At 54.3% G+C, this 253,605-nt stretch overlaps 6 protein-coding genes across 11 annotated transcripts; 4 read left to right on the forward strand and 2 right to left on the reverse strand.

Annotated features, from left to right (window-relative positions):
- The first annotated feature begins 1,559 nt into the window (after nt 1-1,559).
- VAV2 (vav guanine nucleotide exchange factor 2) lies at nt 1,560-124,309 on the forward strand. Of its 3 annotated transcripts, XM_058423066.1 has the most exons (29): nt 1,767-2,073; nt 29,735-29,851; nt 77,509-77,567; nt 89,258-89,326; nt 97,824-97,926; nt 100,095-100,193; nt 101,589-101,657; nt 102,193-102,293; nt 105,435-105,534; nt 106,697-106,792; nt 107,328-107,396; nt 109,576-109,662; nt 110,521-110,606; nt 110,845-110,977; nt 111,621-111,635; nt 112,057-112,166; nt 112,914-113,015; nt 113,122-113,210; nt 113,924-113,940; nt 114,269-114,290; nt 115,439-115,566; nt 115,741-115,815; nt 116,383-116,435; nt 117,089-117,205; nt 117,324-117,411; nt 117,500-117,623; nt 118,456-118,542; nt 121,031-121,185; nt 121,860-124,309. In XM_058423066.1, exons 1-29 carry the CDS (start codon nt 1,870-1,872, stop codon nt 121,905-121,907), a joined length of 2,622 nt encoding a protein of 873 aa, XP_058279049.1. In that variant the 5' UTR covers nt 1,767-1,869; the 3' UTR covers nt 121,908-124,309. The 3 variants fall into 3 exon arrangements, with proteins under 3 accessions (XP_039938966.1, XP_058279049.1, XP_058279048.1); XM_058423065.1 differs by lacking the exon at nt 118,456-118,542 and having other exon boundaries at nt 1,772-2,073; XM_040083032.2 differs by lacking the exons at nt 111,621-111,635; nt 118,456-118,542 and having other exon boundaries at nt 1,560-2,073.
- A 4,142-nt stretch (nt 124,310-128,451) lies between these two features.
- SARDH (sarcosine dehydrogenase) lies at nt 128,452-150,890 on the forward strand. The gene is made up of 20 exons (XM_040083028.1): nt 128,452-128,761; nt 129,323-129,501; nt 129,939-130,118; nt 130,455-130,578; nt 130,762-130,862; nt 131,957-132,061; nt 132,454-132,583; nt 134,662-134,748; nt 134,834-134,924; nt 136,619-136,760; nt 139,427-139,510; nt 140,009-140,122; nt 140,658-140,796; nt 141,330-141,443; nt 143,437-143,584; nt 144,148-144,241; nt 148,316-148,478; nt 148,723-148,891; nt 149,290-149,425; nt 150,426-150,890. The coding sequence occupies exons 1-20, from the start codon at nt 128,452-128,454 to the stop codon at nt 150,549-150,551; spliced, it is 2,736 nt and encodes a 911-aa protein (XP_039938962.1). The 3' UTR covers nt 150,552-150,890.
- An 866-nt stretch (nt 150,891-151,756) lies between these two features.
- Nucleotides 151,757-166,995, reverse strand: DBH (dopamine beta-hydroxylase). Of its 4 annotated transcripts, none has more exons than XM_040083039.2 (12): nt 166,531-166,962; nt 164,337-164,483; nt 162,816-163,073; nt 161,284-161,460; nt 160,577-160,679; nt 159,216-159,382; nt 157,825-157,968; nt 157,666-157,704; nt 156,918-156,977; nt 155,938-156,065; nt 155,331-155,490; nt 151,757-152,944 (listed from the first exon to the last, which is right to left on the reverse strand). In XM_040083039.2, the coding sequence occupies exons 1-12, from the start codon at nt 166,960-166,962 to the stop codon at nt 152,810-152,812; spliced, it is 1,950 nt and encodes a 649-aa protein (XP_039938973.1). In that variant the 3' UTR covers nt 151,757-152,809. The 4 variants fall into 4 exon arrangements, 2 of the variants coding, with proteins under 2 accessions (XP_039938973.1, XP_039938971.1); XR_005703704.1 differs by having other exon boundaries at nt 152,828-152,944; nt 155,331-155,456; nt 166,531-166,995; XM_040083037.1 differs by lacking the exon at nt 151,757-152,944 and adding an exon at nt 153,982-154,299 and having other exon boundaries at nt 166,531-166,995.
- Nucleotides 166,996-176,803: 9,808 nt separating this feature from the next.
- FAM163B (family with sequence similarity 163 member B) lies at nt 176,804-199,022 on the forward strand. The gene is made up of 3 exons (XM_040083055.1): nt 176,804-177,053; nt 196,520-196,635; nt 196,717-199,022. The coding sequence occupies exons 2-3, from the start codon at nt 196,543-196,545 to the stop codon at nt 197,191-197,193; spliced, it is 570 nt and encodes a 189-aa protein (XP_039938989.1). The 5' UTR covers nt 176,804-177,053; nt 196,520-196,542; the 3' UTR covers nt 197,194-199,022.
- Nucleotides 199,023-199,707: 685 nt separating this feature from the next.
- ADAMTSL2 (ADAMTS like 2) lies at nt 199,708-227,218 on the reverse strand. Its single transcript, XM_040083059.2, is given in 20 exon segments — nt 199,708-200,380; nt 201,580-201,724; nt 203,613-203,789; nt 203,882-204,052; nt 205,376-205,531; nt 207,617-207,830; nt 209,120-209,246; nt 211,093-211,196; nt 216,143-216,518; nt 217,201-217,543; nt 218,425-218,600; nt 219,697-219,777; nt 220,828-220,951; nt 221,054-221,199; nt 222,783-222,885; nt 223,265-223,340; nt 223,966-224,108; nt 224,946-225,080; nt 226,830-227,057; nt 227,060-227,218. Coding segments are annotated over 20 exon segments (3,303 nt in total). The 3' UTR covers nt 199,708-200,261.
- Nucleotides 227,219-235,414: 8,196 nt separating this feature from the next.
- MYMK (myomaker, myoblast fusion factor) lies at nt 235,415-242,748 on the forward strand. Its single transcript, XM_040083052.2, has 5 exons — nt 235,415-235,549; nt 237,900-238,014; nt 240,480-240,628; nt 241,439-241,555; nt 242,570-242,748. The coding sequence occupies exons 1-5, from the start codon at nt 235,415-235,417 to the stop codon at nt 242,714-242,716; spliced, it is 663 nt and encodes a 220-aa protein (XP_039938986.1). The 3' UTR covers nt 242,717-242,748.
- The last annotated feature ends 10,857 nt before the right edge of the window (nt 242,749-253,605 follow it).

The following is a 253,605-nucleotide window of genomic DNA, read 5'->3' on the forward strand; positions in this document are numbered from 1 at the left end:
CCAAGAACGCTTTTTATTACCCGGTAAAAAAAGGCTAGGCTGAGGCTCGCAGCTTTAATTATGCACAGAGAATAAACTCCTCTGTTGTCATCTACCTACAGACCTGACCTCACACGCCAGGCTGGTCCCGAGTCAACCGAAATTATCCCTGGCGCGACTCCAGCGCCTTCAGCAGCCTCGTGATCCCTGCCCATGGGTGCTGGCGGAGGGCAGAAACGCTTCGTGAAGAGCTAAAAGATCACGCAAATCATTCCGAGAAAGCACCTCCTCAGGGTATGGGGAGTGTGGGCTGGGATCGGGATACTCCCGGGGCAGGGCGCAGCTCTGACGGCGAGGCTGGAGCGTGGGGATGCTGCTCCCTCTCGGATCGCGCCGCTCGCACCCTGCCCTGGCCCAGGGCTGAGCTGTGGGCAGCCAGCACCTCCGGATAAAAGAATTCCTTCTTTGAAAACAAACTTTCCTTGGAATATTAAACAATTGTTTTCAGTTCTTCGGAGAGATCCTCCTTCCCAGATTGGAAATGAAGGCTCATGGCTGTGGAGTCGCTCTTTCTCCTTTATCTCCGCCCGGCTCCATTTGGAAGAGATTAGCGTTGCATTTGTTTGACGTCCAGGTTAATAGCTTCCCTTCGTCCCAGCCCCGGCTTCCGGTTCTGGCTATCTGGAAAGCCGGGCTGGAAATTAATCGGCAAACTCTGGGGAGAGGATCTCGGAAGAAAACTCAGAACAGATTTGAAAAGAGGCTGTTCTAAGCCGCGCTGATTTGGAAGGAAGCCACCGGCGAAAATTAGAGATTTTTCAAGAGTTTGCTGCCAAGGAGCTAATGCCCGAGAGCCGAGGTTTTTAATAAATACACTGGTAATTAATTATAGGAGTTGTCCTCCCGTTTGAAAGTCAAGGAACGCGGTCGCTTGTTTGGGTTAAACATCTCCGCTGCAGTATTTGCAGCCCAAACACGGGATGACGAGCGGCGAGCGGTCAGACAAAGCGGGCTCTGTGTGTGTGTGTGTGTGTGTGCGCGGCCCCGGAGAGGCGGAGGAGCCCCGGGAGCGCTCCCGCCGCTGCCCGCAGGGCTGGGGGGACCGGGGGGAGCCCCGCGGAGGAGGGACCCTACAAAAAGGGGACAGCGAAGCAGCATCGGGGCTCTGGGAGGCTTATCCCGGAACAGGGAGAGGAGCGGCAGCGGAGAGAGAGGGGGATACAAGGAAAAAAAAATTAAAACCAGGAAAAAATTAAAAAAAAAAATTAAAAAAGGAGGGGGTGGGGGAGGTAAAAAGAAAAAATATTGGGGAAAAAAAAAAGAAGCAGGCTGCGAGCCAAAGCGTGGCGAAGCGCCCCCCGCCCCCGCCGGCAGCCCGGGCTCCCGCAGACAAAGGGGCGGCGGGGCGGACGGGGGGCGGGCCGGGGGCTGCTCCGCCGCCCGGGGCGGGCAGAAAACTCGCACCCATCGCGGCTCTCCGCCTCAGGTGGGGTCTCTCGGCGGCGCAAGTTTCCGCAGGGCAGCGCCGCGGAGTTGCGCGGGGGGCGGCCCCGCCGTGCGCGGTGTCCGTCCGTCCGTCCGCCGCTTTGTTCGCGGAGGATGCGGCGCGCCTAACCCCGGCCGAGGCGGTGGGGCCGCAGCGGGGGCAGGGGCAGCCCTCCGCCGGAAAACTCCGCGCCGCCCTCCTTCCTCCTCCTCTTCCTCCTCCTCCCGCTCGCGGCCCCGGCGCGGAGCGATGCTCTGGGGGCCGGCGGGCGGCGATGGAGCGGGGCGGTAGCGCGGAGCCGCCGAGCACAGCCGCCCCTCGGGCAGCCGCCCGCCGCCCCTGAGCGCCCGCAGGAGGAGGAGGAGGAGGAAGAGGAAGGCCGGGGGAGCCAGCAGACCGCGGCCATGGAGGAGTGGCGGCAGTGCGGCCGCTGGCTCATCGACTGCAAAGTTTTGCCCCCGAACCACCGGGTGGTCTGGCCCTCGGCCGTGGTCTTCGACCTGGCGCAGGCGCTGCGGGACGGGGTGCTGCTGTGCCAGCTGCTCCACAACCTCTCCCCCGGCTCCATCGACCTCAAGGACATCAACTTCAGGCCGCAGATGTCCCAGGTAGGAGGCGAGCGATGGACGGAGGGGTGGCCGGGTGGGGAACTCCCGGGAGCGCCCGGATCCCCGCTGCTCTCGCACAACTCGGTGGGATGCGGGGATGGGATGGGGTGAGTGGGACACCGTCTGTTTCACCCCCTCGGATGCCCGGCAGCCCCTCCCAGGCTTTATCCCCCCGGTTTCTCGCCGGTCCAGAGCCGGGGGAGCCGCGGCCGCATGGGAAAAGCTCCGGGAGAAAACACCCCGGGAAGGAGGGAAATCATCCCCCTCGTGTTTACAGACATGGCGAAACAAAAGCAAATAACAGGGCTGAGAGCAGGAGATGGGATTATTCGGGGTTTTCGTGGAGGCGCTGCTTCGTCTGAGATGTGCGGGAGGAGCGGGCGCCGGGACGAAACTTTGGCTGGGAAGACGGAAAGCAAAATAAATGAATAAATTTGTGAAAACACACGAACTCCTGGTGCTCTGCGAGCCCGCCCCAGGCCCGGCCGGGCAGGGAGCGAGGCCAGTGCAGTGCCTGGCATTCCCCGCAGCTGCTCCGGGGTGGGAGGTGATGGGGGGCTCAGGTCAGGGACCCCAATTGCATCCCGACCCTCTCGCCCTGTCCTCTGCCTCGCTCTCATCGTGCCTTTGGTACTTTAAAAGGGCTCCATCCTTGGAAGTGTTTCCTGTTCCTGGTTGGTTTGGTGGAAGGAGGCTTAAACAAACGGAAAAAAAAAAAACCAGATCCCAAACCAAAAAAAGGAGTAAAATCATCAGCTCAGGTTGTTTTGGGTGTAAATGCTCCGCTGGTGTTTTTTTGCAAGCGGAGCTGTAGGTTATTTGCATGGGAATTGGGAAGTGAAATCGATTAGAAACAAACGAAATGGGGGTTTGTGCCCTGCCCGCCCGCGGCCCCTGCGTTGACGAGCTCATTTTAGAGTTGTCGGCTTTTATTTTGGAACAACAGGTTCTAGCGGTGAAAACGAGGGGAAACTTTGTGTGTTTAACTTCGCTGAAGGATAAATAACCTCCCATGCCCGCATGAGCTCTGCTCCTGCGCTGTGAGAGCAAATCCCCTCTCCCTTTTTCCGCTGGAGTTTCCTTCCAGGGCAGTGTGGGGTTGGTTTTTTTTTGGTTTTTTTTTTTCCAGCTGTTTGTCCTCTTCACCCAGCAGGACACAACCACGTGTGCTGGGGCTGCTGCTGTGCTTGAGGACAGCCAGGAGCTCCCAAATTTGGAGCTGCTCTTTGGGGTGCAAAGGGCGCTTTGTGTGAGGATGATCCTGCAAAGCACCGGAGTGGGAATCCCCAGCCCTGGGGTGAAACCAGCCCGAGCCTGGCCCAGGATAAATCACCCGTCCTGATGCCTCTTCCCAGGGTGGAACAATGCTGCGAGATTTCCTCTTGGCTTTCCAGGCTCTGAGCTGATCAAACCGTTTTCCGCTCAGGCTGATGTTTCCAAATATAAACTGCCGTGCAGGAGCTGTGGAGGGCTGGAGCTTTCCTAGGACGTGCTGAGAGAGGCACGCTGTGCTTTGGGGTTTGGTGTTTTGGGGGGAACACTGTAATCCTGCAAAGCTAATTTTGGTGCTGTAGTTGCCCTGTGGGGAGTTCAGGACGGGTTTAAAGAAGCGGCGCTTGGGGACGTGGTTTAGTGGCAGATTTGGCAGTTTGATGGATCTTAGAGGGCTTTTCCAATCTAAGCTCAGGTTCTGTGGGAGCTGTGATCCGGGGGGGTTGGAGAGGAGGCTCTCGCTGTCCTTGCTGATGCTGGTGTTTGCTGGTTGGAGGGGAGAGTTCCCAGCCCTGCTGTGTTTGATGAAATTGCTTCCTGCTCATCCCACCTGGCTGCTCTCACAGCTTTAGGGGATGTGTGAGGGGGCTGATGGCGATGGCTTTGGGGTCCCTCTCTCTGCAATTCCTGTCACTAGAGGGGTCCAGGGCAGAGCTGAGCCCCCAGGACCTGCAGAGCATCCCCTGGTGTGGCAGTGGACGCTCTGGGAACGCTCAGCTGATGCCTCAGCCAGGATGGGACCCAAACCACTCTGGAGTCAGCCTTTATATCTGATATATTTGGTGCTCTTCTGGTGATTCCCGGGTTTGGGAATGTGGCTTCTTCCCAGGGTGGTTAAAGGTGGTCAAACCCTCTGCTGCAGCCCAGGGAGGAAGGGGCTGAGCCCAACCACAGAGGGGACAAACACCCCTGGGGCACCCCGGCCCTGCTGTGGCTCTGGGGGAGCAGCTCAGTGTCTCTAGGCCAGATTTGGGAGGAGTAACGTAGGAATGCACCTTTGTCACCCTGCTGCGATGCGCTCAGACGCGGGGCAGGGGTGCTCCAGGCAGAGCGCCGAGGAACTTGAGGGGTGGTTTTTGATGATAAACGCGCATTTTGCCCGGCTGGCTGGACTGGCTCACCGGCTGTCTGCCTCGCTAGAGAGCTCCTGTTGTTATTAATCAGGTGAAATGCCAGGGGACAAGACACTTGTGCCAGGCTTGAAACGCCCAGCAGCGCTCTGTCGTCCGCCTTTCCCTCTGAATTAAGCGGAGGTGTGCAGCCAGAAACAGATTTTTGCCGGGGGGTGAGCAGCGTTTCAAAGGCCAGAGGTTGAAATCACATCGCTGTGGAGAAACTCTTTAAGATCCAGGCACTTGTGTGTTGTTTTTTTTTAATCTCCTTCCCCGCTGATTTGGTTTTTCCCTTGCAGCTGGTGGAGGTGTGCTGCGAGGTGAGGCTGCAGGGATGGGCTGCTGTCCCTGTCCTCCTGAAATCTTCCCCCAGCCTCATAAAAACCTCCCTGGGCTTGTTCAGCAGAGAGCCCAGGCTGCCCACGCCGCAGGAGTTTAATACACCGTGCTTGATTAAATAAATGAGGGCAAATCATTTTCACCTTCCGTTCCAGAGTCCCCAAATCTGGCGTTTGGTGGTGCCTGGGAGGATGGGATGACCCAAAGAACTTCCAGAGTGGCCAAGAAAATAAACAGGAAAAACAATCTTGAATCGCAGCTCTCTTCTGAGAGTCGCTGGACGCGAGGGCAGCTCCGAGCTTGGAGTAAAACTTCATTTCTGCTCGCTGCTTCTGCTGCAGAGGCTCTTTCTGGAGAGCTGGGAGGTGGCACGAGGGCGATTGCCCTCGGTGCTTATCGATCCTTTTGTCTGTAGCTGTGGTTGGATTTCTGGGGGTGTCACTCAGGGTGATTTTCCAGCCGGCTGGGAGAGGGTGGCGCGAAGGACGTTTGAGTTTGGAGCTGGGAGCAGGGGGAGGAGCCCTGGGGTTTGTGTTCCCCTGCCCCAGAGCCATCCCCAGATCCCCACTCCTCTCCCCATTCCCTAATTCCACTCCTGTGTGCCACAGCTGCTCTTGTGAGTGAGATGGAGATCTTTAAGCTTTGCATTTTCATCAATAATTAGGTTTGAATCTTGATTTTGTTAGGTCCCTGGTCGAATACAAACCAAATGACTCTCCACTCGTGTTTCAGCATTAAAATTACGTCCAGTAAAACACCTGTGTGCTTGGGTGAGGTTGACATTTGGTGCTGTGAGTTTTGTGAGGTTTTCCTTTTTCTTCTTTTTTTTATTTTTTGGCACTTGTCTTAGATAAAATTAATCCTTCCTGACAGGGCCTTGGGTGTGTTTGGAGGCTGCTCCCTCTCAGGAGCAGAGACCTCGTGGGGGTTTCATCAGCTGTGCCAGGCACCTTTGCAAGTGCGGGAACCCATCGGGAATTATCCAGGAAAACTCAGGGATCTGGGGATTTCCTGCAGAGTCCCAGACCTCTGCCCCTCCTCTGGTGGTTCAGTCCCCTGCTGGCTGAGCTCAGCCTCGGGGGGATGCTGTGAAGGGCAGCTCTGCTCCCAGTCTCTGCAGCTGAAGGAGAACGGGGGAACGCGAGGAGAAGCAACGAGAAGAGAAGAGCTGTAACCCCCCAAACCCTGCCCTGTCCTGGCTGCCTGTGCTCCTGCTGCAATCCCTGTGTGCTAGGAGAGGTGGGAATGGGTGCCTGCACAAAGTGATTTAACACCAAGCCTCCCACAGACCCCACGCTGCGCTCACCCCTCCTCAAAGGCTGCTGGATATCTTCATTTTCCCTGCCCCAGACCCTCCTGGATTGTGGAAGGGAAGCGAGTGCAGGTGTGGAGTTAGCGCTGACCTCCAGCCCGCTGAGGATTCTTGTTTTGAGGCGTATTGACACCTCTCCAGAGGGAATCCAGCCCTCCCTGCGGCGCCTGGAGGTTTGACTGGGGGCCCTGGGGGCTGATGAGAGGCAGCAAAACCTAATTGGAGCGATGGCTTTGCGCTCGTTAGGGAGCAGACAGACAGCTGCCTGCCAGGATTGATGTCTGCACCGCCACACACCTGCCTGAGCTGTCAGATGCCTCCCTGCCTGGTGGGTTTTCCCCTTCATTTGCCATCAAAATGCTGTTTCTTGCTGGGGTGGGTGCTGCTTTGCCGTCAGCAGGTGGCTTGGAGCCTCCCCCAGGTGCGGGGGGAGATGGGGGCACGCCTGCAGTGCCTGGTGCAGGTAATTGTTCACGGGGATTTGGGGTTTTTAACGTGCCACTTGGAAGGCTTTTACAGCTGCAAGGTTTGTAATCACTTCCAAGTGTCTCGATAGCGGTTTAAATCTGACTCGGTGTCATCAGGGCTGGCTGGGTGGGTTCTCTGAGCAAGCCCTGTGTTGCCACTCTGATTTACCCTGCTCAGCTCCTCCGGCTTGATTTTTTTGTTGTGTTTTATTTACTCTCTGCTTTTTGAAACGGAGCTCTGTTCCGAAAAGAAAAAGGGCTGTAAAAAGAAGGCCTCGTTACATATCCCTGTTTACTGAGTCTCACTGACTTCCCGTTTGGATGTGCCTGAGCCTCACAAGGGGGGAAAAAACGGTGCTCTGTGTGTCCAGCTCCCTGCAAAACAGGAGCTGCTCCCTCTCTTCCTGCCCAGCCCTGCTCTGCGTGCCAAGCAGAGCCCTAAAACCTCCTAAAACCTTGTGTCAGCAGAGGCAGGACCCCCTCTGTGGCTGCCTGAGGCTGAAGGATCCAACTGAACCCGCAGCTGACGGCTCATAAATATCCTGGTGGGGCAGGAGAAGGTGGAGAGCGTTGGATGGATGCTGTGGGCTGTGCCAAGCGGTGAAAACTCTTTTGTTTTTCTTTTTTCCGTGCCCTTGAATGATGGATGAGAGCTAAATACCTGCATTAAACACCTACCAGCAACAGGCTCTTGGATGAATAGATGCCTTTAAAAACAAAGCCAAAAAAAGAAAAGGAAAATGTGGTCATTTTTCAAGCCGGGCCCGGGCTTGGAAGCTGCCTGCTGTCCCAGCAGCCTGTAGATGAGCTGTAAAAAATGCTAAAAAACGCTTGGCTGGTCCGTGCTGCTCGGTGGTGATCCGGGGTGCTCTGCCAGGAGCAGGGGGCTCGGGGCTGGCTCCCTCCAGGGAGCCACAGGAGGGGTTTTGGCGCTGGCATCGCTCAGCTGCCGTGCAGGGGCAGCTGGGTGAGGAATTGGGGAAATCAGGGAATTCGGGGTAGGGTGGGATCATCCCCACCACCCCCAGGAGCCCCAGACCTTTTTCCTTCAGCTCATCCGGGGCCAGAAGGGACCTGACTTTTTGAAATGTTGCTTCAGACTGACCCGAGGGCAAATTTTTGCTCCGTTTTTTTTTGTTGTTTCTCAGAGAGACAAAGCCTTTTCCCAGTGTTGGAGCTGTTTCCTTCTCCACTTGACTCCCTTCAAGCTGTGTTGAGAAACGGGTCAAATGTGCTCATCCCAAAAATCCCAGCAGCCTGGGCAGCAGCCTGGGACAGAGCTGGGCTGGGAGGATCAGGATCCCACTGATTTAGGGTGCAGGGCTCTGAGGTGCCTGTGTTGGGTTGGAGAGGAATGATGGTGGTGGAGCTTGGAAAATGCAGTGAGCTTGGAAAATGCAGTGAGCTTGGAAAATGCAGTGAGCTTGGCAAATGCAGTGAGCTTGGCCACACCTCTGGGAACTGAAGGCTCCCTCTTTGGTTCTTAAAGCGTGCATCCACCTTCTTTGAGCTGTGCCGAATTTTTATACAATTTTTAACATCAATTTTTATTTCCTCACACCGCTCTCACGCCATCAGTTCGCTCCTTTGGGCTTGCAGTGATCTTGGCACGATCTCGTGGCTGCTTTGCAGCTCCTCAGAGCTCTGCTCCCGCCCCGAGCTTTGCTCGGTGCCCGTCGGGGTGACCCCGTGCTGCTGATGGAGTCCATCTGCCTGCCCAGCTGTCCCTGCAGCGTCCCCACAGCCCCGGGGCTGCTGGTGAGTGCTGGCCCCAGGCCCTGCTGCCAGCCTGCGGTGTCAGCCCCAGCTCTCCTGCCAGCCCCAGGGCTGGAATTTGGGCTCAGGGTGACTCCTGTGTTGGCCAGCAGCAGCCACCCAGGTTCCACCTGCACCTTCACAGGTGTGCTGCTGGTTCCAAACCTGGGTGCTGCTCTTACAGGAGCGGGAGGTTCTTCCTTCCCAGGGTGACTTAATCACAGGCTGCCTTTGACAGCTTCGAGCTCAGCCTTGATGAAATTACTTTTGTCTCTCCCCTTAAAAAAACCCACCCACTTCTGTATCTCCCCTTTATAAAACCGCCTGGAGAAAGGGAAGGTCTGTTTCTAATCAAAGTGGCTTTTCCTCCCTGCTTTGTGTTTTCTTTGGTCGCAGCTCAGGGCTGTGCTTCGCCCCATGGTGAAACCATTCCCTGCCCTCCACGCTCTGGAGCCTCCCAGATGTCCAGGGGATGGACAGGCAGGGCTGGGCTCTCCTTCCTGCCCGCTGCTCGGTGCAGGCTGCAAACAGAGCTCAGAGCTCTGAATGGAATGAATCCGTGCTGCTCTCCAGGTGTCTGGGACCTGGGCTTTGTGACTTTGCAGCTGCTGAGCTCCCTGTGGCCGTGATTTGATTTTCCTCTGCGCATTTTGTGCTTCTGGGAGTGTTTGGGATCCTGGATTAGCCCAGCCCTGGAGCCTAGTCTCTGTTAGCAGAAAGGTTCAGCTTAAGGTGCCCTAAGCTGGGAGGGTTTTTTAGGGTTTATGTCTGTGATGGGACTGCCTGAGTCCCCTCCTCCTGTGTGAGAGCGTGTTTGTGCTCTGCCTAAAGCCACAGGGGCTCCTCTGTGGCAGGGATTGTAAAAACAGGAGGTGCAGGTGGGGCAGCTCGCTGGTCTGTGGAGGCTCTGGGAGAACGTCAGCTCTCCTCAGGAAGGTCACGGCAGAGCAGCAGCTTGGCCATCACATTTCCCAGCCTTGTCTAACAAATCCTGCAGAGTAGAATTTTGGACACCTCTTTGGATCTTTTTGGACACTTTTTTGGTCCCGTTTCTGGAGTCCCCAAGCAGTTGTTTGCCCTGATGTCAGAGCTGCCAGGACCAAGGACGTGCCTGCCCCTCGTCCCTCCTGTGCCCAGCACCCGCTGCTCTCAGGAGGTGATGTGGAATCTCTTCCTGTTTTGAAACCCTGGGCCTGCCCTGTCTGGACAGCCGGGATTCAGCTGGAAGATCCTCCTCTGCCTCCTTGGAAAGCCACCAGCCTGACTCACATCCTGACTCGCTCCTCGTGCCTCCGGTGAACTCCGCAGTCGATGGACTCCGTGGCGTTGCCCGCGGTACAGCCCCACCAGTAAATCACATTTGATTCACTCTCTGGGCTCCTCAGGGTTGGATTTTCCAGGCTGGCTGGATGGGAAACATCTCCCATCTCGCACGGTGCCCTCTCCCAGACCGTGCTCCGGCTGCTGAGGCTGCTTTGGCACAGGGAGATGCCTCCAGCTGCCTTTGGATGTGCTGGAGTGGGGAGCTTGGGAGGGGTTTGTGCCTCTCTGAGCCGTCCCTTGGTGCTCCACCAGGGACCCACGAGCCTGTGCTTGCCCTTGCTTTGGCCTCCAAACCACCAGGATTTGGTAAATGAGGAGAGCGGGGAAGGTTAAAAGGTTCCCATAGAGGAAATTTGCTTTTTCTCCTCCAGCATTCGCCTCAACGCTGATGGTGGTGGTGGGGAGTAAATTGGCTTTTTTTTTTTTTTTTTTTTCCTTTTGTAGCATTCATATCTTTTGTTGAGTTTTATAGTGGTTTTACAGCTAAATGGAACATCTGGTATTTGGAGGGGGCCGAGGAGGGAACAGAGGAGGTTTGTGGCTGGGGAAGGGGAGGAGGAGTGATTTGTGTTCAGCGCCGCAGACGCAGAATTATCTGTGAAATCCACGGGGCTCGGGGACACTCAGCGCCTGGAAAACAAACACGCAGCCAGGCTGGGAGCGGGGAGCCCTGTGCTCCCTGACCAAGCTGCTGCAGCTCCTGCAGCCCTGCAGGAGCAGCCCAGCCAGGATCCGTCCCCGTGTCCCTCGCCCAGGGAGAGCTTTTTGCTGCTGTTGTTTTCCAGCAGGAGTTGTTTGGCTCCCCTGGGTTTGTCAGGGGTGCTCTCGGGGTTGTGCAGGACACAGGTTTTTCCTGAAGCAGAGCCTTGCTTTGTGGGCTTGTGGCAGAAGCAGTGAGAAAGGGAGGTGGATCTGTGATGGTATAAAAATGTTTTATATATAAAATATATGCTAGAGATAGAGGTGTGAAGTATTTATATATCTTGATATGTAAGTGAAGCTGTATTTCTTTAAGAGCTGGAGCGTGTTAAAGCCTGGAAATCCCAGGCTGAGTGGCATGGCCCCAGGACAGGAAATGTGCACAGCATCGGGACAGGCTTGTGTGCACATCGAGACCCTTTGTGTTTATGGGAAGCACTTTCTCATGTGAGCGATCTTCCAGGAAAGTCACTGGTGAGCCTTGGAGAGGGGAGGAGACAAAAAGGAAAAAAAAGAGACTTTTCCTCCCATAGCTGTGGGAGAGCTGTGGCTTCAAACAGAAAATAAACCAGAAAATTTCCTAGTAAACCCAGCAGAAGAGTTTATGATTTTTTTTTTTTCCTTCTTCTTTATAGATCCAGCTTCTATATCTTTATTTTCCTGCTGCTGCTGCGGGGCTGGGGGCTGTTTTCTGGGAATTGCTGCTGGCGCAGCAGCTGCCCAACACAGTGTGGCCCTGGGTGCCTGAAGTGGCCCCCGGGCTCCCTTTCGTGCCCCTCTGGCAGCAGATGCTCCATCTGCAGGGTGTAAATGGCTTTGTCCTGGTGGCTGGGCTCTGCGTTTTGGGCACAGGGCATCGTTGTGGTGCTGTGGCGGGTTCCAGCTCTGCGGTGATGCTTTCAGGACCAGCCTGTGTGGCTGCTCCTGGGGGTGATAGGGAGATGTCTTGTAGAAAAAAAAAAAAAAAAGAAAAATTGAAGTTTTCTGGCTGCAAAATTGATCTAGAAACTTTGTGTTGTCGAGGGATTTTGGGGTGTGGAGCCACCCCAGGAGGAGCGCTGGGGGTGTGGGGCTGCCTCTAAAGAGTGAATTTTTCAGGGTGCAGGACATGAAATGCGAGGTTTGCTGAGCTGCCCGGGTGGGTGTGTGTGTGTGCTGGGGGTGGATAACCCCAGTCCCTGCTCCCCCTGCGCGTCCCTGCCCGTGCCTGGCTCACAGAGCATCCCCAGCCCCTGGCGGTTCGGGGCCGGGCATCGCTGGAGCGCAAATATTTCTGCAGAAAAAGTGGAGTTTCTGAAATAATTAAAAGTTCAGTCTGGGACCTTGCCAGCTGTGAATCACCCCCGAGTGTGTTTCCAGGTGGCAGGGCAGGATCCCGGGGGGCAGCGCCGATTTGTTGCCTCGCTTTAACCCTTTCCTCACCCGTCAGTGTTGGGTTCTCCCGGGCTCCGGACGCTCGCACTGATGGAGCCAGGACGCTTCCAGGGGTTTTCCCACCTTTCCTCGCTGCCGTTCCCTGGCTGCTTGGAGCGTGATGCAACCTGTGAGAACTTCACCTGAGATGCAGGAGACGTGGCCAGATCCCCCGAGCAGCCAAACCTGTTCCTTTGGTCAGAGGGTGAGAGGCCAGACAAACCTTTTGCTTCTCCCTGGCTGCGTTTTCCACCCTCAGCGTGTTCAGCTGCACGTCCCCAAGCTCTCCCCACAAGGAGAACATCTAAATACATATATTTTTTTTTTTTTTTTTTTTTCCTTAGAAGTGAATTTTCCTCCTATTGACAGCTGGGTTATCTCGGGAAGGGTAATGAGGAGGCTTTAATGAAGCTACAGTATCTGCCTGAGAGTGGGGTTTTAGCCAGGTTGTTGCAAGAAGCATTTCTAATTAGGAGGGATTTAATTCCAGGTTTTTTTGTCCTCCCTCCCCCCATCCCCTCTTAATTATATTTGCTAACGTGTTTAACAGCTTCCCCTTCAGAAAAAGAACAATTTATTCAAAGGTCATAAATAGATTCTGGCGTTAATTACTCCGGGAGCCACACTGGGCTGCTCTGGAGGAAGCAACTCCGTGGGGAATGCTGAACCTTTCGCAGCTGGATTTATCTGGGGTTGAAACAACTTTGTTTGCACAAACCCCCCCCATCAAAGACACCTCCCAAAAAAACCAAACCCCAAACAGCTGATTGCATCCGCACTTGTGCCCAGCTGAAAACCCACAGGGGACCCTGCAGCTCGCTCGAGTTTTTGGAGCAAGCCTGTAAATCACGGCGTCCCCCTCGACCTCCTCAAATTTGGTTTTGTAAGATTTGGGGGCGGTTTTTGTCGATGGGTTTTGGGATCCCCCGGCTGCTGTGGGCGCTGAGCTGGAGCAGGGAGAGCAAAGCCTGGCAGAAGGACAGGGCTGAGCTCTTCCCTCCTCCTCCTCGCGCCCTCCCCAGCCCAGCTTTAGGTTAATAGTTTTTGTAACCTCCCGATTTTGGAGTGGCTGCAACATCTGTTCCAAGTGATAATAACGCAGTGCTGAGGGGGGAATTAGCATACAGCTGCCGGGGTGGGGGAGAGCCTCTATAGAAAAATAAATGAATTTATTGATGGGAGATGAAGCCTCATTGCGTTTTCATAGTTCCTGGTAATTTTGGCAGCGTGGGCAAAAATCTGTTCCTTTGCAGTGGGGAAGGACGGGGCTGGGCTGTGGGGCTCTGATGGGGTTCCAGGCTCCTTTATTTTGCCATTTCACCCAAAGCCAAGGGTCCTTTTTGCTGACTTTGGGTTCTTTTTTGGAGGCTCAGCCTGCCAGATGAGCCCTGGGTCGGGCTGGCCGTGTGTGGGGTGGAATATTTAACATCCCTGGGAATAACTTGGCTTTCTCTGCCACCTGACCCAGCGGGCGCTCGTGAAATTCTCTTTTTCCTGCGCTTGGGCTCTGGCTGTGGTCACCAGGAGCTGCAGGTTCGTGTTGGCGCTTCCAGGATGTGTTCCCTGTGCTGGTCCCTCTCCACCCCTCATCACCCCCAGGGATCAGCATCCCGCTCACCCTGGGCAGGTGTCTGACCCACAGCTCTGCACCACCAGCACTGAGCGTCGATATTGCCAGGGCTCTTCCTCCCCTGGGGTTTTCCTGGAGCCCTGTGAAGGGACAGTTTAATTTTTCCCTCAGGGAAGGCAAACTGGCGTTGCTCTCCTTGCAGGAGAACGTGATCGAAGCGTTCTCTGAAGCCTGGCAGGCTTGAAACGGAATTTAGAATGGCCAGGTTTTAAAATTTATGAACCCAGGGTGAGGATTGGTGAGGTTCTGGATTCCCCTCCTTGTAAAATAACAACAAAAAAACCCCCCAAAACCTGAAGCCGACTCGTGTTCAGCTTTGGGCTCTGCCGGCTAGAACTGAGTGAATGGAATTACCTGCTTTACGTGGGGACAAAAAAAAAAAACCCCAACTATCTTAAACTCCTGAGTTAGCTGGATGTGAACGGAAAGAGTGAGGGTAAAACTTCAGGGGTTGGAAAGCAGAAATGTGGAGGGGCAGAGAGGAACTTGCCAAAGGTGGGGCTTGCAGAGGGAAGGAGCAACCTGCAGGAAGGAATAACCCCCCGTAGCCCCCAGGTTTTGCAGGGGCTCTTCACAGGAAAATCTGTGTTTCTCTGAGCAGACGTAGCGCTGCTCAAATCTTGCTTTTTTTGGTTGTTTGGGTTTTTTTTTTCCTCTGTTTTAGCGGGGTTTTTTTTTTTGAGAGACAGCTCTTGTAATCACAGTGTCGGGGCGTGAGGCTCCTGTGTGACACAGGCACGGCGTCAGGAGCGTTCTGGCTCCACAGAAACCCGTTATTCACCCGAGCAGGGCTGTCATTACCTGCCCCCGGTGCTGCTGAGGAGGGAGGAGCTGCTCCCACACAAAAAGAGATGTTCAACCTGTCTGCGCTCCAGGTGCCTCAATAACTGCTTGTGTTTGCCTTTGGCACGTCGGCAGCCAGGCTCGGAGCGCTGGAGGATCCACGCGGGGCTTCTCCTCCCTCCACCCAGCGAGGGTTTCGCTCAGAAACTGGGCAGAAATCCTCCTGGCTCCGGCTGCTCGTCCCGCCCAGGGCTGGCTGGGCTCCTTGGGGTTTGACATTTCCAGGGTCTGTTTGGCTGGGGTGGGTCTCCAGCCTGCTCTCCTCAGCTCTGCCGTGCCCGTGGGATCCCCTGCGGCCCAGGATAACGCGGTGAAGGAGGTGGTGCCCAGCTCCACGTGCTGTCCCTGGGTGCTCTGGCGTTGTTCCTGCTGTCTTTGGGGAAAAAAGCTTCTGCAGAACTTCTCTGGGGAAAAGAACCCCCAGACAGCTGCTGGGTTTTTAAGGTCCTGTGGGTTTAAGGCACTGTAGGAAGCCAGATGTGGGGAGGGTGCTGGGGGCTGCTTCCACACCCTGGCTCTTTAGGAATCTCCCTTAGCAGTGGATGTGGATGCTCAAAAAAGCAATCGTGTGTTACTATTTGCATTATTTGGGTTATGTGCGTTGCTTTTTGGATTATTTTTGTGTTACTCATGATTTCCCAGGTCCAAGCTCCGCTTGGTACCAGGCTTTTACAAACAGAGGCCCTGCTCCTGGGCAGAGGTTATCCAGATAATCTGGGAATGCAGAGCGCCCAGATCTCATTCTGCCGGAGGAGAACCACTGGGCAGAGTGGTTTGTTGTGCCTCTGCCTTCCTGGGGCTTGGGCAGAGAAAGCTGGGCTGGGCTTTGTACCCAGGTGTTGGCTTTTGTCAGAGAGGACTCAGCTGCTGGGTGATGGCTGTCCCTGTTTGAGTGTGGCTGCACGGAGGGAAGGGGACAGAAGTGAGTTCTTCCTCTCCTCATCCTCCTCCTGGAGTGCTGCTGAGTTCCAGGCTTAGGACATGAATCATTTTCCAGCTCCAGGAAGCTTGGGAGAGCTGTGGGACGGTCCCACTGACAGCATTCCATGGGTGCTGTCCCTTCTCCAGGCTTTCCCAGAGGGCACTCCCAAACCTCCCAGCCTGAAGAGAGGTTGGGGAGGAGGTTCTGGCTGCTGGAAGGGAGCTGAGCTGGATTTCCCAGCTCTCCAGAGGGTTTGGGAGCAGATTTGGGGCTGGTTTATGGGGTCACACTGACCTGGTGTGAGTCCCTGGAGCTCCTCGTGCAGGAAATGGGCTGGGTGAGGAATGAAGGGGTCCAAGGTAAAGGCAGGAATCCTCAGGGGCTGTGTGCCTGTCCCTCCTGCCTGGATGCTGACCCACGGGACCTCTGCTGCTCTCCTGGGAGCTTGGGCCAGGTGGGAGCGGTGCTGCTCTCGGGCTGTGGGCTCTGCCCGGCGTGGGGAGCGAGGATTCCACCCTGGAGGTTGTGTAACCGTGGGCTCCTTCCATGAGCTTCCAGAGCTGGGGTGTGACCAGGCTCTGGCTGGGCACGGAGCAGCTGGGGAGCTCCATGTGCTGCAGGAGGGACAAAAGTTCAAAAGTTGAGCGTCTGAGTGAGGCCAGAGCTCGGTACCAGGGAAGAGCTGACGTGGCTGGAAACCAAAACCGGAGCTGTGGTTGCGTTGCAGATCGTTGTGTCACCTTTACTGGCTGTTCCTTGGGTTATCCAGTCAGTGTGAGGAAAGTTTCCTGGGGTGGAAGGAGGTATTTGGGAGTGGAGGAGGACCGAAACCTCCATGAAATCCCTTTGGTCCCTCCTGCCAAGCTGGGCAATGATGGATCACAAGTGTGAGCACACCCCGGGGCGTGCAGGGCCGGGCTCACAGAGGGCTCAGCTGTCCCTGGGCTGTGCCCGTGCCCCTCAGCAAACCTCAGGGAGCTGGGAGGAGCCCCCACGGTGCTCTGCCCGTGCCTCCAGGATCCACACCCGCAGCTGGAAAGGCTTTGTTCCCTCCAACACCATCCCCAGCAAGGGCGGCTGTGCAGGGCTGGGCTCCCTCTCCCGGGCTGGGAGCCCTGTGCCAGAGCTCCACCAGACAGATGCTGGTCCCTGCTGGAGCCCTGGCCAGGGAATGCTGTTCCTGCTGGAGCGTGCTCCGGGAAAAGCCTCTGTCTGCTCTGGAGTGTCAGCAGAAGCGATGGGTCACCGTGACTTTACGTGACATGTTATTCTTGCTGCCCTCCCCGGGGCACTCAGCAGCTGGAGAGCCTTTCCCCCCCCCGGAGCTGGAGGCAGCACCGCTTTGAATAAGAGCTTTCTGCATTGGAAGCTACACCTTAGGAGAGATGTTTTATTTCCCCGGCAGTTTATAGCCCTGTAAAATACTGCGAGCCTTCATTTCGCCTCTTCGCGTTGTGCAGAGGAACAATTTATCCCTTAACAGCTCAGCCTAACGTGTGCCACAGCCGATTCCACAGGAGCCAGACCTGCCTTAATGTTTGCTGGATGGCTTCTTAAAATGCCTCGTGCTGGCTCCTAAGCCAGGCTGTTGAATAACTCCCGCTCCGAGCCGAGAGAACGTTAATTCTGACAAAAACCCTTCGTGCTCGTTTCTCGCACCTCGATTCTGTGCTTAAAAAAAAATCAAACCCCGAAAATCCCTCCCTGAGCCGCACACCCTGTGTGTGTGTGTGTGCGTTGGTGGAGGCAGTTGCTAAGAGAAGGGATAATTTAAAGCAGAAGGAAGTCATACATGCAGCTGTACTAAAAATTAACTTCTGTTGGGTGGTACTTAGGAAATTAAAGCAGGGATGCTGCCAAATAAAAAGGGGAAATGAAGAGTCTGGGTTTGACTGGGTGTTGATACTGCCTTAACGGTGTCGATAAAGTCACTTTAATTCGTGGGTCAGTGAGCTTTTTTTTTAGGGCTGCTGCCTGTTTAGACTTATTGATCCTGTCCCATTAAGCTCCAAACGTTGTCCTTTCCTGTCCAGACCATTCCCAGCCCGCTCCAGCAGAGTGGGTGGCTTTGGAAGGAGATGGAGTGGAGCAGCCGAGAAGGAATCAGATGCTGCTGCCAGTTCCCCTCTTCACCCCTCTTGGCTGAAACGCAGCGTTAATGGTCCAGCCCAACGCGTCCCTGGGGCCTTATCTGCATCCTCAAATTGTACCAAATTAATTAGCCCCGGCTCAGCAAAAGCGACCCAGCCTTCCCTAACGCTCTGCAAATGCAATTACCCTGGTTCCAGAGTTTATTTGAGATGTTCCAATTAACAGCCAGCTCTGCTCGTGTGCTGTCTGGTGGAGCTGCTCCGGTCTGGCTGGCAAACACCTCGTGAAACCCTGTCCTGGGAATCCCAGACTGGTTTGGGTCGGGAGGGAGCTGGGTGCTCATCCAGTTCCATCCCCCTGCCCTGGGCCGGGACACCTCGAGACTGGAGCAGGTTGTTCCAGAGGAGATGATGTCCCGGGGAAATAGCTGGGTTTGACAGGACCCAAATCCATGTAGGAATGGAGGGAAGCGGGGTTGGCTCCCAGGATTTTCCTGTTGTCTCACAGGGAGATTTTTCCAGTGGAGTTTTCCTGCTTAACTGAGTGTGAATGGGTGCAGAGTTACACAAGTGTTGGTGCTTGTGATTAAAACCCTCATGCAGCTTCCCATTAAATAAATTACCAAAGCCTAGTTTGAAAAAAATACAGCACCCCCCCCCCCTTAGTAAATACAAAATAATGTTCTTCCTCATTCTTATCAGAGGGAAAAAAAAGGGTAAAAAATATAAAAATATTTCTCTGCTTGTGTGTGTTTAGCCCCTGTTAGCCTGGCTCAGAAAGGAGAACTTGCCTTACACAAATACTGAGCCAGACCTGGAAACTGTTCAGCCAAAGCATCCAGGAGATTTTGGAAGGATTTCTAACCCCCCTCTAGCCCCAGGTGCCAGCTTTGGGTGCACCCCTGATGTGTTACAGTAATAAATGAGCGTTAGGAGCTGCCAGCAATGGGATGTGGGTGTTAAATTAGAGGATCCTGTTATCTTGTTATCCTCCCCAAGCATCAATTTATATAAATATCCAGAGCCTTGTTTCCCGTAATCGCTGGGATCTGTTCTCAGTGGTGGTTTTTATGAGCTGGGGACCTGACCTTTTTAAGCAGCTTTACAAATTAAGTAGCCAGTAGATTAATTTTCTGTAGCCTGTTTCCATCATGCAGAGCTGGAACTGTTCTGCGTTGCTGTGGCAGTAAATTTTACCCCAATTGGAGCTTGGGAAGGGAGGCGGAGGGGAAAAAAAATCTTCCAGATAAGGTAAAATAGTCACATCCTCAAGGAGAGGTTGAAATAAATTGGGTGAGAAATGAAGCTCCCCTTGTTTTAATTCAGGGGAGGTCAGGGACAGGGTTGTGCCCAAATCCAGGGTGGTTTGGAGTCTGTGGCTAAAATTTAAGCGCTGCTCACTGCAGGGAGATCTTTAATTCATCGTGGTAACGAATCTCTTGATGCTCCAGCAAACCTCCCAGAACCAGACTCAGCTCTGGCTGGAGTCTCTCATTAAATTCCACCCTTGCAAAAAATAACTTGGGATGGGAAGTGATTTCCTTTTCTGTCGCCTGTTTCCTTCCTGTGGTGTGAGCTGGGATTGCTGGGCACGTGCAGGGGTGTGCAGAGCAGGTGTGGGACAGCCCAGAGCACCCTTCCCAAAATTAGGGTTTCCTTCCAGATAGGGTGCCAGGATCAAGCAGTGGCGGCTCTTGAGCTTTTCACCTGGCTTTCATTGACGTTTCAGTGATTGTGGTGATGCTTGAGACTCTCTAGTAAGGAATTAAATCTCTCCCTTTCCTCCACGGGGGCTGAAAAATGATTAATTGAAATCTTACAGATAAAATACAACCTCTAATCTTCTTTTTTTTTTTTTTTTTTTTTTTTTTTTTTTTTTTTTTTTTTTTTTTTTTTTTTTAAACCAACCAACATCACAGCAATGCCAGCGGCCTCTTCATCCTCCCCCCGATCAAAGTTCATTCTGATTTTTATCTCGTGCCTGCATTAAGTGTGATGGTTAACCTTCAGATTTCCTGTCTCGGCCCCCCAAGCTTGGTGATACTTAGTTACTCTTGAGTTAATTAATTTCCTTGCAGCGCTGAAAGGAGAGGAACCGATACCCTGAATGCAAATTGCCCAGGGCAGCACAAGCGCTTGAGGCAGAAAGAAAAGTGGGTGTTTGTGCCCGTGGCTGTGGGTGGCTTTTCCTTTCCTGCGACACAGGGATGGGTTTGGGGTTGAAATATTTGGACACGTAGGATTTTGGGACGTGCTCTGAAGCTTTCTGGAGCCTGCTGGAGACCCATGGAGGGCTTCTCCTGATGCCAGGGGGTTTATCATTTGAAACTCTTGACATTTTCCTACTCCTGGAGGGAGGGTGCAACGCAGGGGCTTCATCCCAGGCTCGGTTTGAATGTGGGCATCACCAAATTACCCTTCCTGTTCCCAGCACTGCCTCTTCCCGATGCTGAAACGCAACAAAAACATTCATTATCTAAAGCTGAGGAGAGGAGGAAGCCCTGAGGGACCCCAGGGCCACCTGTCCATCCTCGGTCCCCAGGCAGCCAGCCCAGGCTGCTCTCCCCAGCTCTGCCAGCCTCCCCTTCAGCTCCTGCTGCTGCCCAGGGCTGGAGATTCGGTGCTCGGCTCTTGCCCATCACCCAGGAGGCTCAGAGGAGCTGCTGGGCAGTGGTTTCTCCCTCCCCAGGCCGGGTCTGGCTCGTTGGTCCCGTGGCACAGGAGAGTTTTTCGTGCTGGAGGAGCAATGCACAGGTTGGTTGGTCCGGGGGTGCCCCACGACCCCATTTATGCTGCTTTTTTGGGGTGAAGAAGGTGCTGAGCTGCTCACACCAGCCCCACCTATGCCCTGAGGAGCTGATGCAGCACAGAGCCCAGGTGTGCTGCCACCAGCATCCAGGGACCTGTTAAAAAAGCACATTTTGGGCTCAGTCTTGTGAAAATGCAGCTTGGTTTCGTGCGCAGTTCTCCAGAATGTGAGAAGTGTTCTGGTTTTAATTCCTTCCCTAGGCAGGAGCTGGGGGTTGTCTTTCAGCATCATTACCTGGTGCCATTAAGAGAAACAGTTTGAGGATTTGTTGTCTGCTTCTAAGAACACCATCCCGGCCCCTGGGGCTGACGTTTTGGGGTTGTTTCTCTCCAAACCCGCTGGCCTGGTTCCCAGCAGGGCTCTGGGGGTGGCTGGCAGCCTGGGCAGCAGTCCAGGAGCTGTCACCCAGCCCCGGTGTCACCGTGCCTGTCACCAGGAGCGGGTTCTTTCCATCTCCTGGGATGCAGGAATGCCTTGAGTTTTATCTTTGCTGTATTTCGGGTTCTGTTCTGCCCAGGGTGCAGCTCTGAGCTCACACTCAGGGTCACTCCTCTCTGCACACAGCAGGGACACAAAACAAATCCTGTTCCTGCTGCACACCAAGGACAGCTTTCAGCCCCAAAAGCACAAACAAGGGTGGCTGGAGGAGGAACAAGGACGGGACCTCACAGCCTGGAGCTGGAATGGGACAATTAAACCCCAAAGTGCAAGTGGACCAAAACTTATAAAAGTGTGAAACCTCGTTTGTCCATTTTGTGACCATTTTGTGACCATTTTGTGTCCATTTTGGGTGCAGCCCTGGCCAGGCTCTTGTCCTGCCCAAGGTGTGTCCTTAAAGGCTTTTTAGTAAATCTCTGCTTTATTCTCCAGCTCTGTCCAGTCTCTGCTCCAGCTCAGCCTCCCCAAGGCACCAGCAGAACTCCTGTGCTGCTCCCGTGATCTGGGAGCTGAACATTTCCCCTCCAGGTCTTGTCTGGTGGGCTCAGCTCTGCGAATCTCACCACGGCAGACATCTGCAATTTTCCCAGGCTTTTATTTCCCCCTCCACCCATTTCAGAGGTGAAATCTGTGCCAAACTTGGCGTTATGAGTGTTTTTCTTGGCTCTGCAGGGGTGATTTCCCTGTGGGTGATGCCCTGCTTGGGCTCTGAGGGACCAGTGTGGCAGGAGTTTGTTTGTTCAGCCTCCTGGCCGGCGCCCTGGCACCTCTTGCACCGAGGAAAACGCGTTCAGTTGTGATTTTGGAGGCTCTGTGGAAGTGAAGTGAGGCTAATTGGAAAGGAGTCACCCCACAGCGTGACTGCGTGCAGAAGAAATCACATTTTACCCACGGTGGATGAATAACGCCGTGGCAGCCATACAAGCTCTTCCCAGAAAAGCCTTTTGGAAGTTGGAGGAGTGCACGCTGTCGGTCTGAGGGCAGAATTTCTAAAATCAGATTTCTTGCGACGTTTCAGGAAGGCAGAGTCCGCAGTGCGCCCTGAAATGAGGATGTTCCTCTGTCTAACAGCTCAGGGGTGTTTGGGAACCACAGAATGGCAGATTTTATGGAAGGGACCATAAAGCTCATCGGAGCCGTGGGCAGGGACACTTTCCTCTAGCCCAGGCTGCTCCAAGCCCTGTCCAACATGTGAATATTTAAAATCTACCTCTATAACCGATATATAAAGATTTTTAACTTTTTGATTATCATTTAATTGTCCGTTTTGACAATTTTGCATGGGCGACCCTGGAGTCCCCCGTTGCAGACACCCTCCAGTCCCGCCCTGTGCTCCACAGAAGCTTCAGAGCCCGGCCCTTTTTTCAGGACCATTTTTTTTTTCAGGGCAGCTTGGTTTTAAAGAGGCAAAAACGAGTTGTGGGAGTGTCGTGAATTATCCCAGGCTTGCAGGCTGCTGCCTGCACCCAACGCTTGGCGTGACAAAGCTCGATTTGCTGACTGGACTCATCTGAGAGCTTTTCTCATCGCTGTGCTGTCCAAAGCTCACCACGGCCCCATTCCCAGCTCCAGCCTGAGGAGCAGGAGGACAGTGCCTGCCTGGGAAGTTCCCTGGAAGAGCGGCATTGCGGTGTAACTCTAGCCGGGCTTACGCAATTCCTCCCTTTCCTCAAGAGCAGCTGAGTGGTCTGTTGTAATTTCATTGTCACGGTTCGGGTCAAGGCCCGTCTCAGAGCCTTTGGGTTGGCCCAAATGTTTTGAGTTTTCTCCGCAGGAGCCTTCCCACGCACGGAGTTATCGCGTTTCTTCGTCGGCTCTCGCCAGGATTTGTTTTTCACATGTCCCATCTCTTATCTGTGGTCATGTTTTCGGGGTGGAGTGTGATCCTGGGTGAGGCAAGCACGAGGTTAGGACTTCACGGCAGCAGTATGAGCTAAGACATCTCTTTTTTTTTATTATTTTCTTCTTTCTTTTTTCCTTTTTCCCCCCTTTTTAACTGAGTTCCCCCCATGGAGCCGCGTTTCTTCCAGCAAGAGGAGAACGAGGCTGGGTTTGGGGAGTGTGGAAGGGAACTCTTCATCCAGGACACCAAAATGTGGGCAGGTTGAGCAATGCCTCCAAGCTCTCCTGCTCTCAGGCTTCCTGCAGCCTCAGGTTTAATAGCTCAGGAAAGCCCAGCCTGGATTTGTCAGTCTGCTGTGGCGACACCAGGATCTGGGGCGCGGGGGATTCCTGGATTCTGGGAGGAAGCCCAGCAGAACCACCTTGGATGGATTTGCCGTGGCACTGACGAACCTTGGGAGTTTCTGGATTTTTCCTTTGGAGCAGGGTGATGATCCTTGGTGCTCTTCCCACACTCAGGGGTGCGAATCCTCTGCTCCCTGCCTTGCCATCCATCCCAGGAGCTGCTGGACACCGCGGCTGTCAGAGAGGGGCTGTGCCCACCTGGTTTTGCCAGAAGCTCTTGTTATTCCTGGGACTGGCCCTTCATGTCTCTGAAAGATCAATTTCTAGAGCACAGTCAGCCACACAGGGTCTGATTGGGGTTTTCCAGAACCGCAGTGGGAAGGGTTTGGGTCACACAAACCTCACACCGTTGGCTGGGGAGGTTGGAGCAGTGCTGAGCCTGTTGGACCCGCTGGATTTGGGGTGATTTGGGGAATTTCAGCCCTCGTCAGCACCGGGGATTGAACCCTCCCAGGCATTGCAATTAAAGCCTTAAAACCTTAACGACTCTGGCTTTTCCCAGTGTTTTCAGGCCCAGGGAGGGCTCCACAAAGGAGGGAAGTACTGTCAGCAGCAGCAGGTCCAGCGTTTTCTTCGGGAAGCTGCAGCTTCCTTCCGCTCATTTAGAGCCCCCGAGTGCCGTGGGGTGACCCTCGGATGGACAGACGGACGGAGCCCAGCGCTCCCGCGGCCATGTGGGGTCTGCTGCCTCCAGGCACGGGCTCTCAGAGCCTCCCCTGTCACCAGGGAGAGGTTTTTGGGCTTCGGGGAGGTCATCAGTGCTGGTGGGAGTTCCTCTCAGCACACAAACATCTGGGCCTGCCTGTGACGTCTGACGGATGTCACCGGGTCCTTGTCCCCTCCTCCAGCCCTGAGCTGTCTTGGACTCTCAGCTGCCTGATGGACTGGGGGGGTTTAGCCACACTTACAGCCTGGTTTTTTGCCTTTCCATTTGTTTGGGGTTTTTTTTCCATGTGTAATGGGGGAAATGAACCTGGCAGTCTCCATGAGGAGCTCAGGAGTGGGGAGAACTTCCCTTGGATGAAATTGGGTGAGGTCTTGGAGCCCTGGGCTTGGCAGGGCGACAGCAGCCCCCTCTGAGTGTCCTCTGGGGATGAGGTTTGGGATCTCTGGGTATTTAACAAGTTACCCCAGAGTCTCTCTTTTTTTTTTTTTTTTTTTTTTTTTTTTTTTTTTTTTTTTTTTTTTCTTTTTTCTTTTTTCCCTTTGATTTCATAGTTTTAAATTATTTTTTTCACAATTCCATGTATATTCTGGTTCCCAGCCGATGAGTTTCATATTCTTAACTGAGAGACCTCTTCCCTTTGGGAGCCCACAGACCACGATGGGAAGTTCCTGTGGGGTGCCCTGGGGGATCTTTGCCCCTTCGAGCCGTGCCAGGGCGATGATGAGTGAAGGAGTGAGGATGAGCAGGGCTTGGCAGCCCGTCCTGCTCTGCTGCTGGACCCCTGCTGTGCTTCCCTTGGGCAAGGTGGAAGCTCCTGGTGGGTTTGTGCAGGGACTTTTCATCTCCCCTCAGCTCTGGCTGATTTTCCTCCCCTGGGAAGGAAACCTTCTCTTGCTGTGTGTTTGTTTTCCCCCGGTCATCCCTGTGCCCTCCATGGGAGTTTGCTAAAACCCATGGTTGCTTTCCCTCAGGTGCTTTCCTAGGGATAAATGGTGCTTGGGAGTGGATGTGAGAAGGAGAAGCTGTGGAGAGGTCAGCCCTCATCAGCGTTTCAGGCTCATTAATCAGCCTCTCTAATAAGTGGAATTTGCCCAACCCTGGAGCGCTCAGCAATGAGAATGGCTTTGAAAAGGAGAGGGGGGGCGGAAATAATAGCGCTAAACTGTTTGAGAAATAATTTCATTCTCCACTTCTCAATAGATAAATCTGCTGTCCAACAACCTGAAATTTAATCTGTCCATCTGAAGTAATTGATGAGCTGCGAGTTGAATCCAAATGCGAAGGGGAATTCTCCGCAGAGAGGTTTTGTGCTGCCTCTGCGCCAGAGACAATGGGGCGAAGCTGGGGAGGAACAAAGCCAGGAGGAACAAAGCCACAGCAGATCTGGTGCTGCTGGGGGCTGGAATGTGAGCTCCACTGGTGCCTTTGACTCGTTGCTGGTCCCCAAACTGTCCTGGGGAGCCCCTGACGTGGAGAGGGGCTGGATGTGGCAGGGCCGTTTGGAGAGATCAGACACAGGCTGTGCTTTTCACTTTCAGATCAGAGAATGGTTTGGGTTTGAAGGGACCTTAAAGACCACCTAATCCCAACCCCTGCAGTTCATTCCCTCGGACTTTCTCTCCATTCCTGTTGCTGGAGGAAGCCAAGGGAGTTTTGATGCCCCTTTGCAGCATCAGGGTAGCACAGGGGGACCGGCCGTGGCTCAGAGATGCATCCTTTGGCTCCCTGCAGAGGTTTGTGCCACGGGACACCTGTGTTCCCCTTGCAAACGATGTGTTTTCCCTCGGAGAGAGCCTCCCCTGCCCGTTTGCAGAGCCTGCGATAAGCTGATGCTCCCCGTTGAGGACTCACTTCTCGCCCGGCGCTTTCCAGCGAGATAAGAGCAAATCTGACATCAGGGCCAGGAAGTGCTAAAGAAAGTCCCTTTCCTCATTCATCAGCGGGGTTATCTCCCCCAGCAGAGCTCCAGCGTTCCTTGCATGCTGCAGGACACATTTCGAGCCCACGGCTTTGGCCACGCTCGACACGTGGCCCCGTGCCCGGACGGACGCGCTGTGTGCCGCTGCGTGCTCCCCACACGGCCCCAGCCCCTCTCCTGAAGGCCCTTCCCAAAATGCTGGGAGCTGCTGGATGTCCCTGCCCTTCCAGGCAAAATCATCCTCCTCGCTTCTCTCCTTTCCTTGTGTTTTATGGCGTTTTTTAGAAGTCTCTCAGAGATCCCCGAGTCCATCCCGAGGAGCAGGGGCTGATGCTCCTCCAGATCCCACCTGGGATCCCTGCTGGGTCGTTGAGCAGCTGCTGCTGCCTTCTGCAGCTTTTTGCCTGTCTCTGCCATCACCAGGGTGCTCAAGAAAGCAGAGTCCCCATCCCTGGTGGGGTTTAATGGGGTATGGATGTGGCATTCAGGGACAGGGCTCAGTGGAGGGCTGGGCAGTGCCGAGCTGATGGTCGGGCTCGACCTCAGGGGTCTTTTCCAACCGAAATGGTTTTGTTTTTCCGTTAACAGAGCAGTTTTGGTGGGTGTCAGAAGCGCCTGTGGCCTTCAAGGCTTTAGGGCTGGGATGTGTTTCCAGCCCACCCCGAGGTGCTGGGGTGGTTGGCTCTTTTCTGGTGAATTTGCATTGGAAATGGCTCCTGGCTTGTCAGCGCAGGTGCCACGGGTGCCCAGTCATTCAGGGACCGCAGGCAGGGGCCTGAAGTGGGGGTGTGAGGAGGAGTGAGGGGCTGAGTCACCCTCCCAAAAATTCCTGTCCCTCCCCCAGAGCTGGAGTTCCCAACTGCAGAAACACCCGAGCTGCCCTGGGGTGTCCGGGCATGTCCCTGCCGGGATCCCAGTGTCCCTGAGCGAAGTGGAGTTATCCCAAGTGCCAAATCAGCCCTTCTTTGACCTCCCCTGAAGGCACCTCCAGCACAATTCTGAGCTTGAGTGGCACAAAACCCCAGCAGCTCAGCCCTGTGATCATCTGAGGAGCATCTGCTGAGGAGCTCGCAGGGTGTCCCAGGCACTGGGGCTGCGTGCAGGAGCGAGGCTGATGGCTCCCAGAGGGAGTTCAGAGCAGTTTATTCACTCTATGACTCTGCAGAGCGGTTAAAAATAAGCAGAGCTCTCCTGAAACTGGGTGAGTGCAGGTGATGGGGCCCTGCTGCTGCCTCTCCCTGGTGCCGGTCCCTTACAGCCCTCCAAGGGCTGGGGCAGAGCCGACCACGCTTTTCTCATCCGTTACCAGGTTCTGTTCCACCAGACGAGTTTCTTGCTCTCTTTGGCACAATCCCATCCCTGTTCCAGTCACCTCTCCCCTCTGGCTTTAACTTCCCTCTCCGATGGGCTTTGCAGTGCCCAGGGTGTTTTCCCCATGCCGGGATTTGTCCTGTGGCAGTCCCAGAGCCTGGGAACGCTGGTACCCATGGAGTTTTCTGTGGTCTCAGGTGTGTTTCCAGAGCTGAGCAGGGTGTCCGTGCCCAGAAGCCGTGGCTGGTGGCTCCCAAGGCTGTTTTGGATGCACAGGAGGGTGGTGGCAGGACTGGGAGTTTGTGTTGTTGGCGCTCTCCACGCACCAGGGGAGATCTCAGGACCCTGCTCAGCGCCGGCCTCGCTCTGAGCAGATAAATGACACCACTGATTTTGGGCCTGACAGGTGCTGAATGAGCCCCGTGGAGAGCATTGATTTCTCTCTCTCTCTCTCTCTCTCTCTCTCTTTTTTCCTCCTGCGAAACGTTTGCTTGTCCAAAGGCGCGATTGACTGGTGAATGAAACGGCCCCGGCGCAGCCCGTGTTAAATTGGAGCTAATTTTAACCTGTGCCTGTAGAGGAACAGTCTCGAGCTGAGCGTTCGTCATCCCCCATCAGCGGCGACCTCGAAATGCCAAGAAAATATAAAAAAGCTCGGGGTGACACCTTGCAGATCTGGCCACAGGAAAAGTGCCAGGAGGGAGTGGTGCCACACTGGGTGTCCCCACCTGGGCTTTGGTGAAGAGCGAGGGTGAAACCCACCTGCAGCTGTCACCCTGAGCGGTGGCTTTTCCTGCGGGCAGCGTGGTGGCCTTGCTCTGCTGCCAGCTCCTCGCTGGTGGGGCAGGACTCTGGTCCATGGTTGTGTTTTACTCTTTAAACGGATGCTGGGCTTTTCCCTCGGCGTTTGTCGCCTGCTGGCGCTCAGGGCCTGGCTGCTGCTGTCACCTGGAGCTGCAGGAGGGCACTGCTGCTGTGGCAGGCGCCTCCTCCTCCTCGTTTACCAGCTCTGGTGAGGTGGTTTCCACACTGGATGAGCAACGTCACTTTTGGCCTTCGGTTCCTTCACTGGCACCGATTCCCAGAGAAGCTGTGGCTGCCCCTGGATCCCTGGAAGTGTCCAGGATGGGGCATGGAGCAATCTGGGATGGAGGAAGGTGTTCCTACCCATGGCAGGGGGGTGGAAATGGAAATCCTGAATATCCCCCTCGGCCCAAACCATGCTGTGATTTGGATTTGGTGCTGCCCAGCCTGGGATGAGCGGGAATGCCGCAGAAGGGCCGGGCGGCTCTGCAGAGGAAGTCTGCATCTCGCTGTGTGCAATTGTGGCTCTGCCCTGTGCCATTAACTTTCGAAATTGGAGGCTTAAAAGGATTTAAAATAAGCACACGCTGGAACTTTGTAATCAATGGGACTGCAGTGCAGCAGCACACGCAGCCCGGGGTGAAAATTCTTGCGGAGACCCAGGAGATAAAGTTATGAAATAACCTGTGTCAGCAAGAGAGCCTGTAAAGCTATTCCAAAAAAAAAAAAAACCCACCAACCAAAACCCTCCCAGTCTAGACACTTATATTTGCCGCAGTGTTTGTGTGAGATAGAGGAATGCCCTAGAAAACCTAGGTTTGTTTTCAGTTTCTGCCTCCGGCACGTGCTTGTCTAAGGAGAGGGCTCCGATGTGATGGGACTGTCCTGTGCTGGGGGAGCTCTGCTGTCACCCGTGGCCTGGGGGACAAGGGTAAAAACTTATTTCTTGCTTCGTGCAGGTGAAATCAGGCCGCTGTTAATGAGCTGGTTTCGCTAATCCGTGGCTGGGAACCCTCGCGTCTGATCCCCAAATCAGCGCTAACGAGCTGCGCCGCGGCCCCCGAGACTCCGCTTTGATTCTTTTAATTAAAAGAAAATTGAGCTGTTTTCTTTGGCTTGGAACCCCGGGCGAAGTTCGCAAGCGGTGTCTTTCCGCGGCGTGCGCTTGGTGGCAGCTCGGGGAGCCGGGATGGTGCCGGGTGACAAAGCCAGGCTGAGGGAATCCCCCCAGGGGCAGCTCGGCTCCTCTCCGTCACACGGGGGTGATTCACCCCCTTAAGGGGTTGATTTCCTTGAGGATTCTAATGTGTTTGTTAGGTGTTTGTAAGGAATTGGCTGGGAAAACAAAGAGTTGCCTAAAGTTACAGCGATAAATTGAAGGCGTTTTGCAGCGAGGATGCGGGAGGAAGGGAAGTTAAGTGCCTGGCTCAGCAGGTGAAGGATGGAGGTGGTGCAGCTGCGAAAACGAAGCAGATTTTTGTTTTTCTCTTCTTTAGCCCCTGTGCTGCCAGGAGCGAGACCCTCTGGAGTCCTCAGAATCCCTGAGGATTGTGGATAAACAAGCTTTTATTGCTAAAGTCAAAGACAAGGGTTTTTTTAAGAGAGAAATTTGATGTTGCTCTGCCAGTCAACCTTGCTGGATAACCAAAGGTTTGGGTTGGAAGGGATATTGTAGATCAGATTGCAGTCTGACCCCTGGCTAAGGACACCTTCCTCTATCCCAGGTTGTTCCAAACCCTGTCCCAGCTTTGGACACTTCCAGAGTTCCTGGGGCAGCCACAGCTCCTCGGGACAGGGCCTCCCCACCCTCACAGGGAAGAATTCCTTCCCAATATCCCACCTACCCCTGCCCTCAGCCGGTTTAAAGCCATTCCCCCTTGTCCTGTTGCTGTAGCCCGTGTCCCTTCTGCAGGGAACCGAACGGGGTCGTGCTGGAAATGGCTAAATGTCTAACACCGGGCTTCTGTGCAGCATCAGCTGTGATTCATATTTGCCTTCGACCTTGCAAGGGAAACGTCCTGGCTGGAGCTTTGCGGCCCTTCTGCGACGTTACCTTGGGAGAAACTTGTTTTCCGAAGGGGCGTTGTGTTCCTGGTGTGCAGCTGGGAGCACAGGAGCCCTCTGCCACAACAGAAACAACAACCAAACTCCTGCCTGCCTTTGCAGCGCGTGTTTCTCAGTCCCTGCTCCACTTGTCCTGCATTTAAACTCAGCAAATCTCAGGTTATGGTTTGTGCCTTTCTCGCTCACTTCCCCCCCCCTTCTCCTTTTCTCCTTTTTCTCCCCCCAGTTCCTGTGTTTGAAGAACATCCGGACCTTCCTAAAAGTGTGTCACGACAAATTTGGCTTAAGGAACAGCGACCTCTTTGATCCCTTTGACCTCTTCGATGTCCGGGATTTCGGCAAGGTAAGAGTTCCTCCTGAGCTCCTGGGAAGGGGTGAGTCTGGCCCTGGGGCTGTTCCATGGCTTTGTGCTCCAGGTTTGGGATGAAAATACAAAGGTTTTCGGTTTTCTGAGCAGCCTCTGAGAACTGGGCACCAGGTTCCCCCGTGCTTGTGGTATATTTGGGATTCTGCTGTGCCCTCGGTGTATTTAGGGGTTATTTTTGTTTATTTGGGGGTTGATTCTGCTGTGTCCTCGGTGAAGGGAGACCAAACCTTCGAGTTTCCTGCTTTAGATCAAAAACTCTCTGGGATCAGCCTCTAAGCGATGTGACCCAGGTGTTTTTTGAGAGGAACCAAACCTTGCATAGTGTCCACACCTCGCCCAGTGCTTCCCCATCTGCTGCCACCTCCACAGAGCAAAATGACGTTGCCGAAATCGCCGCTGATCTTTTGTGACGTGGCCGGTGGGTGTCGGTGGGCTCAGGGAGTTTCCTGGCAGGGTGAAGTGAGTGCCCCGAGCTGCTCAGAAATGTGTTGCTGTAAGTGATGGCTGGCACCAGACACAGGGCAAGGAAAGCTCTGCCTGGTTTTTACACGTGGCTCTTGTTCTGATCCCCCGGCTTCGACAGCGACTGCATCGGGGCTGATGGGCACAGGGCTCAGGGACGCCATTACCCAGGACAGTTGCTATATTCTTCAGCAGAAAAGGTGATAAAAGATTTATTAAAGCTCTGTATTGTTTTACCTGTTTTGAGCTGCCAGACGTAAGCTGCTGGAAGGCATCTTCCCTTCTGATTATCCAAGGAGGAGATTTTCACTGCTGATGGGGATGTGTTATTCGATATTTATTGCCTAATTTATTTCCGGACCATTATGTGGAATGTGCAATTGCAGTGCCTTGTTTTATGAGGTTTTTTCTGATTTATGGAATACAAGAAGGCAGTTGTTGTTCTGGGAATATGAATGCACAGAAGGAACCTTTTGGGCTGGGGAAGGAGCTGCTGCTAATTAAAATGCTGCTTTCTCGTCACATTGTCTCTTGCTTTGTGCAGTTTCAGATTGCCTCTGATGCCTGTTAATAGGGCCTGGTGTTAAACACTGCTGGAGTCCATCAGCTGATGAGCACAGTTTGCTTTCCTTTCTGGTCTGCGCAGGGAACAGCCCTTCCCTCTCCCTGCCCATTTTTTGGGGCTTTGTGACATGGGGAGGTGATTTTCCGCTCCCTCTCTCCTCAGGGCTATCTAGTTTTTTAGGAGATTTGGGAAAGAAATGTGTCATAAACTTCCAAGAGATCCAAGTGTATTTTATTGCCTGCACCGTGCTTGTTTTCATGTGCGTCGTCATCCTCAACCAACCACAGAAATCGTGGGAAGCACAGGCTCCCTGTACAAAAACCTAATATATTTTTTTTTTTAATCAGCTTGGTGGAGATATCAGCTGTCCAGCTCTGCACCACCCTCAGTCCCTCTGGAAGCCTGTCAAAACATTCCCATTGTCTTTGCCACCTTTCATTCCCACATTATCCTCAGATCTGTGTTCAACAGTGGCAAAGCAAATAAACAGGGAAAAATCTGCTGCTGACCAGAGCTCCTTTTGAGCCACGGCGAGAGCAAAAGGAGTCTCTAATCCACGTCCCCGCTGGCCAAACACAGACTTCACACACAAAAAATTCTTCCTGGAGCTATTCACTCCTCAGATCAATGGCATTTTTTAGGTTACAGGACGCTTACGCCGTGTAGGAGGCGTTTCTGACGGAACACGGTGACGGCCCAGGGTTTAATTGCAGAGGGTCTCTGTTGGGGTGGTGTCGGGTGTTTCCTTTCTGGATGCCACTGGGAGAGTTTTTCCTCTCCTCCAAACCAAAAGGCCACTGGGACAGCAATTACCAGCAGCTTTTGGGATTGCTGGAGTGTAATTATGGAGGAGAAAGGCGGGGGCTTGGTGCCAACCTCTGCGTAAAGGGCTCTGAGTCTTCGGGGTCTTTTAGTGTTGGAAAACCACTGGTGCTTTAAAAGAGGGTGAGAAATCAGATCATCCAGTCTCGCCTTGCCCAGCTGTTCTTCTGAGGGAGGTTTCCACGTTTCCATCGCTCCTTTTTAGCTCCTGAGCCAGGGCTGCTGCAAGGAGGAGCTGCCATGGGAGCGGTGGAGCCCCTTCCAGCTCTGCCTGCAGGCTCCTCAACTCCAGCTTACTCCTGGATTTGCTTCTTCCTTGAGTTTTAAACCGGGGAAAGCGTCAGCAGGGTGCCAGCTGGTGAAATGGGATCGTGAACCGTGTGTGCTCCTCCAGCCAAAATCCCCGAGGGGCTGGAAGTGCGGGATTTCTGTGGGACGTGGGGGAACGGGCGCGCTCGGGCTCCTGCCAGAGGGATGCATCACATCCCCTGTGACCTGCAGTGCCTCCAGCTCCCCAGGGGAGCCCAAAGGCCGCTTCCAGCTGCTCGTGGCCAGCTGAAATTGCTCACAGCCAGCCCGTTATCCCCCCGTGCCCAGTCACCAAGCGGTCCTGCTGTGCTGGGGGCTGTGCTGTGCTTCATGACAGAGGTGGCCCGAGATGCAGGTGCCCGCATTTCTACCCATGGCCCTTCAAAAGAAAGTAGTTATATTAATTATTTTTGAGTATTTGATCCCTTTGAAGTGGCTCAGAGCTCTCTGTGAGCACCAGCAGCATCTGCAGAAGTGTTTTCTCCGTGGCTTCAGGAGCAAAGCCCCTGTTAATTTTGCCTCATCCTTAACGAGGGTCTGATTCTGCAGGGTTGCTGTGCCCAGTCTCTCTTAGTACAGCCTGGCTCTCAAAAAAGAAATAAAATAAAGAGCTGGTGCTCATGTAGCGCGTGTTGTTGCACATTTAGTAGCAGTGATGGTACAAAATCAAACTCTTATTGGACTTGCTAATTTATTGGCAGCAACTGGAATGACATAAAACATACATAAATATGGATTAAACTCTTTATTACTCTATTAGTCAGCGTGATGGTAGCCAGGTTCATTAAAAGGAGTTACTCATTTTAAATAACTTGCAGTAATGTACAATTTTTTTTTTTTTGAGAAATATAGTTCAAATATTCATAAACCTGTGGAGCGTGCCATTTATTAGCCTCCCACTCCTCTCAGCCCTCCTGACGTGGATTTAATCGCCCTGAATCCCTTTTGGAGTTCCTGCTCTGTTTGAAAAAGGCTTTTTTATTGCGAGACGAGGGTCTTCCCCCCCCTGCCCCACAGATACAAAACGACTCTGTCCTAAAAGTGAGAAAGGGAAGCGATTCTCAGGCCAGCTGAAAGATGAGGAGATGCTGGCACTGAGGTTCAGGTCGTGTTTTCCACTCTGGTTCTGCTCCAGAGGTTGGGGACAGAGAGCTGCACCCATGTCGCAGCTGGAGCAGGGTCTGGAGCAGTTCTCCCTCCCACCTGCTCCCACACAGATTTTTGCTGGTGTGTGGCTGGGGCAGGGCTCAAACCAGGCTTGTCTTGTGCGGCTGAAGTGCCAGGGAGAGGATGTGGGTGGTGGGGAGGTGGCCCCGAGCCTGGCACGCTCCGGCGGCTGTGCCAAGAGCTGCCTTGGAGGCGGGAGTGAAATCAAGGAGTGAAATCAGCGTTAAAGCAAAGCGTGTCCTCTGTAAATTTGGAGTAATTGCTCCAAATATTCAGGGGATTTTTTTTTTTTTTTTTTTTTTTTTTTTAAGTGTAAAGGTGTCCCCTTCCTCCTGCTGATGGGCTGGTGTGGATCCCTCCTGGAAAACTCCGGGGGGATCCAGGCTGTCCTCGCTGGATGCTGTTTGTCCCCAGCGCCGCGGCTGGAGGATCTCCCAAGTGAGGGATTCCCCCTTGCCGTCCATTTGGATGGGCTGGGACAGCTCTGGAGCGGCCACAGTCCCCCCATCCCTTCCTGTCCCACCCCACCCTGCTGCCAGAGAGTCAGAAAACTCCGTTTTCCGCTCGCTTTCAGGCAGGAGGGTGGGGGAGCGTTGTCAGAATTATTTAAGGGATTCATAACCGAGACTTGGTGGTTGGCGTTTCTGTTTCTCTGCTGGGAATTCCCCTCCCTCCAGCATCTCTAACGCCATGCAGGAGCCGCTAGCCCTGCAGCAGCATTTTTAAGAGTGCCTTTTTAACACAGTTTGGGCAGAGAAAGGGGTGAGATTTATACGAATTAATATAAAAAGGCAGAAACTGCGGAGATCCCGGATATACGGCCGCTGTAAGGCAGCGAACCCAGTGTGACCTGCTGGCGGTGGGGGCAGCTCCTCTTCTCTCATTTTGACTTTCGGGGGGTTTTTTCCTGACCTCCTGGAGCCAAGAATGTATTGAAAGCAGCGTGTTTTCTCTCTGCACCGCGGCGTGCGTGAAGCAATAGCGTCTGGGAGCGGAGAACAGCCAAGCTGGGTGTCCCATCCCGGCCCTGCCCCTTGTTTTTACAAATCCCCAGAGGCCCAGGCAGCTGGGCTGGAACTGGCCCGCTGTGCCAGCTCCTCAGATGGCTCTGTGGCATTGGCTGTGTGCCCGGGGGGATCCTGTGGCAGCTGGGAGCGTTTCGGATCGCTGTGTCACCACGGCGGGGAGGGAGGGAAGGGAGGAGGATTCTCCAAGAGAAGGGCGTGCGTGGTTTATATTTTATATTTTTTTTATTTTTTTTATTTTAAATTCCCGTGGGAGCAGCAGAGTAACTGGCCTGCCACGAGATTTTTGTGTCATTGCATGGAAGAAACCCCGCTTGACTCCTTAACTCCTTGCCTGCCCGATGGTTGTTGGCGCTTTGTCCCCACCCAAGAAGGAGCCACACATCCACAGCAGGGCTTTTCCCAGAGCCTTTGGGACTGCAGTTCCTGTCTGAGGGAGAATTCCCAGCTCTGGGAAGTGGAGGAGAACACAGGGAAGGCAGCCCTGGGTGCCTGCAGACAGTTGATGATTAACTCCCCGCTGCGGGCGATGTTTGGTGCCTCAGTGACCTCGCTGGAGCTGCTCCGGAGGTTTGGATGTTGGGATGAGTGCTCCAAGTGGCAAAAGCCGACTGGCTGGGTTTGTTCTTCCCTCCCTTTGCCAGCCTGAGGGTTCATTTGGGCTTGGGAGCTCATGGTTTGGGACCGGGGGGCTGCGGGGACCCTCCTGCTCCTGGGGGTGTTGGTGAGGCTGTGCTGGCAGGGGTGGTGTGTGCAGAAACCCTGATGCTGAGCTTCCCCAGAACCACAAGCACAGATTTACAGATCTTTGGGGCCAGTCAAGCCTGAAGCAGAAGTGCCTTTGGCTGTGCTCTGCCAGGGCCATTCCCGGGGTGGTGTTTGCCGTGAGGGACGTGGCGGTGTGGCCACCCTACCAGTAAAGGACATTGTTAGGCTCCAAATCCTGACAATTTCTCCCTGCTCTGAGTTTAGCCCTGGCAGAGACTGGATCTTCCCCGTTGCTTGGGCAGTTGGTGCTGAAAGGGCTCTGCTGGGGTGTTTCGGGGCGTTCAGGGCTGCAGAAAGAGCACTGCAGCTTCAAACCCTGCTTGGGCAGCGATCTGCTGATACAAGCCAGTTAAACACTTAATCTTTCGCTGCACCCCGAGGGCAGAACCGCCGTGGCACTGCTGGGCTGTGCCACCAACCTGGTGTCACCTCCAGGGCCCCAAAGCGGAGCAGATGGAAATGCCACGATCCAGCAGCTGCTGTTCCTCTGGTGTTCCCTGCAGGAGCAGCTTTCAGTTCGGGCAAATTCTCTGCTTTTCCCCCTTCCTTTCTCCCTTACTTAAAACTCCAGACTGTTTATAGATGTGCAGCTTCTCAGCGCAACCAGAAGAGCCAGAGATGTTCATTCTGGGAAGTTTTGCCTCATTTTTAATTTTTTTTTTTTCCCCTTTCTTGGCTGCTTTCCCCAGTATTTTTCCGAGGGGTCACACTAAGGGTTGTTACATTTTAGATCAAACAAGTGTGGGCAGGATCTTCTTGTGTCTCTGGCAGTGGTGATGGGAGAATTCTGCAGTGATGGGAGTGCTTTGGAGTCCAAAGTATTGATCAGGACATGGATAAATGCATATCCTTAATGTGTATGATATCGATTTCCTTGTACCTCCTTGATTTGTCTGAGTTCTCCTTTTGTTAATTATAGACAAGATCAGGGAGAGAAGGATCTTTTTTTTTTTTTTTTACTTTGGAAAAAAAACCCTGTGATTGTTAAAAACACCTACAAGTGTGCGTCCAAAAAGTGAGGAAGGGAGATTCCAGGCTTTTTTTTTTGGGGGGGGTGACCCAGCAATTTCTGGCTACTGTGTGGTTTCATTTGAGCCTCCCTGATTATGTCATGGGATTTTTGAGGCTTGATGACACAGTGAGCATCATTGTGGGTGCAAGATGCCAACAGGCAAAGCCAGGCTTTGTGTGCCTCGGTGCTGTGAGCGGATCTCTCATCGCTTGGGCTTCACTGTTCAGCATCATGTGCTCTGGGAAAGGAAGGAAATCCATCCTGGCTAATATCACTTCAGGGACTCTTGGAATAAAGGGAATTTTTTATTCCGTGACTAGCTCTTCTGTTTCTTCATTAAAACCCTCAGCGTCTGGTGATGAGCCTGTCCCAAGGCCAAATAATACAAATAATAATTAACATTTCTAGAAAGAGATTAACGCGTGGGTGTAAACGAGGTTTAGTAAAAAGTGAAACCACCAGGCTGGAAGTTCTGGCGTGGCTGAACTCCACAATCCCCAGTGCCCAGGGCACAGCATCTTACCTCTGAAATGAAGTAAAAAAAAAAATAAAAAAAAAAAAAAGAGGGAAGGAGCTCCTGTAGGAAATTGTGAATTTTCTTGAGGCAGAGGTGAGTTCGTACAAGTTAATACATTGAAATATCACACCTGAACACAAACACCCTGATGCCAGGAGGAGCCTGGGTGTCCCCTGCCTCGTCCCCAGGATATCCCAGGGTTTGGGTGCTCTGAGGGAGATCATGCCTTCAGTTTTATCTTTGCTGTATTTCATGTTCTGTGCTGCCCAGGCGCAACTCTGAGCTCACACTCAGGGTCACTCAGCTCTCTGTACACAGCAGCGACACAAAACAAATCCTGTTCCTGCTGCACACCACGGACAACTTTCAGCCCCAAAAGCACAAACAAGGGTGGCTGGAGGGAGGAACAAGGATGGGACCTCACAGCCTGGAGCTGGAATGGGACAATTAAACCCGAATGTGCAAATGGACCAAAACATATGAAAATGTGAGACCTCGTGACTGTTTGTCCATTTTGTGCCCATTTTGTGTCCATTTTGGGTGCAGCCCTGGCCAGGCTCTTGTCCTGCCCAAGATGTGTCCTTAAAGGCTTTTTAATAAATCTCTGCTTTGTTCTCCAGCTCTGTCCAGTCTCTGCTCCAGCTCAGCCCCCCCAAGGCACCAGAGCTGGGCTGTGCTTGGTGAGGCTGGGCCCTGCCAGATCCATGTTTTATGCTGGGAAGTCACTCCCAGGAAGGGAAATGTTCATGTTCTGCAGTAAATAATCCCTGCAGACGCAAAAGTGTTGAGACCTGTGTCAGCAGAGTGGGGGTCTGGTGAGGTTTGCTGTTTGCGCCCTGAGTTCTCCTCCGAGCCTCCTGTGCTTGGAGAGGCTTCAGGCTGTTGAGGCTGTGCCAGGCAGGGGCAGCTTTACAAACCAGGGGTGGTGGGGAGGCTCCTCAGCTCCCTCCCACACTTCTTCATGGGGGAAAACTGAAGGGGAAAGAAAAAAACCATCTTGGATTATTTTGTTGCACTGGCTGTCAGAATGTGCCGCTTGTTTGTTCTTGGAGGGTTTCCAGACACGGGATTTTTATTTATTTATTTTTTATTTTTCCCTCCCTCTTTTTCCTTCAGAAGTTAAATGTTTCTTCAAGAACTCCCTGTAGTTTTTGTGATTCCTCTCACCTGCAGGATGTGTGTGGACATCGGGGTGCACTCACAGGAGGGGCGGAGAGGATGGTGAGGGTAGAAAGGGTGGAAAATTCCAGGAATATCCTGGAGCTGCAGGGTGTTGGGGGTGCTCTTTCTGTGCCAGGAGCCAGGTGATAACACAGGATAATCCCAGGAGCAATTTGCTGTGAGCAGGTTTTGAAAAGCCTCTCTCCAAACATCCCAAGGGAAGCTGGAATGAGCAAGACACCTGCAATGGTGTCTTAAATATCAATTTCCCCTTGTTTTTCAGCTTCTCCTTGCCTGATTCCAAACCAGGGAGGTGATGGTAGGACATCCTTTCCTGTCTGGAGCAGGACAGCATCCCTGCCTCACCCTCAGTGCTTGGTTGCTCCACTTAAGGAGCCTCAGACGGTGCTGCTGCAGAAAATTCGTTTGCACCCTCAGTGTTCCTGGTGCGTGAGTCAGAATCCCCCTCTCCACATCATTCTCTTCCTGCTAATTAGGGGTTAGAGCCTAATCATGGTCGGAGGACAGCAGCCACAATGCAGCCTGGGTGGAGCTAATGGTGTGGGCACTGCATGTCTGTCAGGGATTCCTATTCCTTCTTCCAGCCTCCCTTCTTGCTGCGATTTTAGGAATTTCTGAGCCAGCGTGGGCTTGGCTGATGTTTGCAGTCAGCCCTTGGAATGAGTGTGGCTCGTGTGGGAGAGGCTGAGGGGGCTGTGCTGGGGGTTTCACCTCCCTGCCTGACAGACGGCGAGGATTTCCCAGCCTGGGAGCGAAGTTTTTGGGGAAAAGCGGCTCAAAACGCCTCGGGAAGGAGCGATGTGCAGACGGGCTGGAAGTACCGTGGCAGATGGGGCCAGCGCTGTGCACATCCTCGTGGAGTTTCCCATCCTAATCCTGGGGCAAGGCTTCATTTTTTTGGGCATAATTTTGATGCCAGCCAGTGGTGAGATCAGTGACAGCCCCGTGCCCTGAGCTGCTGCTCTCCCACATCTCCTGGGAGCAGGGACACAGCTCCAGAGCTGCTGGTGCTGTGCATTCCCTGGAGATCTGGTGGATGTCACACAGGCTCCCGTGCAGGCGAGCCCTCTTGATTTGGTGAATTTGATTTAAAATGTGCACGTCTCTGCAGAGAAGAAGTAAAAAGTGGAGCTCTGTGGAGTTTTCTCAAGAAAAGGGAAAAAAAAAAAAAAAAAAAAAAGAGGAAATTTTCTTCCCTTTGCTCAGCCTTTACACAGAGCTCACTTCTGGAGTGCGCTGAGAGCAGAAGTGGGAGGATTTCGAGTGCAGGCTCTGGGTGTGATCTCAGGGGTGTCCCTGTGACAAACCCTGCTCAGGGCACGCATCAAAGACCAAACGACTGCAGGCTGTGCCTGGGGACTGGTTGAGATAAATGCTTGGGGAGGCAGGGTGTGAGCCAGAGCTCCCTGCCCGTACCTGAGCTGATGGAGTGCGGCAGCCCTGCGACGGCAGAGAGAGACACGCGCTCTTCCGAGCCGCTGCGCTGCAAAGATTATTGCAAAAAAAAAAATGGGATCTATTTCTTTCGTGTGGAAATAGCGCTGCAGTCCCTGTACAGAGAGATTTATCAAAGGGACCTCTGTGCTCCAGCAGCGGGGCTGAGATCACAGCTCGCTGCAGATGTGAGCTGAGCTGACTGAGCCGCGCTTTCAGCAGCTCTGAGTGACCATTGTGCGGCGTCCTGAGCCCCACGCACCAGCCCTGCTCCCAGGCTGCCCTCACACGAGGCCAGACTCGCACAGAAAATGAGTTCTGCATTTTAAAATGGATTTTTTTTTTTTTTTTGGCCCCTGGAAATGTCCCGGTGAAGCTGGCTGTGTGGGCTCTGCTCTGGGAACTCCAGGGCAAACAGAGCCTCCGGTTCCCTGGAGAGGATGCTCCAGTGGCCAGGGAGGTGTCAGGGGTGGATCCCCCAGTGCCTGGGTTTGTCTGGCTTTGTTTCCTTTTCTCAGCTGGGATGTTCCATCCCGTCACAGTAGAGATGATTTTATGTGCTTTTCAAACTCCAACAGTTTGGGGTGTTCTGATTTTTGTGGGTGTGGGTGACAGCTCTTCTGTGAGGATCTGATTTTTTGGGACTGAGTGCTCAATGGGATTAGACTTCAACGTCTGTTTCTTCATTGAAAGAATAGATATTTATTCTTCTTAAAACAATAGAGATTTATTACTCACTGGGAGTGTCTGGAGCAGGACCTGGAGTTGAATGTGCTTGCCTGGAAACAGAAGAACCCCACTGACCTTGACGAGGTACTGAAGGCAGCTGGGTCTGGCTCATCGGCCCCACGTTTGATCCCGAAATCAGAAATTTCATTTAAAAACACTCCCGTGTAGAAAAACGCAGAGCTGGGAGGTGGAGAAGGTTTTGGTTGAAGTCCAGCCTGCAGGGATCCTGTGAAGGACTCTTGCCCTGGGGCCTCTCTTGACTCTGGGTGTTTGCTCAGCCCTTTTCCTCCACCAGCCAAGACCTCGTGGGAGCTCTGCCTGCCCTCCCCCTCACCCTTTTTTTTTAATTTTTTTTTTTTTCATCTTCATAATATTGTTCTAATTACTGGAGTGTGAAGCGCTGACTCTTAAAATGCCTCTTGGCAAATTCCTTCTGTGCGCTGATGGAATGTGGAGCCCGGCCCGGGATCACAGCTCCCCCAGACTGGGACACGTTGGTTGTTCCTCTGGCTGGGGCATCCCAAAAGCCCAAAAGGGGAGATGGGAAAAGGAAAAATAAAAGATTTGGGGAAGGGAAAGGGGTTAACACTTGTTTGCTGGCATCCTGCTGGGCTGTGTTTTCACAGCGCTGTTTCTCCTGAGGAGCTGCCAGATGTGGGTTTTTTTTGGGGGGGGTAAACTGGGACAGGCTGGGACAGCTGTGGGTGCAGAGCTCTGGGAAGAAGCTCAGGAAAGGGATTTGCAGGGAAGTCGTGGGGCTGAGGATTTTGGGGGTGTCCAGCCCTGAACCCTGCAGAGAGCAGGGATTTTTGTGGTGGTTCTTTGTGGCCATGTCCTGTGCCTTCTCACCACGGTTGTCCCTTAAGGAAGAGGGGCTTCCTGGCTCTTTTGGATCTTCTGCTGCCTGGCTGGAGCAGGGACGTGCAGAGAATTCAGGGGCTGTGGTTTAGGTACTTTCAAAGTGAATTATTTTAAAACCAGCGCTACTGTAAGGCTGTTTCTGGAGGTTTTGTTGGGTTTTTTTTTTCTTTTTTGTCAAGTGAGAAAGGAGCACTTGTGCAATGCTTCAGGCTTTTTCTGCATTTCCAAGGGCGTGAAATCTTGAAAAGTGACGCTGCAAACTCAGTTAATGAGTAATTGCCAGGTTTGCAGGACTGAGGCTTAAAGAAAAATGCCAGGGGGGAGGTTTTGTTCACAGTGTTGGCGACTGGGCAGCTTTGGACAGGGTCCTGCTCCCAGAGCACTTGTGGTGGATCCACTAAGCAGAGCCCTGCGGGGAAATCGCAGACTGCTCCTGTCTGGGTCCCCCTCACCTGCTGGAATCCTGCAAACTTGGATTTTAGGGATTCAGTATATAGTGGTACATGCAGGTAAAATGGAGCACCTCTCTGCCTCTGCAAGGTCTTTTCAAGGACAATCAGTCCAGTTGTGGAATGCCACCTAAATTATTTTTACTTTAAACCCCAATAACCAACTTCTTGAAGTCTGCAATGTGGACTCCATCAACCAATTGCAGAAAACCACCCAAACTCGTGAAGAAGAAGGAAGAAGGAGGTGAAGGAAAGAACAACTGACCTTCACCCTCAACTCTCCATCTTGCCCCACGTAAACCACTATACACCAAAATCAAAAAAATCGGAGTTTCCAGAATTCCGGCACTCACCCCTCAGTTTGCAGGCTGGGAGCTGGAGAGGGGAGCAGGGGTGGGGATGGAGGGGAGCTTTTCCCTGGAAAACTGGGCTGGCCTGAGGCTGTGGAATCTCCTCCCTTAGGATGAAGCCCTGCAGGAACCCTCCTCGGAGGGCGGGTCGTGGGCTGCAGAGGCGTTTGGCTGGATCCCTGGTGGTTTTGCTGGATCAGTTGCTCTGACAGGGAGCCCAAACTCATCCCCACCACTCTGCTCCGTGTAGGACAGCGGCTGGTGGCCAGGGGAGGGGACCCTTGTGGTGTGATAACACCCATCTCCTCTGTGCCCCGCTGTGGGGCCTGGCAGAGGGGTGCCCCAGCCTCAGTCTCCCCCCGGGGATGTGCTGGGGGCACCTGTCCCCCCTCCCCAGCTGGTTTGGGGACATAAAGGGGTGTCCCTGCTCCTTGCAGCAGCGCTGGGCACAACCCCTGCCTTACTCTTGGCGGTGCTGGGTTAGGGGTTGGACCGGGCGATGATCTTGGAGGTCTTTCCCAAGCCCCGGGGTTCCACGGATCTGTGATTTTCGTGTGCCTGCCCTCGCTCAATGGCTCACGGAAGAGCAGTTATCCTTCAGAGGAGCAGCAGAGCCTGAACCTTCACCACCTCAGCCCCCTGCTCTGGCAGCTCCTCGCTTTTCACCTTGAGCGGGGGGAGAGTTTAGAAAGCAAGGGAATGTTGGGACCATGAGCTCTGCAGGGAGGGAAGGAGAGACTGAGCAGGGGAGGGATGTGGCCAGGGATGCTCAGCTCTGGGATTTGTGTTTTCACAGTGCCAGGGACCTTCAAAATGCAGGGAAAGGGCAGTGCTGGAAAACCTGGAAGCAGCTAAAATGGGATGCAGCCACTCGGGCTGGCAGGTGATGCTGGTGAAATCTTTTTGGAAGCAGAGTTCTGCTCTGGGAGCTGTTCATTCCGTAAAGTCTCAGCATCAGCTGCAGCAGGAGGTTCCAAAAGGTCTAAAAGGGTGTAAAATGGCCCAAAACACGTTTGACTTGAGGCACTTCGCTCTCCCCAGATGCTTTTCCAGCTCTGCCTTGCCACAGAAAGGTTCGTGGAGAGGGAAGAATCGATGAAAATGAATGGCAGCAAGTTGGTGGGAGCTGTCTGGAGAACAGGCAGATCTTTAGATTCTTGTGGTTTTCCTCTGTTCTATTTCTAGGTCCATTAAATCCATTTTTTTTTTTTTTTTTTTTTTACCCTGCTCTCCTCTGAAACATAAATGAGCAAATGAGGTAACAAGGGCACACTTAAGGAAAAATGAAGCGTGACCATAAATACGAGCGACCCAGCTGAAAGGAAGGTCAGGGAAGAGACATTGCCCTGTTGTGTTCGTTAAAGGTGCCAGGCTGGAATTCAGAATCCTGCTCTAGGATTAGGAAACCAGTTGGAGGACCCATGGAGAGAGCTAAGAAATGCAAGATATGGAGAGGGAAACTTTTTCCTTCCCGTTGTTTGCAGAGGGTGAAGTGAAAGAGGGTTTTTGATACCGATGGTTATCTGTGATGTGTGATAATCTTGGAATTTCTTTGGGGGAAAAAAACACATTTGAGGGGGAAAGGACGGAGCTGAACCATGGCTCTGGTCCTCATGGTGCTTCTGTCTGGGGAAGGCAGGGTTGATTCCTGCCCCTCGGTGTGTGCTGAGCAAAGCTGGGCTGAAACCTGCGAGAAGCACGCAGAGGCGCAGTTTGGAACCTGAAATTTGGGTTTGGGGCAGCAAGACTGGGGGCAGAAACTGCCACCCATCACTGCTGGTCTCTGCTGGGGGAGTAATGGAGGGAAATGCATGGAGCTGCTTCAGAAAACAGGAATAAGCTGGAGACAAGAGACAAACTCGGCGCTCTGTGGGACTGGGACGGGTTTGCTGCAGGGCTGTTGGGTGTGCGGTGCTGTGCAGGGCTCCGCCGCCCCAGCCCCAGCCGCTCCCTGCCCGTCACTGCCCCTGCCTGCAGCTCCCCAGGTGTCCCTGCCGGGCCTGGAAATGCATCCAAGTGATGGCAGGAGCAAAGGCAGGACAGAGAAACTCCTCTTCGTGGCAGCAGCCAAGAGAAACGGGGATTTATCTTGGAGATGAAACTGGGCTGTTCTTCTCAGTGTGCTCTTCCTGCCACGAAATTCAGTCCTGTGAGCTCAGAGGCTGCTCCAGGGGCCTGCAGGAGGTGCAGGGATGAAGCTGTTTAAATCCCCTTCTGGATTTGGGGGGGACAGTGGTAATTCCCCTGGTGATGAGGTTTATTTTCCTGCATTTAGTACCTGGTTTTGAAGAGTTTCCTTTCTTCTCCTTGCTCAAGGCTGGGCTTTCAGAAAAGCCTCTTCTGGAGGAGACGTAGTGTGTGCACACACCACGTGAAGTCAGCAAGGGCTCAACTTCAAAGCGAAGCAAGTGGATAAATATTATCCTGACTCGAGGCTACTATTTATTCTTTTTTTCTTCCAAAACAAAAACACATTCACACACGCCTTCTCAAGGCTTGGGATTAATTGCTTTTATTAATTTTTTTTATTTTTTACCACTGTGTGTTTACTCTCAGGTGATCTCACCTCACCTGCCTGTCTCGGGTGAGGTGGGGTTTACAAAAAATGTCAGCAATTTTTGAATGTTGAGGGGGAAACCAGCGGAGCCAGGGCCAAAATCTTCCACTTTTAGGGTCAAAACCCTCTGCTCCTGTTCGTGTGGTTTCCTTGGGTCACCAAGGCGGCATGGGAGAGGAAACCTGAAATTTGGAGGATTTCCAGGGAGATGGGAACCTGAAATTTGGAGGATTTGGAGGATGTTTGGTTCAGGGCTCAGCTGAACATGAGCTGTGCCAGTCCTGAGCAGGATTTACCCCCTAGAAGTGCCCAGTCCCAGGCGTCCAAAAGAAGCCGCTTTCCCTGAAAATCAACCTGGTTAATTCTCCCTCGAGCCTCAGCGCCAATTCCTGAGGTTCCAGACCTGCAGATCCAGACCTCAGCCAGACCCCTGGCTGCGGGATCACCATCCCGGCTGCGCCTGCTCCGACCTCCCCGTGCGGGGCTGGGGAGCCTTCGTGCATGGGAAACAATCAAACAGAACGACGCCATCGAAATGTTTAATGTATGAGGAGGCTCCACGGCGAGGGGAGGGGGGGCTGCCGATAATCTCCCATGTTTTTTAATGCCGGCTCTCCCGGCGTCTGATGACACCAATTAATTCGGTTGTTTGGAAATAATCCCGCGCGCCGCGCGATCTGCACGGCCTCAGCCTTGGCGCTCGCTAATGATTCCTCCGTTAATTTCCCCGCTGCCAACAAGCTGGAGGACGCCTTTCGAGTGGAAAGGGAAACATGACCTAACACCACGGGTAAAAAATTAGCGAGAGAGAATTAAATCCGCCGTTAGCAGCGGTGGGATCCCGGCCCCTGAAGACGCAGGAGCTGCTGGAGCGTGGTGGAGAGAAAAGAGCTGCGTGTGGGTGCACCAGTGTGGGGCAATAAGTTTATTGAACAGCTCTAAAATTAATGGAGAGCCAGTGGTTTTTTTGTCCCCTCCCGCTCCAGCTGGCTTTTCCCTGGTTAAGGAAGAGCTGGCACGGACAAATTCCATGTCTGGGCGTCCCTGTGGGATGGAAACACCGGGGCTGGGCTTGCCCCTCGGCTGCTTTGCCTTGGTTCCTATTTTTCGGTCTGAATTTGGGCGTGCTGAACTCCTTGGCGGTGCTGCCTCTGTCGCCTCGCGGAAGGATGAAGCTCCACGGAGGATCTCCGCAGCCTGCAGGACAGCGCCACGTCGATCTTCCTGGTTTTCAGCAGCACAAGCCTCAAACCCTCCTCAAGCCTTGTCTTTTTTTTGTCCACCCATCTAGCAGAAATCCCCAAAAACGAGGCTTGTGCACGAGATTCCCAGCCCAAACTGCGGCTGGTGCCTTTGAACTGGTTGTCTCTGAGTCCTTTGCTTCACCCTGAGAATCGGCCTTGGAGCAACCTGGAACAGCAGAAACTCCCTGCCCAGGGGATTGGAATGGGATGGGCTTTCAGATCCCTTCCAACCCAAACCATCCCACGATTTTGTGTTGAAATTACCCTCTTTCAGCCTTTGGAAGAACTCTGCATCCATGGTGCGGCTGGGGCTGGCTTCCTCCTTCCATTTCCTCGTGAGAGGGAAAAATGAAATATTCCTGTAATGCACAAAAGCGTCGCCCCATCAATATCGCCGAAGCGAGGGGAAAAAAAATCAATTCAATTTGCGGCCAAAATATTCGTGTGATGATTTATATAAACACCCAGATATTTATTGCTTTAATGTTTTAGTCTCTGTGCTGTGAAGTGGGTTTTGGTTGGTTTTTTTTTTTTTTGGTTCCTGCATAAATGAGTTGGTAATCAAGGATATGGAGCTGAGGGCTGGGGGGAAATGAGGGGTGAAAACTTGGGAGGGAGAGAGCTGGTGGTTTGCAGTGGGGAGGATGGAGCCAGGGCAGCAGGATCAGAGCTTTTCCTTCATTAATTCCTCATTAGATGCAAACCATGAGGATGTGGGGTTCTGTGCTCCCACTTTGGCTGGGTTGATGATCTGTAGGGCATTTCAAAAAAATTTCATATTTTTCATATTCGTATTTTTAATTGTGCAAACGGAATAAACACCAGGCTTTTTCACAAGTGCATGGTGACAGTGTGGGCAGGAAGAAGATAATACAATGAGTTCTGTATAAAATAGTGTCAGGAGCTGAGGTGGGCAGAGTCTGTGCTGCTGCTGCTGCTCAGGGAAGGGGTTTGGGTAATTTCAGATTTCTCCCCCTATATTTTTAATTGTGGAAATGGAATAAACACCAGGCTTTTACACGAGTGGATGGTGAGAGTGTGGGCAGGAAGAAGATAATACAATGAGTTCTGTATAAAATAGTGTCAGGAGCTGAGGTGGGCAGAGTCTGTGCTGCTGCTGCTGCTGCCCAGGAGGGGTTTTTGGCACTGCTGGTTTTGCATTCCCAGTGCCCAGCTGTGCCCCACAGCCACTTCCAAGGACTGGACTCCATTCCAGAGGGATCCTCGAGGCCCACCCTGCTCTGTGACATCTCCAGGAGCCTGCTCCATCCCCCAGGAGCTGACTCGGAGTGCCTGGGACGGTGATGAAATGCTCCCGGTGGGATCAAAGTCTGAGTGTGGGATTTGTGCTGGCCTTGGCTGGCTCAGGGTCACAGAGGGGAGCTGAGCCCTCCTGGAGGGTGAGCGTGAGCACAGAGCCATTACAGCCCTGCCCTCACAGGGGACCTGACTGAAACTCGGTGCCTGCCCTTCTGAGTCACAAATTAACTGAAAATTCAATCTTTTTTTCCCACCTTTGCTCTTAACAAAAAAAAAAAAAAACAAACCAACCAAAAAAAACCACAAACCCCCCCCCCCCCCCCCCCCCCCCCAAACCTGCTCAAATAATTTGGTTAAAAGCAAAAAAGAAAAATAAAAATAAGCCAAAGTGCCACCCACTGTCTCTACTGCCAGGGCAGACCCAAACCAGCAGAACGAGCTGGGGTGGCTTTTCCTCACTGTTGGAGGGAGCTCTGGTTCATAATTAATAGTTCTCCAGGCTGATTCTGCAGGGAGAGCAGTGAGGACACGCAGAGCAGATCCCTGTGGCCTCCCAGAGAGCCTGAGCCCCGTTCCTGCCCCAAATCCCTTCTCACCCGCCCCAAGCCGGACGTCCCACCCCACCTGGCACAAAACCCCTTTGGGAGGACAGGGATTCAATCCCAGAGCCACATTCCCCCCCCACTGGGATGCTCTCTTCGCCTTTCTCTCCCTGATGGACTCAAATCTTCTGATATTATGAGAAGTGAGGAGTAATGGAGCTCTTGGCCTTTTGAAAAATGCATGAACTTCTCGGGGAAGACAGATCGCAGATGCGAGCTGTGCCATTAACCAGGCGTGGGTGCCTCTTCTCCCCCTGCCCCAAGTCATTATTCACAGGCAAAGCATCATGTTTCTGTTCCTTTGCTTATGGATTATTATTTTTTTTCTTTTTTTTTTTTTTTTTTTTTTTTTACTTTTGGTATTTTTTTTCAGGAGAAGGCGGCAGGTCACAGAGCTGGTGGTGCATTTCCTGCCTCTGGCTCTCTGGCAGACAAAGCTGTTCCCTGCTGCTTGGCAGTGTGGTGGTGACTCAGGGAAATGAGTTTTTAATCCTGGGATTTTGGTGATAAACCTGCAGGTTTTTGTTTGCTTGGTTTCCAAGAGTTGGGGTTTGTTAGTGCCACGTCCTCCCTCAGGTTTATCCCTCCAGGTGAACGTGGTGGGATTTCTCTGGGATGAATGACTCCCTGTGTCGTTCCTAAAAACTGATATAACCCACAGATCCTGCGCCAGGATCTGTTCCTCTTGCACTCACAACACAGCAAAGCATCTTCCCTACTGGGGTTACAGTGGGGCAGGGGGATTTCTCAGCTTATTTAATTCTCCGGACAAACCCTTCACTTAAAAAAAAACCCAACTCCTAATTTTGGCTGAAATGCAGCTGATAGTTTTGTTTAAAAAGCAGATTATTTGAGATTATTTTTTTTCTTTGAACACAGAGTGTCTTGTCTTCATTTCAAACGACATTTAACCTGGTGAGTTTTTTATTCTGAGAGCTGGGAACTGCACAGAGACGCAGCAGCAGCAAACCTTGCTCGTGTCCCGCTCCCCTTCCTTCCCTCTGGGCTGCCACAGCATCCCCCAAAAGGAATAATCCAGCCAGCAGGCACTGCTGGGATGTCAGGGGTCACATAAACAAGGTGACACCCGCTTTTCACCAGCCCTGAAGGTCACACAGAGGGGGTGACCCCCACTTCTTGGCTCTCCTTTGACGCCACAGCCGTGAAGGTTGCTCCTGAGGGCGAGAGTTAAACCTGGGGATGAGTTTCTCGCCCCACAGGGCCTGAGGTGTCGGCAGGGTTTGTGTTCCTGGAGTTTGTGGGGTCTGGGCTGCGCGGCGCCTCCACGGCGTGAGCCTGTCGCCGTGTCCTGTCTCTGCTGGACGAGGGAGGCCGGGGAAGAGAGGAGAGCAGGATTCGCGTTCAGGGAAGGCTCTGCTCGCCCAGAGGGTGATGGGCTGAGGTGTTCTGTTTGCGCAGGGATTGTGTCTGTTACAGGAATGCCGCTGGCTCTCAGAAATTTGATTTTCTTGGGTTCTTCAGGCTCTGGAGCATGGAAAACGTGGTGGTCATTTCAGCCTCCTGCCCAGGGCGGGGGATCAATGCAGCTCAATACGGGGTTCAGCCTGTGGTTTGTGCTTTTTCCAGAAGGACTTGGGGAGAGAAGATGCCGTGTAAAGAAAATTACTGCACTGCCTATCAACTGAAAAGAAAAGTCTTTTGTCCTGTCAATCATGGGGAGGCTTTATCTCGTCAATCACGGGGAAAATGCTTCCCTTGCACTTCTGCCAGGCTTTGCACACAGTGGGTTTCTCCTTCAGTCAAACAAGCAAGTGCTGGGCAGAGTTAACTTTCAATATATATATAAAAATACTAAAAATTACATTAAAAATAAATATTAATGCTTTAGCGGTATTTAGCCACGAGAGAAGGCGGCGATGCAGGTCAGAGGGCACACCTCGGGGCTCAGGCAGGGGGGGAAGGGGCAGAAATCCATTCCCAGAAATCCTGCAAATTCTTTACGCATCGGTGTTTTCTAAACCCCGGGGCACCCAGCCCTGGAGGGAGCTGCGGTGTGAGGAATCGCTGGGTGCTTTGGAGAGCCCTGCCCTGGCACCCGCCTCCTCCCCTCCAGCATCCCCCTCCATGCACACGGCCACACGGGGACAGATGGGACCTGGCGCTGCCTTTCGCTCCCCTGAACGCAGGAGATCCGTCTCAGCCAGGCTTTTCTCGATGGAAGACAAACTCGAGTCACCCTGGTGGTTTTTCACACCAGTCTTTTGTTTCTTTCCCTCCTGAACTGCAACAAAAGCTTCAGTGCTGTAATTAGTTTCACTCTTCTTTTCCGTATAACTCACCTCTGGAGCAGGTGTGTGTGCCAGCAGCCACATCCAGGAGAATGGCCCCCGGGGCTGAATTTGCATTTCTGATCCAGAAATTCAAATTACTTCCATACATCAAGCGATTCCAGTGGTCAGAGGATCACTCCTTATCAGGGGCTGTCGGGACCCTCGGTGGCCAAACCCTTTGGAAACTTGACAGAAGTAACCCCAAACACTCCCCAGGTGGGATGGGTCCCTCTGGAAGTGGCTGTGGGTCCAGGGGACGTGTGTGAAGTCCCGGCAGGGCGCTGCTTTCACCCGTGATTGCACCTCCTTGTGAGTTTGTTCAGTTTTATCTCAGCGTTTGCTTCGAGGGAAGCAGCGCCCGGCGGTTCCTGAGCTGATTGCCTGGTGTTTGGCTTTTAATTTCTGGTAACGCTACAAGTGGGTGATTTTACACCCCTCCCTCTCCATCCTGGAGGATCCCAAAGCTCTCTGTGGGCGGAGATCTCCGTGAAGGAGGCGATGCCAGGGGCTTGGCACAACCAGGAGCGGGAGCAGCCCGAGCACCGGGAGATGCCTTGAGGAACGCGGGTCTGACAAACAAAGAGTTCTGTCCGTGCCCGTGGAGCTGGGGCTTCCAGAGGGGAGCAGATGGCATTGAAAGCATCTTCTTGGTGACAGCCAGGCCTTCTGCAGGGGCTGGTTCCACACAGGAGGTCACACTTGGATGCTTTTCAGGTTTCTGGGCGAGGTTTGCGGGTCGTGTTCCTCAGCTGGCTGCGCTGCTGTTGGTGCAGAGCGCTGCAAAACTTCTCGTCCACTGTTCATCCACCCTTTCTGTACTGAAAAAGGAGGTTTCTTGTGACGTTTCCAGCGCTGCTGCGTGGAGGAGGTGGCTGTGGTGCATTTAGTGTCCCCCTCTGGTGTTTCTCCAGCTGTGAAATCACATTTGCCACCCCCCAAAACACAAACCTTGAGCGAGATGAGGCACCTTTGATGAGGGGAATCTTCAAACTGCACCAACACGGGGCAGAAACAGGCAGAGGGAAGAGATATCCTGCAGGAAATTGCAGTTTGTGCTGCGTTTGTGAGTGGTGCCCCTTTGCAGCTGCTGTCCCTCTCTGTGCCCAGCCCTTCCCTGCTCAACCCTCTCCTGCTTTCCAAGAGCTTTCCCTGCCTCGAATCACTTGGACGTTTATTACCCACACCCAAAATTGCTGCTCAGCTCTTCCCCCTCCAACAGTGCTGAGCTCATTTGCCAAGGAGGAGAGGACTGAGCTTGGAGGAGGAAGGTGAAATAGATAAAAAAAAAAATAGACAGAAAATCATCTCCTCATTCAAATTCCCGGTCTGCTCTGCCTCGTCACTCGGGTTTTGGTAATTGCTTTAATCTGCGCTTGGGGTTTCCTGGCAGGAGAAGGATTTTTCAGTGACTGTCATTTCTTTGTTACTGGTTGTTTCCAAACTCATTACTCCTGGCATTTATTCACCCAGGCTGGGAGCAGCTCGCACCAGGGGCGCAAAATGGAAATTGATTTACAGCGACGGTGTGTGATCTAGAAAACGTCAAATTATTATTTTTTTTTTTTCCCCTCCCTCCTGAGTCTATAAATTAGTTTTGATTCCAATAAGGTTTTCTGCCAGAGTTATAAATCAGATCCCAAGGAGCTGTGTGAGTTGGGATGTTAAAGCAGCGAAGCAGCAGCCCCTGTATCCCAATATTGCTGATGCCCAGGGGTTTTGTGGGATAAACTTTGTGGAAAAGGGGCTTTCATCTGGGGAGAAGAACCAGCTGCTGAAATGCAGGTCTATCCCTAATAAATTAATTTAAAAAATTGTACAGGTCTAATTTTTTAAGAAGAAAAGGGCCTGGGATTGTTTGTGATTTAAGGAAAGAAGCCCCAGGTGGAGGTTTTTGGAGAATATTGGTGCTTCAGCAGTCCTGAGCCAGCAGATCTGCACGAGGCCTTGCCCCAGGCTGTGGAACCGCTGAGGGCTTGGCAGATTTGGGCTTGTCTGGGTTTGCACTCTCAGCACTGGGAGAGCTCACGGTGTGCGAGCAGCTGATGCTGGGGAGCTGAGGGGCAGGAGGGCTGGAGGGAGGCGTGGAAGTGGTGAAACCCTCCTTTGAGCTGCTGAAACCCTCCTTTGAGCTGGTGAAACCCTCCTTTGAGCTGCTGAAATCCACCTGTGAGTTGGTGAAATCCACCTCTGAGCTGGTGAAATCCACCTGGTGTGTCCCAGGATTGGTTTGACCCGGATGGAATTGGAGCAAGCTCTGCAGACCCCACGGTGGCTCCACACCAGGTGCTCCCTGCGCCTCTGCCAGGTCCTGCTGGGCTGATTCTCCTTCCAGGGCCGTTTTTGGGGGAATCCCAAGTTCCCCAAAAGCTTTTCCTGGATGAGCTTTCCAGAAGAGCCACGGCTTTTTTGACAGCCCTTGCTGCGGTGCTGTGGCAGGCAACGACCTCACTGCGAGTCTCGTTTCTGCTCAAGAGTTCAACTGGAAAAAAAACCCCAAAAAACGAACAAAAACCCCCCATTCCTGCCCTGACACCAAACCTCCCAGGAGGTGACAACGTGATGGGACGTCAGCCCCATCGGATTTTCCATCTGCACAGCCATTAAAAGTGCAGCTGGGGCTGTGCTGTGCCTGATCCCTGCTGTGGCACCCAGCGCTGGGCGGGTCACCTCCCAGAGCAGCAGGTTGTCACCATGCCCCTTCCTGTGCCATCCCACCCTGCTGGGTTTTATAACCTTTGGTAGCTCCTTGGAGCCTCCCAGCTTGCCAATATTTTGAGCTGGTTGGAAATACAGGCGTTTCGTGCACGTGTGGGGATGTTTGCTTCGCTCTGGGTTCATTTAGCAAATGTTGGTGGGGTTGCTTTTTTTTTTTTTTTAATCTCTCTTTTTAATTTTTTTGTTGTTGTTGTTTTAATTAGGGAGATTTAAAGCTTAGAGCAAATTTGAAGCAGATGGAGCCGGTGACATCACTCTTTGTTTTACTCCTGTTAGCGCAGATTAGCTACTTTGGGGTAAATCCTGGAGAGAACCTTGCCAGGCTCAAACACCCCCAGTCTCTCCAGCCTTCCCCATCCCTGCCTGCCTGCTTTGTCCTCTCCCCGTGCCCCCTTCCCTCCCCTCAGGCCTGCCCCCATCAGACGCTGTTTCCAGACAGAAATCCCATAATCTCCAGCTGTTCCTGGCGCTGGGAGCTCTGTGGTTCCCTCGGGATGAGCCCCCAGGGGTTGGTGCTGCTGCGGGAGCGGAGCCTGAGCTCTGCCAGCCCCTTCCCAACCCCACCCCACGCTCCATCCAGGGGGAGTTTGGGGATTTCTGTTTCTGGCACGGGGCTTTGCTCGTGGATCCATCCCGAAGGTTGGAGTCCCCGCAGCAAGGCGCCAGCGGCTCCTGTCACCGCTGTGCCCCGTGGATGGATCCCTGCCTCCAGCCCTGCCTCTGTCTGTATTCTCCCTCCATCATTCCCAGGAATTCCAGGCGGGGCTCAGCTCTCCGTGGCTTTTTCCCACCTAAAGGAGGGATGGAGGGACGGTTTGAGGCCGTCCCCAGAGCCGTGTCCCCCGGGCTGGTGGCAGCAGCCCTGGCAGTGCCGGCTGGCTCCTGGGGCCCTTCTCCTGCTGTCCCGGTGCCAGCGCTGCCTGGCACCAGGCTCCCCAGCCGCCAGGAATTCCCTTTATCTCCCTGGCAGCAGATGAAAAGCCCTGGCCACAGGATGTGTTTGTGCACATTCTGCTGGGGAGGGAGCTGAGCTGCGCGCTGTGTCCTCAGCTCTGGGTTTTTCCACATTTCTTTTTCCCCCTCTGAGGAGTTAAAACTCCTCCCATCCCCCCTTTCCCTCGGAGATTTATCCTGCCTTCTCCAGCAACAACACCCCTGGGGTCCTGGCAGTGGTGATGGGGAAGATTCAATTACCCAAAGATGCTCCCCAGCCTCTGGACTCGCTTCCCCCACGGACCTGATGATGCAATAAATGAACTTGTGTTTTCCCAGTGGGAATCTGGGTGAGGGCACGGGAGAAAATATCTTTTAACAGGCTGAGTGTGCGATTTTCAACTTTTATTTCCCTTTTTGCCCGGCATGGGTGCACGGAGCTGCCTGCTCTGAAGCCATGGACCACTCACTGCAAAGCCCACAGCACTGAATATATTCCTTAAATAACTTTCTAGGATATATCAACATATATTTAGGATATTAAGATACACAATACAAATCTCCCTTAAAAAATCTGGCCGTGGATAAACCCTCGTTTCCCCTCTGCACAGAGCTGCGTCGGATCTCTGCTTTTCTACCTGCTGTTCAGTGCTTTGGATGTAAATACAGCTCGGTTTTTCTTGGCTGCTCCAGGCACGGCTTGGCTTCCTCCCCGCTCTGGGGCTTGCGGCACGACACGTGCGGAGCACAGCCCTGCTGCTTTTCCTCTCGGCCACGCGGCTCAGGTGCTTTTGGAAAATGGCATTTCCATTCGGGAGGCGGCATCGCTTGCAGGGGTTTTCTGGGGTTTTGGTGACGGCTGTGAGGGCTGGTGGCAATATCAGGGCTAAAGGTGTGCAGGGTCCGTGTGGGACCTCGTGCTGAGCGGGGTCACAGGACAGTTTGGGTTGGAGGGGATCTTAGAGCTCACACAGTTCCAGCCCCTCCTGCACATCTCCCACTGTCCCAGGCGGCTCCAAGCCCTGTCCAGCCCGGCCTTGGACACTTCCAGGGATCCAGGGGCAGCCACAGCTTCTCTGGGCACCCTCCCAGGGTGGAATTCCTCACACTGCCAGTGTCTCACTGCTGCCTGGGGTGTCCCAGCTGGAGCCAGAGCAGAGGCAGCAGCTCTGGGAGCCAGGCTGGGAATCTCCAGCGGAGCCTGCCTCATTCTGAGCCAGGTCAAATCTTCTTTTCCACCCTTCTCGTTGTCTTCGTTCCCGTTTAGTTCAGAGGGTCCCTTCCTGCGGCCCTCTGGCTCAGGCCAGTGTCCAAGAAGAGCTCAGTTATCTCCCTGTGTCACATCGATGTACGGTGCAAACCATTGTGTCCCGAGCTGTTTATGGGGCTCAGAGGCGCTTCCTCTTCTCGTCGCTCATTCTTAATCAATGGCTTTTTGCTTACTCACCACCAGCGAAGCCGCAGAGGAACCATTCCTTTTCCTTTACTCCTTTATTAAACTCAAAACCCCTGGTGGAGGTACCAAAAACCAACCAGTTGCTTGGGGGAAAAAAAAAAAAAAAAACGAACAAAAAAAAGCCGTGATTTTCCTGCATGGATGCTTTGGAGACAATCAGCTGTGCCATGACCGGGGCAAATTAAAACCAAATGGCAGCAGCCAAGTGTCTGGTTGTGAGCAGGGCTGGGGATTGCAGCCTCTGGGTTGCTTTGCAGGTGAGCTCAGCCTAGCAGCAGCAGAAGTGGATATTTCGGAAGGTGAAGAGCCCTTTCTGCAGCCAGCCAGGTGCTCTGGAGTGGCCAGGTGCCTTTTGATGGTGGGATTTGGCTCACGGGTTGAAGGACTCGGAGAAAGATTTGCTCTCATTTAATATCAAAGCAGTCGGAGCAGGGTTGTCAGGAGGTGACCCAGGGGACAGGAGAGGGGGGCAGTGACTTTTCCAGCCTGGCAGGTAACTTGGCATCAGAAAAAAAAAGGCTTTGCAGCAAAGTTTTTGCTGTCTGGCAGTGGCTCCACCTCTGTGTCCGAGAGGTTTTGCACACACCCAGCCTGGAAGCACAGCTGGCTCCAGAGGGGTTTGCTCAGGGGGAGTAATTAAGGTCATTTTTTGTTGTACCTGATTGATACCAGGAGGATTTGATCCTGCTTGGCGTGGTGGCAATCCCTGGCAGGAATGGGGACGCTGCTCTGGCAGGGGATTCACCACCCAGCACTTTTTTTGGGGGGGATTTTGATGTTTCCACGGTTATCCTACAGCACCTGCTTGGCAATAAATAACTGAAAACTGCAGCGCTCCCACTGCTGGTGCCAACCAGGGCAGGGCAGAGCTGCAGGGAAGCTGCCCAGCCCCAAATCCCCGTGGGGCAGCACAGCCAGGCTGCAGGGAGGTGCTGGCTGGTGCCCCGGAGCCTCTGCTGGGAGCTGGAATCCTGCAAGTTTTTCCCTGCTCCTCCCTGCTTTGGCAGCACTTTTGGGGTAGGATGATCCTCGCTGGAGATCCCAGTTTATCCAATTCCCTCGTGTTTCCAGCCTTCATCCCCCCAAGATCTCCCAATTCCCCCCCTCCCTCCGGCACCGGTCGTTTGGGGTCACGGCTGCCGCGGAGAGGATGCCTTTGGGAAGGATGTGGTTCTGCTGTGTTTGCTTGCAGAGTTTCCTGTTTGAGTGGCGTTTCTCTTCCTCTGCCGCTTCCACGAGCATCCAGGGGCTCGGCACGTTTCCTGCTCCCAGCCCCCGGGGGGACAGGGTGCCACGTGGGGATGTCCCCAGTGTCACCAGCGGGACCTGGGGGCTTCGGGATGTGTCTGGAACATCAGCTCCACCGGTCAGGCTGGGCGTTGTTGGGTCAGTCTGCTCGTGTTCGGGTTTAATTTGTAAACTCTTCAGGGGTGATGAATCAGCCTTGGGTTTTCTGGTGTGGAGTAAGAACATTTCCCATCGCTTCGTTCCCTGGGAGAAAAAAAAAAAAAAAAAAAAAAATAGAGCAGAAAGCGTGTCTATGAATAGCTGCACGAGGAAAGCTGTGCGCAATAAAGACATTATGAAAAATATTACACTCATCCATATTGATTTTTGCTTTGTTTGCTGGCTGGCTCCTTTATTACCCTGGCAGAGCCATGAGCAATGTCACCCCAGCTCAGATAATGAGGAAACATCAGATGCTGCTGTCAGGGCTGCCTTGAGGAGCCACTTCCATGGTCATTTTAAAAAGAACAGTTTGGAATGCCCAGCCTGGGCTGTGAGGCCAGTCCAGCTCAGGGAAATGCTGCGCTGAGAAGGGGCTGCTCTCATTCCTGGCCTGGCTGCGTGTTGGCTTTGCATTCTGTCAATTTAAAGTTCTGTTACCTGTAAGTTTATTAAATTAACATAATTTAAGACTTATTTCTATCAAAATTTATTCATATTTTAGTATTGTTTCATTTAAAATTATCCTGGGTCTTGGCAAAATGCGCTTGTCCAACTTAGTGAAGTTCAGTTATTTTCCTTTAGAGATAAGACACTCCAGCTGAACCAGCAGTGATGAAACACTGATAAGCACCTGTTTGTGGATGGAAGGAGATACAGTTTGCCACACCCTTGATTCCATGGAAGCTTCCATCGCTCTTTGCAATCTCTGCTGTTTTATCTTCCACAGATAACGCAGAGCAGTCCATAATTATTCTACGCTGTGGCTGTTTTGGTGTTTTGCCGTGATGAGATGGATGATGTGACATGGAAAATGTGGCGCATCCTGGCGCTGGGCTGGGAGCAGCCTCCGCTGTCCTGCAGAATTGGTGCCTTTTTACCCAAGCTCTAGCTCTAGCTCTAGCTCTGAGCCCAGCTACAGGGGATTAAGCACAATCCCTCCCGAAATTTTGCAGGTCCCCTTTATTCCCTGACCGCTCTTTACATGATGCACTTCACCCTCCTGTCCCCCCCCAGTAAGGAAACCTTTGCCAGCGCTTCCCTTATTTTAAAGTGAGCCTGGCTCCCAGCAGCCAGGGCTGGAGTGAGCCCCAAGGTCTCTGATGGGATGAGGCTGGGGCTGTCACAGAGAGTGAGGCACGTGGGGTTTGAATACCCTTCCTTAATTAGGATTTTCCAGGCTGGAGCAGCAACTCCCTTCATTAGCCAAGAGATAAACGCTCCCTGCAGCCAGCTCGGTGTGGTCCCAGAAACCTTCCTGGCTCCTTGCTGGAGAGCACGTGCTCAGCTGGGACTGGATTTACGCTGCCATCATGTATTATTCATCCCAAACAATGCATATTCCAAGCCTGCCGTTGTGCAGGGCAAGGCAGAGTGATTTGAGGGATATCTCCAAGCCAGAAATCTTCATATTCAAATCGCTGACAGATTTGGTCTGTGCGTGTGTTTTTTGGAGGGCGCACAAGGAACCCTCCTTCTTAGCAGAGAGCGAGGGATGCGGCCAAAATTAAATGTTTTACAAACAGCATTTCCCTCAGGTGTCCATAAGTGGTTTGATGCAGAAATTCTGGTCTGGTCTAAATATATCTGCTGGGAAAAAAAGAAAAAAAAAGTGAGAGCTTGCAGTTTGAGAGCATCTTGTTGGACTTGAGGTCATGACACTTGCTTTAAATGATGGTTATGGCCAAGGCAGAGCCTGTTACTAAATGTAGGTTTCCTCATTTGTTAGTGGGGTTATTTCTGGTTGGGGCAGAGGAAATAACCTTCCCAAACCCACCAGCATCCAATAAAAAAAAATTACGTGTAAGTATCTATTAGGAAATTTGGGCAGCGGAACTTTTTAAAGGGGGTGTGCACTGATTTATCCTAATCTTATTATAATAACTGATGTTAAAGGCAAAAAAAAACCAGCAGTGAAAAGCCACCTTGTTTGCCCTCTTAGAAATCTTTACATTTCTCATAATGTCGTATTTACCCCTAGGACTAAATTACAGCTTGTGCAGCCCTTTCCTTTAACTCAGTAAATAAGATTTAGCTCCCGTGCGCCATCCACCAGTTTCTATGGAAACCCGGCTGGAGCGCCAGGCGAGCGGATTGGGCACCGGCCGGGGCGAGGGCGGCTCTGCCACCACCCCCAGCTCTGCCTGGGCACCTGCAGGAGCCAAAGGAAGGAGCTGCAGCTCCTTGGAGTGATGCTGAGCTCCTTCACCCGATGCCAAACTTGTCCGACCCCCTTAAAACTGGAAATAAGTTGATTTTTTTTTTTTTTTTTTTTGGCCTGAAACGAGGATCTCGCCCGTTGTGGAAGGGGAGAGGAGATGCTTTGGGGTGTTGTCTGCACACGGGGGGTCCCGATGCTCTGTTTGTTCATGGTGTTATTTATTAAGTGCGGAGCTGGTGGTGCTGGTCCAGGGGATGATCCCAGCTGTCCCAGTGAGCCCTGGGCTGGATCCTGGATGAGATGAGATGAGCAAGGGGGAGTGGAGCTTGCCTCAGGGCTCCCCTCCAAGAGCAAAGCAAGCCAAAAAAATCTGCCTTTTTTTAGTGAACAAAAAAAAAAAAAAAAAGATTAAAGCGTAATTAATTTCTTAGACTCGGATAATGAAACATCTTTCTCTCAGGGCCCAAATAGGAGCATTTTTAATGTTATTTTTAACAGTGCTATTTTTTACGTGTCTCAACTCCCGTTCTCTTCGTAAAAGTGGGAAAAGCCAGGCGGTGGGGTTGGTATTAAAAATCCCCAGCCTGTTTTTTGCCATGTTTGAGCTTAGATAACGCAACAAATCTGAGGTCTGCCCTGGAGACAGGGGTGTGTGGAGAAAACATCAGCTGGTTGAAGCCAGATGGCCTCCCTGGTCGCCCTTCTCTGGTATCAAAGGCAAGTTTTCCATCATTTTTTGATGTTCTAACAAAGAACTGGGGTGGAAGTCGGTGTTGCCTTACTCAGGGCCTTTCCAAGAAGATTCCATAATCCTTTAGCTGTTTTTCTCCCTGCTTTCCAGGCATTTTGCCCCCTCTCTTTGCCGTGCTGGGATTTGAGATGAGGGAAGCACAAGCCTGGGTGGAAAAACAAATCCAATCTCGCTTGCGCTCCGAGATCTTGATGATAATGAGCATTAATAACATGCCACGGCGAGAGAATCGGAGCAGACCCAAGGTTTAGCAGGAAGGATTTTTACTGACAGCTCTTGGGTGATGAGGAGCATCAGCCACCACTTGCTGAGGGTGCAGGAACCCCCCCTGCTCTGCCTGGCTGTCCCAAGGGAAGATGTTCCTTCCTTGCTTGCTGCAATTCCTGCCCTCAGCTGGCTGGGGAGCTCATAAAATGGATTTTTCTGCCAAATGGCGTAGCTGGAGGCTTCTGCCAGGCTCTTGCATTCAAGTTTGGGGGGTTTGTGGGTGAAAGATGTCAGGTTCTTCACCCCATGTGCCAGCCAGCTGTGCCCAGCTGTGTCAGAGGGGTGTGTGGGGCAGGGCAGGTGCTGGGCTGGCTGCTGAATCCCTTTTTTTTTTTTTTTTTTTTTTTTTTTTTTTTGGCATTTCCTTCTTAATTTCCATCCTCCAAGTGCCTATTCCTCAGCTAAAACCACCTGGATGACTGGTGGACCCTCCAAGGCAGAGAAAGAACCCCCCCAGCCTGTGACCAGTCAGATCTTGATGCATTAATGAACTGAAACAAAACCCTGCATCCGGAGGTTTTCCCTTTCTTTCAGCCCCAGACCCTTCTGTAATCTTAATGGGAAATAAAAAACAAAACAAGAACAACAACCATCCTCCATCCCCATCCACCTCTCCTTTATTGGAAGTGCTAAACAGCCATCTTCAGCGACTTTTTCTAATAAAAGGATGTCTGTTAAACAGAGCCCCAGAGAGCTGAGCTGCTTTACAGGGAGCTGTTTGAACTGCTCTCCGTGCTGCCTTTTTAATATACTTTAATGCAGCTCTGGCCCTTTTTCTGCATAGCTTTTCCCCATCAAAGCTTATCGTTCCCACTCCGTTGTCTGAGTGTCACGCAGCTTTAGGGGGGTTTGGGAAGGGGAATTTCTCGTGGAGCACTGGAGAGCTCCGTGTTTCACACCCCAGATGCAGATTCACCAGCGGCTCCTCCGTGTCCGGGTGGGGAAATGCTCCGAAGTCCAAACCCCGGTGACAGCAGGCGTGGAGCACCCCAGCTGCTCCCTGCACAGGTTGCACTGGGTCCCTTCTCGGTTTGTAGCTGTGTTTGTTTGGAGTTGTTCCTGCGGTGAGGTCTCAGTTTACAGCCCAACGGCGCCGTGCAGCGCGGGAGCAGCTCCGGGGACAGATGTGGCCCCAGGCAGGAGCACAGATGTGCTGGGAGGGCGGGTGGGCAGCCAGAGAGGAGAGCTGGGCATTTCCACAGGTCTGAACCCTGCATCGGGGCTGGGAACAGCACCGGGCTCTCCAGGAGCATTTGGGAGGTGCTGTTGGAAATTCCCTGTGGGATGTCATCTTGCTTTGTGGGGCTCGTGGATGGGCCTGGCTGGGCTTCCTCTCCTGATATTTCATTTAAAGTTCTCTCCCAAGCTGTGGGATGTGTGTTTGTGTCGGGGATGAAACCCAGCAGAGCCTGTGCTGCTCCAAGTGACAGCAACTGGGACGCTTTGCCAGGGTGTGGGGTGGTGTGAGAACCCCTGGGTTTGTGTTTTGGGTACCTCTCCCCCAGGAAAGGTGCTCAGGTTTCTTAGGAAGGGCAGGAGAAGGTCCTCGTGTGGAATGGAGCAAAGCAAAGGCAGGGAAGGGGCCAAGGGCACTGGAGAACCCTTCCCACAGGGGTCCAGAGGAGAGCAGGACCTTCCCATGTCCTGGAGCCCATCTGGGAGCCTTTGTCAGCACAAAAGCTGCTGGAAACGCTGTCAGGAGCAAGAGAGGGGCTGGGTGTTTAATTAAACTCCATCATTTATATCATGAAGTGATTGGCTTGACAAGGGAGCGGGGAGATTGCTCCAGCAGCTCTGCTGGAGTCACTGGAGGGGAGGTGACAGTGCCATCACCCCCAGCAGGCAGCGCACCGTCCCTGAGGGAAATTCCAAATTCCGACCAGGACATCCCCCGGGAACGCAGGGAAGCAGCTGCAGGGCCAGGAGGGAGTGAAGACATCACCGAGTGCATGGAGACATCTCCAGCTCTGTGTGCGTCTGATTGCTTCAGACGTGTTCCATCCTCAGAAGCATTTTCTGTTGGAGCTGTGAGCCCTGGCTGGGGCTGGGACGAGGAGATGAAGGGATCCTGCATTTTCCAGGAGCAGAATGCGGTGCACGGCACGTGCTGGTGCCAGGGCTGGATGAGAAGCTGCCCACCCTGGGGAGAAACTGGGATAACTCTGGCTCAAACCCACCCCCAGTGGGGTTCAGATGTGAGGAACGAGAGTGAGAGGCAGCAAGCCGGGATTGTGTTTTAATTGAGGCAATTCCAATACAAATGGCTTGGATTAACGAAGGTTTTAATAAACACTGAATTATTTTGGGACAGGACTCGTCAGCTCTTATCCAGAGCTTCACAGATATCAGCACCACCACCTCCCACCCTGCAAACATTTATTGCTGATAACAGTCCACGTCTGCAGCAGAGTAAAGCACTTGATGAAGAATACCTCAGTGGGACCTTTGTTAGCAGAGGGTATTCCTGCTGTGTCCCCAGCAGGGACGTTCCCCTGGCTTTTCCCTGGATGCGGCAGTGATGACAGTTCCGTTTTCTCTGTGACATTTCTGTTTTCTCTCTCTCTTGACCCGTCAGCTCCTCCCCTCTCGTATCCTGGGCTCCCTGGGCTGCTGCTGGATCCCAGTGGGATCTGGGGGCAGTCTGGTTAGGGAAAAGCTCCATGAACTGGGTGTACAGTGGGAAAGGAGCAAGTCCTGGGCTGGCAAATTCGCTGGTGCTGTGCTGGTTCCAGTTTTTTTCCCCCCGTTTGGAGACCATTTTTTCCCCCTGTCCAGAGGCACCACCAGGAGAGAGGAACCTTGGCTCTGGTGTGACTTTCAGCACCCCAAGGAGAGCCCAGATCCCTGCTCACTTCATGGGCCAGCACACACCACGCCTGGGGTGGTTTTTCCTTTGAGATGTGGGGTTGGACGAGTGGTGGGAATTCCGAGCTGGAGCGGCTTCTCCTCCTGTTTGCACCCAGTCCCCCAAATCCTCCTGTTGGCACCCAAATCCACCACTGCAGCTCCTCACTGACCAACCCCACCGCTCCAAACCCCGTTTCCAGCCAGCGAGGGGGAGGGAGCTTGCTCAGCCGAACGTTCTCTTCGCGGGTGTAATTTCCGCATAAACATCCATACATTGTCAAACCGTCTCTCCTTTTTTTCCCCCCCCCCCCTTTCCCTTTTAACCCCTCAAACGCGTGATTTTTATCTCTCCGGCTGTAAAAGCCGGGCGCGCGGACGGTAAATCGTTAAATAAGCCGAAGGTAATTTATTTATTCGAGCGCCCCGGCGTAAGGCGGGATCCGAAGCGCGGCACGACGCGCGCGGGCAAGCGCTTTTGTGGGGCTCGTGCTCCTGAGGGGGACGTCATTTGGACAAGAACTGTGTTTTCCCCTCTTTTGCAGCCCGTCTCCAGCCGTCACGAGGCTTTGCTGGAAGCCTCATCCGAGCGGGGTTGGTTTTGATGGGGGAATTATTCAAACCTTCCAGATCCATCCCTGCGGATCGGTTTGCTCCGCGGGCTGATGGGATGATACCGGTGAGGAGCTGAGGGCCTGGTGTGAAATAAAAAGGGGTTTTTTTTTTGTTGTTTTTTTTTTATTTCTTTTGCAAGGCTCGGGATGAGCTGGTTATCTCTTGGTACCGCTATCAAATGCTCTTTTCTGCAGTCCGAGCACATCGTCTACATCTGGCCAAAATGTGGCATGGAGAAAAAAAAGATGTTTCGAACAAAAAGACAGCTTTAATAGCAGATGGGGAGGGGGGGGAAGCGATTAAAACTCAATTTTCAGGGATTTTTTTTTTTTTTTTTTTTTGCTTTTCTTTAATCCAAAATTGGAAAATATTTTGATTGTTTGTGGAAACACTGCCTTTTTTTTCAGTGGACAGAAACAAAATGCTCCTCAGTACTGATCACAACAGAAAGGCCTTTCTCTTTTCTCTGTCCCGCTCCTCAATTTTGTGTTTTTACTCCAAGCTGAGCTTTTCCTCTGGGAATTCCACACCTTGCTGCCATTAAGCACACACGGTTATTTGCAGTTTGGATTTTCATGCCCCACACGAGACACCTGAGCAGGGGCTCACCCTGACCCGGGTTTTTTGGGGGGTTTTGTGCTTTGTAAAATGCCCTGTGCAGCGGTAACTCGGTGGCGCTGGTTGTGAAGTCTGTCAGACTTTAACACGCTCTTCCTGGCGGTTAGAAAATGCCAGGAGAGCCAGGTAAGAACAAATCCCAGCTTCCTGCTCCCTTCCCACGTGTAAATACTTGTCAGGCATTTCCAGGAGCTCCATAGGACTGAAACCAGTTCTACCTGTTTGATTACAAAATCTCTTTGTTCTGGACAAGAGCTCCGGGGAGGAGTTTTCTGGGACCCTCTGGGGCTGACCTGCCCATACCTCAGGTGACAGCAGTTACCTCTCTGACGTTTGCATCGGTGGCCTTCGGGATGCACGTTTGGGTGTTGACGTTTATCCATAACTCTGCCCTGCTGGCACCAGCAGTTCCTGTTCCTTTTTCACTGTTTTTCCCCTTCGTGGCTGCTGGGACCCTCATTCCCTCCAGCTCAGGGCGTCAAGGACTCTCATCCATCTTGATGACCTTTACCAACGTTGTGTGCTCCAAGCTGAGCCCTCAGAACCATCAGGGGGCCGTGGCCTGGATTAACACATGGATAAATCCCCGTTTTTTCCCTCCCCCTACAACCCCGGGCTGACCACAGCGCCCGGCCCAGCTGCTCTTTGTCTGGTTAAAGGGCTGGGAGAAGGAGCACGTGGTGCCTCAATCCACGTTTCCCCGTCTCTGTGTGACGATGCGTGAGCGTGTTTTTTGGGATTTTTCTCTCCCGTACCAAGGCTGGCTCTTCCCAGCCCACTCGACTTGAACGCCGCGTGTCGAAATTCCTCAAAGCTTCTGCTCGCTGTGCGTTCCACGCCCGCTCAATCTGTTCCTATTAATTTTTAAAGGCGTTTTTAGCGGCTGATGAGCAGCTGGTGACGCTCTGGGAGCTGCTGGGAGGCTGCACACCGAGCTGGGGGATGCGGGATGGTGTTCCCTTGGGATGCAGACACCCTCTCCTCCCCGCTGAGGATGGGGCTCTCCCATTCCAGCTGCCACTTGGCTTTCCCTGCTGTTTTAAACCTTCCTGGTGTTTTAAACCATCCTGGTGTTTTAAACCTTCCTGGTGTTTTAAACCTTCCTGGTGTTTTAAACCATCCTGGAGTTTTAAACCTTCCTGGTGTTTTAAACCTTCCTGGAGTTTTAAATCTTCCTGGAGTTTTAAATCTTCCTGGAGTTTTAAACCTTCCTGGAGTTTTAAATCTTCCTGGAGTTTTAAACCATCCTGGAGTTTTAAACCATCCTGGAGTTTTAAACCATCCTGGAGTTTTAAACCATCCTGGAGTTTTAAACCATCCTGGAGTTTTAAACCATCCTGGCTCGCTGCAGGTCCTGAGCAGAGCTGAGCTCACGCTGGAGGATCCAGCTGGGGAATTCTGCCTGAGCATCCTTGACAAAGCTATTTACATTCCTTAAATCACTGACTGAAAACATCATGCCTGACTCCTCCTTTTTTTCTTCTTGGAGACAGACAAGATCTAATCTATGATATTTTTCCCCTTTTTTTTTTTTTTTCTTTTAATGGCTGTATGGATTTGCTGGGCCTGAAGGGACCCTTAGATCATCTCGTCTCACCCTCTGTGCAGCAGCGGCCGTGGAAATCCATCCAGCTTCCCCTTCCACCCTGTCATTTGTGAGCTGTGACACCCTGTCAGGGGGAGCCAATATTTGGGATGTTTTTATTCAGTGCAGCTCTTTTCTGGGCCCCTTTGCAGCGTGCACGTTTCAGTCACCCCCGGAGCTGTAAATGTGCTGTCTGCAGAGGCAGAGCAGCGACTAAATTTAACATCCTCAGTCAAATCAGAGCACTTTGTGGGTGTATTTATCCTCTGTTACAGGATGAGAGGAAGGGAGGTGGTTTCTGAGCATCTCTGCAAAGTGCCTTGTGGGTTGCTGCTCCCTCTGCCCCAGGCTCCTGCCTTCCTGCAGGTGGAAATGCATTAATTGATGTCATGGGATTAATAAATGTAGAAAATTTGGCCGTGTCAGAGGTCTCTGTCCGGTGTGCCATTCTCCTTGGACAGCCCCGGCCAGGAATTTGCCTGCCCAGGGGTAGGAGACTGCTCCAGACAGCGAGTGTTGTCTGGAAACCTCCCGGTGCTCCCAGTTAATCATGGATTTGGGAGACTCAGGGCTTGCTATTTTGAGAACTGAATCAGAGGGGAAACGAGGGTTGTTTCTGCTCTCTGCATTGACGATTGATGGAAACCCCTTCTTTTATTTCTGAAATAACACTCATTTCTGGAAGGTATTTCACCAGCGAAGCAGAATCTGTAATAAAATAAAACCCAATCCTTTCATCTCCGTCAGGGAGGGCAGGGAAGGGGAGGAGCAGCATCCTTGCTGCACACGGATGTCTTGGCTCCGCTGCTGCGCTGAGAGGCTTGAGAGGCTTCATTTGAGTCAAACGTGGAATAACTGCAAAGAGAAAAGCTGGTGGCAGCGGTAATAATTGCAAAGTGAAAAAGCCTGGTAGAGCTGTCCTTTCCCAGGTTCTCTGCCTTTTGAAACAGTCCTTGGAAAACTGGGCAGGAATTGTGCAGTGAGGAGGAATAGAACACACAAATCAGGAGCTCTGATATTCAACGCTGGCCCCTGTTTGTGGCTCTTCTTAGAGAACGAGAATTTAAACATTTGTAGGGTTGGTTTTTTTGGGGGTTTTTTCCCCCAAAAAATGATGCAAACTCACAGAAAAAAGGTGATCTGACCTTGCCTCAGGAGCTGGGAATTTCTCCTCTCTGCTCTGAACTGCTCCTCCCTACCCTCAGTCTTCTGAACATCCTGGTGTATCTCCTGCTGGCTGCCTGCTTTTCTAGGAATTGGGAATTTAATGCAGTTGTGTTCCTGGAAAGCCAGAGGTGACGCTTTGGAGAGGGACAGGAAGCGACTGAGGTGTCCAAGTGTGTCACGCTGATGGAAGGGTCGGGCCAGCAGCAGGATCCTGGCACATCCCTCTGGTTTAGCTGCTCAAGACAGGGAAAATCAGTGGATAGAAAGAGTCTGGTGAGAAGAAATGAGGAATTTCTCCTAACTACAGCTAAAGGTTCAGCCAGAGCATTCTACAGCTTTGTATGGGTTTTGTTTCTCTGTCAAGAGCAGTGAATTCCTGCGATGGCTTTACATGGCTCTCAAAGACCTGGATAAATTGGGCATTTGTTTCTGATGTGAAATCTCCCAGAGCCCCTGGACAGGAGGAGGGAGCGGTGGGAATGTTCTCCTGCCTGCCTCCATGAGTGGCAGCCTGCATCGCTCCTTCTCTCCTTGAGAAGCTCTGGAAGGGACGATAGCAGCAGCTAAATTGGCAATACCGGAGGGCTGAAGCTCACGTCAGTAACTTTCCAGACTTGCTGGATGCTTGCAGCCGTTCACACGGTGGTGCAGGAGATGGGTAAACGATTCCCTGATTGATTACGTGTCTGAACGTGGCTTTGTGGGATTTGGGAGCCTCTTCCAGCTCGGGAGGACGGGGTGAGAGCTCGAGTCATAATCTGAACTAAAGCGTCCTGGGTTTAGAGAGGAGGAGTTTGTGTCCTTGTGCCCCACGCCTGGACTGTCCTAGGATGCTCGAGGTGATCTTGTCAAAGGTTTTTAGTTACTCATGAAACCTCGTACTTGCAAACATGGAAAATGCAAGGTGGAGCTGGAGCTCAGTAGCACCGGGAGATAGATGTCTCAGTTTGAAGAGCAGCTTTGAGGCCCCTGGAGCAGCCCCTGGTGATGTGATGGGCTTTGGTCGTGTGTCCAAGTGTCCCCAGTGCCTGGAAAATGGATATTTAACAGGAATGTCAGTGCTGATCTGTGGCAAGGAGGCAGCTCAGACCTGGCCAGGCTTTGGGGGAATTTTGTTTGTAATGATAATAAACCCCACAAAGTTTACAGGGCGCTTCTCCTCCCTGGAGTCTGGGAGAGGATCAGGGCAAAGGAAATGAGCTTCATCCTGCTTTCCTGTGCTTCTCTTCCTGCTGTTCTTCCTCCTGAGTGTTTCTGCTCGATGTCACTGTGTTTTGAGGTGCTTGGGAAGGGGCAGAGGAGAGCTCCAGCCCTCTCCCAGTTGTGCGTTCCCTCATGGGCACACCGAGTTCTTTTGCACCTTCCTTCCCTTCTGGGCCTTTTCCTCCTCCTGTTTTTAAACTTAAAGCTGTGAAAGCGAAGACGTTTCATCCAGGTGGCTCTGTGCTTGTGCAGGAAGCTTGGAGCAGCCCCTCCATCTGTGGAGCCGAGTGGGATTCCTGCCACAAGCCCTGGCTCCGTGTCGCTGCAGGGGAAGAAACTTCAGTGGGAAAGGTCTCCCACCCCCTCAAACACAGCAGTTCCAGGTTCTGAGCAAATCAAAGCAGCAAATCCCAGGCAAATTCTAAAAGCTGCCTTTTACAGTGCACTTGAAAAAAACCTCCTGTTTGCTTCCTGCCTCTTTCGTGTACGTTGGAATTACAGGAATTTCTTTGAGCTTAGATGAGTTTTTTCTCCTGCTTTGTAAAACACTGCTGGCATCAAACGGCTTGTGATGGTTAAGCTGCTGCTGCAGGAGGGCTTCAGGAGGGACTTGGCTTCCCTGAGGCTCCCTGGGGCAGAGCTGGTGTTTTCAGGTAGGATGGGGGGAGTTAATAGAGCTGCAGGATGAACCCAGGGCTCAAAGCCTGAGCAGTCAGTGGAAAAGCTTCCTCTGCCTTCAGGGCTTGGATCACAGCAGCCTCTGGAGTGTCGAACTGCCGGTGCCTCCCTTGAAGCGGGATATTTCCGTTCTGTGGGATGGTGACTCCAAACCCAAAGCCCTGGGTGTGGCAGGGAGGGACAAACCCGTCCTTGGTCTGTCCACTGCTCCCGGCCTGGGCATCTCCATCAGAGCCGCTGCTTTGGGACTGGAAAGGATTTAAACTTCCCTGGAGGCTGTGGCCCTTCCAGAAACTGGGGTAAAACCCCCCCCCCACACAAAAAAGCTTTTAAACCCTTTCCTTCGTGTTGTTTTCACACACGGCTGCATTTTTTCCCTTTAGCACCTGGGATAACGATGAAGGAAATCGGGCAGGGAGAATTTTGAGCACTCTCTCTCTTTCTCTCTCCAATAGGTAAATTACTCTTTGTGCAAGTGGATTGGTTTCATATGGATGCTTCCAGTTTCTCCTGCACATGCAAAATCTTCCTAAACCTCTTCTTCCGTGTTTTTTTTTTTTGGTTTGGTTGGGGTTTTTGTTGTTGTTGTTGTTGGGTTTTGGGTTATTTGGTGTTTTGTGGTGTTTTTTTTTTGTTTTTTTTTTTGTTTTTTTTTTTGTTTTTTTTTTGTTGTTGTTTTTGTTTTTGGTTTTTTTTGTTTTGTTTTGGTTTTTTGGGGGTTTTTTGGGGTTTTTTTTTTTTTTTGGTGTTCTGTACATTTTGCTCTGACCTCCCAGCTCCCTTTGGGAGCCGAGTGGAAATGGGAACCCGAAGGTATGTGAAAATCTGTAATATTTCGTGCTTCCATCCCAGGCCTTGATCGAAAGGGATTAAACTCGGTGCAGATTAAAGCCAGTTTCTTGGAAGCAGGTCTGGATACCCGTGTTTTGCATCTGTCTAGCTGTTTTTTCCATCTGTTTCGACAAATCCAATCAATACTGGGGGAGGGAGGGAGCGGGGGGATGTTTTTGCAGGACAGCCTCTCCTTGCAGCCAGCAAGGAACCCTTGGAAATCCCCTTGGCTGGAATTCACTTGGAACAGCTCAGGGTAGAGCTGGTGAAAGGGCTGGGATGGGGTGTGCTGGCTGAGGTGCCACTCAGCACTGTCTTTTTAATTTGGAGTCTGGCCATGGAGCCCTGAAAACACAGAACGGTTTGGAAGGGACATTAAAGCCCAACTTGTGCCCCTCCTGCCATCAGCAGGGACCTTCCACTGGTCCAGGCTGCCCCAAGCCTCCTTCAGCAATCCCAGGGATGGGGCAGCCACAGCTTTCCGGGGTGACCTGTGCCGGTGCAGCGCAGGGTTTCAGGTGTGAGGACAGCCCGGGTGAGCAGAGCCATGCTCCTGTCTCACCTTCTGCCCCCAGGAGTTCATGAGAGCTGCTCCTTTCCCGTGCTCTGCCTCTGCAGTTTCTTACTTAGGGTGCAAATTCTCCCTAAGGAACGGCTGCCTCTGACAGGGGCTTTTCCCTGGAAAAGTTTGTTGGGGTGGCTCTTTTTGGGTCATGAGATGAGGGCTTTGCTCAAGTGCCTGACTTTGGGCACCCTGAGTTACGGGCTGGGGTCAGAGAAGGACCTGCAGCCCTTTAGCATGAGAGGATGAGGTTGTGGAGCAGCTGACCCAAAATTTGGGGAGTAAACTTAATTAAACCTGACCTAGTTTAGCCTGTCCTGGTGTTCCCCGTGGCGTAAGACAAATATTGGAGCCATTTTGGGGGCTGTCTGGCCGTTCCTGCCCTTTTGCATCAGCGCTGTGGGGTCAGGAGTTGTCTGCAGGAGCCTTTCCCCTGAATATTCCTGGTCGTTACCTCCATGGAAAGCACAGAAGTGATCATTATAACCATGATTCTAGGTTTTGCTTAGCCCGGGGTGAGCGCTGAGCCTTGTCTGGGCTCCCCAAAGCCTGCAGAGGTCCATGCAGAGCACCGGGGGCAGGGTTTGGATCGCCTGGAAGCACAGAGGTGCAGTGGCTTCTGCCCTGAGTGGCTGGGATGGCGCTGCTGGTGCTCCCCGTGCTCCCACCACCAGCTACCTTTGTGGCAGCTCTGTCCCATGCTCAGGGCTTTGCAGACCTCCTGTGTAAGTCCCTTTACCAGCATTCGAAGCTAATTAGTGTTTTTAGGGATTTTTTTCGCCTTTTCCTCCCTTCCTGCCCCTCTTTCCGGGCCAAGTGCCCGGCACAGCTTGGTGGCTTTCAGCGGTCGGAGCCGTCAGCGCCCGCGTCCTCCCACGTGTTTCACACCTTCCCACGCTCCAGCTCCCTCCTCTGCTGCTCAGAGCTCCTCGGCATCCTTCCAGGTTCGTTAGGGAGCGGCTAATTAGGGGCAGAGGGAAGGAGCTGGGCAGAGCAGAGCGGCTGTGTCGGGGTGTGGAGCAGAAGCTCTGCCGGGTGCTGATGGAGCCGTCACAGTGCTCACCTGAGCCAAGCTCCTGCCGGAGCCACTCCTGTTTGTGGTTTTCCCCCTCTCTAATTTGCAGGGAAAAGCTCAGATCCCCGGCCTCATTGCCCTCCTTTCCCCGAAGGACACGCTCCTTTTGTAAGCGTCACAAAGCCTTGCAAACGAGCCCCCTCCACTCTGTATTTTTATTTTTATTTTTATTTTTTTCTCCTTAAGAGGCAATTTTGTAATATCTTTAAACCGGAGGGAAGCAGCCAGCCCTCAGCTCAGACTTCCAGTGCTCAGGCCCTTCTGGGAATCCTCCTTGTCTCTGGGAATCCGCTGGGAGGATGCTGAAATCCCAGCTGCAATAAAAGCGAAGCTCTTATTAGCTTCTTCTCCCTGCTGCCCAAATATGTTTCATTATTGCCCTGAGCAAAGGCAAAATTCGTCTGGCTTGTGCTTCACGGGTCAGCAAATCCCAGCCCACGCTGTGGTGCTCTGGGAGTGTGTGAAAAATGAGGGATTGATGTGCCGGCCAAAGCTGGGGAGGTGACACAGCGCTCGTGGGCAGTGGCGGAACCTTGGAGGGACACAGGGAATTGTTTCCAGGGGGAGAGAAAGGCAAGGACAGCTCCCCAAAAGGCCTTGGGAGTCACAGGGGTGGAAATGCGCAAGTAAAATTTAAAACCTCAAGATGAACATGTGCTAAACGTTGTGTCCTTGTCCTCCACCTTCGGAAACTTGAGGTTCTGTCCAGGAATTCTTCTGGACAGGAGAATTCCTCTGTTCAAATCAGTCTGGGCTGGATCTCCTGGGCTCTCTCAAGGTGCTTTCTCCTGTCTTTCATGGAGTGCCAGGATCAACCCCATACCCCTCTGATCTCTGGTTTCAGTTCCATGTGTTGCTGTCCACCAGCGCTGGAATAATTTAGCTTAATTAATCAATTAATGCCGATTTGTGTCGTGCAGAAATGGGAGATGGGCTTGGGATCACTCTAAACCCCAGCGTGGTGACACAGCGCAGAGACTCATTTCCTAATCAGCTTTCAGAGGTGCTGCCAAAGCTTGGCCCAGAAGTGGGGGTTTTTTTGGATATCAAGGCTTTTGAAATTCCTTTCTTTCTTGCCTTTCTGTCATTGGCAAGTCCTGGGCAAATTGATGGGGCCAAGCTGAGCAAGGGAAAATGGAGATGTGGGAAGGGAGGAGGAGGAGGAGGAGGAGGAGGAGGACACGGCCACTCACCCCTGCACTCTAGCTGAGTACTTGGGGTATTTTTCCTCCTCAGGAGCAGATCCTGGGGACTCTCTTGTCACCTCCTCCTCATTCCTACCCAGGAACTTTGCCACCGGCTCTCTCTTCTCAGCCCCATGCTGGGTGCACAAAGGTGAAATTTCCATTTCTCCTGTTTGATCCTCCTCTCTGGCAGAGATGTTTGCAGAGGCAGCATCTCTGCAAAACCTCTCTGGGATGGGCTTGTCCTTGCCCCAGAGCAGAATGTCTGTCCCCAGGCAGGAGGGGAGCCCGTGGTGGCTCACAGGGAGCTGGGCACAGCTGGCACAGCCCGTCGTGCCCAGTGGATCCCCAGCACTGACAGGAAAATTGCTGCTTTATGGCACCCGGAGCCTTCTCCAGGCCGTGCCCTTGGCTTTGTGTCTGCACATCCCCTGAGCTCAGGGTGTGTGTGCCAGGCTGCTGAGCTTGCCCCAACCCAGAGCTTGTGTCCCCTCTCAGCAAGCGCCCTGCACGCTTCCAGCACCCATGGGTGCTGCCGAGCTCTCCCCAAGGGCTGAGCTCGCCGCTCCGACTGTTCCAGGGCCATCAAACCGATCTCTGCTCAGCTGGGGGCTCTTTCCCAGCTCATCTCTCCTGGCTTTGGTGTTGGCTCACTTGAGGAAGCGCCGGGCTTCCCCCCCTGAGGCTTTTCAAGTCCCATCAAAGGCAGCTCCGCTCCGCTAGCACAGAGATAATAAAAGTACTGAAGGAGGCAGCGGCTCAGCAGCCGTGGTGGAGGAGAGAGCCCATTAAGGAGCAGAGTAACTCTTTATTGCTCTCTATTAGAGGAACTCGGCAGCACAAAGCAGGCGCTGGCGTCTCAGGGCATTAACTCCCGCGTTTGGGAGGCGCGGCTGGGCTGGTTGGTGGCTCTCCGTGCTGGGATGCTTCGCCTCTCATCTTCTTGCCTTTGGATCTTCTCTGTGTCCCGGGGAAGTGAGGGACCTGCCCTGCCCTGCCCCTGGCCAGGGGTGTTTGCTGTGGGGTGGGGACGGGGAGCACGGACACCTCTGGACACGCAGACACGGGGCTTTGGGGACCCCAGAGACGTGTGACGGGGTTCCCTTCCTTCCTCAGCTGTTCTGTGACGGGAAAAAGACAAACTGGTGTCTTAAACGTGGGAGGTGGGGTGTGTGCACCTGGGTAACTTACGGTGGTGTGACAGAGTGCGCAGATTTTCTAGCAGTAGCCATAAATCCACCCGAATTGTTCTTTTCTCCTCCTGGTAAGGGGACGGTGCTGGTTTTGCAGTGACTGCTCGCTCTTGAAAGGCTTCGTGATTTCAGACATGATGCCAGCCCCACAGAGCCCAAAACAAACCTGTTAAAATCCTACTCGAGTCCTGTTCCCGCTGGAAATCAGCAGTGGCTTTGCCCAGTGATTTAATATCTGCATCCCCAGCACGTAATGTGGCCGAATCATGGGTTTAATGCAAAATAGCGACGGTTTAATGACGTTGTTTTTAAAAGCCCATTCGAACACACGGTGTGGCTCAAAGCAGCATTTACAGCTAATGGGCTTCACCACCCTGTGGGGCTGGCGAAGAGGAGGAGCTGCCAGAGCTGCCAGAGCCCTGGCACCAGCAATAGAGCAAATGGAAGTGGCGCTGGAGGATCCCTGGTATTTGTTGGAGGAAGGCGCAGGGAAGTGCCCCGGTGTGCAGGGAGAAGAGCAAACAGGAGCTGACCAGCACCAGCAGGAGAAAATCCAGGATTCTCCAGCACCTCAGGCAGGAGAGAGCTGGATCAAATCCTCCCTGCTCCGAGGAGTGCTTTTCTTTGAGCATTCCTGTCCCTGGAACTGTCCCCATCAGAGTTTGGGTTGTGGGATGCCGTTACCCAGCTCAGAAATGATATCCCTGCCTTCCTCCCATGCCAAGTGTTCCCCAGCCCGGCTGGTTTGCTTTTTCAAACCTGAGGGAGTTTATTTGAGAGTTTTTCTGGTTGCTCAGAGATGCCATCAGTCTGTCTCCGATTTCGGGGTCAAGTTTCTGCCTGAGGCTGGCGATGTTTGGCCGGAGGATTTGTTTTGCCCTAGATGAGTTTAGGGGCGAAGCAGAAAATGACTCCCTGTAATTCCAGGCTGTGAAATCCCCTCTCCCTGGCAGGGGATGGGCAGAGGTGGCACAGAGGGGTCCCTGCCCAGAGTTATCAGTGTTGGGCAGAGCTCCTGATTTGTTTAGAAGCAAATCTGTTTGTTCTGGAAATGCTCAGCGCTGGCTGTGAGCCCTCAGCTCATTCCCGCTCCCAGGGTCACTCCTGGAGTGCCCAGAGCTGGAAAGTTCCTCCTATGCAAAGTGTTCTCCAGCTGGGTCAGTTTGTTTTTTCAAATTATTTAAAAAAAAAAAAAAGGAATAAAAAAAGTTTATTTCAGAGTTTTCTAGATGCTCAGAGATACCATCAGCCATAAACAATGCCGTAGGAAGTAGAAGAGCAGCAAACACAATAATTTATTTTCTATTTGGCTTTGGTTTATTTTAAAATCCGCAATTCCTAAAAGAAATTGTTGGAAGTAAGGAAGAAAAGTGGTGAATTTTTTTACTGAAGCGGTGTGGTTATTGTGGATTTTTTATTCTTTCAAAAAATCCCATTTCTTTACTCACTTCGTTTTTTCCAAAGTGACTGGTGAGTGCGAGGAACCCACTCTGAGTCCTGATTATTTTATTTCATTTCTATTTTCTATTTTTGAAGTGCAGGGCTCGGTGCCTTTTTAACCCTGAACTCACAGGCAGGGCCCTGGTGCTTCGCTTTGTGGTGCTGGTTTTTTGCAGCAATGATCTCTCTGGTCAATAAATGCTCAGCTGGGTGCTTGGATTTAACTCGTGCCCAGAAACACAGGGCACACTGGGATTTCAGGAATGTGAAGGGCATCCCTCACTCGTCACAGCAAAACCACCAGAAATTTCCCCAGGAACCCTTTGCAGGTCGCTGGTAGAGAGAAGTGGCTGTGCATCACCTGCATTCGGTGCCTTTATATCCCTGTTTGTATTCCTGCCATCTTATTGTCACTGGGATGTTATATATAGCTTTTATGGTAATTTTGTGTGCTGAATGCAGTTTCCAGGGAGGAAATTGCATTGAGGAATGGGTGAAGAAGTAATAATAATGGCAATAATCTGCATAAGCCCCCGTTGTTAAAACCCACAGCCCTACATCTCCCGGCAGAAAAGTGCACAGATAAGAGAAGAGCGTTCCAAACAACATCTTCAAATGACTTGGAGGGTGACTTTTGGCAAGGGATGGAGTGGCAGGACAAGGGGAAGTGGTTTTAACGTGACAGAGATTGGGCTTAGGTGGATGTTGGGAAGGAATTCTTGGCTGTGAGGGTGGTGAGGCCCTGGTTGCCCAGAGAAGCTGTGGCTGCTCCATCCCTGAAGCGTTCAGGGGCAGGTTGGAATATCTGCTCAGGTTGTTTTGGTCTGTCCTGGAATTCCAGAAGCAGGGAAAAGCCTCATCTGGGATCAGGGACCCTTGTGCTGCAACAGACCCTGACCAAACACCGGAGCCAGAAGTCAGGACAGGGTTTGCCTGCAAATATGAAGCTGTTTTATGGGGGAAAATGAGACACAGTTTAGCAAACACTTCAGGGCTGACTTACTTTTAAGAATGTTGTTTAATCCTGTTGAAATTGAGAGGATTACTTATCCTTAAATGCATGCTTCAGCACTTCCCTGGCTGGGGCTGGGGTCTGTGAGGAGCTGGCCTTGCACTTGGCTCGTCTTGCTCTTAGCAGGAATTGTGGGGAAAAAAATGTTCCCTGATATTGGGACAGTCGCTGTTCAGCCTTCTGGAGGTGCTTCAGGGAGGTTTTTTGTGCCTGAACCCTCACACACGGGTGACTTGGCTTTCCCACCTGAGCGTGGATTTGGGATCCTCGCCTGTTTGTGCTGTGGGGTGGGGACACAGGATTTGGGATCCTCACTCAGCTGTGGTGTGTGGGGAGACAGGATTTGGGATCCTCACTCAGCTGTGGTGTGTGGGGACACAGGATTTGGGATCCTCACTCCCAATTTGAGTTGGCTCCTCACTTTCCCACCTGAGTGTGGATTTGGGACCCTCACTTGTTTGTGCTGTGGGATGGGGACAAAGGATTTGGGATCCTCACTCATTTGTGCTGGCTCCTCACTTTCCCACCTGAGCATGGATTTGGGATCCTCTCATTTGTGCTGGCTCCTCACTTTCCCACCTGAGCATGGATTTGGGATCCTCACTCGTTTGTGCTGGCTCCTCACTTTCCCACCTGAGCATGGATTTGGGATCCTCACTCAGCTCTGCTGGCTCCTCCCTGGAACCGGTGCCTGGGCTTTGATGTGCCAGGATGTGCAGAGCCCGGGGCTGCTCAGCAGAGAACAAAGGGAGCCCTGTTGGTGAGGAGAACAGGGAGCTTTTCTCTTAAATTGCCCTGGAAGTCAAACCCTGCAGTGGAACTGCCTGATTCATAAACTGGATTTTTTACTTCAGAAGGCTAAAAATAGAGCAGGGAAGGGACTCATTCAGTCAGTCTAGGACTTCCCTGGCACTATTTTAAGCCCCCTGGAGCAGGGCTGGAGGTGCCAGTGGAGTCTCCAGTCTCTGTGCCCTGTCTGGGCTGGTGTTCCAGGTACCACTCGTGGTGCTTTGTGCCGCGATGAGCCCTGGAGCCTTTCAGGGATGTTCTGTCCCCTGGTTTCCATGTGGAAATCACCGGCTAAACACCAAACTGTGGCGGTTTTTTGGATGCTGCCCCGGCTTTGGTTCCACATGTGGGACACCAGCAGGTGACAGCCGGGCTGGAATTCAGGGCAGATGGAAAGTGGGAGGGATGAAGGTTGCAAACACGTGCGGGGAAAGGACGGTCTGAGATGAGGCTCTCGATGATGTCCTGGGATAAAAATGAGGGAGGCAGAGAGGTTTTGAGCTCATCCCAGCAGAAAATTCAGGGGTGTGGCCCCTGGGTGGGCGGTGTGGAGGTGGCTCAGCAAACACAGGAGCATCCCCGAGTGAGATTCCTGAATGAAGGGACCTGAGGGCTCCCTGTGGCTGGGCTGGACGCAGGGCAGCTCCCGGCAGCAGCAGCTCCCAGGGGGTTGGGTTTGGACACCTGGAGCGCACTCAAGAAGCCCTTCATCCACCCATGTCCCAGCCCAGCAGATTGGAAACCAGGTCAAAAAGAACAGGTTTGTTTTTAACCCTCCAGCTTCGAACTGGTGAATGCGAACAAGAATAAAACACAGCTTAAATCGACAGCCGACTCAGCCCCGCTCTTTGTTCCTCTTCATTCAAAGTTCCCCTTAGCAACTTAAACTTCCACCGAAAATGGGGTTTTTCTGAAAACCCTGGTGGTTTTGTTGCTTCTGATGGCAACGCTGATGAGAATATTTGGGTGTTGAATCACTCCTGGCTGTTTCCTGCCAGAGAAGGGCGATTGTCTTGCACTCACCTCTGACAAACTGATGATGCATCTTTATTGAATTGCGAGGAGTCAGAGCCCTTCAGTCTTGGCAAGTTTGCCTCAGTAAGATCATTCTGTGTGAGGGGAGCCACCGAAGGAGTTGTAATCCTTTTGTAGCAAAACACGAAGTAAGAGGGTTTTCTCAATGCTTCTCAGTGCTGCATAAAACCTGTCAGGGCAGGTCTGGGCTCATTAAACGAGTGTGGGGACGGAGTTTCCTCGGATAATATCTTTATAGCCGAGGGCTCGATGTCTTTTGTGCTCAGGGGTGGAACCTAAAGCAGGGTTTGCACTGGCAGTGTCCTCCCAGCCCTGCTGGTGACACTGTGACACTGGGGGGAGGGCTGGAGCACCTCCATTCCAGCGGGGGTTCAGCTCCAAGCCCCAGGCTGGGGGTCCTTGGGCTCCCACCAAACATTCCCGTGTCCTCAGTAAGCACACCAAGCGTCTTCTTCTCTCATTTCCAGGTGATCTCTGCAGTATCCAGGCTCTCCTTCCACAGTATTGCTCAAACCAAAGGAATTAGGTAAGATCCTTTCAATATGATGCTTTAAAACAACATCTCTCTCTCTCTCTCCATATTCCGCGTATTTAATCACATCAGACTCTTTAGAGGCTGCACGTAATGGGGTTTAACAGACACCAAGGGTGCCCTTGGGATGTAGGTAGGATCCCTACAGCTGCTTGGGGATAGTTTCAGATGAAATAAGTGAAAATATGAGGAATTGTATGAGCTGTTCCTACTGGGGAGGGCAGCAGGGTGAGTTTTGGTGCCTGTAGCTGAAGGTTTTGCTCAGCTTCACCAGGGATCCCAGGAAAGGCAGCATCACCCAGAGCTGTGGCATCACCCCGGTGTCCCCGGTGTCCCCAGTGTCCCCTGCCCCTGTGAGGAGAGCGCAGGGACCTCTCTGCCTTTACCAAGTGGGAAATGTCCCGCAGGCTTTGCCAGAGGCTCATCCCTGGTGAGGGGGGTAGGAGTGCCCTGGGTGTGCTGCCTGCTCCTCCCCTGCTCGCTGAGGGAGCCGTGCAGAAGGAACTAAAAGCAGCAGACAGCCCCTATTAAGCAGAGCTGTTATCCTGCTCTTTGTTCAGCTCCCTGCAAAATTGCTTCGCAATCGCCTTCCTTGTTAGAGTGCATTTGTGTTATTAATCTGGGAACATCTCATTAGGACCCTGGCTATAACAGCGATGAGTTTGCAGCCTAAATTACCTTTCCTTGGGTTTGTTGGTGTTGTTTTTGGGGGTTTTTTTTGGTGGTGGTGGGGGGGAATGTGTGTGTTTTCACCCCCCAAGCACAGAACACATTGGATTTTCTCCCCAGCCCTGCTGCTGTTCTGGCTGGGATGTGCGCTGCAGCCCGAGCCAGGCACAGGCAGGATGAAGGGATTCAGGCTGCATGGGGTCCCTGCCCCACTCCCCGCCCTGCCACCCGCCCCCAGCACCCCCTGCCACGGTTCCCACTGCTGGAACATATTTTCCCTGTCTTGTCTGTGCTGTGATTGCTGGAGGGGAGCAGCTTTTCACGTGTAAAAGCAGCTCGGAGCCTTCCCATCTGTTAAACACGGATCCCAGCAGGGCTGGGGGGAGATGCAGGGAGCGAGGGTTTCAGGAAGAGAGATTTGCTGCAAGTTAAGGACTGTGTGTTGTGATGATAGCCCCGAGCCCCGGAGGAGCCTGCAGTGCTTTTTGTTTGGAGGGAAAAGAACATCCAGGCAGTTTGGGGGCAGTGGGGGATTCAGGTGCACAAACGTCAGCGCCTTGGCAAGGGCTGGGATCAAGTCTTGGGGCGTCACTGGGAGGGTTCTGGGGTGTCACCCCTGGGAAAGCCCTTCCCGAGGCAGGGAGGGAGGTTCTGGACCCAGCTCAGAGGATGAGGGAGCTGCCACCCCTGGGAAGGCTTTGCCTGGTTGTGTTGATGGCTGGGCATAGCTGGGATCCAGAGGCAAGGGAGGCTTTGCTATTCTTGTGGCTATGTGGCTTTTTCTCATTCATTTTACAGCTGGCATTTACAGTTCCCACTGAAATCCTTTATCTTGGAAGCCTCTGGCACCATAATTACACCAAAATAGCAGAGAGCTTAGCGAGCCTTTGCTTCTAACCCTGTTTTCCTGTGTATTAACCCTATTTCTCCTCCAGCTCCGCAGGAACAGAAAAATGCTGTCACTCCTTTAGCTGGAAAATAGAACAGACTAGAAATGAATTCTGTAATTCCAGGAAAATGCCCTCCTGGGAGTGTTGCCTCCCACCTCGCTGTCCCCTGCAGCCACAGAGCCCCGGCTTTGTCCATTGCTGCATCTTCTTTCCTTTAAATTAGGTGATTTCTTGCTGCACCGTCACCAACCCCTCAGTGACAGAAACTAATCTCAAACGAATTAATCTGAATTAATCTAATCTTGTGGGAACCAGCAGCAGCTCTGGCTCTCTGAAGGGACTGCTCACATCAGCCCCCACTGCCCTCAGCTCGTTGGGGTCCGTCCTCTTCCCAGTGCTTCCATTGGAAGCGGGAAAAATCTTCTTGGCTTAGGCACAGCGCTTAAAACCATGGTAAATACAGTGAAATTCGGATGCTGGGTGGATTGTACGGTCTTCAGTCCCACAGCATGAATGTGGCTCTGCTCCAATCCCTGGTTTAGGGTCTGAGAATCAGGATCACGCGAATTAAGAGTGAAATAAATCCCAAAGCCTGTTACTTGTCCTTAAATAAGTCTCATGGCGTGGAGAAAAATAAAAATCAATCTTGTGTGGTGTTCAGTGAGAAAAAAAAAAAAAAAAGAAAAAAAAAAAAATCACTCTTTCTGTCTTAATAACTTCTGGCTGCAGGAACCTTGGCAGAGGAGCCCTGTTTCCCAGAGTCCTGCAGATAGCTATCAGGACAGCCCTGTGCAGATGACAGAGTGTTTCTTCCAAGGAACAAGCAGCAAAAACAGGGCTAAAACTCGATCCTGAACGCAGCGTTTCATTTGCAATGTGCCTAATGTGCAGCAGCTGTAGCCACAGCCCTGCTGTGACCGTCCTCTGCCTGCCCTGTCCCCATCCCAGGGCTGCTTCCACAAATCCTGCAGGAGGCAGGCTCTGTGCTGGTGGGATGGGAAGTTTTTGCTGGGGTTTTGATGCCTCTGTTGTCCCAAAGGGTTGTACATGGGGACGAAGAGCAGATCCAGGAGAGGGGAATTATTTAATTGTTATCGGTTCTCATCCTTCCCTCCATCCTTCTGGAGGACTGTCAGCACTTCCAGGGAGAAGTTCCGCTGTGCTCCACGCCTGGCTGTCCCTGCACAAGGAGCCCTTTTATTCTCCAGCCAGGATTTTTCCACTGCAGCCCTCATTCCGTTGCCCCATTCCCACGCTGACTGGCACTTCCCAGCCAGCCTGGAGGATGCTGCAGCAGCGTGGCCTTTGCCCAGGGATGTCGTGCAAAGCTTCCCCCGTGCTTTGCAGCGAGAGATTTCGTTCCCCTCTCCGAGTTTTCATTCCAAGTTTTCTTGAGCAAACTCAGCTCTCTGGAGGACAAGAAGACTGCTCGTTGCAGGTCCCTATAAACCAGGATTATAATTATTTTCTTAAAGCTGTTTTTTTTTTTTCCTGTTTTCCCTTAAGACTTTTCTGCCACAGCCAGGACTGCTCCCTGCTGCCTGTGGCACATCCTGGCGTCCTCCAGGCTCCATCATCCACCTCGTGCTCCGAGCTCTGAGCAGAGGAGGGGGCATGTGTTTATTCCTCTCCCTGAGATGTGTGTTTTTCCTGGAAGCAGAGTTGTGCAAGCGAAGCAGGAGGTTCAGGAACGCTGGCTCGTGCTGCCTGCATGCATTTTTAATGCGCGCGCAGCAAAGCCCAGCTGAGAACGGGAAGGGGTTTGCACGTTCAGGAACCTTTATGGGGGCCCTAAATCTGAGCAAATCCTTTCTGTATGAGCTGGCCCTCTCGGTGACTCTCCTCAGAAGGCAGCACAGTTAATAAAAGAGAGTTTAAAACATCCACAGATGGGCAGGAGGGAGAATCCTGCTTGTCAGAGGAGGTTTTCTCTCACAGCAGCAGTGGAGGTGCTTTGGCGTGGAGGGAAGGACACAGGGATGAGTTTTCCCCATCCTGGGGCCAAGGCAGCACCCCTTTGAGTCACTTGGAAGAAAAAGTGACCAGTCCAGATCCAGTGGGAGCGGCTGGGCTGCCCATGGGCGCCCTGTGCAATGTCCACCTTGGCCATCCCGTGGTTTTTGGAGCAGGTTGCCCAGAGAAGCTGCGGATGCTCCATCCCTGGAAGCGTTCCAGGCCAGGCTGGATGGGGCTCTGAGCAACCTGGTTTAGTGCAAGTTGGATTAGGGAGATTGGAATGAGATGATCTTTATGGTCCCGTCCAAACCATTCCAGGATTGTGTGATTTTTTTTATTTTTTTTTTTCCCCCATCTCCACAGTGCAGAGAGGGGAGAGGAGAAAAGCTCAGCGCTGGAATTAGCCCGGGTCTGAGCCACTCCAGGCACGTTCAAGGCAGCCAAATGAGCTCCAGCATCGTGCCTGCAGTGAGGGTTGATCAAGAGGAGAGCTCCCTGCAGCCCCTGCCTGCTCCAGGGCTCGTCCCTGCTCCCCCTGGCCCAGGGAAAGCATCAAACGGGCTCCGAAGGAGGATTGCAGCATCCTCAGCCCGGGCGTTTCTGTGCTCAGCAGCTTGCCAATAATATCAGGATGTGTGTGGGGGGCTGGAAGGGAGGAGGGATGGGCAGGGAGAGGCAGAGCAGCATTCCTGGCAGGAGATGCCCAGGCTGCTGCCCACAGGGGAGGAGCGGGGGGCACAAGGAGCCGGACCTGCAGCCCCTGCCCCCCAAAACCTGCGTGTCTGTCACCCCAGTGTGTGCCACTGGCTGATCAGGAAACTCCTCGGTGACGCAGCCACCAGCTCGGAATTGAGCCTGGAGTTTTGTCCAGGTTTCGTGACTTTAATGCATTTCCCTCTCTGACTGAGCCCCGCTGTGGTGTGGGGTGACCCCATAAAAAGGACTTTGGCATCCCATCTGGGACCTTGCAGAAGATGTGTTGGCACAAGCTGGGGGATGTTCCCCTTGCTGTCCTGAAGGAGAGAAGGGAGATAGGTGAAGACTTTCACGGCATTTTTCAGGATTCTCCAGCACGCTGGAGGCTTCCTGCAGCTCAGATTCGATCTCTGCTCCCCCTGCTCCCGGGGGTGGGAGGCGGATCCAGCTGGGTGTGAAAATGGCAAGCAATTAAAGGCGCTAACAATTAAGTCCTCAAGTGTCTTCTGGTGAGGAGGTTGTTAGGGCACCTCTTCTCCCGAAGGTTGGTTTTACAAGGACTGTTTTATCCCCTGCCAGCGGCTCTCTGGAATTGCACTCTGCCCATTATTCTTTTACTGCCGTTGTGTTTTCTTTGTACACACTTTTAAGCGTTGCTATAAAATGGATGGAGAAGGCTGCGGGAGGATCCGTGCCTGGAAATAGGAACAGTCGCTGTGCAGAGCTCTCCTGGAGCTGGGACCAGTCTTGGAACTGGTCACCAGCACAAACCCAGAGAAGCCCAGCACAAACCTCACAAGCAGGAGGTCAGGTGGGGGTTGTTCCCTGTGGCACCACCAAACCTTTAGGAGTCACCACGTTTGTTGATAAGCAGAATCCTTGGCTGAAGAGCAGCTCCTTTCCCACTAAAAAAAACAAAAACAAAAACAAAACAAAACAAACAAAAAAAAAATCAAAAACAACCAACCAACCAAAAAAAAAAAAACAAAAAAAAAACAAAAAAAAAACCCCACCAAAAAAACCCAGGAAAAAAATGTTCTTAGCACGTTTATTTTGGCAAGTCTGTATTCTCACAGAGAGCCTGAAAATTATCCCTGTTATGTTTTCCTGCATGGCTGCTCTGCAGGCTGGGGGGACGCTGAGGTCACCCCGTGAGCATCTGCTCACGAAGCAAAGGCAGCTCCTCTGTCCCCCTCCCCACCAGCAGCTCTGCATGGTGAAGACACAGCTCTGACTGAGCTCAGCTCTGCTGGCTGGGCTCGGCTGGGGCGTGCTGGGCTTTGGGGTCACTGCTCTGTCACTTTGGGGTCACTGCTCTGTCACTTTGGGGTCACTGCTGCGTCACTTTGGGGTCACTGCTGGGCTTTGGGGTCACTGCTTTGTCACTTTGGGGTCACTGCTGTGTCCCTGCCCCTTGGCTTTGCCCACCTGGTGCTTCCCTCAGGCTCCTCCTGTGTCACTGCCCACCCTCTGGGACCTTTCCAGCACCTCTGGTCATCTTCCCAAAATACCCCAAGGATGCTCCAAGGATGGAGAAGAGCTCCAGGCTCAGCTGGTCCAAAATAGGGGACCTGGGCGGCTCCCAGCACTGGGGGACAGTGACACTGCCATGCCTGGGGGAGGGCATTGGATGCTCTGAAGCAGCCCTGGTCTCTCTGCACCTCACTGGGGAGAGGAATCCTGCTGGCCCTGGGAATGAGCTGTTTGGAGCTGGTTTGTGGCGCACAGTTGGGCCCCTCTTGGCTGGGACGTCCCTGCAGACAGCAGTGCTGGAACCAGGCAGAAAGGTCCCTTCTGCTAATTATCTATTTATGCTGGCACATGTTTCGTAGGATGGCAGCTGCTCAGGTACAGCAGAGGAACTCGAGAGTGCTGAAAGATCTCCTTGTGCTGCCTGGCTGCCAGTTAAAATGGGGGGTTTCAGGATCTGTGTTTTCACCAGGTGTTTCCCAACGTGAGGCGGTGGATGTTGTCGGATGGGATTCATCCCAGGTCTTTACTGAGGCAATCATCCCCTAGTGTTGGTTGTGCTCTTACCCCACAGGGTCTGGATCTTTTTTTTTTTTCCCTTTCTTTTCGAGAAAGACATTTCTGGATTCCCCTTTTGATTTTATCCATCTGTTCTCGTCAGTGTGGCGCTGAAGTGAGGAGAAAATCACCCCTCTTGCTGGAGCGAGGCACTGCTGCACGAGGGGCTTTTTAAAACTGCGATAATGTGTCGAAACATAAAATTACATGAGCTGTTATTTTCTTGTCTTCTCATCCCCAGAAACGCTCAGCTCAGATTGGAGCTGGGGATGAAGCAGGGCCCGCAGCTCGCCCTTGGGCGCTGACACTGCGCCGAGTGGCTCTCCTGCAAAATCATCGTCATCACCATCATCATTTTTGTGTTCCTGGTGATGTAACTCGCTCTTTCCCTGCTGAATTTCCACCAGCATTAATCTTGGGAGAATTTCTGCAAGTTCCAGACCGCGAACAAAAAAGCAAACCGTAATTTTTCAGAGGGCTTGTCTAAAATTTGGCGCCGCGCGAGGTGCTTCTTTCCAGAGATGAGTAATGTGACAGAAAAGTGTGATTTTAATTAAATTCAGCAGCTTTTGGTATGCTCTGATGTCTCTTGTTCAGCACGGGCAGAATTGATTCTATTCTGCTTTATATAAATGGATTTTTTGGTGGGGTATTAATAGTGCGGTTTTATCTCGCAGCACCGGACCAAGATCCTTTCACAGATGGGAACCGAATCTTGGAGGAGCTGCCTGGGTCGAGGGCAGGGCTGGAGAGGCAGCTCCAGGTCACCTCTTTGCTGGTCCCTGGGCAGCTCACAGCCGCCTCTTGGGAAATTAATGCTGCTTTAATCTGTCTAGTTCCATTAAGCCAATGAGGGAAGCGTTTTCTGTGGTGTGTAAAAGTCTTGGGAAAATTCATGATGTTCCTTGGGCAGCTCCAGGAGTGCTCAGAGGGTTCCAGAACTGATATCTGACAGGGGGCACAGTCACAGCAACGGGGTGATCCCCGGTGACTCGTCCTCCTGGAGACAAAGAGGAGGAAAAAAGAAAAGGAGAAGGTTGGAGCTGCCAAAACGATGTGCTGGGAACAGCCAAAGTCTGAAATTTTGCCACTTGAAGCAGCATTAAACCTCAGCAGTGGGACAGAAGGATTTTTCTGGAAGCATGGAGCTGTGGGGCTGAGAACCCCACTCCCAAACTCCCATGGAAACACAGCCTGAAGCCTAAAACGTTGGTGAAATGGGTGTCCTGTGGGTTTTCTGTGCATTGCCACGATGCTTCCTTCAAAGCAGGGATCTGGGGGGTCTGTACACCCAGCCGGGGCAGCTGGAAGTGCTGCAGGGTGTAATTTCAGACTGTAGGTTCCACACCACGGAAATATTTTTCTGCCAGGAGGATTCAGCACTGTCCCGTCCATCCCAGCTGAGCTGCAGGAGCTCCTTCCTTCCCGTGGCTGCAGAAATCCCTCGCGGAAGGGACGGCAGATGGGAGCAGCTCAGGTTTCCCAGTGTCACACGCTCCACCTGCTTTTTAAAACACTCAAGTGTTATCCCCGGATTTAGGAAAACAGGGGGAGATTATCCTGCTGGTGCTGGGAGGGTGGAATCCCCCTCCAGAAAGGGATAAATCACCTCCTTTAGACTCCTGACAGTGTTTGCACGAGTCAGGAAAGCTTCCTTGCAGATCTGCCTGATGAACCATCTCCAGTGAGAGCAGCCTCGAGTGGGAACAGCTCCTTGGGGTGGAGTGCCCTGAGTCGGGCATTTCCTCCCCCTTCACTTCTCATCAAGCTTGCTGTCCCCAGGGCTGGTGTTTGACCCCAAGAAATCAGAGTGGAGACTGGAAAAAATGGTAAATAAACCAGGCAGGGTCCTCCTTGGTCTGCCCCACTTGGATTTGAGGCCAAGATGCTGCTGCACAAAAGGATCAGGCTGAGGCTGCCTCATCCCTGACCCTCTGCTCTCTGCAGAGGTGAAGAGTTGGCTTCAGTCGCTAGGACAAGGCAGCCCAGATGCTGAAATATGCTCATAAATAAATAAACCTCCCTGTTCATTGCTGTCAGAATTGCAGCCTACCTGGCTCTTCCCGTTAAATAATTCAGAGGGAAGAGCAGCCAGGCAGCACTGTGAGATTCCCTGTGCAGGGCTGGACGGTGAGGATGTGGTGTGGGAGGGATCCTGGGGCAACCTGAGAGCAAAGGAGGGGTTTTTTTTTGCATGAAGTGGCTCGTGAATTATTAATTGATTGTCCCCGTGGGTGAAGTGCTGTGGCTGTGGCTGGCTCTGCCCGTGTCCCATCTGCAGGGAGCTCTGTGAGATCCAGAAAGTGGCCAAAATGTCCTGTGAGGTCAAGGGGGTGCTTTGAGGCATCGTGTGCTGTGAGTCCTGCCCTCCAGAGGAGCAGCTCCCTCCAAACGCTGTAACAAATTGCTCGGTCTTTTCTTCCCTTTCTCCCCTTTTCTTCCCTAAAACAAACACACCGGATCCATCCCGCTTCCCTTCCCTCCTTTGATCTCTGGATGCTGCGGGGTGCTGTGGGGTTTGTCTGGGAAGGAATCTACTTTGGGAGCTTTGTAATCTCTGAAGAGCCCGTTCCAGCCCTGTTTGATGGCACTGGGGGCTTCTGCTTTCCGTCTGAGCAGGGTGGGGCTGGGAGGATGAATGGCTCAGCAGATGCTTTTGCATGGCAGTGGAGTGAAAAAAAGGTGGTGCTTAGCTAGAGATATTTAATAAGAGACACTTCCAAACAATTTTTAATAAGCTGGGGACTCTGCAGACCTGTTGGGTTTCAGTGGACTCAGAATGCTCGTTACTGTTGGGCATCCCCAGCTATTCTCTGCTCCTACAGAAGAAGTCACAATGTGCCTGGTGATTTTTAAGAATTTCCCAGGGAACCCAGAGCTTTTAGATCTTTTGGCTGACAAGATTTTTATTCATTTTACCAAATAAGTAAATAAGTAAATGAAAAAGATGCAGAGATTGGTCCCAAAGCAGGTGTTTGCTGTTGGGGAAGGTGCAGCACCTTCACCCACCTGGATGGAGATGCTGCTCCCTGCGTGGCTGGGGCCAAGGGCATGATCTGTGGGAAGGTTCTCAGTGAAAACCCTGTGCTTGTGAGAAATACTGCTTTAAAAGGTCTCCCAGCTGGCTTTTCTTCGTGCTGCCCTGACAGGGATCTGCTGAGGTGTCTGTCCCCACCACATCAAATCCGCTTCTGCCGCCAGCTCAGGTGTGTTCAGTGACAAAAAAACCACCTAAGTGGATGTAGAAGGGAGCTTAAGTCAAAAGTAGGGAGATACTTCAAATAGTGGCTGTAGGTAGAGCTGAATTAAATTGTGTTGTTGCACTTAGAACTCCTGGGGAAGAGCGAGGGATGAGCAAAGGAAAAATGCAAGGCTTTGTCCAAGAAGCTGCCCTTCAGCTGCAGATTTTGGATGGTTCATTTAGTAATCCTCACCCCGGTGTGATTTCTCCCTCTAATTGCATCCTGTGAGTCCTTATTTAGCCATTAGCTGCCACTGCAGGGACACAGGTTATTAATTCCTCCCCTGCCCTGACTTTCACTCTGGGCCTTCACTGGCGGTCAAGGTGAAGTTGGGAGGGCCAGGGGAGCTGGATCCCCGTGAAACTCTGATTAGGAAACATTTTACTCCCTTTCCTGCCTCCTTGTTTTACATGGGGGGCTGTATCACAGGAGCCAATTACGCCTCAAGTCCAGATTTATGGCTGGAGATGTGTCCACGTGATTTTAATATTCTTTATGGCTCTTCTACTCCTTTCTCCCCAGCGTGGCGAGCGCTAGGGAAGGAAATAGTCAGAGATTAAGGGCAGAATGCACGTAAAAGAAAGGAGGTCGTGCCTTGTGCTGGATTTTCTTTTTATTGTTGTTGTAACAAGTGATCTTTAAAACAGAGGTCACCTCTGAGTTCATCCTCCTTGCCAGAGCTTTGCATCCCTTGCCTTCCTCCCTCTCGTGTTGCCACTTTGCACATGGACGTGGTTGGACACACCTTGGGGGCTCCTGGTGGTTGGACACACCTTGGGTGCTCCTTGTTGCAGAGGCAGGGCACCTGTGACAGCTGGAATTGTCCTGCTCCATGGCTGGGGTCACCGCAGCTCGTTCCCTTCCTGGACTCAACGCCTGGTCAGGGTTTTAATTGAACTCTGCTGCAGGTCTCAGCACTATTTCAAAATAGTGCTTGGTCTGGAGCTGCTCACCGAAGGAAGGCTGAGTTGTAGCAGGGGAGAGAAAGCAAATTAATACCGGTGAAAGGATCCAAAAATAGCAAATTGGGGGGCTAACCAGGCCATGTATTAAATCTTTTAGGAGAGGCAATCTATCATGGGCAGGGAAGAGGAAGAAATTGCTCTTGAGGGCAGTTAGAGGTTCACATGTAACCGGCTTTGCTCCTCCACAGCTCCTCCTGTCCCACCCTGTGGTTCAGCCTGGGAAGCCCCACCTGCCTTCTCCAGGATGCCCAGGAGGGATGGGCAGAGCTGCCACCCCTCCGTGTCCCTGTGTGGGGCTGGAGCAAGGCTGGCTGTGCCCGTGGGGATGCCCAGCACAGCTGGAGCCATGAGGCGCATCCAGCCCCAACAGAGCCACGGCCCAGCCTGGCCCTGTGCCAGCAATAACACGTGGGCTTTAATTAAAACAGTGTTTTTCATCTCCCTCTTACATTATTTGGTTATTGCTTCAGAACGAGCCAAGGAATTCTTGTATTCCCCCCACTCCCTCCCTCGCTGTTTTAATCTGCTTTCCCCTCTCCTTTCTTTCTGCCCTTTTGGTGTCCTCTCCCTCATCTCCAGGGGTTTAACTTTTTTAACAGCTGTCACGAAGTTGATCAGATGAGGAAGCCTGGGGTTCATCAGGACTCATTCATTCCAGTGGGATTGCTGGGAGCTGCCAGTGGGAAGCGGCTCAGAGTGCCCAGCCCTGCCTGGCCAAGCAGGGAAGGAGCTCACAGGTAGAAAGGCTCCATCACTGGAGGAGAAAACGTTTCTCCATCCCAACAAATCCAACACCAGGCTGGAATTAAGGTTCCTGAGTTGTTTGTGTGGCACCAGCTCAGCAGGAAGGGCTCAGCCACGGGGGCTCTGAGGTGCTGTCAGACCCATGCAGCCCCTCATTTTGGTGCCCAGGGTGCTGCCCTGTGTGCTCATCCAGCCTCTCCACCTGGATTCTGCTGCCCCGTGTGCTCAGCCAGCCTCTCCACCTGGATTCTGCTGCCCCATGTGCTCAGCCAGCCTCTCCACCTGGATTCTGCTGCCCCATGTGCTCAGCCAGCCTCCCCACCTGGATTCCTGCCCTCGGGAAGCAGCAGAGACGGTGTCGTTCTGGGACAAAAATGGATTTGCAGTGAATATTTTGTGCTGCTCAGCAGGATGCTCAGGGCTGGGCTGAGTTCAGGGGCTCTGCTGTGAGGGGTGAGGCGCCAGCATAACCCTGTCATTCCTTTCCTTCCCAGGCCCTTCCCTTCGGAGGAGACCACGGAAAATGATGATGACGTGTACCGGAGCTTGGAGGAGCTGGCGGAGTGAGTGGCCTCACCTTCTCCTGGGAGGGGAAAAGTTGCCCTGGGTTTCCAGCAAAGGCAGATAAAGTCTGACAGCAGGGCTGGGAGAGCCAGGACGGCTGCTTTGATCCTTTGGCCAGGAGATTTTTGTGCTCTGACAAAAGTCCGTCTTTTCCTCGTGTAAAGCCCTGGGAGATGTCACTTTTAATCAGGTTGAGTTGATGAGTGGCTTGGTGGGGGGCGAAAGGGGCCAAGCCCAGGGGATTCCCCTCCTCCTCCTAAATCCCCAAACCCTAGCACTTAATTCATCCTCTGAGGTGATCCAAGCCAGCTCTGGGAGTGAGGTACCCATTGTTAGCAGTGCTGGTTCCCCCCATGGCATTTTTTGGGAGCTGCATCCCCCAGGTGTGATTTTGGACAACACCAGAAGGCCCTGGGGCAATCAGAGCATAGTTTGGGTTGAAAAGGACTTTAAATACCATTTCATTCCACCCCTTTGCCACGGGCAGGGACACTTTTCACCATCCCACCTTGCTCCAAGCCCCATCCAAGCTGGCCTTGGACACTTCAAGGGTTGTGACAGCCACATCCTTCCACGACACCCATCCTGCTTGTCCTTGGTGGGATGTAGGGTGATGCTGCTGCTGTCTCTGTCTGTGTTTATCTGGTTTGTTTTTTTTTCTGCCCGTGGTGATGATGTAACAGGCTTTTAAAATCAACCTTGAGCTACAGCACGCAGGTTTGAAGTGCAGGCACTATTGGAATTCAATGGCAGCATTCCCATCAAGCCAGGGTTTTGCTTATGAAGTGCAGTGTGCTACGTATGGAGGGATGCACTGCATGGGTGGATATGTGGCTTTATGCAGTTAAATATTATCGTTCCACAACATAAATAATAAGACTCCTTAATCCAATGAGTTCCTTATGGCTTCGGTTATTACAAAAGTAAATCATAAATTACCAGCGGAGGGAATGGAGTACCCTGGAATTCCCTGCTTGTCGTTGGCTCCCAGCAGCCGCAGTTTAATAAAAATTTAACTAAGAAAGAGATCCTTTCAAGAACAGCATTTCTTGCGCCTCCTCTCCAAAAGTTCTCAAAATCCCTTTAATATTGGGAGTTAAAATTCCTGTTTCTCACAGGCAGATGTGCTTTTAATTGGAGAGAGGTTTGTGTGGGGACTCTCACACGAGCGCTGGTGGGGATGGCAGTGCTGGCCTGGAAAGGGTGGGCTTGGGAGGCTGCACTGGGTTATTTGGTGCTGGAAGTGGGTTCCCAGGTTTAAGTCTGTTGGGGACAAGGTGTCCAGGTGGGAGCTTCCCAAACTGTTCCTTGTCCCTTGGCCAGAGGGGCTGTGACGCCCATCAGATGACTTGGAGGCTTATTTCAGCTAATTTCCCTGTTCTGTCCCAGACCTCCAGCTCTTAACTTTCCCTATTTCCCCATACTCTGCAAAATCCTCTGCAAAATCCTCTGCAAAATTTCTTCCCCATCTTATTTAGGACTCTTGGGGGAAAGGCACTTTGAAACCAGCAGGGATTGCACCAATTCCTTCACCCAGGCCCGTCCCTCGGTGCGCTGAAACGCGGCCTACGAAACGCGCGTCGGCGTTCGCCCGTAGCTGTAAAAAACCCCAAAAAACCCCCCGGAGAAACCCTCAGCACGAGTGCCGCTGCTCCTGCTGCCTGCAGCACAGCTCCAGCAGTGCCCTTTCCTCCCTTGGAGAGGGGAGCTCGGGCTGGGAGGGTGCCAGGCGCAGCGGTGGGCCCCGGGCCCCGCTGCTGGGCCCTGGCGGCCTGTGGCACCGATGAGAAAACTCTTTCTTAGCTCCTGCCCTCTCCAAACAAGCTCAACAAGGGCAGCATTCACTGCTGGGAGTGATTCAGTCCATCCAGCGCCTCTGCCTTTCGTATTGCTGATGATCCAGCAGCCTTGGGAAGATGGGGTTGCAGCCAAAAATGCCTTTTTTTTTTTTTGAGGCGAGGAAGCGATTTCCACAGCAGGCAGGGAAAGGGCCCAGTGTGTGGAGGGAGCCGCTCCAGCCCTGCCTGTAAAACCAGCGGGGGTTTGTCACCTCGAGGTGCCACTCTGCTGTCCCCACAGGGCTCAGAGGGACAAGGGTGGGCGAGGAGGGACAACCCTGGTGGGCTTTGTGCCACCAATTCACCCTGGCAGAGAGGAATCCCCCAAAGGGAGCCCTCCTTGGGTGTTGTGCTGCTGGAGAAAAAGCTCAGGGTAAACACTGAGTTGCTTCTAACAAGTCATTTTGGGGGCTGCTAAATGAGGCTTTTTGGAGAATGTCAGAATGCTTCGTTTCTAGTGTAAGTGCTTAAGCGGAGTAATTTGGTGTCCCCAGGTTGAGATTTTGAGCTCCTGTGCTGCAGAGCCTTTAAAATATGAACGTATTGGTGATGGAGGTGCCGATTTGGGGAGCAGAAGGAACCAGGCTTTGTCCCCACGATGCTCTAAAGGGTGAGAACGTTAATCTTGAGAACTCCCCAGGCACGGAGGAGCTGTGGGACAAAATCCAGTGCCAGGGCTGGGCAAGGGATGCAGGAGCAAGCTGTGTGTGCAATCATGGGGCAGCCACGGGCCACTGGTGTGTTTAAAGGATGTTTAAGCCTTGATGACCCCATTGTGTTTTCACCTTTGGGGTGTTGCAGGGATTAATCCCAGCTCCAGACAGATCCCACAGCCAGCAGATCAAGGCACGTAATTGCCTGGAAACAGCTATTTAGTTAAAAAAAAAAAAAAGAAAACAAAACAAACAATTGGTGATGGAAAGGGGAAGGGAAGCTAAAAGGCTATCAGGGGAGCTGGGAAGTTCTCAAATTCCCTGTTTTCAGCCCTCTGGCCCCTCGGATTGCTGTGCCCTGGGCCAGATGGCAGCTTGCAGCCAGCCCGGGCAGATGGCAAGGGCCGCTCGCATTGCAAGTGCTGCCTGATCGATGCTGTGAGGAGCAGTAAAGGGACAATTGGCCGCTGCTGCCTGATTTATTCCAGCCTGCCCCACGCCAGACCCTGGAGCAGCCGGTCTGGGGGGAGCTGCTCCATGAAATGAGTCGGGTTTTGCAGCAGCCGCAGCAGCAGCGTGTGCATTCATCCTCTGGAGCCTGTGCCCCATATCAGGGATGTATCAGTGACCCTTGTCCTGAGGATGCTCCTGCAGATCCCTAGGGATGGGAGCTGCTGCTTCCCACATGGCTGTGGCTGCTGGGAACTGATGTCAGGAGGCAATTATCCACCTTACTGCCCTGCCAACTGCTCTTCCCTCCCCCTTTATGGCTCTTTCAGCTGCTCCAAACCATCCTGGTACCTCAGAGTTATACTTAACATTTCACCTAAATTTTCTCCGCTGCCACTTGAGCTCTCTCCAGTTATTTTGTCTCATTAAATTTATGAGAGCGATTAATCCTGGCCTTCCTTACAGCCCCAGAGCTTTCTTTATGATGAACCCTCTCCACTTCATGGCACTGTCCCTCTGCAGTGGCACAGTTAGGTAGATTACACGGGGCAGATTTTGGGTTATTTGTTGGCTTTTTAAAGGATTCAGAGTCAGGCAGAGTGGTTTGATGTGAAACATTTAATTTGCACAACTTTTACCATTATTTTCCCTTCTGAAAATAATTTGTTTTGAGGAGAGGAGTTGTAGCGTTGCATAGAGGACCAAATAAGATTTTGGGCAAAGCAGGTCTCCACCAAAATCTACCCCTGGAGACTTTGTCCCACAGGTCATTGTTGATGTCCCCTGCTCTTGAGATGCAGCTCACTGGGAATTTTCCCCTGACAAATTTATTGGGAAAATTTTGTATTCCCAATCTTTCCATCCTCGAGAAGGGGGGAAGAGATCTGCTAGGCCACCATTTCTCAAGTGATGCCTCTTCTGGGCTCAGCTTCTTGCTGAGGTTTCTCCTGCCTCTCTCACTGCTGTCGCCAGCACTGCCCCGCTCACGTCTCCCAAAACAGTGCTGTGATCAGCAGAACTTCTCAAATGCATTAAAAAAAGTAACGAGCGTGGGAGCCAAGGTGAGATGATAAGTTAGCTGCCACTTTTCTCATTATTTTTGCTGTGTTGGACAGACCAGGCACAACAGCCCCTGAAATAAACGGCTCTGTGGTGCAGGGCACTTGAGCCAGAGCGCTTGTAAACGTGTCTGTCCTTCTGTGTCACTCGTATTGATTTTCACACGTCCTGCTTGTGCCATTTCTGGGATCCTGTTGGTCACTGTCAGTTTGAAGCTTTTCCTTGGGGTCAGAATGTTCCCCTTGGGATGGGGAATGCAAGACCCAAGCAGCATAGATGGGAAAAGGCTTCTCCTGCCATTTCCAGATGAGCGTCTCCATCCAGGTCCAATCTGAGTAATTCAAGCCCTGCGGGATCTCAAGTCGGGCAGCTGAGCATCTTGCACTCCCTCACCCTGGAACCACAGCCTGCCAGCTGTGCTGCAAATTTAGGGTTCTGCTTGTCCTCTCTGACAGAATGAGGGGCTTGGCTGGAGGAACTGTGTATTTATAGCTGTGAGTGCAGAGTGAGAATGGGAAAGTGGGGATTACTGGGATGGACTGGAGCCTCACAGCTGCTGGCAGCTGCCTCAGAGACCCTGCAGATGCACTCCCAGCCTAGACCTGTGGTGGCTCTGAGCTCTTCTGGCTCTTAACCCTGGTCACAGGACTGGAAATTCGGGCTTGTCTCTTGGTTGTCTTATTTTAGCTCCTTCTGTCCCCTCCCGCTCTTTCTTTGCTGTTCCTGGTGGTTCTGGCTCTTTCCTCAGGATGGTTTGGCCGGAGTTTTGGTGTGGTGGCTTTGTCATGAGGGTTTGTCCTTGAATTCTTGAGGCTGGTACAAGCTCATCAACTTCCCACAGCATCTTTTATGGGCGGAGAGGCTCTTCAGTGGCCCTGGAATCCATCAGAGCTTCCCCATCTACCCCCAGTGTCATTGCAAAGATGATGTGCGTGGTTCCTTCAGCGTACTGGACCTGCCGCGTGTCCTTCATCGGGGATCACGGACTGTCTGTGCCCATGGTCCCTTCCAGCCCCAACGATTCCATGGTTCTGTGGGTTTGCTCCTCCCCTTTCCCTCACTCCAGGACAGCATCCTGGCACCAGTCCCTCTGTTCTGGGAGCTGCTCCTTGGCACGGCTGCTGCCTGACCGGGTGGGTGTTAGTGCAGAGCAGGCATTGCCAGTGAGGCAGAGCTCAGCCAAAAGCATTGTTTTTGCCTGAAATCGCCTTAGATATGAAAAGCTTTATTCATTATCAGCTTTTCTGGCTCGGCAAGATGCTGCCAGCCCAAAGCTGGTTACATCCATCCTAATAACAGTAATTGCAAATGCTGGCGTTCACTCTGAAGGGCGGCTGAAATCCCTTCCCTAACCCCAGAGCTGTCAATGAATCTCCTAATCCAAGCAGTAGATCATAGGCTCTGATACCCACGGGTAACTCGCAGACTCTGCTGCTTTTATTGAAGGAGCAAATTGCTTTTCTTTGTGGGGAATGAGGTGATCTGGCTTTCCTTGCTCAAGTTGTTCCGTCTGCCCGTGATGCGCTTGGGATGCTGAATTTATTGCCTGAATTCAGGGTGTCCTGAGGTTTCCACTGGCTAAAATCATCCCCATCCCTGCTTTTAGGACAGAGGGGGGTGTGTATTTCCAACAGCGTGGGGACAGGTGAGGTTCAATATGTGCAAAGCAGAGATGTCAACATCTGTACGGCACGGCAGGAGCTTGGCTGCTCCTGGGCTGCTCCAGGAGAGGCTGATCCTCGTGCTTTACTGCTCTCCATAAAAACTGGCAGCCTCTGGTGTTTCTCAGAGGTGCACTGAGAATGTATTTTAATAAATAACAGACTGCTGGACGATGGTGACGTTGTAATACTGCCACGGCTGTCGGGTTTGGGGAACTCTGGTCATCTCCCCACTCCTCAAGCTCTGGAGCAGAGCTGTCTTTCTTGGTGTCCCCAGGATGTGGGAATAGTTCCTATTTTTTTTTTCCCCAAAACCAGAAATTGGAGTAGGGAAGGGCTTGTTCTGCTGTGGAGCAACAGAAAGGAGAGGAGCAGCGATGCTCAGACTCTTTATTAGAGTGGGAGCTGTGAGGTGCTGTCAGGATGTGGCTCCACTTCCGTGGGACAAATCTGCTGGGACATCCCTTGGGAGGAATTTCTCCCCTGGTGGCCCAAGAGGGGCCAGGCCTTGGGGCGTCCATCCTTCTCCAGTCTTTGCCCATGACTGAGCAAAACCCATCTGGCACTTGAGGATGTGGCTTAAGGGTGATTGTGGTGCTGCTGGGTTCAGGTTGAACCCGATGTTCTTGAAGGTCTCTCCCAGCGCTGATGATTCTGTGAAAGCCCCTTCAGCATCATGTGCTGGGTTCCTCCCAGCGTGTGCCCACCACGCTCCAGAGCTGATGTCTTCTTGGGGAAGGAGAGAAGGAGAGTTTGTCCAGGCTGGGAACAGCAGCACCAGGCTGGGGATGGGCAGTGCCAGGCTCAGAGGCTTGTGTGGGAGAGGAGTTCCAGGTGACGCTCAGGGGCACCTCAGGGTGCCACCTTCTCCTCTGCACATATCCCAGAGCAGTTCCCAAGGTCTCCAGGGATGGGGACGTTCATCCCTCGCTCCAAGCAGGCTCTGCTCCAGCAGCAGCATGGCCCCAGCCCTCTCCTGGTCATGTCACACCCAGCTGGGCTCCTGCTGGTGACACGAACACAACCACACGTTCCCAAGAAGCCTCCAGCCAGGGAAATGATGTATGGAGAGACAGCCAGCATCCAGGAGAGGTGTGGGCAGGGAGATCCATCAGGAGCTGGGAGTGACTGGCTCTGCGTGAGGAGCGGAGCCCCGAATATAAATATTGGTGCAGATAATAACGGCGACGGCGACACCTGGGAGGGGGAAGATGGATCACCAGCTATTAGTGGGCATTATTGCAGCAGCTGCAATGCATCACCCGGGAAGAATGGGATGGATACATCATGCCAGTGTATTTATTTAAAATCCCCAAACTTTTATTAAATAAATCTGTTTGTATAAATGGAAGGGGCTGTATTTAAGCAGAGAAATAAAGCCCAGTTTTGCGGGCAGATGTGCTCTGCTGCTCCCTGATATATCGTAGAGAGACGTTGAGTGTCACTCTTGGAGCGCAGCTTTACACCTAAATTTATTTGCGTGTAATTAATACCCCTGTTGAAAGGCACAGCTCGTAAAATATGCGAACGCTGTTTGATATTCCAGCGTTTCACACTGTCCTGATCCTGTGGGATTGACTTCAGTGGGAGCCGTTAGCAGCCAGCACCTGTAGATCTAAGCTCTGGAATTATTATTGTTAATTGCTGTTTAATATGGGCTGAATTTTCAAAAGTATTCCGAGGCTGAGGAGCCCCTGGGAGGGGTGTGAAGGCTCAGATGATAATTAATTACTGAACATCATCACCTTTAGCACAACCTGGGCACTGCAGCTCTGGGATGATTTTGAAGCCTGGGAGTGCAGGGGCAGCTCCAAAGTGAGGGGGCTGGGCCTCAAAATGTGGCATTTTGCTGCTTAATTTCCCTCTGCTGTAAATGTTGTCATTGGCCTCTGCCCACCGAGGCGAGCGTCTGGTGAGATTGCCCTATGGTGGTCAGGAGAGCCTCCCGCTCCTCTGGGAAATGCTGGGTTAAAAATCACCCCGTTGCCCATCAGGGCAGGGGTTGGGCTTTGTGGGAGTCGGTGCATCGCTCAGATAACTGATGCGGAGCGTTTAGACCTGGATGGAATGCCCAGGGCTGGGTCCAGGCTTTGCTGCGGGTCCTGCACTGCCCAGGGGGTGTTGGTTCTTCAGAACCGGGATGCTTCTCCTACTGCCCAGAGACACTGGATGAGTGTTTAATATCTGCTCCTGCTTGGAGAGGATCTGGGCTCCTGCAGCGCTTTGCACCCCTGGCTGGGGGATGGGGATGGTTTTTTGGCACAAAGGAAACCTTTCCTTGAGGAAAAACAAGATCGGATCAAGAGCGAACACGGAGCCTTGAGCTGACCAAAATCCAACCCTAAAGTGAATTCTCTGAGCTTGCTGTAAAGTCACTGATGCAAGAGCTGCTCCTGGTCCTGAGGAGGAGCTGAGGGGAGGCTCTGGGCACCTTTGGGGCAGGTGGAGCTGGAGATGCTGGCTCTGGTGGCTCAGATGGTCGCGCTGGGCGCTCGGCTGGCAGATCCCTCTCAGCCGGGCCCATTAGCACCGAGCAAAATCTCTGCAGGGGCAGAGCCGGCAGCCCGTGGTGCTGTGGGCATCGTGGGCACGCCTGGCACGGGGCACAGAGCAATCCTTGGCTGTGATCCCCGCTCGTGTCGAGCAGCGTTCCGCCTTTTCCAGCCTCCAGCGAGCGGAAAGAATTGTGCAGGAGGCAGTGATCCGGGAAAAAACAGAGAGCACGTGAATTTTCACAGGATTTTCTCCTTGTGATCCTCCTCCCTCCTGGGTGCCTGATGGAGTGACAGCGAGCATCCCTTGGTCGTTATCCCTGACTCCTCTTTCTCGTTGCAGCGAGCACGATCTGGGGGAGGACATCTACGACTGCGTCCCCTGCGAGGATGAGGGCGATGATATCTACGAGGATATCATCCGAGTGGAGGTCCAGCAGCCCATGGTAACAGCTCTGCTGCCTTCTCGCAGCTACGCCTCGCTGGGAGGGGCAGGGAGGGGGCTCCGGGAAGGAAACAGCTCGGTGCCGCTGGCAGGTGATGCTGCGGGGAAGGGAATTGCTTCGAGTTTGAGTCGCTCCTCAGAACCGAGCGCAGCTGGGATGGCGCCGACACAGAGGGGTTCTCCAGAGGAGTTTCCCAGCCCAGCCTGTCATCTGCAGGAGTTTGGGGAGGAGGAAGGGAAAGGGAGACCTAACAAACCCAAAAAGATAAGCTAAAGATAGGACTTTGGTGCTGAGGCTGTGTCACTCCAGCCTTTCCGGAGAGGCTCCGCCTGATCCGTCAGCCAGAGGTGCCGCCGGTATTTTTAGCTCGGGGTGACAGATCTGTGTGTGAGGGATCCAGCAGCTGCCTGTGCCTGCTGCTCCTGCCTGGACGGCTCAGAGCACGAAGATGTTTCCAGTGAAGCTTTCTGGGGCAGCAGGGAGCCGTGTGGCACTGGGGACAAGCAGCCGTCCCTGTTAGTCACCTCTCAAAAAAAAAAAATCTTTTACTGATGGAGAAGCCTGAGAGTGAGGCATGGACAGCATCATGGGATATCTCCAAGGGCTCTGGAGTGAAAATCACACTCCATGGATGAGCCAGGGAGGTGTTGGTGGCCACAAAGGTGCCCACAGCCTACCTGTGTCCCCAGCACTGATGCAGGGCTGGAAGGACTCACTTCTCCAGAGTGTGACCTTCCCAATTTTCTCCCCACTTCCAATATCTGCCACCCCCAGGCTTTGTTCAGACTCTAATTACTCTCCCCTAGTTCACACCTCCCTGGAACAAAGCAGGATCAATGGACAAGTTCAGTGATCAATTCAGTCCCTGGAGGGGGATGTGGCCGAGCCAGAGCCTGGGAATGCAGGGCTGCATCCATCCATGGATGTGCTCTGATTCCTCCCCTCTCCCAGCCCGGATGGGCGCTGGATAAAAATAATAAAACCCTAATTCCATCTCTTCACACCTCTCCTGCATCTGGGGGAGCTCCCTGCACACCAAACCCCCCTGGATTGAGGAGCTGGCCCCAAAATATTCCCGCTGGTCCTGCCAAAGTGCTGGGATCTGAAGTCAGCACAGCTCGTTGGCCTCCAGTGGGTTTTGCCACCAGTTGCAAAAGCCACTTGGCCCACTTGGGAAAGGTTTTGGTAGGAATTTCTTGCATAGATGGGAAAAATGGGGGAAAGCTCCAGCAGCCAGGTAATATAGGATTTAAGGTCAGCGGAACTGGTGATTTTTCACTGTCCCCTCCACACTACTTGATGTTTTCTGCTGAGCAGTGTTGGAGCTGAGAGCTGTGACCCCCTTTCCCTTCCCTGAGTCTGTTTTTAATACCTCTGCCAAAAAAAAAAAACGGAACCTCTTGGGTAACATTTGTTGCAACAGCGAGTGTGTGACGCTAATGGCTTCTTGTGTTTCTGCATGCTTCAGATTAGATACATGCAGGTAAGATGAATCGATTGGAATCTGGGGTTTCATCCAGCTGAAAGGTCCCAGCTCTGAGTTCTGAGGGGGTGGACAGAGGGGCTCTGTTCCTGTGCATGATCCAGAAAACCCCACCACTGAACTCCCTCCCAAATTGGGATTCTGCCCTGCCGAGAGCAGCAGCTCCCTGTGAGGTCCCAGCTTTACAGAGCAGAAGCGGCTCCAGGAGCTGGGGCTTTGGGAGAAGCACGTTTTATCAGACTTGACCTAAAATAACGAGAATTAGCAACCCTGGCCAGGGATTTGTATGAATCTACTGCATTATTTGTGACCCACTTAGTATCTGTTGTGAGTGTCATCTTAAGCAACAGCAACACAGACACAAAAAATATTGAAAAAGGGAAAAAATTGGCCTTTATCTCTTATTATTCTTCTTTAGCTGATAGTCTTTGGTGCTGTGGCTGTAATAAATGCAAAAAATACTGTGCTTTCCGTGTTGAAACATATTTAATAACACAGCCAGGGTTCCTCCTTCAATTTTTTTGGATAAAAATAGTTCCCTTTAGGATAAACCAGTAGTGGCTGTCTCCTGACTTTCCAAACTTGTGCTTGGTTGCTGTAACTGGAGGCTGAACTGGAGCCCCACCAGGTTGCTGGACCACCCTTAGAACCATCTGACTGTGCCTTTTTTATTAATTTTCCCTAGAAAATGGGAATGACAGAAGATGACAAAAGGAATTGCTGTTTGCTCGAAATCCAAGAAACCGAGGCCAAATACTACAAAACACTTGAAGATATAGAAAAGGTGAGAAGTGAGCCCTCTTTCCCACAGCATGCCATTCCCCAGCAGCCCTGGATCCCACAGGAATTGTGCTGGCATGGTTCTTGCTCCGGGAGCTGGCAGATTTGAGGAGGAAAATGGGAGAGGAGCGGGATCCACCAAACCCAGGCTGACAAGCACGAATGTGCAGCTGCAGGAGCCAAAACCAGCATTTTTTTAAAAAAATTTCTGATTGTTGCAGGTTAGAACCAGGCTGGAAACCTTCCTGTGGTGTCCCCCCTATCCCAGGGTGAGAATCTCCCACCCCTGGCTCAGCCAGGCCGGGTTTGATGATGAGAGCTGTGTTTCCAGATATCTCTTATCACTCCGATTGCCACGGAATAATTCCTTTATTCCGAGTGCTGGAGCTGCGCTGACTCGCCATTGAAGCTAATTGGATTAAAAGGAGCGTTCTGCTGCCTAAGCTGGCGGGGTTTTTAATTGGTTTTGATGAATTATTGCGGCGCCTTTCTTTTGAAAACAAATAAAAGCGAGCACCTCAGCGAGGCAGCGGAGTCGTGGATGGAGCCTGGGGGTGGTTCCTGCTCCGAGGAAAGCAGCAGGAAGAGCAATAATGGAAATCAAGCTGCCATTTCTGATCACCCTGATGCTTTGGTTTCCTCCCCTTTTTTTTTGCCATTCTTTCCCTCTGTCTGCTGAAAGTTCCCCCGAAGAGGCTGTGAGCAAAAGTGGGAGAATGGAAGAACCTTTCCCGTTTTCCAGGAAAACGTCCCGATACATTTGTCATCCGTGTTTCCAAGGAACCCTCGCTCCTCGGAAACAGCCACAGCCCTCTGGTGCAGCAGAAAGGAAGAGTTAAATTATTGCTTTCATCTCAGTTAAAGCTTGCAAAGGCCTTGCAGGCCCCGGTGGTGATATGGGTGGAAGTTCCCCTCTCGGGTGCGTTGCGTTTGGGGTTTTTTGGAGTCCCAAGTCGCACAGATGCTCCTGTTAATATGTATTTGTTCAGAAAGGCATTGCCCATGTAATCACATCATCGCTGCCTTCTCAAGGGCAAAATCCCAGGGGGACAAAGAGCTGGGAAATGCTTCGGTGCAGCCAAGGACTGCAGCGTGGTGAAGGAGTGCATTTCACCCCCCTGCCGCAGGTTTAGCAGGGGAGGGGGCTGTGGGCACCCATGGGTGGGGGTCTTGCGCCTTCCCACCCCTGGAAGAGCCGTGGGAGCTCAGGGATGATGCTCCCTTGGGAATTCCTTCCTCCCACTTCTACCCCTGGTCATCCTCTGCCTCTGCGAGTGTTTGAACTCATTAAAACCTGCCCAGGTGAACTCAGCTGGTGAAGCAGAAAACATGAATCCCTTGCAGCACCTCGTTCCCTCCTCTCCAGTACCTCAATCCCTTTTCCATTTCCCTCTTGCAGAACTACATGAACCCCCTGAGGCTGGTACTGACTCCCCAAGACATGGAAGCTATTTTTATCAATTTGGAGGTAACATCGCGGGCACTGTGCCTGAAATCTTTCTTATTTTCACAGCAGCTCAGCCCTCTCCCTGCTCAGGAGGAGGTTTTCTGATTTCCTGTTAGATTTGTGCATTCACTTGGAGAGCTTCAGCCTTTTCTGTGCTGTGGAGCTTAAACTGGTTTAGGAGACGTTCTTTAACGCTCAGTTTTAGAGGTGGGGAGTAGATGAACTCTAGGTAAGAAAACAATTCTATCTGGTGGGTGTTTCAGGGCTGGGGCTCTGGATTTTAGATGATTTGGGCACAGGGTGATGAAGGGATTTATTTTATTTATTCATTATCTCCTCCTCCCTCCCCATCCTGGGGCATTTCTCACCCCAGATGGAATCACAGCCCCATCCTCCAGGCCACTCAGGGCTGCATCCCACCAGAACAACTTTCTTTGCAAACACCTAAAAGAGGGAAAAACCCCTCCTGATGAAGGAGTGAATGTGCATTTCTTTAGGCTCTGTTTGCCCACCTGCTTTGAATGTGTTTAAATTGTTGACTGTTGCTTGCTTTTAGGACCTAATTAAAGTGCACTTCAGTTTCCTGAGAGCCATCGATGTCTCCATGATGTCTGGAGGAAGCAGCCTGGCAAAAGTGTTCCTGGAGTTCAAAGAGAGGTAAAGGAATTCTGGGCTTCAGGCAGCTCCAGTTTTAACAGATTTGGGTGACAGTTTTCAGAGATTTAAACAGAGTTCCTGTTACTCTCTTCCTTCTCGCTCTCTATCACTGCCTGAAAGGAGGTTGGGATCTGTCTTTTCTCCCACATAACAACAGGACAAGAGGAAACAGCCTCAGGTTCCACCTGGGGAGGTTTAGGATGGATATCAGTGAAAATCTCCTCACTGGAAGTGTTGTCAAGCACTGGAACAGGCTGCCCGAGGAAGTGGTGTGTTCACAATCCCTGGAAGCACCCAAAAATTGTTTGTGGTGCTTAGGGACATGGCTCAGTGGCAGTGCTTGGACTCAGAGGGTTTTTTCCCACCTTAATAACTCTGTGATTCCAGAAATGCCTTTCGCAGCAGCCCAGGTTTGCGTCCTCCACAGCAAAACACTCTCAGGCAGCTGACACATCGCTCAGTGCTGGCATTAAGCAGCCAAATCCAGCCACAACTCTCAGGTCACCCAGGGCAGAGGCTGGGACATCTCCCCTGTCACCCACCAGCCTCAGTCCCGTGCCTCCCTGGGATCCTTGTTCCTGCAAGCCCCCGGCTGCACCTGGGATTTTTTCCTTGGGCTCAGCATCCCATAGGAGCCCGAATACCCGATGTGTTTGTGGGGACGCATCTGTGGGGATGAAGTTGGGAACGCTTGGATTGCGGTGAGCTGGAGTGGAACCTTCAGGGCTTTCGTGCGGTCTCCCGCCAGCAGCACAGGGCTGTGATGTGGTGGCTCCTGTGCAGGGCAGACTCGGCCCTGCTTGGATCAAAGCGATTCCTCGCTCTCAAAGGATCTCACATTTGGCACAGAGCTCATCCTGCACCTTTTGCCCGATGCGTAAACGCGAAAGTTTCTCTCACAGAGTCAACCCTGGGCTTTGGCAGCGGCGAGCAGGAGCTCCCCAGCACACAGAGATCAGGTTGATAAAAGCCTTTAATATCCTTAATACTAATCAAAGGGTGATTCATTGTGGAGCGGTGCCAGGCTGTTATTTCACTGTGATTAAACCAGTGTCTAGACACAGAAATGCCATTCAGAAGTCAATAACTCCAGAAATACCATCTGCATTAATAACACACCGTGAGGTCACATCTTCCAGCATTCTGGGGCCTCTTGTTACAGAGGGCATTTTTTTTTTTCTGGATTAAATTAAAAAAAAAAAAAAAACAACAAAAATATTCCAAAGAAGAATGTGAATAATTTGAAAACACTCATAAAACCCACTTAGGTGATTTTTGATCTCCTAATTCCTGGCTCAGCTCCGTGCGTGCCAGTGCCATCCCTGGGGCAGAGCTGTGGGCACAGGGAGCAGGGAAAGGGCACGGGAGGAGTTGTGGAAGTGACACTGTTTCCCAGGGAGACGCTGTGGCTGTGCAGGAGCACGAGGCTTGGTTCCGAGCCTTTAAATCAATGTTTTCTTCTGTTCATGCGCTGGTGGGAGCTGGCAGAATGCTTGGAGCTGGTGAGAGCCATGCAGATGGGTGAACCAGCTGAGCCCCTTCCTAAGGGAGCCTGCAAACAACTTCCTGAAGGACCTGAAAGCCTTGGAAAGACGTGAGGGAAGCAGCCAAACCAGCTATGAGGTGGTGGTGGTGGATCCAAAGCTCTCTTCAGTCCGTGGGGATTTGGGGGAGATCAGGGCTGTGGGAAGCTGCTGCTCAAGGTGGGTTTTGCCTCGGAGGAGTCCCTAAAACCGGATTGTTGGGGATGAAGAATTTGGAGCCACCTGATATAAACAGGCAGAGTTCTTTCCTCCATCAGGAAGGTCAGGAATGCCACGTTTTACAGCAAGGGAATTTCAGTGCAGGAGGAGGAGAAGCTGAACTCACTGGGGAGACAGCGTTCCCCCACCAAGAGAGGAACATGGACCTCCAAAGTCCCCAGTTGGTCCCTGAAAATGAGACCTTCCTCCATCAAATCTGTCTGTGACAAATAACTCCTGCTTCCCTCCACATCCTTGGAGACATTCTGGCAAAATGATGCATTGCTCCTTGGCTTTGCAGGGGCCTTTTTTTAAGGAAATACTTTGTAAATCTCTTTCTCTGGAAGCCAGAGGTTTGAATTTATGCTCCTGAAGCCTTTTTGAAGCTCTCCCCGTGCTGGCAAGGTAGATATTGTTGTGCCTGTGCAGAAGTTGTCAAGGGGAAAAGGTGGAAGAATAATCTCTGCTGGCTGTGGCTCTGCCGGGGCTGTGGCTCATAAATCTCTTTATTCTCTTCCCTGAGGGGTGTGAACGTCCCATGTTCATGGAGCAACGCTGGGTCAGCAGCTCCCAGGTCATCTCCATCCAGAGATGAGGCCCCCAAATAACGGCTGGGTCGCAGTTTGTGATGGAAGATGTGTCTCCGCAGCAGCGGAACAGTTAACAGCAGGGAAGGGGGAGAAAACCCAAACCTATCAGGCAGGATTAATGAGGGAAGTGAGGGAAAAGGGGGAATCCACGACAAAACTGCTCTGCTTTGCCAGTGTTTAAATTTACAGCCCAGGGTGTCCATACAGAGCTCCCCTGTGTTTCCAAAGGCTGTGACAACATTCACTTCCCAATTACCCACGCTCTTGATCGCCAGGTCCCTGTGGCTCTTTCAAGATGGAACGATTCTAAAATGTGACAAAAAGTCGTCACAGAATTACTGAATGGTTTGGGTTGGAAGGGACCTTAAAATTCATCTCATTTCACCCCTTGCCATGGGCAGAGCCACCTTCCACTCTCCCAGGTTGCTCCAAGCCCCATCCAGCCTGGCCTTGGATACTTCTGGGCAACTTTTGACAGTTCTTCACCACCCTCACAAGGAAGAATTTCATCCCGCCATCTCATCTAACCCTCCAAAACCAGGCTCCTCTGCTCTGGCCACCCAGCCCCTCCTGCTCATCACGAGCTGAATCACCTCCATGGGCGCTGGAAACTTCTAAATGTTCAACTGTTGAAAATTTAGATGTCGAAAAGCCACACAATGGAAGAGCTTTCACACTTTGCTAAGCAGTTAAACGGGGCAATAGCTGTTTGCCTCGTCCTTTCTCTGTATGCACACATTTATGTATCTTTTATAGCAGCTGACAACTGCCAGCATTTCCAGTTAAATCTGTGATTTTCCCCTCTCCAGGCTGCTGATTTATGGCAAGTACTGCAGCCACATGGAATATGCCCAGAACACCCTGAACCACCTCCTGGCCAACCGGGAGGACGTCCGGCAGAAGGTGGAGGTGAGCGGGCGGGGGGCTGAGCGCTGCCCCACACCCCCTTGGCACGGGTTTGGGAAGGACTTGCTGGAGCTCAGAATGCTGTCTGGGGAGTGTTTGGTTTACCAGAAGAGAGGAAAGGTGTGAGAGTGTGTCTGTGCTGTCGCAGAGGAAGCAAAGCTGGGGTCATGCTGTCCTCATCCCTCGTTTTTCCCTTATCTCCTCACCAGACCTGTGCTCTGTCCTTCCTCCCCAAATTTATCCAAGTTAAAACAAGCCAGTGACTTTATTTGAGTGGGACTGGCTGGGACAAGTTCTTTGAGCTGTGCAGGCTCCAAACCAGGAGCCACATGGTTTTCCAAAGCCACCAGCAGCATCGGGGACATCAGAGCCAAACCCAAATTCCCAGGCAAACACCAGAATTCCTGCCCTGGGCTCCTCCGTGTGAACAGGGGCTGATGCAGATATTAAGGGAACCAAAGGAGCCCCAGAAGGGATGCATTGTTCGAGCTGCTCTTTTTACCCAGCTCTAATTCCTGCTTTGCTCTTGCTGCTAATCAGAATTTGCCGGGCTGTCTGCACACGTTACCTCGCCTTCCGCCTTGATTCCCTGTGTAAACCCAGCTCAGGGATAAAACCGCACTTAGGAATTGTTTAAAATGGGTCCCACATCAAGGCAGGAGCGTCCGTGCTTTTCCTGCCTCTCCCTCCCTCTCGGCAGCTCTGTCAGGTCACACAGAGGGGCTCAGCCAGCAGGGTCACATCACTGAAACGGGTCTGGGTGACCACAATTAGCTCATCTTAATGACTTAATGCTCATCAGCGACTCCAGAGCCACAGGCTGCATGCTCAGTGCCAGCCCCTCACAAGTCAGCCGCATTAGCTTGGCCCAGGAGGAGGAGAATGGGTTCTGTTTGACATTTCCACAGCTCTGAGGGCATTTGTGCCCTGCCCTAATTGAGCAGCATCTCATTAGGCTGGAGCAGCTCATTTGCATGGCAGTGGCTGTAATTTGGGGCTTGATAACCTCTGTGGTGGGAGCCCAGGCTTGGCTGGGTGGCTGCAAGGTCTGTGGGCATCAGAACTGAGTTTACAGAAGCCCAACAAATACTCTGGAGACTTTAGAGACTTCCTTAAGTGGGAAGCTGTTGTTTTCTCACTGCTGATTTCTTGGTCTCCTTCCTAGGAGTGCACGCTAAAGGTCCAGGATGGGAAATTCAAATTGCAAGACCTGCTGGTGGTTCCAATGCAAAGAGTTCTGAAGTATCATCTCCTGTTAAAAGTAAGTTTTTTGGGGCTGGCACTTCTCTCTCTGCTTGAGAATCTTTCACCTCTGTCACTGGAGGCTGAATCATTGCCAAATGCAGAGCAAGGGTTGGGATATTTATTCCCCTTCAAATAAAATAATTACTAGAGCTACTTAACACAACATAATATTTGTGCTGTCTCCTAAAGCACGGTGACCCGGCGTAATTCTGCACTTGCTAGCCACGAGAGGCACTTAATGAATATAAAACAAGCTTGCATCTAATCTGATTATGTGTGAAATTCCTGCCGTCAGCTCCGTGTTACTGATCTCTCAAGCACCAGCCCTTGCTGTGTTCCCTGTCCTGCTGCCACAGCTGCCTGGGCATCCCTGGCATCCCTGCCACCTCCCTGGCATCCCTCCAGCCACCTTTGGAATGCCTGCAGCCACCCTGACCCCCCTGTCACCACCCTGCCAACACCCAGGCAGTCCCCGTCCGGTGCAGGCAGGGTCCGGGCATCTCTCCTAGCACATCCAAGCTCTTTGTTTGTAACCATTCCTGCTTTTTCAGGAGCTGCTCAGCCATTCCTCAGACCGGCCAGAGAAGCAGCAGCTGAAGGAGGCTCTGGAGGCGATGCAGGTACAGGAGGGTGAGAGTGGGGCTGTGCTGGGTTTGGGGTGCAGCAGAGCTCAGCATCCTTCTGCTCTGTGAAACAAAAATTTGGATGGAAGAGCCATCCAGGAGCAGCTGGAGGGAAGGCGAGGTGTGCTCCTTCTGGCCACACCTGCGTGTTTTGGTTGCCATTTGCTGTGGTGGCCTCGCAGCAGATCCCTGTCACAGTGGGGACAGCTGAGGTTTGCTGAGAAGTGACAGCTCTTCCCTGATTGCGGTTGTGTGTGCAGAGACTGTGCCAGATCTGGCTTTTGTTTTTGCTGGGAGGGGTTTGGAGGAGCTCCAGAGGTATCAAGGGAGTACAGCAGCGATGGGAGCCTGCGTGTGTGGAGCGTTCCCCGCGTGCTGTTAGCCAGGTGCTGGGTGGGAATCCTTTAATCCACACTTTTCAATTTTATTTCGTTAAAGGGAAGATGTGTCTTGAACAATCGATGACTTTTAGCATCAACAGTTTGCTTTGCTTCAAGTTTTCTCTTTTCAACTTTTATCCGGAGCCCCCAAAATCTCAGGAAAACCATCAGCGACAGCAAAAAAATCAAATGGTAGAATCATCCGAATGTTTCCTGACTGGGATGTGCCTCCCCACAGGCACATTCACACCACATCCACTGTCAGCACAGTGACTGCAGGATGCTCATTAACTCCAGGTTTTCCCTCTGGAGAGCACCTCAGGATTCCTCCCCGTGCTGGCGGTCACTTTGTTCTCCCCCTCGGAGCTGCAGCTTTTGTAACGCCGCTGCATTTCCTGGCGCTTACATAAGTCGGGTGACCTTTCCAGCCCTTATCCCTGCCAGCCCTGGGATCCAGAGCTGGTGTGTGGCTCTCTCTGGGGTTGAGGTGGTTTGAAGGACGTTGCATTCCCAGCCCGCTGCTGTGGCCTCAGATGAACGCTGGACCTGGTGACAGCAGTTAAACCCCGCTCATGGCCTCATCACCCAGCACCGCTGCTGAAAAATAAACGTGTATTTGCTCCAGCTCGGCTGCACACTCAGCATTTGTTGCAGGGAGACGTTGATAACCATCAGGGAGGTTTCTCTCTGCTCCTCCCCATCACCAGGGGAGTGTGGGAGCAGTTCCGACCACGCCGGGCTCGGGGGGCTTTGGGAGCCACTCAGCATGGTTTTAATTGATCCATAAACCAAGGCTTAACTTCCAAGAGATGTCTTTCATCACAAGTCCAGCCTTTCTGTCTGCTGTGCTGGCAGGCAGCAGACATTGCTGCTGTCTGGGGCGAGAGCTGTGCAGGGCGGGTGGATGGACTGACAGTCCCAAAGGGATTCAGCTCCCTTTTATTTTGCTTGAATAGTTCATTTTGCAAGGCAAGGGCAGGATTTGCACCAAAAAAACCTCACAAAATCATTTGTGGTGGGGTTTTTTTGGTGCGGGTACCAACCCTCTGCTTGAGAATGCAGAACTGAGTTCCCAGTGGTGGAGAGGGAAAGGCAGCTCCCAGTGAAATTCCACAGCCAACATTTGCACGCTGCTGTTTGGAGTCCTGGTTGATCCTGGGATTTGTGTTTCCCTGGGACTTGTGTCTCCCTGGGATTGTGTCTCCCTGGGATTGTGTTTCCCTGGGACTGTGTTTCCCTGCTTCAGAATGGCTGTGTCATTTCTCATCAGCCTCCCTGCCGTCCCTGGCTTGGTGATGTTACAAGTATTGTCACGTAGATCTGTGATCGTGGGCTGTGATTAACCCTTCTTGTGTTGGGGAGCTGAGCCAGGTCTGACCCGGGGGGATGTCTTAAAAAAATCCCCTGTTCAGATTTAATCCAAGTTGACAAGAGCTGTTGTTGAGGTTAAGGAGGGAGCAGATTAGAAGCAAACAGGCGCAGCAAATCCACTCTGAAAGGTGCAAGAAGTTGTTCCAGTGGAAGGGATGGCTCCTTCTCTTTGGTGGATAAAAATTTGGGGTTTGGGATCGCTGCTCTGCGCTGGATTCCTGCATTGCCGAGGATTCGTGCATTGCCATCTTCTGGGAAACGGAAAACACTGCAGCACCTGCCTGGCTCAGCGCTGGGAGCACCCACAGCCTCAGCTGTCCCTGGCTGCAGGGGAGTCCTGCTCGGATTCCTGAGGGACTGGGGAGCCAGGCTCGTGTTTGTTCTCCTGGTGAAGTAAAAATCACTGTTTGCCCCTTTTTTTGAAGGACTTGGCCATGTACATCAATGAAGTCAAGAGGGACAAAGAGACTTTGAAGAAAATCAGTGAATTTCAGAGCTCTATAGAAAACCTGGTAAGTTGGAAAATCCTCTTGAACCTGGTTTAATTTGATTATTATTAACATATTTGGGGTTTTTTGGCAATTCCTACTTATTCTGATGTGCTGAAAGATCCCCATGCGCTCAGACTCTCTCGTGTTTTGCTGATGGTCCAGAGGTGGGTGCTCCATCACAAAACTGATTCGCCAGTGATGGAGGGTGGCTTCTCTTGTTGGTGTTACCCTAAAAGTGTTTCTTCAGCTTTTTCTCGCATTGTTAGTGTAGGGAGGGCACAAAACTCCCCCAAGCTGCCCATCTGGCTTCTATTTAAAGAGAAAGATTATTTTGCTTTCAAGAGGACAGAGGTGAACTGAAAGGGGAGGAGAAGGGCTCATGTAAAAAGGCACCAAATCCCCCAAAATTTCGACCAGGTATTCTGGGGAGAACTCATCCTCCAAACCCCAGAGGTGTCAAACACTCGGCCCCCTTGCTGTGCATCAGCAGACCTGGAGGGGTGCTGGCTCTGGGGGCTTTAAGCCTTGACTTCATTGGGAAACGATGAACTTTTAATTGACGGTTATTTCACAGGAGCAAAATCCTTAATTATTGTGGAAACCTCTGAAAAACTGGAGGTGGGGAGGGGTTTGCAAAAATGCTTTGGCTGCTGAGCCTGGCCCTGGGGTGCCAGTGCTGGAGCTCCAGGGGTGTCCTGGGGTCCTGGACCTGTGTTCATGCTCCCCTTGGAGCATCCTCCCTCCCCTTGGTGAGAGTGGTGCTGCTCCAGGAGCTTTGGCAGCCTCAGGCAGGGCTGGGAGGGTGCAATCCAGACAGCTTTGGGTCCCCAGCTGCCCGAAGCATCGTTCCAGGCTGTGGGTCTGCTTTGCTTCCTGCAGCAAGTGAAGCTGGAGGAGTTTGGGAGGCCGAAGATCGACGGGGAGCTCAAGGTGCGCTCCATAGTGAACCACACCAAGCAGGACAGGTGAGCGGCAGCACAACGGCCCCAAGCTCAACTCTAACCCTTCCCCTCGAGCTCATTTATTTAATTACTGCCTGGAATTTCGCTGACAAAGCCCGGCGTCAGTGCGAAATCACAGCAGGGCACGAGCATTGAGCGGCGCTGGCTGGGGAGCTCCTCAGAGCCTCCCAAATCCTTCCCCCTGGGTTTTTTTAACGATGTGTCTGACTGGGTTGCTTGTTTATTTGCTTGCTTTGGGCAGGTATTTATTTTTATTTGATAAAGTGGTGATCGTCTGCAAGAGGAAAGGATACAATTACGAGCTGAAGGAAATTATTGAGCTGCTCTTCCACAAGATGACTGATGACCCCATGAATAACAAGGACATTAAGAAGGTAGGTGGAACAAGGATTAGCTCTGGAGAGCATTTTGGAGCTGTTTCAGGGTAGTACGTTCCCATTAGCCTTTTAAAATAGAAAAAGGCTGGAAAATAAACGCTCAGCTTCCAGGGCAGCCTTAAAGAGCGTTGGGAAATGTTTATTAATGTGGGGCTGGGCTGGATCCTTGACCTGTGTCCTGGCAGAGCAGCCCTGAGGGGGCTGGGATGGTTGGAGCTAGGAGAGAGGAAGCTGCTCCCTGCTTTCTGGCCCAGCATCAGGGAGCGAACATCAGATGGGCAGGAGAGGAGGGCAGGGAGGGAGGGAGGGAAGGTCCAGCATGTTCTTCTTCCCGCAAGCTGCGGGGTGGAGGAGCCTGGAAAGGCAGCTTTGCACACCGGGCCGCCAAAATTGGCACTGGAAGCACTGAAGGAAAACATCATTTTCCTGTGGTTCGATGCTCGCTCTGCAGCCGTGGAGGGAAAAACCTCCCAGCTCTTGCTTCATCCACTTCCGTGCCACGGGGAGAGCCGTGGTGCGGATGGGATAAAGGGACACGGGGGTGAGAACAGCCAATTCTGCCGCTTGGCTGCTGAGGGAACGCTGCTGGCTTCGTGTCTTAATGAAATCTATTTCCACTTTGCTCTCCTATGCTTTCTAGTCCCACGGAAAAATGGTAAGCGGAGCAATCCCCCCCCCCTTCCCCGGGCTGTCGTGTGCGTGTGTGCGTGCAGCGCGGTGATGAGACAGGCTGAGCATATGTGCGGTGGGCAGGTCAGATGTTCCTCCTGGGCTGTCACTTGCTGTCAGCCACCGACAGAACGGCTGGGGAGGATCCAGTGGAGCAGAAGAGTCTGGGTTCTCTCCTCTGCCACCGTGAAATCCTCTCTGCTCCAAGCACACGGTGCCCAGGCGGTTCGGGCGTCACTGGCTGGGGCGTGTTAGGGAAACGGGGAGCTCTCCTTCCTCCTCCCAGGCTGTTCCCCGGCCGTGGTTCAGCAGAAGGGGCAGGGACAGGCACTCGGAGCAGTGGCTGAGGCGTGTGAGTGGAGCTGTGGTGCGTTCTGCTGGGAGATCAGCTCTCCTTCCTCTTGCAGTGGTCGTACGGCTTCTACCTGATCCACCTGCAGGGGAAGCAGGGCTTCCAGTTCTTCTGCAAGACAGAGGAGATGAAGAGGAAGTGGATGGAGCAGTTTGAAATGGCCATGTGAGCATGAGGGGCTGCTCTAGCCCCGGGTGCAGCTGCCAGGCGTGGGGGGAAAGTGTCTTGGGCCGTCAGGTCACTGCAGAGCAGCTCTGGGAGCAAAGCCCGGGATGGGGGAGCTCAGGTGGGCTTGCTGGAAGAGTCCCCGTGCAAAGGGAGCTTGGAACCATTCTCTGAGCATCCCCACCAAAGCATGTCTGAAAACAGATTTTATCTGTGAAATTGAGATGGGATATTTGGAAATAATTCTTCCCTGGGAGGGTGGGGAGGCCCCGGCACAAGGTGCCCAGAGAATCTGTGGCTGCCCCAACCCTGGAAGTGTCCCAGGCTGGGTTGGACAGGGCTTGGAGCAACCTGGGACAGTGGAAGGTGTCCCTGCCATGGGGATGATTTTAAATGTCCCTTCCAACCCAAAGCTTTCTGTGATTCTCTGAAAGGACACCTCACCCTGGTGCTGGGCCGTGGGGAAGCACCAGGCTGGAGGAGGAGGAGGAGGGTGAGGAGGGAGGGTGGTGCTGCAGGACCTGGTCCTGAGCAGAGCAGGGTTTGGGCTGATGATGGACTCAGGCCAAATCCGTGGCTCTTGTCCCAGGGGAAGGTAATGGGCAGAATCCTCTCTCCATCACCGAGCCCTGATCTCCTTTCACGCTGTGTTTTGTGTCCGTGTGGTGTCTGAGCTCATGAAATGCCAACAGCCCCGTGGGGACGGGCTGAAAACCCCCGTGATAACCCCCAGGTCCTTTCCCTCAGGTCCAACATAAAGCCAGAGAAAGCCAATGCAAACCACCACAACTTCCAGATGTACACATTCGAAAAGACGACCAACTGCAAAGCCTGCAGGATGTTCCTGAGGTGAGCACCAACCTTCCCGCTGTTCTGCAGTAAAACGCAGAAAAATCTCAAAGCTGAGGCTGGATTAGGATTTTCTGACTTGTTTTTGTTTGGTTTTTTGGCACAGAGGAACCTTCTACCAGGGCTATCTCTGTCCCAAATGTGGAGCAGGTGCTCACAAGGAGTGCTTGGAGATTATTCCTCCCTGCAAGATGGGTGAGTTATTTCACGAGCAGCTCGTCGCTGCACGGGAATAATCTGAGAAATTCACCCTACAAAGCACTGATGTCTGTTAATGCATTAAAAAAAATTTACAAGCGTGCTCCCACCCACCTGCCAGGGCTGCAATTGATGTTTTCTGGTTTGAAATACAAACAAAGCAGCCAAAACTCTCCAAAACAGAGAGCTGCATCCCATGGATGGCCGGGAATCACAGCAGCTCTTGTGGGTGGGCATTTAAGAGAGATGATCAGCTCTTCATCATTTAACAGAAAGCAGGAGGGTCTGCAGCAGGGAGAACATTCCTGATGAGGAGACAGCTCCTACCTGGACCCCAAATGTCCCAAAATTTGTGTCCTTGGTCTGAACTGGGCAAAGCTGGGACTCCCTGGTGATGCTCCAGGGTCTGTCACAGGGTGGATTTGGAGAGGATTTGGGTGGGGAGGGGAGGGAGGAGGAAAGAAAATTGCAGAACTTTTGTGGCAGTGAGGAAATGCCCCTGTCTGGCTGCAGTCACACCCCAGGTCTTGCCCTCCTGGGACAGAGAAGTGACTCAAGTGACCCCACCTCTGACCCCACCTCTGCTTTGGGGAGCTCACATCAAGTTCACCCCCTGATGGTGTTTGGTGATACTCAGAGCACCAAGAGAAACAGAAAATGGCGTTTGTTGCCTGTTAAATTAACCCCTTCTCCCATCACGTCTCTTGCAGGTTCTTCAGCAGACCAGGTACGTGGTTTGGCCCTTTTCCTCACCCCCCTGTGCCCTCGTCCAGCTCTTGGGAAGGGGCAGCACTGGCCTCAGAGGGGTCCCAGGGCTCTCAGTGGGCCAGGGCTGGGGACCAGTGGCCTCCTCTCCAGCCTGAATCTGGCCCGGTTTAAGCAGCCCCAGAGCCCTCAGGAGGTGCCAGCACCCGGCTTGGGTGAGCACCGTGGGCTGGGGGGTACCGGGGAGATCTGGGGAGGGGTTTCCTCATCCCTGTGGCCTCAGGTGGGTGCTTGTAGGGAGAGCTGAGGCTGCTGTGTCCTCACTGAGCCTTTTTCCTCTTTCTTTGCAGGATTCACTGGGTGCAGGACCTGGTAAGGGCATTGCTGTGTGACAGGAGGGCAGGGGGAGGCTGTGGCTGCAGGAATGCCCCGACACTGAGTGTGCGGGAGAGGGAGGCTGTTCCCAAAATCGGGAAAGAGCTTTAGTAGCTGCAGAAGGGTTCTGTGCACCCTCCTGGCCAGCAGTGGGGCACTGGGGTCTCTCCTGTCCCCAGTTTCCCTGGCTGGGCCAGTAAAGCTTCTGCCCATCCCACCAGTGACCAAGGAGAGCCTGAACAACATCTTTGTGCCAAACCAGCCCTCAGGGCAGACCAGGCATGTTCTGGCAGGGAGATTTGTTGCTGACGGGGAGCATCTTTCTGCTGGCATGTCCAATCTGCTCAGGGCCTCTGATGGGGGCCAGTCACAAAGGTTTCTGCAATAACTTCAATCTTCCTGTGTTTAAAACTTGCCTGGACAGAGCTCCAGGCCTGCCCTGCCCCTGCTCTGGCTCAGAGGAGAAGAACAATTTGTTTTTGTGCTATTTCTGATGGAAGGAAAGCCAAGCCTGGCAAAAAGAAACCCGAATCAAGTTTGTGGTTAAAAACAAAACAAAACAAAAACCCAACAAAACAAGCACGGAGTGCTCTTGCTGGGAGGGGAGAGGCAGAGGTGGGGAGGCGTTTTGAGGATAAACACTGTGGGTTTGGTGCAGTGGGGGAAGTTTAGGGAAGTTTATTTAATGTGCAGTTGTTGGCGAGACAAGTGGACTTTGACTGGGAGCTTCAGGGCCGTTGGAGTCCCAGGTCCAGCTGATATTTGGAGCAAGCTGAGCGTTCACTGGTCCCTTTGTGGTGTCACTGCTGAGCCTGGCAGGGCTCGGTGCCGACCCCTCTGCCTGGGTGAGGCTCAAATCCAGGTGCAGGGCTGGGAGCTGGAGCTTCAGCTCGGCTGGGTCCTTCCTGGGTTTATTTTTGCTCAGGGAACTCAGTCATGCATGTAACTGCAGGAGCCAAGAACATTCGCTGTGGACACCATTCCTTTCTGCTTTCATGTTTCCTGCCCCTAAATCCTGCCTGCTGTGCTCTGTCAGGGGATGAGGCTTCAGGAGGGGTGGGTTTGTTTGGGTTTTGGTTTTGTTTTGGTTTTTTTTTTTTTTTCAGCAGGGACAAGGTCGTGAAAGTGTTTTACTTCTCTGCCAGGTCCTAAAATGGTGGCGGTTCAGAATTACCATGGGAACCCAGCCCCTCCTGGGAAGCCAGTGCTGACCTTTCAAATCGGGGATGTGATCGAGCTGCTGAGGGGGGACCCCGACTCGCCGTGGTGGGAGGTGAGGGTGATTCCTCTTGGGAATCTCCTGGGAACTTTTAAACCAGCGGCTTCTGCATGGTCCCTTTTACCTGTGTGCTTTCCTGGGGCAGGGCCGTGCTGGGGGTTGGGAGGGGGTTTGGGGCACGGTGCCCCCAGAGCACGCCCCAGCCTGATGCCCAGCTTGGCTTTGCAGGGGAGGCTGCTGCAGACGAAGAAGTCGGGTTATTTCCCCAGCTCCTCGGTGAAACCCTGCCCCGTGGATGCCAGGGTAAGTGCCAGAGAGGAGACGGAGCTGGGAGAAGCCAGGTGGGTGAGGCTGGTGAGGTCGTCCTTGGCACTTTTCTCCTGGACACCTCAGTCCCTCCCTGGACCTTCAGTGAGGTCTCTGCCTCGTAGGAGAGGTGGATCCCTCACCCCATGGCTGCAGGTGTCGGGGCAGGGCAGTCCCAGCCCAGTTCCCAAGGCTGGGGTTGGCATCATCAGATCCAGCTCCGTTCCCTCTCTGCAGGGCTGAGCAGAGCGCTCCAGATCAGGTCCAGTGCAGAAAAACTGCACCTGGTTTATTTTAATTGCTTTTAGCCGCTTGCTGTAACGTTGTCAGCTGCTTCCCAATTAAAAACCACTCAGGTAAATGAACAAACACAGCCTGCTCGTCCCAGCTGGGAGCTGCTGAGAGCGACATTCTCGGCGGCAACACTGCCCTCCTCTGCCCGAGCCCAGAACCCGGGGATGGCTTGGCAGAGGGAAGCCTCCCGTGGAGAGGAGCCTCCCACGCGTGATCCACGGCCCCAGGAGCTGCCGGCTCCTCGCTAACCAGCGATTTCTCCATTTGCAGCCCCCCAACAGCCGGCCGCCCTCGCGGGAGATCGACTACACGGCGTACCCGTGGTGAGTGGGCAGGAACAGAAACCACCCTCGAGCTTGGTACAGCCGCAGGAATCCACTCCAGTGGGGAATTCCCAAGGCAGGCCAGCAGGGCTCTGCATCCCGCTCCCTCTCTGTGGCCCTGGAGCAGCTGCCACGGCGCTGTTTGGGTGTTGAAAGCCCTGGCAGCAGCTCTGGGGATTTCTTCATGGATGGAGAGGGTCGGAGGCAAAAAGAGAGAAGGTGGTTTCCTTTCCCGTTTTCTGTGCCCAGAAAATGCTTGTGGGAGGGAGGAGGCAACTCCTGCTTTGGAAGGAGAGGCTGTGCTTGGCTTGCCTGCTGCTCCTTCTCTCCAGCTCCTGCCAGGTTTACGAATTCATGGATATAAATTATCCCCGCTCTCCAGCTCTTGCTGAGGCCTCATTAACCTGGAGACTGATTCCCAGTTAGTGGGTTTTTCCAAGTGTCAGGTACTTCAAAGGGAAGAGGCCACCCTCTGTGTGCTTCTGTGTCTCAGCAGCTTCTTGTGCATCTCAGGGCACTTTCCTTCCTGCTCAGGATATTCGGGATGTTTCCCCACCTGCCTTTAAAGAAGGTGTCTTCATCCAAAACATGCCTGTTTAAAAATATGAGCTCATTTTAACGAATTTAATGAACTAATTGACCTCTGGGCTCAGGTTTGCAGGGAACATGGAGAGGCATCAGACAGACAACCTGCTCAAGTCCCACGTCAGCGGCACCTACCTGATCCGGGAGCGGCCGGCTGAGGCCGAGCGCTTCGCCATCAGCATCAAGTGAGCCGTTCCCCATTTAGGAATTTAATAATTGGATATTCCTCGCTCCCAGAGGACGGGCCAGTGCTGGAGCACGTGGCTGCGGGGTTTTTATGAGTGCCTTGGCTGTCGTTGGCAGGTTCAACGAGGAGGTGAAGCACATCAAGGTGGTGGAGAAGGACAACTGGATTCACATCACGGAAGCCAAGAAGTTCGAAAGCTTGCTGGTGGGTTTTTGTTCCCCCTCGTGGCACTGTCTCTGCAAGTCACCCAGGGGCTGGCAGAGACAGCCAGGTGCCTCTCCTTCCTTCCCAGGAGCTGGTCGAGTACTACCAGAGCCACTCGCTGAAGGAGAGCTTCAAGCAGCTGGACACGACGCTGAAATACCCGTACAAATCCCGGGAGCGCTCTACCTCCAGGACCTTCACCCGCTCCCCAGGTAAAACCCAGCTTGGGTGTCGTGGAGAGCCTGCCCCTTCCAGCCAGCTGTAGGAGCAGTGGAGGATGGAGTTTGCAGCTTCACTGTAGGGCTTGGGTTCCTCGGTTTGCAGAAGAGTTCTTGTGGGCTGGTGGCGTTTTCAGGATGGGCCTCGCCGGAGCTGGTGGGATCCCGGGGATCTGGGGCTCTCTGGAGCTGCTGCTCTCTGAAGGGACGCTTTTTGCTGTGGTTTTTTTCACCCCTGGGTGAGAGCAGCGATGTGATGCTCCCACTGCGTGGGATTTATCCCGTCTTTCCCACCCACGAGAGATTTTTGTGTTTTAATGGAGCCGGTGTGACTTGTGGTGGTTTGAATCCCAGTGGGACTCCTTTAATGGAGGTGATGGGTGAAAGGGTAAGTCTGTGTCTATAAGGAAAAGGAAAAAATCAAAATAAATGGGAAGAAAAAGGTGCAGTAATTCAAGATGTTGTTTTGTCCAAAAGCCCAACTGCAGAATTAACTGCTTTGTGGGGAAAAATAACTTTAAAATATTTTTCTCTGTGGTATATTTAGACAAGAATACCAAAAGAAGATAGGTATTAAAAATTGGTTAAATATCTTTTTGCATTAAATGCAACCCTAGGATGGATTTTGAGCCCCCAATGGCTGTGGGGCTGTGGCCAGACCTTTTCTCAGCTGTCCCAGCTCCGAGCCCCTGCACAAAACCCTCTGCATGCTTTGCCCTGTATCCCTCCATCAACTTTTAAAGCATTGTGCCTTATAATATTTTATTTTCATTTCCTTTTTAATGCGTGTTCTGCCTCTTTCTGTTTCTCTCTAACCTCTTTGCAGCCTCCTGCGCTTCCTACAACTTTTCTTTTCTCAGTCCTCAGGGCCTCAACTTTTCTTCTCAGAGCTCCTCCAGTCCCTTCTGGTCAGGTACCAGTGCCTCTCCCTGCTGGAGAGACCTGCCACCATCCCCAGCTCGAAAGCCATCACCAGTGGGACCTGCAGGCTCCCCTCCATCCCCACAGGCAGTTCAGGGGGTCCCCAGTGCTGCCCTGGGCAATAATTAATTAAGTTAATTAACCGCGGATTGGTTGGCAGCAAAAAGCGTTCCCTCCGCTCTCCCCAAAAATCAAGGCAGGGAGGAGATGGACTTGTTGCTGTTTGAGAAAAGGGGTTAAAATTAACAAAAAAATAAATAAAATAAATAAACAAAAAAGTGGGTGTAGCACTTTGGGATCTCATGATGTTCTTCAAGCTCCGCCTGTCTCACCTGACGAGCATCAGCATCGCACCGTGTCCCTCCTGATCCTCCTTGTCCTCCAGGAGAACACCCCAGTGTCCTGCAGGGTTTGAGCTCTGGTACCTGAGGCTGCTCAGGAGCCCCGTGCTGAGGGGACAGGGGCACCCCTGTGCTGTCAGGGGTGTTTTGGGGCTCAGTGTCCCTGCAGCGGTGCCCCAGCCTCGCCAGGCTGGTGTCATCCTCCCTCTGGGTGGGATCAGAGCAAAATCCTGCCGGATTTTCTTCCCGCTGAAGTTTTTATCCTTCAGTCTCTCCTTTAGGCTGGACAGAGAAAATCACGGGCAAAGCTGCATGTGCCTTCCTTGGTGCCGTGTTCGGGGAGAGCACTTAACTTTTCAAGCATAAATCTGGGATTTTGGGATTCTCTAACTGCAGAGAAAGTACTGCAGGAATTGATTTGTGTAGCAAGGGGCTCTGAGCAAGCTCCTGAGGAAAGAGCTCAAAGCTGCTGTGATTTTTGTCCATTCTCCAGCCTGGCTGCCTGGCCAGGACGGACAAACCCTCCAGTGACTGCGCATTGTGTGTCCAAACCGCCTCCATCGCCATCCTCACCTCCTTCCACCCCAAGAGCTGAAAACCTGGGCAAAGCTTTCCCTCAAACTTCGTTCAACCTTGGTTTGCACGCTTTTATAGCTGAAATTAACCCTTAGAAATCCCGGGAGAAAGAGGGGAGTGAAACACAGCATCCCCTCAGGGCGTTTATTTTAATTTTGCGAACTTCAGTGAAAGCTCATTTTAATCCTCCTCTGCCCATCCCATCCCTCTGCTGTTGCTCTCCAGCCTTTTCCCCATGCCCAGACCTCGGGGCAGGAATGCTGAGTGCTTTCCCTGCTTTCCCCCTCCTTGTGCTTCCCCTGAGCATCCCCTGCCTGAAGTGATGGAGATCCCTGGGGCTGGGGCTGTGCTGGTGGAGGCTGGCTCCTGAGATGGCTCCTGGGGTCATCTCCTCGTTCCTGGGCAGTGTCAGGGTTTGGCGCCATTGGGTCTCTAACAGGACCAAGCGCCAAGGTTGCTGCCTGGCAGGGACAGGAGCAGGGAGGTTCCAGGTTGGGAGCTGGTTCCTCCTCATGGCCAAGCACACAGGATTCGCTCAGCACCTCTAGGAGAATCCATCCCCAATAACTCTGGTCCTGAGGTAGCTTAAATCCAAGTTGATTTACAAAGTGGTTCCACCAGGTGCCGGGGGCTGTGTGGCAGCCAGACCTGACACTGGGTGCTGAGCGGGATTTTCCCATGATTTCTTCATTAATGGCTGTGTGTTCCTACAAAATCCTTTCCTTTACCACCTCACGAGAGTGCCCTTCACCCCAGTGATCCCCACCAAGCCCCTGTCCAGCAGAGAGGGCCTCCCAAGCCCACAGAACCCTTCAAACAGGAGCCCAGTTTAACCCTGACCGCCCCACCCGTGCGGGGCTGAGCAGCTCAGACGATGCCACCCTGCTGCTTTTTTATCCTCTTTTTCTGCCAGAGTCGGGATTAAATGCTCGAGACGGTATTTCCTGTCTGCACTCAGATGTTTATTAATTCTTACCTCTAGTACAGCCTCACGAAGTGTGAATTCTAGCTAACAAAGTGAAAAAGGGCTCTGTCTCTATCTCTTCCCAAGGCCTTTTAAGGATACATTGTCCCATTGAGAAATGACACCTAAATTATCTTTACTTTTAACCCAATAACCAGCCACCCGTGGTTAGCAATGTGAGCTTTTCTGTCCAATTACAAAATACAGCCCAGACCCATGGGGAAGGTGAAAAAGGACTCAGCCTCTGCCCTAAATCCTCCATCTTGCTTTATGTATATTACTATATTCTAAACCCTTAAACTCTGAGTTTTCCACCCTCTGATATCACACACTTCTACCCAAACCCCACACCCACAATCCCAGCGCTGTCACTCGATTTTGGGACCCTTCTCCACGGCCTCAGGTCAGTGCAGTGTTTGCCTGGGGGTCAGCTCCTGTGAGCACAGAAATCCTGGAATTCTCCGTGCCCAGGGTGCCAGCACCACCCGTCCAGCTCTCGGTGCCGCGGCGGAAAACCCAGGTTGAACCTCTCCAAGCTTTCCCCAGGCTTCAGCCGGCGCGGGGCCGCCGCTGAGCCGCTGTGCTTTGTCCCCTGGCAGTGTTCACCCCCCGGGTCATAGGCACGGCCGTGGCACGGTACAACTTCGCGGCGCGGGACATGCGGGAGCTGTCGCTGCGGGAGGGGGACGTGGTGAAGATCTACAGCAGGATTGGAGGGGACCAGGGATGGTGGAAGGGGGAAACCAACGGAAGGGTGAGTGCATCCGGAGAAATTCCTGCCCCGTTCCTGCAGAGGGGTGCCCTGGCTGCTGTCAGGGGGGCAAAGGGGAGGGAGGTTGTCCCACATCCTTGCTCTTTCCTGGGTTCTGGGTGGGCTGTCACCTCATGAGAGCCACCTCTGCGTGGCCATTTGGTGCTTTGTGACGGTGACAGTGACGGCCAGGGCACACGGGTGGATGGGAGCACGTGATCTGATCTTCCCTACACCTGCCCCTGGGGGATGTCTGCAGGCTCTGCAGGGGGAAGGCTGCGAAAAGCAGCAGCCTGGCGGCTTGGCCTGGTTTTCCCAGCCAGCACTGGAGATGGTTCCTTCCTGCTCTGATCCCTCGCAGGCAGCGTGTCCAAGGTGATGTGCAGGAGTTAGCTCCATCCCAAATTAGGGTGATGGCTCACACCACCGGGATCTGGCACATCCAGAACTGGGAACAGCACTTAATGGCAGGGGAATAATCCCAGTGACACAGGAGCTCCTTTATAAAACCACAGAGCTGGAAGGGCCCCACAAGGACCTCAGTGTCCAAATCCTCATCCTGCAGGACACCCCAACAATCCCGCCCCGTGCCTGACGTGCCCAAATCCTCCAACTCCAGCGGCCTTTGTGCCCCTCGAGCTCCCCAGCCCGCAGCTCACCTCTCTGTCCCCCCGCAGGTGGGCTGGTTTCCCTCGACGTACGTGGAGGAGGAGGGCGTGCAGTGACGGCGGCCGTGGCCGCTGGAAGTCGTCGAGCGCCCGGAGCCGGCAGCTGCAGCCCGAGCACACCGTCCCCGTGCCGGACACCTCCCAGGACTGCCCCTGCAGCCCCCCCGCGTTCCCCTCTCCGTCCAGGCTGCCCCGGCCTCGCCCCCGTTCCGTGTACAGAAGATGGATGGGCTGTAGGATGGCGCCGGCGGAGCGGCTGCGGGAGAGCCCCGGGAGAGCCGCGCTCGCCCCGCATGGACAGAGCTCAGAGACTCTGGGGTGCCCCTCCGGGCCGCGGGCGCTGCGCCCCTCCGCTGCCAAGGGGTTTTCAAAAGCCACCGTGGGGATGGTGGTTGGGAGGGTGAGGCCGAAGGTTTTGTGCCTGGGTGAGAATTTGGGGGGTCCCGGGGGAGGGAGCCCCAAGGAGATAACGCAGAGCCCCTGCCACACCACCCAGGTGGTGCCCCAGGTCAGGATTTTGGCAGTGGCCCTGGCAGCCGTGGGCAGCACCGTGCTGTGGCCAGGGCGAGGGGCAGGCTGGGGACACCCGGCCCGGGAGGAGGAGAGGGCTGTGACCATTCCGATCCTCAGATGTAGGCTGGAATTGGACCTTTAGGTCAGCCAGGAGGGGAAAGAGCCATTTCGGCACCCCCAAAGCCCATTTTCTTTACAGTCGCCTCAGTCCCACCAGCCTTGCTGCGGGCAGGGGGTGCCCAGGGAGCAGACTGGGGAGCAGCGGGTCTCGGTGCAGTGCAGGACTGGAGATGTGCCCCACACGAGGGTTTCAGAGGCCTCCAAGGCAGCAGGTACATGCAGAGGATGTGTCCCTGGGTCTGTCCTCCCCTCGCTGGCAGCAGGACCCCCCAAGCCAGGCTGATTTTCCTTGCAGCTGTGACAAATCCCAGCTCATGAGCTCAGGGCGAACCCACCTGAATAAGGGCTACGGTGTCAAGTCCTGAACCCTGTCCCTGAGCTGTGACCTCCTCTTCCCAGCTGTGTGCACTTTCTGGGGGCTGGCAGCGTTGTCCCCCACTCCTCCTCCCACAGGCTGTTCCTGCTGTCAAAGGTCCGTGTGTTGTGACATTCCCATCACATCCCGAGCACCTTCCGTCCGAGTCTGCCCTTCCCAAAGTGCAAATACAAACAAAACACACGTGTGGGGCCGTGACAGGGAACGGCTTTCCTCCAGCTGAGCCCCAGGAGCTGCCTCTGTGAATACATTTTTGTTTAGAGCGTTTTGAGCTGGCGCTTCCACGCCCTGACGTGGTTCCCCTGGGATTTGTGGTGTGCAGCATCGCGTTCCTGCTGTGGGATCCCGCTGCAGGCCTGGGAGGTGCCGGTGCTGGGTGCAGCAGAACCACGCTTGGGATAAGAAATGGGAGAGTTTGGATGTCCCAAGGACAAGGGAAGGATGCTAACCTGGGAATTACACGCTGCTGCTCGGTGATGACCCCAAGAGCCAGCTTGCTTTGCTCCCTGGGTCTCTGGGAGTGCCCCCACTCATGGGGGGGTGTGAGGTGGGTGCAGACGGGAGGTGACAGGGACATGGGGGGGCTCAGGGCATTCCCAAGGTACTGTTTGGTGCTAACCCCTCCCAGCCAGCCCCTCCACGCTCAGTTTGAGGGGAGCAGCCAGCAGGGAGCTGGCAATCCCCTGCTCCCGCGCAGAGCAGAGGGTCCCATCCCCATCGCAGAGGCCGTGCCGGAGCCGAGGGGGCGTTTGGGACACACAAACTCCTGGTCTGCCTCAGATCCTAAAGCCTTACAGCCCCTCCTGTTTAACGTGGTGATTTGGCCAGGTGGCCAGGGCATCACCTTGGCAGAGCACAGCCCTGCCACAGCGACCAGGGCACCTCTGTCCCTCCCAGCCCAAAGGGACCCCCACCCTCTGCCAAACCCCCTCCCCCAGAGAGCTCTCCCTCTTGTGTTTACTGGTGTAAGAAACTTGTTCAGAAAAGAGATTGTTCTGTTTGTAAGTAATTATTCAGCCATTTGCCACAAATATATCTGTGAATAAGAAAGGGATTTTTTTTTTTTTCTTTTTTTTCTTTTTAAATGACGGCGAGAAAATTGTATGTATTATTTTAGTTCGTGGCGGATCGTTCGGAATCGCAACGGGATGCGTTGGAAAATAATATGTAAATTCCTCGGGTTTTTTCCTTTGCACTGCACTAACTGGGGTAGGGTGGAGGGGGTTTGAAGATGAAACTGTTTGTTTTAATGGACTAGTTTAGAGCTGGGAATTTGGAAATCATTTGGAATAGCTTGTAATGCTGGAATAGAAACTTTTAGCTGCTACTTAGAAAACCCTTTTGCATGTGGTTTTTCCAGGCCTTTTTAAGTTACGATTCATCAAAGTAAATTCCTCAATGGGGAAAAAAAAAAACCAACCCGACAAAATAAAGTGTAATTTTGCTGATAGGTTTTTCTTTTTTTTTTCCTTTTTTTTTTTTTTTCTTACCAGCCATGTTTTTTTATGTGCCAGGGGAGTCAGAGCTGTTGTCACTAAAACCCCCTCGGCTGCACCGGGGCCCAGGGGTGGCTTGGCCCATCCAGGGGAGATGGGCGCTCCCAGGGGCGGATCATTCCCCATTCCTGCCATGAGCTCTAAGTGTTTTCACCCCTCCAAATTGTGGAGTAGATCCCTCCTGCGGTGCCTCTCGGGTTCCTTCTCATTTCCTGGAGCAGCTGCCGCTCGAGCAGTTGTCCCATCCAGGAGCTTCCCTGCGACTCCTCTCCTTTTCCCAGCTGAACCCCTGCAGGCTGAAGGAAAGATTTTCCATGGCTTTTAGTCACTCCTGAATATCATATTCCGGAATCCCACCTGGCCCTGCAGGCAGCAGCGCTTTCCAGAGCAATAAATAAGTTGCACAGTTGCTTCAAAAAACCCGAGGCGTTCAGGCTTCACCTTGTGCAGGGGCGTGACGTCCCTGTGAGCTGCCGTGTCATTTAATTAAGAACATTAATTTTTTTCCACCCTTGGAGTCCGCAGTGCTTCACTTTTCCTGGGGTCAGCTGGAAGGGGATGCAGCAGTGAGCAGAGGGTTTTTACTCAGAGGATCAGGATGTGAGCTGGGCTCTGAATTTTGGATGCTGGTTTGGGAAGGTGCTGCCCAGCCAGGTACGAAGCCTCGGTCCAGGTGCTGACCCTGCCTGGGATAAGCTCTTTGCTCATGGCTGTTTGGTCTGAGGGAATCTCTCCAACATTGGCCAGGTGTGAAATTCCAGGATTTGGTGCCTGGGCCCTCCCCTGCTGGTGATGAATGAGCCTCAGCCTGGCGGTGGGTGGGTGGAGTGGCCGTGGCACAGCTGGAGCCTGGAACCAAGAGCTGGGCAGTGCAGAAATCAGTTCCCATTCTGTCCTGCCTCTGGAGATATCCCTGCCAGCCCAGGGGACGGGGACATCGAGCCCAGGGGAGCGGCTGGAGCTGGCAGCTGGGTGCCTCCGCAGCGGCTTCGTGCCAAAATCCTCTCCTGGGCTTGCTGCAATGCAAGGTCTGACAGCTCGGGAATAAACGGGGCATTGATCCAGGCACGGCCAGGTGCAGTAATCAGAGCAGGAACAGCGTTCCAGGGGCATTAACAGGAGGACAAATTCCAGCCACGGCCAGCACAGCTGGCTCCAGCCCTGCTCAGCCCCTGGCCTGTCCCAGGATGAGGGGGGACGCACCGGGCACGGGGTCTGATTTATTATTCTGATTTTTTCCCCCAGCAAGAGCAGCTGCTGACACAATCCCTGCCCTGAGCCGGGCTCTGAGCAAGCACGGTGTGGGGCTGGCTGCGTTTGCTGCCTGTCCTCTGCCAGCAGCAGCTCCTGCTCCTGTCACAGTGCGACAGCCACCTGCCCCTCCAGCCCCGTGGCCACCTCCCTCTGCCCCTCTGGGGGTCAGCTCACCCAGACCAGCCCGGGGCATCCCAAAAACAGGGTCCAAACCACTGTGCCATCAGGGTGGGGAAACTGAGGCAGGGTGTGGCCGTGAGGAGAGCTCAGAGCAGCTCTGCCCAGCAGGACTCTGGGATCCGGGTGCTTTCTCTTCAGGCTCGGGTGCTGGCGGTGTTCCCCAAGCCCACACTGAGGCTGTGGGGCACAGCTGAGCCCACAGCTCCGATGGGGACGAGGACTGGGGCGGCAGAGGCGATGCTGACAGTCTGCAGCACGCCTGGCTGCCTCAGCCCCGCGTTAACCGCGATCTCTGTGACCTAGAAAACTCCAGCTGGCGCCCGAACCGCTGCGCTGCTTTATTTTGGAATCCACCGAAAAATTATCGGGGGAGATCGAGCTGTGCAGGCTCCCTCCGCGCTGGGGTGACCATCCCGAAAAATAACCCCCCTGATCCGTGCTCTGGGATCACATCAGGGCTCAGAGGGGCGGCAGGAGCTGCCACTTTCCTCTCTGTCCATCCTGAGCTTGGCGAAGGGCTCAGGCTGCTGAAGCGGACTTGGGCTCGCATTGTTCTAGGCCTGGTCTAACCCAAAGGTCATATTTATAATTTGGAAATGGTTCTGGCCTGTCAAACAGAAACACCCCACTGCAAACAGGAGTTTAGACTTGTTTGCAAGCTCTGTGGTTATTCGGAGCTATTTAGTCCGTGGAGAAGCCTGCAGGAATTCGGGCTCTCTCTGTAAAACTGAGGAGCGGGGTTTGTCTTTGGGAGGAGGAGGGGAAATGCTGCTGGAGACTGGGCATAAAGCTGGAATAAGTGAACCCCTGGGGTCCTGTTCAAACCCTTCCCAAACTGGGGGAGTTCGGGCACTCACTGGGCACCACAGGGTTTGGGTACCGAGGAGCAGAAAAGGGGCATTTCCACTTAGGCTGGATGCTTAAAGCGCCCCAAAAAGCCATCCCAGGGCTGCTCAGAGCCCTGCAGGGGTGGGTGATGCTGCCTGGGGGACCACCGTGGTGCTGGGACCCCAATCCCTCCCAGCCACCAGCCAAACCCTGACTCCACCCCGACTTCTGCTTCTCCGAGATACCAGCACGAGGCCCTTCAGCAGAACCTCTGTATCCTGCCCAAACAGGCCCCAGTCCCGGGGCTGAGCCCTGAGCTGAAGCAACAACAAACCTTCAGGTTTAGAGATCTAAATCAAACCCTTATTTTTCTACCCAGCTCCCAATTTAATTTTTTTTTTTGTTTGTTTTTTGTTTTTTTTTGTTTTTGTGGTGTTGCCACCTTCACTTTGAGCTCTTGGGCCCGGCTTAGGGGAGGCGTTAATTTAATTTTAACTCTGTTCTTTGACTGGAGCCGCTGGGAACGGCGGCAGGAGGGTCAGATGGTGCCTTTCCTCGCTGTGTTTGCTCTCTGGCATCCAGCTGACAGCTCCAGCCAGCGCTGAGCCAGGGAGGCTGCGAGTCCCCCTGGCCCCAGCTGGGCTGTTTGTTCTCTGCTGGGCACAGAGCCGGGGAAAAAAAACCCAGCGTTTTCCTCCCTGTTTTGAATTTCTCGGCTCTGCCGGGCTTTTTGTCTTGCTTGGGAAGCAGCAGAGCCGCGAGGAGGGGGGACAAGGGAGGTGAGTCCCTCTTTGCTGTCCGCTCAGGCTGGCTCCGCTCGCCTCCCAGTGCTGGTTAATATTTTTTTGCAGCAGGGTCCAAGGGGACGGAAGAGGAGGAGGAGGAGGAGGAGAAGGAGGAGGAGGAGGAGAGCATCAGAGGAAGGCAGGGGCCCCACGACATCCCGGCAGGGAAAGCCAGCGCGGAGCGAGCCTTGCTGGTGAGTGGTTCCCGGTGGGAATGTGCCGTGGGCGTCACGGGGTTCCCAAGCGGGGGTCTGGACCTTGGGGGGACACTGAGGGGACAGTGGGTGCTGTGGTGGCCGCGTGGCAGCAAGCAGGGGGGTCTCCGTGGGGTGATCCCTTGGGGCAGACCCTGCTCACGGCCTGTGGCTCGTGCAGGGGGGTCTGTGCTGGCCCCACCGCAGCCCTGTGTGCACCCAAAACCTTGTTCCAGGAGCAAATCCCGAGCTGTGGCCTCAGGCAGGACCTGCACAGAGGTGACAGTGTCCACAGGGAGGAGAGGTGACAGTGTCCACAGGGAGGAGAGGTGACAGTGTCCACAGGGAGGAGAGGTGACAGTGTCCACAGGGAGGACAGGTGACAGTGTCCACAGGGAGGACAGGTGACAGTGTCCACAGGCAGGACAAGGTGACAGTGTCCACAGGGAGGACAAGGTGATAGTGTCCACAGGGAGGACAGGTGACAGTGTCCACAGGCAGGATCTGTCCCCCTGTCTCCCGCAGCAGCCATTGCCCCAGCCGCTGACAGGGAGCAAACCTGGCACCTTCTCTGTGGCCGAACAGCTCCAGAATTCCAGCGGGGACAATAAAGCTGTTTCTAGCGGCCTGAGCGGGGTTGTCATGCTCTGGGAATTCCCTTTTTTAAGGCGTCCCTCTGGAGGGTGTTTGGGGGCTGCACACCCGTGCGGCTGGGATCCCGTTTCCCTGCTGGAAAGGGATCCCACCCAGGGATGCGCCCCGGGGCTCGCTCAAACATCCAGGGATGGGCGCTGGGGTGAGCAGAGGAGCCGGCCGGGGATCCAGCCAGCCCGATCTGGCGATTTGCAGGTGGAGATGTCCTACATGAGCCGTGCCTGGCGGGCAGCTGCCCCACTGCCAGCCCCCTGGAGAAGCCCCCGGCCCTTCAGCAGCTCCTCGGGCCCCACGGCCAAGAAGAGCGTCCCGTACCAGAAGACGCTGCAGGAGGAAGGTCCCGGGAGCGGAGAGCCCACCCGGCCCCCGCCGGCCTCGGCGCAGGTGGTGGTGGTGGGAGGGGGCAGCCTGGGCTGCCAGACCACCTATCACCTGGCCAAGATGGGGGTGAGCGGCGTGGTGCTGCTGGAGAGGGACCGCCTGACCTCGGGCACCACCTGGCACACGGCGGGTGAGCGGCGGGGGCACGGCCCGGGCATGGGCGGTTCGGGATGCGCTGCTGTCCCTCCTGGGGTGGATCCACCGTGCGGGCAGCGTCCGCAAGTGCTGGAGGGTTTTGGCTGTAAATGCTGAGAATTTCTGGTTTTCCTTCTGCCGTAATCTATTTTTTTAAAACACCTCCCGATTTTCCTTTATTTTTTTTTTTTTTTTTTCCCCCGTAAGATTTATGTGGCTGCAGGAAAACGGAACTCTTAATTTCCAGTTTCCCCCTCCTTTTCAAACCGCTTTTCTATGGCAGGGAGGCAGAGCTGTATAAGCTCTTTTATTTTTATTTTTTTTTTCCCCGCTTTTTGGGGTCCATCCACCCCAGCACCCCCAGCTCCCCATTCATTCCCCGCCCAAACAAGAGCACAAACCGACGCTTTGCAGCATTCCCGCAAATCCACGAGATGGAGCACGAGCCCCGCACGGCGACACTCGCAGGACCCGGGGACCCCCCCCGCCCCCGTCTCTGCGCCGCGGGTGACACAGGCGACACAGCGCCGGTGCCACCCTGCGCTGTCCCCCGCAGGTCTCCTGTGGCAGCTGCGTCCCAGCGATGTGGAAGTGGAGCTGCTGGCGCACACGCGGGATGTGGTCAGCCGCGACCTGCCGGCCGAGACGGGGCTGCACACGGGCTGGGTGGAGAACGGGGGGCTCTTCATCGCCTCCAACAAGCAGCGCCTGGACGAGTACAAAAGGCTCATGTCGGTAGGGAGGAGCACCCCCGGGTGCGTCCCCGGGGGTGTTTTTGTGGAGCTCTGAGTGTCCTGTCCCTCACTGCCTTACCACCCGGAGGGCAGGATTGGGAGTTGGTCCTTCCAGGGCAGCCTCATGACTTGCAAAAGGCAGCCAAAATCCCTAAAAACTCCTCCAAAGTTGGCAAAATCAAACCCAGCCTTGGATTTCTGAACATTTAAATAGCGTTGTTTTCCCTGTGGTGCGGCATCATTTTTCCAGCTGCACGGGCAGCTCGAGTTCGAAAACAAGGCCATATTCCCTGAAATCCGAGCATCACCCCATGCTGGATTTAGGGTTTGGGAGCTGAAATTGTCCTGGGATTCTCCTCCTCCTCCTCTTTCAGCAGCAAGGGATGAGCAAAGCTTTTGTTCCTCACCCGAGCTCCCGGTTTTCCTGTCCCTCGGCAGCTGGGGAAGGTGTACGGCGTGGAGTCCCACGTGCTGACCCCGTCGCAGACCAAGGACCTGTACCCTCTGATGAACATTGATGACCTGTACGGCACCCTGTACGTCCCCAAGGATGGCACCATGGACCCCGCTGGCACCTGCTCCACCCTCGCTAGAGCAGCAACTGCCAGAGGCGCTACGGTACCTCTTAATTAGTAATTTGCTCATTAAATGCCCGTTGGTTTCATCCTCTGCCTTCCTCAGCTCCTCCTCTCCCACCGGGGCAGAGCTGCTCCTGCAGATTTGGCTCTTCCCCAAGAAGGGCTTTGGCCCCTTGGCTGGGTCACAGTGACATGGCAGGAGCCTCGAGATCCAGGGGAAATAGAGGGTGGGAAAAAGACCTTTAGGAGCAAGACAAGCTCAGAACGCTGCTCAGGTTCTCTTTTCCCAGATTTGGGGGCTGCACGTCCGGTGAGGCGCGTTGTCCCCCTGCCCTGTCCCCCTGCTGTGACCCTGCCACCCTCCCTCTGCCACCAGATCATCGAGAACTGCCCAGTGACGGGCATCCAGGTGAGAACCGATGACTTTGGGGTGAAGAGGGTGCACGCAGTGGAGACAGCCCACGGGACCATCCAGACCCCCTGCGTGGTGAACTGTGCAGGTACGGGGGCAGGGCTCAGGGGAAGGGGTGCGACAGCGGCAGCGGCCGCAGCTCACTGCTGGCTTTGCTCCCGTGAGGAGGACAGTCTGCAGCGGCCCTCATCCCTTGCCTGGCTGTGCCCTGCAGCCCTCCGGGGCTGTGGGGGATGCAGGGGAGCTCAGCACGGCGTTGTTGTCCCTGCAGGAGTATGGGCACGGGCGCTGGGCCGGCTGGCGGGCGTGCACGTGCCGCTGGTGGCCATGCACCATGCCTACGTGGTGACCGAGCGCATCGAGGGCATCCAGGTCAGTCCTGAGCAGCTGCAGCTCGGCTCCTCTGCTCCGGGGGACAGGGCTGGAGGGGCACAAAGACCCCTGGCCCGCCCAGGGCAGCCCCAGACCTGTGGGACCTCCTCATTCCTGCCAGGAGAGTGCACACCCTCAGCAGGGCTGTCACACCACCCTGAGCAGAGCCAGATTTAGTATTTAATGAGGTTACAACTGGCAGGATAATACTGTTTTTTTCCTCAGGATCTCTGTGTTTGGTGTCTGATAGCAGCATTCATAAAGATCCCAAAACCCTTTCTGAGCAAGGCCCAGCCCTGGCAGGCAGAGGTGTAGCTCTCCAAGCGTTTCTAAACTGCCCCGATAAATCTGTTCCTGCCATCTGGCCGCGGAGAATTGCTCAGGAGTCGAAGGAGGCTTCGTTCTCTCAGGCCCCAGCGCTCTGAGGGTGACACATTAATTAGTTTCCATCCTGCTGACACGGTCTGTGCCTGACCTTTCAGCACGAGGTGTAAAAGTGCCGCGGTCCGTGATTACATTTCTGTCCCGGTAACTCCTCCCTGCCCTACGCGGCAAGAAAGACTTCAGAGAGGAAAGAGGCTGCAGCTCGCAGACCTCGGTGCCTCCTGTTCAATCCTCTTAATTCCACTTGTCAACGCGGGTTGCAGTGGGCCCTACACCGATTCTTCAGTGTTATCTAGATGTTTCCCCATCCATTATTCACGAGAACAAATCCCCTCATTCTTCGTGCACCATTGAGCTGCTGCATCCTCCCGCAGAGGCGGGCGGCAGGGGAGTGATGATTCCTGAGCTAGGATCAACCACAGGGGCTGCTCCCCGTCCCCAGGGCACCCCTGGGTGCTGCTCAGGTGTCAGGGTGAGCTGCTCTGCCCGTGGTTTGTCCAGCTTAGCTGGAGCTGAGCCGGGTGCTTTCCTCTTGGGGCAATAAGGTGTCCAAATTTGAGTGCTGAGGGAGCGCTCCCCTGGTGTCCCATCCTCGTCAGGTCACTGCTGCGGGTGCCCATCTGTGCCCTGGACATCACCGGGTGCCGTAGGGGTGTCCCCATGGCTCTTGGCCCCCTCTGGCCCCTGCAGCGCCCCTCCCCGTTTTTCAGAACATGCCCAACGTTCGCGATCACGACGCCTCGGTCTATCTCCGTCTCCAAGGCGATGCCCTTTCCGTGGGTGGATATGAGTCAAACCCCATCTTCTGGGAGGAGGTGAGTGGAGCAGGGAGGTTTTCCGGGGGAACGAGGCAGGTTTCCAGGGAAGCCACCTCGGAGGAGTGGGCGCAGGAGTGAGTGCTCAGCCCCCGCGTTCGGCGGGTACCAGCCTCTGCTGGCTGCTGGGGAGAGCAGGGGGGAGCATCTCCCCTTCGGGGCTGTCTGGGGCACAGATACGCAGTGCAGAGCCCACAGGAGAGCCAGAAGCAGCTGTGCCCATCCCTCTGTGCTTAATTCAGACTTCAGGTTTTTCTGGGTCGTTCAAGAAAACCCCAAAATCCCAGAGATTTGATACAGCCTCGATTTATCTTTTCCAAGGCTGCCAGAGATGAGAAGGTCGCACACCATCAACGATCCTCTGTGTCCTGATTCCTGTTTCTCACCTTTAGGTATCTGAAAAATTTGCTTTTGGCCTCTTTGACCTGGACTGGGACGTTTTCATGCAACACATTGAAGGTGCTGTCAACAGAGTGCCAGTTCTGGAGAAAACAGGAATTAAATCCACTGTCTGCGGGCCAGGTAACATGGCTGTGGCAGCACCGTGGTGGCACCGTGGTGGCACCGTGGTGGCACCGTGGTGGCACTGTGGTGGCTGGGTCTCTCAGAAGATCTTGCAGGAGGCAAAGGGCAACTTTATAACCTGGGGAGAAGAAGAACTCCCTGAATGCAGGGAAAGTGCTGCTGGTGTGGCTGCAGTGGTGGCACCTTCCAAGGGGTGGCAATCCAGGCCTAGCCTGGGTGGAGAAATAGAATCACACATTCAGAGGCTCACAGAGTGGTTTGGCTTGCAAGGGATCTTCAAGGATTATCCGATTCCAGCTCCACTGCTGTGGGCAGGGACGTTTTCCCCTAGCCCAGGTTGTTCCAAACCCCATCCAGCCTGGCCTTGGACACCTCCAGGGGAGGAGCAGCCACAGCATCTCTGGGCAGACTGTGCTAGGGCCTCCCCACCCTTGTCATAAATAACTTCTGTCTTATAATTTCTCATCATCTTATCGATTTCCTATCATCCCAATTGTCCCTCTTTCAGTTTAAAACCATTTCCTTGGGGAGCCGATTGCCTTGGTCCAGTCTGGAGTGAATGGATTTCCAGCTGATGTTGTGGCTGCTGGACTGGAAAATTAAGAGGCAGATGTTTTTAAGCAGTGGCTGTTATTTTACCGAGTGTTATCTTCCATAATTATTTTTACTGTTTGCTCCTGGTCCGGTGACATTAGATTTTCCCAGATTTACATCCCAGGCAGTCTGGTGTGGAGTTAAAGCCATCCCTGCAGTGGCAGCTGGAGGTGGTGCCGGACACTGAGCCCAAGCCTTGCACACTCGGCTTGGCCTTAAAATCCACTAGGTACTAAAATAACAACTGTGGTAAAAGCCCTTTTTGCTGAGGCACCTCAAGGGAAATTCTTTGGGTTGTATGAGGGGAAAGTAGGGCACATCTCGTGCCCTGCAGCAGATCAAACAGGACTTGTAAGAGGTGGAGACCTTGGCCCTGGGTCCAGTGGTTTGATTACACTGCGCTGTGAGCAGAGCGGAGCCGGCCGCTGGTGGGTGAACGTCTCCTCTTTGTAGTGCAACAATGTCATTTTCCAGGGCTCAGCTCTCCTCCTTTTCTCCTCCTTGATTGAAACCAGCAGCCTGTGGCAGCTGAGTCGCTCTGGGCTGAAGCAAATGGCAAAGGCTTTGTCCCCTCTGCTGTGGTCACTGTGCCAAGGTCCCTGGAGCCCTCAGCACCTGTCCCAGGGCAAAGTCAGCCCTGCTGGCAGAGGAGGTGCTTTGGCTGCTGCTCCATTACCTCCCTGAGTTTGTAGCCTGGAATATCTGCACAGGGGTATTGGCACGTGAGGAGCTGCTCTGGTGACAGTGGAAATGTTCTGGCTCCGCTCCTACCTTCTCTGGAGATCAGGGGAAGCAAACTGGGCATTGCTAAGTGGGGAAAGACCACGCTGAAATCAGTTTTCCCTCTCTCCTTTTACATGGATGGATGGGTGGATGGATGGACCACCATCAAACAGGGGGGAGGATTGCACACCTCTGTCGGGGGCTTTGCTCTCCTCCCTGGTGGGGATTTGTGGAGGGATTTCCACGGCTGATGGCCCCTTGGAATAGCACTGGCAGCAGGAGATATTATGAGCACAGGAGAGACACCCCCAGCCCCTCCTCAGCTGAACCAAGTGGCTCCAAGTCATGGAATTTCCCATGGAATTGGCAAAATTGGAACACAGTGTCAGGAAATATGGCCCTGACATTAAAATGGCAGGAAACAGATCAGTGCAGCCCCCTTGGCTGGGGGACTGGGAAGGAAAAAACAGCCCTCACAGTGCCCTGTGCACCTTCTCTTGGGGAATTCGTTTTTCTTCCCAAATTTTCAGTCTAACTCCAAAAAACCTGTGCTGGGAAGTACTTGGTGTTGGTCCAGCTCTGTTGACCTCTCTGGGAGCAGGATGAGGTCAGCACGGGAAGGCGGCAGGAAACCTGTTTGTAAAGTGTGTGACACATCCCCAGAGTGTGTGACGTGTCCCCAGAGAGTGTGATGTGTCCCCAGAGCGTGTGACCCCCCTGTCCTGGCCTGGCTGACACGTCCCCTCTCTGCTTTCCAGAGTCATTCACAGCCGACCACAAACCGCTCATGGGAGAAGCTCCGGAAGTCCGAGGGTTCTTCCTCGGCTGCGGCTTCAACAGCGCCGGTAAGAGAGAGCTGAAGGGGTCATACCCTGCTGCCATCGGATCCCAGGGGATCCTGGCCTCGCCTGCATCCCCCCTGCTCCCCAGGGATGATGCTGGGAGGTGGCTGCGGCAGGGAATTGGCTCGCTGGATCATCCACGGCCGGCCGGAGAAGGACATGTACGGCTACGACATCAGGCAAGTCACGCCGAGTGCCCCGGCTCCCTCCACGGGCACCCCTCCTCCCTGCTGCTCCTTGGGGACGCTCTCAAGGCAGGGCTGGCACCAGGGATGGGTGTCCAGGCAGAGCCTGTGTCCCTCGGAGGGGCTGGAATCAATTACACGCAGTTTAATGGGTGTACACGTGGGGTTTATCTCATCTGCCTCGCTCCGCTCCCACGCAAACGGCCTCCATCAGGCACGAGGAGATCACGGCGATGGGGAAGGACGGGGTAATTACGTTTGGGTTTTGTTGTTCAATTAGTGCCGTGCATAATCCTCTGAGTTAATAATCGGGGGGATGATTTCAGCAGCACGAAGATTAGCTCAGCCCCCCTCCGCAGCACCGCCGGGGCCGCGAGTTGTGGCTGTGCAGATGTTGGTTCAGTAATTGCTTTTGACTTGCTTGATTGTCTTTGATTGGGTTTGGGCTTTCTTACAGGGCTGTAGTGACAGCAAGCGCCTCGCTGTGGACAAAGCTTTGGGAATCTCACGTTGCTTCAGTGGCCAAGCTGGTAAATGCCACGCTGGCTGTGGGAGTGAGGGGCCTGCAGCTGCCCCCTTCTACCAACCAGGCTCGGGAATGCAGAGAGGGAGAAATCCCAGGCTTGGCACCAGCAGAGCCCCCCTGACCTGCCCCAAGGGACCCCAGCCCTGCTCAGAGCAGCCAGGGGCTTTCCACCCAAACATCTCCCTTGTCCCATGTGCCCTGCCATCATCCAGCTGTCAGCCCCATTCCTCCCTTTTGCTGACAATTACCAAGCTCCTCTTTAAATAACTCCCTGCTCCGCACATTTCAATATTTATCCTCTCAGAACATTTGCTTGTAAATATTTCATCTGGCAGCTGTTGCCCGCTTGCTGCTGTCAAAAATCCAGCTCGTCGGTGCAGGGGCTGAGGCTGATGGGGCAGCCAGGGGTGCTGGTGACATGCCACGTGTCACCTTCTGCCAGCAGAAGAGGCAGCTGCTCTCACAGCTCCTGCAGAGGGTCACTTTTATTCCTTGCAGGGCTCAGCCCTGTGCCCTGCCTCTCCTCTGCACCCAGCCAGCCAGGAGGGAAGCTGAAAGTCGCATTTTAAAAGTCCCTAGAAATGGCATTTTGTCTTTCATGCCCTGCCTGGCTCCCTTTCTCCAGCCCTGGGAACGATGACACTTGTGCCCCAAGGCTGCTCCCCGTGAGTTACAGGGCTCTGGGATTAACAACCTGACCACATTCCTTCAAGGAGATTTTCTGTTTGAAAGAGGAAAATACTTCAAATGAATTGAAAATAATTTGGGGGTATATTTATATTTCATCCTGGGGAGAACTGGGTGAAAAGCACAAGGAACGTCCAGGGCTCATTCCTTCATCAGCGCTGCGTGGTGCCATGTTGAACTGGGGCAGAATTAACCTCAAGTTTCACGTTTTTTTCTATTTCCCCTCCTCAGCGGGGCTGTCTTCTGCTCCCAGCTGCCCTGGGGTGGGGCTGGGAGCTCCGTGGGAGCTGCAGCTCCGATGGTCAGCACCGTGGCATGGCCAGCACCAAGCCCTGCTTGGCTCCTCTGCTCCTACCCACAAAACCAGAGCAGGGAGAGGAATTTCACACCAGCAGCTGCATCCACACCTGGGTCTGGGTGAGAAGGCCGTGAGCTGCTGGGCTCACCCAGATGTTGGCCTCTCCCTGCCCTCCAGGAGGTTTCACCACTCCCTGACCGACAACAACCGCTGGATCCGGGAGCGCAGCCACGAGTCCTACGCCAAGAACTATTCCGTCGTCTTCCCCCACGATGAGCCCCTGGCAGGACGCAACGTGAGGAAGGATCCCCTGCACGAGGTGAGGACACGACCTGCGCTGGCCCTCGCTGCAGCAAAAAGGAGCTCATGAGGAGGGGCTGCAGCTCTGTTGTTCCCCAAAAGCTCTGTGCTCCAGCCATCCATCCATCCATCCATCCATCCACCCATCCATCCATCCACCCATCCATCCATCCATCCATCCATCCATCCATTCATTCATTCATCCATCCACCCAGCCATCCAGCCATCCACCCAGCCATCCAGCCACCCATCCAGCCATCCATCCAGCCAGCCAGCCAGCCATCCATCCACCCAGCCAGCCAGCCAGCCATCCAGCCACCCAGCCATCCAGCCAGCCAGCCAGCCAGCCATCCACCCACCCATCCATCCATCCATCCATCCATCCACCCATCCATCCATCCATCCATCCATCCATCCATTCATTCATTCATCCATCCATCCATCCATCCATCCATCCACCCATCCATCCATCCACCCATCCATTCATCCATCCATTCATCCATCCATCCATCCATCCACCCATCCATCCATCCATCCATCCATCCATCCATTCATTCATTCATCCATCCATCCATCCATCCATCCATCCACCCCATCCATCCATCCACCCATCCATTCATCCATCCATTCATCCATCCATCCATCCATCCACCCATCCATCCATCCATCCATCCATCCACCCACCCATCCATCCACCCACCCATCCATCCATCCACCCACCCATCCATCCACCCACCCATCCATCCATCCATCCATCCATCCATCCATCCATCCATCCATCCATCCATCCATCCACCCACCCATCCATCCATCCATCCATCCATCCATCCATCCATCCATCCACCCATCCATCCCTCCTGGGGACATCCCTGCCAGACTCATGTAGTGGCTTCACACTCACCAATTCCTGTTTCCCAAAATTACTGTAGTGGTTTGAGTGACTCTTCGAATTATTTACTCTTTTTCTGCTGGGAGACAACACTTAAGAGAGAAGCAAAGCAAGCTCAAACCTTAAGGGTATAAGGACAGGTTTATTAACAAAGCTACAAGCAAGAAAAAAAATTAATAAGAATCAGAATGAAACCTTCAAAACGCTTCTCCTCCCCCCATGCAACTGTTCACTTTCCCACTGACAGCATAAAGAGACAAAGCTCACTGTGAGGGTTGTGGGGCCATGGGGAGTTTAGTGGCAGAGAGCCTGAGCACTCCCATGGTGTTCAACTCAGCAGATACGGATTGAGAGCCTGGTGGTGATCATGGGCAAGGGAAAAGGGGAGAGGAGAGCTCCGAGGCTGAGTCCATCCCATGGTATTTAACTCAGCAGATACGGATTGAGAGCCTGGTGGTGATCGCTGGGCAAGGGAAAAGGGGAGAGGAGAGGAGAGCTCCGAGGCTGAGTCCATCCCATGGTATTTAACTCAGCAGATACGGATTGAGAGCCTGGTGGTGATCATGGGCAAGGGAAAAGGGGAGAAGGAGAGCTCCGAGGCTGAGTCCATCCCAGGGGCAGCTGAGAGGGTGCTGAACGCTCACAGGAATCTCCTGTCCCTGCTCACCGTGTCCTTCTCACAGTTTAGCAGCAGTTTCTCCCCAAAACGACGTCTCTCAGTGTGGGGTGAGGCTGGGGCACAAGGAGGGGTGTGGGAAGGGGGATGTGCCTCTGTGGAGGTGGTTTTGCCATCACCCCTGAAGTGGTTTCGCTCCCTGGAGCCACCAGCCAGGGCTCTCTCCTGCTCCAGCCCCTTCTCCACTCAAACATCCCTGGGAGAACACTCTCAAGATGCAGCACTTGAGAGAAAACCCCAATTCCCAGCATTTCGCTGCACCAGCAGCTCAGAACCCCCCAAATTCCTCGAGACGCTCAGCGTGACTCAGCACCAGAGCCTCATCCCACTGCAAAGCCACGTTTCCCAAGCCCATTCCTGCTTCCCTCTGATTGACATCACACCATTCCTCTTCCAGCTGGAGGGCAGAGGCTGAAGCACTAAAACAGCCACCCCTGCCCACCAGCCCCCGGTGTTTGGTTGACAGCTCGGTTGTTTTCTGTCACTGAGGATGCAATTTATTTTTTAATAGCACGTCTAATAAGCGATGCCCACTTGACTGACAGGCTGCTATTTATCCATGCAGCTCCAGAACATGTGCTGTGTTTTATAAATAGGCGCTGGATGATTTCTGAGATGTTCAACAAAATCTATTCTCTTCCGAACCGAGGCTCCAAACAAAAATGTCTTAATGGATCCCTAATTAATTGCGTGCAGAGAGATTTTCCTGAGAGCACAGAGGAGGGGTGAGAAGGTTGCCCTATAAATGTTAAATGTTGTTATATAATTACTCTGTAAATGCAGTGGGGAGCCTTGCTGTCTGCTTGTAGCATCTCCTGGTCAGTGATTTGGGCACCCTAGTTCAGGTTTTGGTGGGGTGCACAGCTGGGCTGTTGCTCTCTGCCCCTTGACAACCCTTGAGGAAAATATCCTGCCTGAGGGGGACAAAAATCAGGCAATCCTTAGGTTAAAAAACTGCAGGGCTGATTTTGGCTGTTGACAGCCAAAGCCAAGGGGTCACAAGTCTGGTCTTGAGGCAACATCTGCACCCGAGGAGAGAGCCGGAAGTGCTGCTCAAAATGCTGTAGAAGGGCTTTTATAAAAAAAAAAAATACAATTTTTTCCCGTTTCTTGTGTGTAGGAGCTGCTGCGACAGGGCTGTGTTTTCCAGGAGAGGCACGGCTGGGAGAGACCCGGCTGGTTCAGCCCTGGGGGAGCAGCCCCGGTAAGAACAGCTGGGGTTTTGGGGGGGTCTTCAGCCTGCAGAGACCAGCTGTGGTAGGACCCATCACCATGGGCAGGGATGGGTGGGGATCCAGCACTGAGGGCAGGGTTTTGGGTTGGAGACCTCTCACCATGACAGGGATGCTGAGGTGAGGAATCCATCCCCATGGACAGGGATGTTGGGGTGAGAATCCATCACTGAGGGCAGGGATTTTGGGGTGAGGAATCCATCACTGAGGGCAGGAATGTTGGGATGGAGATCCATCTCCATGGACAGGGATTTCGGGGTGAGGATCCATCCCATGGACAGGGATTTCGGGGTTAAGATCCATCCCATGGACAGGGATGTTTGGGGTGGGAACCCACCCCTGTGGCAAACAGGGACGCCAGGATGGGGACCCACCACCACAGCCGTTTCTCCAGGGGTGGATGAATATGATGAAGAGCCTTTTGGCTTCGGCCTCACCTCCTCCTCCTCCGCGTCCCCGTGCTCCCCCAGGTCCTGGATTACGATTACTACGGCGCCTACGGCCGCCAGCGCCACAGCGACTACACCTACAACCGCCTGCTGGGGGACGAGTACACCTTCGACTTCCCCCCTCACCACGACATCGTGAGTGGGGCTGACGGCGCCTCCTGCCCTGCCAAACCTCCCGGGGAGCCGGGGCCGCTTAGAGGCAGCAGGAAGCAGAACCTGCTGCCCCATGGCTGCTTTTGTGCGGGGAGCTGGTGATGCTCGGAGGGAGGGGAAGCTCCGAAACGGCGAAAAATGTCCCCAAAATGTCCCAAAAATGTTAAGGGAACTGCGTAGCCCGTGCTCAGACACCTCAGGGGAGAGGCCACGGGAATTATGCTGCTGCTTTGCTGAAGTGTCGAGACCAGCTTGGAGGGGGGGGAAATCCCGATTTGATAAAATTTGGGTGTTATTAATGATAACTGTCACTGAGCTGGTGAGGTGAGGAGTGGGATCAAGCTGTCAGGCTCACTCCAGCAAATACCTGCTTCTTTCAGGAGCATTTTGAAGCTTTTAAAGGCACCAGGAGAGTGTTGTGGTATCGTTTCCCGTTATGTAAATGGTTTAATTCGCGTTTCCCTCGGTGGGCTGAGAACGTGGCTCAGCCTCAGCGCCGCGTTCGCTTTAATTGCAGATCAAGAAGGAATGTTTAACGTGCAGGAACGCCCTGGCTCTCTTCGACATGTCTTATTTCGGGAAATTCTACCTGGTCGGACCCGATGCTACGAAAGCAGCCGACTGGCTGTTCAGCGCCGATGTGAGCAAAGCTCCAGGTACAGCCTCAGCTCCTCGTTTTGCTGGGGAAATCTGGCCCCAAAACAACCCGGGGGAACCCAGACCGGCTTTTCCTCTCGAAGCTGCCTTTGCAGAGGTGTGGGAAGCGTGCGGGGGAGGCTGCTCCCCCTGTCCTCACCACAGTCTGGATTCTGCCTCATTTGCACAGGGGCTCCGAGCTCGGGGATGAAGGAGGGAGGTTTCCCTCCGGCTCCAGCTGTGGCTCACATCTGGATGTGCGATGGGTGCTGGAGTAAATCAAGCGCAACCCTCGCCAGCTGTGGTTTGTTGTCCCCTTTTCCAAGGCTGGGAAGCGGCTTGTGGCATTTCCAAGGATGCAAGCTCAGCTCCTCACACAGAAAAGGGGGAAAAAAACCCAAAAGCATCTCTCCTTTTCCCCTGCTGACACAGCCAGGGCCGGGCAGGGCAAAGCCAGGCGGGTGATTTAACCGTGGGGACACACCTTCCTGCTGCCCACCTCCCTCTGCCCCGCGGCTCCGGCTGACGGGCGGCGCTGCCCGTGTCCCCGCAGGCTCCACCGTGTACACCTGCATGCTGAACCGGCAGGGCGGCGTGGAGAGCGACCTGACCGTCAGCAGGATCAGCCCCGGCGCCCCGGGCTCACCCCTGGCCCCCGCTTTTGAAGGTAAAACCCTGAGCCCGGGGATGCTCTGGCTGTGTTCACCCTCCCGCAGTTCATTATTAGTGAAATACTATTTATTATTTATTTTTTATTCTATTTTTATTCTATTCTATTCTATTCTATTTTTATTCTATTCTATTCTATTCTATTCTATTCTATTCTATTCTATTCTATTCTATTCTATTCTATTCTATTCTATTCTATTCTATTCTCTGTGTATATTTCTGTGTATATTTCTATGTATATTTATATTTCTATGTCTATTTCTATGTCTATTTCTATTTCTATGTCTATTTCTATGTCTATTTCTATGTCTATTTCTATGTCTATTTCTATTTCTATGTCTATTTCTATGTCTATTTCTATGTCTATTTCTATTTGTATCTTTGTTTATAATTATATCTTCATTTATATCTTCATTTATATCTTTATCTGTGAATTCCCAGGCTTTCCTGCTCCCTTTTCAGCCGTGTGTCAACGCACACAAAGATGTTGCATTAACAGGTAGACGGGACTCAGTTTCTTCATCCAGGAAAAGCCAATTCTTCATTCACATAATTCATTTTTGTGCAGTTTTCACAGACCTCGTGTGCAACTCTAATTGGTTTAATTTATTGGTTAAAAGGGGTTTTTTTGTGTACGTGCTGCGACTCTCTCTTTTACTCAGGTGTTTACATTTTTCCTTTGTGGATTCTCATGGGACAGATCTATGGTTTATGCAGGCACAAACTTATTTTCCTTACTAGAACAGGCTGTTGTGTTAACGGACTCTTCATTCCTCTGATTCCTTCTTCTGGGAACTTACAGGCTAGCTGGCAACTCATCAGAGCGAGGCCTGAGCTCATAAAGCCTTTCTTTTCCAATATCTCTGCTGTGTGACACACAGACTTTTCCAGCCCTGGGCAGGTTCGTTCACTGCGGTGGCTGCAGGCGCAGGGCTGATTGCATTTTCCTAATGGCAGCCACCTGGCTTTTTCCCCCTCTGTCCCTGGGTCCCTGTAACCTGATTATGGCCCTGTCCCCGGGGCCCTGCCCTGCTCATCGCTGTTATTGGGTTTGTCCAGCCCCGGCTGGCGGCTCTGACCTCTGTCCTGGTCCTTATCAGCTGCAATTAAGGGGGATGGAAAGGCAGCAGAGCCGCCCTGGGGTCAGAAATTACATTAGCGGCTGTGGAGGAGGATGCTGGCCAAGCACAGGGTGTGCACTGGGTGCCACAGAGCCCTGTCCCCACGCTGTGTCACCTTCAGCTCTGCCAAGGGCCACCTCACCCTGTTCGTCCCAGCAGCTTGGGGTGCCAGTGATTTTTTTTTTCCCCCCTTTTTGTGGGAGAATCCTTCTTCCCTCCTGTCTGGGACGCTGGCACGGGAAGCAGGGTGGGAAGTGGCTGGCAGAACTGCAGCCTTTGTCGGGCGCTGGAGGAGTTTAATCACAGCAAAGTCTATTTTTCCAATTACAGTAGGTGGCTGCACTCATTATCGTTATGACAGAATAGCAGAGAGCAATTTCGTAGCAGCAGGAAAGACAGGGGGAAGATTGATTACATATTAATCGGCTCTCAAACACCGTCCCTGGCAACTTTTCCACCCGGGATTATCGAGGAGGTGAAACACTTCCTTGCTTGCAGTACAACTCCCACACTGGTCACCGCAGCGCTCCCTGCTCCCGCCTGTAGCTCACAGCTCCCTCCACACTTCCCTCTGTTCTGTACCGGGACAGGTGCCGATGTTTTTGCTGCTGGTCTCAAGGAGTGTTTTCCCTGTGATGCCCACACACACTTCCACTGTTAATGCCCATTTGGTTTTCACTGAGCCCCACAAAAAGCAGAGCCCCAAAACTTTCCCTGACCCCACAACTCTTTAACACCCTTTTCCTGGCGGTCTCCAGCCAGGGCTGTGCGGGCTGGGGAGGCTCAGGGCTACACCTGAGGCTGTGCAGAGCAGAACCAGCCCAGCCCAGCCCTGTCAGCCCTGACAGGCTGCCCGGGGCTGTGTTCCAGGGGACGGCTACTACCTGGCTATCGGCGGCGCCGTGGCTCAGCACAACTGGTCCCACATCACCACCGTGCTGCAGGACATGAAATTCCAGTGCAAACTCCTCGACTGCTCCGAGGAGCTGGGCATGATGAGCATCCAGGGGCCTCTGAGGTGAGAGGTGTGGGTCCCTCCCTGTGACCCGAGCCTGGAGAGGTGCAGGGAGGGATGGAGAGATGCAGGGGTGGAGGGATGGAGGCATGGAAGGAGGGATGCAGGGATGCAGGGAGGGATGGAGGCATGGAAGGAGGGATGCAGGGATGGAAGGAGGGATACAGGGATGGAAGGAGGGATACAGGGATGCAGGGAGGGATGGAGGCATGGAAGGAGGGATGCAGGGATGGAAGGAGGGATACAGGGATGCAGGGAGGGATGGAGGCATGGAAGGAGGGATGCAGGGATGCAGGGATGGAGGAGGTTTGCCTCAGGTGCAGATCCCCATGTTGGGCAGGGAGAGGTGTCAGCCCCATGACGAGTGCTGATCTGGCTGGGGTATCCCTCCATTTCCCATGGAGCTGACATTTCTTTGGAGGTTGCACATCAGCCACCTCAGCTCCTCTCCGGAGTGAGAAGTCTGTCTTGCCAGCAAGATGAGGGGGCACATTTTTGGGGGATAACCCTCGGGGCAGGCTGGCAGCTGAGCCCCTCACTGTGCCCACTTTGCTGTTTCCCCACAGCCGTGTTGTCCTCCAAGAAGTGCTCGACACCGACCTCAGCAACGAGGCCTTCCCCTTCTCCACACACAAAATCACCACGGCTGCAGGATGCCAGGTAGGGAGGGGCCACGCTCTGAGCTGCCCAGGGAGCTCTGGGCGCTGTGCACCCACCAGCCGAGCAGAGAATCCCAGACTGGTTTGGGCTGGAAGGGATCTGGAGGATCCTCCAATTCCATCCCCTGCCATGGGCAGGGACACCTTCACTGTCCCAGGTTGCTCCAAGCCCCGTCCAGCCTGGCCTGGGACACTTCCAGGGATGGACCATCCGTAATTTCTCTGGGCAAACTGTGCCACCTCCCTCTGTTAGGAGCGTGTCTGCCTCCACTTCATTGCAGAGAGGTTTTCTTGTGGTTTTTGTAGGAAAAGGCCAAAACCCAGAGTGAGGCAAGGGTGTTTCCCTCCCTGCCTGCCTGCCAGGGGCCATCCTGCTCTGCCAGCCCTCCCAGGGCTGTCACACCGCTGAGCTGGGGAAGGGACAGGGTGGCTCCTGGCTTTGCAGTGATGCCAGAGGAACGAGAGATGCCTCCATGGATTAGGGTGAGCGGCGGTGATGAGATCTACCTGACACTCCGGGCAGCTTCCATTTCCCCCTCCTCATAGAAAAACGGGGACAATTTAATGCAAAGCTTGTCAGGTGCTGGCAGCAGGGGGATGTTGTGTTTGATCAGGAGAAGCCTGACAGCCCTAAGCTTCCTGTACAGGCACAGATCATCCTGCTTCTGCCCAGGCTCCAGGGCTCACACATGCCCTGAAGCTGTTGGTTGAGCCTGCTTGAAATACCCAAAGTAGAAGAGTCGGTGACCATGAAGTGTCATTTTTCTCAAAGGAGAAATGTCCCGGGAAAACCTGCTGCTGGCAAATTTGGGTATCAGGGAAAAGCTTTTGCAAGGCCTCCTGGAGAAACTCTGGTTTCACAGTGATGATTATCCCGGGTGAAATATTCCTGTGGTTTTCAAGAACACTTTGAAGAGAGGGTGGAAATTTATAGCCTCTCTTTTCCATGATCCCAGAGCATCCCTCTGCTGCTGGCTGAGCTGGCTGGGAGCAGGGACCGTGCCCAGGACTCGCCCTGGCTGCCGGGCTGGTGCCTGCTGGGGGATGAAGGAGGTGAAGGTGAAGCAGTAAATCTCATAAAAGGCAGCGGGAGAGCCAGGAGCTGCAGCAGGCTGGATGTTAAGGAAATTGGGTTAAGCCACGTGCGGCCACTTTTCATTCAGAATTAAAATGGCTTTAATTCGACTGCAGCTGCCTGCTGAAGAGATTGCTGCTAAATCAAATTAGAGCATCTTGATTTGCGAGCAAGAGCCTGGCCAGGCCTTAGGTGGCTTAACTAAGGCTCAGATCTTGCCTGAGTCAGAATTCATCTCCAAACCGTTGCCATCAATGCACCTTGGGCTCTGGGTGCCCAACAACTCAACCCACAGCGAGTTCCCTTGGAGGAGAACCACGGCCTGGGGGACTTCAAAGCCAATCCACTGCTGCAGGTTGTCCAAAGTGCTGGATTTTAGTCTCCATTAATCCTCCCCTTGTCAGCCTGTGGCAGGCTGATATCATCTTGTAATAATCTGCTTCTCCCCTGGGAAAGGTGTAGAAATGTTCCTGTCTCCGCGGGTGTGATGAGTTTATTTGCATTTCGCTTCAAGTTTGTTATAAATAATCGGGTCCTTCGAGGAAGATAGAGCTGGCGGAGGTTTTGTGGATTCTTTGGAGTGTAAATTCCCTGATGGACAGAGAAAAGCTCCCCTGCCTGAGGGGTGTGGGCTGGGAGGGGACTCCCTGCCTGCTGCCAGGGCCACCCTTCAGGAGGTCTCCTTTGTCCCACTGGACAATGAACACCAGGGACCCCATCCTGCGCTGGAATTAGAGCGGGAGGATTTCTCAGGGCGGCAGGCTGAAGCCTTCGCTGATATTATCACCTTCCAGGGGGATTAAACTGAACCCAGCATCTTTAAAAAGTTATCACTGAGATTTTCCTGCATTAACTCAGCAGTTGAACAAAATCAGCTGGAGTCAAAGGAGAGTTCCAGCAGAGTTAATGACTCTGGAAATTATGGATTGGTTTGTGAGTTTATATATAGAGTCTCTCATTGTATGGAACAGCAGAGAAAGGTCCTCCTTTGAATCTCGCTGCTGGAGACAGGGAAATTCAGGTTTTCTTTTTCTACAATACCTAGGATGCTTTTGAATAGCTGCACAAAAACCCGGGAATTGGTGCTGCTTCACAGCTCCAGCTGGAAAAACCTGTTCCCATGGGAATCCAGCAGAGCTGCTGAGTCCAGCCCTCAGCATTCCCTCCGTGGTGGGACGTGAATCCTGCCCAGGCTTCACACACATGGGGGCCACCCCAATCCCTGCCTGTGCCGAGCCGACCACCGGCACCCCGATTTTCCAGGGTCGCCTGTTTCCTGTGGGGCACTGGGATGCTCGTTCCCCTGGATCACTGGTGGTTTGAGAGGAAGTTTCTCCCGAGAGTAACTTGCTCTGGATTGTAAAGAGCACTTTTGCTGCAGTCACAGGCGGGGTTAATGAGCCGGGAAGTTGCCTGTCAATCCCCGGAGCGCTATGAAGATGGAAGCTGGCTTGCAGCAGCCTCATCTCTGGCTGTTCCCTGATTAGATGACACCTTCGTGAAGGGGAAAAGGCTTCTGTGAGCCCCTTGTGCCCGTGCTCCTGGGGAAGGCATGGCCAGCCTTCGTGCCTCGCTGCGGGGCTGCGCCAGGGCCCAGGGCTGCGCTGGCTCCTGGCGTGGCTCAAAATAAACTCCCCATCCTGAGTGTTCCTTCCTCCGGTTGCAGAGGTTAAGGTTTCTTACAAGCTGCCCTAAACCCTGCCTGAGGATGCGATTTTGTGCGTTGGGGAGGCAAGAATGGGTTTGTGTTCCCAGCCGTGCCCTCCGGCCGTGCTGGCAGCGCAGAGCCCAGGCAGCCCTCGGGCAACTCCTGCCTGCTTTGGGCAGCAGCTGCCGGGGTCTGCATTTGTCCCCGGGATCACAGAGCACAGCCGGCACCGGCTCTGCTTGGAGTAAGAGCTCAGCAAATGCCAAAATGCAGCTCCTGCCCCAAGCACTCCCGCAGCCAGCATGGGCAGCCCCAAAGCCGGCAGAGCCAGCCTGGAAGCGTGCTCTGAGCTGGAAACTGCTTTGTCAACAGGGCAGATCGCAATCCAGAGCGAAACTCCGGAGTTAATCTCTCTCCCAAAGTGAGCTCTGTGTTTGTGGTGGATGTGGACCCAAAGGGATGAAGCAGAGGGGGTTTGTGGGGGAGGAAGTGGAGAAACACAATGGGATGAATCAGAGGGAAAGGCAGCCCAGGCTCAGGGGCTGTCTCCAGGGAAGGTGGCTGAGCTGGGCTGGTCCCAGCTGGCCTGGAGAGCTTTGGGAACGGAGGCTGCTTCAGAGGGACAGCAGGAGGGTGCAGGCAGGGCTGCCTGGCTGAGGAGCTGGTGGAACACAGGCAGGGCAGTGCAGTCTGTCCCCTGGGCTTGCAGCCAGGCTCCATCCCCGGGAATGAGGCGTCTCTGGAGGAGCACCGAGTCCCTCGTGCCGATCTGCTCCTTCCTCCTTGGAGCTTCTTGCGTTTGGTGTGGAGCTGATGTGACAGCACAGCTTTGGGACACAGCCTCCACGGGGAGAACAGAGCATTTCCTGGCGGGAGTGGGATGTGGGTCAGGACACCGGGATCAGCCCCTGCCCAGGAGCCTTTGGGAGCCTCTGCTGTGGGAGCACTGTCCATGCAGGGAACATCCTTGATCACAGCAGTGATGAAGTGCCCCCAAATCAGGACAGTCCTGCTGGGGACCAGCTTCCCTGTCTGAATGGATCAGCAGAGGGAGACAAAAGCTCGGCTGGAGCTGGAGCATCACATCTCACCCCAGCCCTGGAATCCGTAGCCAGAGGATGCTGCCAGCAGCCACCCCTGCCCGCTGGCACTGATGGTTTGAGGTGCCAGGCTTAGGTCGTCCAGAGACGAGAAATTCACTCTGACCCCGTCTTTGTGCAAGGAAGGAGAGCACAGAACTGCCTGCCACCACAAGGCACAGCTGGCTTTTCCTCTCCCCTGCCGTGGGAGCTGTGTCCTCTCCCAGGCTGCGCAGCCCAGCTCCAGCACAGTTTGCCCTCTTGCCTCTGCAGGTCCGTGCCATGAGGCTGTCGTTCGTGGGCGAGATGGGCTGGGAGCTGCACGTGCCCAGGGCTGACTGTGTGAAGGTTTACCGGGCCGTGATGCAGGCAGGAGCCCGGCACGGCATCGCCAACGCCGGCTACAGAGCCATCGACAGCCTCAGCATCGAGAAAGGTCCTCGCTCTCCTTCCAGCAGCGCTCTCTGCTTTTCCTCCAGAGAAGGGCAAGGAGGTTTTTCTCACCCCAGGGTGACTGGAGGTGTGACAGAATGCTGAGAATTCCCCTGTGTGGGCTCCTCTCGAGGGTGTTTTACCCAGGGCCAAGTGAATGAAGGGCAGTGGGTGTCGGGGGGGGCTGGGGTGATGTTTAGTCCTGGCTCTGACAGGGATCAGGGGTGACCCCCGCTTGCTCCCTGCAGGATACAGGCACTGGCACGCAGACCTGCGCCCCGATGACACCCCGCTGGAAGCGGGTTTGGCCTTCACCTGCAAGCTGAAATCCAGCATCCCCTTCCTGGGCCGGGAGGCTGTGGAGGCTCAGAAAGCCGAGGGCATCTTCCGCCGCCTGGTGTGCTTCACCACAGAGGAGTGAGTACCACCGCTGGTGTGCGGCTCCCGGAGCCTGGAGCGGCCCTGGAGCAGCACCCAGCCCCGTGCACACGCAGGTGTCACACCTGCACACACGTGGGGCTCGCTGCGAGCCAGCTCAGCTGTTCTCCGTGCTCTAATTCCATCTCTGATTTAAACCCCGCCGCGAATTCCCTGCTGGATGTTTCGTGGGAGCTGCCAGCGGCGTCAGGGGGGTGTTGATCTTGTTTCGCCCGGAGCAGCGGGAGGTTTTGCAGATTGGGCCGGAGGGATTCGGGGTTCGGGAGGGAGAGGTGAATGAGCCTGTGGGCAGCAGCAGCCCGGGCACGTGGGGCAGAGCCAGACCCCTCCGGCCCGTGGAGGGGCTTTGCTGTGGCAGCTCTGCCCTTGCCTTGCAGGAAGGTGCCCATGTTCGGCCTGGAGGCGGTCTGGAGGGACGGGAAGGTGGTCGGCCACATCCGCCGGGCGGATTTTGGGTTTGCCATCGACAAAACCATCGCCTACGGCTACATCCGTGACCCCGCGGGGGGCCCGGTGAGTGCAGAGCCCCTCCCTGCGGTGGCACAAACCCGTTGCTGTCACCTGGGCTGGGACGTGGGACAGCAGCTCCCTCGTGCTTGCCCTGGAGGGTGAGGGACGTCATGGCTCAGTGGTGAAGCCGGTGTCACCCACTGTCGCTGTGTGAGGTCTGTGCACGGCTCAAGTGCTGCCTCGGGTGTTAATTGCGACCAAATATTTAATTGCAGTAAGGAATTAGTTAATGTTGTAGACGGCAATGACCAATAGGAGCAGGGCAGGCTCTTAATTGACCCTGGGAGACTCCTGGATAATCAGTCAGGTGCCCTCATTAGGCAGCAGCGTGCTGCGGGGACAGAGGTGACATCTCCAGGGGCCGTGTCAGTGCCAAGAGCTCTGTGTGTGCAGTGATTCCTGCTCTTGCTTGCCTCGGCTTTTCACCTGCGTCCCTGCGAGATCCCAAGGAAAGTGGCTTTGTGCCCCCTGGGAACCCCCTTTTCTCCTAGTGATGGATGTTCCTCTTTTTCCTTTTTCCTTTTTTCCTTTTTTTCCTTTTTCCTTTTCCCTTTTTCCTTTTTCCTTTTCCTTTTCCCTTTTTCCCTTTTCCTTTTCCCTTTTTCCCTTTTCTTTTTTTTTCCTTTTTTCCTTTTCCTTTTTCCTTTTTCCCTTTTTTTCTTTTTCTTTTCCTTTTTTTTTTTCCCTTTTTCCCTTTTCCCTTTTCCTTTTTCCTTTTTCCCTTCCCTCTATTCTTTCTTTTCCACTTTCCTTTTCCCATCGTATACCTCCACAGGAAAAAAAAAAAAAAAAAAAAGAAACCTTAAATCTTGAAATTTTTTTATATTATTTTTTTAACAGGGTGCTTTTACCAGTTCTCTTCCTCCTTTCCACACATCCTCTCGGGGTGGCAGAGCAGGGTTTTCTGCAGAGAGCAGATGTGCGGGGCGGGTGGGAGCCTGCCCAGGGGTGGAGCTGGGATGCTGGCACCCTACGGCGGTTTCTCCACGGCTCTGCCTCGCAGGTTTCCCTGGATTTTGTGAAGAGCGGCAGCTACGAGCTGGAGCGGATGGGAGTGACCTTCCCGGCCCGAGCTCACACCAAGTCCCCGTTCGACCCCGACAACAAACGCGTGAAGGGCTTTTACTGAGCGGCTGCTGCGGTGCCGAGAGCGCGGAGGAGCCGCTCGATTCCCGACCCCTGCGTGCCCCAGCTGGCTCCGGGGTCAGCGGCAAGAGCCCGGCAAGCGCCTGGAACTCTCAAGCCAATGTGGGTCGAATTACAGGGGAGAGGAGGAAGCGATTCCAAAAAGTCCCAAGGCTCTGATGCTCTGTTTCCCGAGTGAGGCGGTGCCACTGCAGCAATAATTCTTTTCCGTGGGTTAACTGGCCTGCAAACAGCGTTTGTTTGGTCTCACTGCATATGGAGTGGTTTCGATTTTTGACTTTTTGCTGGAAACTCTTTCCCCCCTGAATGTAGTTTCACGCTGCCTGGAAATGAATTTTTTTTTTTTTTTTATTTTAAAAATAATTAAGCTGTTGATACAGCTGGAGCCTCCAAACCCGCCGTCCCTCTGGTGCCTCGCTGCATCTGTCCCCACTCCCCCGGGTGTCACCTCGGCCTGGCTGTGCCCTGGGGGCTCTGCTGGGGTGGGGCCGTGCAGGGAAGGGGCAGGAGAGCAGGATCACGCTGGGGGCTCTTCTCTGCCACTGCAATTTGTGTGTCAGAACCGTGGAATCGTGGAGCAGTTCGGGTTGGAAGGGACCTTAAAGCCCATCCCATTCCGCGGGCAGGGACGCCTCCCAGTATCCCAGGCTGCTCCAATCCCCATCCAGTCTGGCCTGGGACACTTCCAGGGATGGGACAGCCACGGTTTTTCTGGGCAGCTCCTGGCACAGGCTCTGGTGTCAATGGCCAGCGTGGGCACTGGCCCCACGGCTGCCCTTGGCCCCATCTGCCAGCGGCTCCTTGGGGCATCTTCCCAAAGGTCACCTTGGAGGTGGCTCCTTTTAGCTCCCGACAGAGAGGGGGGAGCTGGCAGAGGCTGAGCCGTGAGCTCAGACCCCTGCAGCCTCTGGCAGCTCGGAGCCAGCCTCGGGGGCAGCAGGGAGGGTTTGGCCTCACACGCACACAGCCTGTGCTGAAGGGAAGGATCAGCAACTCCCCATCACCAGCCCCTGCTCTGGTCCCCTCGCCGGGCTCTCTGCCGAAGCTTTCACCCGCCTGAAGAAATAATCTCACTCCCTGCTCTTCCCTTTTTCTTTCCCTTGACTAGGTTTGCTTGGGTCATACCCTCTTTAGAGCTGATTTCCATTCCTTACCCTCGTGCCACGGGCAAGAGCGTGAACTCTGAAATGCTTTGGTTTTACTGAAAACATTAAAAAAAACAAGACGGAGATGAATTATTCTCTTGAATAGGGGTGGCTGCGGTCCTGTTGTGAGTGAAGGAACATTCTGCCTCCCTGCCAAGCCAGGCATCCACTCTGTGCCTGGAAGATCAGGTTTTGCTTTAAAAAGCCTTTTCCGGTGTGCAGCGCTCTGACCTGAGGTTTCTCTTACACCCAAGGTGGCTGGGAAGGAAATTTGGGGATCACCTGGCCTGGATCCCACCTGTCCCAGGGCAGCAAGGGCAGGCACCGAGCTGGGATGGACATGGACTCTCCTGCAGCACCTCCAGCCTCTCTCTTGCTCCTCCTGAATGTTCTCCCTTCGGAGCTCAACAGCAAAAAGCAATTTATTTTACATTCGGGTTTTTAATGGAGCAATTTTTCCCGACAAAAGATTTGTCATTCTCCCTCCCCCCATCCCCTTTTCCAAACCCCGTCCCAGAGGTATCCTTTGTTCCCAGCCATTGGCATCTGGTGGCGTTGAGAGGAATAATCCCGAGCGTGGAGGAGTGGGGGAAGGAGGGCGGTGAGGAGCTGCAGTCCCCGCAGGAGGGAGGGGAGTGCTGGGTGGGCGTTGTGGCACCCCTCCATCCCTCCCTCCTTCCATCCACCCCTCCATCCCTGCCACAGCTGCCAGCGGAGCCATCCTGAGCTGGACGGGACCGCGGGACACCGGCAAGGCTTTTATGCTGCTCCCACACCTCCCTTTGCTCCGTGCCTCAGTTTCCCGGCGGGCAAACCAGCTCCTTTCCCTCCTCCCTGGAGCGGCACAATAGCAAACCTCGCCGTTGTTATTCCGGGGGTGGGAAGCAGCATTACTCAGAGCCGGCATCGCTAATAACGCACTAAATATAGCGCTTCCCATCCCCGGAGGACTTCGTGAACTGTGCCTGACGAGCTCTGACCCGCTCCGGAGGCAGGGCCGGGGCACCGGCTGGCATCGCTGTGTGGGCAGGGCGCCCAGGGATGCTCCCCATGGATGGATGCTCCTGCCTGGGGGCGTTTCCCGTTCCGGAGGGTGTCAGTCCCTCCGGAGCTGGCCCAGGTTGATGGGGACGGGGGCAGCGGGCTGGGGCTCCGGGGCGGGCGGGCAGCGAGGGACGGGCTCCCGCAGCCTCTCGGTGATGCTGGGAAGAGGCTGCTTCTCCCACTCGCCCTGCAACAGAGGTCAGCACCGTGAGAGCGCGGCGGGTGGAAACTCTGTGCCCCAGAAAGGGAGGAAGGTGTTGGAGGCTCGGTGTTTCTGTCTGCTTGGAGAAGCGGCCCCAGCTTTAGCGTCTGAAGTGGGGTTTAGCCCAAATCGGGGCGTTTGCTCATGAGGCATCGCTAATTATTCCTAGCGCAGAAGCACCCACACATCCCCTGAGCGGCGCAGACGTCTGAGGTGCTCCACTTTCCACAGATCCACCCCAGCTGGGCTGGGTCCACCCCAAAAAGCGTTACCTGCCCGGTCAGGTGGAGACAGCTCAAACCGGGGAGCCCCGCAGGCTCACCATGCCCTGGAAAACGCTCCCTGCGCAGGCACCGGCAGGAATTTCCAGCACGGATGCTCCCGTGCGGCAGGAGGGATGCAGCAGCCTGGCTGAGGTGCCATGGGGAGAGCCAAGGAAAGGCTGTCACAGCCATCGGGGCTCACGGTGACCACGGCCGGGACAAATCCCCCCACCTTTGCCTTGAGGGATGCTCCCTGCCAAGAGCGAGCTGCCAGGAGCAGGCAGCTCCCGGGGCTGAGCCTGCCGAGCAGGATCTAACTCGGATGTGACCCTGGCCTGGCCTGGTGGCCGGCGGAGACGTGGGCAGGGCTGGGAGGGCACGGCGGGCTCGGCTCCGGGGCGGTGATGCCGCGCTCGGGCTGCCGGCTGCGTGTTGGTGCGGAAATGTCAGCGAGAGGCTGAGCGGCAGCGTGAGCAGGAGGAGGGAGGTCTGGAGAGGAGAGGTAGAGCCGTGAGTCATCGGCGAGATGAAAGTGGAATTCATGTTTTCAGCTGACATTTCTCCCGGTATGTCAAGAGAAACGGGCCGGAGCCTGCGCCAGCACCGGGAAAACCCTGGGGAGAGATGGAGTGGGATGGAGGGACCTTTCCAAAGCTCGTGGGGAGTGACCAGAGAGGGGACAGCACTGCAGGGGAGCTCCAGCTGGAGAAACAGCTCCTTTCCTGCGCCCTTATGGCTTGGGGGAGCAGTGAAGCGTCTTTAGGGTGCGCCTGCTCCAGGGCTCGGCTCCAGCCCTGAGCCCATCTGCTGCGGCATCTGCCCTGCTGATACATCCCCAGCCCTGAGCCTGCTTGCTGGAGGGATCAAAGGCATGCGGAGCGCCTTGACAGTCATTGTTTTCCGTGCTTTCGAGTGGAAATCTGAACAGGGAGAGTTTACTGCGAGCCCTCGGGGGCTCAGGGGAAGGTGGGGAAGGCACCGTCCCCGCCGCCGCTCACAAGTGTTACCTTGAGATTTGGCTCGATAATTAACAGCACTCAGTTCCTTCCAGAAATCATCAGATTTGGGATCACTGAACTGCAAAAACATGAGCTTAATTAGAAGCTGGTGCTTTTCTCTTGGCAGAAACAGTGTGGAATAAATGAGATGTCTCCAAGCCGGGCTCGCTCTGAAACACCAGCAGAGCAGAGGCTCCTTCGCTCCTTTGCCCTCACTGCGATGCTCGTGACCCATTTTGTGCCAGCATTGGCTCTGGTCTGCTCGAGTCCCTTCCTGACAGCCCCCAAAACCCCTCTGAAATCAAGGGAGTTGTCTGGGCCATAAATTAAGATGTTTCATTTGTAATTCTCCTGCTGCGCAAAACTTCAACACCACTTCTGTCCCCACAGCGATGCTCTGTGTGGCCGAGAGGTGCCTGGTGCCCAGTTCCAGGAAACTGGAAAGGTTTCTGCCCGCTGCAGAGTGAAACTTTGCTAAAGGGAATCTGCTGAGGCAGAAAGCTGATGGTCATCCCTGCAATCAGCTCAGCATCCTCCTGTGCTGCAGTGGATAGCACCGGATCCAGGAACAAGGTATCATCCAAATTTATTACACTGATAAATGGCGTTGGAAGCTGATGCCAGCAGCGGTTTTAAACCTTCATCATCACCATGTCCCTCCTCTCGGGGCCTGGCTTTATTTTAAAGACCTCCCAGTCCTTCATCCTTCACGTTTTGCTGGGTCACCACATTTGCAGGCTGCACAGATGCCGTGCGTAATGAGCTCACTCTGCTGGGACCTGGGGCGATTTGCCAAAATCCTAAAAACCACCTCACGTTTCTCCTTGGATCTGGCCCTACTTTCACAGTCAGCAAAAGCAGCCTCCAAATCGCTTTATGCAAATGCATCTCCTAATTGGATCTGGCTGGGAGCGTCCGTGGTGGGCTCCAGATGAATTGTCTAAGCGCAGGGCTGGGCTGGGCCCCGTGTCCTGCTGATGCCAGGGATTTCCAGCCAGCTCCAGCCCCCTGCCCTGAGCCTGCTGGGTTTGGATGTGTCCTGAGCACCGCACACCCAACCTTGCATCTGGGAATTCTGTCGGGAAGCTTCGGGAGTGAGGCTGTACCTACCGGGAACCGGACGGCGGAGGATTTGTTGCAGTGCATGGAGATGGGAGCGAAGCCGTAGAGGGATTTCAGCACATCCCTGTTGAACGTGTTCCAGGGGATGGAGTAGAACTGCTGTGGGACAGACACCTGTGGGCACATGCAGATCTCCTCGTCGTTAAACCTGGGCGGGAGAAAGGCCGCGCTGAAACGCGGCAGTGCTGTGTGCTGGGTGTGACCCACTCCTCCCTGCCTGAACAGCGGCCTGCAACGGCTCTGAGGGAGTGCTGGGCACAGGGACAGCCTGGAGCAGCCAGCACCTGCAGGGCAGCATTTGGGACCAGCCCGTGGGTAGGACAGCCTGTGCAAGGTCAGCATCTCCCCTGTCCTCATGGGCGGAAGGGCTGCAGCCTCCTCCCCTGGCCAGGATCCTTGGCGTCTGCCTCCGGTTCTAAGGAATAATTTGCATTTATGCTCTTGGCCACACACTGACTCTCTCTGGGAAGTCCCTCCCAGGGACTGCTCTCCCTTCCTGGTGGCTCTCACTGCACAGTCATCCTCAAGACCCTGGGTGTGGCTTTTGTCCCCGTGGTCCCTGTGGCCCCAGCCCCGCTGCGCAGGGGCTCTTTACCTGTTCACGAGGTTGAAGTACCGGTGCAGGTAGCCCGGATCCACAGCGCTTTTGCACAGCTCCAGCTGGCTCTGGGGGTAGTAGTGCACGTAGTTCACACACATCTCTTCCAGGATGCCAAACCCTCCCTGTGGCACAGGCAGGGAGGTGATGGAAGTGGGGTCTGGCTGTGCCCTGCTGGGGCTGCACCGGGGCAGGGGGGCACGGAGCTCACACCTCTGGGTGCACACTCACATGGATCTACACCCCAAACCTCTGTCTGTTATCTATAGCTTGATATATAAATAGATAAAGATAGAGATGAGATGATGGAGATGGAGGTGGAGATGGAGATGATGGAGATGGAGAGAGACAGAGATAGAGATGATAGAGATAGAGATAGAGAGAGATAGAGATAGAGATAGAGATAGAGATAGAGATAGAGAGAGATAGAGATAGAGATAGAGATAGAGATAGAGATAGAGATAGAGATAGAGATAGAGATAGATAGAGAGATAGGTATTCACACCCCTTCAGGTGCATGGCATGGGCAGCTCTCTGCTTGTCTGCCCTCCGTGCAAGGACAGACTTCCAGGCTAGACCTTGTGGTTTACATTAAAATGCAGATTTCCTATAATCCCTCCGCTATATTTAGCCTTGTCCCTGTTGATGGTACCTCTGACAGGTTCTTTTATTTTATTTTTTTTCCCCCCCCACTCCCTATGTAAGGAAATAACATGCACTGTCAAAAAGTGCCTCTTTAATTACAATTAATCCCTGGTGGAACAGTTTGTGATGGGAATTAGAGTGACACATGCTACTTCACAATTAGCACCTTCGCATCCCCGCTGCAGGCAGCAGAGCCTTGTGAGTTCCCTTCTTCCCACCCTCCCTTTGCTTCTGGCTGTGATTCAGCCTGGCTCCATGCAGGTCCCCACTCCGGGGGTGCCCCCAGCCCGCCCTGGGTTGCCCCCAAAGGCACTGGGCTCCCCTGCACTCACCACGGTGGCTCTGCTCCGATCCTCGGTGTTGTATGTGCAGGTGGTGATGAGTTCATCGCCCTTGGGGAGGATCAAACACAGGGTTATTTAGGGTCTGGGGAGTGTTCCACGTAGAAATCTCTGCTCCCCGTATCAGGAGCCTGCCACCCCACAGGAGTCCTCGCTAAACCCACATCCCCTGCGGAGATTCCTCAGGGCTGCATCCCAGGGATGCTGTTTCCAGCTTTCCTCCCTTTTTAAGAATCGCTGCAGGGTTGAAAACACCTTAAAATCGCACTTAGGCAAGAGTTTGAAGTGCCAAATGCGGAGCTGACTCGGTGGCACAACAGCCTCCCTGCCACAGCCAGTGCTGAGGACCACGGGGACGGCCCTGGGCATGGCTCCAGCGGGTGCTGAGTGCTCTGAGCAGCCTCGTGGGGCACGGCAGCTCCAGGAACTGTCCGCAGCTTCCTCTCCTTCCATCAAGCAAGGACAGAGGGCACCACCACGGCTCATCCTCACCCCTCGAGGAGCAGCCCTCTGCCAGACGAAGGCCAGCTGGATCAGGAGCCTGTTTCATCTCCTGGCTGCCCACACACCAGTTCCGTGCCATATGAGAGGGGGCCTGCTTGTCCCCAAATTATCCCCGTGGAGATGGCAGATGAGACCCAGGGACCCTCACTCGGCCCCCCGGGGAGCCTGGGTGACGGAAGGGGGCAGGGGACTCAGGGGCATGGGATCAGGGTGCGCTGGTTTTGGAGCAACTCACCGGAAAAACCGCCACCACCTCCTTCAGCATGCGGATCTCCTGTCAGGGGAGGAAAGGGGACGCGTCAGAGCAGCGCCACGGTGGCACCGTGCCCGGGGGTGGCACCGTGCCCGGGGGTGGCACCCAGCCGGGCCCCTGGTACCCCTGCAGCCCCCGTACCTGGAAGTGAGGGCTGTAGTGCCCGTCGGCGTTCACAACCTGCCGCTCCCTCCCGTCCCGGGACAGCACCGTCACCACTTTCCTCCCTGCCAGGTGTGTGTGGAGCTGGGAGGCGAAGATGCGGATGCCAGCAGCTGGCAGAGCCTGCAGGAAGGGAGGAAGGGAGGGAGGAAGGGAGGAAGGGAGGAAGGGAGGAAGGGAGGAAGGGAGGAAGGGAGGAAGGGAGGAAGGGAGGAAGGGAGGAAGGGAGGAAGGGAGGAAGGGAGGAAGGGAGGAAGGGAGGAAGGGAGGAAGGGAGGAAGGGAGGAAGGAGGAAGGAAGGAAGGAGGAAGGAAGGAAGGAAGGAAGGAAGGAAGGAAGGAAGGAAGGAAGGAAGGAAGGAAGGAAGGAAGGAAGGAAGGAAGGAAGGAAGGAAGGACGGAAGGAAGGAAGGAAGGAAGGAAGGAAGGAAGGAAGGAAGGAAGGAAGGAAGGAAGGAAGGAAGGATAGGAAGGAAGGATGAAGGATAGGAAGGAAGGAAGGAAGGAAGGAAGGAAGGAAGGAAGGAAGGAAGGAAGGAAGGAAGGAAGGAAGGAAGGAAGGAAGGAAGGAAGGAAGGAAGGAAGGAAGGAAGGAAGGAAGGAAGGAAGGAAGGAAGGAAGGAAGGAAGGAAGGAAGGAAGAAGGAAGGAAGGAAGGAAGGAAGGAAGGAAGGAAGGAAGGAAGGAAGGAAGGAAGGAAGGAAGGAAGGAAGGAAGGACAGCTCAAGCCCCCCTGTCCTTCTCCCCTCCCTCACATCTCCTCGCTGCCCGTTGGGAGCTCACTGTCCCTGTTCTGGCTCTCACACCGGGTTTAGGGGCTGGCTGTGCCCCCCAAATCATCCCAATGAGCTTCCTGCAGAGGGACAAATCCTCACTGCTGCCAAACCAGGAGCAGCTGAGCCAGGTCCTGCTTCCTCCCCTGCCCTCGCTAGCGGTGGCACAAGTGATTCCTTGTGGGTCGGCCCTACAAAAACACGCCCTGAAACTTCCCTGAGAGAGCAAGGTGGGCCCTTTGGAACCATCATCGAGAGAGCTCTTGGCAAACTCCCCGGGAGCAGGAGCCAAATTTCCCATCCCTGTGAGGGAAAGCACCACTGGGACACGGCCAGCTCGGCAGTGAGCTTTATGGGAACGGTACCCCTGGGAGCTGGAGCAGATGGCTCCCCAGGAGAGCTGCTTCCAGGGGGATTCAGCACATCCCAACCAGCTGCTCTTCCCTGTTTATTGTACACAGCAGATTTCTCTTTCCAGCACTACCTCACGGTGAGTTTAAAACTTCAAACTGGGAGCCAGGAGATTGGTGCTGCCTGGAAGTCCAGGGGAAAGCCGCGGGAATCTTGCTCCTCTGGGGCTGGAGGGGACAGGCACTCACCAGCTGGGTGCATTTGTCGGTGCAGTACCCCGTGAGGGTGAAGCTGTCCTCTCCAGGGGGAATGGCCATCACCGGCGTGTACACCAAGCCCAGCTCCATGATGCCGGCGTCGTGGGGACGGAGGGTGGCCGTGTAGTAGAGCCGGATCCCCGAGGAGTCACGGCGCCCTGGAGGGCCAGGGGACAAGGACAAGTCACTGCAGGGACAAGGTCAAAAAGGTGAAAAACATGGGCAGGAGAAAAACGATGCTGTGCTGCCGTGGGGAACCTCTCGCTCCCGGCTTCCTTCATCTGCTTGAAATTGTTTTAAATCCCACGGATTTTCATGCAAGTCTTCACTGAGTGGCCCCAGATGCACCTGGTTCCCTGGTGAGGGCACTGACCTGACTTGTCCCAGGACAGCAAGGTAAGGGGTGCCTTTGGAGAGCCCAAAGCAGAAGGACGGAGCAGGGCGTGCTTTGGAGCAGCCCCTCAGGAATGGGGCTCATTGCAGCTTCTTTAACGGGTAGATCCCAAAATCCCAAAAGGGAGAGAGCAGGGTCAGTAGGTCAGCAGGGGTTCAGGCCAGCTCTGAGCTCCCTGTCTCCAGGCTGGAGCCCACCCAGGGATAAGAATAACGGGGGAGACACTATTGGTTAACACGCAAAAGCACATAAACGCTGGAAGACGTGAACTCCGTATTTATAGCCATGTTTCTTCTCGAGTTGCCGAATGTGCTATGATTGATCCACAGTACATATGCTCTGGCCTCCTAAAAATATACTTGGGTAGTCAAGAAGCTGCTTGTTTTTATGTTAATGAAGAAGCTGGCTTGTTTGGAATCTTTCCTCTTTTTTTTCCCAATGTGTCTCCTGACAATGTTATCGAAGCAGGAGAACAGGAACACAACATCCACATCCCCCCCTCCCCAGGCTGCCTGCTCTCTCTGGTGACTTGGCACTGCTGTCACTCCTGCTCGGAGCTCAAACCCAGCCCCAGAACCTTGCGTGGAAATTTTGGGAACTCCTGAGACAGCTCAGCTAAATCCTGGTGGTGTTGCCCTGGATCACACCCATGCAGGAGCTCTGTGGGGACAGTTCTCTTCCTGCGGGCTCCTTTCCCAATCATCCTTCCCCACCTCTGGGCCACACGTCAGCCTTCAGTGAGGATGACTTTGCTGAGACCAGAAAAGCAGCAGCATGGTGAAGGTTTAACGTATTCCTCCTGCAGGGACAGGTCTGGACTCTCCAGAAAGTCGAGAACAGGGCCAGGATTTTGGCCAGAGGCCTCCTCAGAAGGTGGCAATCCTTCCCTGGAATTCCCCCAGCTCTCCTGCCGTGGTGTGACAGGAAAAGCAGTGGGCAGCACCACCCAGCCCCTCACCTTTGAACACCAGGGGGTTGTGGTAGTGGATCTCCAGACGCAAATACCTGGAGGAGCCTGGGCCACCAAAGGCAAGACCTGCTTCTTCAGGGTAGTAGAAAGCCTGGAAGCAGAAGGGAAGGTGCTAGGGCAGCAGCAGGGGTGGCTGTCCTGGGAACAGGGCTGGAAAGCCTAAGGGAATGTGTGGGCGTAATCCTGACCCACACCGTGGGCTGAGGGATGTGACTTGTGCTCTTGGGTGTGATTGGGGAGCTGCCCTTGCTTCCAGAAGATTCTCTCATTCCACATGCAGTGGCACAACGCCTGAGCATTGTCACCGAACCATAAAATAGCCTGAGTTGGAAGGGACCCACAGGGATCACCAAAATCCAGCTCCTGGCCCTGCACAGGGCAGCCCCGGGAATCCCACGAGTGCCTGAGAGCCTTGTCCAAAATCTCCTTGAGATCCCTCAGGCTTGGGGCCATGACCATTCCCCGGGGAGCTGCTCCAGTGTCCCACCCCAAAACGGAGGAGAAGAGCTGGGGTGAGGTGGAAAATCCAACACACCCCGGAGGGGCTGGAAGATCAGAGAGCACCAAAACCAAACCCCAGCCGAGAGCTGGGCGAGCGCAGCCCCTCTGGGACATCCCCAAACTGGGATCGGGGAGGTTTGGCGGGCAGCAGGGCGGCTGTCCCCCGGGGGGGACGTGTCCCTTGTCACACCCACCTGTGCCCCCATGGCCCAGGCCGCCAGCACGTGCCTGCAGTAGTTGAGGCGGTCTGGCTTCATCTTGGAATCGCAGGGCCCGTTGTAGCGGGGGAAGCTGTCGAAGTCGGCCGCGCACTGGAACACCTCCATGTGGTGGACGAGGGCCTCGTTGCCCGCCGTGACCACCGGCTCGTACTGCAAAGCGGAGAAGGAGAGGACACGCTGAGAGCCCGTCCCTGGGGCCCGCAGCCTCCCCAGGCAGGGATATCTGGGACCTGGGACAGTTTCTGCCACGGGATGGGGAGGGAAGGTTGTTCTGATCAACAAGGGCCGAGAGCTTTCACCTCTTTTGGTGAAACCTATTTTGGCTATGGCAGAGTTAAGCTCCTGAGCTCTTCCAACCTGTTACTAGTGCCCAAGGAGAATCTGGATCAGTTGTAGAAATATTTAATTTCTTGGCTGGCTTAGGGACCAACCCAGAGCCCACCAGAGCCCACAGAGAGCCAGCTCATCCTTACTCCAGCAGCAGACTGGGATCAGCAGAAGATCTCGGTCTGTTGGGTGACGCCTGAGTCCTTTACCAGCTTTGCAGGGCTGAGGTGGCCCTGGGGATGTTGATTTTTCCTACAGAGAGACCTGGCTGTGCTGTTGTTGTAGCTCTGCCTGCAGCTCTTTGGGTCCAACGTCTGCTTGGGGCACGAGGAGGGGGATTTGGGGTAGAGAGAGTGACTCAAGCCTGAGGAACATCTCTGGCTAAAAAGTGCCAGCTGTAGAAGCGATCTGCAGCAGCGGGAAGGTATCAGGAGTTACACACTTCTGACTTACACACAGATGATTCACTTCACGCCATCTGTCAGAGAGAAAATCCTCCTTCCGAGCCTTCTTTTGCAGCGCCGTCTCTCCCCTCGAAACCACTGAGTGCCTGAAGGTTTTCCTTCTCCCCGTGGCGTGGTTTTGACTCTGGATGTGCCAGGTCAACTCCTGAGCCACCCCCACACCTGCCGGGTGCTCTCCCAGCAGCTCATCCTTTCCTCGGGGTTGCCAGCAGCTTTCTGCCTCTCCTCTGCAGGAGCTGGCCCAAGCAGCACGGCTGGGCAATGCCCACAAGTCACATTTCTGTCTGTAACTCTCTTTTTTACGGACCGTGCCTCATCTTTCAGGAGCCAGTCCCCATCCTGGCTGGCTCTGCCCTGCTCTCACCAGCCCTGTTCCTTTGTTTCCTGTGTTTTTGTGCCCCTCATGTCTCTCTGTGGGCCAAAATCCTGCTGTGGGTCTGTTCCTTCTGCAGGGAGCCAGCTCTGAGCCTGCCCTGGAGCCTGCTGGATGTGCCAGGTGGGAAAACACCACCCATGCCTCTCTAGGAGACATGAGGATGTCACTGACTGCTGGGGTGGACCTGGAAGAGGTTTTGGGGCCACACTTGGAAAGACACCAGGATCTGAAAGCCCCTCTGCGTGACATGGAATTTTCAGGATGCGAAAGTTCAGGGTTTTCAGCGCAATTACCGACCCACCCTGGGGGAAAAGCAGCTCTCCTCTGCCGCCTCTTACCATGATAATGTGGTGTTTGGGGAAGCCCTCGGGGAGTTCTGCCATGTAACACCAGTAGGTGGTCTCCTGGCTGGGAATGACCACATCTGGGGCCGTTATCTCCATGGTCTTCATGTCGCTGGGCAGCTGAGGGATGCTGATGTTGGGTTTTAGCAGCTGCACCCTCTGCAGCCCGCCGTGCAGGGCAGAGACGTTGATGGCTTGCAGGGAGCGCACGGGTTTCTCCAGGACGCCGTAGATCAGGTGCACCGTGCCGTCCTGAAGCCAGAGCAGAACGTATCAGCGGGGTTTCCATGCAGGACAGCAGCTGCACGGACCATCAGCGCCAGCACTGGCGGCATGATCACAGAAATGGGACCTGTGACCCCACCAGTGGCTCACTCTGCTGCTGTCCCAGGAAAGCCCCACATTCCAGGGTATTTCTCCGGCTGATGCGGTCACTGAGGGTTCCCTACCGTGTGGGAGAGTCTGAACATTTTCCCCATCAATTCCGAAAGTGTGACACGTGCTCTCTGCTCCTTCCAAGTCCCTCATGAGCTCCAGGCTGGGACAAACCCATCCGTGCAGGGCTCATCCCCCCCCCTGCAGCCCAGAAATAGCCTGGGGAGCAAAATGAAATAACAGAAACAACAGAAATAAAACTTCTCCCTGAAGCCCTTCCTTTCCAGCTTCTTTTGAGGTGGAAGGTACCACAGGAAGCTCAGCTGAAAGTCTACTGCAAACAAGAACGCTGGGAGCCCTGGACAGGAGATAAGGGAGAAAGGATAAAGAGAACAATCTTTTCCAAAAGGATCAGAGAATAAAGACCAGCAAGCGTTTCGGTGGTTCACACACACACAGATTTTTCCCTCCAGGGCTCTCAGCATTCTGGCAGACACTTCTCACCACAAGAGAAGCTTTTGAACACCAGCAGCAAGAACTCGAGGACACTCAGTGCCCACGTCGGCTCTAAAATATCCTGCCCACAAAGGCTTCCGTGTGAGATGAGCCTCACACAGATCCCTGCCCGCAGCCAGGGCCTGTCTCTGAGACCCTGAGCTGTCTGACACCCCTGCTGAGAAAGTTCACCCCAAATCCCAGCTCAGAGAGGAGTGGTGGCTGCAGAGCCAGGGAGACGTCACCAGGCCACACAGGAGCACGGAGCAGCCCCTCGAGGTGCTGTCCCTTTGTCCCAGCTCCTGTCATGACCCTCCTGTTTGCCTCCCGTGGATACACCCACCCCTCTTCGGAACGCTCCCCGCGGCTGGCTGCCGAGCAGAGTGATGCAGGAGGGATTTATATAGATAAAGGCATGTTCAACGGGAGCTGATGATGCAAACGAGCTAAAAGAAAACTCGGGAGAGTTTTTGAAGGGGTTGTGAATAGACGGTGCCAAACATTACTCATGGGCCGGGGCTGACATCTGTAGCTCGCTTCCTCTCTGCCTCACGCAGCACCGACCCCTGAGGCTGTGCCCAAACCCTGCAGGACGGGTCTGGAGCTGTGCCCCAAGGCTGCGGTGGGACCAGGGCGATGCCATACCTCTATCAGGTAGTCCTTGGGGTCACAGGTGCTGAAGGGTCTTCTGAAGAGGAGGTAGAGCCCCTCGGGAGCCCTGCGAGCCCCGAGGAGCTGGTAGTCCTGCTGGGAATCCATGTGGAGCTGCCCCTTGGCATCGCTCCAGGCGTCCTGCAGGGGAGAGAGCAGGCTGCTCGGCCAGGAGGCACCTCCAGAGGTACCACAGGTCCTCCTTCTGTCCACCCTCAGCGTCCCAGAGGTGCAGGCAGCCTGCGCTTTGGTGGGCTCCGTGCCCACCTCCAGCATCTCCTGGGCAGATCCATGCTGGAACGGCCCCTGGTGCTCAGGCAGACCTGTGAAACCCCTGACCCAGCACTAGCAGTCTGCAGAAAGACTTTTAAAAGCTGGGATGTGAGTGGGGAAAGGTCGGGAAGGGAGGGAGGAAAGCCCCCAGGGACATTTGAAGGTGTTGCCTTGGTCTGTGCTGTATTTTGGGGGAGCCCTTTGGAAGGGGGTGCTGGGCTCCCCAAAACCCTTACCACAAACCAACCTCCCTCAATTTAAGATCAGACCCTTGCTGGGATGCAATGTCGGCCCCAGAAGTTGTTGCCCCTCTGCAAAATCCTTCATCTTTTTGTGGTCAGATTGCTCTGGCAGACCAGCACAGCCTCCCAAAAACCGCTTGCCGTAGGGGATGGTGTCAAAGCCACCCCAAGAAGCAAAGCAGTAGGGTGTTCCCGTGCCTGAGGGTTTGGAGTGTAAAATCCTGCGATAATTTACATTCAAACAGGGTTGTTTCTTTGATCTTTTGTTTCTCCCGTGGGCCTCCTGTTCACTCAGAAAAGGCACCCAGGAAGTAGCTGGCTCTAGGTACACGGGCAGCACTGGTTCTCTTCTCTCGGGAGGAAAAACCAGAAGGAAAAGGATAAAGCAGCTTGGCATCATTTCAGCCAGAACTATAGAGTCATATTTCCAGAACATATTGTCCTTAGAGGGGGAGAGGGAAATCGGCTCCGCGGAGCTCGCATGACATTTGTTTTCGTAGGAATGTGGAGCGCAAGTTAATCTCACAGTACATGGGGGGGCTGAGCAAATTTGGATCTTTTTAACCGCCGACACGCTTATCCAGAGGAAAAGCTGCTGGGAGAGAGAAAACCGGCGCTGGGGAGATTTATTGAGATCTCCTTGCAGGATGCTGTTCAGCACCGAGTGAAAGAGCAAACCCGAGCGCTGGCGGGTGTTTCATTCAGCGCTGCTTGTCTCTGGGCGAGATTAGAAATGATCCTTTATGTTTTCCTAACACGGTGCTGTGAAATCCTGGAGCATTTGGGCCACCACAGACCCTGAAAGGCTGGCAATTAGCAGGAAAACAGCGCAGATAATAAACCCCTCTTTTGGTGCTTTCATTGCGCTGCGGATCACATTGCGGCTGATTGCGAAAGAACGCGTTTTATGGTTAATTTGAAGTAGGCAGAGAGGTGAAATTTAACTTACTGGAAAGCCTCACACGGACGAAAATGGGAATTGCTTCCTGCTGCCAAGCACAGCCACAATCAGCCTGATGTGGTGGGCTGGGGATAGGGCTGGAGAACCCAGGGCCGGGAAAACCACCCCAACACAAACCCAACCAAAGGACAGTGGCAGGAAGGATGGAGACGGCAAACAGCACAACTGGAAATCACTTTTCCCTGTACTACCCTTTGCATCTCACCCAAATACATTTGCAGCCTTAATTTCTGACAGTGCCCCAGGCTGCCCTGTTATCCTGTTGATCCCTGTGGATGCAACTCTCAGCCAAGTTCTGGCAGCAGCAGCCCCTCTGCCTGGTGACTTTTGCCCTGTCTCTGAGCCATTAATGGGAGCTGTAGTTAATTTTTAATGTGACTGGCAGCAGCACACGAGTGGAGCAGGGTGTTGATGCATCCTCTGTGCGTGTCTTTGCAGCTAAGCACGGCAGAGACATCCAGCTCCTGGTTCCCTCAGCCCTGCTGAGGCTCTGCTGTGTTTATTTTTTTCTCTTTCGGGTTAATCCCTGTGCCAAACCCACCTTGGGATCCTCTGGTGTAGAAATCCCCAAAAACCTTCTGGAGCAGTGGGGCTGGCCCAAGGTGTGCCGTGCCCTGTACCCCACTCTACCAAACCACCAGCCAGATTCAGAGAGTTGCGTCCACGGGGAGGGAACCCCAAAAGCATCCACGCAAACGCCCCAGGGACTCACCCCAAAGTAGGAGTTGCGCCCATCGCTCCAGAGCACGGCCAGGTCCGCGTTCTCAAACTCGCCCCTGTCCGACATCCCGAAGAGGAGCCCGAACCGCAGCTCCCTGATGAGGAGCTGGAAATGCACGGCTTGCTCGGGGTAGCTGACATTCCAGGAGAGCTCCAGCAGCCCCTGGGGATCCAGGGGCACCTTGTAGGGGAAATCGCTCTGGCGGGGCGCCGAGCCCTGCAGAGCCACCACCAGGATGACCAGGAACGCCGCCACCATGGTGAAGTACATGGATGCCACCTCCCGCAGCTTGAGGCTGGGGCAGGAGCAGGGCTTGCTCCTGGACTCCTGCATCCTGCCAGGATGGCACCCGGCACCTGGCCGTGCCCATTTATGCGCTGGCCCTCCTGGGCAAGCCGGGTAAGTGATCCTCTCTAATTGCATTTAGTTGTTGGGAAATTGGACTGGTGTATTGACCCCCGTCAGCTCCTGGCCAAACACTTGTCATCTGCTGTCTCCCCTTAATTGGCTCTAATTGCACATGGACATTATCGATAGCAATTGGATTTGACTGGGCTGATGTGATTCACTCTTCAATCTTCCTTAGTGGCTGGGAAGGGCTGTTTGCTCGCAGGCTGCTCTGGCTGAGCCCTCGTGGACACGCTGTGCTGCTCGTGGTGCCTTTGGCCTGGGTGTCCACATAACACAGCCTGGGATCACCCCAAAGGTGGCCAGACAGGAGGACAGAGGACCCTCAGCCTTGCCTGAGCTCCCAGGCATTAAATAATACTGACAGGGTTTGAAATATTTCCCCTGCAGAGCTCAGTGCCAGAGGAAATGTTGATTTCCCCCCAAAACAGCAAGAAAAGAGATGACTCCTCTCCTCTCTCCTCCCGTTTTTGTCCTTTGTGGGATTTAATTCTGGCCCTTTCCAACCCAGCAAAGCCCAGCTCCTCTCCCACCCTGCTCTGTCTCCATCGAAGCCCCTGCCTGCCTGGACCACTGGAGATGTTCAATATTTGCTATTTCTTTGTTAGCAGCTGGCTCCAGTTTACAGACACCTTTCGTCTCTCTCTTCCCCTTCCCGTTTGTTTGAAGCCCGATGGATTCTCTTTCGGTTATTAACTTTCCCACGTTAATTGGAATTATAATGAACAGCCTGGAGCTCACACACACACATTGCCTGGCTTTAGTCTGCGAGCGTTGGCGTTGTTTTATTAATGCCACCTCACGTGCTCTGGGGTGCGGAGTCCCCTCCGGGGCTCGGGTGTCGCTCCCGGTCCTTGCAGCAATGTCACAGGGGCACACCCGCCTTTCCCCAGCCCTGTGTAACGGGAGGAAAGGGATTCTGCTCGGCGTTTTAATGAATCATCAGTGCGAGCATCCCGACGCTAAACCCCATGAGGTTTTGCTGTCCTGAGACACAGGCATTACTCAGGAATGCGCCAATTGATCCCGGCCGTGTCTCCTTGCCGGGTGACCTGCTGCTCGCAGGGTTTGCTCTCTCCTTCAGCCCCACCAGGCAAAAGGCCAAGGCGGAGGAGGGATGGAGAGCTGAGCTCTCCCACAGGAGCGTCCCTCAGCCCCATCCCTCCCCCAGTGACTCCAGGGCACAGCCCGGTCCCACACCAGCCCTCCCACTGCTGCTTAAAAGCCCTAAAAGCACGTCTGGATAGCAGGAGCTGGAGAATGCCTGGGAATGCTCCCAGCGTGGCATCTCCGGGGTTCTGCTGGCTGCAGCTCTGCCCGAGGAGCTGGATCTGCGCCTCACCCCACGCACGGCTCTCTTCACCTTGCTGAAGGAGGATGCAGCATTTCCCCCTTTTCCTGAGGCTCCTGCACGCACTGAAGGCATCAGATGGATGTCCCTCATCCCCCAGCCCCGGTGCTGGAGCGTTGCAGGAGCCTGGCTGCCTTACAAAAGCCCCATGGAGCAGATTTTTTGTCCTTTCCTATCCCTGATCTCCTCCAAGCAGATTCACCCACTTTGTCCTCCTCTCTTGGCTTCGTTTCCTCATTGTAAAGAGAAGAAGCCGAGCTGCCAAGCACGGCGGGAAGGCGAAGTGATCCTCGCCGGGGTCCTCAGCTGACAAGTTCTGCCTCCCGCCATCAGAGATGAAACCCCAGGTTGCTGGCGTGTGCAAGTGGAGCTCCTGAGCTCTCCTGTACGGGAGGAATTTGCAGTGGAACAGCAGAACACGGGCAGGTCAGCTTGAAAACAGCTGAACTTTGCAGATAAGCGCTGAGAATTTATTTGAAGGGAGGAAAAAAAAAAAACCCAACATGATGTACATCTCTCTCTCTCTCTCTCTCTCTCCCCACCCCGTTCAGTTTCTCCTGAGTCGTGGCTCATAAATCCAGGCAAGGAGCGAGGATCCAGCTTTCCACTCATTGCTGGGGGTGTTTATTTTAAGGCTTCAAGGAGATGGAGAAACGCCGGAGCTTCCTGACTCGGAAACTCGGATCATTGGGGAGCAACGTCCTGCGGGAGGGCTGTGGGGTGGGAGCCGTGGGTCCTGCCCTTCCCTCGAAGGCAGAGCAGCCACTTTGTGCCCGTGTGGGAGCTCCCGAGGGAGGGAAAGACAGCAGGACCGCGCTGGTCCCTGTGCTGGAGATGGGACTCGCGTGTCCCCTCACCCCACGCGCAGAAAAGCAGAAAAGCAGCCCAGGGAATACCCGGAGCGGGCTGTGGGCCGCAGGGCAGGGCTGGTTTGGGCTGGCTGCATGCTGAATGCCCCGGCAGCAGCGTTAAAGCCCCGCCTGGGGGGGTTAATGGGTGTCGCTGACCCCATCTCTGCAGAGCCGCACACCCGAACCCTCCCGGGGACAAACGGACGTGTCTGTCCATCGCCACCCATGGCCCTGCCTGCAAAGCTGGGGATGAGCTGCGCTCCCAGAGCCCTGACAGTGCCGGACTTTGGGTGCCAGGGAGCCGGGGAGCAGCTGCCTCCATCGGCGGGGGCCAGGGCTGCCCGCCCGCGACAAAAGCAGGCTTCCAGGTAAGGAGTTTAAACACAATTGATGCGCCAAATTAGGGGCTGAAGCGGGCAGCAGCCCTCCGAGCTATAATCCATTGCCTGGCTAACAGAAATGGAAATTCAATTTGGGCAAGGGCAGCCAGGGGAAGGGAGGGGAGGGAAGGGGAGGGAAGCTTTCTGTCTGCTCCCGCGGCCGGTGCAGCTCTTCCACGCCCCGGGGGCTCCGCTCTCCACAGCCCGATCCAGCACCGGGATCGATGCTGCCTGCGTGCTGATGGGGTTTGGCAGGATCCGACACCCGGCGCGGTGTGAGGGGGAGGGAAGGTGGGCTGGCACACAGAGGAGACGCTCACCACCCTGCAGGGTCACAGGGACACCTGCCCTGATCCATGCGTGCGACCCTCGGGACAAATCCACCCCTCAACCAGCGGATCAGAGCCGGGCAGCAGCCCCACGACCCTCAGGGTCTGTTCCATCACACCCCAGGGTGGGAAGGATTGTTTGTCACCCTCCCCAAAGGATCTCTTTGCCCACTCCTGTTCCCATAACGAATCAGAAGGGATCTGCGGGCTGCTCATTGGGGGGTTTTGTGCACCAGGAGGGCACTGGGGCTGAAAATCTGACTTTCAGCTGCCCAGCAGGGGTACAGGTGGGTGTCTGCCCTCTCTGAAGTGGCTTTAGCGTCCCTGTGTCACCCGGGCCACAGCGAGCTGTGAGGTTTTGCAGGGAACCTCCACGTGTGACAGCAGCCTGGGCTGTTTTAACTGACACGTGCCAGCCAGGACAGGACCCTTGGAGGTGACTGTGATCCAGCAGGGATTGGTGGGAAGAGCCGTTCCTTCCTCCTTGCGCTGGGTTTGTGCCTCACAGCACAGATGCTGTGACATCCCCCTTGCCAAAGCCTCTGCTCGCTCCAGTTTCTTGCTTTCTCCCAAATTGTTTTGCCTTCCTCAGGGCCAGATTTTCTTTGTTTTACACCGCGGAAGGAAACTTTTGCCTCGTTCCCCAGGAGGATCACACTCAAAGGGGAACCAGCCCCAGACCTCCCCACTGAGCCAGATCAGGGGCAGAGCTGGACCTGAGCTGCTCCTCACAGCTCAGCCTCTGCTCCTGCTCTGGCACTGAAGGTGAGGATTGGACTGCCCTGACTAAGGATCTCTGACCCTTTTTCCTCTCCTCCTGCTCCAGCCACGCACCCACAGATCTGCAGAGCCAAGGGTGGGTGTCTGGGCTAAGCCACAGTGAGCTGGTGATGGGACAGCAGGAGAAAGGCCAAAATTAGCCAGAGGAAAGCACAGTTTGCTCTTTGGGAGGTGGTACTGCCCTGCCAGGTGTTCCAGGCTGGGTGAGCAGCCGGGCCCATTCCCAGCAGAGCATCCCAGAGAAATTCCCTCCCCAGTGCTGCCGCAGCTGAGGCACCTAATGAGATCTCCTCGCCTGTGCATGCTATATTAGGGTTTCCATGGATATGGTGTCACAAACACTGGGCTGTGGCTTTGTTATATAAACAGGAGAGATTGCCACAAATACCCAGAATATCTGAAAAGGACAGGAAGAGACAAAAGCGTCCTCGGGGTGTGTTTATAAGGCGCTGTGTGATCCAGGGGATAGTGCCGGTGGGAGAGGTCGGAGTGAGCTTTGGGAAGTGGAGTTTATCTGAGGGGTGGTCTCTGACTCAGGAGCTCTGGATGCTCACCCTGATCTTCAATGGGGTGTTTTTAAATGAACAAAAAAAAGTGCTGCTGGCTGGGCTGTTCCTGCTCTGCTCGTGCTCCTGCAGCTCCTGGTGTGACGGGAATCCTTCTCCATGAGCAAGTTCATCCTCAGCGGGCCTCACACAGAGCTTGGCCATCCTCTGCTCCTGCCATACGCAAGGAAATCCTGCTTCCTGCAGCTGGTGGGGCCAGGGCAGCCGATGGTGGTGGGGACACACAGCCACCAGCCCTCCCAGGACTGCCCACACCTGACCCTGCCCTGCAGGACCAGCTCATTTGTTACCAGTTCAGGTGCAAAAAGTCCCTTTTGTACAGCCGAAAGGATCGTGTAATGTGAGGAAAAAGCTGCTCTGGGATGGAGGTGGGATGGAAGGGACACGGAGACATCAGGGTGGCTAAAATTGTATTGCACTCCCACTCCCCTGCCAATAACAACACCAGAAATAAAGTGGCTTTGCAATAACCATCTCCACGCGTTGGAACACAGATTCACGTGTCCCCGCAAAAGATGCTCCAGGCAGGATCAACTCTGCTCCAGCCTCGCTCTGCAGGAGAGGCAGGGCAAGCTTGCCCCAGTCCTCCCAGTGGTGATGGTTCTTTCCCCAGCAGGTGCAGCCTCAATCTCCCAGTATCCACCTTTTCCCAGCCTCCATGCTCGCCTGTGGTGACATTCCCAGCCCGTGGCTGTGTCAGCTCGTTCCTGGTGTTCCAGACGTCTTCCACCATGGGATGAGCATTCATCCATCCATGGATCCATCCATCCATCCATCCATCCATCCATCCATCCATCCATCCATCCATCCCTCATCCATCCCTCATCCATCCATCCATGGATCCATCTATCCATCCATCCATGGATCCATCCATCCATCCATCCATCCATGGATCCATCTATCCATCCATCCATCCCTCCATCCATCTATCCATCCATCCATCCATCCCTCATCCATCCCTCATCCATCCATCCATGGATCCATCTATCCATCCATCCATCCATTCCCCATCCATCCATCCATGGATCCATCCATCCATCTATGGATCCATCCATGGATCCCTCCATCCCTCCATCCATGGATCCATCCCTCCATCCATGGATCCATCCCTCCATCCATGGATCCTTCCATCCCTCCATCCATGGATCCATCCATCCATCCATCCATCCCTCCATCCATCCTTGTGATGGACAGCTTAGCAGAAGGATTAATAAAGATTAGAAATTGTGGATAAACGAGATTTCCTTTGCAAAACCCGATGTGGCTTCTGTACAGGGAGGGCTTGCCCTACAAACCTCTTGACAAGCTCAGGAAGCTTGAAGGGGAAGGTGTTTCCAGGAATATTTGGATTTCCAGGGCTGTAACAAAAGGCTCTGCCCTTTTCCCAACCTTGCCCGGATACTCACGGAAGGATTATTCCCCCAGCCCCTCCTGGGTGTGCCAGCAGCCCCCCAGATCCGTGTCTCTGTGCGAAGGGACCTGAGGGAATCCGTGGGGAGCACCCTTAACCTCACCCCCGGCCTCTCCAAGCCCTTCCACAGAGCAGTGGCTGCACAGGGCGACATTCCAGCGAGTCTGGCACGTCCTGTCAGGCGCAGAGGCGGGAGCTGATGGGGATGACGTGATGGGATGTGCCAGGCAGGCCCTGCCACGGATCAGCCTGGACACTCATGTCACCCCAGACGGGCGGCAGATGGAGCTGGGCATGTTTAACACAGAGGGTGTTTAACAGGGCACCGAGTAATTCACCTGCTTGGGTTAAATACGCTGACTGGAGGAGCAGCTCCTCTCTGCTGCCTCTTTGTTAATCAGATTCGTCCTTCGGCACCCTGGGGCTGCCACCTTCAAGGGCAGACACCTCTCAGGGTAACAGGTGGCAGATGTGTCCCCAGGGCACCTGCAGCTCCTGCCTAGAGCCCTGGCAGTGGCTGCAAGGGGGACATCAAGCAAGGTCCCAGCTTGGGGCAGCTGTTGTTGAGAGCCAGGTGGTTCTGACATCGTGGGGGGCTAAAGCAGGTGGAGAGGGGTGGCTGTGGAAGAGCAAAAACCTGGGAATTGCTGCCATTTTCAGCCACACAAAATTCTGCAATTAAATCCAGAGTGACTGCGGAGCTGCAGAGACAGGAGGACGAGGCAGTGGGGACTTTTCAGGCTGCTGCTGTGAATATTTGGGGTCAGCTTGGAGTCTGTCCAAGTGAAGGAACCTCCATAATCATGAGGAAGAGGCAGAGAAAAGCACCTGGTCCCTCCATCAGGACCGGAGGGTGGCTGGCACTGTGAGCTGAGCCTCAGAGCATCCTGCTGCAGCCTCCTCCTGCAAAGCTGCACGCACCGGGTCCTGTCACTGCCAGGCAGCTGAAGGTAAAAACAAACGCCAGGGAGAAGCTGAGGAAAAGGCTCAGTCCCTAGGAATGGGAAAGGAGGCAGGTGATGCCAAAGTTGTGTTGTCACTGTACCTGAACCCATTCCCCAGGTCTGCCACAAGCAGGAATGCGTTTGGAGAGCCCTAACTCCGTGTTTTCCTCTTGGAACAAAGCTCTACACGAGCAGTGGGATCCTTTAGCAATATTAGGAGCTCTTTTGCTGCTCTGTTTCAGGTGAGTGTGTATTTTATTGCATCTCTGGAAGGCCACACGCTGGCTGTGTGTCACATCCACCGGACTTTGGGAGTTTTGAGGATAAAAACATCGCCAGCATCCCCCAGTCCGGTGTGTTCCACTGGGAGCACACACAGGGAGCTGGGCAGTGCTCCAAAACCCCATTGCTCCCAGCAGCGCCCAGGTTTGGTTGCGGGTTGTGCTCACGGATCAATCTCAGGTGGAAAATTCCTCCGGGGTCAGGAAAACCAAAGAGGGACCTGCCCTGGGGATGGAGAAAGCGGAGGTCGGGTAAAAACCTGCTAGAGAGCGGCCTTGGATGCTGAGTGACAGCAAGATCATTAAATATCCCTGGGCAGTTTGATGCCAAGCTCTGAGTCAAAGGAAATAAACAAGAATTTGGAGTCTCAGGAGTGGGAGTGCAAAAAATCACCGAAGGATTGACACAGGGAATAACCCACGGGTGGTGGAGGTGGAGGGGAGCAGGTGAGCACACCTGAGCGCTGCGCTGAAAACCCACGGGTGATTTGGCTCCTGGCTGCTGCTGGGTCTGTTTATCCCACAGACTTGGCAGGCACAGGACACTTCCCAAATGTTGGGGTTGGTGAAAGTTGTGGCTGGCCAGCTGCCAGGTCTCGAGGCTATCAACTGGCTCCCAAACTGCGGATGCTAATTAGCACTTGCCTTCTGTAAAAATTTCTGTTGCAAAATCTGGGGAATCCGTGTTTGTGCAGCCCCTGGCACGGCCAGACCGTGCTCACCGCGGAGGTCTTGTGCATCGGTGCAATACAGAAATACATTACAAAAACCGTTTTTCTCCATCACAGAATTCTGATCTTCCCGGAATTTCTCTTAGAGTAAGCAAACCTCATGTTAAAACCCAAAAACAAGCTCTGTACAGGCACAAGGCAGCCCAAGCATTTGCTAAGTCCTTGTTATAACATTGGGGTTTTTTTTTTTCCTTGCTTCTTATCCTGGGCTCAGCTCCGTGAGAATTGCTTTGACATCTCCCTGGGAAGCAAGGAGGATGTTTATTGCGGTACCTGAGGCCAGGCATTGAAACCGAAATGAATGGGCCAAGAAGAGCACCTCCACCGTTCATATTTCTGAGCAAGGATACAGTGACAAATTGCCAGACGATGACGTTTGACCTGCACCAGTAATAAAAAGCTAAAATTGGTTGGGTATTTTTTTGTTTTTTTAAAGCACAGCCCTTCAATATCTTCAGCACGTGGCTCAAGCAACCTTGAAGCAAACCTCAACAGCAACCACAACAGAAGGCAGTATTAAGTGATTTAATATAATAATTAAATAATAATAGTCTTAAGTAGACTCTTTAAAGATAAACTGTGGGTTTTTTTCCCCTCACCTTCATTTCTTGTCATCTCGGTGAGCGCTTTTCCTTTCAGATCTCTGCACAGGCTTTTGAACTGCAAAGTGTAAAGTGTGCTGGGACTGCTGGCGGTGATCAGTTTATTTGGGGAACAATTAATTAAATGCGACTGTTTCCCTCTGTATAGATTAAAGGGGTGCTACGAGCGATACCATCTCAAAAAGAGCAGATGTGCTATAAAAACTCTGATTATTCTCATCGGCTGAGAGGGACAGTAAAGTATCGACAGGCTGGAACCGCCGACGAGAAAAATTAAGTTAGTTCTCGGGAATGAGTTTCACTGCCAGGGAAATGAATGCTGCAGGACAAAAGTCACACATCCCCTCGGACAGAGACAACCCAGGGGCCCGCAGAAGGGTGCCTGCAGCCCGAGGAGTTGGACAGCTTGGGTGGCAAGAGCCAAGGATGGTGGCAGGGGATGAGCAGAGCCTCCTGAGGCACACGGAGCGTCCTCGGTGCCCAGGGAAGCTCCGCAGGGAGCCCGGGGACCAGGGGCTGCGGAGCTCAGGGGGAGCTGGGACAGTCTGTGCTCCCCTGTCGCACCAGCCTGGGGCTGGGGGACAATCCCCACGTCTCCTGTGGTGGTGCCCACCTGCCAGAGGGGTAATGCCCCTCTAGGATTCAGGTTTTGTCCCAGATTTTGCTTTCCCCAACTCTGAAGGGTCATCACTGCCCAAGCATTAAGGAAATCCCATGAATCGCTGCTTTGGGAAAAAGCTGCGGATGAGTATTTCAAGCTGAGGTTGTGCTGGGATGGGAATGGATTTGGGAAGAGGAGAGACATCCCCAATTCTGTTCATGAAACCAAAACCAGCACAGCTCCTGAAAAAAACAGAGCAGGGAACAAACTCATGTCACCTATGAAATGCCCTGGGGGCCATGTGGGATCAGACAGGGGGTGCTGCGGGGTTTGCCTTGGCACTGGAAACGGGGATGGGGATTCTCATCCTGTGCCAGCCCTGGGGGTGAAGCTCTCTTGTCCAAACCAGCGTCCCCTGGCTCCCTGGTGGGTGACTGGGCTCTGCTGGGGGGTGATTTGGGTATAGAGGGGGTGATCCCGCTCTGTAGGGGGGGAGATTTGGGTACAGAGGGGTTGACCTGCATGCTACAGGGGGGATATTCGGGTATAAAGGAGGTGACCCCACTCTGTAGGAGGTAATTCTGGTACAGAGGCAGTGATCCGGCTCTGTAGGAGGTAATTCTGGTATAGAGACAGTGACCCCACTCTGTAGGAGGTAATTCTGGTATAGAGGCGGTGACCCCGCTCTGTCGGGGGACGGTCCGTGTCCACAGCGGGGTGACCCCTCTCTCTTTGGGGATAACCCCGCTCTGAGAGCCATCTCCCGGCGCCTCTCCGCTCCTCCCGTCTCTCCCGAGCGGCCCCTCCCGCCGGGCCGGGGTCCCTGCTGCCGCATCCCTCCGCTGGGGCCGCATCCCGGGCTGCGGGCGGGGGGCGGCGGGCGCGGCGCTGCCCGTGCGGGGCCGCTGCGGGGCTCGGGGGGCGCCGCTGGGCTCGGCCCCGCTCCCGGCCCGTCATTGGCGGCCCCGGCGGCGCTGGCAGCGGGGCGGGGAGGCGGGAGCGGCCCCCGCAGAGCCGCCGGCCCGGCCATGTGCCGACAGGGGTGGCTGCTGCCGGCTGCCTGCTCCGCGCCCGCCGCTGCCGCCCGCCTCCTCAGCCTCCTTGCTGCCGCTTGGTTTTGATTTATTTATTTATTTTAAATCGTTATTTAATTTTTAAGATTTTTTTTTTTTTTTTTTTTAAACCGCACGTTTATTTTGGTATTGATGCTCTCCGAGCTGGAGACTTCGGGAGACGCGGTCCTCACCTGAGCGAGCCGGCCCCATTCCCCCGTTTGAAGGTAAGCGGAGCGGGAGAAGGCACCGGCGCGGGGGCTCGGCGGGACCCCCCCGGCTCTGCCGGGCCCTTTCTCCCCGTCTCTCCCAGCGCTGGGGTCTCTCGCGGTGTTTTTTTCCCTGTTTGCTTCGCTCCCGCCCCCGCCGCCCGCTTCCCGGTGCATCCGAAACTGCCGGGGATCGCTGCTCCGGGGGAACCGGCAGCGAGCCCCGCATCCCGGGGGATGCCTGCAAGGGGGGCAGCAGGCACGGGAGAGCCCCGGGAGCGGGGCTGGGGAGGGATTTGGAGGGGGAGACAGGGTGAGAAGGGAACTGCCCGGCATCCGCTCCCCCACAGCCTGCCCAGAGGGACCGGGCAAGTCCCGCCACCTCAGAAAATGGAAATACTGGGATGCTCCAGGCTCGGCTTTCCCTCACCCTACAGCGTCTTCAGCTCCAAAGCCTGTGAGGGATGTCATGAAAGCACCTTTCGGGGACCGAGTGGGGAAGCTGCCCCCATCCCATGCCTTTCCTGGGCACGCGGGTCGTGTCCTCCTCTGCCCCAGGGACACCTCGGTCCCCTCTGTGCGCTCGGACCGGCCTCCCTTCATTGCCTGGACGCCTCACCTGGAGCCACGTGATTCACTCTGCTCCCATCTCATGCGCTGGCCCCAGAGGACATCAGAATGCCCCTCTCCATCCCAAGGAGTTTGTAGGACACCCCTACAGCCCCGGGTTAGGCAGCAAACCACCCCATCGGCTCACGCTCAGCGAGGCAGTGGCGATGGAGAGGGACCCGGGGCGGAATGCGAGGAAGGCGATGGCTCTGTCACCTGTGGGTTGTTTTTGTCACCCTGAATCCGGCAGCCATCAAGGTCTGTGCTCTCAGAGCCACATGGATGCTGCTCAGCGCATTAGAGGTAGCCCGAGGGCTCAGGGGGGCTGTGGGAGGGAGAGAGAAATCCCCCAAGGGAAGATGGCTTTTCATTTCCCCATATCGACCGCTTTCAGACAGGATTATTTATATTTGACATAACAGATCACCAAACTTGGGAGGTAGTGGGGGTGTGCTCATACTCATTAAGGTAGGCAGTTTTCTGGCAGAATGAATTCAAGGTAAGAGAAGACGGCACTTTGAGGTTCAACAGATTGTCTTCCAGGCTGAAACGAGCAGCGAAATCAGCATAAAACCTGGGATGGGAAAACTCTGCACTTCAGTCTGTCGTGATGTATGGCTGTCATTTTAGGGAACCTGGTGGGTTATCCCGATTTTCAGAGTGCAGATGGTGCTCCAGGGTGACTTCATTTGAGCAAAAGTACCCAGTAGGATGGGATTTTTTAGTCATCACATCTTGTCTTCGCTGAGGAAGCGTCTAAATTATAGCTGTGAGGGAAAGCAGTCGACATGAATTGTGCATGAAGTGAGTGCCTGAAGTATCCCACACCTGCACCGAGGCTCCTGCCCCATCCCAATGGCTTGGGAATAACTGGAGGTTGTTTGCAGCCCCTGTGGTTGATTTTCTTCCCACCTGGAACGAGCAGAAAGGTGCATTGGGGGCTGTCACTTGGTGAAAAGGGATTTTAAACACCTTAAAGACCGTGCAGCTGTAATTAGAAGTGTAACCTCCTTCCTCTGCATGTCAGGATTTCTGTGCGGAACGATGACAGGACCTCTTAAGGAATGGTGCTGGTGCTCAGGAGAGATAAAGAACTTCAACAAAATCCCCTGCAAAGCTCCTGATGTTGATTTATCACCCTGCAGTACATTGGTCCTCGTTCAGAAAGGATGTGGGGATTTGAGGGGAAGGCAGGAGACAGCATTTGTTCCTGTCTGGTTTATTGCCAGCAGGCACAGATTACAAACACGGGCATCTCTGAAATACCTGTGCCTACCTGGGCACAGCGAGCTGCAGAGCACCTCCCATGCTGCGGCTCCTGGCTGTGTCCTCGCTGTGCCCAGCGCTGCTTTCCAGCAAGGCCTGGGAGATGCCACATCTCCTGACCCTTTTGCACTCAATCTGTGGCAGTCCCTAAACCCTCTGGAGGTGACACGAGAGCCAAGCCTGAAGGCTGGACTCGGGGGCTTCGGGCTCTCAGGAGAGCCTGTTCAGCAGTGGGGAAGGGACAGACCCGCTCCCCGCCCTTTATCAACCCAAGCCTTTCTAAACATTTCCCACTCTGAAGCTGAGGAACACCCCTGACCCTACAGCCGTTCCTCAGCACCCCTTCAGGATCTGTAAAAGTTTTTCTGGGTGCCAGACTCAAAGAGATAAAGGTGCTCAATTCCCTCAGGCATTTCTGTGCAGCCCAGGGAGCTTCGCTGCACCCTCGCAGCCTGGCAGGGTCTGTGCCGCTGACCTTTGGGACGTCAGGATGTGCCCTCAGTGCCCACCACGTGGGGCAAGGAGGGATTTTGGAGCTGGCCAAGCTCCAAGGGGTTTTCCTGACTCAGACTTTTCCCTCTGGCTGCGCAGTGCTGGTGGAAGAAGCAGGGGTGGCTGGGTCCCTTGTCGCTCTGTTCCGGTACCTGTCTGTCGTGTTGTCATGGATATGGACAAGGACATGGCCAGGAAAGAGGTGCTGCATGCTGGCAGGGCTCCTGCAGCCACGGCTGGTGATGCAGCTTGTGACATTGAGGAGGTGCAGGGAAGGGATGCAGCGGAGGTGGCAGCCGTTGGGGTTGAACTTGCAGCTCATTCCCCGTCTACCTTGCGTTTTCTCCCAGGTCAGTGTGCGTTGTCTCCTTCTCTCCTTGGGACCTCTTAGGGTAGGATGGGTTCCCCCCTCGCCTGAGCAAACAGCCAGTGCTGCTGGGCAGAGGGGTGACAGATAGGTGGTGATGGACTCTGACCCTCTCCAGACCTTTCAGCCACATTCAGCTCACAGCCAGGACCAACCCGGACAGGACTGGGACCTCAGGAACCTGCTACAGCAGCCCTGGGCAGAGGGCAGCTGGAAAGGTTAGAGAACAAAATCAAAAGTCAGAATAATATTTAATAATATTTCCCCAGACCTCTTTGTCCCTGGAAAGGTTAATTACATCCTTGACCCATCAACTGCAGCTCAGGGCAGCAGCAGGAGGACCAGGCTCCACGGAGATGTGGTTCCCAAGGTGTCAGAGGCAGCACTGAGCGGGGACAGGACTTGGTTCAGGCCAGAACCACAACAACGATGGTTTTACCCCATCCTGTGTGTCCAAGGGAGATTTCTCTCTGGAGCTGAGTGTCAGCAGGGACGATGTTGTGTCCAGCACCTCCCTTAGCGTGAGCTCCCCTTGGTGGGACAAGGAGTGGAGACAGGACATCAGCCAGGGGCCGGCGAGTTGTGTCACCTCACGCTTCAGACAGAGCTTTCTCCTGCTCATGGGGCAATCCCCTGTGACGGTCAGAGCTGACGTTTAACTCCACTCCCCACAGCGCTGAGGCAGCTCAGCCCCTGCTCACCCTCTCCAGCGCTTCTCCCCCATCTCCCTCCTGCAGGACAAAAGCCACCAGCAGCCACTAAAGACCCCCCCAGCGTGGATGCCGTGAGTGTGCTGAGCTTCTCTGGACAGCAACGCTGCTGTTTTCCTGAGCTGGAGGCTGGGAAACACGTGCCATTGCCCACCTGTCCATGAGCTGGAGGAGGGAGGGACGCAGCTCCTACACGGGGCTGAGTGGAAGGTACACGCGGCTCTGCTGCCCTGGGAAATAACTCTCTGCTCCACAGCTTTTATCAAGGAGATGGAAACTTGTCATATTCTTTCTGCAACGATATCTGACATTATCCAAGCAGTTTGCCTTTGGTGTGTTTCCAGAAATAGTTAGGCCTACGGTAGGCAGGGGTGACATCTGGATGCATTACTGCTGAGTTCAGAAACATTCAGTAAACAAGACAGGATCCATTGTTTAAAGGTTATTTCAAAAGGCTCCCAGCGACTTATCAGGCCGTGCAACGGTGAAAGCTTTAATGGCACTGTGGTAATTGGCTTTTCTGAAGAAGGTTTTAGAGGGAACTTACCAAAAACCCAGATGTAAGGCTCAGCCTGTCCTAGCCAGGTGAGGGACCTGATCCAACCCGAAAATGGGAGGGGGTTTGCTCTTTACTTCGGTGCTGGTTGGGACCAGACCTGGGAAAGGGCTGAAGGAAGAGCAGGCTGGGGGGCACAGATGGGGGATGCAGGGCATCTCACCAGCACTTCAGCAACAAAAAAAGATCTCAGATCAGCATAACAGGGCAGCAGGATCCACATCAGCAGGGAGGGCGAGAGAAAGAGCCCTCCCCGAGGCGCTGGGGAGAAAATAGATGTCATTAGCCGTGGATAAAGCAGCCGCCTCTGAGCACCTGAGCCGAGGGTGGGAGGCTCTGCGGGGAGAGGGGGCTGGCGGGGGCTGCCACGCTCCGAGGGCTCAGCGGGGTCACAGCAGGAGCCGCTCGGAGCCCACGCCTCCATTCAGCGCGTCCCAGAGCACTGAGCAGCCTCTCCGTGGAAAAAAAAAAAGGAGAAGTGAATTCCTGGCAGGAGCCGAGGGCCGGCTGTCCTCCCGTCCCCTGGCCCAGGTGACAGGGATGCTGCTCACACGGAGGAAGGGACGAGCCCCGGCTCCGCTGTCACTCGCACATCTGCCCTGGCAGGAGCCACTGCTGGCTGCTGGCCCCAGCCCCAGGGCAGGCAGGATTGAAACTCGCTGATGATTCCCTGCCCCTCGGAGAGGAAATCACGTCACATATCTGCCTGTTTCACCAGGGTTTTTTTCTCCGAGGGGCAGTGGGGGTGAATGAGTTCCCCTCAGCGGAGCCCTGGGGCCGAGCAGAGGGCTGTGCCCGCAGCAGGACCAGCCTGTCCCGCTGGCCCCGGCTCTCCTGTGCCTCTCCTGGCGCTGCTGTGAGGCTGTGTCAGTGCTGCAGGGTCTCAGGGCTGGCGGGAGCCCTCTGGAGCTGCTCACACCCCGCACACCCAGCCCACTGCCCATCCCTCCCTCTTCCCTTCTGCTCACCCGCCGGTGCTCCAGCCCTGCCCTCCTGCTCCAAACCCCGTCCTCTTCTCCCTCCCTCTCCGAGATAACCGTCACAAAATCCTTAGGTGCCGAGTTAATCATGGGAAACTGCCTGGAAAACAGGCTTGGGTGAAGAAGCATTTTTGTTTTGTCTTTTTTTTCCTCTTCGAATTGCTACTGAAGTCCAGCTTAGGCTCTTTCCAGGCTGAGCCCGTGGGCCTCTCCTGGGGAGGGGATAAAGGAGATGATCTCGCTCAGCAGGGGACGGAGCCCCGGCACCACCAGCTTTAGGTCTGGCCCTGAGGCCAGGCCGTGGCTTTGCTCTAGGTACGAGCTCGTGGCAGGCTGCAGAAGCTCATAAGCTCATTACACTGCGGGAGCTGCAAGTGCTGGGCCGGCCACACAGCTGGGATTTCCTCCCCGTCCTCCCCGTCTTAGCAAACCGGGAGGAAAAGTCTTGTGTTTGTTGCATTTTATTTTACTTTTTTTTCCCCCTGTGCAGAACTGTCCCTTGTTCTTGAGCTGCCTGAAAGTGTTTGGACCAAGCTGGACACGAGTGACCTCTTGTAGCACTGCCTTGTCCCCACCGAGCTGGCACCAGGCAAAGCCAGTTCCTCTCTTTACTCCCGGAGTGTTTGGGATGAAAGGGGGATTATTTATCAGCAAAAACGCCAGAAAAGTGGCTGCCAGGGCGAGGGAAACCCGCGGATTGCTGGGTGATGGGGCTGCTTTGAACCCCTCAGGGGATCACCTCAGCCTCGGGATGGATTCCTCGTGTCCCCAACCTCTCCCAAATTCGGGTCACGTCAGGGATCAAAATGCCTCGAGGTTCAAAGATTCGCAGAGTGGCACCGATCACAGCAGAGGGATGCAGCGGGCTCTGCTGTAAAAGATGACACAGGGGCTCCGTTGAGGCTGGAATTTGCTGTGGTGCTGCGGGAGCGTGCCGGGAGCGAGGGGGATTTCACAGGGAAGCGTCAGACAAGTCCCCGGAGCGGCTGCAAAAAAAAATCACAGCTCTGCTGAAGCATCACTCACAGGCACGGCTTCCTGCGAGAAAAATAACTTACCTAGAGATAGCTTCGCTCGTTTCTCTTCCAAATATTCCACCTTCGCCTCTCTGGGGTGTTTGGGTTTTTTCTGCCTGGGGAATGCCGGGGTATTTTCCGCGGTGACCGGCAGGGACGGTGCGATCCCGGCACGGAGCTCCCGCTCGGAAACCCGCGTTTGCTTCCCGATTTGGGCAGAGGGTGCTGCCGGGGCTTTGCCGTGCGGTTTGCATCTGGATTCCCTGCGCGGGGTTTACATCCATCATGGATCCTCCTGCCTGAGCTTTGGCAAACCATTAACAGTCTCCTTTACCTGCTGCCCGCCTTCTCCGGCGAGGCGGCAGCGTGAGCAGGCAGGAACTGTCCCCGAGAGCTCCCGCATCACCCCTGCGGGCAGCGATGATCCCTGCCTCCCGCTTTCCCTCCCGGAACGGCGGCGTGCGCCGCGCCGGTCTCCACTTAACACAGGAGCCACAGAGGAAAACGGAGTTAAGGAGGAAAACAGGAGGCATTTTGTGGCAATCCAAGCTGTTTCCTGGAGGGAATTACAGCGTGGAGGCTCGGCTTGGAGGTGTCCCGCCTGTGGGAGGGCGGCTGAGGAGATGCGCGGCCTCGCTGCTGGAGATGTGTCCTCATCTTCTCCGCGAGTGCGAGCAGGGATCGGCTGGGATCAGCTGGGATCAGTAGGGACCGGCAGGGATCAGCAGGGATGGGCAGGGATCCGCAGGGATTGGCAGGGATCGGCAGGGATGGGCAGGGATCCGCAGGGATCCACAGGGATTGGCAGGGATGGGCAGAGATGGGCAGGGATGGGCAGGGATGGGCAGGGATGGGCAGAGATGGGCAGGGATGGGCAGGGATGGGCAGGGATCGGCTGGGATCAGTAGGGACCGGCAGGGATCAGCAGGGATGGGCAGGGATCCGCAGGGATCCACAGGGATTGGCAGGAATGGGCAGAGATGGGCAGGGATGGGCAGGGATGGGCAGGGATGGGCAGGGATCCGCAGGGATCCACAGGGATGGGCAGGGATGGGCAGGGATCAGCAGGGATTGGCAGGGATGGGCAGGGATGGGCAGGGATCGGCTGGGATCAGTAGGGACCGGCAGGGATCAGCAGGGATGGGCAGGGATCCGCAGGGATCCACAGGGATTGGCAGGAATGGGCAGAGATGGGCAGGGATGGGCAGGGATGGGCAGGGATGGGCAGGGATCCACAGGGATTAGCAGGGATGGGCAGGGATCCGCAGGGATTGGCAGGGATCAGCAGGGATGGGCAGGGATTGGCAGGGATGGGCAGGGATTGGCAGGGATGGGCAGGGATCCGCAGGGATCCACAGGGATGGGCAGGGATCCGCAGGGATCCGCAGGGATCCACAGGGATTGGCAGGGATGGGCAGGGATCCGCAGGGATTGGCAGGGATGGGCAGGGATTGGCAGGGATGGGCAGGGATCCGCAGGGATTGGCAGGGATGGGCAGGGATTGGCAGGGGTACAGGCTCTCCCGTGGAAGGGAAGGAGGGCTCTCGGTCTGATTGGCGTTGCCTGCTGGGAAGCGAAGCCCTGGAAAGATTAGCCGTGGGTTTTGGGGGAAAACAGCTCTGCTGAGAGAGTGGGAGTGGAGTTGGGAGGGGAAGGATAATGAGCGCTGATTTGCATTTGTTGTCGGGAAAATTTAGTGGGTTTATTGTTATGTTACACAAAGGAGCAACTGGGGTAATAATAACTCAAACTTATGGCTGTCCCACGGGCTTGTGTCACTTTCTCCCTGTGCAAACAGCGACAGGCACGAAGCTGCCCCTGCCTGTGGCTGCAGCTCTGCCGGGAGAGCAGAGCCAGCCCCACTTCCACATCCAAAGGTGTTCAAGTGCTTGAAAGGTGTTTCTCAAAGCCCTCCGGGTGATGATGTCTGCGATCCAGCTGTCACCAAAGGCATTTTCTGAGTGACTGTGCCAGAGTTCAGGTCCACCCAGAGCAGGGAATGTGCTCCTGGCTGCGGGTGGGATTTGGTGGCCTCTCAAGGTCCCTTCCCACCCAAACCAGTCTGTGATTCCAAGGGCAGCTGGGGTCTCCAGCACTGGCATCACTGAGCTCGGGCAGCAGCTCTCGGGTCTCTCCTCCTTGCAGGGGAGGCCTGGTGGGCACCAGGCTGCCCAGAGAGGCTGTGCCTGCCCCTGGATGTCCCCAAGGCCGGGTTGGACAGGCTTGGAGCACCCTGGGATGGTGGAAGCTGTCCCTGCCCATGGCACAGGGTGGACTGAGAGGGGCTTTAAGGTTCCTCCCAACCCTGCCCCATCTGGAATTCTGGGGTTCTGTGATTCCCTGTGACCAGCGCTGGATGTGACATCCCACGGGCAGCCCCAGCCCCCCGAGATACAGACAAGCACAATGAATATTAGACAGCTCCAGATGATTTTTTTTTTTTTTTCTCCCCTGATTTGCAACACTCCAGATTTGCTGTTTTCTCGAGAGTTATTCCTGATTCTCACAGAAGCTCGTGGGAGCAGATTCAGCCCACAGAAAGTGGAATTTTTCTTAGTTGCACTTATTTTTCCTTTGTGTTTCTGGCACCACATCTTTGTTTATGTTGTATTTTCGAAGGAAACAACGCGGGTTACAGAAAACACAAAACAGTGACACCAATTTCCGAGAAAACGAGCGCTGATCTTACCTGGTTTCTAGGTACTGTTACACATTCTATACATTGTTGAACGCTCAGATTGGCAGGCGAAGGGTTGGCCTTTAAAACACTGTCTGACTTGATTGGGAGTAAATATAAAGTGTGAAGATTGCTGGGCTGTGGCAGAACTCTCAGCTGCGGAGGATTAAAGTTGCTCAGCCCCACAGGGATGCATAAAACTGGCACGCGCTGCTGCTGGGGTTTTGCTCGAAAAGAGAAGATTCCCCAAAAATTAATACAGGTTTGCAATGAAAAGGGCTTTTTTTTTGTTAATATCACCTCATAACCCGATCATCACAGGCTTGTGGAACCTCATGATCATCCCAATTAAACGGACCAGAAGCAGCACTGAAGCATCCTGGGCTCCCTGCAGAAATTCCTGGGCTCCCAGCAGAAATTCCTGGGCTCCCAGCAGGAATTCCTGGGCTCCCACACGCTCTGCTCCCTCCTCTGTCGAGCCCAGGAATGGTGGCAGCCAGGTTGGAAGGTGTTTTTTAACCAGGCCCATGGTTTGGGACAGCAGTGGATGCATTCCTGATTCCCAGAGGATATTTCTGGTCTGCTGAACTTTCCAAAGGGGCATCTCCTGCAGGAACAGCTCCACGGCATGTTTTGGGGGCTCTTCTGTGCCAAGGGGCACTCCCAGGCACCGGGCAGGGAAGATGCCGACATTTTTTCAGCTCTGGCTTTTGTAAGACTCAAACTTCAGCTGCGTGTCTGGTTTACATTGAAGCAGGATGGCAACGAAGGGCTCCATGGGGGAGGTGGTGCCCGGACAGCTCCGAAATTCAGCGTCGGTCCAGTGAAGGTTTTGCTCATTTGCTCCTGGGCTCCCAGTCCATCCCAGTTCAGCTCAGAAAACCAGCAGTTTGGCTGATTTGGTTCTGGGCTCCCAGTCCATCCCAGTTCAGCTCAGAAAACCAGCAGTTTGGCTGATTTGCTCCTGGGCTCCCAGTCCATCCCAGTTCAGCTCAGAAAACCAGCAGTTTGGCTGATTTGCTCCTGGGCTCCCAGTCCATCCCAGTTCAGCTCAGAAAACCAGCAGTTTGGCTGATTTGCTCCTGGGCTCCCAGCCCAGCACATTAACTCTGTTATTTAACAGCAGGACACTCCTGCTTCCCAAGGAGCTCCAACCACCGTGTTCAGGCCAGGTGAACACACGGTGAGGGGGAGAAAGCTGAAATCCAGCTGGGGTTTGGGGCTGCTGTGTGAGCTTCCTCCTGCTCCCCAGGACTGGTGGAAGCATTTCTGTGAGCTTATCCCTGGTGGGTTCCAGGCCCTGACTCCTCCTGGGGCTGCTGTGGGTGCCTTCAGACAGGCTCAGGGTGGGATTCAGAGCGCTGGTCTGAGCTCAGCTTCCTAAGAGAAGACCCCTGGCATTTCCTGGTGCTTTGAGGTGCTGCCAGTCAGGCACCATTTAAACAAGAAAGGTGATGTCTTGAGTTTTATCTTTGCTGTGTTTCAGGTTCTGTGCTGCCCAGGTGCAGCTCTGAGCTCACACTCAGGGTCACTCAGCTCTCTGCACACAGCAGGGACACAAAACAAATCCTTTTCCTGCTCGAGTCCAAAGACAACTTCTACAAGATTTCAGCCCCAAAAGCACAAACAAGGGTGGCTGGAGGGAGGAACAAGGATGGGACCTCACAACCTGGAGCTGGAATTGGACAATTAAACCCCAAAGTGCAAATGGACCAAAACTTACAAAAGTGTGAGACCTTGTGACTGTTTGTCCATTTTGTGACCATTGTCGGTCCATTTTGTGACTATTTTTGGTCCACCTTGGGTGCAGCCCTGGCCAGGCTCTTGCCCTACCCAAGGTGTGTCCTTAAAGGCCTTTTAATAAATATCCACTTTATTCTCCAGCTCTGCCCAGTCTCTGTTCCAGGTTGCCCAGGAAATGCCAGCACTGAGCAGAAGTTTCTGGTCACATCCATCCTTCCCACCTCGCCTGCCTCAGTTTCCCACCTTTTGGCGCCTGTGGCAGCGTTTCTCTGGCTGCTGGGCACGGCAGGGAGGTGGCAGAGGAGGATCAGGAGCCTTTGCTTGGCTCTCAAGGGCCTCTCCAGCATCCAGGAGTCATTTCAAAGGCAGGGCTGGTGTCGTCCCCGTGCTGACGAGAGGCAAGAAGATCCCTCACACGTGTTCTGCTTTCGGAAAGATGCTGTCCCTGGGAACAGTCGATATTTCCAACATTTGATCCCGGCAGTTCCCAGCCCACGTGGGCCTGAGCAGAGCAATTTGTGTGAAGGTTTTTTTCCCTCGGTTTCTTTATTCTCCTAATGAGGGTTTTCAGCTCAGCAGTGTGAGTCCCTTTATCTTTGCCGCTCTTTCACTTATGATTTTTTGTTGTGGGGTCGCTGTCTTGGTCTGGTTTTGTTTTGTTCTTTTCCTCTGAGTTAAATCCTTCCCTCTCTCATCTCCCAGGAAAAGCTGTAACAAAATTAAGGTGAGGGGAAAAAAGGAAAATTTACTGGAACCGGTTCATAGTGAATTGCCAAGGATCTGAAAATTACCCCCTCAGACGGCCTGTATTAATTCCCCAATGCAGCAATGATAAATCCTCATTCAAGAGGATAACATAAGGAGATTTTACTGCCTGTAGAGAAACTCCGGGGTGCAAGCAATGAGGAAGCCCATCTCCCTCTTGTTCATGATCCCTGGAAGCATCCAAGGGAAGGTTAGACGAGGTTTGAAGCAACTTGGGAGAGTGCAAGGTGTTCCCCCCATGGGACGAGGTGAAATGAGGTGAAATTCAAGGTCCCTCCAACCCAACCCAGCCCGGGGCTCTGTGATTCTGCGGTCACTTTGCCAATGCCTGTGTGACAGTGCTGGCAGCAGCCCTAAGGGGGTGACATTACGCTGAACAAAGGACACGGTGGGGGGAAGCCAGGCGAGCCCCCTGTCCCAGGGGCTGTGGGCAGTGCCTCAGCCCTGCCACAGCCCCAAACCTCTGCACAAACTGCCTGCAGCAGCTCCCCGAGCCCCTGAGGTGCAGCCCAGGAGCGCCGGGCAGACAGGAATTTAAACGCAGCGGGTTTTGGCCTCTGCCCGTGTCGGGCAGCCTGAAGATTCCTCTCGCTCACGGTGTGATGAAAGAGGGGCTCCTTCCCTCCCCGCCCCAGCACCAGGGCAGGGATCGTGTGCCGAAGTCCAGCCCTCAGCATTTATGCGTTATTTCCAAGATCCCCGAGCTCCCCCTCTCTTCTCGTCTTCTTTATTCATGCACCTCGCTGCCTCGCTGGGCTGGAGAGGGGAAAAACGCTCTGCCTGTGCCTCATTACAGGGCTTGAGCCGGAGCGATGTAAAGCTGTAGCTATGGAAACTCCCAACCCTTTTTTTTTTTTTTTTTTTTTTTCCTGGTGGTTTTTATTTTTTCCTTTTTAAGAGCACTAACGTATATCTCGTTGGAGATCCCAGGCAGGGCTGCTGCAGCACCCAGGGAGTCCCCTGGTGTCGCAGCAGCAGCAGGAGCTGGAAGCAGAGAGCCGGGGCTGTGTCTCCAGGGCAGAGGAGGGGGACTGAGGAGGTAAAAGGAGCATTGCACGGAAAGCCAGAGCCCAGGAGAGCTCAGGGATGCTGGGGGGGACAGTGTGACGCTGATGGAGATGATGGAGATGTCACCAGCTGCCAGGGCTGGGCAGGGACAGAGGGGTGCTGCTCCATGTGTTGGTGGCTGGCCGGAGGGCGGCCCTGGAGCTCTCAGGTTTTATTTTAAAAGAGCTCCCTGGGTCCCAGGCTGGGCTCCCGAGCAAAGGGGAGCAGGATGTGCAGCTCACAGAGGCTTTAACCCGCTGAGGATCTTCCCATCCCAGGGAGAGCCGCGTTCACACCCCTTGGAAATGCAGAGCTGTTGGATTCCCTGCTCACTGGCGCTGTTCCCTGTGCCCTTCCTCCCCAGCCGCATCCATGGCTCAGCAGCAGCTGCGGATCGATGGCTCCTTCCCCTCCCGGGACATCCGTGGGGTCAGGCGTGGGGCTCCTCCTTCCCAAACGCTGCTCTAGGGCTGCCTGGAGCACGGAGCTGCTCCCAGCTCGCTGCTCTCCCTGTGCCTGGCCAGGCGGAGGCCACCTGATCTGGGAATGGGCTGGGATTTGATGGATTTCGGGCGATGCGGCTTCAAAACCACGACCAACTTCCCTGTCTGAAAAATGAGTATTGGAGTAGCAACACCTTTCCTGGCAGGCACGGCATTCCTCTCTCGGTGTCACCAGCATTCCTGTCAGTGTCACCAGTATTCCTCTCTCGATGTCACCAGCATTCCTCTTGATGTCACCAGCATTCCTCTCTCGGTGTCACCAGCATTCCTGTCGGTGTCACCAGCACCTCTCGATGTCCCCAGCATTCCTCTCTCGGTGTCACCAGCATTCCTGTCAGTGTCACCAGTATTCCTCTCTCGATGTCACCAGCATTCCTCTTGATGTCACCAGCATTCCTCTCTCGGTGTCAGCAGCATTCCTGTCGATGTCACCAGCATTGCTGTCGGTGTCACCAGCATTCCTCTCTTGATGTCACCAACATTCCTCTTTCGATGTCACCAGCATTCCTCTCCCGGTGTCACCAGCATTTCTCTCTCCATGTCACCAGCATTCCTCTCCTGGTGTCACCAGCATTCCTCTCCCGGTGTCACCAGCATTCCTCTCCCGGTGTCACCAGCATTCCTCTCCCAGTGTCACCAGCATTCCTCTCCCGGTGTCACCAACATTCCTCTCCCGGTGTCACCAGCATTCCTCTCCCGGTGTCACCAGCATTCCTCTCCCGGTGTCACCACTGCCCGTGCGGACCCTTTCAGGATGTGGCCGTTCCTTTCAAGCAGGGGCAGAGCAGGGTCTGCTCTCCATCCGTGCTGAAGTGTCCACAGTCACCTTCCCCAGTCACTTCGGAGTGAGGGCAGCAGCACCCTCGGGGTGGCTCCTGGAGGGGACATTCCCAAGGGCAGATCCAGGTGATTCAGCGATTCCCCCATCCCTCCCCAGCCTCTCTCCACGCGGTGTCTGCAGCCGTTGAAATTCCTGCCTGGCACTGTGCTTAGCAAGCCTTCACGCCGCTTTGATGAGCTGTGCAAATATTGTTTCTGTGAGGCGTGATTTGCTTGTGCTAAATGCCATTAGTGCCTCATTACTGCAGAGCGCACATTCCCTCGGAGGGACAACCCCTGCCCCCGAGGAAACCCTCTGAAGTGGGATGGAAACTCCGACTGAGAGCTCATCTCTGCCTTCAGATCTGGTGGGAGAGGATCCCTGATTCCGCCATGAACTTCTGGGTTTTTTAAACTTCAGGAATCCCCACAGTTTAAGTGGCCCTTGCTGTAGGATTGCTCTGAGCCTCCTCCACGGGGTTTTGCTGTCACTGAGTTGCCGTCACACAGAAACCCAGCCTGGCTGCTCCGGTAGGTTGTGGGGGTCACATCTGGTGACATTTAAAGGCTCCTTTGACCCAAAATACGGTTCTGTGACAGGGAAACCTGCAGAGGTGCATGTACAGTGTGCCCGTGGTATTTGGGCAAAGCTTATACAACAAGGAGTTGTTGGACTGACAGGTGATATTTAACAAAATGCTTTTTATTATAAAATTTGGGGGGTTAACGATCCGTAATACCATTTTTATATGTGGTTACATTGAATTGCAATGGGAGCAGACAGAAGGAGCAGCTCAGTGTGACCCATTTCCCACCTCAGCACTGCTCTGGGAGCACTGGGGGAGATTTTCTGGCTGCAGAGGGCTGAGCTGAGAATGGGCAGAAAGGAGAGGAACAGTCCCTGGTCCCTCCAGCCCTCTGGATTCTGATGGATGCAGACACAGGGGATACATCCCTGAACCAGCCCGGTGCTCACCTGTGTGATCCTGATGTCCCTCCAGCCTTGGCTCTCACTGTCAGGGCACTAAAACCTTCCTGACCACGGCGTTCTCCTGCCCTCAGCCATCCCCGCCCGCAGCCCAGCCTGGCTGTTTAAATCCCCGCAGGAACACTGCCCCCAGGCCAGGAATGCACCAGGAGGGGACAGGGAGCACGTGGGACTGATGCAGGCGCTCTGGTTGAAGCGTTTTTCATCAGGAAAGCCACGCTCCTGCCTGTTTCTGGCAGCTGCCCTGTCGGCTGGCTCGGGCGGTGCAGAGTCTCCTGCTGGCCCCTTGCCCGGCCGTTCCCAGAGCCCAGCTCTTATTCATTGACTGGGTAGGATTACAGGAACTGGGGGAAAAGCACGAGGAAGGCCGGATTTGCCACCAAACCGGTGTTGGCTCCTGGTTTATTTGCTGCTTCCCCACCTCCCAGGACGGTGGCTTTCCTCCGCACCGATGCTCTCTGGGCAGAGCTGTGGCACCGGATCTCCAGAGGAGCGTAAGCCAGGCTTATCCTGAACCTCACAGCATCAAGGGCTCGAATCCAGCCTGCTCTGCCCTGCACCGTTTATTCAGTGGGATTTCTTGTTATTCTGCTTCAAGGTCCTGAATGCTGTCTGCACCCAGCTCGGGGACAGAAAGCAGCAAGGCCCAGCGCCTTAGGGCAGTGGCACCTTGCACAGCCAGCCTCACTCAGGTGCTCTCCTGTTTCCCTGGCATCGTGCTGAGCTCTTTTTCTTCCTGCTGAGCAGCAGTGTCAGCCTCAGGATCGGTGGCACATGGATGAGTTGGGAAGCGGCCGCGGTGCCCACGCAGGGCGAGAGGCGCAGCGCTGCTCTCCCTGCAGCACGCAGACCCGTGCTGCCCCCGACACAGCTGCTAAACGCCCAGAACTTCAATCATCCCCCCGCTGAGCTCTGTCCCTTGGGTCTTTGGCCTGGAGTGACCCAAGGAGCCCCATGAGAGTCAGCCTGGGGGCTGTGCCGGGGTCTGTCCCCGCTCAGGGCCCTTCCCGGGTGCTGCAGGACACCCACGCACGGCAGCACTCGGCGCAGAAACAACTTGTCCGAGCTCAGAGCGGAGCCAGGGATGTGCTCGTGCAGAGCAGAGCCAAGACAGGCAGGATGGTGTCACTCCAGGACACGGCGCTGGCCTCCCCCTGCTCCCTGCGGAGGCTGGGATGGGTGTTTCTCCTTTTTTTCTCCTTCCCTTTCTGTCTCAGCTGTTTGGAAGAGCGGGGCAGAGCCGAGCCCCGCTCCCCTGCACAAACGGAACCAAGGCAGGGTCTCGTGCCCAGGTTTGAGCTGACTCCCTGGAGCAGGGGGTGTTTATCCTGTTTGTCCCTGGGTGTTCATTAGGGTGGGGTCTCAGGGATCAGTCTCTGTGTCTGTGCTGCCAGTTGGCATTTTGTACCCAGCCTGGCTGTTCTGTCTGACTCTCCAGCTCCTGGAGACAGGCGAACAAGGGCAATTCCCACATTTCGTGCTGCACAGAGGCCTGTGCTGCCTCTGGCTGCAGAGGAAGCAGCTCCCAGGGCTGCTGGGGGATGCAGTAGCAGTACAGAGGGACAAGCTTTGGGACAGAGCTCCTTGCACGTCAGACATGATCTCCTTGTGCAGGCACAGCTCCAGCAGGAGCAGCATTCCCTCTCTTTCACCACTCGCCATGGCAGCGCTTCCAGCTGGTGCAAAACTCTCTGGAGTGGGTTTGTTGCCCTGCAGACAGGAGTTGGGGTGGGATGGGACAGCTGACAGCCTCATTTATTTAACAGTTCAGAAGATTAATTTTCATACCTGCAAGCCCCAGAAATTTAACTGGATGCGTCTAGGAACCTTGGAGCAGCCTCCTTCTCCATCCCCAGGTCTCCTTCTCCCCGAGCTTCAGCAGGCAGGATCAGGCCAGTCCACATCGGCCCTCTGCACTTGGAGCTCAGCTTTTCAGAGCCGGGTATTTGCTGGAGCCTTGGGCTGGGCTGAGCTCAGCCCCCCCAGCTGCTGGGAAGCCTTCCTCCCACGCAGCCCTCCCGAGAGGCAGTGGCTGCGCGGAGCCAGGCGCAGCTGCAAGCAGCCTCTCCCCGCTCCGGGCACCCGCGGTGGTCCAGGGGCCGTGTTCAAGATGCTGGGGAGGTGGAAAAAGGAAGATTTCTCATCCCAACCCTTCCCTGCTGCTCCTGAGAAGCTTCTCCCAGCCCCTGGGTTGGGCCTGGGCAGCTCCTCGTGGCAGTGCCCAAGGGAAGACAGGAGCAGAGGCAGACCCGGCTCTTAGTGAAGGGTTCAGCCTCAAAATCCACATCCTCAGCCGTGGCAGGGACGTGCAAAAGCTGGCGGGGGGCACAGGGTTGTGACTAAAGCCATGCAGCTCCTGCAGGACCTGCATCTGGGAGTTGTGAGGTGGTTTTGGTTTGCAGCAGCACGGCCTGTCCTTTCCACTCCGAGAGAGGAGGATCCTCGCATCGAGCCCCGCGTGTCCCCAGTGACCCCAGGGCCACCATCCCCTGTCACCCCAGGGCACCGGGGGTTCCTACAGCAAAGGGCTGCTGGGCAGGGGGCAAACAGCCCGTGTGGAGTCTGTCTTCCTGCTGTCTGGCAGGGGTGGATGATGCGCTGGGGGCTGAATTTGGATGGGTTCACCCATCCTTGGTAGCTGGAGGGCTCCAAACGTCAAGGAAAAAGCCGGGATCTCCCGGGACTGGGTCTCCCGTGCCTCAGACCGGGGTTCCCGCATACCTTCTCCAAGACCACAGCGGAGCTGCAGAGCACTTCCTTTTACCAGGATATTTATTGCTAAATATATGAATCTGGGAGCCTGTGGAGCGTGAAATTAGGAACAAATGTAGAAAAGGAGGTCTAGACAGGAATTCTTCTGCTTATGGGCCTCCGAGTGCTCTGCTTTCCTCCCCCTTTGCACGCTGGAGGGTTTAAAGCTTCCAGGTATGCGGCTTTAATCAGAGAAGTATGTTTGGGGAGGGGAAAAGGGAGAAATGCAAATGGTCCTGCTCCGGAGGGAGCAGTGGCTGCGATGCCACGTCTGGCTGGGCTCGGCTGGACGGGAACCACGGAAATCGGCTCAGTGCAACCCTGGCTTGCGCCCCGGGGCTTTAATTAATGGATGGAGAAGCCGCGGAGCCGTCCGTGGCAGGGCTCTGCCTGCCGCCTCCCGTCTCGGGCGGGCAGGGCGATGCCGATGCGGGCTCAGTGCCCATCCCCGAGAGCCCGCAGGGTGGAGTGGCCACCCCGGAGCCACGCTCCCGTCCCAGCCCCGCACCCCCTGCCCTCGGCTCCGGGGCAGCGTGGGGATGGGATCGCGAACGGGAGCAGCAGAGGAACCAGGGATGGGCATTTCCAGCTGGCGCACGGTCCAGCCAGGCGCCTCCATCCCTCTTTAAACGGCAGCCAAAGTTTCCAAAGCGATGGATCGCTTGCAAACCCTTCCCACGGCGGTGTTGCTCCCCCCGAGCCTCCTCGGAGCGTTTTTCCCCGAGGAATGAGGGCAGGATTTGGCCCGGCTCTCGCCCCGTGGCCGCGCGGTGTGAGAAGCCGCGGAGCCGCCGGGATAAATCCCCTTCCCTTCTTCCCGAGCTGCTCGGCAGCGACATAAAACGTGACGCTGCTTTATCCATCCAGCACTCACCCAACTTTAGCAGGACATTAAGGGCCTGAAAATGCGGCGCGGGCCTGTTTTCTTTGGAAGCAGGTTAAATCCCTGACAGATACAGTTGCTTTTCCTCGGGCGCTGAAGTAATTCGGGGCTGGGGTGGCTGGTTTTTGGTTTAACCGGAGAGCGCGAGCTGGGAGCCAGCTTTGTTAAAGCACTTGTAGAGTAGGTGGTCAGGGCTGCGATTCCTCCCTTAATTTATGTCGCTCCGCCTGCTCCCAGCCCGAATTAAAATGTTGCTGGAGCTTTTCTGGTGCCGGTTTTAGTGCCACCGTCTCGGGGCTGCTGGCGGGTGTGAGCAGGCAGGCACCACGTCTCCCCAGCATCCTTCCTGGGGCAAAAAGCTGCGTCTTACCCTGGCGTGGAGAGGAATTCGAGGCCTCCCAGGAGCGTTTGGGGAGAGGGATGCTGAGAGCGAGTCCCGTGCTGGAGTTGCAGGGCTGGTGCTGTGCATGATACACAACATCTGCCCCGTGGGTGAGCCCAGCAGGGACAGGGACAGGGACAGGGACAGGGACAGGGACAGGGACAGGAACCTTCTGCTACTCCCAGGGCTGTGCCAGCTCCCAAGGGGCACTCCAGAGAGAGAGAGAAGGGTGTTGGTGGTACCCCAAAACGCCAACACGGTGGCCAAGCCGAGCCACAGCACCTCTGTGATGTGCGGTGCCCTCTCCCCCAGCCACAGCTCACAAACACCACCCTGGGGTGCCCCCACAGCCCCCAGCACTGTGGTTTGGCCGTGCTGAAGTGCAGGATCCCGTTCTCAGCGAGGGCAGCACCCTGCTCCCGGCAGTCCTTAAAGGCTCACTCAGCAGCTCCGCTTATTCCAAATTAAAATACCACATTGTTTTCCTGGGGAAGATGGATTATAGGCCAGGAGAAAAATGACTGCAGATCAGAAATCCTTGTTGCAGGGCTCCTTCTCCCATCGCTGAAGCTCCCTGCTGCCAGGTAGGAGCCGGGAGAGCGTCCTTGGAGCCTGGTGTTGTTCCCCTCGGCTCCCCCTCCTGAGGGCAGAACAGACGGATGTGACCCCAGAGCTGCTTCTCACTCAATCTCTCACCCACTGCATGAAGTTGTTTTTTTTAATGCTTGCACCTGCAAGGTGGCATTTTTGGGGAGATGGGGCCTCCCTGGTGACCCCCCACAGGTGCCCAGCCCAGGGCTCTGACCTGATTCTGCCCTTCAGAGCCCTCCTGGTTTTTAGCCCGTTTCAAAGAGGGGTAAGCAGAGAGTTTGGGGCCGTGCAGCCCGGGCCCTGGCCGCATCCCCTCAGCCCCTGTACTCCGTTTTGCAGGCTGTTAATGGAGAAGAGGGCGGATGACAGCCGGGACCGTGGTGATCACAGGTGGAATATTAGCGACTGTCATTTTACTCTGTATCATCGCCGTCCTCTGCTACTGTAGGCTCCAGGTAAGGCCAGGGGACGCGGCGGCGGGGAGGGCCGGCGGGCTGGGAGCTTTGGGGGTGCCAGCTGAGCCCCTCCCGTTTCAGTACTACTGCTGCAAGAAGGATGAATCCGAGGAGGACGAGGAGGAGCCCGACTTCGCCGTGCACTCGCACATCCCTCCGCTGCACTGCAACCGCAACGTAGTGCTGACCAACGGCCCCTCCCTCTACTCCTCATCCCCCTTCGCCAAAAAACCAGCCCAGAGCCGGCCCAGCTGCCCCAGCTGCACCCCCTTCGAGCCCCCCACCTCCTTCCTTCAGGAGCCCCCCACTTCTTTCCTCCAAGAGTCCCCCGCCTCTTTCCTCCAAGAGCCCCCCACCTTCCTGCAGGAGCCCCCCACCTTCTTCCTGCAGGAGCCCCCCGAGGAGCTGCACAACGGGGGCGACCGGGTGAGCTACAAGACGGTGAGCCAGGAGGATCTGGCGCTGCCGGTGTCCAACCTGCAGGCGCTCAACCCCAACCGGCTCTCGGCCATGCGGGAAGCGTTCTCCCGCAGCCGCAGCATCAGCACCGATGTGTGAGGTGCCGCCTGCCCACCCAGCCCCGAGCATCCCCTCGCCCCTCCGCGGGGCTCTGGACTGGCTGGAATTCGTGGAGAAGCTTTGAAAAGGGGGAAAAAAAAAATTTAATAATGAAGTGAATGTATTTCTACGGGCTGGTGGCGTAAAAGGGGAGCAGGGCGACTCCAAAGGGGGCGCAGCTGGAATGGGAGGTTTGCCAGCGCTGCGTTTCTTGGCTTTTTTCCTTTTATAAAGAGGATTTTGATATTGAGCATCCTTTTGTACGGAGGAGTTGCCCCTCCTCGCCATTCGGCCGAGGGGTGATGAGTGAATGATGGGGCCCGTGGGTGGCTGGAAATGGCTCGTGCTGCTGGTCAGCAGCGGCTGCTGGCGTGACCCGGGAGCCCCAGGATGCACTCACACCCCAAAATGTCCTCTAGCAAAGCCAGGCTGCCACTGCCCACCCTGCTGCCACCTGTGGGTGCGGGTGTGAGCGAGCGCAGCCCTGCACCATTCCCAGCCCATCCCACTCCTCCCGCCAGGCGCTGAATCCCGGGTGCCAGGCACAATCCCCTCAGGGCTGGGATGGTGGCTGGGCCTGTCCCTGGAGCCCCTCAGGGTGGCCTCGTGGACCCCTCGAAGGAGCTGGGCTGGGGGTGCAAATCCGCAGCGTTACTGGGCTAGAGAAAGAGCACACAGCGCATTTTGGGATGGAGGAATATCCCTCGGGATAATCTGCATCCAAACAATGCCATGCACAACTGCTGACCGGTGGCACAGGGGTCACGGCGCGTGTGCCCACCCCCTGCATGCGCATTTTTACACGCGTTTATTTGTCCGGGGAGGGGTTTTTTAAACAAATTTGAAAAAGGCACTTTCTCCCCCCCACCCTCCCCCATCCAGGATAGTGTCAAAACACTTTTAAATTCGATCAAAACCTCCGGTTTGCATTTTCCATTGAGCCATTTCCCCCGGCCCGGCAGCCTGGCTGGATCCAGCAGGGACAGCCCTGGCGCAGAGCTGCTCCCCGAGCGTGTCCCTCTGCACCCTTGGGGTCACTCGGAGATTTAGCAGAGGAATTGCAGCACTGAGGGAATTCCTGCTCCGGTTTCTCCCGGCTGTCTCCATTCCTCCCCTCCGACCTCACCGCACTCCACGTGACAGAACACCCCGTTTCTCCCGGACTGGGCGTTATTCAGGTTAAAAAGCATCACCTGGGGATGGCTGGCGAGGTTGGACTGGCTGCACAGAGACTCTGATGGCCTCAGCGCTGTGCTCCAGGGGGATTTTCCTTTTCAAAGATGTTCTGGGAAGAAGCAGCCGTGGCTCCGACCCCCTGGGCTCATGGACACTGTTTGCAGCCCGGCCGGGTGTTTCACTTCGAACCACGAGGGCTTTTCACTCCACAGGAAACCTTTTGAAGTACAAGTCAGTCTTTGTAAATGAGTATTCGACTTTCTGGGGGGGTTGTGTTTGGGGTGGGGAGGGCTGGGGTTGGTTTCGTACGTGTTTAATATTCCGGGCTCGGTCCCTGTGGTCCAGCAGAATCCCTCTGCTCCAGAGGGACTCAGCCACTCGGACCACGCTCCCATGTACAGTTCTCACTGGGGTTTGTCTCCATGCCTTGAGCCTTTCTCTTCCTGTTTTTTGTGATTTCTCCTGCCAGCCTCCCTTTTCTCCATTTTTTTCCCCCCCTTGTTTCTTTCCCTTGCAGCTTGGAAATTCAGCAAACGTTGGGCTTTCACTAACCCTCACCTGGTGATCTGCTGTACAGGACTTTGGGAATCTCACATTTGGGGAGGGAAAAAGTTTAAAAAAAAAAATAAATAAAAAGAAATAAACTACTTTGAGACAGGGTTTGAGGGTTTTTTGGTTGTTGGTTTGGGGGTTTTTTTTGCCCCTGCATCTGCAAATTTGGGGTGGTGTTTGCAAAGCTGTCAGGAGCTCCCCGCTGCTGAGGGAGCGATGCAGGAGCACTTGGGGTGCACATGGAAGTTTGGGGGGTGCTAAAGGGCCTTGGGCTCAGTGTCTGGGGGTCACACCAGTAAAAGCACAGAGCAATAACCCTTTGGGAGCTCAGAAAGGCCCTTTTCTCACTGGCACCATGTGAAATCTCTTTGCTCCCAAACCCCTGAGGAGCTTCAGCGTTGCAGCTTCTAAAGCCACAGAACCCCAAAGGGTCCCCAATAGTCCCAAAATCCCCCCACTGTTGGGAGTTTTCCGTGCATCGCTGTCCAAGGAGCTGTGATTCTCCTTATTTAAAGCTGCTCTGCCTCCCCTGGGCACCAGCAAATCCCCAACCCCAATCCCAGTATTCCCAACACACCACTACAAACTGGAGAATAAAACAAAATACCACCATAAATATGACAACTTTATTAAAATATACATATGAGTACAAATTAATGATTATATGGATAAAGTTCACTGTCTGTAAACAAATATATTAAAAAAGAGCACGTCTTTTTTTTTTTTGTGATATAAAGTGCAGTTATGTTTCCATATTATATACAATATGTCAGCATCGGGGCGGGGTTGTAAGGACTATGAAACTAACATTTGATTATAAGATAAAATTCTCTGAAAAAGTATACACCTACATATTACAAAAAAAAAAAAAAAAAAAAAAGGGGGGGGGGGGTGGGCTTGAGTTCATTTAGCAAACGAGGATCAGCTTCCCACCACGTTAATTCAGCTAACGAGAGCGCGCAGGTCACAGGATAAATCAGGAGAGAGGCACCAAGCCCATTTTGTGAGGGGAAACTTGCACTTCCCAAAGTTCACACCTTCCCCTCGCCAACCCCGACCTTGCACCGAGGGAGGAAACCAAAGGACAAGACCTTGGGTGTAGCTGGAGGGGGGTTTTTTTGGGGTGGGAAATCAAATATACACGACTTTATGTACAGCTCTGATCCCGGGGATGCTCCCAACGTCCAGCGGCGCCGTCCCTCTGCTCGGGACCGGGACGGGAGTTCTGCTTCGGCGGGGACACAAAAGCCGGGCCAAAATCCTTGTCAGCAGCGTGTGGGGTGCGTGGCTGAGTGGAAGGCTGAGCCCTGGCTGAGGCAGGCAGGGATCAGAGCCCGGCCCTAGGAGTGGGGCGCGCGGCAGGAGCGGCAGCAGGCTTTGCTGTAGTACCAGTGGCTGCACAGGTTCACCTTGATGGCCAGGGCGCAGTTGGTTCCTGCCTGATCCTGGCAGCTGTCGTCTGGGGGAGAGAAAACACAAGGCGTGGCACGGAAAAGAAAAAGAAAATAAAGGATTGTGAGCTCGTGGGCTCGTTTCCCTTCCCCTACACAGCTCTAAACACCACGGGATGAGCAACAACATCGTTCCAGCTGCAGCTGCCACCTCCCCGACATCCCCTGGAAACCACCATGGAGCTTCTCCATAAACATCATTCATAACTATCATTCATAATTCATAAACATCAGCGTCAACCCGAGCAGGTTGGTCTGTTCCTTCACACCTGGCCGGGCGTGGGGAGCCTCATTTGGTCCCAGCCCTGAAGCTCAAGGTCTTTGCTGTACAGCAGAGCTGCCCAAGGGCTGCTGGAGCCACCGAGGCACGGAGCTGTTCCATGTCCAGGGCTTCCCCTGGTAGGGATTCACAGTCTCTATCCCAAAGAGGCTGTTTGAGAAAGGGAAGGGGAATCCAGCAGTGTCACATCCAGAGTTAGGGCCAAGGGAGATGCTGGGGAAAGGGATGAGGCCAGAGGCTGCTTCAGCACCCTCCCAACTCCTTTCAGCGCAATGTTTTGCTTCAAACCCATAGGATTTATACTTATATATATGTATTTTGCTTAAAATCCACAGGATGCATGAAACCAGGCCGCTCCCAGGGCAAGGTGGCCACGAGGCAACTCCTAAGGTCCATGCCCCATCCCAGATCCCAAGGGAATGGGAGAGGACCCTGAGCTGTGCCAGGAGCTGGCCCCAAATCTGTCTCCCGTTTGCATGCTTTTCTCCCACCCTGTCCTTATTCCCAAATCCTATTAAAAGATTAGACCCACGTGTTTGCTAAAGATCACAGGGCCTCTGAGCCAGCAGACGAGCCAGATAACGAGATAGCTACAAACCCCACAGGACACCCGAAGACCAAAAATCATTAAAATAATGGCACAGACAGAACTTCCTTGGCTCGAGCTGAAATCTTACAGGAGCAACACCCAAATCAGCTCTCCAAAGGCCCCTTTTATATTCAGGTCAGGGCATGATTCTTCTGAGCTCTCCTGGTAATTTATCTCCAGAAAGAGCCGGTGCACAGCGCCCAGTACTCGGGCACAGAGGGAGAGCTGTCCCCGTTCATCCTCCTTGGGATGATTATCCAAATGAGGTCAGGGATGAGATAAGGTGCTGGCGGTGCTGTTTGGAGGGATCCATGGAAAATCAAGGCTGTGGGGCTCACCTGGGGGCTCTGTGGGGCAGGGCTGCAGGTCACAGGTCTGTTTGCCCACCGGCTTCACCAGCGGGTCACAGCCCCGCACAATGTCCTTGCCTTGGTAGCACTTCACGTCCCGCATCCTCACGCCGATCCCGCAGGTTTTTGTGCACTGGGGGACAGAGAGAGGGGCTGAGGCAAGACCCTGCCGTGCCAGGGGACTGTGCTGAGGCACAATCTGCTCGTTGGAGAGGTCAGGGCAGGAGGAGAACGTCACATCTCAGCGGCACACCGCTCTGTCTTTGCTGCCAGCACCATCATCATCTGCCCAGAGCTCGGTGGATGTGTTCCCATCCCCTGACACTGGCATCCTCCCTCCTCCTGCTGCCCTTCACAAGGGACCACAAACCAGCTGGCCCAGGCCAGGTGACGCTCTCTAGGACATGGGTGGCCATGGAACCCCTCAGAGGACCAGGGGTGAGGTTGTGGGGTCTCTGTGCATCCTGGGGGGGTCTGTGGAGCCACTGCTGGGCCCAGCACTCACTGCCTGCTGCCCTTTGGATGCCTCATGGAGCTGGGATTACAGCAGGGCTGCTTTGGCTAATTACAGGGTTTGCAAGACTCAAAATGAGGCTCCTGGAGCTCGGATCAGGGAGGCTGCAGCCAGGAGGGCTTGCAGGAAGCCCACACCCCCTTGGCTTGGACTCCTGGCCACTCTTGGCTAACCCTGGCTGCTTTTTGGGTTGTGCGGGGCCATGGAGCATCCCATCACAGCATCCCCAAATTCTGCATCCCCAGGGCAGCCAGCCTGTGGGCTCCATGCACACCCCCAGCCACACTCCCAGGCACCAAGGGGAAAAAAATAAAAAAAAAAAAATAAAAAAAAAAAAAAAAAAAAAAAAAAAAAAAAAAGCTACATCTGGCCCCAAACACCCCCTCTCAATCCTGTTCTCCCTGGACACAGACAGCCCCAGCTGCACCAGGGCAGGATTTCTGCCCTGAGCTGCCAGTGCAGCAAGAACAGCTCAGGGACCGTGCCCTGCAGAGACTCACCCATCTCCTGGCAGCACGACCCTTGGTGCAAAGGGATGGGGCAGTGTTGCAGACAGAGATATTATTAAAAGAAAAGGTCTTGCAAAATATGGTTTATCTCTGCTGCTCTATCTAAGCTAGATGTAGCTTGTAAGTTCCCATAAAGAAAAATGATAAGAATGAGCACAACAGCCTATTCTTAGGGAGAAAAATAAGTTTGCACCTGCATAAACAATGAATCTGCCCCATGAGAATCAGTGAAGAAAATATGTAAACATATCTAGAGAGAGAAAATTTGATAGACATACACAACAGCCCTCACCGACCAACGAGCTGAGTTTCACTGCGCTGCTGACCAATCCAGTTTTTACACAGCGCCTTCTGATATTGCCTATAAATATGAGTTTGTGAATAAAGAATTGCCTTTTCTGCATGAGGAAGCTGAGTCCCGTCTGCTTATTTATTACAACATATCGGGGTTATTGAGAGAGACGGGACCACTGAGAGGCATTTTAATGCATGATTTACTGCTGCAGTCTCATGAAGGATGAGAACATCTTCACAGCATAAAATAGACGTCAGTAGTCCGTGGTCAGTGGTCACAAGACCACAGGTTACAAGGTCTTTTAAAGGTTAATTAGCCAATAAACTACTGCCACAAAGTTTATGTCTTCACGCCAATCGCTAATTAAATTGTCTTGTACGTTTTCGCCGCAATGCGGACTTTTGTACCCAATCGCATAATGATACAATTCTACATTACTACACCTTAAACTTCTTATTTAGCTCCATAACTAGCTTCATATCTAAACCTCAAATTTCAAAACCTTCTACTGTCCAACTTAACTGGTGCTCCATCTTAAACCACAAATCCACATTCCCGCTACAGCTCTCCAAGTCTGGAACAGCCTCAACCCTGGGATCATTTCAAACTCAGAGCCTGCAGGCACCAGGTTTTGAGAACTTTCTGTGCCTTGATTTCCCGCGACAACAGGGCAGCACACCCTCGGGGCCCCCTCCCCGCTCACCTCGGACCAGGGGGTGGTGTACCACTTGAAGCAGGGCCGCTCGAAGCACGTGCTCTCCTCCAGGGGCTTCTTGGCCACGTCACAGTCGGCGGCGTTGCGGGTCTTGATCTTGCCGTTGACGATCTCCAGGCAGAGCACGATCCTCTTCTTCACGCCCCGGCCGCACGTGGTGTTGCACTGCGGGGCGACGAGCGGAGCCCGCTGAGAGCTGCGCGCCCGCCCCGTGCCCACCCCTCCGAGGGCGCCCAAGGCACGGGGGCCGCACTTACCCGCTCCCAGTCCTGCGCCAGCCAGTGCGAGGGGCAGTTCTTGTCCCCGCAGGGGTGGATGGCCAGGGGCTTGGTGTCCAGGTTGCACTGGGACTCGGGCACCACGCGCCCGTCGCTGGTTTTGCAGTACACGTGCCGGATCATCCTGCCCTGCCCGCAGCCGCCGCTGCACTGCAACCACAGCGGGCACTCAGCGCCGGGGGATCCGGCCCTGACGGCAGGGACAGAGCCCCCACAGGGCTCAGCTGCATCCCCAAAACCCGCCCGCCCCAAATTTCAGGGGGATTTGTGGGGCTCGGCTTAAAACAGCCGCAGGGAAGCTCGGCGGATCCTTCCTTCGGGCGACAGAGATTCCGTCATCACGGAATCACAGACTGGTTTGGGTTGGGAGGGACCTTAAAAATCATCTTGTTCCAACCCCCTCCCGTGGACAGGGACACCTTCCACTATCCCAGGTTGATCCAAGCCCCCTCCAGCCTGGCCTTGGGCATTTGCGCGTCAGATATAAGGAGATAGTTACAAATCCCACAGGACACCCGGACACCAAAGATGGACAGGACATCCCTAATTTCTCCGTGCCAGGGCCACAGCCCCAACACCCAGCATCTCTCAGGGCTGGCAGAAGGGGAAGCACCACGAGCAGGGAACCCCGGGGTGGCTCCCAAAGAGGCCGAGGCAAAGAGGACCAAGGAAGCAGCTGCGAATATTCAGCCCCTGGTGCCTGGAGCAGCCGGTGCTCCCCGGCGCTTCTGTGGCTGCTCTTGCAGAGACTCTCGGTGTTTCCTAGCACTGCTGCTGCCATGGAAACTACTTATTTTTAGCTGATGTGAATGTATCAAAAACCTGGGTAAAAATAGCTCGGGATGGAGGGGGTCTCTGGAGCAGAATTGTGCAGGAAGGGAAAAAGCTTGGGGGGGATGGGGGAAAAAAAAAAAAAAAAAAGAGAGTAAAAGAGAATAGAAAATAAGGAGGAAACAAAAATAAGGAAAGGGAGGAAAGGAGGAAAGAGAAAAGGTAAAGGGGTAAAAGGGAAAAGAGAAAGGGGGAAAGGGGAAAATAAAAGAAGGGAAAATAGCTGAAAACGTTCAATTTCTGGGCACGGAGCATCAGCATTGCCAAAGAATGCTGTGCAGCAGACAGACAAGAGGATTTTGACACCCACTAAGGCCCTCAGCCAGGTCTCTCAGGGTTTAACCCCTGCTGTACCACATCCTCCACAAGGCAGGAGCCCAGGGGGGAGCAACAGGATCCACTGGGACGCTGGATCACCCCCAGAGCCCGAGCCAGGGTGACTCAGGGTGACAGCGCTGGCAGAGGCGACACGGGAGAGCCAAAGCACTGGAATTATTTGGAGGCCAGCTCCCAGCACAGGCTGCCTGCGGGTTCATTGGAACTGGGACCAGCCAGGCGTGAGGAACCCAACCCCAAAACCCCCAGCGCCAGGAAGAAGCCAGCCTGTGGTGGGGCGCGCTGGCTGCTCAGGCGGGCTCTCACCGGTCCCCAGTCGGACACTGTCCACTGCCGGTCACACGGCGGCCCCGTGCAGTTCTTCTCGGCCAGGGGCCGGGCGCTGGCGTCGCAGAGCTTCTCCTCCTCCGAGCAGCGGATGTCCCTGGTGACCACGCTCCGCTCCCCGCAGCGGGCCGAGCACTGCCGGGAGGGGACAGGGACGGTGTCACCCGAGATCCCGCAGCTGCTGCCTTCAGGGGTGGGTTTTCCCCCCGTGTTTTAACATAAAACTCTCAAATGGCACACTGGAAATGCACGAATGGTTTCTCCAAACGCCCTGAGCGGATTCAGCATCCTGCCCAGGAGCTGTGCTCTCCAACAGGTGATGCCAGAGAGGGGAAACCCAAGGCTCCAGGAATGCCTGCTCAAGAGCTGAGCAGTTTTAGCTGTCACTTGGAGACAGGGTGAGATCTCCCTCGCCTCCTTCCCAGGAACAGCCAGCTCCTTTCCACCTCTTTGGAGAATGTTTTCACCCCTGACTGCACAACCGAGGTTTTTATGCTGCGGATAAATTTGGCACCGCGCAGCCCAGTGACATTATTTAGAACTGGATTTGAGTTACTACAGTCTCACATACACATCACATTTGCTCCATGCATAACGTAAAGCAGGGAAAAGTGTCAACAGCACAGGGCCCAGACGCAGCGTGCCGAGATGTTAATCCTCAGAGCCCTGAAATGTGCTTTTTTTAATGCCTATTCCCCCAGCCAACTTGGCACCCCACCTCTGACGGGATCCAAAGGAGATTAGCTTTGCTGCTGGCTAAGAACAATCTAATCCAGCACTGTCTCAAGCAATCTGTCCCTGACAAATGCTGGAGGAGAATACAGATTTCTGTAAAATAAACCGCTCCGGTTTGCTACGCTGGACTAAATAACGCTCCAGCACGTGCTCGGGGAGCTCCTCTCTACCAGCTGGGAAAGCCAAAACATCCTGCACCACCAGGGAATGCACCAGCCCCTCCGCCAGCTCCAGGGAAATGATGCACACCAGCTTGCAGGGGAACGGAGAGGTTTAAATTATGACTAAGAAGAGTTTTTTGGGAGCTTCCCAGGAGGAAGAGTCATATTCCTCGTGATGCAAACCATGGGGCAGGTTGGCACCCACGGACAGCTCGGCTCAGAGCTCATCTGCTCTTGCTTAGATGAGGTCTGCGCTTGATTTGGGAAGAGGCACCCCGAGGAAGCAGCACTGGTTGGGTTGTTTCCGTGAGTTTGTGTTCGTAAGGGATGCGCTGGAGCACTGTCTGTGCTTGGGAAGGGATTCAGGGGCACAGACACCTCCACAGGTTTTCCCAAGCAAAGCAGTGAGCTGGAAAGGGGCAGCACTGTGCCTCCCCAAACCATCTCCCAGTGGCTTTGGGGACTGGCTTAAGGCACAGCTAGGGAAAGGTTTAATTCTGCATGTGGTGCAGAGGAATTGGAGCTGAGGAGGGGACGTTTATAGGGGTGTAATTCACGTGTGAGTCAGGACCACCTTCCCTGCACATTGGGTTTGAAGAGGTTACCACGGAAATACTGATGGGAGATCTGAGCCGTGGGTTCCTGCCCTACCTGTGACTGACCAACAGCAGCGGCTTCCTGTCCTTAAACAGGAGCCAGGGCTTCATTTTAGGGGGAAAAACCTTGCTGCACATTGACCCTCACGCAGCGACTGCAACAAGCGTATCCTGAGAGGCCGATGGCTGTGGATTGTGGGAACCCTAAAATCCCCTCAGGGAAACTGCCAGGCTCTGCCCTGGAAGAATGTCCCACAGAGTTTCCCTGCCTAGGCTGAAAGAGAGGACTTCCCTCATGGTGCCCTGCAGAACCACTGCCAATCTACCTTGGATTGCTTCCCCTATGGGCCACTTAACCCTGCCCACCCTGTTTGTTCATCTCTCATCCCCTCTACAAGTTGCCGCCTTTTTACCACCACTGTGCCTCAGACCATTGGTTCTTCACCCCTACAAAACCACCGAGCACCACACTGTTGGGATCTTTTTGTCCCCGATTCTTTTGGCACACTGGAATAAACCTCTGCTGCAACAAAAGCCCCTTCCTGTCTTTTCCTCCGCCGAGCTGAGGCTCAGTGTGTTGAAACAGCTTTTCCAAGCGGCTCCTGAAGGAGACGCTTCGAGAAGGGAGCGGCATTTCTCCATCCTGCCTCACTGCTGCAGCGGACGGCCACGGATGAGAACAGATGGGAAAAGGGAGAGAAGCCGGGCACAGGGTCAGCGGGACTCACCTCGGACCACTCGGACATCTCCCACTGGGGCCCGCAGGCCGGGTTCTTGCAGACCTTGCGCTCGTCGGGCCGCGCGATGTCGGCGGACTCGCACAGGTCGCTGTACACGGAGCTGTCGAAGCCCGGCGAGATCATCTTCCAGCAGCGCACGATGCGGAACTGGTAACCCTCCCCGCAGGTCCGCGAGCACTCGCTCCAGCTGCTCGTCTCCCACCTGGGCGGGGAGGAACAGAGCCCAGCGCTGGCACAGTGCACCTCCGCACTCGGCCGGGCGTTCCCATGCCCGTCGGTTTAGTGCAGATGGTCAAAATTAATTAGTGGCTGCTTTTGAGATCCTTGGATTTACTCCTCCTTTTACTCCTCCCATAGTCTGACACCATCACAGCCGTAGAACAGAATGCCCTGAGGTGGAAGGGACCCACAGGATCATTGAGTCCAGCACAGACACCCCAACAACCCCGCCCTGTGCCTGGGAGCGTTGTCCAAGCTCTCCTGGAGCTCTGGCAGCCTCGGGGCTGTGCCCATTCCCTGGGGAGCCTGGGCAGTGCCCAGCACCCTCTGGGGGAAGGAATCTTTCCCTGATGTCCAACCCAAATCTTCGTGACACAGCTCCAGCCCTTCTCTGGGTCCTGACATTGGTCACTGGAGAGAAGAGATCACTGCTGCCCCTCTGTGACCCCTTGTGGGGAACTTGTAGGGTGGAATGGAGTCTCTCCTCTGTCTCCTCCAAGCTGACCAAGCCAAGTGACCTCAGCTGCCCTTTGTGTGGCCCCTCTACACCCTTCACCACCTCCACAGCCTTCCTTGATCACTTCCTCCTACGGTGGCACCCAAAACTGCGCACAGGACTCGAGGAGAGGCTGCTCCAGCGCAGACCAGAGTGGGACAATTCCCTCCCTCGGCCACACACGGATCTGTCCTGCCCAGACCCTGTGACCTGCAAACCTCCCAGCCTCCACAGCAGCACTGGAGTTGTCCAGAGCTGGACAGCCTGGCTCCGGACAGCCTGGCTCCAGACTGTGGTCACTGTTTGGATTAAGAGCCACATCAGAAGGAAAACTTTCCAAAGGACTTCCAGCACAAGTTCCACTCCGCACCAGCTCTTGCCCCAACACAAGCAAACCTCAGCGGTGTTTGGGACGCCGAAGGGATCACAGGGCTGGGTTTGTGGCACAGTTTGCAAGCCCAGCCCCTCCACCCGAATCGCTCACACGTTCTCCATGTGCCAGGCAGGGCTGGATGATCCCGCACTGCCCAAAGCTGGACTTGCTGGGAGCCCCAGGTGCCAGCTCTGCCAGGATTTATGGAAGTTTTAACCTGGCAGCTTGAGCTAAAGCACTCAGGAGGCAATTCTTGCTGCTTCCCAGATGGAATGAAGAGAGGAGGGCTGGGGATGCTAAGGGCCATCCCTGCTGCCCCCCCAGATCCACACCAACCCTCCCCCAAGGACAACCAGGGCAGAGGAAACACAGAGACTCCAGGACTGCCCCGTGCAGACGGTACCTTGGCTGGCACTCTCTCCCAGCACAGAACTCATGGATGGGCTCGGGCCGGGTCATGGCATCACAGTAGGTATCGTCCACTTCGATCCCATCGTAGCGGACACACATGGCGTACGTGGACATCACTCCTGGGCTCAGAGAGAACACACACACACAGCACGGGGCTCGGTGAGTTGGACATCCAAACTCTTCGCTGGTTTTGTTGTCGTTTTCCCGGTTTTAGCTGCGTTTCTCAAAACCTCCTCCCGCTGCGAAGCGGCGAGCTGGACTCCCCGTCCCGTGGGATGGGCGATGCTGGGAGGGAATGTCGCTGTGGCCACCCCGGCAAGCTGAGCAGTTGTGGCTGAGTTTGGCCAGCTCAGAACAGGGCACGGCCACCCCTGCCAGGGCTTGCCACCAAAACCAATATATGAGTAACACATTTTTTATAGGAAACACTCAGGGCCACGAGTCTGCTCGGCAGCTCCCAGCCTGCCAGGCTGGTGGGTGGAGGCGACAGCAAACGCTCCCCAGCCCGCTCCATCCCCCCCGGTCTCCCTGTGCTTCACATCCCCTTTGCTCCAGGTGCTCCCCAGGTGCACCCAGACCTGCAGGGCAAGGCAGGGATCCTGGAGCTTTGGCAGGGAAGGGTCTGCCCCTCCTGCTCCCCCTCCCAAGCTGCGGCAGCCAGTGCCGTCAGAGCGAGACCTTTTCCCCCCACAGCCTCCCGTGCCAGAGTAAATGTTGGGAAGCTCACTCTGGGACCTGGCTGGGGACCAGGAGGCTGTTCTGGCTACAGGTAACAAGAATTGCAGCTCTGGGGAACATATGGTTTACATGAAACTAAAAAAAGATCTACAGCTCTTGACATGGCCTTGCCTCTCTGCGATATGTCAGTGAGAAAAGGCAGCGAGGAGGGAGAAATTTGAGTTAAACCTCTCTTGGCTTGCTGCGAACCAGGGCAGAGCAGGCTGCCCCAGCCAAGGGAGAAACTTGTTCGGAGGGGATCAAAGAAGTTAAAAATGCCCCAGAACACATGGATCTTAGGGAAAGGGACAGCCTGCAAAGCTCCTGCTACAGGCATGAGGCTGCTGGACAAGAACAAATGCTGAAAATGTAAAATCCTTGCATTTGATCTGTTAAGAGATGCCCCTGAGATTGTAAACTCCTCTCTCCCACTCCTTCTCCTCTTTTTAATTCCAGAAGCACTGCAGGATCTGGACAATTTCAGGGGCAGCACAGAGAAGTGCACGACCCACACGCCTGATTCACCCCGAGGCATCGACAGGACCCCTTAAGCAAGGGGTGAGGGCAGAGATCAGGTGCCTTGAAGCTTTTCAGGGGGCAAAAAGGGAGGAATTTATGCAAAAAGTGGGAATTTCTGCCTGAAGAATAGAGGCTCAGTTTCGATATCCCTGGCATCTCTGTCACTGTTCCAGATTTACACCCTCGCAGCCGAGCTCGGGCTCCAGGGTAGAAGGAGTGGGAGAAACAAAACATAATCAAAAAGCCAAATGCTATTGTGTTTCCTGCCAGAGCTGAACAATCTTTAAAATTTCTCTCTGCAGGGAGGCAGCTGAGCTTTTCAAAACCCCTTGAAGCTGTGAAAGAAGTGAGGAAGGGGGGAAAGAAAGGAGGCTCAGCACAGGTTTGGGGATCCTGCTGAGCCCCAGGGGAGACAAAAAGTGATGTGAAATGAAGGCAGTGCTCAGAGCTTCCCAAAGGGAGGCAGTTTGGAGGATTGATGGACACTTTGGGCACCAGCTCCTGGTTTTCAACACACCTGAGAGGTCGGTGGGCTTTGCATGCTCAGCCCCCAGCTCCTCTCCCCACCTTTGCACCCCGGCCCAGCAGAGCTGGGGTGGTGCTGAAGCAGAGCTCATGAGATCCCCTAAACATCACCAGCTCCTTCCCATCCCTATCAGACATAAAATGGACTCACACACCGGGGGATTTCAGCAGGCTGCGCAGAATTTGGCCGCTTCTTGTAACTACCTGTGGTGCATGTAGAGCTGCAGGGTTCGTGGGAGGAAAGCTTCCACCTGTACATGTCAGCAGCACTCACACCTTGGCCCTTTCTTAACAACTTCAGTCTGTGTCTAAGCGATAAGCAAACAAAAAAAAAAAAAAAAAAAAAGGGGAAAAAAAAAAAATAAAAGAAAAAAAAATAAAGAAAAAAAAAAAAAACGGAAAGAAACAAAAACAAAAGACATTTACAAGGCGAGCGGTGACAGCCCACGACAGACACACGCACATCTGGCTGCAGTTCGGTTGGGTTCGGGTTTGGGAGGGGATGTGCTCGGTTTGGCTTTGGTTGGGTTTGGTTGTTCTGATTTTTTGGGAGGTTCGTTCGTTTGAATCAATTTTTTATTTGTTTTAGTTTCACAACATACCTGTCCTGAGCCCCAAGTAGAATCCCCAGCCCGGTTAGAGGCAGAGCTTCCACTGTCTAGAAATAGAGAGAATGGGATAAAAATACCCACAAGTAGAAACAGTTCAGAATTTAACAAAGTTTGCATTTTCTGCTCAAATACACCTGGCCCTCGGCACACAGTGACTAAAGGTGCAGTATCTCCTCCCCTGTGCCTCCAGGGCTGGGCAAACCCACTCGTGCTGCTCAGTGCAGCAGAGATTTTTGGCTGCTCCAATCTCCAAAAGCCAGCACAGGAGTTTCTGAGCTCGCCCCTCAAAGCCCGCTGGTTTTTGCCGCTCTGCTTTTGGTCTGATTTATTTCGCTGGCTCTCGGGTGGGGAATTTGCACCTCTCAGATTCACACTGTGCTCAAACACAAAATGCCTTGGGGAGAGGAGTGACAGAGTCAGCCTGGTGTGAGAAAAAAAACCACATTTATCCAAGGAAGAATTGCAGCTGCTCCCCGTGCTGGGAGGGGGGAACATCTCAGGGATACTGCACCTTTACAACAAAAGGCTTCCGTCCTGTTCTCATACCTTTGTCCAAACCCTTGAAACAGCTACACTGGAATAGTGTACAAGGTTGTATCCTCACATCCAGTTGTCTCTGGCCTGGCAGGATATGCAGCTTGTATGATTTCTAGGCAGCAGAAGCTCTGAAATTGCCTTTTTTAGTTGTTTGTAAGAAAAAGTTGAGGTCCAGCCTATCAAATCAACCTTTAAAGGGACACTGTTGAGAATCCAGCCCTTTCCTTTCTGACCCACCCTTCTTCCACCGCCAGCACTGAGCCTCCAGAAGGATTAAAAACAACAACAATCTCATTTTCCTTGATGATTTTGCTTCTGTCAGTTTGGCAAATGGTCGCTTCCTGAATGGAACTGAAATGAATGTGACTTTTTTTTTTTCTTTTTTAGTTTTTTGTGTGTGTGTGTGGTTTGTTGTTGTTGTTGTTGTTGTTGTTGTTGGGTTTTGTTTTTGTTTTTTTTTTTTCTTTTTTTTTGGTCGAAAAATAACCACCTCAGCTCACTATAAACAGTGTTTCATCTGCCACAGCAGCTCTGCCTGGGGACCCACAGCAGCTCCTGATCCCTGCCCTGCGCCACCAGCTGCCACCCAGCCAGGAGAGGGCTCACAAATGACACTTGTCATTAAAAGGTAGTCAACATCTGCTTTTTGTACTTTAATTTGCCTGGAAATGTTACCCAGATCCTCCAGTCTATATCCTACCCTCCAAGGCATGAAAGTAAACACCAAGTTATCCTGTGACCGGGACTCCTCTGTCTTTAAAAGGAGAAAATCCTCAAAATAAGCTTTATCCCACATCCGAGGACAGTGAATCTTTCAACAGTGTCCCTCTAGTGCATGTGATCCTAAATAAAGAGCTTCTATGCATGACAAGGTCCCAGGGACAAGATCTTTCCAGAGGAATCTGACGTTTGGGCACAGGGCAGCTCATTTCCAGCAGGGACAAAGCTGTCACTTTGTTCTCCTCTAAATGCAGACAGGAGCCCATTGTCCAACAAAACTGGGGGCACTTTCTCTTTTATTTTCATTTTCCTCTTTATTATGAGCTAAATAATAAAGTCACACATTTGCTTCCCCAGCTTTTAATCTGCTTTCCAAGCAAGCTACGGCACCAGGAATTAGCACCAGTCCCTCAGCACCAACTGAGATCTGGGCTGCCCCTTTTCCCAAAACAGTTCCCAGAGCCGAGGAACAACCCTGACAGATGCACACAAACACCACAGACCAAGGTCCACGGTCCCTGGCTCCCGTTCCTGTGTTTTATTTCTGGTTTTGTTTCTGAGCAAAGGGGCTCCTGTTGCAGTCTCAGCCCCGGCTGCACGCTGGCATGGAGGGTGCCTGGATCTGCCCCAGCACATCCCAGAAAGGTTTTGGGCTGCTCCAGGAGAGGAAAAGCAGCGCAAGAGCCACCAACCCATCCATCCCAGCTGGAATTGTTTGCAGAGATGAAACAGGGCACCCCACGCTGGTGTGAGGTGTATCTGGGTACCTCCATCCTCACTACAGCGGGTCAGTGAGGAATGAACTCCTCCAGCTCCACCCAGCACTGTCCCACACGGACACACTGCCTCCAGAGAGCTCAGCTTCCCTTGCTCGTTCACTGACAGGGGATGGACCTGAACAAAAAGCCACAATCCATCCCAAACTGACCTTGGGAAGGATTTGGGAGGTCCCAAGCCCCCAGAACTAGGCTGACCCCAATAACAGACTGGGCCCACAGAGCCTTTTCCTCTCCCAAGAATGGGAATTCCTCACTCTGCCTCACTCCAGGACAAGTGATTTCCTTGTGTCCCATTCTTGTTTCCCCCAGCACAGCTCTGGCTGTCCCCTCCAGCTTCCTCCCTCCTGATGGGACAACTCCAGTCCCCAGAGCTCCAGCCCATGACACACCAAACCTCACATCCCACGGTCAGTGTGGGCTTTATCCCACCGCGCTGCTGCCAGCAAGAGCATCAATCCTGCCCTCAGGGCCTGAGCTGGAGCTCCTCACCCCTCATTCCCACCCTGGAGATCCAGGTTAGTGCTCAGTGCTACAACAGCAGCCGGGCTTGAGGAAATAAATTAAAAGTTGGGGGAAGCAAAAAAGGCCTGGGAACAACCAGGCTGCGCTGACACATCCCATCCCACCCTCTGCAAGTGAGGTGCAAGTTGTTCTGTTGACTTCTTCTCTTCCTGCCTTTTCTTTTTGTCTCCAAACAGAGGCAGCCCAGCTCTGCCTGCCCTGCTCTTTCAGTCCCCCACCAGCAAAGGACAGAGCCAAGGGGACCTGAGCATCTCTCAGCCTTTTGTCTGGTGCAAAACTAGTCTGGATATCAATGATTTGATCTGAAAAGTTTGTGTTTTGTTCCAGAGAGAGCGGGGAGGAGAGGGGACACTGTAGAGCAAAACCAAGGGAAGAATGGGTGGGAGAAGGTGTCAGCGCTGGGTGACATTCCTGATTCCTTAAATCACAGTTATCGGTAGATGGGCAGCCAGGGACAGCGCAGGGAGCTTTTTAGCACCCAAAAAAGCTGCACTGGAGCCACAGGGTTCTGTGATTGTCCTGTGAAAGCCAAGCTGCTCTGAGTTCTAAAGCTCCCTGTATTCCCAGGAGGGAGGAGAGCACTGCCCCCATTTTACAGCTGCTGGGAGAGAGTTTTGGGGTACAGGGTGGCAGCTGAGGGGACACGGGAGTGTGATGGGGCCCAGGGGAGCCCCAAGGGGCTGGGCAGTCCCTTCCTTGCCCCAGGGCAGGGTAAGGGGAGCTGAAGGCGCTGCCCTCTCTGTCAGAGGAGGGATGAAATGCTTGTTTTGGCAGCTCTCCCAGGCCAAGCCACGAGGAGAGATGATAGATCCAAGCCCTTGGCAATGTTTTCATGCTCCTATCATTAAGGAGTTTGTTGATCCGTTTGGCTGCGTGGCCATCCTCTTCAGCATGAGCGTCTTTAGCATAACGTAGTGGGAGCTGTGGGTAAATCCAGCTGACTCTAACCACAGGGAGCATCTGCTCAGGGCTTTGCATCTCCTCAAGCTCAGCATCTTATCCCGTGTTTTACAGGTCCAGGAGGGGGCTGACAGGAGGCTGGGGTGCCATGGGGATGCACACTGGGGCCCAAACCCACAGCCTGGCTCAGGCACCAGGGCACTCCCAAGGCCCCAGTTTCGGCTCAAGCTGCCCAGGGAGTGCTCTCATGTGTGACTGGCCATGAAGGAGGGCTAATTGGAGGGTTAATTGCTACTGTGAACACTGGCCCCATCTCAGTCCCCGTGTGCCCACTCTGGGGATGAGCTCTGGGCTGGGAATCAAGGCTGCTCCTCAGAGAGCCCTGGGACACCTCAAAAGCTGATAGATGCAGGGTTGGGGATCAGCACTTACCCCAAGACTTCCTTCCACCCTTCCCCTGAGCAAAATCTGCTACTAAAGCTACATTAAGCCTTTCTTTACCCCACCCCACTTCCACTCAAAGCAGCCATCTAAAGGAGTCCTTGAGTGATGGCCCCAGTACCAGCTGCTGCTGCAGAGCTCTGGATATTCCTGTCCAAGCTGCGGCTCCCTGAGCTGCTCCCGCAGCTGCTGAGGCAACGAATCCAGGCTGTTCCTGCCGGACCTACACTGGAGCTCCCGGTGGCAGGGCCAGGCCTGGGAGCTGCTGGAAGCATATTCCTGCCATCCCAAGTGAGGAGGATCGCGGGTGGCACTCAACAGGGTGGGTGAGAAGGGGCCAGGACCAACTTCTGCTGCATCAGAACTCGGAGGAAGGGGCTGGGGAGTGGGAGCAGGACGTCAAGAGGAGGCAAAAGGAAGAGGCTGCTTCCTGGCCGTGGCTCTGACAAGAAGCTGTGACCGCAGAGAGCAAAGCCCCAGCTGACAAACACCACCATGGGCTTCCTGACATGCCCACCGAGGGGGACACCGAGTTTTCCTCTTGCTTAAACGCCCTCATGACTTCCTGCTCCCAAACCTCTGGCCCTTCCTTCCACATTAACTCCCAACAGAACGCTTCCACCATCCCACCCCCACTTACCTCCTGCTTCCAAAGAGATGGAAACCATGCATTGAGCCCGGGGCTGTTACGAGCCGAGAGCAGCGATAAATTGGATTTACTGTCATTAAAGGCACGGCTCCTACCTCGCCTTGTGGGTCCTGTTCCCTTGGGGGCTGCTCATGGTGACGGTGGCGTTTGAGAAGGGCGTCTCTGCAGAGGCGTTGGTGGCTTTGCTCAGCTCCATGTAGGTGCTGTTGACCGAGTAGGACACCAGGCCGTCGCTGTCCTCGTAGTCCACGTAGAGGCTGTCGATGGGTGAGCCCACCGAGTTGATCGGGTCCCCCTGGGCGAAGATGCTGTTCACGGTCACGTTGAGCAGCAGCTCCTTGGAGTCCGAGGCCTTGCCCAGCAGCTTGTCCGTGATGGCGTTCTCCAGAAGGAACTCCCTGGAGCTGAGCCCGGGCTCGGGGTCTCTGTCGTCATGGTCTGTCTGGTAAGTAGACCTGGTTACGTTTGAATCTAGATTGGAGCCAACAGGGGGGAAACCACAGTGACAACCACAAAGTGCACGGAGGCTGGGAGGGAAAAGCAGCCCGGAGCAGCGGGGACGCGCCGGAGCCTGAGCAGCCACACGGGGGGCGAGAGGCAGGGGCTGGGTCCTGGGAAGAGGGAATCTCATGGGGTTCCCGAGGGTGTGCTCCTTAAGGAGGAATTTATCCTGCCATGGGGTGGCCAGAGGGGAGCTCAGCACCCGCCAGCACTGCCCGAAGCAATAGCAGAGGTGAAAGGAAGGCGCCCTCCTGGCCCCACAGCCCATGCAGCCATGCTGGGAAGGCACTTCCAGGCACTTTGGGGGTGGGATGCCCGAGGGAATCAGATGGGAAGGAGCTGCTGGGGGCTTTGGAGGGGTGGGAGGTGACGGGAGACGTTGTGATGGGGAGTTCTGCGCACCCAGGGCTCCCTCCTGTCCTTGGCATGAGGCAAAGCACAGCGGGGAGATCTCACCCGGTGTCCACCCCCCACACGCCCCCACCAGAAACCAGAATCTGAAGGGCAAAGAGGATTTGTGAGCAGAGATGTTTTAAAGAACTTTCCGAGGTTTCCAAAACACAAACCAGCAGAACCACCAGAGGTAGAAACAGAGCGTTTCTCAACAAGAGCTCTGAGAAGCAGAACGGTGAGGCCCAAGTCTCCTCCTTACCTTGGGGTGGTTTGCCCTTCAGTTTTGGCTCACAGTCAATTGTTTCTGCTCTTTCATAGACCTCATTGGTTTCCTGACCTTTGCTCAAGTTTAAATCTTCCTCCGTGTCCTGCCTTCCAAACACCTGGTTCTCCAAGTCTATCCTTTCCCTGGAGATTTTCCCAAAATAGGTTGCATTGTGCTGGATAAAGCCCAATGGCACGTCTCCATCGAACTCTCGGCTCTCCTCGCTCTCCGACTCAGAGAAGGTGTAGTAGATGGGCTGCAGATTTTTCGAGTGTGGCTTCCTCAGGAGAGTGTACTCAAACGTGATGGACGGGTTCTTGCCGTTTTGATTCCAGACCTAGCAAAGAAATCAAGTTGTTAGCGGGTGCAGGGAGTTTGTGGCACGCAAAGCGTGGGGTTCATCTTTGACCTGACACCTGGGGAGGGCCTGTTTTGCTGATTCCAGTCTGAAATGCCAGCTTCTTCCTGCTGGAGCCCAGCACCATTTTCCAAGGGTTATTTGGCAGTGCCACTGTGGGGATTAACCCCAGCTCTGGAGCCATGGGTCACACTTCCTCCTCAGCCACTGAGTGACCAGAGGCTTGGGGCAGCCACTTCACAAGGCCACTTTTGGTGTCTTTCTGAGGAGCACACCCTCCCCTGCAGCCCCTACACCCCACTGGGGCTGGGGACTCCTGGCTGAGACAATCTCATCGTGATCTAATGCTTTTAAACACCCAAGCAACCATCCCTTCCCCTTCCAGAGGAGCCTGGGGCTACATGGAGCACGTCAGCAGTTGGGCTCTGGCTGGCAGCCCAGAAGAAAATTAAGGGGCTTTTCTCCAAATACCTGGTTTTACATGGTTTGCTTTCGTGAAAGAATTGGGGTTTAAGATTTATGCACTTGTCTAAGCTCTCTGGCCAAAGTTTCTTATTTTTGTTTTTCCTGCCAGGTAACTTGGATAAAAATGCCAAGGAAGAGAAGAGAAATCCCCTGGCAGTGCCTGAGGGATCTTCTCCTCTCTACCAAGCCCACATTCACCACTCAGAGCCCGGCCTGAACCCAAGAGCACTGACACAGGTAAAATAGGGCTGGGTAAGGAACTGGGCAGAGTCACTGCTGTCTCACCCCGCCTCATGTGAAACCACGGCGGGACTCTGCTCCCAAGCTCGCCCCTTCCTCAATCCAAGGTGGATTTTCTCTTCCCCGTCATGAGAACATGAGGAGTCAAAGCTCACCATTATGTTCAGCCCTTGATTTGTGGGTCCCTGGGCAACAATGTACTCGATCCCGGTCTCGTACACATCCATGGGCCGGCGGTACTTGAACACCGTGCCTGCAATGTTGAAGTTCTTTGGACTGTCCACTTTATAGTTCCCGTTGAAGAAATAGTACCCAGCTTCATCAGCCACAGCTTCAAAGGAGAGAGAACAGTCAGTGCCGTCACACACAAGGGCAAAGCTCTGGATGCTGCCCCTGCCTCGTTCAGGGGGTAAAATCAGAGTGTCACAGCGATAAAACGAGATTCTCCTACATGGAAATGCATTGGTCACCTGTTTGCAATGCACGCCATGTGAGGGTGTGCTGCAGAGTCCTGGGACGTGTCCCTCCACAGTGCAAACCCCTGGGTGCGTGGCTCACACTCGCCCTGGCTGCTGTCACCCCCTTGGCACCAGCCCAGCAGGAACACTGAACAGTCCCAGCTCTGCAGAGAGCACTGGCAGGTGGCCAAGGACAGGAGCTGATGCCCCCCGGGCCAGCAGTGGCCCAAGACAGGTTGCCCCAAGCTGGCCCACATCAAGCCTTTTTCATCCATAAAATCATCCTAGAATGGTTCGTACTGGGAGGGACCTTGGAGCTCATCTCACTCCTGCCATGGGCAGGGACACCTTCCACTGGACCAAGCTGCTCAAAATCCCATCCAGCCTGGCCATGGACACTCCCAGGGATGGGACAGCCTCCGCCCAGAGGCCACGAGCCTCTGAGGCAGCAAAAGCGCTTCTCTTTGGCAAGTCTGGATATTTCCACGCTGCTCCTGCGCAGCTCTGTCACCTCCCCCCGAGACGGGTGTGCGGTCACCAACGCTCCAGCAAGGCCACACGTAGGTGACACCCCCCTGGTGCTGTTGTCCTCGCACATTCCCCAGGCAGGGGAGTGCAAAGGGGATCACGAGAGAGGTGAACTCACTTCGCCCTGTCTGTCACACCCCACTGAAATCCCAATGGCATTCACCAACATTCTCTGCCTCAGAGCAGTCAGAGCGTTTGACAAACACAGCCCAGGTGCTCGGGCTGCAGAGAGGAGCAACAGCCTGGCTTGGACAACACTGTTGGATTTACATTGCCTCCGGATTTAACTCATGTCTGCAACAAACGGACTCGCTGATCCTCGTGGGTCCCTTCCAGCTCAGGATATTCTGTAATTCCACGACAAAACTACATCCAGCGTTGGAAAAAGCATTAGCAGGCATAGGCATGCATCCTAGGGAAGCACCAAGAGGTTATACACACCCAGAACATCTGCAGACTTTTTCCGTTCCACTATCTGGATATCCCTCGCTCCGGCGGGAATGTGCGTTACCAGGGAATAACCTACGGGAAACTACGGATTAATGAAGGGATCTTTGTAGCCAGTGATCTGAGCGAGACCCTCCTCAGGCAGAGCCACACTCTATCGAACACGCTGGCCTGGACCCACATTTTTAATGAGCTCTGGGTTAAAAAGCCCCAACCCTTCGTGTTTTAGGCTGCGAACGGGAGCTTATTGGTAACAGGAAAGAAAAATATGTGAAATGTTTGTCCTGGTTCATGGAGGAAAAACACATCCGAGGGGGGAAAGGATTCAATTCTTACACACAGAAATATGATGTTCATCTAAATTGGTGTAAGAAAACACATCTGCAGATGGTTTTATTAGCTAGGGAAGCTGTTGCGTGGCTCAGCATTGATCCCTGCATCAGCCAGCGTTCCCAAAACCCCAGCAGGAGATAGGAGCTGATTTCTCCTCTGACTCCTCTTTGCTTAGCACCAGACAAGAGATGGGACAGGACAAATCCTCCCACAGCACTGAAGTTCCTGCAGTTTGCTCCATCTCAGAGAGCATTAATCACAGTTCCTGAATTAGACTGTTATATTTAGGACACGTAGGTTCGGCTGCTTTGCATCACACTGATTTTTGAAATCCTGGTCTTTCAAGACATCGTTGCTTCCTGTTATTACAGATCGTTTATTTCTAGTTTTACTGGGTCATGAGTGTCCTGTTTTTGGCTAAATGACTAAAAAAGACTAAAATAGATGCCAGCCTCTTGCATAACCCTTTTGCACCACTCATCATCAGAGACCTCTGGTGTCTGACAAACACCACGCAAATTTCCTGGGGTTTTTTTTTGTTTTGTTTTGCTTTTGTTTCTTTTTTTTCTTTTTTGGTTTGGGGTTTTTTGTTTGTTTGTTTGTTTTTGGGGTTTTTTTGTTTTTGTTTTTTAAAGAAGGTTTTCTCTGCCCAAATTCACAAGAGGCATTAACACGTGGGAAAACCTGAAGCTGGGCAGTTGGTAAGACTTAAAGCAATTTACCAAAAAAAAAAAAAAAGTCCATTTTAAACCCAGCCCTCTCAACTCAAGCCCTCAGTCCCCAAAGCCTTACCAAGATGAGAATTTCCTTTCCGGTAACTGCCGGTTACGTGGGTGCAGCTGCTCCCATCTCCTTGGCAAACTCCACATTTATCCAAGGTGTGGGTGGAAAAGAGAATGCCATCGCAGCCAATGGGCTAAAAAACGCACAGACAGAGCGCTGAGGGTCAGGCAAACGTCGCACCCACTGCGATTCTCTGAATGCTACTAACAATATTTTTGCTATAATGTTTAACAACCTCACATTTTCCAGACACGCAAACCCCTCGGAAATCCGTGTATTTGCAGGATGTTCCATCCCTGGCCTGAACCATTAACTGTCTCTGACCATCCACAGTGGTGCAATGAAGGTCACAGGGCTTGCTAGAAATGTGAACATAGTCATCTGAGGGGAAAGGATATAAAGAGAGATTCAAAAACAGCAGGAACACCACAGCGTTCATCCTACCCGAGCCAGTGAATGGCTGCCAAGCTAAACAACAGCAGCACAACTGCAGAGCAGTGAGAGTCCAGAAGCTGCCGTCTCCTGTGTCTCAGGATAGACAGGAGATGGCACTTGGACAGTGTGACAGCATTCTGCACAGCCTGGCAGGAAGAGATGCCCCGGGGATGCCAGGGGCATCACCAGCACCACCCCGGGGCAGGCACTGAGGCAGCAGCACTGCTTTGTGCAAGGACTCATACATTACACAAAAACATGCGTTTTCACATAGCAACACATCATACCTGAGTTAAATTCACAGATATATTGTTGGAAATACACACGTAAGGCTACATTCAAAACCACAGCAACTCAGAGCGTATTATAATCTCTAACTTTTCCATAAACATTCACCCAAGATGGATTTAATTCACCCTTTGCTTTCTGCAGACAACAGCTGGCTGGCAGCACCCACCAGCACAGCCATCCCACATTTAATAATATCCACGGGAAGCAGATGATAATCTCATCTTTGCATCAGAACCCCGATGCCAAGCGTTTGTCTCCACCAGCTCCTGAGCAATCAGAGACCCACTGGCCTGCACACCCAAGCAAGGCAGCGTCGGTGTCAAAACATTCTGCTGCAAATCCCCCAGGGGCCACAGGAGCGCCTGCTTGAACACAAAACAATCCCTGCAAGCTCTGGTGAGTCAGCTTGAACAGCAAATGTGTTCAAGGAGATTGTCACCTTCGAGTGACAAAAGCCACCAAGGAGAAACAGCTCATGGACTAAACTCTGCCTCGCTGACCCTGCCAAGGCTGGAGAGCCAGGGGCTTGGCACACTGGGAAACTGACTTGATGAAGATAATTGTTCTTGGGTTTAGGGGGGGTCTCTTTAGAGACCCCTAAAACAAAGCTGCAGTAGATCCCATCTCTTTTTTTAGGCATCCAAATGTGAATTTGAGGAACCTGAGCTCAGGAGCCTCCTCAGGAGAAGGGTCCTGACCTCCCAGTAGCTCTAAAGCTCATCTATAGCTTGTGTCTAATGCTTGATTTTGATGGGAGTTCAGCACCTAAAAGTTCAATAAAATTTCCATTTCTGAGTCCCGAGTTGTTCCTGTAGTTCTTGCTCACCCCAGCTCACCCCAGTGACCTTCTGCATCTCGGTGACATTTGACAGAGCACACAGAGGGCGTGGGACAGACCAAAAATCACTGAAAACAGCACAGGGGCAGCATCGGCCCTGGCTCAAAGGACCCTTGTGCGGGTGAGCCCAACTGTCCCTGCCAGCACAGCCCAACACCCCCTGCTCTCACATCCTCTGAACCCTGGGAGCTGTGACCAACACACCAATTCGTGTTGTTATTTAATTTTCAAGCTACCCTGCAGCTGCCAAACAAGGCTTTGAACTCGGGAGACAGCTGATTGTGCCTCCCGAAAAACCACTTTCAAACAGCAGAGGAGGAGCCTTCCTGCGGGCTGTAGCATCATAACTATCAAAATATTTGGCTGAGCATTATGAAACACACAAAGAATGTCTTGTTACCAGGATATAAAGGTTTCCATTGATACGTCCTGCCATTATACACATGGGAGTTAAATGATGAGCACTGCTCCTCTCGAAAGCTCCTTCCGTTCACAGGGCACTCCTAGAATGGGATACATTAACATCCTGAGGGAAACAAAGTGCGGGAAAGGTTTCTGGCACATCACCACCAGCTGCAAGGAGTCTTTGCATCACCTTCCCCAGCCAGGGCCACATCCTCCTCCTTCTCCTCCACTCCTTTTCCTCCCTCCACTGCAGGAACCCCTGGGAATTGTTGCCAGAGCCACTCTCTGGTTTTTATGGCAAAATGCCCAAAGCCCAGACACCGGTGATGGGAATCAAAGAAGGGAACCCTCAGCTGCTTGGAGGGGCAACAAGGTGACAGCTACAGGACAGATGGTGTCCCCTCTCCAGGGGACCCAGAAATGCCACACGCGACACTCCACACCGAGTGTTCCCAACAAGACAAAGGATATCCTTACTTGGACTTTGCAGAGCTGGTATCTTTTGGATGTTCCAGTGCAAGTTTTGTTGGCCAGCCCACTCACTGACTTCCTCCTGAACAAAGAAATGGTGGTTAGACGAGGGGCAGAAATCATCTTCCCTTGTTTAAATCTATTTCCTCCCTGCCCCTGTAAGGTCAGTGTCCACACAGAGATCTGTCAGTGTCCCTGGAGCTGGTGGCAAAGGTCTCTGTGGCTTTGTCACCTGCAGCATCAACTGTTCCAGGAGCTATCATGGGATGAGGGACAAGGGTTACAAAGTGGCTTTTGTCAAGCACACTGCCCAGAGAGGGCAGAGCCAGGCACAAAGCAGGGGGAATCAGTGGGTCCCCAACGAGCCCTGCACCAGGGGAACCTCTCTCTGTGCCCCAGAGCCTCGAGAACAGGCTCAGTCTGTGCCTGCTGCCCCTCTGCACCAGCCCCTGCTGGAGAAAATGCTGGAATCACTCAGCTGGTGCTCCTGGCAGGGGTGCCCGAAGCCCAGGAATAACCTCCTGCTCAAGCAGGGTTTGCCAGCCACATCTCCACCAGTGCCAGCCACATCTCCACCCGTGCCAGCCACATCTCCACCCGTGCCAGCCACATCTCCACCAGTGCTTCTCTCTGAGTGCTGGCCTTTTGGGCCAGCCAAACCTCCTCCGCCCGTGGGTGACCCCCTGGCCAGCCCACGGGTGCTGTACCTCTGCCTCAGGCAGTGCCTCTCCTGGGATTTGACGCCTCCCCCACAGGTCCTGGTGCACGCTGTCCACTTGGTCCACTCTCCCCACCAGTAAGCAGTGACGTCCGCCCCCTCCTCCAGGCTGTTGGACGTCTGTGTCAGGTCCTGCTGGGAGCACGGGGGAGGGAGGAGAAGCAGGAGTCACATCCAAACCTCAGAGCCTGTGTGGGGACACTGAGGACACCCCTCCTCCCCCAGCCTGCCCCACTCGACCCAGGCATTGCCTTCTCCAGCTGAGGTCAAGCCTGAGGTTTCCATCCCCGCATTCTTGCAATTGTGTTTTCATTACAAAATTGGAATGAAGTGGCAATATTTGGGATTCCTCAGGAAAGGAAATTCTCATTGTTTCGCTCAGTTGGCGAAACAGAGCTCCCGAGCAACCCTAAACTCTCCGAGACTTTTGGTGCTCTCTGGCTCTTGCTCCACGGAGAATTCAGGGAGCCGGAGAGCCAGCTGCAGCCTAAAGCTCCACTGGAAGCTTCAAGAAACCCTTGCAAAACCCCTCTGCAGCAGGAGAGCAGGTCAGGGGGTGCCAGCAGGGTGGAGGAGCCTGTGTGCCCTCTCTGCAAGCACAGGTTTGTCACCTCAGGAGGGTCCCTGACACCCCCACCTCCCACCCCCTGTTGTGACCACGCATCAGAGGGCGGAGGAGCTGCAAATATTGCATGCAAAGTAAATGAAAGCTCCAGCCGGCACAGGGAGCGAGGAGTGATGCTCACCCAAGAGCAGGGCAGGGCCCTTCAGGGTCCTTGAAATGCTCTGTGAATGCTCTCAGCCATGGAAGGTACAACTCAGGGTAAGCCCGGACTGAAGAGTGAAACTTAGTCAGAAGTCCTCACAATTTTTGGAAGTACAGAGCAGCCCTACAAGCCCAGGGAGCTCCCATCCCAGACGCCACAGTGTTCTAAAGCCCAGAGACCCCCAAAAACATGATACCCTTACCTGAGCTATGACAAAAACAACGTTGCCCACAAGAAGGAGGGCCAGGGTCCCTTTCAGCTGCAACTGAGCGCTGATGGAGATGCTGCTCCACCTCCACTTGGATATCTTCATCCTAGAAAGCAACCAAACACTGCACTGAGCACAGCTCCCACCCAGCCCCACCACCAGCAGCAGCTTTGTCTGGGTTCCACGGCTCTGCTCCAGCATTCCCGCTCAGCTCGGTGACACCGACCACCAGTGACTGCAGGCACTCCAGCCTGAAGTTTTACCTAATTAACAGCAGCATTAACGTGGTGCAGGTTCACTTCCCAGCTCGGTTTTTATCTGTCAAACCACAGCTTTGCGCTGGTTTCCAGTGGCTGCACCTGACACTGCTCCAAGCCTGCCTTGGAACCGAGCGTGCCTTACGCCGGAGCGAGCGCTGCTCAGTGGGCAGCCAGAACTGCTCCTGGATCTATAAAAGCAGCAGTTAAATACCCCCATTTACACGACTGCTCCTGGAAGAATGAGATGAAAGGCTTCAAAAACAACAACAACAACAAAAATGCAATTAACAGCCATTATTCCTTTTTTTTTTTTTTTTTTTTTTTTTTTTTTTAAACATCTATTCCACTCCAGTTCCCCTCGGCTCCCAGGGAAGACGCCTGCTCTCACAGAAAAGACAGGACCCACAATTAAAGAGCAGAAATGAAGTATCCCAAGTGTCAGCCTTTCATCTCTTTCTCCATCTGCCTCATGAAAGAGAATAACCCAGAGTGGCGTTTTTCTTAAATAAAAGCCAGCTCAAAACCACAATACATTTTATTGTGAACCTCCCTGCAAGAGCCAGAGAAGGAGCAGGTTTCAGGAAGCCGTGCTTCCAGGCAATCAAAGCAGCTCATGTCTGCAAGGAAAAAGAGAGGAAAAAAAAAAATATCCTCCCCTAAGCTATTTTCCCTTGAAAAGCATCTAGGCAGTATCTTTGGGAAGCAGGGGGGTGGGAGAGGCGCTGCTCCTGGGGAGAGAGGGCACCGCTGCAGACCTGCAATAGAAAGAGCTTTTTTCCTACTCGTTTCTATCGGGTTTTTCTGTTGTTTGGTGTTTTTTTGGGCTTTTTGTTTTGTTTTCTCCTTGCAAAGGTTTTTGTAGCGGTTTGGAAATCGCAGAGTTGCCGGCGGTACCGGCCCTGCTTTGCTGTCTGGCTCAGAAGAATTACCAAATCCGCTCTGCAATCGCCCTGGAGGAGAGGTCCGGCATGCTACAGAGACTTTCCAAGAGGCAGATCCATTGATTAATGGGAGCCCGGAGCGCTTGGCCGGGGATCCCGTGGACAGGTGGCTGAGCCTTTCCTTACACTTGGTTCTCATTAAGGCTCCCAGACACTCCTGACTCCAAGCCAATACCAGAGCGCGCTCGCAGTTTATCCGACAGGCGCTCGGGGCTGAGTGGTTAAACGAAGGGAAAATTAAGAAAAGGGGGGAGAGATGTCGCCGAGGGGCATCGCGGAGCCGGTACCGGGGCAGCCCCGCACGGGAGGAGGGAGGGCGATGCGGGGCCGGGATGTGGGACCGGGATGCGGGGCCGGGATGTGGAGAGGGGATGCGGGGTCGGGATGCGGGGCCGGGATGTGGAGAGGAGATGAGGGGCAGGGATGCAGAGAGGGGATGTGGAGCGGGGATGCGGAGCCGGGATGTGGAGAGGGGATGCGGAGCCGGGATGTGGAGAGGGGATGCGGAGCCGGGATGTGGAGAGGGGATGCGGAGCCGGGATGCGGGGCTCCATCTCCACCGAGCGGGCAGCTCGGAAGGGTCCGGCGGGGCGCGACCCCTGCGGGGCCGGGATGGGACAGACGAGACAGGACGGGACAGGACTGGACAGGACGGGACAGGACCGGACGGGCCGTACCTGGCGGCGGCGGGGCCGGGCAGGACGATGCTCCGGGGCCGGGCGGGAGCGGCGGCGGCGGCGGCGCGGAGCGGAGCGGAGCAGCGGCGGCCCTAGACGCTCCCTCCCTCCTTCTCCCTCTCCGACTTCAAAGGGCAGCCAAAAGCGCCGGGGCTTCCAGCGAGGAGGAGCCGCCGCAGTGGCTCCCCCCAGCCCGCGCCGGCCGCTCTTATAGCGGCGGCGGGGGGGGGAGGTAGGGGGGAGAGCGGGCGGAATTCACACCTCTCGGCCCGGGATGCCCCCACCCCGGTTAACCCCTCGCCTCCCCCGGCGCCGGCCCGCGGCCGCCAGCCGGTTTCCTGAGGCGAGACCGGGGGGGCACAGGCGGGGGGAGCCCGCACCGCACGCATGCGTTCCCGCTGGTCCACGCAGCTCCGGGTTCCCCCGGGAACCCCCGGGAGGATGCTGCGCTCCCCCTCCCCGGGGAACCCTCCGGAGGATGCTCCGCTATCCCCCCACGGGAGGATGTTCCTCTTTCCCCCAGCACTCCCCGGGAGGATGCTGCGCTTCCCTACCCCCGGCACGCCCCGGAGGATGCTGCGCTCCCCTCCTCGGGCGGCAGAGCGGTACCTGCTGCCCCCCACCCCTCCGCCCACCCCTTCATCGCAGGTCACCAAAAAGCTCCCGGTACCTCCACGGGCGTTGTGCAGCCGCACCCTGCCCCTGGGATGGCCGGGGGAATGGCTGGATACGGTCTGCCAGGCTTTCTGCTTCACTTGCTGCTGAAAAACGAACCGAATCCTCAAGGTCCCGTGCTTTCGGTGCCGTTTGGCAGAGCTCAGTGCCGGCCTCAATGCTTGAAACAGATTTCTGCCACGCAGAATATGGGGTCAGAAAATTGTTTGGGGGCGCATCAGGAGCCGTTTTGGATGGGGACAAACCCCCTGGCTCGGCGACAGCCGTGCACAGGTTGTGTCTGATCAGGGTTTGTGTGTCTGGGAGAAAAGCCTGCGGGGGGAGAAGGCCACAGCTACAGCGTGTGCAGCCCGTATTTGGTGCATGACACCGCTGTGCGTGTTCTGATGTCTGCACGCCTCAAATGTGGTGGCACTCATTCCTGTGCACTCCTCAGCACATCCCAGCAGCTCTGAGCTGCCCACCTGAACAACTCCAACATCCCACCAGACGTGCTTCAGCCTCTCCCCCTTCCCTCCTTCCAGGGTAAAACCAGTGCTCCCCGCAGGGCGCTGCACTCAAGGCCATCACTGTGGGGTGTCCCACCGGGTGCTCCTGAGCTTTGATGGTGACATCCAGCCCTGTCACGGTTTTCCACAGGCCAGGAGCACCCATCTGCAGGGCCCTGAGGTGACTGTTCCCCCAGCACGGGGCAGAGTTTCCTGCACAGCTCCCTGTACCCTGCAGAAATCACGGCGTTGTTCATTTGGACCCAGTCCTCCCCGGGATGTCTGTGTGACAGAGAATCCGTCCCAAAAAATTTACATGGGAAATGAAGTCTCCTTTTCTGTTTGGCTAAACGTCTGCCAGCCTGTTCTAATTTACCCAGCCAGGTTGATTTGCAACTTTCAATTTTCCATCGGTTGGCTGTGACCAGGACACCGGGAAAATTTAGCACTTGAGTTCACCCAGCTCCCGCATTTCAAAATATCCCAGCCCGAGACATGCAGGAGAAAAACCCTTTCCGTTTTGGAACAACCGGGAGGGAAAAGTCTGAACACGAGAGGTTTTTAAAGCATCGAATTAATTTCACATTGAAAACGCCAGAGCAGCCCGGGTCCCTGCGAGCCCCGGCATCCCCCAGCCCTGGGGTGGTGGCACCCCAGGAGATCCCCGCCCTGGGTGACCTCGCACCCCGCGCTGCTGCAGGGATGCCCCGGGCTGGAGGAGGAATGCCAGAGACCGGGAATGCTGATCCCGAGGCAAGAGCTGGGGGAGCCGGCAGCAGGCGAGACACACTCAGTCTGTGCTTCACCAAAAGTTCATCAAAGCCAAAGGATTTTTTTTTTTAATATACTTCTTTTTTTTTTTTTTTTTTCTTTTTTTTTTTTTATGAAACAGTTGAGATGACTCAGCGGTTTCTGACGCAATCCCCGTTTCATCGGAAAATTCCTAACCAGCTCCTAGTGGCAACTGATTGCTCCCATAAATCACAGTGTTATCCCTGGCCGCGGCAGCGCAGCTTACGCAGCCCCGGCCCGGCCCCGTGAAATCAGCAGGAGCGATGCCATCGCCTCGATGGGAGCAGGAGCAGCCCCGAGAGCAGACCGCAGCGGAGAGCAGATCCGAAACACGAGTTTCACGTCAGCCCACCCCAAAATCCCCAGGGACAGCGCCGTCCCCGAAGCCCCGGGGCCGTGGGTGCCGCTGCCGGCAGGTACAGCATTAATCACGGCTGGCCGGCCTCAGACAACAGCGGGTTTTATCTCCCAGCTTTTGGCAGGAGCGCTAGAAATGATTTGCAGATGTTATTTACTGCTTTTGGGCTCGCAGTAAATTGAGACAAGATGCACCTGCATGGACAGCGAGAGGCTTTCCCACCCGGGACGGTCGCTGAGGGCTGGTGTTGGACTTTCCCAGGGAAATTTAGGATTTGGATGAGAGTCCCTTTCTGCAGCTCTGCTCCCTGCATCCTGCACTTGGGCCAGGCAGCCCGGCAATCCGTGTGCTGGGCATTCACCTCCCGACAGCCGCCCCGAGGGACACGGAGCAGCCCTGCCCCAGGCAGCTGCCGGGCTTTTCCATCCCAAACCGGTGCCGTGCAGAATTCAGAGTGCAAAAAAAAACCCAAAAAACAACCCAACCAAAAAAAAAAAAACAGCAAAAAAACCCCAGCGACAGACACTCCAAAATAACCTTCTGCAGTCGGGGGAGCGTTGCCGGCGACTGGCTGCTGGTTTGGCCCGAGAAGTGCCTGTGGAGGAAAGGAGTTTCCTTGGCTGAAAGGAGTTCAACAAAGAGCTGGGCTGGGCACCGGCGCTGCTGGTAGGAGGCAGGGATGCTCAGCTGAGCGGAGGAACTCGGGGTTCTGCGGGATCAGGAGGGAGGGAGGGCTGGGGGATCCCTGTCCTCATCCTGGAGCAGGGAGTGACAGGCAGCTCTGATCCAGGCAGGACACAGTGATCTCCTCCCTGTGCTTCCCATGGCAGGACACTCCTCCATCCTGACCCAAGCACCAGCTCTTGGAGCTGCTGGAGCTGACACCCAGCACCGCTCAGCCCCAAGCACACCCCTGGAACAAACCCTCCATGAGCTCTGCAGCGCAGGACCTGCTCTTGGTGAGCCAGAGCCATGGATAGGGAGCTCCAGCAGCACCTTCCCAGCCAAATCAGCCCTTTCCTTGCACTGGCACAGCAGATGGGATGGCTCTGCTGTAGCCAGCCCCCCAAAATCCCTGCCCAGGTCCCGGAGCGTGTGTGATCTGGAATCTAACGGCCCAGGACCCTCCAGCAGCTCCATCATCCCTCAGCGGTGAGACAACTGATTGGTTTTCCTCCTTTTTAATCCTGACTGCAGAAGTGATGGATTTGTTTGACCCTTCTGCCGTTATTTCCAGGCCAGACTGGCGTGGCATGGGCAGATTAAAGCTGTCCACAGAGTGTGTGAGGTCCCTGCACCGCCAGAACTTTGCCAAGGGGATCGAAACCCCCCAAAAATCCCCTGGCAGCCAAGAGCTGCAGCTGTGGCTCACCACTGGGTAACTAAAGCAAGCAAGAGGAGACCAAAAGAAGTGTTCTCTCGAGGCAGAAGTGTTCTTTCAAGCTGGTGCCCGGCAGAGTGACCTGCGGCACCGTGTTGGGCAAGGCAGCTCATCCCTGCGTGTCCCCTGCGCCAGGGACGGGGCTGATTTATGTCGTGTTGGCGTGAGGGGAGATTTTTGCAAAACGTTGAGTCAAGCTGAACCAGCCAAAGCCACCGAGCTGCTCCCACCATCAGATTCCTGTGAAAAATATCTCTGGGCAGTTCGAAAGCCACAAGCGACCGCAGTGGCCCCAGGTACGGTCGTGGCTGTGGAGTTTCAGTGGTTCCAAGAGCCTCTTTTTTCCTGTGGAGAACTCAATTTTACCTGTCCCCAAAGTTACACATTCCTGCAAGAACCTGGAGGAGCTTCCAGGAGAGTCAGGCTCGGGTCGAAATTTTAGCTATTCAAAGATTGAAGGGGAAAAAAAAAAAAAGTACAAAGGCTTTTCTTTGAATGGAATGAGTCTGACATGGAAGTTGAGCAGTATTGTGCTGAGGGCCATCAGCTATGCAGCGCTGCCAACCACAGGCATTCAAAATCCGTGAGTCAGACTCCCCAAAAACCCTAAGACTGGTTTCATTCCCTTTTTGGATTTTGAGCCTTGAAGCACCACAACTTCAAGTGTTTCTCTGCAGAAAACGACTTTTTTTTTTTTCTTTTGGACCAGCCGGGTGGGAGCTGAGACCCTCAGCATCGTTACTGGGCTCCAAGAGTTATGAGTGTAAAAAAAACCCCATTAAACACCATGAAATGAGCAATAAACCCCCGCACTGCCTCCGTGAATTTGGCAGTGGGGGGCCACCCCAGGACACCCCAAAGGTAGGAGCAGTGGAAAACTGGTGACAAGAAATCAGATGTCCTCATCATTAATGGTGACGTGCTTGTCCTGGGCCATGACAGGGCTGAGAGGAAAGGGAAGAGTGGGAAAAAACCCTCGGGAAAACAGCAGCAGGAATACCTGTGAGCAACATGCATAATGGGTTTATTCAACAGGGAGACAGGAAGGGGGAAATTTTAATTTTTTTTTCAGGGTAAGTATTCAGCTAAATCTGCCTCAAATGGGGCCGGGCCTTAGGGAGAAGGGATATTTTAAGTGGCAATCTATTCCACTAATAAAATGAGAAGGATGCAGGTGCTTTGGCAGGGCTGGGGCCGGGTGGTCAGAGCCGGGGCTCCGGCACAGCTGGTGGCTCTGCCTTTGTGGGGCTCCTTTCCACGGTGCCAGGGCCGGTGTCTGGGCTCCAGCTGCCCAGAAAACGCTCCCCACATCAGGACCTCACCTCCAGCCCTGATCAGAGAGATGGGGAGAGGTGTTGGATCCGGGTGCTGCTGCCATCCCTCCTCCAGCTAGGCAGGAAGCGCCCGTGGGCTGCTCCACTCCTGCACCGGGTGCTTCCGCACCAGGAGGATTCCTGATCAAAAAGAGGCAGGAAATCTTCACAAAGCGGATGGTGCCAGACTGCTCAGGGCTCCTCAGGGCTCTGCCACATCAACCTGCTGAGGCCAGGCCTCCATCCAGCTTCTCACCATCAGAGTGCACGAGCTGAAGGGTTTTGAGGATGAAAAATTAAACCCTGAAGTAATGGGAGTGGTAAAAAACGCTTTGTAGCATCACGGTCCTTCAAAGTGCAGCCCCAGGTAGAACTGCAGCTTCACTCTTTGTTTTTGGGTCGTTATCACCGGTATTTCCGACCTGGCAGCGACTGGTGATGCTCAACACAGCAGGTTTCAGTTCTGACCCAGTCTACACCACAGGCAGATGAAAGATCATCCCATACTTATATCCCAAGGAGAAAATACTCCCAACACTCTGAGCTGGCACAGCCCCCTGGTCCCCTGTTCCAACACACACTGCTTTCAAGCCATCACCCTCGCATTAAAAATAAAACAAAACTCTCTGTGTCTCTTTCCTTCACTGCAGCGTCTGAGTTGAAAGGGTAGAAGTGCTTGCAGAAAGCCATGGTTAATGTTACCCTGGAAGGATCCAGGACAGCATACCAGAACCTGGGTTTGGCATCTGGGAGCCACTTTTCAGCCATATATATCACCGTTCCTGCGTGCACGCCGATCCACACGGAATTAGCCCTGTGGAATGCAGGTTTAAAAATTCCCTTTCCAGCAGCGCTTAAACGCAGGAGCTAAAATTTGCTCTTTCTCCATTTCCTACCTGTTTAGGAAAGAAGGAACAAAGCCCTGGCCCTTTGTTTTTTTGGGTTCCTTCCCGGGAAGGTTTGCCCAACCCACGTCTGCACCGTGGTGTTCGCAGCCTGAACAAAGACCTTTTAAAGCAGCAGCAGCCCCTGCCAGGAGCTCGCCACCTGCCTGCCCCTCTCCTCCCCATTTATTTTGGGGGCTCTTTTTCAATAATAGCTGAAACATGTGTGCAACAACCCGATGGGAGTCGTGGGGTTTTTTTTTTTTTCCCCCCCCTATGCCTACAGCGCTGGCTGCAACCCAACCGCCAGCCCAGGGTGTGCAGCTGGGAGAGAGAGAACAAAATAAAATAAAATAAAATAAAACAAAATAAAATAAAATAAAATAAAATATAGAATAAAACCCCAGCGACCTGTGGAATGTTTTCTTGCTCCTGAGAGCTCCAACACTTCCCTGCTCGGGGAGCGCCTGCCATGGCTGCCACTTGCTGCATCCAGCAGCCAGCGGGGTTTCCTTTCCAGTGGGTGCCAGCTGGATTTTGGGCAGAGGCTGGGGCTGAGGGGGATGTATTTAACAACTGCCTGATGGTATTTTTCACCTGACGCCGTTTGCCTTGTGAGCAGCCACCAGCCTTGCACGTCCTCGCGTCCTCACAAGCGGCGTGGGGGCTGCTTTGCACCCAGACCCGGAGGTTTGCCCTCAGCAGCAGGTTCTGTGCTGTGCTTTCAGCTCTCTGACATCCCCCCCACGGCTGCAAAAAAGCAGGGCAGATGATGTTTTCATAGCTGGGAATCCAGAGTGGTTTGTGCAACCTCTTAACCCCGAATCTGCTCAAAGCTCCCCTGAGGACAAACCCTGCTGTGCCCCACAGCACCGTCCTCGGTCCAAGCGGAGGATGGACACAGAATAATGCATTCATCTGAGGATATGGCCCCAAAAAAAAGGAGCAGGGTACTTTGGGATGTGCTGGAGCTCTGCTTTCAGCTCAGGGCTGGACGCCTGGGGTGCATCAGGGTATTTATGCGCTGCCTTGGAGGGATTCATTTTCACAGTCAATAGGGACTCGGGAGTTTTTCAATGTTTATTGGTCAAGATTCATTTCTGCAGAGTTTTGTGGTAAGTTTATAGCCTGCCCAGGCAGGAGGGCGGCTGGAGACGTGGTGTGGGCAGCGCCCCGCCGAGGGATGCTGCCTGCAGCCAGCCAGGGAATGCGGATGGTTCCTGCAGTATCAGCTAAAAACGGGAGCCCTTCCCAGCTCATCTGAGCCGTGCCCCGGGGAAAGCTCTCGGCACAGAGTCAGGGCTTTAATGCTCTGTGCCATTCCCTGCACACACACACACACCCCCTCGCTCCCCCTCCAGAGCCCTTCCCAACCTACTGGAGTGGTTTAAAGAGGGTTTTTTTTTTTTTTTTTTTTTTAATTTTTTTTTTTTTTTTTTCAATCCGTGCATGCCTGTCTTTCCTCCAGACCCCCTCCCGGGGTACAGGCGAGCCCGTGCTATCAGCCCCAGAAATGGTGGCTCCTATCAGAGCTCCCAGCCTCCCTCCTCCCCAAAGCCGCAGCCACAAAGGCGCTTGCTCAAGCGCAGCATTCCTGCTCCCCGTGTCCCGGGAGCAGCTGCGCCGAAAGGATGCCGAGAATCCCTGCGAGGCTCCAAGGAAAAGATATTAACGCAGGGGGGGAGCAGCAGCGATATAATAAAAAGTCATAATAAAAGAGAGAACCACTGAGTGGATTAGCAGCCCGAGCGCCGCTTGGCTTTTGGTTTCCTTTCCTCCAAGCTTTCCTGCGCCGCACGACAATCCGCTCAAATTCCTCCAGCCCGGAGACGCTCGGCTCCTGAATTTCAGACAGAGCTCCTGGAGGTGTTCGGGCTGCAAAAGGCTGCGGGCATGGCTGGGAAATTGAACTGCACTGAACCCCACGGAGGGCACGTAGGCACTGGCAGCAGGCATCGGGCGCGGTGTCACACCGGCACCCGCTCCACGAGTGCCCCTGTGGGGAAATAAGAGGCAGGTTTGGAGCTTGGTGTGCACTTCTCGAGTGCACAAAGGTCGTAGGGTGCACCCCACTGTTCTACAAAACCCTGGTGCCACGTACCAGTCCTTCCTTCGTGGAAGGGCAGAGCAGAGAATAATAAAATAATGCAAGGGATCCACCGGGATCATCGAGTTCAGCTCCTGACCCTGCGCAGGACAGCCGCAGGTCCTATCCCTGGCCACCAGAGAGGACAGATCAGTCCCTGCCCCTCCATTCCGTGAGGAAAGGTGGATTTTCCCTGCTGGACTGCTCCAGCAGCGCTGACCCCGGCTCGGCACCGGGCAGCGGGATGCAGGGCTGGGATGTCCCCACGAGGAGCGAGCAAACCCAGCGTCCTCACCCGCCGTGTACCCAACACCCAGCACAAGGCGTGCAAGGACAACGTCCCCTTTCACTCCTCTAGAAACACCCAGGGCGATTTTGGGGGCACAGAGCATCTGCCGCCCGCAGCCACCGGCTGCGTCAAGAATTCGGGAGACGAGCCGGGAGCGGAGGCGGCGGCTGTGGCCGTGGCAGCTGTTCCCTGCCCGCAGCCCTCCTGCCACGCAGGGCATTTAAATTTTAAAGCGCCCTCCCCACGGCTGCTTTCTCCACCGTTCCTGCCCGGCTCACAGACGCCCTGCTCCCGGGAGCCGCCGGCCCACGAGGCGCCCATGGGTTCTCTGGTGGCCAAGCTCCTTCTGCCCACCCTCAGCTCCTTGGTCTTCCTCCCCACCATCAGCATCGCGGCCAAGCGGCGTTTCCACATGGAAGCCATGGTTTACTTCTTCACCATGTTCTTCGTGGCGGTAAGGAGTTCCCAATTTCCCCTCTCCCTGCATGTTTTATCCTCCTGCGCCGCTGAGAAGCTGATTCGCCCAAGAGGAGCCGGCACAACCCCTAAAATATCCCTTTTCAGTTATTTCCCCCCGTGTGTGGTGCTGAGCAGCTGATTCTCTCCAGTTTGGGTTGTCCAACAGCGTGGCCTTGCAGAGATCTAGTGGTGTTTTATGGCTGAGATTAGGGAGAAGGTCTGGGTGCAAAGAGCCTTGACTGATTTGCAATGCTTCGGAGCTGGCTTTTCTCTTTGTTTTACAGCTGCTAAGTGGCCATGCTGAATTTGGGCTTTAAATTGCCTCCAGAATCTCTTGCTCTGCCTCTGTCGTCTCAGCCAAAAGCACATAGTAGTCGAATTATTGATTTTGCAATTGCCAGCTGGGGATGGGAGCAGTGCTGGAGTCAGGGGAGTTTCTGCATTGGGAAAGGAGAGACTAAAACATGCTGCTGAGCCATTAAGAAAAGTAATTATTAACCCTTTGTGGGTGGAAATGCCTGCTTCACCAGGCTGTAAAGGCCCTTCCCCGGCCTTCCTTTGTGTGGAAATAACGAGTGAAGAAATGTCTCTACCTATATAAAACATTCCCGTTCCTGCTCCCAGCAGCGTGCTGCCCTGGGCTTTGTATCCCTGCTAAGTGACTCCACACAGACACCAGCTGAGCACCCAAAGCAGCATTCCCACTGGGAAAAAAAAAAAAATCTCCTGTTTGGCTACATTTCAATGAGCTGCTAAAGAATAGGAAGGAAACAGCTCAGCAACCCAGCTGATGTTGCGTTTCTCACCAATCCCCATCCATCTCAAGGCATCTCGTGAAGGTTGGCATGTTCCTTGTACAGAGAAACTGAGGCAGGGAGTAGATAAAGGATCTTCCCAGTGTGAAATGCTCTTCCACAGGGCTCAGAATCAGGTTGGTCTCCTATTAAGGACCCACAGAACATCACTGACTATTTGAGCTTATTAAAGCACGATGCTGGGGGAGAACTTCTGCCAGATCTATAAAAAAACTACAGGACCGGTTAATACGAAAACATTCCCTGAGCCCCCCTCCCCAGCTCCCCAGGGAAGCCAGACATCCACAGTTTCATTTTGCACCGGGTCTGTGTCTGCTCCACCTCCCCGAGAAGTGAGTAGGAAAATTGGCACGTGTCTGGATGGGAGGTGGAACAGGTCCTCCCCGAAGAGACCGAAGAAGAAAAATATCCCTGAGTGGGGAAGGGAAAGAGGGGAAAGGAGGAGAGGCAGCTGCCAGCGTGGTGGGGAGGGGGTTGGAAGGGCAGCAGCTGCTGCTGTTGCATTTTTTGTAGCATCCCACTCCCCCTCCCGCAGGAGAGCTGGGCAGAGCAGTGAAAGCACATGGCCGTGGCAGACAAGTGCCAGGAACACGCTCTGCCTTCCACCCTTACTTGCCCCCGGCTCCAGCCTCCCCGAGCCCAATCTGGAGCAGGGAAAAGAATTACAGCCGTGGTGCAATCTCTTCTGGAAGCTGCAGCCAGCAAGAGGGCTCGCAGCGCTTCCCATTATAAATTATATCAGTGTCCCCAGCGGGCCGTGACGGCGAGCAGCGTTCCAAGGGCGCCCTGCCAAGCGGAGCAGGGACTTCTTCAGGAACGGAGGAGCTCGAGGTGCTGCCACTGCAGAACCTGCAGGGCTGAGGGCTGGCAGGGAAGGGGGAGAGCCAGGCAAACGCTGGGAGCGTTCCTCTGAGTGCGCTGGAAAATATCTCTTGGCGGGGTCTTCGTTTGTGTTGCATGACAATGGGGTTTTTTTTTGCAAATAACCTAATCAATGAGCTAATGGGCAGGAACTGGTGGTTTTTAAGGGAATGCACTAATGGGTGAATTCCCCAGTATTGGGAGTCTGGCCATATAAACCTTGTTTAGCCTGGACAGTGACCTGGCATCCATACACATTTCATCAGGACGCTCATTCTGAATTGTTTTACAAGAATCTTTCGCAATCAAAACCGCAACCCCAGAGTCCTCCTTCTGCTGGAGAGGCCGTCCCCCAGCGCCCGGCTCAAAGCAGCTTGGTCATCAGATTGCAAATTCTGGCCAAGAGGCAAATTAAAGCCTGTCTTAGTTTGTACTAAGAGAGAAGAATGCTGATTCTTGGGCAATTTGCAACCGGGAACGATGACATTATCGCTCAAATATATTCATTACTGCGTATCAGTGGTCCTGGTGCAGCTGACACTGCTCTGGCCTGGCTGGTCATCCTCTCAGCAGCTACACTATCTCAAACCAGTTGGTAAGAGCCTTTACCTTACTGGTATGTGGGTAAGACACCGGTTTTCTAATATTTTTTTTTTCCTTTTTTAATAGCTTTACCACGTTTGTGACGGCCCCGGGTTATCAGTGCTGTGCTTTATGCGCTACGACATCCTGGAGTACTTCAGCATCTACGGAACAGCCCTGTCCATCTGGGTGTCCCTGATGGGTAAGAACCGCTCTCTTGTGGTTCCTGAAAGCTCCAGCACGGGCAGGAAGGGCTGGATTTGTCAGGATGGCTGATGGGATGGACAGCCCGTGGGGACAGCCCCCAGAAATGCTGCTGCCACTGGAGCTGTCCTTTGTGGCAGTCAGCCTGTGCTGTGGATTAATCCAGATTTGTATCATTAACACCTCGGGAAGCCGTTGTAATCGGTGGGGTCCAGACATGGAACTGTCCTGAGCGGTGGCTGGGGACGTTTTACTCCTGGAGATAAGGAGCTGGTGGTGCTGGTCAGGTGTTCCTCTGCCTGCCCCAGCTCTCACACACGTCCTCTGCTTCAAATGACAATAACACACTTGTGCTGCGGTTCAAGGCAGGACAAGTCTGTGAGATGGCTGGGTTTGAAACCTCATATACCAGGGAATTTCCCTTTTCTCCTGCTTTTCCCCACACCTGCCCCATCAGCTTGTCTTGCCTCACTTAGGGGCATTAAGAAATGCAGATTCTCCCACTTCTCTCAGCAGCATGAGAATCAAAGTCGTTTAGTCAAAACAAATGTAACTTCCTGGTTTGTCAAAAGCCTGGTCTGGGGTGATGGGAATGTTAGATCTGCTTAGAAAAAGCAGAAATGTATTTCACTTCCTTTTTACTATAAATCCCACCCCTTGCCCTGTTCTTCAGTTTTCCTTTTCCCGCATTTGTTTCACTCTCTATTTCCTCATTTTGTTCCTTATTTGCCACCAAAACAAAATATAATAGAAATGGAAAAAAAAAAAAAAAATAAAAAGAGAAAGACAGAAAGTTCAAACCTATCATTTTCCAATTCTGTCACCATGATTTTTGGAAGGATGTGAGTGTTGATGGCAGAAGAAGAGAGCAGGGTCAGGGGAGAGAGACGTTCCAACAGCAAAGGTTTTGCTCGAAAATTTGGATTATTTTTGACCAGTGCCCCCTCCAGACAGAGTTCCCATTTCTCCCCATGATGATCTGGGGTCAGCACTCCAATGTACAGCCCCAAAGTGCCCGCAGGACTTTCCCTCTGCCCCCCAGGGCTCCAGGGATGCTGCAGGACCTCCAGCAGGGATGGGGCCCCTGCAGCCTCAGAGCCCAGCACGAGCAGGGGTAACACCCCACAGCTGGGGAGATTCCTCCTGTGGGGATGCAGGAAAAAATGTGTGGGGAAAACATTACCCTTAGGAATGTCTCTGTCCTACCAAAATGTGAGTCCTAAGGGGAGCTGCCCACTGCTCAGGGCACCTCGGTGCTCTCCCTGCTCAGCTGGGAAAGGCAACGAGGCAAATCATTTCTAAGGGGCATTTTCAGTGGATAACAGCAGTGTCAGGGTAGGTCAGAGCTGATCCAGACACTTTGGCTCCTCGCAGCAAAATTCAACTTGATTGCTTCATTACTGTGTTCAAAAACCTCAAAAAAAAAAAAAAAAAAAAAAAAAAAAAAAAAAAAAAAAAAAAAAATCCTGGACTACGAGGTTTAAAATATTGACCCACTGGGAAACAACAGAGATTAACATACGGACATTATCCCTTAGCCAAACTCCCTATAAAAACACGATCCAAGGACATGGAAGGTGTGGTGACTGAAGCCCAGGGAAGCCTCTCGCTGTGGCTTGTAAAGCCCGAGCGCACATGTGCGGACGCAGACCCTCGGGCAAACTTCCCGGAATGCAAATCCAGGACAGCCATAACACAGCTGTGCAAGCTGGAAAAGCACGGAGCCCACTGGGATCCATAACTTTTATCAGTTATTACCCCATTCTGTGCTAAACAAAAGCCTCTAATAATTTACTCGCACTGGCGACTTCCAGCTCGCAAAGCCCGGGCAGGTGCCGGCGCGGCCGGGCAGGCGGGACCCCCGTGGCACCGGCGGGGGAGTCCCACCACACCAGGGTGATGGAGCCGGTGCCAGAGTGAGCTGGCAGGCTTGGGAAGGCTGGAGATGCAGCAGGAACCCAAGAGCTGGCTGTGGGCTCGCAGGGCGTGAGGGTGTTTGAGATCGCCTCTGAATGCTGGGTCAAGGAAAAGGGGAATCGTGGAATCACAGGGTGGTTTAAAGTAGGAAGGGGATTTTAAAGACCGTCTCGTTCCACCCCCTGCCATGGACAGGGATCTTCCACTATCCCAGGTTGCTCCAAGCCCTGTCCAACCTGGCCTGGAACGCTTCCAGGGATCCAGGGGCAGCCACAGCTCCTCTGGGTAGGGAATCTCCTTTAAGCTTCTCCATGCAACACTGAAATAAAACCCCAACAACCAGCTCCTGGCCCCACCACTCAAACGCCTCAGGGCAGTTTGCTTTGCCCCATGTGCTTCAGTTTCCTCAGCAGTGTGACACGAGAAGGGCAAACCAGACACGGATGCAACCCCAGGGGAGGTGGGACAGACCCCAGGAAGCCTTTAGGGGAGCAGCTGAAAGCGAGGGGGGCCGTGAGCTGATGCTCCCTGTGCTCGGTCCCTCAGCCCTGGCAGAGTTTGACGAGCCCAAGAGATCGACCTTCATCATGTTTGGGGTCCTCACCATCGCCGTGAGGATCTACCACGACCGCTGGGGCTACGGCGTCTACTCGGGCCCCATCGGGACGGCCGTGCTGGTGATCACTGTCAAGTGGGTACGTGGGGCAGGGCTCTGTGGGGTGCTCCTGGTGGGGAAAGGGCTGAACCCTGCACGGAGGAGTCCAGCCTGTGCCAGTGATTTCCTCCTCAGGATCCAGCTCTCGGTCTCACAGCGATTTCTCCTTTAACCTGAGCAGAAGGCAGACGGCAGCTTTTGTGATAAATGCCAGATTCAATCGGTCTGAGCAATCTACCACACCTCCTGTCCCTGCATTTCTAATCAGGAGGAACGTATTTATGGAGTTTTTACAGCTACTCAGAGGCAGAGGGATCTGGTAAACTGCCCCAGGTCCAGGGAAGATGTGGATAAAACCACGGTGATGAAGTGGGGAGGAACCTGTCTGCAGTCTGCCTGAGTCCAGCCGGGGCACAACGCTGCGCTCTGTGCCCCGCTCCCAGCACGTGCTGTGGATCCAGCTGGGAGCGAGGCAGGGAAGCCACTGCAGGAGTGGGCAAGGAGAAACAGGATAAAAATCGCAGAAAGATGATGCCAAACGTCTTGGAAGTAGAGCGGTGCGAGTCCCAGTTATAAACTGTCACTAAGCCAGCAGCTAAAAGCAAGTGGCCACCGTGGGGAGGGGATGGGCAAGGAGGAGACCAAGCACGGGAGCGCCCTTCATCCTCCAGTCTGCAGACGCTGTGCCGGGATTTGCTCTCCCACAGACTGGGTTTGTGAGGGCACACACTCCCTGAGCTGGCTTTGGGGCTGAATATTAAAATAAAACTGTATTATCATGAGGAATGAGGGTGGAGCAGCCAGCTAAATCCAGGTGCATACACGCATTGTGCTCTCTCCTTCCTCCCAGCTGCAGAAGATGAAGGAGAAGAAAGGGCTCTATCCTGACAAGAGTGTCTACACCCAACAGATCGGTCCTGGCTTCTGTTTCGGGGCGCTGGCGCTGATGCTGAGGTTCTTCTTTGAGGTACCTGTGTGCACACTCACCCTCCCTGACTCTGTGGGGTGTACAGGACAACACCAAGAGAGGGACACCCCCACTCACCCCACCGGGCTGCGTCCAGCCTCGCACAAAGCCCACCTCGGGCGTGGGGCTCCAGGGCTGGCATGCTGGGGTCTGGCAGCAAGGACAAGGATCCATCCTTGCTTGTCCCTGATCCATTCGGGGCAGGTGTGACAGCTCTGTCTCTTTTTTCCCGCTTCGGTGAGTGACAAGGACATGGGATGTGCTTTCCTCAGGCACACTCGGTCCTCAGGATGGCTTTGTCAAGTGCGAGCGGGGTTTTTTGGAAACTGGGCACGGGTGACTTAAGGACACCTCACAGCGACCCGGCAGGGACTGGATCCAACCCAGGCATGGCCGGATCCAGAGCTGGTTCACGCCAAAGAAAAGACTCTCAGCGACTCCCGGGGGCACTTGATCCTGTGTTTACATCCTCCTGCTCCTGCTGCTGGCCAGTCCCCCCGTTCCTGCTCCCAAGGGTCCGTGTGTCCCGCCGGGGAGGCGATAACACCCCGACGGAGCTGCCGGCCGTGCCTGCGCTCCGCCCCGCCGTTACGGCTGCTCTGTGCTTTGGGAGCTGCGAGATACAACCTCGCAGGCATCCCCAAGGATTGTTTTTCAAAGCATTTAGTAATTGCAAATTCTAGCAGAACATAAAAATGTCACTTAGCAGAAGCCGCCTCCCCGCGCGCCCCGGCCTCGCCGCCGCGTCCTTTGCGGGGTAATGAAACACTTCATTCAAGAACTGGGAAATGTGCAAATTAGAAGGTGTTAAATCCACTTTGCTTTAAGTTTTTCGGTTTTGTTTTTTTTTTCCACTGGAAATCCTTTCTTCTCTGACGGCAAAAGGGAGGCAGAAGGTTCGGGAATCTTTTTTATCCCCTTCCTTTTGGCTACTTGTAGAAATTGAACGTCGCGCACCTCGCGCTCTCCCTGCCCTGCTGCTCCCGCTTCTCACTGCGCTCTCCCTGCCCGCAGGAGTGGGACTACACCTACGTGCACAGCTTCTACCACTGTGCCCTGGCCATGGCCCTCGTGCTGCTGCTGCCCAAGGAGAACAAGAAGGCCGGGAGCGCCGGGACCCCGGCCAGGCTGGACTGCTCCACGCTCTGCTGCTGCGTCTGAGCCCCCCGGGCACGCGTGTCCCTGCTCCTGGGTGACGGAGGGCTGCAGCCAAAAGGAAAATGCCTGCCTGCTGGGTTTTCCTCTGGCACGCCAGCATTTTTCCCAACAGCTCCGTGCCCGCTCTGGGATTTTTTCCCCTGGGAAGTTTCTTGAGTAACCTGGTCTGGTGGAAGGTGTCCCCGCCCATGGCTGGAACAAGATGGGCTTTAAGGTTCTTTCCAAAGCATCCTGTGACGTCACTGTCAGCCCTAGTAAAGCTTGCACTTCCCGTTTGGTGCACATCCATATTCTCCCTGGAGGAGCACTCAGCTGTGACCTGTCCCTGCCCCAGGAGACCCCCGCACTGCCAGCCCATGTCCCCTTCTCCTGGGCTGACCCGTGCGCTGACCTGGCCGGACCCACGTTGTCCCCTCCGTGCGGGTTCACCCAGCCCGAGCACACCGAGCTTCGTTTGCAACACCCAATTAACAGAACCTGCGTTTTTTTTGTGAGATATTAACTATTTTATTTATGCGCTCTCTTGATGTAAATAATATATACCAATAAAGACTTTGCCAGCGTGCAATGCCAGCGTCTCTTCAGCGGGGTGGGAAACTTTTCAGCTCCACTCAGCTTGGTCGAGGGCAGATGCCAATTCCAGAGCAGAGCTCTGGGCACGGCCACCACAGCCCCTCAAACCTGGAGGGACCTGCAACACTGGGCACTTTGTCCTCGCAGACCTGCAGGCTCAGGCAGCAGGTGCCTCATTGGTATGGAAAGTACACGGAAAACGAGAGGCAGAGAAAAGAAGCTCCTGGAGGGAGGGGGGGGAGGGCTGTAAGCCTATAACATCTCCTCTAACAGACTATTTACTATAGCAGAAGTGTATGATTTATTTAGACTGTCTGGGAAAAAGGCCAAGACTATATGTCATGGACAATTAGAGCGGTATTGATATACAGAGATGTCCACAGAAAGCCCACATTAAGCCCGGGTTCCTCTGGAAGAGAAATCCACCCCAGTCATTCATCAGAGCAACTTCCTGCGACGGGGCAACAACTAAAACTGAACGAGCTTCCAACAAAAATATAAATGAATTATGAACCCCCAAGCATCCAAGAGTCACTGGCAAGCGGTGGCACAGCTGGTGCAGCTGCACGCAGAGGCAGAGCTAGTAAGGAGATTTCAAAGGGTTCCCCAGCACCTAAACCAGCACAGCACCGTTCCCTCCAAGCGTCCAGCCCCCGGGATGTTTACAAGATGCTCTCAGGGTTTGCGTGCAAGGCGTTCTTCGCGGCCTGCACGCTGCTGGAGCTCTTTGAGGGCTGCTCAGGGTGGCCCCAAAGAACAGGACCAAGTGCTCTCATTTGGAGTGAAAGAAGTAGCTCAGAGCTGCCTGCAAGAGATGCCTGAGGGTGCACAGCAGCTTCCCCCATGGGCATCCCACGGCCACGCTGGCTCTTCCCGGGTGTTTGTCACCCCAAATGCAAACACCCAGCGCTGAGCCTGCCCAGGATCCTGACCAGCAGTGCCAGAGCCTCCCTCGCTTGCGGCAGCCACTGATCAGAGGCTCCTTCACCCCTGCACCTCATCTGGGGACTGTTTGGTCGCTCCTGGGCTGCAGTGACAGGCACAGCCCCGCAGCAAGCCCTGGGGACATGGGCACCGTGGGCCTGGTGAGAGCCTTGTGAGGGTGCAGAGCTGGGTGCTGGCCCTGCACTGGGGTGCAAAAGGATGGACGGTTGGCAGAGCTGGAGCATCGCCCTGGGCCATCAGCAGGGAGAGGAGGGGACAAAGCAAACCTTGCTTGAGATTTTGCTGGGTGCAAGATGATTTTGGGGTTTCCTTTTTGCAGCCGAATACTTGGCAGGTGGGAGCAGGAGGTTTTATCTACTCAGCTGCTCTTCAGGTGACGTCCCCTCCTTGTTTGCGTGGGGTTTGCCAACCTTTGGTCCCTCATGCTCCGCCCCAGCAAGGTTTGCTTTGCCCCCTCCTCTCCCTGCTGATGGCCCAGGGGGATGATCCAGCTCTGCCAACCGTCCATCCCTTTGCACCCCAGTGCAGGGCCAGCACCCAGCCCTGGGACTGGCACGCGCCTGGGCTCACCCACAGGGTCCCTGCCCTGGCGGCAGCACCCAGCACCCCAACACTGGAGGAAGGTGCAGGGCTGGATCCCCTACCCCAGGCAGGATATCCCCTGCAACACTGATGCAGGGAAATATTATAAACATCTACAGCAATGTAGACAAAACAGTCTCTTGTAACCTTTTAGCGCTGCCGAGAGCTTTGCCTGTAAGAGCTCTTGAGCCCCTGCCAAAAATTCTGGCTGTTTTCATAAGAGTAGGTGTTTTCGTCTAAGGTGCAGTCTGAGTGCTGTGACCTTTGTCATGTCTGCTACTGAAATTTCCTGCTTCTCTGTTATTCTCTTCTTTGGTAAGACGATATGAAACCCAAAACTTTTATTGCCCCTTTTAAAGTGTCTTTATAGCTCCCCGTCTACTTCATATACTGTCTTACTCTCCAATGCTGGGATATTACTTATGGGATCCGGGCTTGATGCTGCAAAAAGCATTTGGGTTTCACGAAGCCCAAACTGCCTGGGCTTTTTTAAGATCAGCCAGAGGGGGGGAAGAAAAAAAGACAGAAAAAAAAAAAAAAAAAAAAGGAAAAAAAAAAGGAATGAGAGGGGAGGGACTGGGCTTTCCGCTCCGGAGACATCGGCATCTGCTACCAGCGCAGCCTCCCCTGCCTGTGCCAGGCCTCCCCGGGCACAAAACCCAAAATCTGCTTTGTGTCTGGGTCAGCATGGGGCTCCCACGGGCCCCGCAGGGATGGCATCGCGCAGCATCTCCTCCCCTGCCCCCGTCCCCTGCCAGCTGTGCCCCGGAGCTGGCGGCTCAGATGTGGCCGGACAGCAGAGCCGGTGCCAAACCCGGCGTGCAGCAGCTGGGGCACATCTGCCCCGGAGCTGGCACTGGGGGAGCCCAGCCCTGCCTGGGGGGCTCCCATGCCCCCCGTTCCCCAGCCCAGTTCTGGTGTCAGGGCAGACACACGAAGGATGTGTCCCTAGGGAAGGGTTGAGTGCCGAGGCTCCGTGCTCCCGATCCCGTCCTTCAGGCTGTTGGAGCAACACCTCCCTGGTGACAGAGATCCCTTGGGATCTCATCTGCACGCTCCCCAGCAGCCCCACTGCAGTGGGAGCGGGGGTCTGGTGTGCCAGAGGGGAGAGGGCTGGTGGAACTGTCCCTTCCAGGGGACATTCCCCCACACTTGCCTGTGGCAGGGCTGGCGGAGGAGGGAACCAGGACCTACTCCTGCTGGAGGAGGAGGCTTGCAGAGATGTCTAGTCAGGCTCAGCGCCAGCTAATCTTCCAGGCAAACTCCATCCAGATCCTTTTGGCTGCAGAAAGTGAAAAACCAGCCAGACCCAAACATAAAAGCCTGGTTTCTGCTGCCAGCTGCATGGGGCACTCCAGAAAAGGCCTTATCACCACGTGATTTTGAGAGGCGGCTTCGGGTTTTTTTCCACAGGCTGCTCGTCCCTCCTCACCCTCCCACTGTCGTTCCTCCGTGCGTGTTCAAGTGCTGAAACCTGCCAGGTCAAAGCAGGCGGTGGGGCCAAGGTTTTCCTTGTACCCGGTTAGAAGCCATCAGGCCACAGTGACACCACACCACTTCAGAGAGAGGTGCTGCTCCATCCTCAGGCACCAGGAGTGCCATGGGGAGCAGACTCCTCCTTGGAAGTGCCAAAGGAACCGAAATTTCCCCTGGAAATTCAAGAGTGGTGGTGGTGGTACCATCAGGAGCACTGCGGGGAGTCCAAGGGAGAACCCTTGCCCTGGGGTCCTGCATCACCCTCCAGCTCTGATGTGCCTGTGCCCTGAGAGAGGGATAAATCAGGCCTGCAGGGGCAAAGAGGAGCCACCAGCCACGTCCTACACAGCTCTGGGGCTCCACAGCCCCAGGACATGGTGCAGATGCACTGTGAGAACCCAGCCCTGTCCATCAGCCTGGAAAAAAAGGGAGATGGGGCAACTGAAGCACCTATTTGAGACCACTTGGTATCTCTCAGCTTTGCTCCAGCTATCCCAGCCCCAACGAACATCTGTTTTAGGTGTAGAAAGAAGGTCTCCTGCTCTTCTGAGCAGTCAGAAGGCACGTGGGAACAGCAGGATGGAGTTAGGGCAGAGGCAGCCACAGGAATCAGTGAAGTGGTGCCTCCTGCGAGGGTGCAAATCCGCCTAACCCAGCATCTACGGGGCAAAAAACACATTAATGCATCAGGACTCTGCTTGACACACCACACAACGGCCCAGCACATTTCCCTTCCCTCCTCTTTCCCCTCAGCAAGATTCCCAACCAAACTCCCCAGCCCAGCTGGTGCAGGCAGGGCAGCCCCATCCCAATGCCACTGGCAGCTCTGGGGTATCTTTGGGGCGTTGCAGACAGACTGAGAGCTCCAGGGATGCTCCAGGGATGCTCCAGGGTGCTTTGGGGCACGGAGGAGCTCAGCTGCAGCCCCACAGCCAGCCTGGGGTCCTGCAGGGAGCCCCTCACACCCTCCCAGGTGTCCTGTCCCCCCGCACACGGACGCGGCTGTGGAACCCAAGCCACCAAACCCCGGCGCGGGGCAGGGCAGATGTGGCACAGCCAGGACCTCCCGACCCTTCCAGGGACGCTTCCACATCCAAAAACCTGCAAAACCCCGCTGCAGGCCCGGGTTCGGTGCCTCCAGCCTCCCCGCTCCTCCGGCAGCGCGGTCCCAGGGAGCGGCGGTCCGAGGTTTTCGGTTTAGGCCAATCTCCCAGAAATTCTGTCATCATGCAGTGCATCACGCACACTCCCGGATCCGCATTACACAGAGCGTGGCTCCGCTCCAGCGCCTCTTAAAGTCAGTGGAAAAACCCTCCCTCGCTACGACGGGAGCTGGCTCGGGCCCCGCACGGTCTGACAGATACCATGGAGTTGTTTTAAGCTGGGAATATCTCTTTGGCCCCAACGTTCCTCCTGGAAAGGGACAGGGCAGGGGGTCTGCAGGGCGGGTGCTCCCGGGGAGAGCTCCCGACCTTGCAACCGCCTTTCAACGAGCGTTTAATGAGCCGTGGCTATCTGATCCACGCGCTCCAAACGCAAGGAAAGCGCTCGGGTTTCCAACTGCACACATCACCTGATGCTCGTAAAACGAGCTGGTGTGTCTGGGAAGCCCCAGACCCAAAGAAACATCATTTAAATGAGGAGAAGGGGGGGGGAAAAAAAAGTCAATTATGCTTTAAAAACACCCGTGTGGGCAGACAGGGATGGTGGCTGCTCTCCCCTGCTTTCCTCTGGACTTCCAGCAAAGCAAATGTTCACTGATAAAACTCACAATCTCCTTATAAAGGCAGGATGGTTTTGCCTGTAAAAGGGAAGGCTTGGGGGAAGTTTTACACACGTCTCTGCTCTCTTTATGTCTTTATTTGCATTTTCATTTCCACAGTAGTGGAGCTAATCTGAATGGAGCAGGAGCGAGGGTCCAGGTTATAACCAAAGTATCAGGTAGCACCTTCACATCTGGAAGGCATTTTGACACAACTTCTCCCAGACTGTTACAGACAGTTTAAAAGCAAAATCTGATAAATAGCAAATGTTTAACAAGTCAATAGGAAGCTGCATTTGCAAGAACATGTGGCCGTAGCCGGCCTAGCACCGCCGCGCTGCCAAGGCCCTTCAAACGCGTCCGCACACATCCCCGCAGCACGCGGCGAGGGGCTGCCGGGCTCTGCCCGGCCCAGGCTCAGTTACAGGGCAAGGATTAAACACAGATGTGTCTTTGTATGGCCAGACATCTCCAGCTTCAAAGCCTGAGAGGGTCCCGAGCCTCCCTTCCCCTTCCCGGTCTAAACCTAGCCCCGTTGGTTTTCCGTGAGCCCCCAGCCTGGTGTTTAGGACAAAAGGAGCTGAAGAGCCCAGGAAAGCACCACAGAAGGCGCTGCCACAAATCTCCTGGTGCGCTGGGCGCTGCTGTCCCTGCCACAGGAGGTTTTGGGGCCGCACCAAGCGATGAGGCCCCGCTCAGGTCGCTGCACTGACGGTCACGAGCACTCGAGGTCTCGCCCCCATTTTGCACAGCTTGGGATCCATGACGGCCCCAGTCCGCAAGCCAGGGATGGATTTGCACCCATTTATACCAATTTACACCTCTAAAACTCCTGTTCCAGCCTTTGGGAGCCACAGCCTCCGCAGGACAGGGGTCACTGGCCACACAGGCAATGCTCTCCTGAGAAAAAGTGCCACAGCTGGCAAAACATCCCGACACAAAATCTTTTTTGGTGTTGCAACCCTGCCTGGTCTGGGGAGATTTCATTTCCAAAATGTGGGAAGAGGCATTAAAAGGGAGGGAATTATGCAAGAAAGGGGGAGCAGAGGGGGAGACAGAGGAATAAGGAGTGACCAGGAAAACCACCAGAAACCCTCCAGGATGCCTGCCTATATTTAAAGATAATGTGTCCAGCCCTCTTGCCAAGTCCCACTCATTTGGAGCCGAGCTCATGTTTTGGATTAATTCTTAGGCAGCTCCTAAAGCATCTCACTCGCACAAGGAAGAATTTTTGCCTCCTTGGCCAAGGTGACCTCTTAAAAAATCTCACTCGCTATTTTTCAACCTCTCACTCGTTAAAAATTGTCATCGCCGGGGTGCTGCGGGGCAGTTTGTGTTCTGGCATCCACCAGCCCCACAGAGCATCCTGGAGTGGGGTTGGTTGTGAGGATGGGGAGCCAGGGGAGGATTTCTCTGTAAATTAGAGCCCTTCCTTCATCTGTGAGCATCACTCGACCAAGCACTGAGAGCAGAAATAGCTCCTCCTGCACGCCCACACCTCCCCACGCACCCACCATGGGCTGCTTGAAAGTTTTCTCTTTAAACTCTTCATGGTACTGGGGATTTTGAACTAAAATATTGTGTGGACACATCAGTTTTCAAATCCAGAGCCTTTTGTCTGAGGAATTAAAGTACAGATATTGGCCCCAGACAGTGACTGTCCTGTTGCATGTGGGTTTTCTCCTCCCCAGAAGGAGCCACCCCAAGTCATGCCCTGGCTGCTCAGTCTCCACTGGGAGGATTCATCCCAGAGGTGTCATTCCCATCTCCCAGCCACAACACGGAGACAGTTTTGGAGCAGAAACACGAGAACAGCCACTCCCAAAACCTCCACCCAGCCCACCTTCTCACCCAGGCATCTGCAGCATCCTAATCATCCCGGAATCCAAAGCACGTCCACCCAGGGATTTCAGACGCTTCCCATTCAGCTCCAGCATTTGCAAAATGCTCAGCCACTGACTCATGGAGGGCCAGGACAGCCACTGCCCTCACTGCACCATGGCAGGGCTCAGTGCACCACCCCAGAGGGGGTTTTGGCTAAAAAAATTTGGATTTTTGGAAACCAGCTTTCCCAGCACGCCCAGGGTGAGCGAGCAGGATGTGGGGCGTGGAAGTTGCTGCTTTTTGCTGGTGATCCCAGATGCCACGCTGGGGTTTTGGGGAAGTGATGGGAGCAGTGGAGGGGAAAAGCGCCATGTGTGAGGGATTGGGAAGGGGGAGCTGCAGGCACGGCTCGGTGTGGGGGTGCAGAAGGTGCAGGAAGGGAATCCAGAGGCTGCAGGATGTCAGGAGCTACTCAGCTGCTGCTTGGGCTTTTGGGAGCGAAACAGGTAAGGGCCAGACACTTTCTTTGCCTCACACCTCGAGCCCTAAAGATCAAGTGACAATAGCAGTGGTCAGAAATTGTCCCTTTGGCTGGAAAACCATAAATGACAAGATCTCGCTGTTCCCTGCGTCCAAAGGCACCAAAAGCAGCATGAGGACATCGTGCCCACAGCAGCTCTGCTACATGAGCGTCTCTTAGGCCCTGGAGGGACCCAGACACAGAGGCAGCCACAAAAATGAGACAGATATTTGGGATTTCGGTTAAGCACGACCAGCAGGAAAAGTCGAGCTTGGGTTTGACCGGATTTGGGACATGAAGTTTTAGGGCAGCTCCACAGTTTTACTTAAAGCACTTCAACCATAACCTCATCCCACGAGGGAAATGCAGAAATTCAAGGTGCTTCTTGTGCAATAGATGCTGCTCCCTACTCAGGCAGGTCTGGGATAGTGCTCAGAGTTTTGCTACATCCTTGTCCAGGCTAAAGGAGAGACCACACACAAAACGTTTTCAGGATGCCAGCAGCTGTGCACAAAGCATTTGGTTTACATTAATTATGTCTGGACAAAAAAAAAAAAAAAAAAAAAAAAAAGGGGGAGAGAGGGAGAGCAAGCGAGTGGAGAAGACAGGAGGGATGCAGGGAAGCTTCTGCATGGTGCTGATAAGATCTGCTCTGATCCCATGTGGAGGTCACAGCACACTCTGGGTGTCTTAACACCTCCTGCCAGGCAGAGCAGCCCTGCACCGCCCCCGTGAACACCTCGGGGAATGCAAAGCACAAACAGAGCCCCTGACACTCTCAAAGGCTTCACGGGGCCCTGTCCCCTGAGCTTTGATCCCTGTTCTCTTCCCTCTTCCTCCTTCTCCGAGCAGAAATGTTCCCAAGAGAGACCGAGGAAGGTAAAGCAAACGCTGCTGCTGGCAGCTGCCAGGGTGGGAAGCAGAGGTGGATGTAAGAGGAGTCATTAAAAACAGGAAAATGCCCTTTGTCGCAGAGCTGTGCAGAAACCCCAGCAGAGGCTGAACAAAGCCTTTCCCCAACCTCTCTCCAGAGAGTGCTGTGGGCAGTGGGGATGCTGCAGGGTCAGGAACTGCCACTCCCCAGGGATGGACACCCTGTACCAGCACAGACCTGTGCCCCGGTCCCCTCCCCAAGGGCACGGGAGCCTGGGGAGGTGCAGGGCTCCAGCAGCCAGCAAAAAGGCTGGATTGATGGGATCCCCACCAAGTCAAACCCACCACGAAAGCTCCACGATGCTGCACACTGCGGGAGAAGGGAGGTGCTGTTCTCACCTTGGGCTGCACCAGCGTCACCCCACGGGCTCAGCAGCACACAGAGGGACATCCAGACCCGAGCTGCAGCAGAGGACACCGGCCTGCAGGGACTGGGCTGCGGGGCCACAGTGACCCGCAGCAGCTGCACCCCTGCCATGCCCTGCACATCTTCCTGCCTCACATCCCCATCCCACACAGCCCCACTGGCACTCCAACATCCCCTGGGCAAGGAGCTTGCTGCGACAGGAGCTGCACGAATCCTAACTCCACTCCCATCCCCCGGCAGCCAGCAGCCACCCAGCCAGGTCCCGCTCCAAACCCAGCGATGTCAGGTGGCAGCTGCCAGGCGCGGGCGGCTGGAAGAGCTGTGCCGTCATCCCCGAGGACCGCCGTGGTCAAGCCCCACCCTGGCAGCAGCTGCCCCCTCCCAAAATCCGCTGCTCTCCGGGGCAGCCTCGCTGCTCGATGAGTTCTGGCGCTGCGGCAGCGGCGTCTCAGGGGGCCCAGGCTGCGCACGCCAGAGCTGGACTGACCCATGTCAGAGGTGATTAATTTATCAGGCTTTTGGCACCCGCCGCTCCCCGCCAGAAAAACAATATCCCGAATTCCAGGCCCTCCCGCCCAGCAGATGTGTCTGCGGCCAGGGCGGCCGTTCCAGCCCGGCTCGCAGGAGCCGCTGCGGGGATGCAGCGCCCGAGGCTCCCGTGGTGCCGGCTGCTTCCCCATCCCACGGGGAATCCAGGGGACAGCCTCCCCCGCGGGGTTTGTCCTGGGTTCCCACCCCGGCGGGTCCAGCTGTCTGTCCAGCTGTCCCCTGTCCGTGCTGCCAGGCCACTGAGGAGGACCAGGACGGGTCCCCAGTGGCGGTGGGATGTCACCGAGCCGAGCCCTCCATGCAGGGATGAGCAGCGCCGTGGTGTCACAGCGCTCAGCAGCCCTCGGAGCGTGTCTGGGTTCGGACCAAGCAAGCATTGATTCAGGCCTAATTCAATTAGCATTAATCTGTTATCATCAGGAGAACACGCCAGGCCTTGAGGGGACAGATTAACGAAGTGGTTGTCCTTAGTGGAGAGGGTCAGGGGACGGGGATGGGGCACAGCATCGCTGGGGGTGCTGGCTGAGCCCTGAACTCTCCATCCCTGCCTCCGTCAGGGTTTGAAGCAGGAAATCAAGAGGGCAGTGATATCATTCAGATGCTGCAGAGCACTTGGATGTCGGGCAGCCAAGAAATGGGAGATTTTTTTCATCCTCTCCCCCGACTCCGCTGCCTCCCCCTGAGTTTCCGAGGAGGGATGAGAGTCCCTTTGGAGCACAGGAGCAGCCAGCCCCTCTCCCTCCCTGCACTTGCCATGGGGAGACCTGCTTCTGGCCCAGCTCTGAGCTGGCCCTGACGTCAGGGCGAGGGGTAGAGAAGGGGGGACACGGGCAAAATGCCCATTATTTATCCCCAAAAGGTCACCGAGCACCTTGGAAGGGGCTGGAGCTGGATCCCCACGGCCCGGAGGGGGCCAGTGTCTCCTCGACAGAGAGGTTTCACAATTCATCTCATTTGCTCGCTGTGGCATTTTCATCACGGTAGTCCGACTTATGCAATTACATAAAAAACACCAAATGAAATCTCGGTGACACAAAACATGAACGTTTATATTGGCCTCCCCGTGCCGCGGAGTTGATCTTGGCCGGGCCGTCCAGACAGACATTCTGCATTCTTCAGAGATTAAGCACTGAAACGCTCCGGAGAAACCCAGCTGCCCGCTCCCCCTGCAGCCTCGCCGCTAATTCCAACCACATGCTCGCCGGCCGGGAGAAGGGAACGCGTCTCTTCCAAAGGCACGGGCACCACCGGGACCCGGCCCGGCACCCCGGGCACCCCCCGAGCGCATCCCGGCCCTGAACGCTCGGGGATGTTCCCAAATAAACAGCGCGGCCGGGCTGGGAGCTCGGCAGAGAGAGGGT

The sequence above is a fragment of the Hirundo rustica genome, chromosome 20, assembly GCF_015227805.2.
Source record: "Hirundo rustica isolate bHirRus1 chromosome 20, bHirRus1.pri.v3, whole genome shotgun sequence".
Lineage (NCBI taxonomy): Eukaryota > Metazoa > Chordata > Aves > Passeriformes > Hirundinidae > Hirundo > Hirundo rustica.

What these genes read in the sequence shown, in the direction of transcription:
- VAV2 (XM_058423066.1), top strand. Translation starts at nt 1,870, where the DNA reads ATGGAGGAGTGGCGGCAGTGCGGCCGCTGGCTCATCGACTGCAAAGTT. An exon ending in CACTTGAAGATATAGAAAAG is followed by an intron (nt 100,194 to 101,588) that starts GTGAGAAGTGAG and finishes TCCCTCTTGCAG; the next exon opens with AACTACATGAACCCCCTGAG. An exon ending in GACTACACGGCGTACCCGTG is followed by an intron (nt 116,436 to 117,088) that starts GTGAGTGGGCAG and finishes CTCTGGGCTCAG; the next exon opens with GTTTGCAGGGAACATGGAGA.
- SARDH (XM_040083028.1), top strand. Translation starts at nt 128,452, where the DNA reads ATGTCCTACATGAGCCGTGCCTGGCGGGCAGCTGCCCCACTGCCAGCC. An exon ending in CACCACCTGGCACACGGCGG is followed by an intron (nt 128,762 to 129,322) that starts GTGAGCGGCGGG and finishes TGTCCCCCGCAG; the next exon opens with GTCTCCTGTGGCAGCTGCGT. An exon ending in CTGCGGCTTCAACAGCGCCG is followed by an intron (nt 134,749 to 134,833) that starts GTAAGAGAGAGC and finishes CCTGCTCCCCAG; the next exon opens with GGATGATGCTGGGAGGTGGC.
- DBH (XM_040083037.1), bottom strand. Translation starts at nt 166,962, where the DNA reads ATGCAATTAGAGAGGATCACTTACCCGGCTTGCCCAGGAGGGCCAGCG. An exon ending in CCTGGGCCATGGGGGCACAG is followed by an intron (nt 160,680 to 161,283) that starts GTGGGTGTGACA and finishes TTCTGCTTCCAG; the next exon opens with GCTTTCTACTACCCTGAAGA. An exon ending in ACTACAGCCCTCACTTCCAG is followed by an intron (nt 157,705 to 157,824) that starts GTACGGGGGCTG and finishes CTCCCCTGACAG; the next exon opens with GAGATCCGCATGCTGAAGGA.
- FAM163B (XM_040083055.1), top strand. Translation starts at nt 196,543, where the DNA reads ATGACAGCCGGGACCGTGGTGATCACAGGTGGAATATTAGCGACTGTC. An exon ending in TCTGCTACTGTAGGCTCCAG is followed by an intron (nt 196,636 to 196,716) that starts GTAAGGCCAGGG and finishes CTCCCGTTTCAG; the next exon opens with TACTACTGCTGCAAGAAGGA.
- MYMK (XM_040083052.2), top strand. Translation starts at nt 235,415, where the DNA reads ATGGGTTCTCTGGTGGCCAAGCTCCTTCTGCCCACCCTCAGCTCCTTG. An exon ending in CATCTGGGTGTCCCTGATGG is followed by an intron (nt 238,015 to 240,479) that starts GTAAGAACCGCT and finishes TCGGTCCCTCAG; the next exon opens with CCCTGGCAGAGTTTGACGAG. An exon ending in TGCTGAGGTTCTTCTTTGAG is followed by an intron (nt 241,556 to 242,569) that starts GTACCTGTGTGC and finishes CCCTGCCCGCAG; the next exon opens with GAGTGGGACTACACCTACGT.